Here is a 288,358-nt window from a genome sequence, read left to right on the forward strand (position 1 = left end):
ACTTTTCTGCAGTTTTCTTCAATGATTCATACTGGCACAAAGGGAACTCTGAGAAACAAACATGTGATGAGACAGATCTCTATTATTTGTGTGTATGAGCATCACAAACGTGTTGATTAGTACATCATGTTTTTGGAAACGTGAAAACAATAGATTTTTTTCAAATTTACACAGCATTGTCAATTACTAAAAACTGAAAGCCACAGAGCCTCTTAACCGTGCACCTGGAGAGAAAGCAAATGTTGGGTTGTGCAGTCTTCCAAATTGCACTCAAATTCTTTCAGTATTTTCATCTACAGCCATATTAGTTCCTTTGAAAATTCCCACATGAAACTGTATCTGTTGCTCTGTCAGTTGTAGGGCTTGTTTATAGTCGGTGTTTATTCAGTGTTGTTTTGTTTATGTTTCAGTATTTAGTTTTATAACAACAGTGTCCACTGACACAGACGGGAAGCTCGGCCAATTATTTTATTTGCTCCAAATAATTTAATTGGCCATACTTTTATCATAATAATATGATAATTAAATAATGATGAGTTTCAAAACCTGGTGGGTTTATCTTACATTTTAGAGTGCCATACGCTTATTAGGAGCAATTTGGAGAAATGTGTAAAAATGCAAGAAAGCTAAGTATAGCTTTAATGCATACTGCAAACATGCAAAATGATCCCATGACTGAGCTTTGGAGAGATGGATTTTGGGAGATAGGAATGCTGATATTGTTGAGTAGTGGTCAGCACTCATGACTTTGTAGCAAGGAGACCCAGGTTTGAGATCCGGTCGGAACAAGGTTCTTTCTGCATGGAGTTTGCATGTTCTGCCCGTGTGTGCGTGGGTTTTCTCCGGGTTCTCCACTTTCCTTCCCACAGTCCAAAAACATGTAATATGGGGATTAGGTAAATTGGACACTCTAAATTGATCATAGGTCGCCTATCATCCTATGTCAACTGAGATTGGCACAGCACAAGACACTCCGCAACCCTCATGTGGAAGATAAAGCGGTATAAAATGGATGGATTGACATATTGTTGAAATGAACATAAAATGCTGCCTCAAAAAACAAATGTCGATACTGATAATGTATTTAGCTTTACTGAAGTGTATGGCAAGATGTGCATTTTAGATTGTTTACAGTTTTTTTTTTGCGGGGTTTTTATATCCCTCGCCTTCCAATTCCCAGACGTCTTGGATGAATGACTAAATAAATATGTGAGTTCACAGGCATGTGACTTAGAGGCCTAATTCATGGGAACATACCAAAGTCAGACTCTGCCAGCCCTGTTGTGCGGCACAGGGGAGAGATAATGACTTCTGTCTGGGCACACAGCATATGCTTGGGCACAAGTGTGCCTGTCAGTGCCTCAAAGTGTTCTGGTCTAGGCTGACAAACATTGATGAGAAGTGTTTATAAAATCTGTTTGGTAGGGAAACAGTTTGAAGTTATTTTGATTTTTTTAATTGAATCAAAACCAAAGCAGCTGTGAGGTGTCATCAGAGAGCATCCAAGTGCAACTGCAGGTAAAATAAATTATTCCAAAGAGACTTTATACATTTTGACAGGTTAACTTACTCTCAACAAGTTAACAGAGAAGTGGCATAGCTCAAGCGTAGCCTGATCTTGGTACCTGCACTTGGCACTGGTATCAACAGCCTGCTGAGGATTGTTTAGAGTCTTACAGAGAAAACCCTGCAAACCTTGAAGTGATATTGGAAAAATAAAGACATTTCACACCAACTGTGCAAAATTTGAAATGGTCTCTGCCCCTTGAGGACAAGCCCTGTTGTGCAAACCCGTTTCCTGATCAAGATATGTCTTTGTTTTCTCATTCCACTACAATTGCCCTCGAATTGTTAATGCCCAATTTGGGTGTGCAGCTTTCTGTGTTTATTCAAGACTAACTGCTAGTCTTGGATTATATGGCAAACCAAAGAGACAGGCTGACACTGGGCCATCAGGGTGATGCCAAGCCATCTGTTCATTTGGAGCCTTAAAGTGAGAGCAAGCTGGAAAGGACTAGAGAAGAAAAAGAAAACTAGCACTAACCCTGCAAACCGTCTTTTGCATCTCTGTAAGTCCCAACCTGAAATCAAAATACAAATTACACAATTATTTCACAGTACAAGACGGGAGGTGCAGAATGTTCAGCAGGACATGTTTGCACTTGCAAATAACCAAAAATGCTAGCGATTTTCGTGTTACTCATGGAACCCTGAGGAGAATCCCAGATGGCACCTCAGCAGTTCTGAGTCATCGAGTGTGGAGTACATAAAGGTCACTTTCGCAAGAAGAAGAATATGAGGAACAAAGTCGAAGACAGAAATACATAAGAAATGTTAATGACACTCAATAACCTCTCCCCATACCACTGAGAAGATGTTTCGAATTCTATATCTTAAATGCAAACAGACATTTTCAGAGGGTCATGAATCACTCGCTTAATAACTGCCACAATATAACCACTCAAGATAAGAACATAATATTAAAATAGTGCAGAGTTTCCCAACATAATTGCATAGTTGCAGGTACACAGATGAGAGAAGTACTTGGCGACCTATTGCACACTGCAAAACTATAGTGTTAAGCACTTTGGGTTATGCTTTTGTCTTTACCAATATTTATATATATTTTTAATTGATATTTGATTTAAATGAAACCCTTCTTACTAGAAAAGCACTTTATGCAAAACAGACCAATTATCTAATGTACATGTATGTTTTTTAGGACAACATGACAAAAGACAGGGCTACTACCTTTTCACTAATTTCAAGCTGCTCGCTTATAATGATACGAAAAATAATAATAATAATGATAAAATATTGCTTAAGGATGCTAACTAGACTGTGGTGAATTGGCTTTGGGAAAATGTTTGACAGTGTTTTTGAAAATATAACCTTAATTAGAGTGAACATGACAACTATACTTAATAATAAATCCTTTACCCTCTGACACACTTTATGATTGCAAAAAAAAAAAACCCCATGCATCCTCACGTCTTCCTCAAACACAAACAAGTCTTGTTTAACATCAGCATTTCTATTTTGGTTTCCAAATTGTTGATGTGCACAGGCTTCCTTTTTCCCCCCACCTTAATGTCCTGAAAGTCACAGTCGGTGCGATGCAGAGCCACATATCAATTACCTCCATTGCACTCCTGCATCTCTCATTCCTCTCAGTCCCTTGCATCTCAGAGGGAACAAACAGTGACTCACACGCATCTGAAGTCCTGCTTCTGTGATGGAGTGGATGACAGACAATACCAAGTTTAAAACAATTGTGGCAGAGGAGAACAATAGCAGACGAGAAGCACAAAGCATGTGATGACTGTCTTACACAGAGGAACTTTTTCGTATTGTTAAATATAATCATCCTCTGTTCTGCATGCACACTCAAGGGAAATTCCCCTGGGAGTTCATTTACATGAAACTTGGCAAATTTAGCAACTCCTCAGATTCAGTGCTGTGTTTTTGAGGTGAAAACATTTCACTAAGTGCACTTGGGACATGAGTGGTTGCCATTTAAAGTTTTCAGTATGGAGTATTGAGGTTATACCACACATTTGTGGCATATGTTACATGATAGTCATCTGATTCCGAAATTATTATACACAATAATGCCAATTGTTGTAAATTTCTTGACACGTTGTGTCAGTATCCTTCTTCCTCCTCGCCAGGTTTATGTCTGCATGCGGTCCCAACACTCTGTTATCCTATTGGACAGGTAAACGTCATAGGAGATGTCAGACTTGGCAGGGAAATAGAAAAACAAGTCTAACATGCTAGACTTCTGGCTGGGGGCGTTGCAGAGCGTCAAATCTTTCTTCTTCAATTATGTTACACTACACGTCCGTTCATTGCTCCCGACATTATGCGGTAAGACCCTGGAAGTGTGTCGATCACGACCAAATCCTCCTGAATTTGTATAGTCTGATCCTGGCATTAGATGACTATGACTATTTCCCTTAAGCAATTTCAGATACTGTCAAATATGTCCCACTTCTAGCATACAACGTCAGTAAAAAAGACATTACTATGTTCACAGCGAACATGGTATGTTCAGTGTTCACAGTGAATCGTTCTGCCAGTTATTGTTCCTGACAGCAGAAAATGATATCATGTGTTCGGAGGAGTTAAAATACAAACTGCAAAAAAAAAATGCAGCAAAAAAGGGAGTCTTTAAAAACATGAAATACAATATAGGCCACTGTGCAGTTTAATAATGGTAGTTATGCTGCAACAGATAATCTATAAAATATTCAACAATAATCTATAGGGACATGGTCTAAAAGCAAAGTCAGCTTTGGGTTGGATTATGTTGCTTCCTGGTTGTTTTATATCATTTTATTGTATGATTTGTGATGTTCATCTGCAGATGGGACACGTCTTTGTAGCTACGTTGTTGGATTTGATTTGAAAGTAGTGATGGCTCATGAAGTCACTTACCTCTTGTAAAAAATTGTTGCAATCAATAAGAGATTTGTGCTGATTCAATTGTTTATACCTGTAAAATATGATGCTCCAACTGCATGGAAGACAACATCTTTTGGCTCATCCCAACTGACAGATGTGTGCAATGTATTAGTATTGATTATTTGCTATCAAATTATTTAATAGTGATTAAATATACCGTATATGTTGACATAAGCATCCAGTCGAGAACCCAGCTGAACAGTCTTGCAAGGCGACTTGCATGACTTTGGACTTTGGTTTTGAATTGATAAATCAAAATAACTAACTGAAGCTGCAAAAATCTCAACATACACAATGTATCAATCACTCTGTATTTTAGTAAACACATAGTAAGTGATGATAATACGCCTTTCATTTTGGTGAATACACTCATAAATTGATTTGTGATATATTGTTTTGCTGTCATCTGAGTTTAATTAAGGCTCACTTTGTCATTTACTGTAAAACATGAGTGTGTGTGTGGATTCCAACTGTACGTACACGAGTGGTGGATTTTTAAACCTTCAGATCCTCTTTATCTAGCATCAGTCCCTGAAGATGTTGAAACAAAGGACACAGCAAATTAAAAAGTACAATCAAAAAAAGGGCATGAGTTTGCCGTTTGGGGTTTAATGATTTCAGTTGCTTCCACTCCCACAATTTCATGGAGGTTAATGATACATTTCACAACTCTTTTGAAAGAAATGTTTAAAAGCCTGTTCATGTGGAGGCAACGAGGAGCAATTCTTGATTTTTCCAACAAACTGTCAACAAACTTGGCTGCCCTGACATTTTTTTTTTTACTCAAGAAACATTATCTGTGTGGCATCTCATAGAACAACATGGATCTTTGTGTATTGTGTACGCATTTCCCTCTCTCATATACACAGAGACACACACACAACTGAAATGCATCTGGAGACAACTTTGCTTTTAAGTCATGTGGCTTGACACAAAGGGGATTCTTCCTTCCCTGCACATCATCTGTACAGAGAGAAAATCAAAAAGACACAAAGAGCCGTCTCGCTATTCAATGGGGAGAAAACTCATTCTGTCACTGCTGCCTTTCTGTGTGAGATTACAGTGGGGACCCATGGCCTATGCTGCCTTTACATCCCTCTTGCATTCCATCACTGATGGGTTGAGTGTCTGCATATTAAATGGTTTACTCCAGCAGGTTTTATCATGCACTTTGTTTATATTACTTGTGTTAAGTATGTGTTACTTAGTAGGCAATGAACTCATTGCATTATCAGCATCTGATGTCCAGGATGAACTGTTGTATTATATGTTTTCTTATACAAGGATGTAAAAATATTCTTATACAGCATATATAGATGGCGATCCAGGCATTGTTAGCAGATACTGACCTCATATTTGCATCAACCCTAATGATTTTAGTACAAATTTTTGTATGGAATATGTAATGAAGCAAATAAAAACTGCATGCCAAGAAATAGTAATGCACATTAATAAGAAAAAAACAATCAAATAATAATAGAGAAACAGATAAAGCTTGGGTATTTTTGGTTTGTTGGTAATGTTTTGTACCACCATATTTGCCAATAAATAACAGACAATCTAGTTGTTTTGGATGTATTGAATTAATGTGGCCTAGTTTCACTTGGAACAGAGCAGAGTGAATGCATTTGTCCGTAGCCCCTAGTCATACTTTCTGTGTCCACTTGTGGGTGGAGGTCTGCCAGGGTCTGAGTGATGCAAAATTTGTCATCCCCTCATTTCTGGACTAATGCATGCATGCCTCCAGTTTTGGTCCAGGTGGACTGCATGTGCAAATGAGCCTACGCCCTGTAACACAACACTTTCCATTCCAGTTGGTGGCATGCACTTTTGTCGGTCAAAACACTCGACAAAGACGACAGCAACCATGGAAACTTGCTTGAGGTTATGTGTGGATGTAAAAAAAATTGAATAATGAAAATCTATATCTATAAAGCAAGTTGTGTCTGTCTGTCTAAGACTTTGGATATGCGTAGAGCATGGGCCAATGGTGTGCATCCTTGATTTCAAATTGTCTGGACTGTGGAGGTGGGAGTGAAGAGGCTGTCCTCACAGTGGGCGAGACATTTTTACACGGTTCACCGCAGAACATGGTGTTATACTGAAACGACAAGTCGGTGTCCATTCACCAATACGCCAAACACCAATATTTATTTTGCATTAGCATGCTACTGCTTTGCCGCTTACCTGTTTCCAAAGGTAAGCTGTTGCATTAGCGTAGCCGTTGTGGCTGGCAGTCACAACAGCTAGCTACGCTAATGCTAATTGAAAAATTAAAACGTTTGCGTTGACCCTAATGGGGTTGTACAGTGTTTGAATTATGTTAGCCTTTACGTTCCTTATCATGCATTACCATAACGGAAAAATCTTCTTCAGCTCCCACAATAGGAATACATACTTCCTAAGGCAGGGGTCTGCAACCTGCGGCTCTAGAGCCACATGTGGCTCTTCAGCCACTCTGCAGTGGCTCCTTGTAGCTTTCAAGGCGATCAAGGTGCCAAATAAAAGTGTTTTAATGTGTTGTGCATCACAGCCAACGTCGATGTAAAAGGCAATATTAGTACACATTTGGATGTCCTGTCCATCTTTGGATCCACAGACCTTTGCATGAACAACATGCGATTCACATATTTGCTTAATTTATTTCAAAGCGGGTTCATTTGCGGCAAATAAATTAATTTGCCATGTTTTTGCTCCACTTTATAAGAGGTTGTGTATAAACTGAACATTTTGTAGTTCTTAAATTTCATAAATGAAAAAAATTATTGCTCTTTTATATAGTATATCTGTATAAAAACCTTTATACGTGTTATTATCTTCATTTTGTGGGTTTTTTGCGGCTCCATGTGAATTTTATTTGGGTAGAGAGGCGACAAAAATGTCATGCTAAAGGTTGCAGACCCCTGTCCTAAGGGCACTGCCCTTGTTCTATAAAAAAAATATCTTGATCATATGACCAGGATATTTGTGAGTAAATGTAAACGTTGACACAAGTGACCTGAGTGAATTTCTTCTTCCATTTACTTCCAAGTAGTTTCTCTCCCTTACTCTAAATTAGACATTAGCTAGCACGTGTTAAGAGAACTATTAAGAGCTTCCGATTCAATAATATTATGCAACTAAAATATCTGTGTTCTAATTTTACATGACTATTTATTTTCATGTATAGCGTCATGCGACTGTGGAGGACAGTGTACTTCTAAGATACCCTTTTCTTGTTATAGCTTTATCATACCGGAGTTATGGTATGAAAAGATCAATTGTCCATATACAAATGCCTTCATGTGAATTAAGTATTAGATTAGCTTATTGTGACCTCCCACTTGTATTTTTTTTTGTTGTCGTTGTTGTTGGAGAAATTATTGAACAAGAAATGCTGCACAGAAATAATTGGTATATTGCGTTGCATATAGGGTCTATGTCTTTCTGAAAATAGATGAGGGAAAAAAAAAACAACACAGATCACTGTGACTTTCAGATCAACAGATGTAGCTGTGGCTATTGAACCGTGAAAACTTCATTGTTAGTCTTACATGTTGACACCTTCACACTATACGCCTTCTCATTATAGATATTAAGTACAGACAGAGGTATATGTATATATAACCTTGGCTTTTAAGGCACATGGCAATACTCTCCTATGTACGAGTGAATGTTTCTCACTATTTGAAAATAACAGAAAAAAAATCTCCAGTCAGGTGGAGAGGATCATTCATGACCACTGTTATGTACACAGCTCAGGGAAGGGAGGGGGTGAGCAGAGCAGACAAATTCATTGTACTGTATCTGTCTGCTTTTGATTAGATTCAGGCATTGTTTCCATGTTTACAAGGGGACCAAAGAAATCATGTTACAGTAGCGTGATTGTAAAAGTGGAACAGCATTAGCACAGGCAATGTGGCTATGCATGAGAGGAAACAACAAGAGACTTGTCAATTTTCCCGAAACATCACTGCGAAAGAGGGAGATGCTGTACAAGACAAGTGGCCTTGTACAAGACAATGCTCTGACTACAGAGAGAACATCAGTCTAAGTGAGGTGATGTGTGATTTAGTGGATGTGCTGGAAATGTTCCTCTTGCACAAACCATGTAATTGAATGTCTTGACTTAATAAAAACGTAAACTCACACATGATCAGACCTCGAATACAAAACCTGTTAAATTAAAACCTATTCTTTGAGTTCCACATGGAAGTAGATAACCACATATTATCACAGATGTAGAATCATTTATATCTAGAATTGAATTGCTTGAAATAATAGTACGATGGCTTAGTATACACCAAGCCATTTATAAGCCAAGTTTCATGTCCCTGTCATGTCCAGCACAAAATGAATAAAAAAGTAATTTCCTGAGACATCCATAGACAGAAACTGAGCAAAGGGATTCACTTTCTAATCCTCTTTCAAACTGTCCATAGATACTTTGGTGCTGCTGACAGTGGTCATGTATGACTAATCTATATGAAACTCTTGCTACATGTCTTACAGGGTTGTTCAGGTATCCTACCACTGTCCCCATGGCAACATTTCTTCACTGGTATAATCCCAACAAATCGCACAGCCTGACCACATGGTCAGAGCATAATTTAGGCCATGTTACACTTATCAACCCCAGCCACATTGCACTGGAAGTCTGCCACATTATTTGCAGTGCCAGACAAAACCAAACTCAACGCTCTGCAGATCAAACGCACAAAACTAAATTCAAGTTTTGTCCAACTGTTGTTGCCCCTTAATTGCTTATTTGTTTTTGTTGTCCACGTATCAACAGATCTGTCTATATATTTTTGTAGATGCTACTTTACTGTAAGTGTGAGTCAATTTGACTTGCAATTAAATTTCTTCTCGAGCGAATTAACCACATTGCACTTCTGCTTTTGAGAAGTTTGAAGGCTTAGTTTAAGCTGAAAAAGACCTGTAGAAAAGCCACCCTGTTCTCGCCTCCACACACATTTGGGTCACTGTGTCACCTCAGAGGAAACCATTCCACTCATTAGCTCTGTGATATGAAGTAATGCATCACTGTCCATATGCAGACCACAGGCAGAAAAGAATGGACCAGGCACAAGGAAGTGTGATTGGTATAATGCAATTATGGAACAGTTTCATCTTAATGTATGAGCCATAATTGTCATATTTCAATACACCAATGAATTGGGCACAGTAAGGTAGCCAAGGGAGGGGCTGCCACTGATTTTCATGGTGAACACATTCACTGTGGTCGTGATAAGGATGAGATAGTCGAGAGGAAAGCGCATGATGAGATGGTGACGATCATCAAGGCTGAGCCATTGATCACTAAAGCTCTTAATGATTATGGGTGATGGCATATTTAATTTTTACAGAGTGGATTCACTGGGCAAGAATATACGCACGGCTTGACACATTACTGAAATAAACACAATAATTAGATAAGATTGTCAAGAATGTGGGCAAGTTGTTGTATGAACCAATTATTTCCTTTGCCATGACTGTATGATAGCATCTGCCTCTTTCAAAAACACAAGGTATTTCTAAAGCAGACCACAGTCTTCTTATATCCAGTATATGAGCTAAAGAAAAAGAGCTACAAAGGAAACAGTGGAGAGTCTGTATTTCAATTGGAAATAATTCATTTGATACTGTAGCTGACTGTAGCAGAAGGATCAGTGTTACATTTTCACAGTGATGGCATGATTATTTCTCAGTGCGCCTGGAGTCGTCTATTGATATGACAGTCATAGGATGCAGATTATGACCTTTATTTTAATTCAGATTTATTTTGAAATATATATTTTTTTTTCTCTCTGTATGTTTTGCACAGCAGTGGCTGACAGGTGAAGTGTCATTCACTTTTGGATACAGCTCTTAAAATCAAAACTATAAAATGGGAAATCATGAGAAATGTTGTCATTGGAGAGAACGCGCAGCAAGCGTCAATGTCTCAGAAGTTAAAAACTGATCATTCAGTAGAGAACAAGTGTGGTCATATATTTGCTAGAGAGTTGTAGAAGAGTGTGTAGATGAATCTGTTGTGTGTAACCTGTATATGTTGAAGAACATTAAGATCAGTCAATGGTCCATGGTCGTATCACTGTAGCGTAGATGTTGATGGATTTACACAATGTTGAAAACACGGGACATTTTAATGCATAATTGTTTAATCTTCTATCCTTACATTTGTCAGGATTCATTACGAAGAAACATCCAACAGAGAAAAATGAACTTCATGGCCGTGCTCCTGCCATGTTCTTGTCAGTCAAACACATTCACTCATTATTAAACAATAGTGGCTGAGAACGTGTGAAATTAAATATTTATAGAGTAAAAACTGCAGTTTCTTTCCCATGTTATGGAAAAATGTAGCTTGATGACACAGTGGAGCCATATTTAACATAACTCCTTCTCAAACGCTGCAGTGATGTAAAAACCTCCGCATACTTTATCAGCAGTTTACCTGTTCATTCATGAGTAACTGCACCTGTTCCTAGTGCCTTTGGTTATGTCTTTGACCCAAATGTGAAAACCAGCGTATTATAAGCATGATGATCCAGGTGCAAATCTTCACCGTTTAGTGGGAGGTATTGAAATTATTGTGATTAACATCAGAGAACCTGCTGCTTCTCTCTGGTCAAACACCAGCTACTGTGCTTGAGTTTTGCCACTGGCTATTTTAGTTCATGCTCGTGTCACTGGTGCACTCTGTCATCACTATCTTGTCTAATGAGTGCAAGGCTTGTTGTCCCAGGTTGTTTTTTTTAAATGCCAGAGCTGTTGCTCAGTCCCCTTTTTTCTCTCTTCACCACATGAAACACAGTGTGAGCAGCACCTTCTTAGACAGCTGCGACTCAGTGTCAGATGTCATTACCCTCCACTGCTCTGCACTCTCCCTCCCACCTCCCCTCCCTCCCACAGCTCTCAGCATACTTCTTGGCATGTTTCAAACCCAGGCATTGGGCATTAAAAACAGTGTGGATGCGCACGCAGCTCGATTGTAGAAGGGCGCTACTCTGCGTTTAACTAGCAGTGTTGTCGGGAAGTCAGCCCTCCGAGCCCTCAACACTCCGAGTCTTTATTCCAAGGAGAACTTAAAGTCCTACACGACTCTGGATACTTACGAAAGTACGGCAGACAACTCAAGTGTCTTTAAGAGGTTTTATTCTAAACACAACTTAATATAATACTTAATAGGTTGTAAACCGACAAAGCATACATGTTCTGATGATCAGTTGCAGATGAAAAACAGGAAAATAAAAGCAAAATACATGCTCCATACCTGCTAGAAAGTTCTACACAACTCTAAACAACCAGTACATTAGCTTCTAATCTACGGTAGTTTGACTTACACCTGAGTTTAATTACGCTGTTGCTCTCAAAATTTTTTAACATTGTTATGTAAGTAATAATTACTTAATTAATGTTAGCTAGTTACCAGAGGCCAAAAATGAATGTAACGTTAACTGATATGAGCACTGCAATCGCTCCTTTTATCATTTTCTCGTTCCAGTTAGCCTTGAAAGGGGTGCAACTTGACGGTATCCGGTAAAACTTCAGGCTTTTGTCTTGTTTGTTAAAACGATTCGTGCAACTGACAGCACAACAAAACATGTTGTTGGTTTACCTGTTGCTCACAGTAGCGCTTTCTGCAACCCACATGCGCAGTAGAGAGAAGGTGACGCACACACGACATAGACTGCCAAGGGGTCTATAGGGGGTGCAGTTACACTTTAAATAAAAAATTAGGAAAAGTAAGATTTGAGGAGGAACAGGTATTCGAGCAGACTCTGCTGTGATGCTGTCCCAATGAAGAGAGACAGAGGGCAGGTCTGTAGCTAAACCAGCTCTGTGTTTGTGTGCAATCGATGCATTTAAATTCATATTCTGTGTAAACACTGATAAACAATGACGTTAAGCTGCTTTGGTTCCCACTAAAGTGTACAAGTGTACATGTGTGTTTGGTTCAGTGCATAGTGAGGAGAGGACAAACTCACATACACACAGATCCATGCAGGTAAACATCACTTGTTTATATCTATCTATCTATCTATCTATCTATCTATCTATCTATCTATCTATCTATCTATCTATCTATCTATCTATCTATCTATCTATCTACCTATCTATCTATCTGCAAGTATACATATACATATATATATATATATATATATATATATATATATATATACACACATATATATATATATATATATATATATATATATATATATATATATATATATACATACACACATGTGTTATCTGCTGTTTACCTTGCTTAATTAACCAAATTCCCCAGCTTTCCTCTCTTGAACAGCCACCTGTACAACACACCTAAGAACAGATGCAGATTAGGGCAGCAAGTCTCAAGAGCCATTCAAATCAACAGCCTGTAATGCCTTCTCAGCTGGAACGCACTGATATGTTTTTCTCTCAACCCCAGCATTAAAAAAAATAACAGCAAACATTCACCGACTGTCACATGGACACATGTCGCGCATTCAAATTGTAAATTCAAAAATGTAAACTCCCAGTCTGGTACAATGCAAAGGCTGTGCAATTTTGGAGTGTCGCACAAAATAGAAATCTACATTATATTACACATCATTATTCCGATTAGATTCAGCTGCAGTGTCAAACAACATAAATATTTTATTTCTAAATAAATAAATAGATAAGCATGAGGGGAAACTATAAAAAAACAACTAAAAAAAAACCCATAAATAATGTGGTACTTTGAACTTGGAAGACTCCCCTGCCATCTAATTTTAGTCCGATTACCATGTGTTTATTTGATTTCCCTTACTGGGTGCAGCATATAGTGCCTACGCAACCTAAGCCTCATGTCAAGAAGTACATTAATGCGTGGGAGGGAGTTCAGGGAAGAGTTACATGGTCAGATATGAAGGAATCCATAACTGAAGGACATGTTTACAGGCTTCTAATGGATCTCTGTTGTAAACTCATTCACAGGATAATCACTGCATTTCATGTCTGCATCTTGTTATGATTGCACTGTCAGAGAAGACGTGTGTTTGGTAATTACCTGAAATAGCATGCTGGGTGAATGGGGCTACGTCCAAACAATATTGTGTGTGTGTAGTTTGTATTTGAACGTGACTGCATTTACAACTGGATGCAACGTTCAATTTATCATATGCATCTTAAATTTTTAAAAAATGTATTCAAACAAATAAAGAAAAAAATCATCCTAAATTGTTTAACATAACTTGAGATATTATGTGGATGCACAACACACAGTCGCTCAAAACAAGGCAGAGTGAGGCACATTAATGACATCAAACAGATTAAAATCTGACATTATTCCAGGCCTATACTGAAGTACTGAAGAATAGATTCAGGACAGTTCCTGTGGTAATTCTTGTGTGTACTTCTCAGAACAAACTGAAACTTCACCAATCACTCTTATGTAGTCTGTAGTTTGCCACATGCAGGAATAATTATGTGCTCCCACAGTTTAATTATAATCTGTTAATTAATTGAAGCACTTAACTGCTTCCATTTGAACTGCAGAAGACAAATTATGACAGAAATCCAGTACACGCTGCATGCAGTTGAAATTCTGTTCTGTTCATCTAAAGAATTAATTTCAGGTTAACTAGTTCGTCGCTAAGGTCTTGCACTGCTGAAATAGTATTTCAAAACCAGTCAATCAATTAAATATTTCAAGGAAACAAGTTGGGTAAATGAGATGGTGATAGACAGACAGAGGGATAAGAGGGATAAGAGGTCAGAGTCAAATTAATACACCCGTCAATAACACATCTGAGTTACCTTATGTAGAAACTGGCTCACAACAGAAACTACCAAAATACGTATGGAATTAACAGAGAAAAAGGGCACACATTTATTTGTGTGTGCAGCTGATGCACGAAGCATACAATTTCCTTCTGAGTTGCCTGCACCTCATGCTGTGCACCATATGCACCTGCGCATATATAGTTACATATATATATATATATATATATACATATATATATATATAAGAAAAAAAAACACTTATTTATGTGGATGTAGTGGTTATTTCTGTCAGTTCTGTTTCTTTGTCTGGCCTGAGCAATTTAGTATGGGAATTGAAAAAAAATGTTTATAGAGTCAGAGCCAGCCTAGTAAAACAATTCAATCTCCTGTCTTTTAGAGGCACAGCAATCGCATTTTCTCAGAGCCCATTATAGCCTTGCATTTATCTTTATTCTGTCCTCACTGTGCTTGCCGTGTGCACGTTAATAATGTATTGACTTTGTCAGTTCCTTGAAGGAGATTTAAAATATCTGCTACAACCACTGCAGATGTTAGTGTGGAAATTTGGAAGGAACCCGGAACAAGAGGAGTTGAACTGTCAGGAGTTGTGTGTACTGTTAATGTTTTGTTGTGCTATATCGGCATGCTACTACACAAACCTTGTACAAAAATGATATAAACAAGCATTTTGCAAAATGTTTAAGGTATGCCCATGAACAAAGCCTTCTGCAAACTGCTTCACAGGCTCTCACCTTGTCTTTAAACCAGACTAAGATGCACAGGGGACACAGTGGAGTAGCACCCAACTGTACGTCCAAGGCAGAAGGTTTGTGTAATGTTTGCTGTAAGCTATTTGTCCATTTTGCCATGTAGTCAAAGCCCCCGAGTCACAGATGAGCCAATGGATTCCACTCAATGGGCAATGATAGCCATTACAAATATCGGTGCTTGCTCTGTTGCTATTAAAATGCAAATATCAAAATTCTTAATGTGTACTGTGAAACATAAAGACAGACACATACACACATGCAAGCCACGTATTTTGTGTGTATTCTTGCCTCCAAGGAACGCTATCAGTGCCAGCATCTATCTTGTTAAAGGTGAAATGGGCATAGCAGGCAGTATGCTTTTTCTAAAACCATAAATTCAAAGCATAAAACTCACTGGAGTGAAACTCTCAAAGGGAAAAGTACATTTTCTTTGCAGCCGGTGATATTATGCTCTGACAGACAGTAAGATTTAAAGTGTCAATAAATGTTCAAAACAAAGCCTCACTTTTACACCTTTTACTATCAGGAAGGGGAGATTAATCTACATTTAACATTCATCCTAACACTGCAAAGCAAACAGTAAATAAATATGACAGCAACAACATATTTCAGTGAAACTCACACACAATAAATATGCCATTGATCTTTAGCATGTTTTTCAACAAGTTTTGTTTTCTTGTGGGGTGTGGAAGGCACTTAGTATAATCTTTTGCAAGAAAATCAGCAGTTATCTTCTTTTTCTTCAAGGTCACAAAGCTATAGTATAGTATAGCCTAAATGTTATGTGTGTAATGGAATGCCTGTTCGATATTAGTGGCAGATGAGGGTGGAGAGCTAAAGCATACTTACCAATGCACACTGAATTTGGACTTGAAAACAGTTTTGTTTTCTCTCCGTTATCTCAAATAAACATTGCCATCCTTATTAGCGTAAAGGTCCTCTATATGTTTGAGTTGGGGCATGCTTTGCCTTGGCAACTGTTAGAGAAGAGTAAATGGTGATCATCAAACACTGCTCATGCAGAACAATTAGATTGAGAGGTAATAAAAGGTGTGGTCTGGGACAAGAAGATGGACCGCTAATAAAGGACCCACAGGACTTTACCACCCCCTCTTGCTCTGTCTCTGTTTCCGCTCTCATTTTGTCTAGCCTTCGTTTTCGGTCTCTCCAGTAGGGCACATTGTAATCTCCCCTCTCCCCTGTGGGTGCGGGGAGTAAATCAGCACAGCTGGATCATGGGCATCAATCTCAGCCAACCCTCAGGATGGGCCACTTGTGAGCCCATGGGGAGGCATTTCCTCTTCATTCCAAATGAGAGACAAATGTTGCAGGGAGAAAAGGGGGAGGTGGTGGTTGGTGCACACACAGTCAGGGGTGTGAGCAGGCAGGCAGCGAGGGTGGTGGTGAGGGAGGCTCGATTGGCAGGCAGTAAAAGTGATGGACTGTGGAGAGGAGACAAGTGGGTAAAATGGGGGGGGGGGGGGGGGGTAGAGAGAGAGAGAGAGAGAGAGAGAGGGACCAGTGCATGAAATTGTGCAGTCAGCAGTAAAATCAAACTTTGTCTTTGAAAAATAATGAAAAAGTGCCTGTGCAGTGAGGAGATTTTGCTTGTTTAAAAGCAGTGTATTTTCCCTAATAATTACAATGAAATTGCTCAGTCAATGATTCAAACTTATGACAGTGGGGAGTTTATAACATAATGAAGTGGGCTGCATTTCTTGTGTAGCTTAAGAAGGATAGAGCAAAGGCGAGGGAGAAGGAAACCATAATGGACACCAAATTCACAGCACAGAACACTGTCAGTATAATACAAAGGTCAAACAGTCCAACTGAATTTCTGTGCATTTATTCATGTCCAAGGTTGTAATTACCATTATTTTTCAGCTGAAGTGGCAGTACGTCCAGAGAGCAGTATGTTTATTTTTGATTGACAGACTGTACTGTACTCTGCAGTGCTGTACATTTATCTGTGTGGGAGGAGACTGAAATAGTTAATAGAATCTCTTGGGATTTCAAGCTGTCCATATGCATTACTGCACAATGCAGCTTAGTTGTTAGTCCTTTTAATTGGAATCGCAGGTTGATAACAATGATGTGGTCATATACTTGCTGTGGGTGATGGTTATTTGTTTATTTGCAGATTTGCTTACTTGTACTCATGTCTCTGCCTCATTTAATAAAAAAATGTTTAAAAATAGTGTTTACCGGATACAATTTGACCGGATACAGTTTGACATTGTAATAAAGGTCTTTGAACACGTAATTACATTTATATTCAAAGGTTTTTTTATATGTATGCCACCAATTTTAATAACATTCATTAATTAATTCATTCATTCATTCCTCGTCTACTACTTTATCATCCACATGAGAGTCGTGGGGCTGCTGGTGCCAATCACAGCTGACATAGGGCAAAAGGTGGGGTATACCCTGAACAGGTCAATTTTAATAACCTTTATGATCCATTACTTAATCACAAATAATAACATGGTCATGTGAAACTAAGCTCAGATTGTTCCTGCCTCGTCCCAATATTAAGTGTTATATAAAGAAGATAGAGGATGAAATGTGAGCAAACCAGAAAAGTTGGTGCATATTTCCATAAATGAGATATCTGCCACCTGGAGGACATTTCAATTCATACACTTCTGGGGACTTCTGGGGACTCTCCACTGTCTGCATTTTTGATATAAACTTTTACTGTAATTTGTTTCTTTATGAATGTGCGTGTGTAACACGATTGTCCAGACCTTTGGATCAAGTTCTGTATATAGTAGTATATCATACCATCCGTTATTAGGTTGTAGGAGTTTTGGTCTTATTTCCCAGCTGGCCATGCAAAATGAGCAAGTTTCCTGTTCAGTTTACAATATAAATCACATTACATAGTTATGGTTTGGTAGCATAGATTTCAGAAATGAAATAAATAACAACAACACCACTTGCTCAGACATTGCACTGTGCTTTGTATTTCTTCAGCAGATGTGTTTAAAGAATATATATATATATATATATATATATATATGAGTAGAACTGAGCAAAGAAATCAAAGATTTATTTCAGGGAATGGAAGGGAGAAGCAGTAGCCCTATACACTTTGATACTCTGCATAACTACTTCCGTATATTGAGTTGCACCACAAGACAAATGATGAGAGAGCAGCTCTGCTCAGGATGGACAGGTTTAAGAATATGCTAAATACACATCTGTTGCCCAAAAGTCCTGAATTGGCACTCCAGAGCTGTTCCATTTTGTTGATTAAGGGGCTCAATATTTTATGAATTGTCATCCCAAAGTGTAAATCTGCCTGGTGCCTGTCATGCCTTCATAGTATGTGTACACTTAGAAGATATAGTGGTCCACTTTGGACCACATATTTCATGGAAAATGCAACTGCTACAATGCTTCCAGTGGAATGTGAAGTTACAGTATTGACCACAGTGGTTTCAACTGCTATTGCAAAGAGCACATTTTGTAGAGAGCCATTTCACCCTGAGCCTATCAACAGTGGTTTTAGTCATTACAGAAGAAATGGATTACATTCTTTTCTTTTTTTTTAATTTTATTTCTCTCACTCAGTTTCCCAACAGATTGTTCCCATTTTATGTCAACAGAGATAGGCACAAATAATGCGGTAGTAAAGTGGCCACAGCTTCAGAGTGACAATATCATTCTAAATTCATTTATTTGCACTGAGTGGTGATAAAAGTCCCACATTCGATCCTCAAGTCCTTTTATTCATGACTATTATGACGCAGCTTGTGTTTACTATTTAAGCCTTAGGTGTAGTCAGTAACGGCATTGCCACACCATCAACAATAGGCATTAAACAAGAAAAAAAAGAAAAGAAAAATCATGATACTGACATTTACTTTTAACAAATTTAACAAAAAGAGAGATACTGCCACTCTAGATAGAGCTTTTTTTCTGATATCAGTAAATGACTTTGTCACATCAAAGGAGTACTCTGCCATTAAATTACCTAAATGACATTTGGGCAGTAATGTGTGACAGTTATGTAAGGCCTGTGCTCTGTAAAGTCTATAGTTTCTGTTCAGAAATTCATTCTCAATTTTCAGAAACCATCCCAACAGGTTTCGAGTGCCATCGCGGCCATATTATGATATGTTGACAAATTAGACAAAGAGGACGGCTGTATGTGGAAGATTAGACACCTCAAACCCGAGCAAACACACCAGATGTGACAGGAAGAGGTAAACCCATTATTCTATTTATGTAGCAGTACATAAAAATAAAAGTCTCTCCAGTTTTCATAAATATGGATGGCCATAACCTGCAATAAATCAATCTAAAATGGCACAGTGTCACTTTTTTTTATATTTCACTTTCTGTAATCTGCAGGTAGAGAAAGACGGAAAGGAAAACATGCCCGTCATCAGCAATGAATTTCAGTGATAACTGACATTTGTGTTAGCTCACTATATGAATAATTGGAAGTTGACTCCTTACAATAGAAAACAATTCCTCAGTAGCAAAACGGGCACCGTGGATGATGCCCTATACAATAAGATATTTGTCATACTTTGTAAAAAGTTGTGATTTATGTGTATTTGCTAAATGTTGCCACTGCATTGATATTAATCCATCAGTTTCCCTGAAGCTTTGCCTCAATAGAAATTCTTGTCAGGAGACGTGTGTATTATGCCTTGCAGGTTTTGAGGGGCCTCCGAGGAATCACAACAGCCAAGCTGCAGGTTTTACACTGAATTAATCAGCTGGTCCAATCTGTGAATGAGCAGTGTTGTTGGTTAGGAGGGGCCCCAAGCTGAAAAAAGGCCCATTAAGAAACATTATAGTTCTTTCTGTCAGTACATTCAACTCCTTGGCTGTATCTCAATAAAATAATATTCTCCAAAAAAATCATCCGTGAACAGGTTCCCTGAAGAGATCAAACTTTTCCTTTGTGGGTGATGTTTACGGTCGTCACCCAATTATATTTAGCATGCTGTCAATGCATGCTATACACACCCACGTACACACGGAGACAGGGTTGTAGATGGCGTTTGATTGTGGCCTTTATACGGGAACCTTTGTGTCAGACGCAACAGCTGTCAAAGGAGCAGCTCCCTTCATTAGCAGTCCTACCAGAGTGTTCCAAGCAGCTCTGTGCCAAAAGCCAAGAGTTGTGCTGAAAAAAAAAGCTGTAATCTTACAGCAAGGAATGATGGGGGGAAAAAGAAGTAGAAGATTTGAAAAAGGATTTAGGCAGGGAAAAGATTAGAAACCCATATCGGCCTTATCGCACAGCCTCCACACTGGGGAGCTGGATGAAGCAGCTGTCAAATTTGAAACATACAAAAGCAATAATCCTACAGTAAACAGAATGCTGGGTTTTTAAACACACCAAATCCAGAGAGAGAGAGAGGGAGCACGGGAGAGTGACACACACACACACACACACACACACACACACACACACACATACACACAGATGCAGAGAGAGAAAGTGAAAGCAAATAATCTATTAGTGTCTAAACTGCCTGGCTTTGGAGAGAGCACTCTGCTCTGGTCTTTCAGTGTGTGGACCTGACTCTCAGCACTGGCAGAGGAGCATCAGCCACATGGGGAGTGGATGAAAGAGGGAGCATGCCAAGATGCTGACAAAGTCTGCCACAAAACAGGGGGAACATTTGGAGAGGACTGGTGTGTCTTCTTCAAAAGGCCTGGAGGGTCTATGGTCAAGTGAAGCAGAGTTTTACATTGGTCAAGAGTGAAGATTAGACCAGAACTCACCTCCTGCTTTGACTCTTGTAGTCGACGTCAAAATAGCTGTTATCGGAGTGACAGGAGTGGAACGAGGGACCTCATCTTGAGCCAAGCAGCTTGCTTGTTAGCAGACAAGTTACTTTGTTGTTCCTTTCAAGGCTGCCGTTTGAAGTGGTCAACAGCAACCGCAGATGAAGAGGCATCCGTGAAGATTTGTGCATGAGCTAGAGACACAGTGGCCTTTTTTACCCTCATAGACACAATTATCAACACGAGTATTGCAAGTAGATTCTTCCATATGCCTTTTGCAAGAGACAGCAGCTAAATAAATGTATTTTTGCAAACTTAGATAAAATCATCAGTGATTTTGATGCATACATAACTAAAAGCATGGACATTTTAAAATATTATATTCTCTGTGCCTCATAATCTTTGGTCTCAACATCAGGAATCTTTATGAAAAAGTAAGCAGCATGCATTTTCAACTTGATAGGGAAACCTCAATGTGGCAAATAAGTAAAAACATATAAAAGAAAGAATTGAAGGGAGGAAGTAATGATGACACAAAAGGCAAGGAGCTTTCAAGCTGCTTTTTCTCACTCTTAAGCTAAGATCTACTCAAACTTTGTACACGCAGAGACCCCAGGGACAGCACACAGCTATTTTAGTGTCGGGCCACAGTCAGGATGACGGTGAGAATAATACCCTGTGGCCTTTTCTTTTCATAAATGTCAATCACTGAAGAAACAGGTTTGCACAACTACACAAGGGAAATTTGTGTAAATATTTTATTTTTCATTAACTGTTTTTGTGTGCCAGCAATGCTATATCAACTCATTCAGCCACTAACTGTCACCCTTATTATTATAACCATGAATCCTACATACTTTAGACTACCACAGAGTATTCGGGCCAAAATGAAGAAAGAAATGTTTTAATAACACAATTCATTAAATAATGATAACAATTTAGTTAACTATTTTAGTTATAGTTATTTAGTTTGGCCCTAATACAATCAATAACTGTTGTATAAATATACAAACTATACAGTCTGTATAAAAAATATATTAATATGTATATTCATATACATATATATGTATACGTGTGTGTGTGTATATCATACCATAATGCTACTTATATATAAAGCCTCATTGCTGACCCTACAACTAGGCAAGTAATCGAACCTAATGCTATAGGCATTGAAATAGTGCAGAGGCAGAATATTAAATTGTAATCAGAGTTGGTGACTCTTTGAAGAAACAAACTCTGCCTCAAGCTCAAGCAGGAATCAAAGCATTTTTCTCATGGAACACAATCTCGAGTTTACTCTGCATGTGTACAGAAAAGCCTCCAAACCACTGATTTGAAAGATATATTTGTGGGACTAATGGGGCTGTGGCCCAGCTGTGTGAAAACAGCCCCCAGAAAAAGCTGCTGTTTGGTTGTTCATGATTACTGAGCAGGTCATTTATATATGCATATTCAGCAGCATGTTTGATACCCCTCTTGACGTCTTTGGCCGCCCGCTTCTAAAGCTGTGCCTTATTCTACTTGGTATGCAACCCACACAGGCTCTCCTTCAGGGCATCATCAGAAAAGGCTGAAGTCTGATGAGGAAAAAGAGAGGGTGAAGAGCAAGAGGAAAAGAAGTGAAAGAGAATTCTTTACACAGCATACCAGAAAAAAGCACAGCATTTCCAAAGGGTGTCTGTGTTTTGGCCACATTATTTTGATTTGATGAACCATAGCTCAAAGGCTTCAGCTCCTTGGTCTCCAGTCGTACCCAGTCTGCCATCGATTGCAAAGTAACTTCTGCCACCAAACTTTCTGGCAACTATTTGACTGATACACAATATTTTTCTGCGTTTTATAATATCTCACCACTCCAAGCTTGCAGACGGTGCCTGAAAACGAGTACCTTGGTCGCCTTTATTCCTCTTTACTTCTCCTCATAACTCCTTTGGGAAATAAAGCAAGTTGATTTGCCATTCCTGAGCCAGGGCCTTAATTACATACTAAGTCATGCCTGGCACAGAATTCTCATCTCCTTCTGCTGTATTTGGCTGACACCGTGTGCTCTGAGTGCAGATTTAGGATTGGATGTAGTGTGGGTGCAGTTTGGATGTGATGGTTTGTCTCTACCATCAGCCCTGATGAGAGAACCCTGAGGTCAGTGGGATGCCCATTTGCAGTCCCTGCACAGCCAACACATTCATATACAGTATAAAAGCTCAGCACTGCTTCAAAGCCTATGCATGTATAATGACATACTGAACTAATAAACACAGTCAGTCTGCTTTGTAAATCCCTCTTGCGCAATTCAAAAATTAGAGAGAATTACAGTGTGGGAATGATGGAAGGAAAAAAAAAAAAACAAGAAGAAAGAAATTAGATTGTATAACATTGCCAGAAGCTTTACAAAAACCCTTTCTTTTTTCTCTCCTTTCTTTCTTAGCTTATTGGTATCTTATTAGATATATCGCTACCATACAAAGTTATTGTGCTGGGAGTCTTTTCAAGTCTCAAATCCCAGCAAAACCTCTAATAATCTGTCAGCTGAGGAAGATACCCCCACAGGCAAGGGCCTCCTAATCCACTGAGATCAATAGCAGACTGCCTGACCAGCTCGCCAGCCCTCTGTGCCACTGTCCACCCTGTGACAGCAGCTTCCTTTGTGCCGTGTGTCCCCCTCTCTGCCACAATCACATCCTCAAAGTCCCAGCAGGCCACCAAGAGGTTAATGAGTGGGATAATGAAGGCATATTAGAGTCAATAACTGACCTTTGGATGTGGGTCAGCGAGAGCAATGGGGAGATGCTGCACACCACAGCCAATCACCACCACTGGAACTAATAGGTCCTTTATGGAATACAGACTCCCCAATTACCCTGCATGCTTCAACACACATCTGTGTACAGCTGCACCACTTGTCAAAATGCAGAGGATGTTATATCAGATCCAGCGATTTGAGTTTTAATTTTCACACGTGAAGAAAAGCCTGTATGACAGCTTCAATATTTTCTCACATGGCTTAGAGTCTCTGGACTGAAAGATATGCATTGGAGTGAGCTTGGAATAAAGTAGGAGGAAGATTGTCTCCTTGGCTTACCATACTCCCCAAAAGAGAATGGATGCCTTCTCTTCCTATCTCCGTCTTTCTCCGTGACTTCTCGAACACTAAAATCTCCCTGCCTCCCCTTCTCCCTACATTTCCCTCAGCTTGAGGGCAGAGCAGACTGAGTGCCATAAGGGATAGACATGGGGACCAGTGAATGATGTGATTTGATTCATTAGACTGGTTGAGATCACTGCTAGATTATAAACTCAGACAACTGGCTGTCATCGCTGAGAGACGGGGCCATTGGTATTTTGGTCCCTAATGTAACTTTCTCCAGGGATGTCCGAGTCAATCATGGATCTAATGAGGGGGCAGATGTGAGGAGTAGTGCATGACTCGTTTCCATCCAGGCTGCTTTATAAATCAGGTCCTTGGTGAGTGGTGACGCATGTCAAGTGTTGATAATAATAATGGGTTAAAAAAATGCTTTGTCACACATCAGATACTTCTACTCTGTGGAGAGTGAATATACAGGATACATACAGATTGAAATGAGGCTCCAGCCAAGTGTAGTAGCATTTAGTTCGAACATTTCATGTCTGATGCATCACTGATTGTTTTAAGATTGCTCCATGTTTTTCTCCTCCTTGCATCCTGCACCTCCTCATAAACATTTTCCTTTCATAACTATTATATTTTTAATCCGTCTGTCTGTCTGTCAAATTACACTAATCATGCAAACACATTAAAAAGAGGTTTAGAAATTCAAAATCAATTTACATTATGTGGTGTGAAATACATCAGTGGCTCCAGCACTTAAAGTATAACATTTAATGTAATAACATACTTCAGATTTATAAAAAAATAAAATAAATTGATTCTGAAGAGCACATTTGGGCCACAAAAAAAAAGTTAAAGCATTTCTTAACTTTCAGCAAGTTAAAATGTTTTTATTCAGTGTTTGCATTAACATTACTTGTTTATCCATATCTGCCTCCAGCTTCCTTTTAAAGTATAAATATAAAGAGAGAAGATAATATGTGCCACATACAACAACTGAATGTGCCATTATCCCTCTCTAGGGAAGGAATTAACAATGCAAATTGTAGTAAGTGCAACCACATTTTGCTTTAAGTGCATCCAACCGAATCACCCTTCTTTAAGGACACACAGTTGTCTTACTGCTTGTTAAGGGACATTTGAATTATATCTGTGTGCCTGTGAACCTCCACATCCGCAGAACCAAAAGTGTACATTTCGATATGAAATGTTAGTATTTTGTTCATTTACATTTGTAACGAAATCCACTCTTCAATATCTTCTTTGAAAACAAATAATTATATAGAACAACAGAAACATATTTTTGTCTTATTTGTCTTATTTCACATGCAAGCCTTACTGCTGATTATTTTAGAGTTGTCACTCTTTTACACAAACATGTCTCCAAGGAATGGTGTGTGTTGAGCGATTTCACAAAAATAGAAAAAAAATACAGTTTCAAAGCAATAGTTGTTTCATCTTGGGCAAAAAAAAAAATTTAATTAAAAAAATCATCTTGGCACATAATGAAGGTAAAATTATCTAAATAATGGTGCACACTCATGCCATGCCCACCATTAAAACCCACAATTTAGCTGGTATTGTTAGATCACAGCTGGAGCACATTGTTTCACTAATAATTATTCCAGCTTCTGTAAACAATGGATGATTTTTATAGAATATTTCAATTTAACTTTTCAGTTTAACTCCTGAACATCTGTGAAACATCTGTTTCCGATAAGCATATCTGAAAACTAAACCTAAACTAGTGCACATTGGAGAAGACAGAAGTTCCAACGTTGAAATATACAGGGAAGCCACCCACACATACCAATATCTGCTGTTTGACTTGCACCGCCCACCGCAGCACAAACGTGGCATCATCAGAACTTTGTACCACTAACATACCACTCCATAGGAGGGAAAGGAGAAGGAACAGAAACACATCAGGGGAGCTGTTAAAACCTGTGGCTATCCAAACTGGACCGTCATCAAATCCTCCAAAAGGAGAACTTCTGACAAGGAAGAAAATAGCAATAGACAGAACAACATTGTTATTCTGACTATTTCTGGAGTCTCTGGGAAACTCCACAGGATCTTTAACTAATACCACATTCCTGTACACTTCAAACCCTGCAACATCTTTAGACAGAAACTGGTTCATCCTAAGGACACAAATTCCAAGACACAAACAGAGCAATGTGGTTTATTCGGTGCACTCTAATGAGAAGTGTCCTGACCTCTACATTGGGGAAACCAAACAACCACTGCATAAATGCATGGCACAGCACAGAAGTGCCAGCTCATTTGGGCAGGACTCAGCTGTCCACCTAAATCTGAAGGACATGATGGGAATGTTTGCATATCTGGCCAGGGCAGACAGATGGTTTGAAAGTGGAGTGAAGGAAGCCATCGATGTTAGTCTGAAGAAAACCATAACACAACAGAGGAGGTGGACAAAAACACCAACTGTCAGCCACCTACAATACTGTCCTGAGCTCTCTTCCCTAAAAGGATCGACACTGTCACACACAGAACTGTAGAAATGTGAACTCCAAGATCACTCACAATAGCATATTTTGTCTCTCAGGTGACCGTAGGGACCCTCTTTCACACCTTGTCTCAGGTGAAACCAACAACCAGAAATTGGGTTGGAGGAGTGAATGATTTGCATGGTTCAACTTGACAAATCTCTAGATCTCTATGATCTGCATGACTGTGAACCTTCACAGACAACTCATTCCAATATTGCTGAGATACTCACATATGATACATAAGTGTTATTAAAAAAAGTTATTTGTGTCACCGGGCTCAACAAAAAACTGCACAGGAATAGCATCACACACACACACGGGTGTCTCCCCTTCACTAAGCATGGCTGTACAGCAGGGACACAAGGAACAACAGATTCCAGCCACTTACTGTTAATAAAGGTTTGCCTGGTACAAATATATAACATAAGAATATCTCCCCAGCTTTACTTCACCATTAGCACCATTAACAACCTTTTCTGGCATCTTTTAAATCAAACCATAATATCTTCCTAAAGCTAACATAGTAGATATTGTGCCATAATTTAGACGAAGTGTGCAGATCTTACAGCGTAAAACACATTTATTGCTGTGTGGAAAATGTCTCAAATAATGTTTTGTCTACATGAGGCCAGAGACAAGACTATAATTAAAGATGGAGAACTCATCCACCCCTCCCCTCTTGCTTATTTTGTCGAAAACAACTTGCTTACTATGCAAGGTGTTTTATTTATTTCTACAAGGCTTAAACCTATGCATGCATAAATGATTGACGCTGTATTACAGTATAATATGTGATAAGTTAATAAGTCATTAAGCATAAGTGGTCTCAAATGTCTGGCAGGTGTAGGTTTAGTGGAGCTACTTCAGTATATAGCTAAATCAGATTTTTATGCATTAAAGCTGCACTTGCAGTGTGTGCTGTTTGGGGGATTTGAGTGGAGAGAGCAGCGCTGGCTTGTGTATAAAAGCCACAAACAAATCGCAATCACACAATTTCATCAGCACAACGGGCTGCGGAGGTGATAACCCAGACTCTGACATTAAAATCTACTGCAAATGTCACAGGTGCCAAACCAAAATCAACAAACCTCACACCGTGCCTCAGGAAGCAAAGCTGAAAGAACACTTTGAGAAGTTTGTGAGTTAAACAGGGCCTTGGGAGAGGATGCATACCCAATGCAATGGGTAACTCAATTCACAAAATATACACAGTGGTCGGACACACCATGAAAATGGGTACAGGTTATACAAAAAAATGACCCAAATTAAGTGCTGCTATCAATCCCTGTGGGAAAGACACAAACCACATGAGTAGTGGCCCAGCACTACTGCCTTATAGCTAAAAGACAGGGGTTTGTGACTTTAAAACACAACTCAGCTATTTCTCCATTCATGAATTAAAATGTCTCTCCCTCCCTGCCTCCCGTCAAAGGTTAGATGATGAATTGGCCAAGTGTGAGCTCGGGACTGGAGCTGCATTGTTCATGGACGATCAACCCTTGCAGGAAAGTCTTGGGCAATGATGTGTTAGCGCATCCTCCTGAGATTGAGTCACCCTGATGCCTTCTGACAGGTCTCATTCCACTAGTGAGAGAGGCTAACCAGGAGAGCAGCTTTGCCCAAACACATGCTTCAGGGCAGACTCCATCCGGCTCAAATGAGACCAAGAGACGGGAGGTTAAAAATAACCAACAGAGAAGGTATGGCACAAACACAAGGCAGGGATGACATGAAAGCACGCACACACTATGCTAGGCTGCCGTTGAGGCATAGCTGTACAGCAGCCTGCAATGAGCAAACACGCTTTATTGATTTGTTTTGTTTATTTCTGACAGAATGAGGTTCAACTGAAAATGTAATCCTGACAGTCAAGCCCATTCAAAAGATATACAAGAAATGTGCACCAAATCCTAATCCACATGCTAATCCCTTGAACTCGTAGTGCTATATATGTTTGACTTTTGACTTTTGGAGGGACATATGCTGAGCCCAGTGATAATATAACATCATTTTTCAGAGGGACAGTCTGATTCTTATACTGTTTATGATTAAAATATTGCTTTAAACATATTTTTGTGTCATTTGCAAAAGCAACATTCTCAGTAATCCAGGTCATACTATCTTCAAAGGTTTACCTACTGCATATATAGCAACTGGACTGTAGACACTTCATTGCTAATCCAAGTAAAAACAGTAGTTTAATTTTTAACCAAAACCCCTGACACATGGTGCTGATATATTATTCATGTGTGCGTCATAATCAGAGACACTGGCTGCATTTGATGAAGAGTAAAAATATCTAAACCCAAATTAGGTCATGTGTCTCGAAAGCTGTTTTTTTTTTTGCTTTGTGCTTAATTTTAACATGTTAATCATAATTAGCTTGGTGATTGTTGAAGCCACTTTTTTCTTAAACATTACTCTGACTCCCCCTCTCTCCCATGAGTCCTTATCGTCTCACTAGACTGAAATATATATATATATATATCAGTTAGAATCCTCATTCGAAGGCCTGCTCTGTGCCCGTCACGGTTCATTGTGGAAAAAAATCTGTCCATTTCTGGCGGAAAAAAAAGATTCATGGTTGAGTTAGGATGCTTGGCCCTGTGCCTCAAGCCTGGCATTAACCCCAAACACACAACTCTTTTGGGCCCGGCTGCTTTCCTTCTGCATTTTGGTATCTCTGTGGATGTGGGGTAGTAGGGTTGGGGTGGTGGGAGGGAGGGGTTGGCTCGGCATGAACTGACACGTTATTAGTGGCTTTGTGGGGGATTAGTCGATAAAAGCCTCTTCAGCCCTGTGGCCAGCGTGACCAGAACCCCAGTAATAAGATAAAATCATCTCTGGAAAAATGGATTGAGAGACAGGAACAGAGACTTACAGAAAGGAATGGAGAGTGCGAGAGATACCAAAATATCTGAGTACTGTCCTAATTTTTTTTTTTTTGTTTCCTAAAAAAAAAAAAAAAACGTGCCTGAGGATATGTCAGTTGGAATGAGATTAAACTCCCACAGTGTAGACGTGGAAAAACCAGAACGCATCTAAAATCTAAAATGCTTAGAGCTCATATCCACATAGATGAGGATATGACTCATGTGATAACGTGGGCTGTTACACAAGCAGGTACAATAATTATCAGGGGCCTGTTTTGGTAGGAAATGACCACTTTAGTAATATATATGATATTATGTGAAACTGATTTCTCATAACTGTAAATGAAGAAAAAGCTGGCAGAGTTTATAGTCTTGCAAAGTTTCTAAAGAACACATCGTAAGAGTTGGAATTTTTGAAGGTTGAATGAATCAATAGGTTAGACAGTTATGATTGATCGACTTAATTAATGAGCACTGACTCGTCCTCATCTGTCTATTTAATAATTGTTTCCAAGAAATCAACAACACCGGTAGTGATGTCTTTTTTAATTCAGTATTCATTAAGCAGCACAGACGTGTAACGTCCTGTCTATCTCACTAGATTTACCACTAGATACCACCAAGAAGAAACTTTTCTTACTACCGTAGAATGATTTTACAGACAACTCACATATTGCTTTCAGACATTGTCCGTTATTTTTTGATTGTTACACATAGTGTTCAATGTGTATCCAATATTATATTATATGTATATGATATAATCCGCAATTTTCAGTCTGTTCAGCCATCTATTTTTCTTCAGTTATTTTCATTACACAATTTTATGTTTTATAGGGAACTGAATTCTGAAAATGATTGGAGAACGAATACATGGTATATAACAATTTAAAGGGACACTGTGTAGTATTTATGGGTTTAAATGACCCAAATTTCACGTTTTTATACATATTATGTGCTCCTGCATTGTCTAGTCGCTGTATAATAGTTTTTGTTTCATTTTCGTGGTGTTTCAAAAAGTTCATGTAAAATAACACGGTCGCGGGCCGCGGTTGCATAGCCACTGTTAGCAGCGAGACGCCATGTTTCTACCGGAGCCTGTAAGGACAAACGCGAGAGAACAAATCAAGTGTCTCTTTACTTGTAGCGGGAGTCCCGCCTCCACTCTCCCGCTTCGTCTGCTACGGCCACGGTAGCTCGCCCTCTCCCTCACCTCATGAACCTCATCTGCTGACACGGAGAAAGACAACAAGGACGACATTTGACCAGCTGCGGATACCATAGCGCTCAGGGAAGGGAGGGGGTGAGCAGAGCAGCAGTTCTTTGTTGTAAGTTTCAGCCTCTCCTCTAGATGGCACTATAAACTACTTACTTCACCTTTAAGTAAAGTGTGTGAGCAATTAGGTGAACTTTGAATCAAGGAGTACAATGAGTGATAAGAGTGAGCTCTTCTATTGCAGGTGTTTGTTGAAACGTAGCCTCCTCTCATTATTTTCTATCTATAGTTCCAGTTTTCAGAGATTGAAGCACGGGGTATCATCACTGAAAGTGAGCGTTGCCACTGCCAAACTTGACATCCTGTGATAATTCCTCAAGATAAGACGGGTCATTGTGGTTTACTGCTTATTAAAATCTCTCACTACCGTCAGTCTCAAAAGAAATAGACACATTTATTACATGTAGGATATAGAGACATCCATCTCATAGTAGCTACCCGACCAACATTGTGGCATGAGGTCTGAGAAAGAAGGTTAGCGTAGAGGTCAACGAAAACACCAACACTAATGGCAACTGTAAATCCCTGGTGAAGGAGGTGTAGGTGGAGGCCAACAGTCCTTCACTGCTTTGTGTTGCCCCATATTCATCAAGCCATGCTGACTTTTGGGTGACCTGCTCACGTGAAGACTGAAGTTGTTGTTTTTTTGTTTGTTTTTTTTTCATCCAACCCACATACCCGGCCTCACATAAAAACACGTCACTGTACAGAGGTGATTTGATGGATGAATTATTTAAAACGGCTGTAGAAATTGTAGAAATCAAATAAAAAATAATGATGACAAAAGACATCCGCATATAATTACGCATGCTCTTACTTTTTCACTTTAAATATCATCCATTGTGATCATATATTATTATCATATATAATGATCAATTAAAAGTATTTACATAGTACTCAATCCACATAAATCATTCATTATGAACGTGTTATATGACAAAAAAAAAAAAAAAACTAATAATAATTTTTGGCAGTTGAATAAAGCTTGCACATGCTGTAGGTGTCTCTCTCTCTCACCCTGTAACTGAAAGTAAACACCCTCATCTGTTTTATATTTCCCACATGCTCAGTTCTTCTGTGGTTACCACTAGTAGAGGATCTGCAATCTACTGACCCATTTATGTAAATGATGTAGGTGTAATTATTTGGTAGTCATCATCTCCTCCCACGTCCACGTCTCATGTTGCAGTAACCAATGTTATCATAAATACATTTCCTGTCAACCTGCAGTAAACAATAGACAAGGATTATCATTTGTCAACGCTGCCAAAAAAACAACAACAGTGAATCCTTTTTGCACTGTTGGCGACAAATACTTTCCTAGTATTGCTGTAGAAAAACTCTTGTGCAATGCCTGGAACTATAGAAATGACTGTATGGTTTCATTGATATTTTAACTAAGAAACTATATTAAACACTGCAGGGAACAGTAGACATACTGTGTATAAGGCTGTCTCTCCTATAGAGCCAATTATTTCTGGAAGCCTTTGACTCTGATTTGCTTCTACAGGTGATGCATTTTTCAATGATTAATTTCCAGCCTTCAGTCAGGCAGCCTCTGTCACACGCCTTGACTCACTTTTCAGTTTCAGTTAAATTAGATTGGCAGTTCATCTCCATATATAAAGCCATACTTTATATAGCATTAATGGAAATCTGAACTGTTGCCTGTTGACTGCCTTTCATCTGCGCTCTGGTGACATTTGACAACTGTTATCAAACACATTTCAAGGTAACTTTTGTGATTAGATTTTTATATACCTCAAATATGTGTTTTTTTATGAAATGTATGGAAACGGTATATGGCGATAAGAGAGCATTGCAGTACATAAATCTCGTATCAAATTAACTGAATTCAATACACAATGGTCACTGGATTAAATAGGTGGTTTTGTGTCTGATATTATATCAGATGCATTTTGAAATTGTCATTTAATGAGGATTAATACAAATCCCATTAGTATTTTGAGGCAGACTGTTATTATTGTCTTAGATTATTCCGTTTATAAGACAGATGCATTTTTAAAAGGACAATCCCTGAAATCTGCGTCCCAATTACGAATCTCAACAGAGGGAGATGAGGCATGATTAAATATCCTTGAAGTGAATGTCACTATGTATCATTATTACAACTCATTAATCTTGATCTGTAAGTGATAAGACTGTTCATTAACGTGTGCAAGATTTATTCCAGTGACTAATTTCAGAGGGAATGACCATCAGGGTCCTTAAATCACCACACCACATCATAATGCAGCTTTCAAGATTGCTCCTTCTTCTTGTGGACTAAATTGCTAAAAATACACTGGATGTGATATCAAAACAAGCATGCTTTAACGCTCACTTTAAGTGTGTTATATCCACACTTACGTTGAGATATATAGCGCTATGATGACATTGTTGTCAAGGTGAACATGATCTCCAAAGCATATCAGAAATTATTGTTGTACTTGGGTAATAAAAACAAGATAACATAAATATTTTAGAAATATTTTACTGCAACTTGTTTAAAAATAAAAATTTAATTGTCATTTATTTGGCAAATAACAAACTGAATTTACCTTTTTCATACCCAAATGTGTGCCGGCTCACTGGGCTTCTATGAGAAGTCATAAATGAAGATAGTTATGTGATAAATACATTTCCCCATAAGAATTGACATTCAAGGTCAAGGAAAATTAATACACAGACTACTGTGGACAAACAGTCAGAAATTAATCAAGCATGACATTCAACCACTAAAACTATTTTATTTATGTATGGGAATACAAGTAAATAACTATTATTAATATTTCAGTTAAATAGCTTCTATATACTGGTGTATTAACCATTACAGAAGTGATTTTGATAATTACCAATACTGTTAATGTAGGTCAGCTGGGGTGGTGATACATTTGTGAAGCACTGTAGCTGTAGGTGACTGGACTTGTTTGAGTTATATTATTTAAAGTTGTATTTTATAATCATTTTGCAGGCAGATGCTGGACTCAGTAGCTGTTTTAACGTGCAAAAAGTTGTTCCCATTTGAATTTATGGACTCAAAATTAAATGGTTTAATTGTGCATCATCATGCATCAAGTGTGCAGTTAGAATGGACTATTCTTACATGTGCAGTGTTGTCCAATTCTACAAAAGTAGAAACACAAAAACAAACTTCACTCCTGGTTCCATAGCAAACAAATGCTGCCTCTGTCTCCTCCTCTTCCATGTCTGTGACTTTAATCTCTGTGCATTATCCCAAAAAAAAAAATCAAATAAAAAAATGGAAAAACAGCAGTAACAAAATGGAATTACGTCATGTTTCTGTGTATCGGATGCGTGATAGCACCAAACCAGGAAGTCATGATTGGATCTGCTGCTTTTATGAAAACAGATTCAAATGACGATCATCATATCCTCTAGTTTGGAAGTAAATGTGTTTCCGAATAGGTTGTATTCGATCAGAATTTTCAGATTGGTGTGTTTACATGCTATTTTTATTCCAATTAATTTTGTCTAAACATAGCTACTGTTTCCACCCAGCAATGTGTTTTGTCACAAATTAGTTTGATAATTCAAACTAATGAACACTTTCACTGAGAGGTGAAAAATAAATAGTGTTTAATTTAAAGATGTGTTATGTTGGCAGATGGATGGTTTATTTTATGATGCAGTACGAAATATTTTAATTGTTTATGACCCTATGGCAGCAATAAGTCAAAAAGTGTATCTCTGTCCTGCTAAAATAATGACTTTGCGTTGCATTTCTGTATTTTAGACCAGTGTAGTGTTTGACCGTTGCATTTGACCTGAGGAGGAAAAAGCTTATGGGCAGTCATCTCACCTTGTGTCGGCTGAATGACTGACAGAGTTATCAAAGAAACAGAAAATAGAGGAAAAAAAGTCTGCCTGGAGAAAAACAGCGTGATCGCTTATTGAAAGGTTGCTGAAGGTGAGACTTGATGTCCGTGACATGCCTGAAATAGTGTCTAGGCGTTGTCGAAACAGTTCTGAGACGCCGTGGATTGTATGACATTTCCAAATAATTTCCTGTCCCTGGACAAAGTTCATGCAACACAATACAAATTTTAGAGGAAGCCGTGGGATAATGTTCACCTCTCATGCTCATCATCAGAACGAAGTTGAGTACAATTTGAGACTGAAATACATTGGTCACTCAGTAAAAGAAAAGAATGAGAGAAAAAAAAAAAAAACTTGTGGAGAAGGTGAAATAAATTACATTGCTCTGGAACTGGGATTTCTGCAATTAGCAAGTCAAAAGAGTCAAAATTAACAAGTGCGTGTTCTTGTTGACAGTGATTGAAGAGCAAAATTAAGCCGGTCATGATGAATGGCAGCTCAGTCAAGCAGAGCAAGAATGTGGGAGGCAGGCAGCAGCATAACTTAATTTAATGTTTAGAGAACAAAGTCAGCACAAATTCTTCCACATTAGACATTGGGGACTTAACCTTGTAAGGCAGCTGCATTTCTCAGAAGTTAAAATATTACTTGCAAGGCTTCAAGCTGCTTACTTGTGGCAGTTTAACTCAATCGGCATTCTGTGCAGGAGGGAGATAGGTGTATATAGTAAGTGTGATGTCAAAGAGAAGAGACTGTTAATGTTAGTGCAGGATTTGTGGATTTGTTGTTGCTCTTCTCCTGCATGGCTGACTGTGATCAGCTGTGATACATGGTTTATCCTATAACCTGACAAGGTTTTTAAGAGACCGCCTAACCATTGGAAAACATTTTTTTTTTTTTCAGAGCCTCTCCAGGTGGTCCTTTTACATTTTGTGCAATACATCCATGTGGCATAAGGAAGAAAATGTGTTTGTTTTCAAAATAAAATCCCCATAAAAAGTCCATGAATTAGTTAATCAGAGCTGACTCATGCAGCATGCAGAGTATGAATCAGAACGTGCCCTGTTAATGTCTCCCGCCGCATCGAAGTAGTTATCTTGTGATTAAGGTGTGCACATAAATTCCATTGACATCTGTGAATGCTGACCGTTATCTTTCAATTAGAGCACCAGATTAGAACTGTCCCTTGATGGCTGCCTAGCATCGGGACGAGCCGGTGATTGATGAGAGACAGCAATTGCCACACAAACTACAGACACAAATTGACGTGACAGTGAATAGGTGGAAATGTGAGGGCTGTACACTGAATCATGTCTTATTAGCTTTCAATTACAGTGTGTTCAGCCCTGCTGCAATTATTACAAATGCGTGGCCAGATTCACTACATTACTTGCTCATAAATGTGTGAGCAAAATCTATTTTGGATTTTTTTTTTATTATTATTATTATTTTTTTTTAATCATGAACACACAGATCCCACTGGGACACCTTCATCACAATTCTTTCCAAGTAATATAATAAAAAAAAGAGCGAGAGAGAGAGAGAAACCCTAGGGCCCAGCTTTTCATACTAAATGATGATGTTCTCCCAAAACTCAAAATATGTGAAAATGAAAATGTCCTGCACACTTTTCTTTCATACATCCCAATGACGGTGCAATTGAGCACATGCATGACTGGCCCATCCTGCCCAGGTTCTTCCCAAAAATGTCTATGGAAATGACTATAAAAAACGGCTCTTCTGACGCTAAAATAAAAGATGAATTTCACAGAATGCGATACTAAAGCCTTAATCTCGTATGTGGAAGTCAAAGTTAATATTTAGTGTGGTGAGTTGTTCAAAAAAAGGAATAGATTACCAGATTCACAAAGGCTGTATACTCAGTTGATCCCAGGCTGTAGACTGACTGCCCAAAGGTTCATGCATTAATGTTGATGGTAAAAGAAAAAAGAAGACAAAACTCACTGACTTACACAGCGAAATCAGTCATTCATATTCACAGATTGTTTTGTAGGGTTGCCTTGCCTGTTTGTGCAGAGGTCATCAGTGTGATGTACAGTGCTGTGCAGAAGTTTCAGGCACCACCAGCTCTGTTGTTTTTACTGTCTGTCAAATTCTGTGATCATTGGAATTTGGAATGAAGTGATGCGACTTAAAGTTGGTCTTATATGTTAGCGAGCTGTCAATGAGTTTAACTCATGCAACATGTGTATGTTATGTGTAATAGACGTGTTTTTTACAGCTGATCTTTCTTTAAATGCAATAGTAGGACAAACACAGGATTTACCAGTAACATTAATTAAGGTTCCGCTCCAGTATTAACAGAGCTGCGTTATTGTTCAAGTGTAAGGGTAGATCACACTAAATACTTGACACCTGAAGAGTTTTTTTTTTGTTTTTTTTAAACAACAATAAAAAAAACTGCATACATGCCATCAGTCCACTCTGAACTTATGTGATTTAATCCTCACACACCTAGAGTTTGATTCTGCCCTGTGTTCAGTCCAGTGGGTGAAGCTTTCCTGTTTTGGCCAAAAAAGACAATGAAGCAGATGGAAACCAAGGAAAGTTGCTTGAGGTTATAACCTCAAGCAAGGAAACCCCTTGTTACCCGAATATGTACAAGTCACTGCTCAAAGAATACTAGGACACATAAATGAGGATGGTTTCCTGCAAGACTAGACTCAAGTGGAAATGTGATGTGGCTCTCCACGTACAGGGAATGTGGTGTGGCCTTGCATGAGCAGTCCAGGAGGCGAAAAGAGTCGGGAAGATTCTTTTTCTTTGGCACCATGTAAAAAAAAAAAAACAACCAACACCATCAACACACACACTCAGATTAACTTGGATGTCCTTCCTGATGCAACCCTCCCATTATTCTGTGCTTGGGATCCAGCACACGAAGTACACTAAATGTGACAATGAGCAATGGGGATTGGATACCTTGCCAAGGGTTGCCCTTGAATCGGCAAACCTTCGGTCACAAGCCAAGTTCTCTTTCTGCTTGGCTATGGGCTGCCCGACATGTATCAGTTATATTAATATTTACAAAATGTACAACGTATTTTCAAAAAACCCTTAAAAATAAAATCCGAAAACTCATTTACACACCCTTAAATCAATCCCTGCTAAATTTCAATAATTTTACATCAATAAAGTCATTAAACTAGCCAAACAGGAAGTCCCGTCTGTCTGCCTCTCTGAAACCCAACACGTGTTATTTATAAGTGTGAAGCCCCTGAGGAAATCTACCATAATCATCCTGCTTTTAACAATAAAGCCAATAATCAATATTACTTATCCTGTAGTTTTGGGTGAACTATATGGTGTCCACACAATAAAATGCAGACTCAGTCACTGTACACAATTATCAATCCTGTGTATTACTGCCCCCTTAATGCAATTTTCAAAATAATTTTCTAATAATGCATCACCCCTCATTACATGTGTGCAGCAGGACCCCCGCATCCTACTCTCAAACAAAGCTTGATGTCTCGTTGAGACGAACAGCCACAAACTGAGCAGAAAGAAAACAGCTGCTGTATGTCCTCTTGTGTTGTCGGTTGTGTCACGTTCAATGGCGTTGTTCGGTACCGGTACAACCGCACCTACCAAGTAAAGGAACTGTTCTCCAAGTGCAAGCCTGACTGAGGGGACAGACAAGCAATTGTATTGTGTTATATTGTCACAGTGCATCTCTGACTACCTCCAAAGATAGAGTTTTACAATCACTTTGAGTCCTAAATGATTATTGTGTGCATTTACACTTTCTTTTTTACTTATTGGAAGGTGTAAATGGAGTCCAACTGCACTCGGAGTGGATGTTGTTCTATTTTTTGTTTTGTATAAAATTATTCTCTTCTGGCAACTTTTACTCATTCTCAAAAATGGATCCGAGTTGCTCATCTCACCTTCCACACTTTTCTCCATCTGTCATCACTTCATCATGAGCGATATCATTATTTCCATTTTATTGTGTACTGCAGAAGGATTTTCAATTATAGTTTTCTAATTAAGCACAGGGACACAGTGAGACAGTTATCTGATTTTAGAGTGACGACAAATCAATAGTCATTTTGCGTCTTTATGTTGTTTTGGGTTGACTGTTTTATAATTTTGCTTTAAAAACAATGCCCGAATTATGCAACAGTCTTTTAGTCTCTATGTAGCAGGTGTCCTCCGGCACATGTGATTGTGGGTAACAGCTTGGGATTTGTGTTGGATACAACAGTTGGCAGTTTGGAAGTGCTAAGCTCTTGGGGTGAAGTGAAGAAGATCACTTGTGGTGGCAAAATAAGAATAGCTAATGATTTTTTGAAAGGTGGTTGACCAAATGAATAAGACTGCATCATTTTTGATTTGGGGCGAGGGTGAGTCAGTAAGCGAGTGAGTCGTCTTTCATATGGAAGTTGAAGGGTTTGATTTACCGGCAAACACAGAAGACCCCAGGGCCCTGTGGTCACTTCTGATTTAATGTAATGTAATTTGCTATTTACAATGATTGTGAGCCTGTGTCCTAACAACGATGCAACTATCGTTTCAGTACCATGGACAGTGCTGTTTGTTGCGTGTAGACCTCGCTGACGGACACACAGATGCCTACTTGCTTGTTGTGATTGTAAGACATTAGAGAAATGACAGGTGAGTGCCGTGATGTGTGTGAGAGAGGGACACAAGTTTTTTTTTTTCTCTTTCGTAGTAAATGACACTTCAATGTCACCATGGCACCTAAAAATAGGGCTCCCCCAAATGTCACAATGTAATTCAAACACTTACTGCACACAGACCTGCTGTTTGAAAGTGTCAGTAAATGGCAAAACTGTAGTGTAAAGCCGTGTTGAGTGGTCATCAACAATATAATTGCACAAAAATAAATACAGAACATTCACCATTTAATTTTCAAGCTCCAGAAAAAGAGCATTATATTCTCGCCAGCGTCTGCAGAGTTGTATGTAGCCTGTACCTACATGTAAGATACTTGAGTCTCAGCTGTTTTAATGCAGTTGCTCAGCAAAAGTATAGGATGAAATGACCCTACTTGATTAAAAGTGTCAGTCATCATTTTTCCTGAGGAGTTTATAGATGATAAATCGTATCATGTATAAGGATGTGCGTGTCATTAATTTGAGTCTCTAGTCAGCAGTTCACTGACCTTGGTTGACTCTCTCACTTTATCTCCTCACTTTTCCACATATGGAAAAACATGAAAACATGTTTTGAAGCATAATTTATTGAAACGTTTAGGTGCTTTTAAAAGTGTTCAGTGAGTGTTGGGGGTTGATAAGATATTCCCTGTTGACAAACACTTGAATTAGAATAAATCATTCAGGAGTCAAAGAGTGAATTCTTCCATCAAGGATTGGATGCTTGAAAAGCTAGTCAAGCATGGATGCGTGATTGTTAATCCCTTATTTCTGCTTTTGGGCATTCTAATTAAATAAAGGATGCACGGCAAACACCAAACAGCAATTACCAAAACAGTGCCTTTTAATTCCAGCTTCATGATTTATGACCAGTGCCTACTAGGATTACTGTCCTGGTCAGAACCTATCTTTGTCTTCTGTACTAATATGCCCCTCATACACGCAGAGAGAGGGAGAGAGAGGGCCAATTCTCAATTTTTCAGAGCTCACAGTCCCTCTCACATGTTCAACATCCCTCTCACTTCTGCTCCTACTTGTGCGCTACCTAGCTGTTCTCTTTAAGGTGTGATCTACTTTCAGCTGATGGGAGTTTAATGAGTACGTTTCTGTTTCACTGGATGCTTATCATGTCATTAGCAAAGAAAAAAGATGAATAATAGATCTGACGGCGAGGCATTGCTGGAAACAGCTCATATAACTCTGCTAGAGAGATGAGAGGGAAGACATGTGGTGCTTTTGTTTTACAGGAATCCATTTCCAACTAATTAATGGCTCATGGCTAATCTCAAATCAGTCTGAGGGACAACTGACAGACAGGAAGCAGAGAGAGTGCAGATGTCGTTCACTGCAGCTTGGTTGCTCACAACTGGATATGTTCTCGCTTTGCTTCACACCCCAGCAGGGCTTATGAGTGGGCTTAAGTGAACTCATCCCCCCTCCCACCCAATCTCCCCACTGGTTCTGTGTAGTTCCCAGTTCCCAAGACTAGCACACCCATACCAGTTTCTCTCCACACACAGCGCTCTTAGCTCTGTCAACTTAATTGGCTCACCTCCCATCAATAAGATGCCCAAACCCCATTGTAATTGGCTCCCCTTTAACCACACAGCCAATGGTATTGTTCAGGTTCATAGTGTGTCACTATGGATGTGGGGATCACTGACACATCAATTCTGGGACGAAAGGTCCATGTGTCAACCAGTTTCCTCAAGTGCAGGTATAGTCCTGCCAACAGCTATAGTGCCCATTTTTATTTTTTTTATTCATCTCTGTAGCTGTGACCGAGGGTATTATGTCTTTATCCATTTCTCCCATTTCATAAATTTAGTTACTGAATAATCAACATGATAGTTTCTTTGAAAGCTGGTGGCCGCTCTGTCATGACAAAACATATTTGTGGTCTGCTGAACATGATCCATTTGGGCTAAAAGGTAAATTGTTGGTGTCAAATATAAAGGGTCAAGATAATGCAAAAAAACAAAAAAAACCCACAAAGATTTAAGTGTCTATTTTGACAAAATGAGGCACTGGTGACATTTTATTTCATAATGTCTTCTACTGAAAAGTCAAATTCAAATGATGCCAGCACCGCCATGTGTCTAATTGTATTGTGTTGTATTTTATTAGGAGGTTTTTCACTCCCACCCACATAGAGCAGGGTGAGACATAATGACTGAGATGACGATAAAGCCTCTTTCACGCTAACATTAGCAGGGACACCCAAAATATTTGAGTGCAGATTAACACGCTCAAAACATCAATACCATGGAGCTCAGCTTTCAAATAATGTGAATGATGAAATAACACATACTAAGTAGTGTCCCAACAGCAAGGGGGGGGGGGGGTGTAAGTTATGGAATTAGATTTGTGTCAGTATTTTCAAACAACATTTTTCACGAAGCAAACAACACTTTATGAGTTGAGCAAATAACACTTTAAAATATCGATTGATGGACTGGAAGAAGTCACAGGCTCTGTCCGTCACTGTCCGTCTTAATTATAACTTTTGTCAGGTTATAAACGTTAGATACTTCGCCTGTTGAAGGGGAAAACTTGGGGAACAAGTTCCAGATGGACAGTGACTCCAAGCCTGTGACTACTTCTGGTCCATTGAGCTGTCACTCCAAAACTGAGTAGCCAATTAGCAGCTTCCTAAGGCCCGCCCGTGCACAGAATCGCAAACAAGAAACCACGGTGCAAAGAACAAATTAGGGAATTCTAGGGAATTCTGATCATTGTTATAATAAAACAAATAAAATACAATATTTTTGAATAATTAAATCAATATTTTATCTATTGTTTGCTTCTTAAAAAGTGTTGCCTGCCTCGTGAAAAGTGTTATTTGAAAATAGTGACACACATCTTATTCCATAGTTAGTGTGTGTGCGTCTGTCAGACAGATAAAGACATAGTTGAAACTTCTCACAGGCCACATAGATTGGAAGCAATTCAGGTTCTCTAGCGAAGGTAGTCAATGTTACCCTGATGAATGCCACTTTGGCCCCAGCTAGGTCAGTTTCCTGGCAGTTTGTAATGAGCCCCATTGAGCTTGAACTCCCTGTGTTCCCCTGTGCCCTGGTCTGTCTCAGCTAATGAGCTTCTGAATAAACCCCCCCCCCCTTCCCCGTTTGCCAGCTCCTGGTCAATCCACCTATCCCTTTTCAGTTCCCTTACCACACTACTCACCCAAATCCTTGATCCCCTTGTACTCATCACCTTGCCTTGTCACCCTACCTCATAATGGGCCATCCCATTCCCATCCTAGTCTAACAGTCTTGGTCTCTTAATTGTGAGAATGTGTTTGTGGTCTACTCTGACTTTCTATGTTATTGAAGACTGCGATATCCATAGGCACTTTGTTTGATTGTCACTGCTGCCGAGAACAGAGATTACATCTCTGTGCCTGCAGTGACAAGATCTGCTTTCTCATCGTTTTTACTTTTTAAGCATAATAATAATAAAATAAAAAATAAAAAAAAGAATGCATCTATTTCCCACATGCTCCATTAGCATGGTCTTAACTTGTTTATCACTGGAGGGCGGGGGACTGTATGTCTGTATTTGGCATCTGGAAGACAAACATATAGGCTGCTTCATTAGAGGCCACCATGGATATTATCATATATACTGTATAGAGAGATGCAGATTTTAAATAAACTCATTTGCTCACTCATCATCCTCCTCTTCCTCGCCTATACATCAGACACTGGTACCACAAAATTAGATTAAGATGGAACAAGAGATAAGGTGGTTCTGTATGTTTAGTATGATTTCATTTATTTGTTTCATTTTCTATGCACTCAAAATTCCTCAGCTCCAGTCCAATCACACACCCTGGTATATGCAGTGGAACAGTATTTCTGATTTAAGTATCTAAGTATCATCAGAGAATCACTGTTGGTACATGTACCACGGTTTGAGAACCATGGCCATAGCTCCTGAATTTAGTGAAGAAGTCATATGGCAAGCTGACTCATAAAAAAACATACAACAATACATCCCCCAACAGACATTGGGGGATATAATATACATATTTGATGGAAAATGAACAATCAAGTAATACATTGCCAGCAAAGATCAGGATCCATGCCATGGCGATGGCATTCCAAACAGGTGTTAGAACACAAGCAAACAATGATCAGTCAGTGGCAACTTATTGTGAAAATGTAAAGGGGGGGAAAAAGCCCTGAGGTGAGAGCAGTTGCTTTACAGTATAGTCAGCACTGTTGTTTTCCAGATTGCCTTTTCAAGGTGACTGACCCCTCAGAAAATGTCCCCAGTCACAGTATTGGCTGCCATGCATCGGGTTCAAACATTGTTTTTCTTTCATCCCAGCTGATTTGTCTCCCCACAGATTGTGCTCCCCAGAAAACGTATTAGTCAGCTCAGAGGAATCAATCAGAGGCTGACACTCTTCCAGACCAGAGTCTTGTTTATATCTTGAATCTGTCGTCTGCGATGCCTGCAAAAACCCTGACTGTTTTTGCCGAGCTTCTAGATGTGTTCGTTTTGGATTAATTTTTTTCAATGTAGGCCTTTCTTTCTCCTCAGCTTTGGTTCTCCTCCTCTCTATCTCTCTTTCTCTCTCGGTCACCTATCTCTTGCAACATGAACCTTGGAGAGTATTGATGTGAGAACTAGCAATGCTGTTTTAGGAGATTCTAACAAATAATCTTGCTCCACAAAGGTAGCTGCCAAGCAGGAATTAATGTAACCCACCCCCACCCGTCTTCTATTTCCTATCGTCTCCATTTGGCAGGATTATTCAATCCATTCCAGCTATGCTGTGTCCCTTAAGGATCTGCATTATACAGAGCACAAAACAAAGAAGAATTAGGTTTTCCCCAGTATGTAAATTCAATGAAACACTTCCACTAAATGCCTCTAAATTGCAATGCAAAATACATAAATAACAACTTTAGAGAGGTAGGATTTATCGTAAGGCTTTCGACCATTGATTTAGTGTTTTTACCTTGTGTTTAAATAACGGCAAAATAATGGCAAAAGAAACTCGAGGCAAAATTCCAACAGGAGCTCATACCTCTCTGAAGTAAAGACCTGTCACACCCTGTTTGTTGGAGTATCTCTTTTGCCATTTGCACAAGATGGTGTGCTGTGAAACATCAACATCTCGTTCTTTTAATTATTGCCATGTACAGAAAATCACGCTGTAATAATACATTTCCCTTTTTGGCTTAACCTTCTGTGCCATCGTCTTATACAATAACAATAGAGAGGGTAGTGACAGGTCAAATAATGGCTATAGTTTTCAGTAGCAGCAGTGGCTAATTAATTTCTTCCTCTGCATACATCCCTGCTTATGTAAAGACACCAGTAGAGTGTGGGTGAGTTTAGGATAAGAATAGTTTTTATGGCGATGTACATCATGGGAATCATTTCCAGATTAGTTACCGTCTACGCTTTGCTCCAACTCTCACATACGGAAATAACAAATTATTACCTCTACAGCCTCTAGCGCTTTATTACCGTTCCTACACCAGACACACAGACATGGTTTAGGTTCAGCAGCTCCATTCCAGTATTTCCATGCATTCATTTTGTATTCAGAGTAAGCAGTTCTACCCGAAAAAACTCAGGATCACAGCACTCTGCGTGAACTGAAAATGTAAGGGTGGGCGCTGGGCAGCCAAAGCGAGTTTTTGGTCCAGTGCTTTGCCTCTGCCTTGGGCTACGTATGTACTGTGACCAAATATGAAATGATATATACAGTATATTTTTTACAGGTCTGTAGTGCACCACATTTTTACACACACATAGTGAACATTTTCATCTATAGACAAGTCAAAGCATGATGATACAGCTAATCATCGTTATTATTTTTGCGAAACAATTGGACTCACAGATGGGTCACGAGAGATACATTTTGGGTCATCACATCATTTTGCATTTATCTTTTTCATATCTAATGAATAACACATGCATGAATTTATATATTGATTCATTTATCAAACACGAATCTCTGATCTACCTGTTCAAATCGTTAATGTTATATTATTCACACATCTGTATGGTTTTAAATGGGTCATATAGTTGCAGCAGTGCACCTATATTTAAACCAGGTAACCTATACATAGTAGAGTACATTATGTGCATTAGAAATGAAATATCACACTCAAAAGTATGGAAACTACAAGGTCCACCCACATCATTCACCTTCTTCAGGAGTTAAGTTCTTAACATAATCAATGAAAGGTCCCCCATACATTCTCAAACACATGTTTTTTTTAGATTTCAATATACTGTATATGTTATTCTTCTAAGTAAAAAGGCTCATTAGCATCTGTCTTATCCACTGAGTCACATCTAGTTCACATCAATGCAATATATTTATATATTTTTATAGCCGAGGTCCATGAAGACCCATTCACTTCTGTTGAAGATGAAGAACTTTTGTCTGTATCTATTTAGTTCTAACAAACATCTGCATTAACCATTTATAATGTATCAATTTAAGGCATGTATATTTCCATTCCATCCGCTTGCCATTCCCCAGTGTTCCAGTGTTGCAGTTCAGACATTTACTGATATTTAAGATGATTACATCTACAACTATTTTTTTTTTCCACACAAAAGAAAACTCAACTGTATCCACAGTAGAACAAAGAACTTAGAATACATAGAGAAACCAACTTAGCCTCCGTTTATGTTAATATGTAATATTTTGCATTGGTATGTGAATAACCTAGTTTGCAATTGTTATTTAAGTGTTATTTCCATTCAAAACAATGTTGTTGTTTTATTTATTAAATATATAATATATATTAAAATAACCATTATAATGATGGGTTTAAATACTGCACCAACACTGTTACACTGTAAAGTGCATATTGAGTGTACTGTATGCACACTGGAGGATTTTCCAGTCACTGTTCCTTATCTTGCATAATAGACCAGAGATTGCTTCACAACTCGAAAATATCATACATTTTATCATAGGAGTTTTTCAGATTTTGCAAGCTGCAGGGTAACGAAAAACAAAATGCAAAACACATAAGTACTGCAATCATGTTACTACAACTGGGATTTCTACCACATTCACTCTGTAATGCTATTTCTTTATCGTATGCTAAGTGCTAAAACTAAATCCCATTATATTTATATAATAAAAGGATTTTACTTTAGAAACACACATCAGAATTATATAGCCAGAAGAAACGTCTTATTAACAGGATATTTTGAATAAAGTTTCAATAGGGATTTTGAATTCATTCAATTTCGAACTTCCCTGGCACTTGTAATATGTTGCAATCATAATTATGTCAGTTGCATGCTAATTGCATGGTACCATAATCTGTATAAATGAGTACTGTGACACAATATTGAATATTATGACTGATATGAATAGATAGACTGATCTAAAATTCCAATAATACACAACATGTAAATCAGTCAGTAATTATGTACAAGGTTGTTGTATCTAAAACAATGTGTCAAAACATGAAAGCACCATCATTACAGGCAATTTGTTTCACCGGCCAACTTGAAAATGTGCTTTGCTCTGACAGTTACAGCCAGAGTGTTTAAATATTTATTTCATTTTAATTTTCTTCTCTTCTGCCTTTATTTCAAGCCAATTAATTTTATGCTTATCCAGTTTGATGCTTATCCACTACACTTAAAATAACTACGCTATAGATTATAGCGAGTCTTTGTTTCCTCCATGGCAGATGGATTTTTTATAGACTGGAGAAACACCATGAAATGAAATGAATAATCCCAGATGTTCCAGATTTCTTTAAGAGATCAGGTTGACATTGGCTCCATCAACATCACCTGAGTCGGGGGTATCTGATCAGATCTCTGGGGGTTTTGGGACAACAGTTTTGTCTCAAGAGTTCCTCCAGCTTCCTGCCACATACACCTCCAAAGGGACTCACACATATAGAGTTCACATATATTGTAGGCAGGGAAATACAAAGAACTCACGCTTATGTCATTAAAAAAAAAAAGGAACTCACCATTACGTAATTCAATAAAAGAGTCTGCTTCTACTAATGCTACATTCACTAACTGCAATTCATTGGCCAGGAGTGGTATGAGAAATATTCAGACTCAAATTGGTCTCTGAAAATATGAAAAAGATTTCAGATCATATTATAAAATAATATAATGGAAAACATTATACATTCAATAAGGGAAAATTAAACTAACCAAAAGCCTCTTTCCAGCACCGTGGCCCATTTCCTTTGCAAGGATAGGAGGCTTGGAGAAATCATCTATTTCTGTTGCTATATTTTACACACAATAACCCCTTGGACTGGACTGTGATACTTTGTGAGTTAGTTGTAGTTTTAAGTTTTACGACATAAAATATCACATTTGTATGACTATCAAATAAAGCATGATATACTGAATGTAGAATCCATACTCATATTAGCACCCCATTAACTGTACTAATGCAGACAGTAATAACGCGTTATTGATTGACTGGTTTTGGTAATTAAAATTTTCACTAAATTACATAATTGTTTTCACTTAAGATATTGTCAAATATGCTCCATGGATGGTGAATCTTTATACAGTATGTGTCTCTTCTATATTACCATCTGTCTCATTCTCCAGAGTCAGGAATATATTGAGGGAAACTTCCTTCAAATATGGTACACGTTTGCTTGGATTTAATATCAAGCAGTTATAGATACATAGATTTTGGTGGTCATATTTCACTCCCCAATAAGGACAGATTATATTCCCGAGGATTCACTTTTTACACTTAAGATTGAGGACAAACATTGACACAAACTGCTACAGACTGGCTTTAACAAGCACGGCCATTAGTCTCTATTTCGAGTTTCCTCTTGAAAGAAAAGGAGGACCATTCTGGCAACAAAGCATTTTGTTTGTGTCTCAGCAGGGACACAAAAATCATTACAGTCTAAGTATCCATTACATAAAGTCCCTACTCCCTTTTTTTGTAAAATTAATAGAAAAAACTGTTTGCTGAACTGCACAGTGTATGATGGCATATACATTTACACTAAGGACGAGATGAAATGTAATGGTCTACAACTCAGCTGACTGACCAGCCCTTGCTGAGGGTGACTCACCCTCTTACTGCCATTGCGAGCATCTCTCTTCCTTTTGCTTTCCTCTTCACTCCACCTGCAACCACTACTTCTACCTTTTGGATTGCTATATTTGCGACTGGGTCCATTGATGTGGAAAAAGCCATCTTCTGGGCCAGTAGATCTGGAAATAGAGTGCTCGTCGAGGTCGGCCAGGAACAGGACTTGTTCCGTGAGAACTCACCCATCCAAGGGCACAGAGGCCAATGAGTTCCAGCTTGGGAGAGCTAGAGGTCTCTCCTGGCTATTTTCTCAACATTCACTTACCGGGCCTGTGGTGTTCCGAAGCTAACACAACACTTCCCACTGACTGAGTACTGTGCAGGTGGTTTGGTTCCCCCATATCACTGAAACACTTCATGAAAAATTCAGCCTTGTGCTTGAAAACTTGCATTTCTAAATGATTATGTGTAAGCAGGATGCATGGGTCTTTGTTTGAGGCAGAGGAGCCAAGCAAATTACATCAACTGGGGCCTTTTGCCAAGTAATATGAAAGCTTAAAATGAATCACAGGGGTGTTGTAGTGCTTTATCAGTTGTGCAGTTTTTGGTGACATATAATAAAAATATACTCGATAGAGATAGAACAGCTCATGTTGTTTTTCTAATTCCTTTCAATAATAAAAGAAAGGCCATGGACTCATTATTTAAACACTAACAGAATAATAAACTCAGTATACAAAGATACCAGTGCTGGAACAAGTGTTAAAATCCGAATGATGCCTTGATTCAAAAGCTGAACACAGTGTGCTTACTGCTCTCTCCATAGTTAATTTTATATGCCAGTATTTTCTAAACATATTTTTCATACTTATATTTACAGGTATGTTTTAACTCAAGAGATTTATGGGATCACAGCACTTAGCTCATCGGGGAGTGAGCTAACCTCTCTCCTTCATCCCACTCTGAAATGGCCCTTCGGCCTTTACTGTGGCATAGTTAATGGAGTGCGCCTACATGAATTATTAACAGTGCTTACATTCCCTTTATACTTGTAATCCTATCGATATTCAACCCTTCACATGCCCATGGGTATGTGGGCACAGTTTTACACATCAGGATGAATTGTCCTTTTTTACATACACGGTGGTCTCTCTCAGATAAATATTGCTTATACAGTCCAGAGTATGCTGAATAAAACATCTGACTTGCAAAACAAAAAAGGGAAAAATATGTCCTCCACATTTACAGTCAACAGATCAGAATTTAAGTGCCGGAGACAACAATGAATTGTAACAATACACTGCTCTCAGTCCTCTAGTTCTTTGGGTTTATGCTGCAGGGGCACCTTGAGGTGTACATTATTAAAGCATACTTGGATTTATAACATCATCTTCCATGGGGAGTAATCTAAGAGGTAAAATCAATGGCCAAAAAAACAGTATCCACAAACTATAAAACATCCCCTCTCTTGCAAAGTGCTTGTAAACCTTTTTGGCTATATCATTGCTGGACTCGGCAGCATAGCTCAGGGGGGATTCACATAAAAAAGAGGGAAAGAGCAACCTTCTTGAATTCTTATTAGGTAGATAAGGGAGCTGTTACATTGACTTTCTATCCTGGTATTGTGGGACCTATGACAAGATTGTTCCCAGTGCAATATAATGCACTTAAGCCCAGAGCCAAATTCTATGAGCATCCTCCCTAGGGTTCATCATTTTGGTATCTCAGCTATTGATTGTATGTGTGTGTGTGTGTGTGTGTGTGTATGTGTGTATTAGTGTAGGAGACTATTTGTGTCTTTGTGAGATATAGACACTCTGGTGGAGGCGGCTACTCATTTACCACAGTCAAATGAGAGAGAGAGAGCTTTAAAGCCAAATCACTTTCAGTCAGCAATTGTTTACACTGAGTTATATATGAACGTGATCAACAGCTGATGAGCAAGTGAGGAAAGAATTAGCAGAAATTTACTAATCAATCATTGATTGGAGGTTGCAGGTTAGGCTAGAGTAACAGCGGTGAAGCCCCATGGGATAAGTTACTAGAGAACAGGAATTAGTTAATTAATAATTCATGATTATGAAATCTAATATAATTTAATTATATGATCTTTGGTTTATGTGATACATTTATGTTTTAATAATGTTATGTTGGTTTTACTAACATATTGAATCACCAAATATCCATTTTGAATGACCAAATATCCATTATTTCAAGAAATGTTTAGTTAAAATGATAGCGTTATTATTTACATTTACAAGTAGTGTTGTTGTCTATGCTTCGAAAATAATAGGGATGTGAATGTTATGAATTCGTGCAGATGTAAGTATCTTTGATTGAAATACCCTTCTTGTTCTTTTAAGAAAACTATTGTGACGTGACACTAAAGTGGAACTTTACAACTGATGAAAATCAGTGCAGTATTTATATACCAATATGTATTCCTATGTTAAGTCTGAACATGTTTTTTTCTGTTGTTTTTTTTATCAGTTGTGCAGCAACAGCAAGTTGACAAAGACGGTGTTTGGAAAGATCCTAATAAATGAATCTCAACAAAGCTAAGAAAAATGTATTCGCCCGAGTGTTAAAGGAACCAAGAGAAAAATAAGTACACACATATATTACACTATGGATTAATGGACATTTGATGGTAATTGTGTTGTATTTTTTCTCCTTGTTCAATTTTGAGATTGTTTGCGTAGCATACTGTTGATGAGGATAAAGTATCATGGCCGTAATAGCATCTCTGAAAGGAATAATACGTGAAAATGAAATATATTAAAATTAGTTCAACTTTTTTTTCTTTCTCCTCTCTCATTCACTGCCATTTACCTTTTTCCATTTTACCCATTTATTTCACCCCAAAGAGTCTCTTCTTTGTACTACCAGCCAATACTTTCTCTCTTCAGACTCAGACTTTTCTCCCTGAGGGCTCTGGGTTTGCAGGTCTACTGTCTGCTTAGCCTCTGTGGCTCCCTGTCTGACTGTATAAAAATGAATTTCTATGGCTTGTTAATAGACTGCCCACTCTTATACATCTCATCACTCGCTGACACCATGAGGCCGATTGCGCGTGGTGAAAGCATTGGACTGTGCTGTAACCCCTTCAGCTTGTCTCCCTCATTACTTCTGAAGATCACAGGTTATTGGGGAAAGGCAAATGGTGCAGTGTCTGAAATTGGCATGAAAGTACGTACCAGTATAATTAGAGGTGCAATATATACTGTATGAAGGAATACAGTATGGGTGGCCATGCCATGGTTGTTATATGACCACATACTGTGCAGTTGGATGACGGTATTAAAAAGTGATTGTAGGTCATGACATATAGCACCCATTGCTTAATCACAGTGATCTAAAGTTACAACCTCATTACAGTATTCTATGCATGCCTTGTAGTAATTTACTGTTTAAAAATGGCACCAAATCAATGCTAATGAGATGCATGGTAAAGATAATGTCATTCTATGCACCGCTATTAGCATATTTCTTCTTGATTAGCCATCAGAAAATGAATTCTATTCTGGTAACTGAAGAATCAAGGAGGGCCAGTTTGAACTTTCTCAAATACATTATAAGATTCCAATGATTTTTATTTTTAATTGGAAGGAAATGAGTGTAAACTGAGGTTTGGGAACAAACTATTCTTAACTCTGTGCCCAGCGGGGTACACTTGCACTATTTCTGTTCTTATGCTAATTTGCCAGTAATTGTTGAAGCCACACACCAACATAGTAATTCAAGTGTCCATATTAATGTGCCCTTACAGTAACAATTCCTATTTTCAGCATGTCAGCACCTCTTGGCAGAGATGGTATCTTTTTTTGAAGAACCTCTCATATTCATTACAACACAGGGACAAATATATAGTAAATGCATCTTCTTCTTTTTTTCAAAGCAAAACAAATAAATGTTTATACTGACAAAGGTGTTTCAAATGGTGAAATAATAGTCACTTTATGTTTAGAGGTGTATTAATTAATCATTCCACATCGATTACAAACACATTGATTAGCAGAGCCCTGTGTTGATCTACATCAGTGTTGGGTAAGGTGGTTACTCTTTACTTGTGAGTAAAAGTAATACATTATGTAATTTTTCATCAAAAAAAATCTCTTGCTGTAGCGTAGGTGGCGGCTAGTGAGGCTGACGTTTGGTCAGGGGTGACATACGGATCAAGTTCAACATGCAGCCATTCCCTATTTTCAGTGATCTGGTTTAACGAAACCTGCTGGAAGAAAACGCTTCTGGCGTAAATCCATAAGTTATGTTATTTATTGCATTGTATCGCTCAATGATGTGATGACTGTAGACCTTTTTAAGAAAATGTTATAATTGGCAATAAAGTATACCAGGAATTTCACAGGTTTTGGGGGCAAATAAGGGTGACAAGAATTCTGTAATACAGAGAATAATCTGACTTATTATCAGTATTTTATTACTGGTACAAGCCAGCCATAAGAAAAGAACAGTTGCAGAAAAACTAGACTATATAACATCATATTTATTCACTTCATTCATCATTCTTTCTGTGTTGGATAATATTATTCGGCATGGATATCAATGTCTGTTCAACAATACAGTAATATCACCTGATACGAACAGATGAAATAGGATTTTGTGAATAAAGCTGTCGACTTTGTTCAGTGTCATTTTTAATTAAATGATATACACAACTGTGTTTCAGTATCTAAATCTCTCATAGAGGATATGACCTATAAAATTAGTAAAATTACAGCCCTGTTTTGGGCCAATTTAATCCCAAACTCTGAACATAACATCATCACCACCAGGTTATGTTCAGAGTCTAAGTAACCATAGTGATGTGGGTTAAAAGAGAGTCTATTTCGTTATACACTGAAGGGGCACTTTGGTTGAAAAAAAAACCTACTTGGATAGATGAGAGAAAATATCTCTGACAGTGGCTCACATGGATGTGAATAACAGCCACACAGCAGCATATTCTACCTCCTTCTGTGATTAAAGCTGTAAGCACCTCATATCTGCAGCGGCACAACAACCAAGACACGGACTGCACATCCACTAAACAACATGGAAAAACGAAGTCAACGTGTTCACCATGTTAAAATCAAAGATTTTTAATTTTATACATACAGGATGCAAGGTAGTTAGTCGGCTGTTGTTGATTTAAATCAACCAGATTTTCACCAGCTGTGATCACATACAGTGACTGGTGTATGACTCATTACTTCCAGGGCAGGTCTTAGACCCAGTAAGGTACTACTACTGATAGGGTTTATAGACACTCGTACATCTAGTTATGACAAATTTTAAAGTGGTTTCAGAGTTGGTATGCAGTTATTTAATCATCCTATGGGAACAAGATGAACATAGTCTGCAAGGTTGTTATTTTTACATGGATGAGCACACGGACAAACAAGTCCCTCTTTTCCAACTCTCCCCCATAGTCTACCTCTTGTTCAACATCACCCTCCCTTCGACTTGTTTGCCACCTCACTTTCTTTCCCCTCATTGATTCAAGATGGAAAACAAAGCACTTGAATACTTGACTTATGTGAATAAACTAAATTTGTGTACGTAGCACGGAAGTTTCTTTTCTTGAGTTGAGAATCCGACTGAGAATAAATGTCAGGGACGGTGCACTTGTTTCTGAATCTTGAATCAGCAGGACTCGATAGGTAGTTAGGATAGAATTTTCTTCTATCATTTATCAGTGTTACTTTTACTGTTACTATAGGGTTTTGTTCACTGCATGGCTCTAAAGAAAGACAAACGATTTACAACATTGCTTTTGCATTTCAATTTGAGTATTTTTTTACTCTCGACTCTGGAAAGGTGTTCTGAGAGATAATGTCCGACTTCATAATTGCACAGTTTGATGCTGTATGAACAAATTTGGTGATATAAATATATATATTATTTTTAACTGTAAGCCATTTTTCCACATTAGTTACAGATACTGTAGTGCTTGTGACAAAGCAGAAGCAGCTTCAATAAGTGTGCCATTCTACAGTATGTAAGTAATTTGCAAATCACTGTGTGAACGAACATGCACAGGAAAGAAGATTCACGCCAGTGATTTCATTTAAATACTTGATAAACATGCAGATATTTCAGTGCGGGGGCGTATCAAAATGTAATTACTTCATTGCAGTGTTTAAATTATGTGGCGTTTTGAGTTTGGATGGAAGGATTCAAGGGACAAATCATTTCCACTGTGACAGAAAAATGTGAACAAGGTACACATTAACACACCACCAAACACACAATTTAAAATGTAAACTTAAATCTTATTTAACACTGCTTCATGTCACATATACAAGGTAATAAAGTATAGCAAGAATATTAAGTCTTAGAAATTATCAGTGTTAGAGATGTTAAAGGGGTCATTTTATACCCTATTTCTCCAAGTTATCCTAGTTCCCTGGTGTCCTAATGAACATGTTTGTCAGATGCTTTGGTCAAAATACCATAAGGATGAAGCACCACAGCAGTTCAATCACCCTGCCAAAACAGCCCTGTGCAGAACGCTCTGTTTAGTAGTATCTCTTTAGGTCCACCTTAAAAAAAGTCAAAAAAAAAAAACTTAAGGGACAGGAAATGACATCAGCCACAGAGGCTACTGGGAGCTAACATCAATTAGCATTTGGAAAAGTGATCATTTGCAGGCTCTAGCAGGCACATTGCTGTCATATATAACATGTATCCACTGGACAGATAAATCCTCTGAGGCTGGAAGTCTGTGTAGGACTCTGTGCTGCACTGTGGAGCCAAGAATAGAACTGTTCGCAAGCTTGCGGTTTTCGGATACTGTTGCCGTTGCCAGCACTTGTGCGTGTTTTACAGAGCTCCGCGAGACCACAATTCCAGGAATTTAGCGCATTGTGACGTCCCAGAGTGTGAAAGTCAACATCGCGTCTTTTGTCTCCTGTGCTTAGACTGAGGAGGACCACAAAAACATTTCCACACTTTGCCAATTGATAGGGCCTCCAGAGTTCCAAATATAAGGATTTTAATGATTTAAAAGTTGATTTTGCATAATATGGCCCCTTTAAAATCAAAATGTAAAAAAGAGAAGTGAGAAAAGTATATGTGATCCAGTAAAAAAGTGTAGGAGTATTGTGATATCTAAAATAATTCTGCAGTGGGATTATGATCGAGTCCAACTTTAGCTATAGGCGACACATCTCACATATCTCACAAGTATCTGTCCAGCAGAAGAACGCATAATATTAGTGTTCAGTAAAACATAAGTTAACATTCTAGCCAGACTTATGAATAGTAAGATTTTATAAATAATATTAGGTGCTGGTGCCAGCTGACATAGGGTGAAATGCAGGCTAAACACTGGATAGGTCAGTTATTGTTATTAATATCCATTTTTTTCCCATCTTGATGTGTAAACTGCTTCGTTATGTTATCTTTTCTCTTGCCATTTTAGTTAATGGCCCCCGTGATGATCAGCGTTGATAATACTCCTCCAGCAATGATCTCGATCTGAAAAGGGCACTCTGTGCAACTGGGCAGACCTTTATCCCAGTTTCTCCAAATTACAATAATAATTCATGATGAATATACTCATAAAAATGAATGGGTTATTAATCAGTGTCTCCCCACTGGACTAGTACCGGCAGAAATTTTATTAACTTTATTTTGAGCACATTACTCTTCTATTACCCTGTTGGAATACACCACATTGAGAGGTGCAGCTTAATTGTCTCCATATTTCTACGTTGCCAGCGAAAGACAATGATTAGGGGGTTTTTAGTGGGTCTCTGAATAGAACTTCCTATGCTAGCTGTCATTTCCACAGATTAACAGATGTGTTTGATACATTTATTACCGTTCTGGCTCAGAGAAACAGAGTTGGAGTGGTGTTTTGCATGATGGACCAGACAAGCATTTCTGTACGATTTAAAACATTTAAGATGAGGGATATTGATAGCCTCCACTTCCAGATGGCAATAGTGGGATGAAAAATGTGTAGAAAAAGACCTTAGGTCATGATTAAATGGACTGGATAAAGCACATTACTGTAAATGCATGTTGCATTGTGATCAACAATTGCATGGGCTGCAAAGGAATCCTCCGTTTCTCCCTAACATGTTTCAGGTCAGTGGAGATAAATACAGAGGATTCTTGAGACTTAATTTGTGTGTGTGATGACTTCTGTAATCTAACAGGAACAGACTTAAGAGAAATCTGTAACCAATCTATACCTTTGACCACTGTGCTTCATCTTGTTTGATCAGCACAACCACACCTGACCAAGGACAAACAGGTGTGCAAAAACACATTTACTGAGACCATAGAACATATTTTTTCTCAGGTTGATTAATGACCAAGTGCAAATAAAAGATATAAAATAAATGAAACAAAGACAGTTTTCTCCTGAAAACATAACACACAGGTCAGTGATTCAGTCACTAAATTGTTGCCAAGGCAGGGAAGAAAAAGCTTCATACCACTGACATCAACCCTTTAGGAATATGGTGAAGAATTTTAATTAATACATAAATCATAACGTGTCACCATTCATTGGGTAACTTGAGCGCAGACTCTTCAGATTCAGTGTGCATGTGTGTGTCTGTGCATGTGCATGGATTTTTTGGATGACACTGACTTTGGAATAGAAAGAGGGGAAAAAATAAAAATAAAACTCTTAGTCTTGGTCCTCGCCCTCCCTGCCCACACCAGCCCCTGAGGAGGTGATCGGACGCATCTGTTTCCTGGAGATAAAGGGCTGCTCACCACATCCCCAGAGCTGGGAGGAGTTGGCGCTGAGCACACTGGCATTCTGCTCATGTAACAGACACTGTCACTGACACTGGGAGAAACACAGAGAGAGTGAGGGTGCAATGGCCTGAATAAAGGAAAAAAGAGAAGGTGAGATGTTAAAGAGGTACCGGTCAGGGCGCACGAGTGAAAAAAAAAGAAAAAAAAAAAGTAATAATTCATGGAAATAACTCGTCACAACTAAACAGGGTCTGTACAGTGGAAGTTCAATGTAAAAACAACATGAACGTTGGTTACTTATCCACATCGAAACAAGCACCTTCAAGGATCAAGAAATAGATTAGAACTTAGTCAGTTAACACCACAGAATGTAGGAGTTCAACCTTCAAATAATGTCTCCAAGATTATTTTGCTGCTACATCAACTCATAGCAGGTTGAATGTCACCTCTGCCAAAGCCTGAGCAGGTCTGCATTGCCAGCGTTTGGTGCTATGTTACGTCTGGTTTCAGGTCCATGTCACACAAACCACTCATCTGAAACAGCTCCCATCTAACCACAGTCAGACCGAATGCAGAAAACATATTGAAATAGACATTTGTTTATCTGTCATGTGCGTGTGCACACACATGACAGTATTTATCAGATCAGAAAAACTGAAAGTATCTAAGTATTTTCTTGTATAGTATGGTATTTAACAGTAATTCTACCGTGTGTACAGTTTTTTACAGTTTATTTCATTGTGTTTATTACCTCTCTTCTTTATACCGCTGACTTGAAAAGCTCACACAGAAGTTCTTAGGTGCTTGCACTGCAACTGTATTTACTAACGGCAAATAGAATCTTGAAATCCCTTCTATTTTTTGTGGAGTTTCCAACACATGTGAAGCTCAACAGCTTTTTACCCAAACAACAAAATAGGTTTCTGGCCCCCAAATGATTCACACTTAAAAAAAACGACAGCCTTTGATAAGTTGCTAGGAAAAAATTAAATACAGTGATTTAATTTTGCTTTCTTGTTGTGCATTGCCACAGCTGTTTTGTAAAGATGAAGGCAGTGGCATCTGAATCGGGGCAAATTGGTTGAACATTGACAAGAAAAAAAAACTGACAGCATCTGCAAAATGTTGCAAAAATGTTTAATTTGTATAAAAAACTAGTTCTGATTCCGTTCTATTTTTTTTTTCTTTTCTAGGGTGTTTCTCTGCTTACACTTGTTAATGTGCCAAAATATTGGCACCAATCAGCAGCACAGTGAATAAGTATACTCCACAATATTTTTGAAGCAACTTAAGGCACCATAAGCTTTGTCTTTATGTCAGTCAGACTCTTTCATCATTGGCATTTGGACTGAAAGTGTGTCTTAATTTATGATTTCTATTAGCAAACTGTCAATGAGTTAAACTCACGCAAAATGTGTACAGTAATTGATGATCAAACAAACATATCTTGAATAAAACGTATCAATATTATATATAATAATAATAATATATCACAAATTGTATCAATAACATTAACTAGGGTTCCACTCCAGGTTTAAGAGAGCCAGGGTCAGGTTTTTGTTCAAGTGTATGGTTAGGTCACATTAAATACTTGACACTTTTACCCGTAGAAGGTGTTTTGTTCTATTTTTGTGTCGTATAAAACTGTGTTGGTTTACAATAAAGTAACTGAGAGATAATTACAGTGTATGCAAATAATAGCATTGGTAAAACAACAAATCTGATGATGAAGATTTTTGCAAAGTACTGGAGTAACGAAAGGGCAACGATTCAACAGTGTAGATGCCACATATTTTAAGCATATGAAGACATATATATAAGACATGTTATTGTTTTCTATTGAAAGTCTTAAATCACTACACGCAATACAGGACATAGAAAAAATCTGTACTCTACACTTGATGACTTCTAAAATTATGTCTGAAAGGCACAGTAGCTCTCCCTTTAGCTTAATTTCAACTCATTAAAAATAATTGTTCACTTTTCTTCCCATGTCAAGGCATTTTTTCATTACCTTGAATTTATCCCTCATATGTGCCTTCTAATTAATTTCTTTAGGTGAGCATACGTTCCCATCTATTCACACATGAGCGTATGAACGATGAATAAATGAAAATACAGATGTACACTGACATGATCTCGCTCCCTTTCTCTTTCTCTCGCAAACACGCAAAAAAAGACACGCACACACACACAAACAAACCCACTGAGACTCAGCCCCAGCTCAATATCAGGCTGGTACAAGGGTTCCACTACAACATCTCTGCTTTCATATTCCCAGATGTTGGCTGTCCCATATGCTCCTCTACAAGGAATATCAATAGACCAACTACGGTATACAAAGAGATCAATACAGTAGAATATTCTTTCTCTCGCGCTCTCCCTTCCTCCCTTTTCTCTTTGTGTCTTTCTCAGATCACTGGAGCATTTTTATATGGGGTCACTGTGACACAAATCCTGCATACTGTTATTCCCCCAAAAAGTAATTTAGAAGTTTGGGGACCAATGGTCTGTGTGACCCAAATCAGACAAATACCCTTGTATTCATGTTGTGTATATAGGTCATGGCTAGAGTTTTTGTGGACACTTGTGGACATTATTATCTTAAACGTTTTGAGCAAAATTTTTAACCCTTTGATTCTCGATAATGGACTTCTTATTCGGGTCTTTGGAGAAAAACAGAGACAGAGGATTTACAAATGGACCAAAGGAGATAATTTGATAAAATAACAATGAAATGTGACATGTGGATTTATTTTTAAACACACCACATTATATGCAATAATCTGTGTGTATTCTCCTTGTTGATAGAAATATGCAAATATGTGTTATAGGTAAAAGGTATGTGAGGGTCTTAATAACAACCATTAATTATTTAGTGTCGATGTTTAATGAGGAATAAATGACAACAGTCACTCATTGCATCAACAGGGGATGGCTGTGGGTCAGGTTACCTTCCATCTGAAAGTTCGGTGGCTTATCTCAGCTCCTCTAGTCGAAATCGCCAATATGTCAAAAGACAAGCAACTGACAAGTATATCCATCCAATGGGAGTGCATTATGTCCACTGCTGGTCCCGAGTCCGGATAAATGAATGGAGAGGGTTGTGCCTGTCAGGGCATCCGATGTAAAAATCTGCATCAAATTAACAGTGAAGATAGGAAAAATGTACAGCGGTTATCCTTAATCAGAGCAGCCAGTGAAAAAATAAGAACCTGTAACCAACTGCAATGCAGTCATGATTAAGTTAAAATATGTCCCAATTTCTGAAAAAAACATAATTTCTGAGGTTTCACACCCCTTTTAATGACAAAATGTGAGCGCTAATCCCATAATCTGATTTGATTTTCGCATAATCCAGTGTGTGTTAAAATCCACATGTTCGCATACTTAATGTCCACCATATGCAGTGTTTTTTTTCCTTTCAAATCTAGTTATACTCCTAGCAATAATCTACATGGTGACAGTCTTGAAAGCAGTGTCAGCAGAAATGGTTAAAATTACTCAAGACAAAAAAAAAAAGAAAACTGTCCATCAAAATAGAAACAATACTAAATTACTAATTTTCATGTAAATGAGTTTTCTCTCTCTGTCCATTTGAGTCTATGGCTGTCATCTATGTACAATTAATTTTGAGCGTAATCACTTGATACACAGCAAATCAAAGGATCTCAGTGGGGCCTCTGGTACAAGGGACTCACATCTCCGAGCTAATTATTGATTGGTTACAACACTAATGATTGTTAGTTCAACACAGTGATGTCTGTTGTCACTCCGTGTTAATAATCGTACATGTCGGCAATTCATGAGTGTGTTTCTTTCTTTTTGTTTCCCTTGTTATTTATTCTTTCAAATGAAGAGGAGAGTGTGCCAATTGGCATTTCATCTTTTGTGTCAGCATTTCTAATTTAACTTGCTGTGTTGCTTTAAATCAATACCCCATTATTTGAAGTTCATTAGGAGCCTATTATTGTTTGACAGTACTCTTGTTAAAATTGTGACCCGGGTGGATAATTGAATTGCACACTTCTTACAGCAGGGAATTCTATTTACTTAATCAATTACTCGCCTGCTTTTTATAATGTTCTGTAGATTTTGAGGAGTTTGACATGGTTGGTGTAGTGGTTAGCACTCTCTCTCTCTCTCTCTCTCTCTCTCTCTCTCTCGCCTTTGCAGCAAGAAGACCCGAGTTCCTGTGTTCAAACCCTGGTTGGAACAACTTCGAGAACAACTCTAAAGCGTAATAATAATATAATAATATAATAATAACGTGTATATTAATATAAAATGTCATACATATCATGTATATGATATGATATGTATGACTGTATGTATTCCTGAATTGGATCAGTGAATGAGGTGTGAGTGTATCAGTTTAACTTTGGCATAATTAATCATCTGTAATCAGTCCTGTTTCGGATTTCAGGATGAGCTGACCGGTCAGTATGTCTGGAACACCTTGAAGGTGAAGTGAAGGTGCCCAGGAGTGCACGCGTCTCTCTCAATGAGGAGGAGCAACTTCTCCTCACCCTCGAGCTTGTGCGAGATGAATCTACAATCCAGTTTAGACTGACAGTTACCACACCTCAGGTTATAGTCAGAATGCACATCAGGTTTTTTTTTTTTTTTTTTTTTTACTACACCTTGTCTGGTGTTGTTACAGAATTGGAGTATGTGAGATATCACGAGTCCTCAGACAGCTCGCAAATGGAAAGCTGGATGAGTATGCATGTCACTCATCTGCAGTCTCAGTGACAGTACAACACCTGCACTGAGAATATTACACAAAATAATTCTTAGAACTTGAGTGTTCCATATAAACACAAAGTATATAATTTCTGCGTCTCAATCAAAACAATAACAAAAGAGCTACGCTAATGGCACTGGTAAGCAGTGTGGTATCGTGAAAATTGTTGTCATTTTGTCTCATTTGGTTTACCTGTGGGCTTAATGGAGAGAACAAAGCCACACAATACAACGAAAGAAGGGCATCACACTGGCTAATTTGTACTGTAGTATAGTATATTTTCCTTCCTCACATTCACAAAGAATTTTTTCCCAGAAATTATAGCAGGTCATGTCAAGTGGATAACGTTATAACAAGGCAACCAAATTGAGATAGTCAGTCAGTTACTTTGAATAGAAATATGAATTGCTATGAATTTTAAAGGTCACATAGAGTTGCACATATATTTTAGTTATGGAGATCTTCTTACATACATTAACTTGTTTTTATGGCGAAAAACCTCCTAGTTGCTGTAAACGAGCCGGTAGAAATCCTCTTTTCTGACGCTGTTCCCCAGCTGCGATATTTCAGACATAAATCTCATCCCCAGAAGACAGACTGTGTTGTAATTGGCCAGCGAGCGTAGAGCCTTCCCAAGATTGGCCAATACCCGGAAGTGACATATTCAGCACACTCGCTCTCAGAAGCGCGCTGGAAAGGATGGATGCACTGCTACTCATTATCAAAACATTGTTTTAACAATGTTTAAAAATAGCTTTGTCACGACTCCCTGCCGCAGTCCCTGTTATGACTTCAATGTACGCAACCGGATGTACCGGAACTAGTGCCCGGAGCTGGAAGATCTGCTGTTCAGGAGAACCGCTGTTTATGTAACCGGATCGGGTTTTTTCAGAGATCTCGCTGAGCCCAAGGTTACAATAAAACACAGCGTTCTCAGCAGTGGCTGAATTGTTTGTTTCTTCAGGGCTTCGTAAACAAGGTAATGACGCAGATGCACACTAAAAAAACAGCGTTAATTGGAACTGCCGGTCTAGGTCCGCTTTAATAGTATTGGCAAGATTTTGGCCATCATAAGTACACAAGTCATAAGAATCTAATTATCAGAGTTTGATAGATATTGTGTTTTCTTTCAAACATTTGCATTTGACATAGAGACCAATTTGATTCTGTGTAATCAACAAGGGAGCGTCAGCCTGCAACAAAAAGATATAAAATGAAAATAAAACTATATATAGAGAAAAAAAATCAGTTAGCACAGCTGCCCTCAAAAGACCTTTTTAATGGCAGCTAAATTCTACTGTGAAAACTGCATTGGCACAATATGAGTGTAGTTTCATTACACCATAAACTCTCCCTCATGAACAATGAGATTATGATAATGTTTAATTTGTATCAACGTATGATCCAAAAAAAAGTTTATGACCAATATTTTAAAGCAGTGATTAAACTGTCTGACCTTGACATCCCTTGGTAAAATAAGAATAACATTAGCCCTGCCAACTTCAGAGCGCAGCCATTCACAAGAGGAACACCAGAGCTATTTTCTTCACTCATCCAAATCGAATATGTAGGAGCCATTCAGAGAATCAGTGGGTAGTTTCGCAAGGAAAATCCGGAAACATGAGAGATGCCATACATGGAAAATCCTCTGTTTGATTTGGCTGGGTAAATTATGTGTGCTCCACATCTTAGTTCACACACAAAGTACGTTTGAAGCCAACTGATGTTGTCGTCAGAAATCGTTTCTAGAACTAATCAGTTTCGGATCACAGTGATTGTTCTCTGAAGAAAATTAATCAAATTTTGATGTCAAAGCAGCTGCCAGTTAATCTGATCTTTTTCATCTGTTCCCACATAGAATTTGCAGTCAATAATTGAGGACAATGTATAGTGAAAGTTGATGAGGGCATGGTTAACCATTCTTTATAGCTAGTGGTTGAAATTTCAACATGTAAAATTGACTTGATACCTGTTCAAACACTAAGTAGATGCTTTACCTTTATGCGAAGCATGTGAAGTACATGTTTGTTCTTCAATAACCTTTTTTTTTTTTTTGTCCCCATGTGTCCCAAGATATGCAGTACATCTCTCATCAGAATTTATAGCCACTGCTAAAATATTAACACTGATCAGCACATTACATTTAATTTTTCTAATGGTTCAAATCCTGTTTCATCATACAGCAGGTTAGGTAGTATTCACTCAACCCCTCATGATTCTTTCCCCTCTCTCTCTCTCCCAGTCACTTGCACACACAAACACTTTAAAGGTAGGGTTGGAGATCCTGGAAAAACTGTTCGACTAGGCTACATTTTGAATACTCTCAAAAGATTAGAAAGACATAAAGTTAACCCTTAGCACACAGCGCATTTAGGCAGTATATACATAGGGTACCAGAATGTGCAATATTGTCTTACTGAATGAAAAAATAAATACATTTCACCAACTACATACACACACCTGAACAAAAAGTACTCAAAATGTTTAAAATCAGATTGAGTTTGTGAAATTTGGAAATATGTCACCGTTCAAAGTTCACTTGGCTAGTTTTTATGAACAAAAAAGTAAATGTCTATTTTTTGACTTCTGCACAATTATTGCTACTTTGCTACTAAAAATGCAAAATAAAATTAGTCATAACTTTGCCTCAACAACACATAAGTAGACAACATGTTTTTAAAGCCTGCATATGTGACTTATAAACTCACACCCACATGATGTCCATGTCCATATAAGGAGTTATATGTATAAAAGGAGTTATAACCATCCCGCATGTGCACAAAGGGTTAACCCACCTATCGAGTAGAAACAGGGCCACCATGTCATCACTTTGCACCCCTTTTTGGGCTTTCAGTTGTCGTCCACCATTCAGGTGCAGAACCAATGTTCACTCGTTGTCTTAGTGCACATAGAGGGGTACGCACATCGTGGAGGGGGGTCAGATGGCAGTTTGTTATGCATCACAATCTAATGAATTCCTTCGGGCCGTTCAATGTGATCAGCTGGTATTTTTACAGGCCTGTCTGTTCCACAGATGCCTGATATTGTTCATTTTTGTGAGAATGCATTAATTAATTGGTAACAATCAGGGTGTGAACAGGATTTTAAGCAATGCTCCAGAAAACAATTGCTTACCCTACCTTTAACAACAGACAATAGTACAGTCAGACAGATAATATTTGTCATATTATGACAACTATATCTGTGTATTTCAATATGCTGTAATGACTTAAGATCGTATCACAAGGGGCCACAGGAGACACATTTGGCATGTTAACGCAAGGTGTGAACAATGTTGTCCACTTGGACTGCTAATTCTATGTGTCTCGGTCTCAATGGGGCTTTCATTTTACGGCTACTTTGATTAACCACGTCATTTGTATGGACCAGCTCATGACCAGGATTTGCTCTGTGTGCTATAGTTTAGAAAACAAAAGAAGGAAACCTTTGCCGAGCCATCATGTGATCACACAAACAAAAAAGAATATGCAACTTGAAATATTTCTAAAACCAAGAACCAGTCAGGGACAATAAATGGATTGCAGAGAAAGCCAACATCCTAAGTAAGGAAGGTAAATATTGACTTTTGCTAACTAAAACTCTGAGTTACAATGTAGAGTGCCATGTTTGAAAGCATTCCTTTGAGTAATGTCTGCCTCTAAGTGTCCCAGACAGAGAATGGATAATAATATTAATGACAGTGGCTGTAATGGATGGAGCCATATACAGGTAAATTAATGAGAGTAAAACCTGTATCAGAGCACCAAGGACATTTGGACACTTAAGAATTATTTAAAGGGGAAATAAGTAGTTTATAGTGCCATCTAGAGGAGAGGCTGAAATTTACAACAAAGACCTGCTGCTCTGCTCACCCCCTCCCTTCCCTGAGCGCTACGGTATCCGCAGCTGGTCAAATGTCGTCCTCGTCGTCTTTCTCCGTGTCAGCAGATGAGGTTCGTGAGGTGAGGGAGAGGGCGAGCTACCGCGGCCGTAGCAGACGAAGCGGAGAGAGAGGAGGCGGGACTTCCGCTACAAGTAAAGAGACGCTTTTGTTCTCTCGCGTCTGTCCTTACAGGCTCCGGTAGAAACATGGCGTCTCGCTGCTAACAGTGGCTATGCAACCGCGGTCCGCGACCATGTTATTATACATGACTTTTTGAAACACTACGAAAATGAAACAAAAACTATTATACAGCGACTAGACAATGCAGGAGCACATAATATGTATAAAAAAGTGGATTTTGGGTTATATAAACCCATAAATACTACATATTGTACCTTTAAGTCACAATTCAACTTGCTAAGTGTTAACCAAGAAAAAATTATCAGGAATTCTAAGCTCATTTCCACAAAGAAAGGTTAATGTTTTTTTTTATTTTTTTTTTTTTTTATAAGGTTTAGTGTACTATAGCACAATCAAGCCACAATCGCGAACCCTGGTTATATGGGTGTGAGCATATGCATACTTCTGTTACCTGCTATGGCATTTATCTTTCCTGGGCATTCATTTTATCTTTTTTCTTGAATTTGTTTTCACAGCACTGGTGTATATTTCATATTGCATCTCACAAATATAACATTTCAAGGAGAAACATTGTTATTTTACCTTACAACATGCATTAACTTTTGTTCACATACAGTGTCTTTGGAAATGTTTTAAATTTCATGCTTCTTCTTGTAGACACAGCCTATAATCCCGGTGCCCGCAGCAGAAAATCCAATATGCACCAGTTTCATACATTGCTGCGCTAACTTACACCAATCTACAGCGTCTACCTTCATCATTTGAATCAATTTAACACTTCCTGCATGTCATCTTACATTAAATGCGGCTGACAATTGCTGTCTTTATTCCTGACTTGGACACTTATTGCTGTTGTTACACCTGTATTTCTGATTACAGAGAAATAAAGCAAACCTGAGCTGAGTGTTAATATTTCATTTGTCAACCTCTGAAACAATATTTGGTCAGCTCATACGACTGTCACAAAATGACATTGCACTGCTGTTTTACAATTATCAGGGCAACACATGCAATTCCGATTGAATGTGACAGCATGCAAAGAGAGATATTGACACAGAAATATAATTAAATGCCAGTCACGGAGGGAGAAAAGGGAAGTAAAATTGCCAAATAATTGTTACATAAACACAGTCAGACTGTAGACTGACAACAGATGATGAGTATTATGGATGTTGGCATTTCTCGTGATCCTTCTGCTGTGCTTTACAATTTTGAGGTCTCTCTTTCTCTCTCTCTTCCTATCCTCAAGAAAACAGTAGCTCACATGGAAGTCTTTTACCTGCTCCCTTGATGTCCTGCCTCCTGTTTTTTAAACAAATATTTGTGATGTCACAGGACCACATATCCTTTCAATTAGCAACAGTTACCTGTCTGGTTAAATCTAGTCTCGAGTCTGTTTGAAACATTTCAGTTTGGCTTCTGTGTCTGGCGCAGCATTTGAAACAATTCTTATTAAAGTCATCAATTATCTGTTTATAGCTGCTGTTTCAGCTGTTAAATCTTAATTCTTCTATATCCAAGCTCTATCTTTGACACATTAGGCCATACATTGCTAATAGATTGCCAATAAAACTGGGTTGGAGTAAAAGATTGGCCCAAGTGTTCTTACCTTTCCAACAGAACTTTCTCAGTGAAAACTGGTAGTGCATCCCTCATCCTCAGCCCCTTCTCTTGTGGTGTCCCTCAAGGGTCACTCCTTGGGCCACTATTTTCATTGTTTCCTGTTGGCTTTATTTTTTGTAAACACAACTTCCGTTTCCATGGTTATGCAGATGATATGATCAACATCTGGTCATGTCTCTTTGAAATTAAATCCTGGATGGCACATCATTTCCTACAACTTAATAGATTCAAAATGGAGATAATTTTTCATTTGACCTATTTGTTTGACTCCAGCAACCATATGAATGCATGGAACACCAGAAATCAGTGAATACAGTGAACTGTTGTGTTCAGCTTAGGCTTATTGCAAAAGCAATTTTTTTTTACCTTGAAAAAGGTGATTAGTCTTTTGATTTCTACTCGATAGTGCAGTGCACTTTATTCAGGACTCTGCTTTTGTTAACAAATACTACAAGATGGCACCATCGCACTCCAATTCTTTTTATCTCTTCACTGGTTACCTTTGAATGGTTACCTGGTGAGTTTTAGAATTTAATTTTAAAGCCCCAAAAATTTTAGACTCTACATGGCAAATAGTGAATTTTGTATTGTTATTATTGCAGCAGGACGACTTTTGCACACTTGCATTATTGATGCTGCTGAATTTATTGTGTAGAATATTTCTATGAAACATTTCATTGTTTGACAACCTTAAAGTATCAGAATATTCTTTATGCTTTTGTTCAGATAATCAGAGCAGCCAAAGAGCCTTTATTGCATTCGCTATGAAATGCAACAGCAACATGGAAGTCATGTCAGAAAGAGACGCAGATGTGTGCTTCTCAAATAGAGAGGAAATAAATCTAAAAACATGTTTAACATTCATTCAGTCATTTGTGCAGTGAAATGAGTTTCAATGAGATGACGCACTCTTTCAGCTTTCATTGATTCACTGAAGAAACTGCTTGTGGATGCAGTCGGGGTCCATTAACTGTGATACTTCTCCAGGATGCCTATTGTGTGGACCATTATTAAACTCAAGTTAACAGCTGCAGAAGACCATATTAGCTAAACAGAGATTCTTTGTTCATGATACACTCCCATATCCCAGCACAGCAAGAGCACAAAGAGGCTTTATGCCATTGTAAGACATCTGCTTTCAAACATAATGAGTCCCTTACCCCTTTGGGGTAAATATGTCAATTTCTGAGAAGTGTTACATGAAAACCTCTATATTTATTTATTAATTTTAGAGAATTTTAACATGGATACTCTGTGTGTGTGGAAACTGTTGATATTTCCTTTTAAACTTGATAGCAGACAATTTAAAAATAGTGAAAAAATACTATACTACACAATAATGATGATTTGTATTACATCTGTGAAACTCAATAGATAGTGACATATTACTCTTGAGAACACAATTCCCCCATGAGGCCCACTGTCTGGGACAGTCCTGGTGGGGTCCACCCTTTCTGAGTGGTCTACAGACTTGGTTTTACCTGCCAATTGTTTAAAACATTTCTGTGAGGATGACAATGACTGATTCAAACATCAAACACTCTCACAATAATTTTATTCTATGCTGCTTTAAGGCGTGCGTTGACCATAAACTACATTTCCCACACTTCATGGCAATTGCGTTACCCGCAAAGTGACGGCACCACCGCAAGATCGCAGTGTATCATTGTATATGCAATTAATAAATACAGAAAGTTATTTAGCAATATGTTGCGGAGCAGTTATTTTACACTATATCTGGTGACATTTAGTTATATTTATTCTGTATGACAGTTACATCTTACATGTTTGAGGGTAACCATTATGCTGATGTGGCCCTCAGTGAAAATAATCCCTTAATGTCAGGATGTCCTAATAAGTCCCTGAGAAGCCTTCAACTGGTCCAGAATGCAGCAGCGCCACATACTAACCAGAACCATCTGTTTTCCCTGTTATCAGGTTTTTGTTTTTCGTGGGCTATACAAATGAAATGTGATTGATCGATATAACTATAGTTTGACATCTTAATCAAGAAACAATAATATTTTGTTTTTTTTAAATAAAACAATACATTTGAAAATTCATGAATAAGAATAATAAAGATATTTTAGCATTAAAAATATCATTTTGGTTAAAGCGCTTCTACGTAGCGGTGTATTATAACCATTAAAGACACATAAAGACAGATTTGCTTAGTTCACTTATGCCTTGGGCCAGCCCTGTTTTGATGGCCCTAATATTAAGCAAAGTGGGCACTTGCAAGTGTGTGAGTGTTAAAGCCCATACTCAGCATTGATTGATAGCTACAAATTCAAATAAGATTGACCCTATCTGCAAATTGTGTTGATTTGCAAAAGAAGGTGCAACAAATAGAGTAGAACAGACACGGTAATTTCGACTATGTGCATTAATGTTGCCTTATTCACTGTGCAAATGAATGTATGAGTATGTTATGTTCCTAATTTAATACAGTAACATTCCATGAGGCCTAATGTGGAGATTGTATTGAACTTTGTTCTTCTTCTTCTTCTCAGAAACAGATTTTGCAATGTACCTTTTTTCTATTTTTCAATCTAACATTAGATAGTGTGCAAAAATCTGGCATCGATTAGCAAATCAATACCGACATGTCTCCGTATCGCTCTTTTTTCTTTTTTTGCTTGAGCTATTTTTTTTCCCTTTTCTTAATAATGGCAGGCAAAACTGTTAGCACTTTGTTCTGTGACAGAATGATACATCAATCAAATTCAGGGGATACATTTGGAGACTAACCTTTAAAGTCACTCTGTTCTGCTCAGTTAATTACAGAGCTGGCAACCTCCAGCGGGCCCAGTAATTCTCAAGATCAGGCCACAGGTCATTGACTTCAGAGAGTTGAGCCAGTATACTTGATCACCACTTTATGGCTGGCCTCTTCAGCTGCAGATGAATATGTTACTCAGATCATACCGTTTACTGTGTCGGCCTGGTGGGGAGATGGCAACTGTTTCATCTCCAGTCACATGAACATGAACATTGTCTAAACACTGTATTTGAATGCCTCATATAATTGTACAGCTTAGCTGTATTTGTGTAGATGGGTAGTTGGATGAAATGCCAATGACTTGCTTGTTTACCAAGCAAAGGCACCAGACTTCTCTCTGATGCTTGGATCTTTCACATCAGTCCGGCTGTAACTTATAAATATTCCTCACATAGTTGTCAAGGTCATTTCTCGCAGCACAATGACCTGGTATGACATAATTGACAGATTGAAGTCAAGAAGTGAGACGAAAGATTTTCAAACCAGAGTTTCAAACCAACTCGGTCTCCCATTTGGTATTTTGCCAATGATACTTAAATGTTTGTGTTTAAACTGTATACATCTCTTTATGATTTGTAGGTTTCACTTATTTTTCTTCTTTTATTCTCCCTCTCTGTGATTCAGGACCACTTATGCTGAATGATAAGACAATACAGCATGAAACCCTGAGCTTGCAATAGTGGTTTATTTAAGAGTGATGTACTATAGTCTCTTATTCTAACAATGCTTTATCTTTTGATTGTATGCAATATAAAATATTTTCAAAATAGCGGTCGTAAAAATATATACTGTAAGCATTCAAAGGTTGAAACCCTCTCAGTCCTCGGCAAGATGACATACAACATTAAAGACGACACAAATACAACTTAGTGAATCACTAAGCTCACTTTATAATCTTCTCCTGAAAGCACCTTTGAGTGCAGCTGGTGTCATAAACAATGACCATTTCTTTTGAGAAATAAGAAAGGATGGCGTGTCTTTCAGTGGCTGTGCACACTTTGTTTATTTATTAATTTATTTTCGGATAGTAAAGGCCCCCAGGGAGCAGCATCTTTTAAAAAATCCATGATTAATGAAACATTAATCATTAATTTTGTAGAGGAACAGGAAGAGTTGTCACTTTCTATTTGGGACCATGGAGTTGGATGGAAGGAGCAGACAGGAAAGGGGAATGAGGGTGGCAGATCATGTGGTGGAAGGGTATTTGGGGGTGGATTTCAAGCAAGGAGAGGAGGAAGGAGGGGGCCAGTGAATGAAAATGACAAGGACTCCTTGGAATTCATGAGATGTAGACGAGAGGTAAAGCCTTTGACTAAACTACGGACACGCACACACATACATCAGAGTGATGTGATTTATTTTTACGCAATTTATATTTAATGTACACACCACATTATATAATTTCCCATACTATAAACTTCACTTCGTGAATTTGTTTCGGCATCTATATCTTCTCTGTTGTACTTGCAATACATCCTCTCTTGTTGATGAAAACCATCAGTCTGTTAGAACTACACTAGCACTTGCCAATATTTGAGCCAGATACAACAACCTTCTGCTGAATGCTAAGTGCCCAAATTGAAGCAAATTACAACCGAAACAGGAGACTTTTCATCAATAATCCCTTGGAGAAAAACATTTTGCCGTGCAATGGATGGGTGTAATGAAAGGTTACAGTGAAATAAACATGTCCGCTGCTTCTTTTGTGAACTTCCAGTGATTTGACAGTGGTGACACTACTGAGGGACCACCGATAAGACTGATGAGGGAACAGCAAAATTCAGCAGTGCTAACTCTCTGCTTACCAATTCAGCCTGCAGTCAGTCATTAGATCTAACTTCTGTTTAAACCACACATTAACATTCACCTTGGGTGTTCCTATCACAAGTGGGAACCTCTAAATCCACATCTGCACCGAAGGCCCATTAAGGACACCCTTAGATCTGATCAGTCAGACCCAGTGACAGTTGCTAGTCTTTAAAGCAGGGGAAAATCATTTCATTATTTATACTTAACTTCTGCCTGCCACTCTGAGCTTCCCTGGAAGTGATGATTTTACCGCATTTATCCAATCACCATCTTGCTCACCGCAGTAAAAAAAAAAAAGCTATTCGGAGCTGTCTCATAGAGATCAATTGAAGCTGAGCTTCCACTGGTTTTAAAGCACCATGGTGCTACGGGGATCTATGAGAAGAACATTGTGTCAGACAATCTGTGATAAACAGCAGATTTTGTCATATAGTTGATCACATTCTAGTGCACTTTTAGTCATGAAATGTAAATACCACAGACCATTATTTGACCTTTTATCTTATGACGTTTAGTGGAAGCTGAGCTCCCCTTGTTGTCTTGGGAAATCCCCTCAGACCTCATTTGTACATTCATTGATATTGCTTGATTTTTCTTGCAATGTATGCACCTTTGCTACACAGCTATCTTTTATAAGAAAAATATCAACAAGAAGACAGGTTCAAACTCTCTAAAGTGTTAATACATGAACAACGTCATGCTGAAGATAATGTTATTAAAGACCTCTGCCTCACATCTGGTATGAAATTCAAATATGTGAACATTGTCTTGATTTTGCAAATGGAAAAGGAATAAGGTTGTGATTCATTACTTTCCCTGGCTGAGCACAGCAGTGGTTATAGGAGAGGATTGAACCAAAGGTGATATAGAGAGCCTGGTGGTGGAGTGGTGCAGGGGTGGTTGGTGGCATGTGCCATAAAGTGTGCCAAAAGTTTTCTGTATCCCTGCCATTCATTGCCCTCTGGGCCAGAGTACAAAGACAAACTGAGGCCAGCAGGATCAACTCATTTCCCCTCTCAAATCCAGCCCTTTGGCAAAGCTTGCATCTGACACTGATCCCAAATCTGTCAGGGGTTAAAACCTGCCTGCCTTTTGATGTACTCTTTGACCTACACCTGACTGAAGCTTGTGGCAAAGCAGCATCCCGATGGACAGAGTAGTCTGTCAAGCACACAGGGATGGAGATTATGAGCTGCTCTGATTGGGAGTACACACTTCAACACCGTTGTAGTTTTGGAATTAGTTTATCAGAAAACAATGAGACATTTTTTTTCTGGAATGCTTCATATATTTTAGAGCATCTCATCTGTTGGTGTATCAGGTCTTCTTCATGTTTTATTAGAGGTAGTCACAATCCCAGCATGTTGGTCGATTTATCAAAAGCTGAAATAATGTGGCAGTGTTTTATTATGTTATTCAGGAGCCAGGCTTCATTTACACAACACATACCGCAGTCCTCGATCTGGCATTGATTTCTTTTGATTTATGTGGAACAAGCATTACGAGTGCAAGTCCACTGCGCCTGGTGTCCCTCTGTTCTCCCATGTTTACAGTGACTAGAATGTGGACTAGATCAGCACAACTAGCTTTTCTGTGGATGGGCATTCAGGAGTTATGTGGCTCAGATTTTTTTAGTTGGCATGGTTGTTCTGTTTTTGTCGTCGATGTTACGCTGCGTAGAGATATATATTTTTCATTTATAGGGGATTATCGGCAGATGAATCAGCGATTAGCTTTGTTGTGTTTCAAATTGTTAAATGAATATTCTCTATTGGTGACTTCTAAATAACAGAATACTTGACTATAGTCTTGTCTATATAGCTGTAGATATAGATACAAGTCAGGTGAGATGTGTGAGCAGAGAGAAGAAAAATGTAGCAACACAAAGGTAAACTGGTAAAAAACGGACACAACAAACATCTAATGAAGACAAACGAGGTAATTTTGAAACCTAGAGTACCCATAACATACCCGAGCTGTCCAGTGGACGTTACGATGACAGTTCAGCAGAGGCACGTGGCTCTAAACTTGGTTGATTGCGATAACAGCATTATTTTTATCACAGTGGTAAGCAACTATAACACCACATATCAGAGCAGGCAATTCTGCTGCCATTCAGGCTTAATTTGAAGGTGTTTACTCTCATGTGCACCGAACTGTGTTAAATCTGCTGCCATATTCAAAGGCATTTTCAAGGTTAAAGGTGTTCTCACATGATGCTTATACAATCACTGTGAACAGCTGCTGGCACTGTAACCTCTCAATTATTGTTTGGTGGAAAGTTAAAAAAAGAAGAAGAAGAAAGAAACACATGCTGTCTTTAAATGGCTTTTGTACTCTGTCGAGGTGCATATATATGATGTCTTCTCTTTTGTGTGAGTGCAGTTATTAAATAAATGCAGACAAAGACGAGGCTTCGAATAATAAGGACTGCTCTATAACTTGAAGTGCTTTGCTCAGTGGAGTCTCTTTCCATCTCTATCTGCTAATCCTCCTGGTGCATGTGTGGGTGAGGAGAAGTTGTTACACCTTATACTGAAGTTTGGACTTATTTGCTTCTCTCCTGCTTCTCTCCTGTCAGGTCAAGAAGGTTGTTTTTCTCTTCCCCGTCCTCTTACGGCAACAGCTGTGCGCATACTTGCAAACTTGTGGTGGCATCTCTTATTTGAATCGCTGATCACTGATCATGGTTAACTTCAACTTATCAATGTTGTTTCTTTTGCAGTCCTCATGCATATTTACCGGTTATGCTCAGGGCTTGAATGCAAAATCCATGCTGTAAAATATTAAATTGTATACAGTTGGAAGCAACAGCACAAGGATCTTCAATCATGACTATTGAACTTTGTATTGATTTGAACCGATGCTGTTGGAGGAAAGCTGCTGAGGCCAATGCATGGTTTTTGAGTTTGACTGAAATGCTAATTTGTGTGGGTGATGTTACTGTATATTAGTAGCTTGTGGGTTACAGAGGTCAGCTCAACTTGGTCTCTCCTGTAGAGTTTGACTATTATATTCCATGATGGAAGGAGATTATGATTGACGATCTGTTGCTGTAGATGCAGTCGATGGAGTGGATCATTTATTCTGAGATAGAACATAATAAGAATGAAATAAAGAAAGAAAATAAAACTATGGAGGGTACAGTAAATCCCTGGTTAATGAACTTGTCAAACCCCTGGGTATTGTATGCTCATTTCCCATAAAAAAAAAGAAAAGTGGCAGATGGTAGTGAGAAATCTTCTGACAAGCTCTCTCTATAGTCAATAACGTCATTGTTTCATTGTAATTAAACCTGTGATATTGTTTTATGTTCAAGTTTCATACGTAGTCTGTATGTGGTGGAAGTTTGATTCTTCTTTTTTTTGTCCAAAAAACTCCCCGGTAAAATTTCACACAAATTATAATAATGCAGTTAAAGAATGGAAAACATTTAATTCACTGAAGAATATATATTTATCAATTTTGCTTGTGTTTTGTTGTCATATTTAAGCCTGTACTTTACATAAGGTCTAAGCTCTCATTGTAACTGTTTTGGCAGACATCAGCCACAGTGGCTGCTAAAGGTAACTAAAGGATCACGGTACATATGGTTTACCTACATTTACCGTGATACTCCTGAGCCAGTTGCCTGAATTGTATAATCCTATAAACTGCCTGGGATGGAACCAACAAGTGGAACATGGCCAAACGGACAAAACAGGTCCTCCATTGTTTCTGTTAGTACTGAAAATCAATTTCAATAAACGTGAGAGTAGTGCACAGATGAAGAGAAGTCAACTTACACTATATCAGAATGTGATGTGATATAACCAATGTAATGTTCAAAACTACTGCTTATCTGGAGATTATGCAAAATCACATGTAGTAATGATTAAGCTGCTTTAAAGTTCCCATATTATACCATATTTCTCCAAGTTAACCTAGTTCCCTGGTGTCCTAATGAACATGTCTGTGACATGCTTTGGTCAAAAATACCATAAGGATGAAACACAACAGCAGTTCAATCACCCTGCCTAAACATCCTTTGTTTCATCAGTTTGTGTCGAACTGTAGTTTTCGGATACCGTTGCCCTTGCCAGCACTCTCGCGTGTTTTGCGGACAAAGCGGAGCGCCATGACACAACAATTCCAGGAATTTAGCGCATTGTGACCTCCCAGTGAGCGCGGAAGTCAACATTGCATGTTTTATCTCCTGTACTTAGACTGAGGAGGACCACAAAAACATGAGTGAGTCATATTTTTAGTCCCAAATATAAGTATTAACATGATTAAAAAGTTGATTCTGCATTACATGGGATCTTTCAACAAAGCCTAGCCGAATAAAGTCTAATCTATACGGCTTATCAGCCAAAACATTATCCAAACTTATGAAATGACAGGGATGTTTTTTTGTCTTCACCATAAGCACACACATCCATCCACAGGGAATTCAATTACACACATGCCTCCTCTCTTTCACTGCTGCATACACAACAGATAAAAAGAAGTTATTAAATCTGCTGTGTTTTGCCACTGTGTCGGTGAACCTAAACGAGAGTGTGTGAACTCTCTGCCACACCTCCCAATTCTGTTCCTTCTCATTCACTGTCTTCAAAGAAAGAAAGCAACGACCAAGAACAGGGTTTAGATCCCGGAAGATACTCAAAAAAATTGGATCTTTCGATTTGTGCATGCATTATTTAAAAATTTAACCTCCATGGGTGATGGCTGGAGCTGGATTAGAGAACATCATTATTAAATTGATAGAGGATTTCGATTTAAATGTAAATCAGTCTCTTTTTTTTTCCAATTATTATTATTATACTGCATATCTTTATGTTTTTTTGGAGCAGGAATCGATGGGTGTCAGGTTTTAGACATTACTCCTGAATGTGTCTGGGAAACATGTTTGGTCTTCACTGACAATTTGTTCTGGTGAATGAATCAGGATTTGCTGCACCAGAATCTTCGTATATGACTCCTTGACATAGGAATGCACAATATAATCGACACGATATCCGTATCAGCAGATTTTGGCTTCAAAATGAATTATTGGATATCAGGCAAACACGCCAAGATCCGCCGAGATGACTAATAACTATAATAGTATGTTGAAAAAGCCGCTACATCCTTGACTTTACTTGCGCCCCCTACACCTAAAATTAGTTAATGCATATTTATTTTGCTGTGACATATATTATGTTAATTTCACTACAGAATAGACTAAATGGCCTCTGCATTGGGGCAAAAGATAAGACATATATATCGGTGGCATCCGTAATTGGCCCAAGCTCTCCCAATATATTGGCATATATCGGATAATGTGCATTAGCATATTCAAAAGAAGACTTAAAGAAACCATTTTACTATTTTTTTTTTTCAATATAGCAAGAGGATCTCATGAAATGAGAAGGTGAAAGTGGTTCATCACAAATAATATGATAAGACTTCCGAAGAGGAGAATCAAGTCAAACTCACAGTTAAATTCCCGGACATGCTTCAAATGTCTTGGTGGATAACGTGTGCTTTCTTGGCAAGCTTCCACCAATCGGGTCTGTTACCACAAAGATACATTTTTGCTTTTTAAAGAAAAACTTCAATTGTGGTTGCAATGCCCTCGTTCTCTGATGAACAATTCTGATAGAAGATGCTATCATTGAATTGGTCACAGTGAAGTAGAGTCTTCTTAAAATGTGGTGACCGCCATAAATATAACTATCTGTCAAGAGACACCAGAATGAAGTGATGGAAGACATCCAAAAAGATGCAAAACAAATTGCAATAGGAACCAACTGTACATTCAGCCATGCTCATATTAACACCATGCACCACATTTTTTGACTTCCTAGTGAGTAGATGAAACATGTCTACCCCAATTTACTGAAGCATGTTTGTGCTAACAGACTCCCTGCTGCTCCTTGATGGTCCACCAACATCACAAATCAAGCTTGATAGGGACAGACTAATTGCACGCACACATACTAATTACCAGTGTTTACACACATGCATTACCCGGCCCGAGTACAGCCAACAAGTCTCCAGCTGATACTCTGCTTTCCAGCAATACAACCTAAAAGTTAAAGATGATAAGATAAGAGATTTTCCAAGTTACAGATGTGTGGAAATCTGTTTTGGATGTAAACACACACACAAACATTAAAATGTATATCTGGATATGCCGTGTTAGAGGTCTAACCAGCCCTGAATGAATGTTGTGGTTTAGCCAACATACATGTAATGTTTTTTTTAGTAAGCAAATTTGCATGCCACCATTCACAACACAGCCGCCGCATTTTCCTGTGGGCAGAAGCGGAAACACTGGTTTGCTCATAAATGGTGGATAAAATGGCTCGGGGGCTGGCTCAGACTAAACGGTCAATGTGCTTGTTGTCTGTCCGCGAGCCGTCAACGCGACAAAGACATGCATCACAAATGAAGATGAGGAATTAGACACAACCCAGTTATGTCACTCAAAAATTACCCTCCCTTTGTTCAGCACGGTTCACTGTGCAAAAGCTCACAATGCAGAGCCTTCACGGTCAGAACATTCACAATAAACACGAAAGAAAGTCGCATTACCGGGATACCTTTCGCTTTATTTCTGAAGTGTAAACTCCTATTGACTTGTTTCTGGTGCAGGCTATGCTGTTAGAGAGGGGACTTACTGTATGTTTCATTAATTTTCTTTTTTACTGGAATTAAAGCTCTCACTGACTGTTCCCCCGTCTAAAATGGACAGAATTAGACATGTTTGTATTGGTTATGCCTGACCAAACTGCTAATCATGTAATAGAATGTTGTATAATACTATGAACCAAACGTTAAAAACTGAGTGTTAGCTTCAAATCAACAATCATAATTATACTGGAACAGGATATCTGACTAAAATAGTTTCAGCTCGTATCATCTCATCTTGAAATTGCAGTTAATTTCATCCAACATATGTATAATTCCTGAATTATTAATCCAATACAATAAAAGCCAATAGCACATCATGTAGACACCAAGCTAATCATAGAGTTTTCTTTTCCCTCTGAAGACATAAATTGTTGGATAATTTGGTCAAATTTCTTGTCGTCGGAATACAATTTCACAACGCCGTGCCTACATAATTCGGTTATCTGTATCCACAGCGACATTATACTGAAGAGAGCTGAACGAAATGGATGAGGGCCCCTGTGTGAGGCCTTGCAATTGAAGAAAGAGCTGAATGAAATTAGGGGGCACATAAAGTGTTCCTGACACTGGTGAATGCATCTTTCCTCTGCAATTACAGCAAGATAGCTTTTATTTCATCTCAGGGCTGGTGGGGGTGTGGGGGTGGAGGGGCTTTAGTCGTCCTGTGACTCTCAGCAAATACAAGTGAAATCTACAGCCCACAGTAAATCTTGTGGGTTTTTGAGGATATTTTAATGGCCTGCCTTGTCCTTTACGTGCCTCATAATCTACTAATCAATTATTAGTAGTGGAGGACAAAAGGCTAATTGAAGTGTCACTCAGTGCTCAAGTGTTTTTTTCCCCCCCTTTTTTGTGGCAAGAGAGGAGAGTCATCTCTTTGAATAAGTCATCAGCACTTGAAACACAGAGGTAGCAACTGATTATTGTAAGGCTAATTTGCAGAAGGCGATTATACTGTCACGTAAGACAGAAGGAATCAAACATCCTGTGTATATATAAATATATATATATATATATATGTTTCTGCAATCATCCAACATACTGTAACGTCTTGGTTCCTGTCAAATGTGTCAAACTGAGCTTTTACCCAGTGAGGGTTTTACTTTATTTTTTCTCAGACAAACGACATAGCAGTAGCAGAAATCCATGTGCTGCATGGACTCGAGTGTTTTTGCTCCATCCCTCACACATGATGAACACCTTTTTATCTCAGGTCAGTGTGACACTCTCTGGGCCATTCATCAAAAATGGCAGTCTGGGGTTGTCACATGAAAACACAGTCTGACCCACATAAAGCCTTCAATGGACATAGTTCCATTAGTGCCCATTGGAGTTGCATGAAGAAAAAGTAACTCATAAAAACTTAATGCTTATCCTACTTAAGCAACACAGACAATATTATCAGTAGTATTATTAATTCAAAGCGTACAGTATATTGATTTGATCATTATATTTTCATGAGTAATCACCTGCTATGTAGGATTAAGTAGCCTTGCAAAAGGCTGAAAAACCTTAAAACTTTTGTTTTTCCTCACAAGTGTAATCCACAGACCATGCACAGTATCCACAGGACACAAACAAAAACGAAATACATTTCCACTAATGCATAAGTATAAGTTAATATACTGCTAATGATGAAGGTCATTGCTTCCGGCTCCTCTGTGTTTACTCCCTCATATTAGTATCTTAACATACCTGGCTAGAGACCAACACATTTAATTGTTGTCTTTTGAAACTGTTGCATATTAAATACATGCATTCAAGCATTACATTGGTTTTACAGCTTTAATGCAAGGGGGACGTTGAGGACGTGAGCTACTGTACGCTACTTGCAGTTGTTGAGCTTTTGTCCACTGCTGTGCTGTGTTGTTCTCTGTTCATCCACTTCCATGAGCATTATCACTGCACCACTCACACACTGGACAACTGTATGTTTTTGTTTTGTTTGGTGTACACACCAAATACATTTCCCCACAGTAATTACAATTCAAGGTCAAGGGAAAGGACACTAGAAATTAATGCAAAGACTACTATTGCAGTCAGAAATTAATCAAGCGTAACATCCAACCGCTTATAGTATTTTTTTTTCTGTTATGCAAGTAAATAACTATAATTTGACATCTTAATCCATCCATCCATCCATTTTCTACCGCTTTATCCTCCACAGGAGGGTTGCGGGGGGAGCTGTGCCAATCTCAGCTGGCGTCGGGCAAATAAATATTAATGTGCTTTATTATTCTTTTCTGTTTCTTTTGCAAAAAAAAGTGAATTTGAAAATGTTTTACAAAATGTATATTTTGACACTAAAAATATATAGAGCATCTATATACTGGTATATTAACCATTACAGAAACATAAACAATGATTTTGATGATTACCAGTGCTGTTAATTTATGGCTTCTGTGGCATAAACCTTACATTGGGTGGTGGGCTAATAGATTTGTTAAGCACTGTATATTGAATTAAATATTTTTGGTTTTTTTTGTGTGTTTTTCATTACTTGGCACGTGATTTTATATGGATTTAAATGTCCTTATGCATGCATGTCTCGTTGGCTGACGTGTCCAGAGTCACTGTATACCAGACAGCTGCAATGGAGCCAGCTCCGTTTGTAATGATGACTGAATCCTCCTGAGGTGTAAGACTAAGTGCTATAGAAATGGCTTTCTTCCTTTTAAATAAAGTCTTAATAACTGGTTCATTTCATCCTATTCATTGACTACTGACCCTTTTTTTAAATTATGTTTTAACCCTTTTGCATACTCGTCTATGCCCATGTTTGTGTGCTTTTTTTTTTTAGCTTTCTCATTGTCTCATAGTAATATGGATGCCTGCCTTTTTTACGGCAAAACAAATCTACCTACGGGTCCAAATAAAGTCACCTTACCTTACCTTTGTTTCCACAGAGGCCTCATACAGGAAACTCTGCAAGAAAAAAAGATAGATTTGTTGGAGAAGGAGGTTAAAGTGTAACAAAGACACAATTTCACAGGATTCTCCACAGCTGCCAAAGAGATTTTTGGCATCCTTCGTACTGGAGAGAATGCTTACTTTGAAAATACTATTAACCTTTTCAAGTGCAGTGTAAACAGTGACTTTGGAGGTCACAGATAGTGCACATTGTGTCAATTCATTTCCATGTACTGACTAGGTTATTAGTGCATGTTTCAGCCCTTTAATTACATTCTGTGGCCACTGGTAAGAGCACTAGCCACTATCCACCGCTATCCATCTGTTGACTTTCTAGTTTGTTTGTGTACGCACTGTACATGTGGTGTCACTCTCAAATGACCTGGAGGCCAATGAGCATCTAGTCTGGTCAAGAGGGGGCCTGTCTAGGGCAAAAAAGTGGGGAAAGAACAACTGTTCAGTCGCAGGTTTGCTGTATGAGCTTAAAACTATAACATAACGTTCCATCGTAATATTGCAATAAAGATATTCATGATATTCCATACAGAATGTTGTATTTTTCTCAGTCATAACATTTATTATATGAAAAAGAGAAATAAATTAAATAATAATGTTGACAACTGTTATAAACATATTTCGTATTTTATTCTGTCACCTCGCTGGCAGCTGTGCCTCAGCCAAACGCACAGTGTTTAACGGAAGAGGTCACAGTCCACATTTTCATTAAAACATTATGTGGTGGTGGGCCGTATGCAATTGATTATATTACATACGGACAGGATAGGCTAACTATAACCATTATAGGCTGATGCAGCCAAAATGTTGGATACACCCTGGACAAGTGACCAATCCATCTCAGGGCCAACAGAAACAAAGAACCATTAGCTCTTATATTCACACCTATGGTCAGTTTAGAGAGTCGTAATTAACCTAAATCTGCATGTCTTTGTAGAGAGAACTCACACACATGGGAGAAAGCTAGCACCTAACCATGTTTACTTGGTGTGTGTTTGTGGACATTGCATAGAATACAAATGTAAATATGCCAGAGTTGGCATGCTAAATTAAGAAGAAAGTGCAGTCACAATACATACACAATATTATTGTACATATATATGTATGCTGCAGAAAATATGCCTAGCTGTGATTACAGTTTTGGTTGTTTATAAGCCAGTTTCATTAATTAATTAATTCATTCATTCATTTATTTATTTAAAATAGGGACCGAGCATATTATGAGACATTTTCATGTAACTATACATGATTATAGCCAGTGACGAATTTCCATCTTCAGTCCCTTAGCAGCTTGATGGTCAACAGACAACAACAAACATGTTACTTAATGACAAGCCAGAAGAGTTGAAGATTGCCTATAGCAAAAATATTTAGCACATTTAATGCTAACGTGTGAGTGTGACTGAGTGCTATTGCGGATCTGGCCGTTCCAAGGTGCTTGTACTGTCACCATTGCTCTCGTTGCACATGGTTTTAAGTGCATGGCTAGATTGTACAAAGTCCTATGGCACATGACCCATTTCAATGGTAGAGTACATGGCAGTTGTGGTATCGTGGACCTGTGATGACCTTTGATATTATCTTTAAATACCACGTTGACCTTTGTACTTTTCATGATTGTCATAGCTATGATAGTGTGGACAGACTTATGCTAGAATAGTGATCAATGATCATGTACCTGCTGGCGTAAGCGTCAGAAACAGTGTCAGATATTTTAGAGGTCTCTTACTTTGTGCATCCAAGTTACTACAGTAGTGTATCAAGTTAGTGTACATGGATGTCGATTTTAAGCACATTATACAACAGCAGTTGTGACCTTCTGTGACCGTCTGGCTTGTTTGAAGTCATAGTCATGGTTTGAAAAACAGATGTGTTTTGAAAGTGCTCTCAAATTGCTAGTGGTATATTGTTCCAGATGTTACTCCCCCTCACCGACAGCACAGATTGTCCAAAGGTGGTGCGTCTGTGGGGAACCTCACAGTCTCCTCAAGTGGTGGCCCTGGTGGTTTGTACCAGTGACAGTTTTTACTTTCACATATCCCCTTAGTGGAGGCAGTGCAAGTCCATTCAATAATTTATATACAGAACACTTAAACATTTAAATGTTTTATAGTTCTAAAAAGACAAAAGATTACGTTTCTTAAGGATATGGCAGCAGCGATATGAGAAACTTTTTTCTGTCGAAGATGTTTAGAGCCTTTTTTTCTATTTGTTTTAGTGCAGTGAGTGACCTGTTGGTAAAACAATCATCATGGCATGCAGAAACGATCTGGTTGTGTGGGAGAATTGTTGTTGAATTATGCTTATCTCAACATCATAAGATTTTATGTTTGGACTTAAGCTATTGACTTGCGATGGTGTAAATAACGCCATTGATTAAAACAAGTCACAGCATGTCTGTCTATGCACGGTGTGGCTTTGTCTGTTCACCTGTGAGTAATCTTTTTGTGGAGTTGGTATTGAATCAGATGTGCTCCTGTAAAGTGTGCACATATCTGCAATGATCTCCTGTGAATGGTGTTAATTGGTCACAGCAAGAGACGCTTACATCCCCACACTATTGAGCGAAGTATTGAGCACAGAGAACCCCCCCCCCCCCACCACCACCCCGAGCACCAACGGTTGTGTAGTCTGAGCAAGATTGTTGTACTGCATTGATTTAATGTCAGAGATAGGGACTTCAGTCGCATTTAAGTCGTACAAACAGTGACTTCACACTGGACGTGTTTCAACCTCATAAGACTTGACTCGGACTTGAGAGTCAAGACATTTTTGGTGGACAGACATTGGGGGCAACATTGCAAGCCGAATGCAATCTCCCTTAATATTATGCCCAACATAACTCATGCACCATGCGCGTGCAGTCACAGGCACCTGTACAGAGTGCGAATAAGTGAGCAGCCACATGCAAGGTGTGTGACACCAGGATAAATGTTGACACGGGGCATCTCAAAATGCCCCCAGATATTTCAGTCGCCTGCTAATTTGAAACAGACGTTAAATGCAGCTCAATTTTTTTTTAGGTTTTTCTTTGATTGTGTGTTGTATTGCAGTAGACATTCGAAAGTAAACCGACAACAGAACTCATTTTCATATTGTACGGTTGTACCGTAAGGATGATGGTGCAGTCCATGCACTGAATTCATTACATTTAACAATGCAATGTTAGGGACCGACCAGATGGAATGAGAAAATGCTCATTTCAATCAGAGACTTGTTGATACGGTCTTGTCATATGAACTATTCATATGAAAATCATGTGTTCTCATCGTCCTGAAGAAGTGCCTTCGTTGAATTGCAGCCGAGAAAGCATTTAAATGTAAACCTCTCGGCATATCATATTCTTATGGGCTTCACGTTTTCTCCAGAGCAATCTGTTTATGATGGTAAAAGCTTGGCTATGGGCATATTGGATGCTCAGACTCTGAATTTTCAATTAAGACCACTGGCATAGACTTACAGCTGAATATTATTAGTGTATACTAATAATGGGCTGAATCAGCATACTTTGCCATTTTCTCTTCTGCACAACATCAGCATTTTTTTGTATTTTTGATGTTTATGCTCTCCTAGTTCATACCGACATACTGCATCCTCTGCTGGAATGCTCCCTCAGAGATGAACCCTGAAGCACCATGCATGAATGTTTGTGCGTGAAAAGTAAATCCATATGTAATTACATATTAATCACAAACATGAACTTTGACTTACTGCAACATATTGCCTTTATTTACCACAGAACTTGGCAAAGCAACAGAAGCAGTAGAGGTGATGCAACCAATGAAGATGTCAATGGTCAATCCGTCAAATGTAAAACAACCTGCTCTCCATTCCATATTACAACGTGAGTCCAGCTTGACCTGTGATCCCAAGCTTCCTTAAGGTGCACTCTGCTGACCTTTGCTTTTTACCTATCTCCATACCAGCAAGGCAAACAGATCTTTACTACTGCTTTGCATACAGGCATAAACCTCATTTCCATGGTGCACTGAAGACGAAATTCAAATCAGGGACAGCCAAATGACCCAGCTGCCCTGAAGCTGTGTGAACTTGACTGAGTCAGAGAAAAGCGCTGAGCTTAAGTAGCTTCTTGTCCTCCTTTGGAACCAACGCTTTCTCGGTTTTGGGTTACGACAGGACAAGTTTACAGAAATGCACTGTGTTGACTCTGATGTGAACAACTGTGTATTTGTTTTCCTTAAATTCAGCAAACATTTGTTGGTATTTAATATTGAGCAGCTATGGCTTCTGCAGTCTTCCTTTTACCCTCCCTCTTATACCACTTTCAGTTCTTGTTTTGCAGCTGTAGGGGAGACATTACTGAAGATGAAGCTTTTGAATACAATATACAGCCAAAATGAAAACGTTTGCAGTAATATAAAGCTGCTATTATTTGCTTCTTTTTTTAATGCATTTGCAATAAAAGACCATTGGTGCTACGAAGTAATTACCTGATTAAATTATAAACTTATATCAAATGTATACGACTGTCGATAGACAGCATTCTCTGTCTTCCGGTGGATGTCCTTGTCTTTTGAAAGCATTCTGAATGAAAGAGAAATGTTGTCATTCTTCCAGCTTCCATGCAACACCTTGCTGTGCTGTTTAATTCTATTCATTTAGGCTCTCTGCTGTGCCACTTTGCAGACTTGATTAGAATGAGAATCTGAGGCATCAGGGCTTGAGATGGAGCGTCTCTTGGGAATCTTTTGACTGACAAATATTGAGTGGATGTCCTTCCCTGAAAGACAACTGGCTGATTTGCTAATTTCAAAATACAAATTGGTAGTAACACACACTTTACATACTCTTGCACAATGGGACACACACGTCTACAGATAGCTGTGTTCCAGACCTTTCGGTGTCTCAACAGCGGATATGCAGGCCCAAGAGAAATAGAGAGATATGTCACTTTCTATTTACCTCAAGAACTGACTGTCTGTCCATCATCTTAATGTGTCATTTTCTGAGTATGAGATTGAGATTGTACACTTCATCTAGTGTAGTGACAGGGAGGAGGATGAAGATTTCACGGGTTGCAAGCAAGCTGTGTTGTGGTAAAGCTAAAATTTGCCAGCGACAGCCATATTTTTTACAAAACGTACAATTCCTGTGTTACTTTGTTTACCAATTGTTATTTTAATCCATACATTGCATTTTCCTTCAACAATTAAAACGAATCAGTGCCATGACGATATAGTCATGTCTTCGAAATTGGATTTTCTTCTCTGCTCTTAGGTTTGGATTGTCTCCCAATATTGCCGCGTAATTTTTAAGCCTTCAGGTTTCAAAGGTCACTTTGTAAGCCAACCAAATTAATTAAATTAGTTAGCAGCTGCTGCTCTGCTGTGCAGCGCAAGATGTGCTCATTGAATTCTGAATTCTCAGGCTTGAGAAGGTACTGGATAAATAAGATGTATTGCCATTTCTAACTTGAAAAGAAGCTGCTGGCAGCACTGAATAATCCTGTGTCTTATAAGTCTGACTAATGTAAAAAAAAAAAAATCAGCCCATTATCCTTGTGGTACAACCTACACCAGTGTAATGCTTTACATTGCATTAAATGATAAGACCTAGTTCGAAGGCTTCGGGCGCATGTTAATATAGTTGGGGCTTTGTGCTACATTAAACCCAGTTTAACCAAAACTGAATTTAGGGGATGCATATTTGGATGTAAGTGGATGGATGTTTGCAGTTCTATTCACAGCAAGAAGCATTTTTCCTTTTCTTTATTTTTGGTATCCCCTTGATTTTAAGTTGTAGTTATCACAGCACTGTGTCCTCGAAATTATGTTTTTGTATAACTAAATTGCAGCAGCAAATGTGTTTTGTAGGGAACATTATCATGACCACATTAAATGTAATGCGTGTCGTTGTGGCTGTACACCGAAGTATACCAAAACACATGATCTTTCTGTATAATGTCCAGCGGTGCAGTCTCCACATTATTAAATTACCTTTTTAATGAATCTTTAGGCACAGTGCTTGGTTAATTTGAGGGAACGATAATGGTCTGGTTTAACACAGCAAAGTGTGTTTATTAACTAAAAACGTGTTAATAACCAATAGTAACTATTCCTGCGTTGCACTCGGGCATTGCACTGTAACATATATTCATGCTATACGATGCAAGTAGGTTGGAGCATGACTTAAAAATCAAAATCAAGGATTCAGTGTAAGAAGTGAAATCTACTGCTTGTCCAGCAGTTTGACAGATAAAAGCTTATTGCCACTGTATGCCCCTCCACTGACAATTTGAACAAAAAACACAACCATTCAGGTCAGGATATTGATTGACAGTGCCTGTTTTCAGATGAATGACACGGCATACAACACATGTTACGCTTCTGTTCAGGAAGACCAAACAGGCAAATTAATAACATCAACAAGAAATAAAATTGCCTTATATTGCTTCTTTACTATTAGACAAATTGATAAGCATGCATTCAAGCTAGGCTGTAGACAAAGAAATCAGCTGTAGACAAATAAAACATGTCTAAAAGGCTGCACAAGCTTCTGTCAACCTGTTTCTGGCAGTTGATTATGTTTTGGCACAGAACATTTCCAAGTGTTGTTGACCTTACCATCACCATTTAGCAGTTACAAAGTGATCTCTTCATGCTCACTGAGAGGGCTTTTTTTTTTTTTAGCATGTTCATGCCAGCGGTGTAGCCTATAATGGGCCTGGGCAGACATTACTCACTGATTACTCATATATACATATATCATTGTATATGTTTATATATGTATATGTATATGTATATGTATATGTATATGTATATGTATATGTACATGTACATGTACATGTACATGTATATGTATATACATATGTGTATATGTTGAATATGTTGCTGTTATTGCCATTGCAGTGCATGGAATGGCATATTAAATTTATGGCTGTTTTTCAGTCTGTTTATGTTTCCCTTTTTTCTATATTTCTACGCCGCTGGTTCATGCTCAACACAGAGTGTGAAGTACTACGGCTTAGGTTAAAGAAAAATAAATAAATAAATAAAAAAAACAGGATGAAGACACTGAAGGAAATCTGATAAATTGCTTTAAGTCAGCATTGGTTGGTTCAGAAGACAAGTTTGACAAGGAAGAAAAATGCATGCAATAAAAAAGGGCGATGTCTCTGGCTCTGCTGCATCAATTTTGATTATTTTTTTAACTGTCCATCTTGTCACACAGTGTTGCCCAACTGCAGTTCTCTTTTTAAAGGAAATGTTTTTACTTTGAGTCTGATGTCTGATTATTACCAGACTATTTGAATTGAACCTAAACAATTCCAATCATTTGTTCATGAAAAATATCTAGCCTTAATACGTTGTTTAATAAGTTGTCATTTCAAACAAGATGAATATTTATGATACGATGATAACTTGGTTATAAGCCACTGAGAAGCAATACAATTACTTGCATGGATATTGATAACATAGATAATTAATATAATGGGATGGCACCCTTGTAATAGCAGGGTTTCTCATGAATACATATGAAGTACATATAAAGTATCTTAAATCAAGTATTAGCTCAGTACAGAATGACCTTCTAACTTTTATAATATGTCACAGTTTAAGAAATGACCTGCAGTTAATAGTTTAGGTGATTTACAGGCAGCACTCACCGATAAATGTTATATCTTCATTTTGGTTTAGCCTGCTTTCACTGTCTTCCGAGCATGTCCTTTTGACTGTAGATTATGGTTGTAGCTGGCATAAAGAGGCTCTTAAAATTGGAGAAGAGTTCCCTTTCTCCTCAAGTCATTTAAGATTATGCCCCCTGTGGGTGCACTGTGGGTTTAACAGTGTTTGAGTCCTTTGCTAGACCTCACATCTACTAATGTTTCCCCTCTGCCTGTGTAATGGTATTAAAATGCAACAAAGTGTTTTTTTTTGTTGTTGTTTTTTTTCTCTTTACATTTCTTTATTTGACTGCAGTCGCTGGGATTTGCATATGGAAGTTCTTATTTTACAGTTATTGTTAGGGTGTCCAATGAAACAGGTTGCAGCCACTAGAAAGCAAATGCATTTTGAATTAGCCTCAGGTAACTTCTTGGGGAGGCATTACGACGGAAAATTAGGGCCAAACTGAATAATGTTTCATTTGAGAATAAAGTCGTAACATCATGAGAATAAAATCGGAAATTTTAGGAGAATAAAGTCTTATTAAAAAGTCAATATTATGAGATGCCTCATGAAATGCTTGTTTCTCAGCTTGACGCAGGTTTGCAGCTGATCATCCGAGATTTTGCATGAATAATAATTGTGACTATTCTTATAATATTGTGACTTTTTTTCTCTAAATATATATATTTTTTTTTTATCTTCAGTTTGGCCCTAATACTCCGTTGTAAACATGGCAACAAACCAAATTACTTGAGCTCACTTTATCGTCCTCAACTCTGACAGAACATTTCAGATATTTTAAAAATATAAACTCCAGACTAAGGTTTCATCGTACAAAGTAAAGGATTGTGGGCATTTGACATGTTCGACGTGTTTACCTCTTTTACTGTCACTTCTCAATCTACAAGTACAAAGGGGGGCACAAATCAGTGTTTCCCTGGTTCAGCCACAGTGGAGTTGTTTTTGTGTGTAGTTGTTAGTTTCACTGATGAAAAGACCACCTGCAATCCTCTGGCTCTTTGATTAGATTAGGAGGTCAAAGGGAAGGATTAAACTGATATGAAGGAGACAAGGACCACATGCAGTTCTTACTGTGTCATTAACTGAGCTCTGGAGTTACTGAGCTTTACTGTACATTGTATATTCATAGACAGTCTGTCCCTGTAGTCCTGACTTGAAGATTTGGGGATAAGGTGAATCGGAGTCTCTAAATTGAACCGTAGGTGTGAATTGAGATATTGGATGGTTGTTTGTCTCCATGTGGTGATGTAGCGGCAACCTAAGTCAAATCAGGTATCATATGATTGCGTATAATGTTACCTCAGATTTGTAAAATGTTTTTTTTTTTTTGGTCTTCCAGGCATAAAGACATTTAAAATCATAATAAACTAAACTAAACTTGCCCAGCATGTGTCAAATGTGTGAGACTTAAAGGAATACTTCACCGATTTGCATTTAGCTTTGTATTACTAGAATAGGGGTATAATTTTTTGACCTCAGTTTACTATGGAGCCCTCGAAGTGACATGAGGAAAAAATAAAATAAAATGACGAAAAAAATATTTGGGGGGGAAATCTCGAGTTGATGAAAACAAAAAAAAAATTCAGTTATTATTATTATTTTTTTTCATATTTTTGAAACTCAAGATTTAAAAAAAAAAAGAAATTCAAATTTTTTTTTCTCATGTCATTTCGGGGGCTCCGTTGCTTCCCCTGAGTTCAGAAATATCTTTTGTTTTTGTTATTTTGTTATTTTACTTTGTTTTTTTTACGGGATTGAGATCCCGTCCCCCTATGGGTGGGTCTAAAAAGTGCAGAATTAGCGTTGCGGTTTCAAGCCTTGGACCAAGGCTCGGACCAAGTGACCAAGTGTCACTGAAAAAAAAGAATGAAGGTAATTCAGTCGGGAAACTGAGGTTGGGAAGCACAATAATTATTTTTCAAAAAATACTATCCATATACTAGTAATAAAAAAGCTAAATGCAAATAGGTTAACTATTCCTTTAAAGGTCCAATATTATGCAAAATCAACTTTTTAATCATTTTAATACTTATATCGGACTCTGGAGACCCTACCAGTCGCAAGTGTGAAAAAAGATGACTCGCTCATGTTTTTGTGGTCCTACAAAAGAACAAAAGAAGTACAAAAGATAAAACACGCACTGTTGACCACTTGGGATGTCACAAGACGCTAAATTCCTGGAATTGTTGTCTCGTGGAGCTCCGCTTCATCCGTAAAACATTTGAGAGTGCTGGCGAGGGCAACGTATCCGAAAACCGGAAGTCCGCAAAAAGTTCTATTCTTGGCTCCACAGTGCAGCACAGAGTTCTATACAAACTTCCAGCCTCAGAGGATTTATCTGTCCAGTGGATGTTATATATGACGGCAATGTGCCTGCTAGAGCCTGTAAATGATCACTTTTCTATATGCTAACTGCTGTTAGCTCCCAGTAGCCTCTGTGGCTGATGTCATTTCCTGCCCCTTGGTGCTTCATTATTATGATATTTTGACCAAAGCACGTCACAGACATGCTCATTATGACACCAGGGAACTAGTTTGGAGAAATAGGATATAATATGGGACCTTTAAGTCTTTTAAGTCTTTACACATCATCTCTTCTGATCTGATCCTCCTTTCGGAGCAGCACTAATGTTGACTGACTATCCTTCATTAAGAGATGAAGCATCACTAAATATTTATGATATCTAATTCCAACTTATTGATTGTAGAAATTATGAATGTCTGGCCAGCTGTTTCAGTCTCGGATCTAATGATCAGACTATTAACACACTAGATTTTATAAACAGCTGTCTGGCTAAAACCATTCGTTTTTTTGGTGAAAGTGGCAACTTTAACTTTGCTTTGCTGCTTAATATTTTGGTGTCTGGGTAACATGAGGGTAGATTTCCTGCCTTGTGTGCTATTAAGTGAAAGCATTAAGCTAATGGTATATTCTATGCATTCATACAACATTTCTTTATTCTTGGTCATCACTCAAAGGGCTTTAATCGAATTGTTACCATTCACACATTCGCACAAGGTATATATGCAGAGCTTTTTCTATCACACACACCATTCATACCCATTCAGACCATTCCAGCTCTGACCCAAGAGATGTGATTATTGTTATGCTTGTGCAAATACAGATATTCAGGTATTTTAACATTCACCTGTATTTGTTCCAGTTGCTGTGAAAAGACTGCAGGTCGAAAAATAAAAATGAAAATGAGGGATCGAAAAACTATAATTACTTGTGAATGAAACCCTCTATATTCTCAAGTGGTGTTGCTATGCTGTAAAAATGCACATCAAACAGACACATTTCATTTGTTGTTGTTCGTGTTTTATGCCTGCCATGACAACATTAAACTTAACGTAAACTACTTTTGCTACAACAAAAAACAAATTAATAATATAGGACAGAATGTTGATTCATAATTCTTAGAAGGAATATAATCCAATAGATGAAGTGGAAGTAAGGGCTTACTTTACTGTGAACGTGAAACATAAGAGAAAAAAAGTGCCCCGGTTTAAATATTTAACATGCAAATGCTTGAAAAATTGTGAGTAAACATGTGGTGCATTGGGGCATTTTATAGTGTCTTGCATTATGCCTCCTTGAGTGCGTAACTGTGAATCTGATTTACCTCATAATAAAAATTGAAAACTAATGAATTCTACATCTTTGGTCTTGAATACCAATGTGCTCTTCATCCTTTCCCAGGAAAAGGCAGCTGATGGATTGCACAATTCAGTGCCAGCCATAGAATCTAAAAAGAGGCGAGGGTCTGAAAAGGGAGGAGGTAAATCTGCACTTTTTGTTTTGAGAATGTCTGTGTTATTTGTAGCTATAGAGGCCAAGTCGCTCCTATTCTCATTCTAATTGGGACTGTGCTCTCTCTGTTTCCTCTCATGGAAGCTTTCATTCCCAGAGCGAGGACCCGAGCTTCCCAGCCTCACACTCAGCCACAGCCAACCAGACAGCTAGACTGAGAGGCAGAGAGAGAGAGAAAGGGATGGAGGGAGGAGTCTAGTTAAGGAGCTCTATCCCCTCACTGTGTCTGCTATGTGAGTGGTTGAGCAAGAAAGAGAGGGAGAGGATGAGAGGGAGAGAGAGAGAGCGAGAGGAGGGGGGGCAAGTGAGGGCTAAAGAGACTGAGAATGGATGGGCGACGAGAAACCGTGCGAGCGAGAGAGACAGAGTGAGCTTGTGCACGCTCAGTGTCAGCAGCGAAGACGCACAAAGTCTATGAGCGCACATCAACAAGAGTGTGTGTGGCAGAGCTGACCACTGGCAGAAGAAGAGTGACACAAAAAGTCAAGAGACACACAGAAGAAAAAGAAGAAGAAGAGGCATCAGAGGAAGAGAAGGACCGGAGACAGACTACGATCTTACCACTGGTAAAAGGAGACACCACTGAGGGACTGTAGCATCAGTAACCCCCCCCACCCCCCTTTCCTTACAGCACAGAGGAGCACTGTTTCATCCCGTGCATGTGTTTGTGCCTGCCAACTTCAATTTCACACTCGCCCACTGTTTTTTGTAGGTTTTGCCCTCTGCGCTCCCTAGTCATGATCCCTTGGGTTCTTCTGCTTCTGTGGATCTCCAGACATGGTGAGTTTTCCATATTAAGTTGCTAGTCCATCACATCTCACGTGCTTGTGATTTCCATGTGTGTTTTGCTGCCCGGGGAGCGCGTCTCTGAATTCATGTCTTGCTGTTGTGTCTGCACTTGTGCCACCATCTGTGTTTTTAACTGTGCTTACTATGACGTCCTCACATGTGTGTGTTACATCTGATGCAAAAGAGGAGAAAGTCAGTGTGGCTGTCCTGGGGTTCAGCAGCCGCAGATTCTTGTAGCCTGCACTTTTTTCTCTCTGAGTATTTTGTACGAGCTCCCAGACAAGACAAGTTAAATTCTTCCTTTGTGGGTTTGATATTCCTGTCACATGCACGGGCACACAAAAACAAAGCCCTCCATCCCCAGTCCAGTTCAATCAAGCGTTCACTCTTAAGTCACATTGTTTTGAACTGACAGCCCTTCCCCATTGAGTCTAACTATGGGGGGTCAGACGAGAATAGAGTGAAAAAGTTGACGGGGAGTTGCTTCTGAGGGCAGACTCATGAATATAGTTTGGCAACTCAAGCCCCATGGACAGTGTGGTCCGTTGTTATTTTTATTTCTAGACAGCCTATTTGTGGACAGAATGAGGATGGATTAGTTGTTTCCCCAGGTTGCCACCAGGTGGTTGTCTTTGGAAAACAATAGAAGTGAGTGGAGTACAGCCAAGAACTCTAGCTCTGAGGTGCCTGTGTGATATATGGACACACACAAGGCTGAATCAGACAGCGGATGTATGTCATGCCTGTCCCCCAACTAGCCCACCGGTTAACGCTGCACAGGGTCAGGGTCAATGACACGGCCAGGCACCTCTTCTCAAAGTTTGACCCTGTCACACTGAGCCACATTCTGAAGAGGGGCACTGACTGAATGAAAATGTGTCTGTGTCTCTATGTGTTTGCAAGTGTGTGTGTGTGTGTGTGTGTGTGTTGTTGAGAAACAGCACAGCGAAAAGGCAAAGCCCATCCCGTGCCAGTCAGCGATCGGTTTGTTGGCATGTTGTGAAATTGACAGCTCAAAGTTGTTGTCGTGCTGCAAATACAGTGGTCAACAAAGGCACTTGGTAAATATATTCTGAGGGACTGAAAATCTGCTCCACATGTTGATTTACAGCCTTATGACAAACAGATAAAAGAATGGTGGGGGGGGGGGGATAAACAAAAATACTTTCATTAAATGTTTCAGCTGGCTAATTTTTCTTGTCAAGAGGGTGAAAATAATTATGAAAGGCCAGAGCAATTTGCAGCTGACTGGGGTGATGAGGCTTCGAATTCCCTCTCGGCACTGGCTGCACTTTCAGCCGTGTAGATCTCTATCAAAAAATCTCTGGCTTTACTGAGTGCTTTCTTTGCCAGTCTGTGACCTGCAACAGGGACACAAGCTGTTTTAAGTTGACACCAAGAGTGGCCAGAGTTCGGGCAGTGGCAGCTTTCTGTATAGGTCATGGCTTTTGTTATGGGGCAGTAACGGGATGTCAGACATGGTGCTTTAATGCTGTAACTAGTCCCGGCTTTGCTGTATTATGTTCCCACTGATTTCACTGTCATGTAATGATGCAACATATGTGGTAATTGCAATGCTGAAGTACTTTACCAGCCCTAATAAATTCAACAACTCACTCGATCCTGTGTAGAGTCGAAATAAAACACTAGTTTGTATGTATGCAGCACACTTTGTTTTTGACTTTTATTCTGTAACCAGGATATTTTCATTCTCTCACAATCACCGATTTAGCCCCAGCTCTGGGAACAACAGAATATTTCAGATAGTACTGGAACTCGACTGAGGCAATTGCAACAACCGGAATGAGATGGAATTGCTGGGCATTTCAGCACAGTAGGTTTTTTTACCATAAAGTAAAATACTGCTTCCTTTGCCAGGTAAACATGGGATAACAACTTACCTTCTCTACGTGTGCCTCGAGGGAGAAAAAAAGTGCTTCCCTGTAGCTTACTGTTGTTGTACAAATTACGGCTCTGTTTATGTGCAGAGCCGGTGTCAGCAGAAAGCTGCGGAAAACAATCTAATTTTTATGAACAAGGGGACAGAGGGGAGTTGTTGTGACCATAGCAGTCATATACTTAGACACAGCTATCCTGTGAGAGAGCAAGGAAGAAAGAGCATGAAAATGAGAGAATGAGCAAGAGAGATAGAGTAATTCTATCCCAACAGCGCTGTTATGGCATCTAGGGCACCTTTTCTGTTTCTGTCACCTCTCCTGACAGTGACAGACAATACAGCACCAGTCAGGAGGGTTTTGGATACATTCTCTAGGAACATATTCACCTCAGGCCAAACTTGTCCAGAACTCAGTCCATCTCCTTCACAGCGCCACCTCACCATTCCTACACGTATCCAGTCAATACGTCGTCGAAAAAAGCGTTCACTTTGCCTCTCGGTCTGCTGATTCCACTCCTCACCTTGAAGCGACACATTTCTCCCTATGGGTTACCATCCCTCTTTTGCTCCATATCTCCTTCTGTTTCCCCCCCTCCCCTCCTTTGCTGGGCTGTGAGATGCTGTGTGATTGAGAACCCTTGCCTCTGTCGGGGGAAAGGGTGAAATACGTGAGATCATTATGTTCCGATGGAGGTGGGGCAGTTTACGAATGGTTTTGTGCCAGACTGGGTAGAAAATGTGCTTGAGAAAAAAAACATTGGCAATGTTAAGTATATTTTTTCAGTCCCTCTCTCCGTACCTCTTTTCTTTTGTGTCTCATTTTCTCTGATTTTCTTTTTTTGAGTGACACCTTTTGAATTTAATATGCAAAGCATTAGGCTAAAGGGGTTTCTTGGTTACATTTTTTTTAGATTGGCTGTCCTTGGCTCAGTTTTGGTCCGCTAGTGGAAGTGGTGCCTCCCTCCTTGGTTACCTCCCATCCTCTTATATAACTCCTGATTTTACCAACCCACCAGACTAATAAGCTTTTCTTTAGTCCTGGAAAGCTCGTCTTCATACCCCCCAACAGCCCCTGTTTCATTTACCGCTGTCTATTAACTGTGGTCTGACGGCTAAATCTGCTTTTGATGGGCAGCAGGCTTTGATACATATTTCTCAACCAACGTGTAATTTAATGTCTTTCCATGTCATGTTTGGACGTGTGGATTTTTTATGGATTGAGAAATCATTCTCGCCTCTCAAAAGGAGGGAAAAATACAGCCCATTACATCGCACAACACAAACAAGAATACCAATTTTCAGGCTCATTATTATGAATAGCTATTTGAAAGCAAGACTCGTATGTCTAATGCATGGATTGTGACCACATTAATTAAGGGATAATTAATTAATTTATCCACAAAATAATACATTATTTTCTTGCATGTCGTTGCTCGTTCCACTGTTCCATATATTTTCAACAGTGGCTTTAGTCACAAATAAGCAGCTGTAACCCCTTTATGCATATATAGTAAGAATCGTAAAATTGTCTTTGTCTTTCTTTATAGTCACCCTATGTGATAACTGGCTTGAGTAATTGCTAACCTTGTCTGGATCATTCCACGCAAACACAGTGAGTGACAAATGATGTCATCAGTACATGATGGGGCCCAGGGGCATGCAGTTTGTTTTCCTGTTTGTGCTACATGTCCCATTAAGGCTAGCCAGCTTAAGTCACCTCTGCCTCTGTGACCCCTGCTCATTTCTGTGCCACGAGAGATTAAGCCCACTGTAATCCCTCTGAGCCGAGTGCCCTGTTGGATATTTATGGTAATAAGTTAACATATGAATAAATAATCTAAGAGGCTGCTACAGGACAGATGGAACGTGTAAGTCCCAATGTTTTTCAATGCTTTTGGTATTAAAGAGAGATGCTACTTCCAAGAAAAATCTGTTTGGGCTAAGACTATGTGGATGGTGCCATGTAAGAAAACAGGGTGTTGTTCGATGACTATTCAAACATCTCATGCGTAAATATGTAAAACCAGTAATGAAATATAGCACAAGGATTTAATTTGGATACCTTAACCCTTTTTTTATTTATAGGCACTACAGCATAAAAAATGTATAATGCTAGTAAGTGCAGTGCACCCAGTGATTGCAGTTTGGATGAAAGCCTCATTTCGAGTCTTTGAGGATTCAGGTCAGCCAGGGAAAGGAGTGTGATTAGTTTTGAGTCTTCTTGGAAAACCAGCAAATGATCTGCTTCCTCTCATGAAGTCAGTCAACAGTCAACAAATTCAAGCTGTTTACTCTTGGGCATCATTATACAAGAAGACCCTCTTCCCAGCCCCAGCAGTTTTCTTTAGCACCAACCAATCAACCTTCAAGCTCCTCATCTCCGCTCTCTCTCTCTCTCTGAAACGCTGCTGTTGGATCTCATTCCTTAGGGATAAATTTATCCAGATTGGAACACTCAGCAAAAAAGCATTATCCCGGATTACATGTCTGTTGGGCGGCAGTGTTAAGTTATTCAACCAGATGCTGTTGTGGTCACTGGGTCACCTGTGAAGGCAAGGTTAGCAGCTGTACCTCTTTATCTGTCCCTTTTTGTTGCAATTCTTTCCCTGTGAAACTTCATTCTCCAATGGCATGAGATTCAGTATGTGTAAGGGGTCAATTTACTGCAATCAATAATGCTGTCAAATGTATGGTGTGTGTGGAAGCCCCCTCTAACCCCAGTCAGGATTTTATTTGGTCACAGATTAAAGGATGGATTAATGGCTTCTAAATTGCAGTTTAATGCATAAGAAACAACAGGCTATGTTTCCTGCCAAAACAACTAAGGGTGGTCCCACAGGACCAATTGTGTTTAGTTGTAGTTGTGGGTCATACTCATATTTTTCATAAGACAAAGCATTGCCACAGACGGGATAAAAGAAAAATGATGGTGTTTTTTTTTCTCTCACTAATCTTGTCTCTGCCTCGCCGCGATTTTGATTGATAGAATTGTTTTAACTTGCTACCGGGTTCTGTCATTGCTTGTAAAACACAGATGCTCTACAAGGTGGGTTCAAACATTGTTGTGAACAAGAGGAAGTTTGTTCCTTTCTTGTCAAAACCTTGCTTTGCAAGTCTGCTGCATTAAGAGCCTTTTTGTTCACGACAGTCATACTGAGGAAATGTTTAACTTAAATGTTCAATGCCACCCGTCAGTTTTAATTGAACGTGAGCTCTGAAGACAGGGATATATGAGTGAATCACATTTTCTGGTAGAATTTAGCTTCAACTGTTTTTTGTGACATGCAATTGGTAAAGTTTCAAATACAACTAAAGTTCTATACTAAGTGTTATAGTAGTGTACTTATTATATCACGTGTGACACAGTGGGGTGAAAGGTTTGTTGTTAAGACAGAAAATAAGGCAAAAATTTAATCCTATTCAGATTTGTCAGATTGTTGGTTACCCCAGCAACCCAGGAGCAGACTAAGGTTGGTTACATACATTGTAAGCAATAATTAGACCTGATGAACATGCTTTATCATATCTTCTGTAGTCTGGATATGAGAAAATTGCAGCTTCAGTATAAAAAGAAGGTGGAAACATGATAAGTTGATGTTTTAACTGTATTATATAAAATGTCTTGGTCACACAAGACTTGGTCACACAAAATAATGTTTAAAAAAAACAAAAAAAAAACTTAAGGTCTAAAGTTGACATCCTGGTCAGTGCATGTTCAAAAAATGGTCAGCCGCTTTTGGTAAATAGCATATCAAGTACATGCATCCTCATGTTACATCTTTTTTGAACGTGATGCGTGAGAGACCAAAGTAGACTTTAAAAAAAAACTTCCATGTATAAATTGAATGTCCTGGCTTAAATCTGTACCATTTAGGATTGTGCAATCTGTATAGTTCCTTATCTATAAGCTTGAGTTAATCATGTGCAATCCTTGCCACAATGCAATCGTGTAACCGCTGTCCCACTATTACTTGAAACATTTGTGAGTAAACCAGCCAGCCAATGCCTCGACATGATTGTGAAAGGCTGTGTTAGCAAAGAGCCGAGAAGATGTATGTGGTGCTTCAGCAGAGGCGGCACATGAGGAATTGGGTCGCTGATCTGATAACGACTTCCTAGTGTTTGGCGGAAAGTTTCTGACACAGCTCAATATTACACCTGGATTAACTCACCCCTTTCTCTTCTGTTTTCCTTTCACGTCTCTCTTTGCTTCTTTGTATTGAATACACCCAAAATTGTCATGCCACCATTCAAGACCAAGTTTTTGTCCTGCGAACATGTCATAGGCATTTAAGCTGTCTGCTGTCTAGTCATTTGCTACTGTCAGCAAATACAGCTTTAATGGTAGTATACGTGCAAATCAACAATCTTGGGAGGAAGAAGCTTGACACCTGTGGATGAATATAAATGTTCTTATGTCTATGAATGTGGTGAAAATGACAGTGACAATAGATGCCATGAACTCTGGTTCCATTTGCAAACAAACCCCCAGGCTGTTGTGTATTTGGACTCCAGTATGATAAAGTCCACTCTTGGGAACACTCAAATACCACAGTGTGGTCCCATATTTATGAGCTTCTGGCATTGCCCCCTTATTTGTTGGTGTGTTTCAGTTGGAGCAAATGGATCGAATGTGTGCTCAGCAGCTCTCAGCAGACGACACCCTGCATTCACAAATATGAATGGGTCTGGAAACCCCTCAGTTCATTTTTAAGTGTGCAGCTTTACAAACCTTACACTCGCGCCCTTAACACCCGCATCCGTATTCCTTTGGTGGCAGAGGGGAGTCCAAACCACATAGCCTTAACCTTAGCAATAACCCAACAATATTTGAAGGTTAAATTTCCAAGACATTCACCCTCTGTGTTTGTGCTGTGGCTGAAGTTGAGCAGGGTTTTCAGAGAACAGCTGCAGTGGTGTAGCATATGCCTTAGCAAATTTACAGCCCTCGCCTCATCTTGCACCATTATAAAAGAAAAAAAATGCATAATTTGCGATAGCCCTGACCTGCAACAGTATTAATGCAAATCTGTGTGTAAAGGAAAGACTGGATATGCCAGAGCGTGCTGATTGGTCCGATTTTCAGGTTATTAAGTTGAAGGGCTTGATAGTTTCTGTTTTAATTACCATGTATGAAAACAGTCATATGGTTCCAGTCCACACTAGTAGTGGAACTCCTGGCTTTCTGAAAGGTTATTTGTTTTGGCGTAATACCAGCAGATATTTTATTCTGCAAAGGACATCAAATGCGGTAGCAGCAGCACAAACTTGTTCTTGATGAAAGCCAAAACTTTTGAAATCCACCAAGGGAGAGATGTGAAGCTCCATGAATGAAAAATGTCTAATGTTTCTGCCCTCCCCAGCTCTCCCATGCACTGCAACTTTTTTGTTTTTTGTTTTACCAGATGCCAAATGAGGCTTTGAGCCACCTGCCTGTCTCACTAAGACAATTAAGCAATTGGGGAAAAAGGGTCCATTCACTAGTGGGAATCGCCGTGTTAGCATAAGAGCCAGAAACTGTCTTGCATACCACCCTCCCCCACAAATAACTCATTCAGTACTACTACTGTTGGCACTGTGCCAACTTCTTTCATTCCTTTTTGTTCATTTGTTGAGGGAAATGCAGGAGCCTTTGACAACAGTCTAAGGAAACCGGTGACACAGGGTGCTTAGTTTACATGTATAAAGAAAACCCCCGTGTTGGTCCCCGCACTGCTTCAGTGGGAAGCCCGTGGCTCTGTGTTGTTTACGAGGCAGAGGTTTATTTGGCAGAACAGTCACCATACATTGAAAGACACACGCACATGCACACACACACACACACACACACACACACACACACACACACACATACACATACATATCCCATGCCCTCACTTATATTATCAAAGCACTATTTACCAGAGCACAATAAGAGATGAGAAACCCTCAAGGGTTACTCATCGCACTGAGGTCTGAACAGTATTGCTGGGTTCTATAAGTAAAGGTTTGTATTGATCCCCATACACTAAGTTACCCTAATATAAGAAAATTGTTTTATTGATTTTAAGCCTGTGCTTCTGATCTTTTTTTTTTTTTTTTTTTTTAATATGGTACTGTTGGGGTTCACTCCACCTGATTTAATACATGGCCTTTTTTAAGCACATTAATACTGAGGACTCACAAGCAGGATCAGTTAAACACAGTCCCCAGGTATATTTCACTAGTCTGGGTCTCTGCCACATGGCACATTTCACTGCCATAGCACCTTTTCAATCATAGGTCCTGTCTATCTCAGCTGGGCCCCTCAAGTGGGTATCAGTAACCTCATGGAGTAAACAAAGTGAAATAAAGTATAATTAATATTTTAGTGGCCACTCCAATATTCACTTTGCTGATTTGGAGGTTGAGGAGCTCTTGTCACACTCTCTGATTTTTATTTTTGTTCCATCAAGTGCAATTTAATATGGTGGAGGCTAGCCTGAGCATAAAGAAATGCTAATGAACATTGGGGATATTTAATAATTGCTTTCCTTTCAAATATGTTGGCAGAGGTTTCAATTTGGCTGGCATCCTGTGGGAATTCACATTGGTCATTGCTCAACCCCTGGGGGACATTAGATCAAATCACAAAGGAGCTCAAAAGTCATTTAAATTTCCCACTTTCCTTTGGCCACTGCCCAATGCTAAATGGCAGAGAACTGGCCCACGTTATTGGGCTGGGCAAACTCCTTTGCCTCCCTCAGTTTCTAACCTTTTAAACCTGATTTAATCAAATCAAAATACCACAGCATAGACCTATTTGAGACAACCTGAAGACAAACAATTGAAGGGGAAGCTAAAGGCTTGGGTGAACCAAGGGCAAGGCCATCCATTACTTCCTGTGCAACGAAGAGCACTGGGGACACAGAAAATGCCTGCGGTGCACAATGATGAACAGACTCTACATCAGAGATTGGATTAGAGTGGCATGAGAGTGAGCCCTAAAAGCCATGCGCAGTTTATTGAAACCTTATCTAAAGCGATAATGTTACTAGAGAAAGGCCCCGTGTAATGATGGATGAGTGGACAGCACCTTATGAAGAACTAACATCACACGAGATGGGCACCGTGGATAAAGGTCTGACAGGAGGTAGGACCACTTGATAATGGCAATAAAATGGACCAAAAAACTCTGGCTTCCTTGTTACCCTGCACTGTCATTATCACAGGTATATGAAGTTAAGAGAGCCTCAGTGCTCACATTTACTACAAATCACATTCGGTCCCATTTCATCACCATTAACCATAAGGCATTTTGGGGGGAAACGGTAATAGTGCTGTTACTCAGCTACTTATTTCTGCAGCCGCTTGGTATAATATACATGAAATCCTTTGTTTGATCGTGCTTTTCCTTTTATGGAAAATCATTTTTCTCAGTGGGTTGTGTACTGGAATGCACTACTGAAGTGCTCTAAGAATAGGAAAAAAACATGCAGCACATGTCAAGGATTTTTTTCTTGGAGTCATTTTTGAATATCACACTAGCATTTAGTTGAAAATCCAGCTCTATGCTTCCAGGATGACTAGAGGATTTTATTCCCAGCCAAAATGCAATAATAGTCTAATAACCGAGAGCTGATTGTAATGACAACACACCTTCTAAGGTAAATATATATTTATATATTCAATGCTTTGGAAAGGGAGTGAGGGGGAAAATAAAGAACAACAAAGAAATAAAAAAGACGCATCAAAAGGGATAATATTCTTATCACAAATTGAAAGATATCTGTATCTTGCAGCCCTAATCCTTGGTGCTAGTGTATTTGTTGTCTGGGTAGAGTATTTGAGTGTTTGTATGAACAAGCACAAATGTGATTATCCCTCGCTTTCGTTGTATGGTTATTTTATTACTTCGCATTATTTGCCCGTCTTACTCCAAACAGCTTTGGTTCAACCTACCACTCACTGGTTTTCAAAGGACTGTTTGCTTTTGGCAGAATGCTAGAAAATCACAGGAGATTTGTATTATTATTGAAAAAAAACAAAAAAACAAATGCACCTGTGCAAATTTTAGCTTATGTTTCACTGTGACCTGGACGGTAAAAGTTAATGCCACTGTCCCAAAACTGTGTGACACTGACACAGCAGGACATCAAAAATGCAGAAGGGTATCTAAAGATGATCATGGCAGCACACAGTGGGATGTTCAGAGATGTCACCAATCCCCTTATCACCATCAGTTCATGGCCCCTAAACTTTCCCCAGGTTATGAGTCTGAATTATTAACAAGGCTTTCATTTAAAAAAAAAGCAGTTTGCTCAGACCCAGCTGTACAAACTCAAACACAGCCTCATTTGAAACACCTATCTCATAAATTTATGTTGGCTTCCCTGCAGCCTTAAGAGTCTTCTCCACATGGGTGTGCTACACATTGAGTGGAGTGTTAATGGCTTGGAGTCGACTGTCAGTCTTCATCTGCAACCACTCTGTAACTGCTTAGTGCTTGATATTTCTCCTCTTTTGTTTTGCCTGGAGATTCAGTGTAATGGATCACTTAAACATTTGATTTACTGGATGACTAAAGCAAAAAAAAAACAAAAAAAACAGCTGTGTTGAAACCATAAAGATTAGTCTATACCCAGTGTACTAATAAAATACAGATATACTGATATCATATCAGTATATACAATAATGTTGCCTGGCATGAGATGAAGGGCAATTCTTTAAAAGAAATCCCAGTGTGGCTCTGACTATTGGCACTGTTGTTGTTTACTCCAAAGCAGACATCTTTTAGCTTCTCCCTCAGCTGTGAATCTTTTGATCATCACCTTCTTATTGGATATAAAATGGCAAATGGACAGCTCTGAAATACAAGTGACTTTCATGGTATAATGTGACTCTTTGAAGGCCGCCAAGCATGTGTCTTTCATCTGAAAAAAAACAACAACAGCAGCCACCTTGTACAAAAGGCAAACAGGAGAAAGAGTGAGAGGAAGTATCTAGGGCTTGGAAATTAAACATTGTCGATGGTGGGGTCCCTTTGTGATTGCATTTCCTCTACGGCCCCCTGTGATGGAAATGACTTGTACCTCGTACAGTGCTTTTAGCTGGGCATCTGTCAACCATCAATACAAAAAAAAGGGGAAACGACAAAAACAGTGTGACCCTTTTAGCTGCCTAAGAAGACTCTTTGCTTTCTGAAAAGTAATTTTCACTCTGTCCACCGTTAACATTACAGACATGTATCAACAGTTGATGCCCGATGGGTAAAGCCTGGTTTGAACAGTTGTGTCTGTGTCCCTCTGCATTTACACTGTCTGCACAGTCAGGCTTTGAATGTTTAATGCCATTATGTGTATTTTGAAACACATGATCTCATCTCAATAGCCATAGGTATAACACCAGCCCTCGCTCCATGTGTGTTCATTCCACCCTAAAACACACTGAAAGAGTCATGTCTTGAATTATTTCTTCTTTGTGTTAAGTAGTGGTCCAATGATTAGTTGATATTGTTGACAAAAATGGATGGGAACATCAGTTGTATGCATGTCCGTATGTTTTTGGAGCTAAACAAGATTGTTTTTACAGAGTGAGTCATCTCACCCTCCACCATCTCTTCTGAGAGTTGCTTTGGTAATTTTTCCACTCAGGAGACCATTGGTTGTGTCCTCGGACACTGCCAGAGAAAACGAAATATAACATCACTGTTGTCTTCTTCTGATGTGCACAGGGGACGTAGATATGGGCCATGCTCACAGCTCCCTCTGCTGGACAACTTGTGTTTCGAATGCTGAAAGTTAGGTATATTATAGTTATAGAGGGGAGGGGGGAGATTAATGTTCGAGTCTGAACCTGATGACTAAGCAACTATCAAAATTAGCTAGGGCTGCTGTTGTTAGTTGCAGCCCTAGTGTCAGGAGGCAATTATACTGTGTCATACATGAATTCGAGATTATGGGATCATCTGTATTATGATGCGTGACATGCATCCGTTGAGTGGAAAATCCAACAAGTGAGTGAATGAGAAAGTTATATTTTGCGTCAGACTACAATGAGGGAAGAGAAAAGAAAAAAAAAAAGAGCTGAATACTTCAAGAATCTGTTATCCCTGAATTAATGATGGTACAGGAGCGTGAGCATTCCCCCACTGAGACATGAACCAGATTTCAACCCAGAGCTCCCTGGAGGTGAGGGCCAGCATCTCTCTGACAGGACATCTGGTCCCCGCACATGGCCACCAGGGGGCCAATGTCGCCACCTTAATTGCAATGTCTTCTTCTTACTCCTTGTAAAAGAGAAAAGAAAAAGTAGGGCAGCTTTCCATACAAGGAGAAGGGAAAAGGGTGAGAGACGATTCACTGGGTTGTGTCAGCACGCCGCATCATTTAAGCTGACAGCTCTAATAAATTACAGCAACAGATTGCTGTGAACAAACATAGCTTAATTGAAATAAAGTGAGTATTATCAGCCAAGAAATTAAAGGAAAATGAATTAAATTAGTGCAAAGAGATTGGATGATAGGATGTCAAGCCCACATAACATAGGTATTAAGTGAAGAAATTGTCACTTTAAGAGGTAGGAAATGTTTCGTTCTAATCGGCCTCTGTTGAAATTGGAGAATAATGAGAGAATCCCTCACATCCACATGATGTTCCCTATCTCACTCTGAGAATCTTTCTCCTCTGTTGCCTTTCTTTTCCTTTTCTTGTTGTTTTCCCTTCCAGAAAAAAACGTCTATAGATTGTTCTGCTCTGTAGGACCCCTTGCTTCATCAATTCAGTCAGACCAGAGAACGCCTCGAAGCCAGTGCTGGTCAAGTGCTTAGGCATGTGGAAAAGAATGGCAAGAGATGGGGGAGGTGAAATGGTATGTCAGGCAAACATTTGTCAGGTGCTTTCTGTATGAAAGCTCATCTAGAAACCTTTGAAGGACAGGCAGGTCAGAGAGGATTCGAATGGACCACTCCAAATTTGTGACTTTGTTTTCACCGCCAGGTGCACAATAAATGTTGTTAAGCTTAATTTGAAAGAATTTGTGAGCTTCAAGGTGACCACACTGACTTTAAAAAACTGACTGGACTCAGAGTCTGAGTCATGGCAGAGTCATTTCTTTTTGATAAAATACAGGTAAATCTAAATTGGAGTAGTGCAAGGTGAAGTAAAGGTCAATTACGAAATTTCTATTGGAGCTAACTGTCTCTGTCTGCCACTTTCATCTGTGAAAATCTTCAGGTATTACAGGACTTCCTTTGTGTGTGTTCCTATGTCAGATTGGTCTGCTGGATAAGATACATGTGTCCTAAATCCAGACTTGTCTTTTTTTAAATACAATACATTTAGTTGAACAAACATTTCAATAACATTTTATTTTTAAAGCCAATATATGCCCTTTACTAAAGACTGAACACTACAGGTTTTAAGCAGCAACCAGAAGATGACAGGCAATGTAGGGATAGTGCCGTTTGGCATTTCCAAGAAATGCCATTCAGCCTCAGATGAAATAGAGTGGTTGAGGAGGCTTTGGGGATGATGATGTAATGACGAAATAAATAATCAAGCCCTGCAGGGAGGTCCTTAACCATGCTGAAGTTTTCCTTTAGCCCACTTTCTTAACCAGAATGCATTGGACATAGGCCAAGCTTGGCTGGCACCCTAGATACATACTCCCAGTGCTGTTATAATAAGCTCTGAAGATCTCAAGAGGTTGAAAACCTCAAGACTCAAATGAAAGCTAAGTGAGTATGTCACTCAATAAAAACAAACCAATAAGTAGAACTGCTAACAATGTACTAATGGGGACTGTTTGAGAAAGCACTGCATCGGAAATTATGTGGACGGGTTGTGAGTGGTGTGAGACAAAATATATGTGTCTTTGGGATGGAGTCCTCACTGCTCTCAGCTATCTCTTTGTTTATTTATTTTATTATTTTTTTGCATATCTGTGTGTGCTTCAGTGTACCTGCATACATCCGTGCTTGCTTTATGTGTGGCATGCACTCTACAGCTTGTATGGTGTGCTTAGTTGTGGCGTGTATGCATGTGTGTCAAGAGACCATAGAGGGCTGTCCAGCAGGGAGCACTGCATTTTGAAAGGTGCCAGAATGAGTTTGTCACAGAGAGCATAAACTTGAGGGGAAAGGGGACTGTGGAGAGAGAGAGAGAGACTTTCCCCAGGCACCCAGAGTCTGTCAGACTGATTAAGTCACATGGCTGGAGTGAGAGTCGGAAAACTGAACCGGAGCATGCTAGGCGAGCGGGGTATGACAATGGAGAATTATAAATATGTAAAGATAAATAGCAACGTGTGAGTATTAACATGACTGCTGGTCACATGTGCATTTACTTATACGTGATCCACCAGACGAACCACTGAGACACGGCACACCATCCTTCGGCCCATCATGCCACCGCACAGCTTCCTTGCCCTTGGGCGACATAAAGCAGGTCAGGGCCATCCTAAAGTTCATGAAATGCAACATGACAAGACGAGTCTAACATATGCCTGTGTGACAGTGAAGCAAATAGATGACTGAGGGCAGAGTGTAGGGACTTAAGGGGAAGCAGAAAAACACAGAAAGGGAATGGTATATTTTTAATACTTATATCTAAAACATATATACTGGCTGGTATGTGGCTGCTGTTGAATGCAGCAACAATATACAAAAAAAGGAACCTTTGAACCCTCTCAAAACAACGGCAGACGGCTATGCCACGTGGCCCTGTAGTCCACCAGACTGACAGATGAACTCTTGTTCTTTGTTCAAAGGCCACTGCAATATATTCCCTACTTGGTTCCTGTCAGTTTATCCGTGCATCTGTCTGCTACATTGAAGAGAATTGCAGAATTGTTGTGTAGCAGAGGGCCATCATTATTTACAATACTGAAGGCGACATAGACAACAATTCGGCATAATGTGCAAATTAGAATCTCCAGCAGTAATGCCCTCAGTATTGCTAGGTACATGGTTGATAGTGCTCACTAGTTGGAAATGTAAAAAAAAAAAAGCAAATATCTCAACTTTGTCCTCCCACGACTGGCCACCCCCACACTGAAATTAACATCACTTGTCTGCTCTCCCACAGGCTCTACAGTCTTCGCTTTGCTAAAACACAATCTATGGCACCTCTAGCGTCAAATGCTAATTGCTCCGTATTCAAAGAGAGAAAAGGGCTGCCTGAATTGAGAGTCATTTAGCGAGACTGAGTTCGGCATAGCATTGCGATGCCTTCAAGCTAATTTCTCTGCTATCTCGCATAGAATTCTAAAAGTGTAGTGCTGTGTGAAAACATGCTCTCTACATTTTGATGCAAATTCAAACCTGTGCTTTGCTTCACAAGTAATTACTGTGGCAGAACAACACAGCAGAGTTAATAAGTTCAAACTATTCCCTCAAACTAGAAACAAGAAAACAACCTTTGTGGAAAAAAATATACCTATTGACTGTGTTTAGAGCCCAAAATCAATGACGGCACGTTGGTCTTTGCACAGATTTAATTTGCAAAGTACTGAGAAGCACTGCAGGAAGTTTACACCGTGCATCTGACATCAGTGCAAACAATATAAGCAGTGTACGCATTTGAACAAAAGCATATCTATGTTGATGACAGTGGGAAATCTGCTTCCTGTCCCAAGAGTGTTGTCATCTCTTTTGCAGTGTTCCTCAAAATGCTCGATGAATCATTTATCTGTCATGATTGGTCTGTAACACCAAGAAAACACCACCGAACTGAAACTGCTGTGTAGTTGACGGCAAAGTTGCAGCAAAAAAAAAAAAAAAAACACAATCAAATAAAGGAATTAAATTGGTAGAGTTATGAAGAAATATTTAGCTTAATTGCTTTGATGTGGTCTCCAAATACATATTGAATACTTATGTATACACAGTAAACGTGGCTGTGTTCTTGGAGCAAATATGAGAAGTTGTGGTCTCTGGATTTCTTAGGGCCACTCGCTGGCACTTTTTCTGTCCTGTGTCTGAGCTGCATCAGAAAGACAGGCATTAAGAGCAATCCTCTATGACTAGGACTGACCCCAGTGCTGTGTGTGGGTCAAGGGATGCTGCAGTGGCACCAGCTGGGTCCCTTTGCCACTTGCAATACACAATTATTCATCATATAAGTGCAGGCGCCACAGTAGGGTCAATCAAATGGATTTGGGAGGAAGGGATTCTTGACAAAACTGTCCAGGGTGTACCCCACCTATCACCCTATGTCAGCTTAGATAGACACAGCTCACCCTGCAACCCTCCAGTGGTGGATGAAGTGGTAGAGTAGTATATATAAGTAGTGTATAAATACATCTAAAATTATATCTCACAGAAATAAAAGCTAATTTGGTTCAATCCAATCAGAGGAGACAATACGTACAGTGCATTATATTAAAAATGGGATGAATGAAAATGTAATGTTGATACTGATGTTGAGAGTGGTCTTAGACACGGCTATATATTTTTTTTCAGATGAGTACCAGCAGCATATAGGCTCTGACACCTGCCAGTAGCTGAAAATATCTTCCAGTTAGAGTTAACATTCAGATCAGCAGCATTTAAGGACAAGACTATACCGACTCACGCTTGTTATCTCCAGATCACGGATTATTTTATCTCATTATCACACGAGAAAACAGTCCTTTTTTTATCTTGTAGTGACCAGGTCCAATCTCGGCCTCTGTATGTATGTATGTATGCCATCAACCACACAAAAAATCCAACTAATAAAATTCAGTAAAGTCTGGACTCCACTGCAACAGTAAAGTAAAGCAACAGGAAAGGCACGTAATGTAAGTGACATTAACTCCATAGCAGCTGCATCACCGTTAGCAACAGTGAGTCATTTTTTTTTTTTTTTTTTGCACACACCTGTGTGAACGTCTGTGAGTGTTCACCGCAAAGTCCTCCGCAATCTGCTTGCCATCTAAAACCTTTTAAAACGTTCAATCTCGATGCTTCCTTTTTGATGCTGCATATTTGGCTTTTTTCCATGTGTTGCCTTCTCACTGGGTTATTTATAATTTAGTGGTTTTGTTTTTAGTTACCATGAAATGATATGGTTACTATGGTAACTCTTTGACTAAAAATGTAGCCAAAAAAAAATAGGCATGTATAAAAATGGACCCAAAAAATTACAGGTACCTCAAAAACAACTTATTTACAAAGAACACATCACTGTAAGTTTGTTTGTCATCAGAAATGACCTTGATCTAAATGACAATACCCTGATTACTCTAATTAGGCAGATAATGAGTGTCACTATACGTGTCCCAGCCTTGTGTTTTAAATGTATAGCATTTTAACTAGGAAGCTTCCTAATGTGTCAGTCTTAACAAGGTTTTAATTGAGTATTATGAGCCTGCAAGTAAGTAATTACTTAAATGCATAGGTATTTGATGGACACAGTTTACAAAAATCCCAAACAACAAAACTTACAGATTGTGCTGTATTGTGGATTTTGTCTTGGTTTGTGCTGAACTTCAGTTAAATATTACAATTAAAGTTGTTATCCCCAACACTACATAAAATGATTTCATAATTTTGGGGCATAAATGTGCTTAATGGATATGGTTAGAAAATTATATATCTGAGTGCACTGTCCCCATTGCCATTATGATATTTGGCAGTGTTGAACATTTAGGGAGATATAAAACATAGAATAATACAGTTACATTTGTCGAGGTACAGTTGGAGCTAATGGAAAAAAAAGAGGAAAAAAAGTAACAGCAGAAATGCTCACTATTGTTTGACTAGGGCAAAAGCAGTAAAGCTAATGATTTCCCTTGTGTACCACGTATGGTGTTTTGTCTGCTATATGTGACTACTGATATGGATCTGACCCTAACCAAAAAGTCTAAATTCACTTACATGGCTCCATCACAGTTTTACATTTATCATGTAAAGCTGTTAGGTACATATTTACAATCGTGCATTGCCATAATTTCATACAGAATACTCACATATAGCCTTAAAATCAGGCACTGCACGGCATATTTACACATCCAGTCTCACTGTCAGCTGGTCAATAAAACAATATAACACAACAGTGTAATGAAAAGAATATGCCCACTGAGCCAGACACAGAGCCATAGAGCCAGCTCAAACTCTTTAATTCAGGCACTCCCTTTTTTTTTTCGCTTCTCCTCGCAGAGTGCTCTGAACCTGCTGCGAAATTGAATTTTCCACCTCTGTGTGTATGTGAACCAGCCAAGCACTGCATTGTCAGAGCACTCAATTAGCTCCCAAGGCAGAAGCCAAAATGTTTTTTCAACAGCAAATGTATTCTTTACAGGGCAAGCTCTCATTAGCATGACGCTTCTGTTCCTATAGTGCCGAACACTTTCTCGTCGTTGAAAACAGAAATTTGCCTGAAGCTTTAATATCGGTGTCCCACCATGCCGTATCATATTATACCTTAAGGAAAGAGCAGCCCTCAGTGAAGAGAAACGTTGACCTCTGCTTAGAAAGGTCTCATTAGCATCAGTAAATGCTCTTCCTGGTGTGCATTCTTCCTCCGTCTCTAATGTTCAGATTTTATACTCGCATGATACAGGAAGGACTCCTCGGAGTCTCGTATGACTCATAAAAACAGATGTTGAAATATTATTGTCTGGTTTTCACATCAGAAGAGCTGAGCATACAATATATAATATGCAAGCCCTGTAATAAATCTGGGGAACAGTGGCAATTCACACCATAAAGACCATCAAATGTTGACTGAAGGTTGTTGAGCGTTTGCAGAGGGGAAAAGGATTGTTGTTGTTTAATTAATGCGCAGACACCGAAAACAATTGGCTGCAGCCTTCGAAATAATCTGCGTTGTATTCAATAGTGATAGAATGACATTGAAGACATACAAACTTTCCAACTGAATAGCTGAAATGAGTAAATAAAAAAAAAAAAAACTGTAACAAAATGTATAAAGACAATAGCATATCTCAAACTACTGGAGACACTTGGTAACTTGGCAACTACTCCTACTTAAATCCCAAATGCTCACTTTTGTTTGACTGAAGTGGCATCGTGGCAGTTATACAGATGATGTAGCACAGGCAGCCATACAGTCAGGAGGAGGTTGTATTCTTGCCCCTTGTGTTGTATCGTGTCTGCATTCTCTCATTATGAAGGTGCCACTGACTCCAAATTTAGAGTTGCTGTGTTTGTCACTTGCCCTGGGCCTTATAAATCAACCCCCAGCACATGGAAACACACCCAGTGACAACAGCTCCACTCTTATTTTGTCATGCACGTGGCCGATTATATCAGCTGAAATTACTGTCATGGGAAATCTGAAATTGGCTAAAAACTGATAAGACGGTAATTTGAACCTGGTCGAATGACAGGAGTTTAAATAATAAGGATTAACTTTGAGTAGAAGAAATCTTCAATTACAAAAAAGTAACCTGTGTCCTTCTTTTAATCCCCAAAGGTTAGCGTGTTAACTATGTAGACACAAGTGCATGTTCGATTGTGTGTCTCATCTGTCTGTTGTAAAGCTGTTAAGTTAACCTTCCTGAGGCTTTTAGTGGAGCACTCAGATTAGTGTGCCCCCCTATAAGGCAGAAACAGCACCAGGATTAACCTTGTTTTAAATGTGCCATGTGAGAAAGATTGGTTGACCTTACTGTGACTTAGGCTGTGGACAAACCATCACACTTGATATAGAACTGGCTGTTAATGGACTTCGCAGTGCCAAGAAACATCCTAGTGACATATGCTCATGTTTGAGATTAATATTGTTTGCCTTCCAATACTCACTACTTGTTATGGTGTCAAATTAATTTCCCTCTTTGGCAAGTCTTTTTTTGGCCCGTGTCCCTTGGCAGACCTTCTCTGAAGTGCCTTTTTCTACAGAATGAGTGTGATATAACTTTGTGATTTGCTTTGATCTCACCTGCCTCAATCACAGTATCAACCGTTTCTGTGCCGCATAGGTTAAGGTTTATATATTGTGACTTTTTTTGTAATGAGTGAAGGTATAAACAATGAATACATTCTCTCGTGGTTATCTATTTGAGATGTCTGCACATTTGGTGTTTCATTAATGTCGGCATAAATAATGACATTCTGACCAAAGAAGGCGCCTATTAGGTCAGGAAAGAAACAGAGGCACTGTAGAAACAGGGAAAGATGTACCTTAAATCCCTCCCCATTAACAGAGTTCACTGCCGGATTGGGACAGTTGGATTCGCTGCAGATGAGCTGCACTTCCTGAGAAAATGAAACAGGATGATGGAGATCAGTGACAATACCGTCTGGATAATCATGCCCAAATCATAGCCATCTGCTCTCAATATCCACCCTGATCTACACGCACTACCATCAATCCTTCCTTACCAAATCCCTAAATCCCGACAATCCGTAGCACTCAGCTTAGGACCTCTGTTAATCCACCTAGCAAGCCCACATTACTGGACGGTAAGGTATGAGATCGCTGGACCCTTCTAGAAACCAAAGTGTGTGCGTTATGTCCCATTTGTACAATCCGTATCACTGATCTGTTGCTGTTTGATTGCCTTCTCTTAAAGTAAGCAGGTGTACGGTTGATTTGATGTGGTCATAACTACACAGATTGAGGGACTGCAGGAAGCCAGTACATACTTCTTCAGAGTTAGTTTCAGTCCTCAGCACCTATTTAGTCTTCAACAACCAGGATTATCATGCAGGAGATGTCTCAAGGGCAACATGGATATGGGTTGTAGATGAAAGGTTTAGGGAAAGATTGAGTGATTCAAACATACAGTGCCCCCTAGAAACAGAAATACACTGTGTTACCAAGATATAATTCTTTTTTTTAAGTATTCACCAAAGAATATGTAATGCTTGTGGACTGTTAGACACAAAGTATCCCAGCCTCAAGGCTAAAGGACAATTTCAAGGACCTGACATCCCAATTGGCTCACTGTTAAGTTTGATAGGATGAGGTATCTTGATAAATGAAATGTACCTTGACTTCTTCCTGATGAATCAATTTGGCTGCATGTGGTCCTGAGGTACTAGCTATTGTTGCCTGGAATCCCATGTAATTGGTGTTAAAATCCAGATATACTGTATAACCATTGCACTCCGTTTGTTTTGTGTTGGTTAAGGTTCTTACAACCAATCTGTCATATTACATTTGTTTATGCCAATCTCACTCATGACTGGTTGTTTCTTTTCTCCTTTATGTTTCTACTGGTGTCTTTTTAAACTGTTAATCTGTGCATGAAACAACAGGCCGATTGCCTGCAATACATTGACAGCAACAATGTGAGGCTTTATATTTCTTCCTGGGGCCATGTGAAGATCTTTCTGAGCTTATATATGCCACAGAAAGGCGATGTTTCCTACTACTATTTTCATATCCCTTCAAGGGAACATAAAAGAACAGGCAAAATTAGCTCCTCCTGCAGTGCTTATACTGTCAGTTTTGACATAGGAGAACTAATCTTTGTTTACCATTCTATGAAGCAACTAAATATCTATCGACTGTAGATAGGATGACCAAGATCCAAACAAAGTACATGGGCGACAGAGATCATTTTTATGGAAGACAATGTAGGACCATCGTTACCAATGCTGAGAGGAAGTGTAAAATGCTGATAGATTGTCTAGTTAACTTGAAAAATAAAAACAGGGTAGATGGCATCTATCATGCATACTACTGGTGCTCTATAAACAACTATGGCTTATAAAATATAGAACCGGTCGAGGGTTATTTTTCAAAAAAGAAGGAAAAAACACAGTTTTAATCATTTTCATAGTGTAACTATGGCTGCAGCTTTTGACCATGTGTTTTTATGAGACTCTCCTGTACTGTAACTTTACATCGTAGTCTCATCCATGTGCAATTGAAAAAAAAAAAAAAAAAAGTCTGAGATTCTTTTTTGTGGCTGCATCTTCTTTTACTTGCTGTAGTTTCCATTCTTTTTTTCCTCAAAAGTCTTTTCAAAAGTCTTTTCAAAGATCTGCGTAATTTGGACTGAATTGAACTTTTAAAATGACAACAAGAGGGAGGCAGTGTTCTGCGTTTGCCAGGTTGATTGACACAATCTTGCTGGTGAGCATTTTGTTTCCCTTTTATACCCTAGCTGTAGATTATATATTTATCTCCCTGTAATTGTTGTATTATTTCATTGGTATATGATTTGAAAAGATGCAGGCCTGCACATGACATGCAGCCTGTGATTTCAAATACACCAACCAGTTTGACTCCAAATTAGGTGTTATTATCTTTTCTCAGCTTCAAAAATCAAAAATCAGGCAGTCTGAATAAATTGTTTTCCAGCGTTCCGAACCCCACAATCACTCACCTTAGTTTGTAATTTCATCACACTACATTTTTTATTATATAATATATAAAAAAGACACATTATAGATGCTTTATTTTCCACCAATTATCCACATATAAGGGATGCAAGCTTATTTTCAGTTTCGAGTGCTGATTTAGTGACAGATGACTCCGTGTCCTTGCTGAGTAAACAGTCGTACTGAGGGGAGCTTATATATTCCCATCTTCATTTTAAAATGTGGAATCTCAAAGATGTCAGCAAATACCTCTGCTTTCTCTTCTAACAAAAGTAACCCAAGAGCATTGAATGTAAGTAGGATCGCACTGGAGAATAGAGTTTAATTTGTTTATGTGAGTCTGTTCCCTTGGTTCTTAATGGATCTATGCATACAGTAAGTTTCAAGAAAAGTCCTTCAAGGTCCTTTTGTTGTTAAAGAGATTTATTACCACCTGGCAGTCCCTTTCATCAGTCGCAGCCCTCGTATATTAAAAAACATATAGGCCTTCCTATCCTTGTGTGTGTGTTTTTCAGTACCCCAAAACATTCATTGTCTTGTCAAATTGCCGATCGTTAATTACATATTTTTAATTACACAACATTATGCAACCGCTTCCCAACTCTGCAGCCTCGGCAGTGCTAACCCAAAATGACAACCCCAAAGTCACTTTGTATATTTTGTCACTTTGTACCATCATGTTAGTTCTGCCTTTGATCATCCACTGCACATTTTGCAGTCAGAAATCTGCAACATCTGCTCCATATGCAGAAGTTATCATCAGTTAACTGTGGCAGATTAGCCCTTCAAAAGCAGGAAGGATGGCATCGAGTTTTTTTTTCTGAACATGGCAGAGTAGAGGAGATATTTCCCCTTATTGTTGAAAATTAGTAGTTTTTTAAGTGTATTTCCCCAAAATGATAGTGGACATACATTCTGGAAAAACAACAATAAGAGTTTGATGTCTACAGTTTTAGAAATGATCAGGATAGATCTGGATAGTATGTAGGATTTGGAACCATAAAGCCTAGATTTAGGAGTCTTTACTGTTTAGACACCACATTTTCTCTGTGAGTTGCAAGTCCTTAGTGTATGTTGCTATGGCAATAAGGAAAGCAGGCTTAATGTTGGAGGAATTCAATGTGAGACTCGATATGTTTGACTAATGTGCTGTGCTCAACTGGCTTTGTAGATGCAGAGATCATATCTTTATGCAAGATTGAGGCTTTCTCAATTTAGCACCAGCTGGATTAGATGGGTGCACATACTGTATATAGCCCTCACCATTTTGACGGTACTCAAGGGATAAAGTCTGTGGAACATACTTCTGAAAAACAAAAGAAAGGTTCACAGCAGCAATCTAATTCTGTGGATTCAAGCATTTAAAGGAGTTTGTTTACAAACATCTGGCATTACATTTGAAATAAAAAGCATGTAGGCTTGTACATAAAATGTGTGCCATTATGGTCAATAATTTAAGTCTTTGTTGTCCTCTCAAGGCAAAATACTGTTTCACTAATTTACATTTCTGTGGAAGGTTTTATTTTCACGACTTAAAGCAGACCTAGACCGGAAGTTCCAATAAACGCTGTTTTTTTAGTGTGTATCTGCGTTCTTACCTTGTTTAAGAAGCCCTGAAGGTTCTAAACAAACAGTTCAGCCACTGCTGAACGCTGTGTTTTATTGTAATCTCGGGCTCAACAAGATCTCTAAAAAAACCCGGTCCGGTTACGTAAACACCGGTTCTCCTGAACAGCAGATCGTCCTGCTCCGGGCACTAGTCCGGGCACATCCGGTTGCGTACATTGAACCGCAGAAGAAGAATAACGTCCGTTGTGGAGGTGTTTCACGAGTGACAGTATCTTCTGACTCTGGGTCTGACTCCAGGTCAAAGTCATAAAAGGGACTGCGGCGGGGAGTCGTGACGAAGCTATTTTTAAACATTGTAAAAACAATGTTTTGATAATGAGGAGCAGTGCATCCACCGTTCCAGTGGGGGGAGCTGCGCTTCTGAGAGCGGGTGTACTTCCGGGTACTGGCCAATCACAAGACTCTGTCTTCTGGGTGAGAGAGTTGAGTCTGAAATATCGCGGCTGGGAAACACCGCCAGAAAAGATGATTTCTATCGGCTCGTTTACAGCAACTAGGAGGTTTTGGACCATAAAAACAAGTTAATGTATGTAAGTAGACCTCCATAACTAACATATATGTGCAACAGGACCACTCTATGTGAGCTTTAAAGTGTGTGGTTATGTTACATAAATAATACATCCTCCAGTCTCTCTCAGCAGAGTATCAATTTTCGGTGCACTAAATTGGAATATCCAACTTGCATTCATTGACTCTTTGCTTTCAAAACTCAACATCACACGCATTCATTTATCTCTTAAAACTTAAAAACAGATCAAAAACTACGATGTTGTATGTCCACTTGATTTTCATGAAGAAACAAGGCCAAACTACTTATTTCCCATACCCTGATGGGTAAAGAAAGCACTTGTTAAATACATTTTATTCAAATTATGAATTGAATAAAATGAGTCAAGATGAGTATTTAATATAGTTGAGCAGCCATGACTGTTCGTCAGTGAAGACTATCTGCAAATGGCCTAAAAGCTATCCATTTCAGTGACTTTATCATTACTAGGCACAGAGTATGGATCCACAGAGCAAAATGAAATGGCTCTGAAACTAATGGCACTTGACAGATACTGGTGTGAGATAGCATGCTTATCTTTATTTTGTGGAACAAAGGCATAATCTTAGTTCAGAGTGTGAGGTGGTGCATGTGGGTGGTGGGTAATGGTGGATTGTTTAATGGTGATAGTGGAAAAAAAGGGAGGTTGGTTAAGAGTAGAATATAGCCATTCTGTTCTTTTAAAAACCGCTAATTTCGAATGCTCTGGTAAAAACGCTCCTCGCCGCCTCGAGCTTTGCTTCAAATCAGCATAAAAATGACCAAAATTGCAAGAGTTGCCGCATAAAAGTGCAATAACTCACCTTCTGTTGAAGTAGCGATGTATCTTTGAAATGATGCAGTGGGAACAAAACAATCTTGCTTAAAAAAAGTCGGTATTGATAAGAGAGTAGTTGCCATGGTGTCTCAGAATATCAATACCCGTGTTGTGTTATGGATGGCTTTTCTATACTGACACTTTACAGTTCATCTTTAGGTTTGGCTTGTCTTTGTTCCTAAAGCATATAATCAGTGTATGCCTTATCAATTCCAGCATATGCATGATTAACTTTCCATCCGAGGATCTCAAATGACAAGCAATAAATGTGACAGCAGGGTTGTGAGCCTCCCCGACAGTCGGTAGACATACTGTTCTCTACAAGGTGGGTGGTCCCTGGCCTTGATTGCTAATTAAAATTAGTTATGATTCAATTACACAAGGTCAGTGACTAAATCAATCTCTGATAGGGACGTGTCCATTTCAGACTGTTGACCGAGCAGTACCGCTCAACAAGCAGAGAGAGTGATAATTTGGACATTTTCAGGAGCTGGATCATCATGTAGGGAAAAAAAATGACATAAACAGAAGTAGATAGAGGGCTGTTATATATAGGCTTCATTCTCCGTGTCACCTCACATGGTAGCCACTTTGTCATGAATGATGGACTGAGGGAACAGGGATGTGTGTCTCTCTCACTCTCTCCCCCCCCCCCCCAGCCCCCCCCCCCCCATCTCGAGCTGAGACTTGAGTGAGCAGTAGCAAAGATTGCATTACCTCCCCACTGGCTGTTTAGAAAGCCAAGTGATAAGAGAAATGACTTAGTAAATAACTAAGACGTCCCTGTAAGCGCTCTTCCCTTCATGTGGGGCTATGTGTTTGTGTGTGTGTGTGCGTTTGATACACTCATCTACTAAACTGCTCTCAATTAACTGGGTGATTGTTTTTCCCAGATTGGCCCCAGTGATTACAAAGTGTGTCCCGAGCATGATTGCGTGTGTGTGTGTGTGTGTGTGTGTTTGTCTGCGTTTTTCAACAGTTTGAAGGTTGCTGCGATCAAGGTCGCACTGGAGGAGAGCCTGATTAGACTTGTATAAGACGATATATAACATATCAGTATCTCTCCTGCTGATGCTCTCAGTGTTGCCAACTGAGCACTGTTATTAAGGGGAAATCTGCTTGTTTTGATTCAATAAACTGTTTACTGAGGCATACTGATTTGACTTGGATATTGCCGATTATGCTCTGAAAAAGCTCATGAATCTTACATAGGTCTTTGAGATGAGGTCATTTAAATGCATGGCAGGACATACTGCTAAACATTGCTGAAGAAAAATGTTTTTTAGGGCTATGAGCATTGCATGGTGCAATTTTCACTATGATTACACATTTTGGTGGGTATTTAACACTAACACAGACCATTGCTAGACATTTATCAGTGCAATTTAGTTTTTTTTTAGTTTTTTTACAGCATAACTCCTCGAGTCAGTTTGACTTTTGCAGCATAATAAAGCCCCATCCATCATTGTACAGTTCCTCCACCTATGTTTCTATTGCGATTAACAAGCCAAGCTGTAACCACGGACCAAAATCAAAGCTCACCCACTTTTCCTTGGTGCACAGATTAATCTGAACCACTCGGCATGAAATTAACAATTGATTATTGTAAGACGATTCTGCTTGGTTAACTCAGTTCGGTGGCATTCACTCATGTAGATGGGACACACCATTCTTTCCAAAAGGCACTGACATTAATTATTTTAGATAAAGACTCACAGTTTAAATATTTACATAGTGAAACTCTTTTTCCAGTGTACTAGCACCTCAGAGCTCTAAACACTGACAACCACAGCTCTTTGTTGCTATTAAGGAAGAGAGGAATCATCAACTGTACAATTACTGCTGCAGTTCCCCAGCAGCAAAACTTTAGTGTCCATTGTAATTTTGAGAAAAGTTTGCTCCAGGCATGCATGATATGAGAGAAGAATAAACAATGTATATGCTCAGATGCATTGCATTTTGGTGGCAAGCAGCCAGTTAGTGACAGATACAGCGGCAATGTTCTCACTGTAAAAATATTAGGACAAAGTTATTGTCAGTTTGATGAGTTGTGGTTCCTCCCTCACTGTTGTTGCTCCAGCTCAAAAATTCTTAATAAAGCAGATGTCTCTGCTGTGATGAATGAATGTAATCAATGCAACGTTTTTCCCCCAAAGGTCCAGCAAAACTGATGTAACTGCTGAGCTAAGTTACATTCTGTGAGTGTGTGTGTGTGTGTGTTTGTGTGTGTGTGTGTGTGAAGGTGTGCTTGCGTGCGTAACTGACTGAAAGAGTGACTGGGGGTATGTCGTTGATGGCCTGTTAAATTTCTTCTTATTTTCTCTTTCCTCTTCTTTCTCTATTGTTTCTAACATTAACCGTTGCTTGTCGGGTCGATGAAGGATTCAACCCACAATTTTCTTTAGGTCTTTTTTTTAACGTTGAATAGTGGGTGGGGGTTAGCTGGTCTCCCAGCGGATTCACAGCAATTGCTATTGGTTACACATAGGTACTTTATTGATGCTTGTTCTGCTGCCTTCTAGACCAGATGTTAAAAAATCTCTGGGGTATTTTATGTCTCTCTGTCTTATTTTTTACGCTGTCTATCCTTGTGTTTGTACTATCTGTGTATCCTCAGTTCAGGTGCTGTCTTTGTCTGAGCTCAAATGACCACCTGCTCACTCGGCTCCCTGATACAATAATTCCGACCCATGCACTGGCCTGATATTTGTCAGCTTAAGGGCTATGAGGGGGCTCTGTCTGTCATTTAGCAAGACAGTCTTGCATACTTATTTGCCATTCTATTTTGAGGCTTGATTGATAGTTCGACAGCCCTGACATTCTTGCAGGCATTGTGGAGCCTGTTATTATGCATACATTAACATTCTGGTAAACACACGGTCAGCCATTGAAGAAATAATTACATGCCATCACTCTACTGTCTAGAACGAGAGTGCTTTATTTTTGTGTGTATGCAAGCGCACGCACACATGAATCTGCATGTTTCATCCCATAAATATGATCTCTGTTCCTCTTGTTCCTCCTTGTCCATTAATGATTTCAACAGCACCTCCTCTCATTTGGAACACCGTCTGCTAGAGCTCATCATGTTCGGCATCTTTCATAGTTTAATAGATTTTGATGCATGATAAACACATTTCCAAGCAAAAATATACAAGATTTAACTCCCTTGTGTCTGATGCACTTTTTTGCCTTAAACAGAGCTTTGGAGAAACAGCATCCAGGCTTGTCACATATCAAAATGTTCGGAATTTAAAGGCGCTGCCACTAGTCATGTATATTATGTAATAGTTGTTTTAATGTTGAACAAAAAAAAATACAAAACAAAAATCCTTTGACAGTTTTGTCAAACCATCATTTCTCAAATCTGAAATTCATATTAAATGTGGCAGTCGACTCTCAATGTTACCTTGTCCCAGCACAAATGACCCACAGGGCTAATTACAGTTTGGCAAGTAACATATTGACTAACTTCCCAGGGGCTCTCAGTCACCATCTGAATCGAATTCTGTTCACAGAGCAAGGACACGAAGTATCAATCAAGCTGCCTGTATCTCATGACATCCCCAATCTGATTGATGGGTCACGGCAGTGAATGATCATCAGAGTGTCAGAGGGTCATCCTGCCCAATCTGCAGAACTCTGGCATTAACTTTTGAAAATGCACACATAAACAACTTATTTCCCATGAACAAGAGAGACACCGCAGTGTATTTTTCCAGTGCATTAGTCTTAGGACTAATATTATGTGTCATGGTTATTACACCCATGTCCCCCACCCCCCCCGATCTGCAGCCCTGACACTTTGTAAAATATACAGGTGTCAGCAAATGCAGTGTATGCAGCTCCCGCAGCGCTCCTAAAATATCTTTTTAAAACCATGAAGCAAACAATAAAAAAAGGCTAAGAGTTGCAAGTCTGGCAGAAGGTGTCAGATTATGCTATAGTCAGCTAAGCTAATTTAGCTTCTTTTTTTTTTTCTGAGCACTTGCTACCACTCGTAGATGTGTGCATAGCCGCATTCATGTGTGTTGTGAATGTGCTCCATTGGTTACAGCTTGAGGTGAGATGACACTTTGGCCTAGAATTTGTATTCCCATGAAACCTGCAACACCCATGAATTCACACCGGGCATGTCTAAGAGGAGAGCCTCTGGAGGCCCCTGTAGAGAGAAGAAAACCCTTGGTAAAGTGCAAATGGCAACAAGGAGTATGTCAAGCTGACAAGTCAGACCCATAGGTCCTAAGGGAGCCGTACTGGTTAACTGCTGCCTAGTAAACCCAGTACTTGGTGCAGTTTGACTCTCAAGCTCCTTTTATCTTATGAGTACCTGATCTGAGAATCAAGACTGGAGACACCATCTCCCCTTTGTACCTTGAATAAAGCTCAGGCACTCATGGGAGTAATAGAGGCTAAGTGAAAGAATACCTAATGCCTGTGTGCCAACAAGGGCTGCCTGGCACTAGAGTAGAAGCGGCCTGTAAAAGTGAAAACAATGTGATGCTTTTGTCAGCTCTTTCAACACACAGTCCTTAGAGTGGAGCTTTCAATTCAATATTCAAATGTTTTTTTGTGCCCTTGAAGTGTACATTAGTCTTTTTGCATTCTCTCTGTGTTAACAAGCAGTATCTGTCCAGGTCTGACAAGGACGTGGCTGTCAACCGCCATTTCACGTCATTGTGTTTTCAGGAGGGTTTAGGGGTTCGTCATCAGACATCGGCTAAAAAGCCGCACTGTGACAAAATCAACAACAACAAAATAACATTGAGTTCCAAATCATAGAAAGAGATGCGATTATGCAGAGTCCTGAGGAATGTGACAAGTGCCATGTGTCGTGATGGCAGGTTTAGTCAGAATGTGTTTGCGCAGATGTGAATCTCTCATGCACACAGAAGTGACAACGGAGGTTTTGAATTTGTTATCAACATTAATGCTCTATTTCTCAAAATCCTGTACAACATTTTGTCAGAGATGTTTTTTTATTGTTAACAAAATAGATACTGGTGCCATATGTCTGCTGTTTTAGCCGTATTACATCCCGTCTTCTTGATTTCCAATCCAAAGCCTTTACTGACTGCCTTAATGCCTTTTTTTTATTTAACTAAGTGGAAATCAACATCCCATTTGTCTGTATTTATGAAGTGCTTTAATTGCTCAAAGCTCTTTTGCCATTCACTCTACAGATATACACGTATGCATCACTTTTCCATTAACACATAATTTACATGCTTGCAGCCACCAGAAACAACTTTTTTTTACCCTGGCCTCTGGATGAGAGGAGCTGGTTGAACCCCTAATCCTGTGGTTTAAAGACCTCTCTCTAGTAGTAATGACATGGATTTAGTCTTATTTTATGTTGTAAAGGCCATACAATTAGGGGTTCAATGATTAATCAATGAATCAACAATTTCGATTACTAAATCAATGATTGATCGGGTTTAGTTGACATTTTTATTTTCATGTCAAATAATTCACAGCAATTACATTCAGTGTTAATGGCTGTAAAGAACAGCTACAAGCTTATAGCAAAGTTGACCTGACCTGACCTGAATTTCAACATTGTCTCAAGACAGAATCTTCACCGTGTGCCAGTGAGCACAGCTTGAGTGCTTATATTTAGACAAGACAGCTGTCTGCCCCAAAATTACTCATACTCCCCTGGGTTTCTTGTTAGTTCAACCACTGCTCCTTTCTTCATAAAGGCAAAGGGGATGTGACCTTTCCTTGCTTCCTGTGATGTCTGTCCTTTGCATTGTGCTATACCTTGACCTTTTTCAGTCCTTTTAGATTCCAGCAGGAAATCAATTAGCTGCTACTTAGATTATCACAGTCAAAGGTGAATGAGACTGCAGGGTATCTATTTTATGAAATGGTGTTTATAATGATCTCTCAGCTTCTTTAATCTCTGGGTAGCTGAGGTAAACTGGTGTATAAAGCAAACATTTCTCAGCGCGTTTGTGTTGAGATTTGTCCTTGAACAAAATGAAGACACAAAAACTTTGCTTGAGTTTCCAGGGGAATGATGACAAAAACAACTTTGCTTTCAGTCTGGGTGTTACAAGTGTTCTCTAATATGTTTTATTCCATATAGATGGGATATTCTAGGCCTGTATACTGTTGTTGGTACTGGTGAACTGGGACTCCCTGGTGACAGCAAAAACGGTTTGCCTCTTTTTAACCTGTGAAGGAGACCAGTATTCTATTGGGACTGTGGAGCAGAAGCTCAGGGCTGGTTTCCCCTGAGTGGGTGAGCTAGGTTAAAAATTTGTCAGTGTTCATAGTCGGGTATGGATGAGAATAATGTGAATAATGGTGTGTGAACTCTCGATGTGAAGCACATAGGATGAGGAAGCTTGGGGTGAGTCATAAATATTCAGGGTTGGCAGGAGGTAAAACAGGAGCACTGCTGCAGCTGATCGCAGATGACAGGTGGGTGGATACTGCAAGTAGGAACCAGCCAGTTTCTGTCTCTAATAACGGATAAAATGGTGAACCTGTCCCGTTAAAGTTTGTTGAGAGGTAAGACAAGAGAAGGGGTGATGGATAATGAGTTGAGCCAGTCACCTAGGTCTTCCTCCATGCTGACCTTGCAGCCATGTGACAGATACATTGCTTTAGGTGTAGCTTGGAACATTTCTTTTTTTAGAATCAATTCAAAAATCCATTTGTTTCCCCCTGAGTTTTACTCTAGCAGGTTGCTCAACAATCATGGACTGGCAAAAATTTCTCCCAGCATCACAATAAGGCTGAAATTATGTTTGTTTTTTTTGTCTCGACTGGACTAGATTACACATACATTTTCTGGGGCAGGTACTGGTTTAATTAACTGGTTTAAAGGCGGAAACTTGGCGTTATATACTACTACATGTAGGTTTCCATTTAAAAAAAAAAAAAAAAAAAGTTTTTCTGTGTCCACACTCATTACAAGACATTACGTGACCATTCAGGCAGAATGTTGATTGTCTCCTCTGCGGTTGTTTAATTAGTTTTAGAGAGTATTATTAACGATAATTAAAAAAAGTAAAAACAAGGATTTATTTTATTAGATTGACCACAGGGGTGAAAATAAATGTTGAAAGAACTTCTCCTTCACAGGTGATAGTCTGATGAGAAACCAGCAAATGCAGGACAAGTGTATAATGCAGTTAAAATTACCCACTTGGTACAATTTTAAATGGCCCCAATTTTAAGGCTTTAAAATGCTGAGGCAGTGTGCATACCAATTGTATCTGTAACAGAGTAATAGAGTAATGTCTGAGTTTATATTCAAATTGCCCTGAACACTACCACTCGCATGCATAACAATGAGAAAGCTCCCCCCGTTATTTAATTTTTCTCTCTTTATGTCCTTCCCCCTCTGTCTTCCAAGGCTTCCTTTAAGAGACACACAGCATTTTATCACACTGATGAATCTGGTGGGCTTCTCAAGGAGAGGCCGTCCGCCTGTAATGCAAAGACAAATGCCCCCCGTCCCCCATCAGCTGCTTCTTATGTTTAAGGTGATGCAGAGAGACAGGTTGATTAAAAGAAGGTTAAGAGATGCGCTGGGGCCGTCGCTCAGCCATCACAATGGATTGGTGACAAGCAGGTCAAGGATGGTGCGGCACAGAGATGGTGTCAGAGAATGGAAATTGTCCCCCAAGAACACCTCATCACCTTCATACACATGCACACAGACCTCCTCCTTTCAGGTGGGTCTCACCGTGCCACCATAGCTGAGCTGGATTTATGATTGTGCAGGTGTTTACAGAGAGATACCAGCCGTGTTTTAATTAAGTCAGACATTTACCCAGGAAACATGACAAAGTCATACGGACGGGAATAGGGACCCGTAATGATGAGGTCATTGACCTTTCCGCAGTTTGTTTTACTGAATGATTAAAATTCACCGCATTACATAATTAATAAATCATGTCTTATTTGCTGGAGTCTATTTCTTCAGGCCATGGGTTAGCGCAGTGTTTTTCAACCTTTTTTGAGCCAAGGTACATTTTTTTCATTGAAAAAATAACGAGGCACACCACCAAACAAAAATGTTTTAAAAATGATACTCTGTAGCCTATATTAACAATTTAGTCATTCTTATCAAAGTGTCTTGAATATTTATATCCATATTATTTGCAGATAATTAATTATTTGTTTTCAAAAAATGTTTTTAGACTAATTAGATGAAATTGGATAATTTCCCCACGATCTCTGACGGCACACTGGTTGAAAAACACTGGATTAGCGTATACGTGGAAGAGAAACATTTATTCTAGTGCAGAATTTAGGCAAAAGAAATGTTTTGTTGTTGTTTCTTTGTACAAGGCCAAGTTTGCTGAAAACAAGAACATAGTTTGTGGCATAATTGGATTTTTTTTTGTGTGTGAACTGGCAACCGTAAGCATTCACTCACACACTCATATACAAAATCTATCATCTGTAAAGACGATTAAGAGCAGGAGGAATTTTCCACATCTCAAATATAATTACTCGGTTTGTAATTTTCAGGCAAGCAATTAAACATTATGTGTTGAGGAAATGCAGAACATTGTATGGTATTTATGGGCAAGGGGCCAATATACCATGTTGGTTTTACCTTACTATACAGTCAGACAGTGTGCGTGGCATAGTGCTGTCTTATACACATGGATTGGAAAAAAAAACAGCACATGAAAAGCTCTGGCGAGAGTCAAACACTACACCAAGGCCACTGTCACTGTTGTTTTTTTCATACTGAAGCTGATGTTATTATTGTCACTGATGTTCTGCAGCTGTTCCCTTCCTGTCTTCATAATGCATGAGTTAGACTGTGTGCCCATAATTATTCTGGAAGTGTTGGCCATGCAACATCAAACACAGCAACTTAAGGGAGGAGGCAAACGGCAGTATTGTCTTGGCAGCCATCTGTCTGTCACGCAGCCTTGTGGGGGCAGACAGATATTTCTTTTTTTTTTTATTATTCCATTTCAGCGTGTACATTTACAGCTTTGTTTAGCACCTGCAGAACTACAGAGCAGATCCGGTCTGTTGACTGAGGAGAGACTGTCTATCAGTTTTCAAATCCCCATCAGTTTTGTCCTTTCTAGTTTTATTTGCTGAATAGAAAGCTGAATAATCGCAGATGACCACAACACCATGGGTTCCATGCACCCTCTCTGCATTTAAGAGTGGGAGAAGTCTGCTCTGAAATATTGAGAAGATCTATTTTTTCCCACCTCTCCCAGTGGCATCTGAGGTATGCTTATCTGAAGCAGCAGATGCACCAGACTCATGGGACCTCATCAGAAAGGCTATGTGAAAGCATACCTGCTGCTGGTGAACTGTTGCCTCCATTCCATCTACATCCTTTTGAGCCCCCTAACCCCCTAGCCTTCTGGGCTGAAGGATGTAGGCACTCCAATTACATAAACCTGAGAAGAAGTAAATGTCATGTAGTGGAGTGACAACTTGTCTCGCATTGGGGAGGAAAGTCTCGTCTACCCTCAATAAGATTTTCCTCAAGAGTAAATGCATAGTAAGTGGTGCCTCAAGAGAACAGCAGTAGATGCTGGGTAGGGATGCGATGCAATGGCGATACTGAACAGTGTTGTGGAGCACTTCTTCAGGGAGTGAAAGCTTATATACAACTCAAAACAAAACATTTTTCTGCACATTTCTTTGGTTTGGCAAGGGAAAAGCTTGCAAGTATGTCAAAGAGAAACTCCTGTTTTTGGTTAGAGTACTCAGTCTACAGTGTATCATCACAAGTGTATCTTAATAGGAAATTTAAGACCGACACTATTTCTAGAGAAGCAAATACATATTTTTGATGGGGGAAACTTTCACACACTCACCAGACATCAATTTGTCATGGCAGGGAAAAATCTTCATTACATGGGCTGATGGGCAGGATTATTTTTTGCTGACTTTGTTTGAGTGTGCTGTGCTTATGATAAACAGAGAGGAGACAGAGCTGTGTTGTATGAGTTCTTACCATGAAGAGGAGCAGGGAACACATTAGGTTAAATTATGGTCTGCGTGGGTTCAGGAATCACACAGCAGCTCAAGCTGGGTGCTACAAACCGAATTGAGTGTGATAGCTCGTTTTTGTGTGTGTGACTGTGTCTTTGACCATGTCTGGATTTTTTTTTTTCCAAAATGAACCCACAAAATGTCGTTTAAAAACCAGCAAGACATGAATCCTTTTTTTTTTTTTTTTTTTTTTTTTTTTCTAGATTTTGCTCCAGATCACCTGCCTCTGACTTTGAACACCCCCGTTATCTGTTCTCCCTCTCTGGGTTTGCATTTTTAATTATCAAATCAAACAAAATCTCCAGATTATGGTTCTATTATCACCAGGTTGTGTGGTGAAACAATGGCTTTTCCTCCGCTGCCGTTATCACTCTGGGAGCCTCTGTGTCCAGTAAATCTCTGAAATCTCTCTTCCCTTTATCAGGGAACTGCAGGTATACAGTTTAGACTGTATATCGAGCAAGAGAGTGTCTAAAAGCTCACGGGTGAAAACAATGTGTTTGTCGCACATAGGCTCACAGCTAATGTGCCAGAGCCACGTCGTGGTGATTGTTTAAAACCAACTAACCTTCCCATTGGCCTGAAAAGGGATGTACTCTAACAGATAATCTGTTACAATTTTATCACTGGACGTTTGAAATACTGGAACAAAAATCATTGCAAATTGCAAACTTGTTTAATTTACATTATTATTTCATCTGCTGAGTGTATTGCACAGGAGAGCAATAAGACAAACTGTTAGTGAGAAAAAAAAGATGTCAAAGCTGATTTTCATTTGATTAGAATTGATGCCAGTGAATTCTCCTATCAGTACTAGTAACTGTTTTTCTTTTGTTTGGGTATGTGTGTGTAGCTATTCTGATTGATTTGCACTGGCAGATGCTAATCAATCACTGTTTTAATATTTTTTTTTTTACTTAATGTGTACCTGTTGGAAGCACAACACTTCTTTTAATTAAAATGTAACATTTCTGGTGCTTTCCCCTTCATTCAGAACAAATTATGCTGAATAACAGCGTGGCACCGCTCCTTTGATTGAGCGAAAGCATGAGTGGATTTGTCTGTGATTTGAAACGCATTCATTGAACCCTTGGGATACAAAGTCAGGTGGGAGTATAGAAGTGAGTTTGTATGCACGGCATCATTTCTTAGAACAATATGCAATTATAAGCTCAGGACTCTAGTCAATAAACAGCTATAACAATCCATCTAGCGATTGGGGGGTTGGGTTTGTTTTTTGCTTCTTTTTTTTTTAGATTTATGCTCTGAGATTTGTCCGGTCCTACAGGCCACAACATCCATAAACATATCCCAAAGTTGTAACTGTCTGACTGTCACTTCCCACGTTTAATCCAGCGTACTGAGGAGTACATATTTTTTTGAAAACAGCCAAGGGAATAACAAATCCAGCCCCGGTAAAGCCCCAGGAAGGTGGGCAGCAAAGGAGCTGGTGTTCGAAGAAGTTGAAGCTTAATGGAAGCTGGGGAAGGGGAAGTTGGAAAGCTGTACTTTAGATAGGGCCAAGGAGGAGTTGTCAGCTTTGATTTATTAAGTGCAGCTCCTGCTCTGACTGCTAGTAACTTGTCAGTCCCCACATAATGGATGGGGCTCACAGCTCACTGCTCCGTGATTGGCTTTTTTTTCCCTGGACCCTGTCCGTCGGGCCCCTCATCCATCGCTATCTTGCACCCATTTCTAATTAATTTGTTATTCACAACCTGCTGTACTTTTCCTCTTTGCTCAGGTGCATGGGGACTCAGCAGGCCACTCTTTCCCCCCCCCTCCCTTTCTCTCTCCTTTCACATTCTTCATTCAATATCCTCATTTGTGTTTGACAATGCCTCCCTATGGTGTCAGAGTTGGCAAATGACTACTTCCCTCCATATCCCATTCTTCTAACATGGTGACAGTCCAAAGAAATACAACTGTGTTCATGATTCACTCACCGGAGATGCTTGGAAGCTTTTGTCTCTATCCTTCACTGGGGAGCCAGTGATATCATAGGATCCAAGCTTCGCTTTTACTGGCCTCATCCTGTGATGTTGTGTCAGGTTTGAAAAAAAAAAAAAAAAAGTGACAAGCTTCTTTAGCTTTTTCTTTCTAGGATAAATGTACCTGGAGTTAATGAAATCCTCAGCCATTAAACTGAAAGCTTGTCATAATTCCAATGATGGACCAGAGGAACGAAATCCATGCACATTTTTATGCTATGAGAGAAGCACAGCGGTCGAAAAAAGGATGAGAACAAGTCATGATCGCAGCAAAACAGATCTTTTTTTTCTTTTTTTTTTAACATGAACTTCATGTTCAGAAAAGGATCATTAAAGTTAATACAATGTTCATTCCACTTTCTTCATAGAAAACAATTAAACCAAAAGGATAATAGGTGCAGAGTTGTTTGACACACTTTTCATCGAAAGTCGCATGCGCATATTTCCACACACAAACATCACACCCAGCATGAGCTGAGCTGCCCTACAGTGGTTCCCATCCACTGGATTCCTTCACACTGCTGTCCTCTGCAATTAGCTTTGACTTTGGCCAGATGCAGAGCAACGGGCCTGGAGGATCTAACACACAGCATGAAACTATTACTTTATTTCTTCTTTCTTTGTCTTTCAGCTGCCTCATAACATCTGACCACGGCAGGATAGCTTCCTTGGAATTAACGTGCCCCCCCCCCCACCCCAACAAATAGACAAATTTGTTATTGTAAATGTCAATGCTTACGCCCATTTATCAACCCATCCTGACAGTGTGACACAATTCGTTTAAAATGATGAGTCTCCTGCAGTGGTAAACATCAGTGGTGCATTCAGCCATTTCTGACTCAGACATAACCAGATTCATTTTGTCAAGACTGTTTTTAGCACGTTAAGGTAACAATTCAACAGTGTAATCTATATCTTGCATTTGAAATCACACATTACAAATCCTTACTTACAACTTACAAAAATCAGTTAATCAGGGAATTCTTATTTTTTATTTGATTTGAAAAAGTCTTTGAAGGCCATAAAACCAAATGTTAAGTTCCTATTAGTATAAAACTGGAATTGGCACATGAAAAACAAAAACAACACAGTGGCCTTTTCCATTTTATTTTTTATTTTTTGATTAACTCAGTGTCAGTCATGGTTTCCAGGTTCTGACACCAATTTCAAAGGCATAACAGCAGGCTACAACAGGGTTTGGTGGGGCATGCACTCAGTCAGTCACAACACATGATTCAATGTCAGGCCATGGTTCATATAGCAGATATATGGAAGAGGGGGGAAAAGTGTGATTATAGAGTGACAAGGTAAACAAATAGAGGTGTCATTATCTGACAAGTCTGGACCTCAAGGGAAGGAGGTGGACTCTTTTTACAAGACGGAGTTATCGATTTGAATAACTCTACTCTACACCTAATGGGGTGCTTCGTTTGGTGCTAGCCCTGCGGCATCCACAATCCATCACTTTCCCTGTCAAATGTGACGTAAGGATGCGCGCCATTGTTTGTGATTTGTGAAGAATTTCTTTTAAGGGACAGTTTGTCATTCACAAGCAGCCACGATTTGGTACGTGAACAGGTCCATGTGAGCGGAAGCGGGAAAAGATAGAACAAAGGAGCACGAAGGATGTTAGCAGAGAAACGAATCGATGCTTTTTAATGTGCTTGGTGATGAGTGTCATGTTAAAATGGAATGACTTTAAGTTAGTTCAGCTTAGAAATAATCACATTTGGTTGACTGTTTTATCATCATAGCTCACAGATATGTGCTTACATTTTTTTAGTTTGTGGTTAATACTCAATGGCAGCTTCAGGCTAAGAAAAAAACAAGAACAATAAAACACCTCAAACTCACTATTTCTCTCATTTACACGCACACACAGTACAAGCAGTGGAATCATTTTGTCTCTGATGTAGGCCTGTTTGAAACGGGAAGGTCAACACGCGAATTGCAAATCTGGTTAGTGGCTTTTGTGGGCTGTCAGTAACTTGTTTGTTCCCTTTTTCCTCTCCTTTTTCCTGTGCACACACACAAAATACACTTTGTGACACAAAAAGATTGTCAGTGTTTGTAGGCGTCGCACAGAAGCTGGTTGAACCAATTATCTCTACTCTCTATTTGTACCGTTTATGTTGACTGAATTAAAGTCACATGGGGCTATGTCTGTTGTTGACACCCTGTAACCCTGCTGGCATGTGTTCAATTAGCTTGAAAACCTGTCGGTGAACCAGTGGAAGACATTTTTTGACTTTTATGCACCTGCTTCTTGCCTCATTAAAAGCTATAATGGATGGATCATTCACTGTTCTTGTTTTCTATTTCAAAAGCTAAGGCATAACGGCAGTTTGCCTTTCGAAATTTCACCACACCCTTATCGTGAGATCATGTACACTATGTTTATTTCATATGATAGATGTGACAATAATTATATCTCAAAAAATAGGACTAGTCAGTTTGCATTCTACGTTGCTGCCATCGCTGCTTTTAGTCTATTTCCACTGTCAACCTGTTAGACAGACAGGCAGCAGCAGCAATGCATTCTGAACATCCACAATGTTCATTTATCAAGTAAAAATAGTGACAGTCAAGTGAGATTATTTTTTCGAGATCTGAGGTATAACAGCTCCTTAACTCAAGCGACGTGTGTCAGTGTGTGACATGTACGATGGCAGGGTGTCGTTCCAAAAACCTTGAGATTGATCAGTCACTGTTGTGTTGGATTTTCTTTTTCCTAAAAAGCAAAAGTCTCAGTCTGGCAGGGATGTGGAATTAAGGGATATATCTCAAAAAATAAATGCTGCATATGCACAGGAGCTGCATTTAGGTTACATTAAACACTGACATAATGTTAAATAAAGAAAAATCAAATTAGCTCATCTGCAATAAATCATTACATTTCCCACAGGATGACTTCATTAGGCTGTGGATAGCAATAATACCTATCAGAGGTTTATGTCACAGCTAATCTATCACCAACCAGATGACCAGGTTATTGAGTGGCTCAATGTTTGCATTCTGTGACTCATTGTAATGTGTGTTGGATTACTGCCAAAGCTCCTCTTACTGTATGCTAACCGGATTAAATACTTTTTGAGTGAGTTCCAAAAACCTAACTTACAATTCATTCCAAAAAAAATAAATAATAATTATTAAAAAAAAAACGAATGAAAAAAAATCAGTGCTTGGCAATCTATCTCACTGTGTTATTACTGATGACTCTCCTGGGTATGAGATCTAATAAAAAAAAAGTTCAGGCTAACTTTCAGTAAAGTGTGATAAAAGTATAAATTATCATCTGACACGAGTAGTAGTTCATCATTGTGCTAAAACGGAACATTTCAGATACATGCATAACTGTTGTGGCAGATAGTGCCAAGCACAGCAATGTGTGATTCCATTTAAATCTAACTACATACCTCCACCCCCTTGGTGTTATTAATTTCCTCTGCTTTCAGTGCCTTTTTTTTTTTTTTTTTGCTTAAGGTCCCTACAGTTTGATTAACACAAATATTTCCTAGCAAATCACTATTGTTTAGTGGCTGTGAAGCACATCTTCTGAATGGCCATTATTCCGCAAAACTAGGATTTATTTTACTGCCTGAAGTGAATAGTCCACAGACCACCAGTGTGAAACCGCTTCATTCAGTGAACAGCTGAATATGTTCAGGCTGCTCTGTGGTCTGTTTTTTACACTCGGTTTGTATGTTAAGAGGAGACCAATTCAGTCTGATCCTAACACAGTAAAAGCACAACATCTCACAGATGTACACATGGCCCCATTTGTATTGATTTTGCCATTACAGGGATTCAATTTTTACCTCATGTCAGCTGATTCTGTCATGATTCCTTCTCTCGGGGTCATAGATATTCAAGGTGCAGCAGATGCAATATCTGCAGCAGATTGAAGGATAAAAACAAGTGAACAACTGCCTTTGATAGCCAGGAGGTTAATCTCTGCACACTCCGATGGCTCTCTGCGGGCCACATTCCTGCAACCCTGGTAAAACTTCCATTAACATAGAGGTTGCTGATGACACTGTATCCAGCATATAGCACGGAGAAACTCAAATTAATCAGAGGGGGATAAAAGATTGTCCCGTGTGTTATCACTCGCTGCTTGTCCTTGACTACGCTTTCTGTTCTCTGTGATTGCCTTGTGTTTTCATCACTGCACTCATTTTCCCCCCTCATATCACAGTAATTCAGTTGCATTTTCCCTTGTATGGTCAGCAACTATCCGCACCTATAGTGGAGCACAGCAAATTATCTTGAAGTCCTTTTGAATCTGGGCTTTGATTTGTTTTGCTGCTATCACCAGTATTGTGAACATTTCAGTCTTGGGTATTTGTGGGGTATGTAATGTGAATTAAAACATTAGTTGTTGTCTCCTAGCACTTAAGGAGTTGTTGGGAATCTTCAGTGCTACTGATGTAAAGTGCTGCAAAGCAAAAATATATTAGTGACTGAAATAGTCCACTTGATGTTGTTTTGTTGTGACCTAAATCATAGCTGCAAGTAAACTGGAAAAAAAATAGGAGAAAGTATCCTCTTCACACTTCCTTCTTGTACCCCTTCTCATCTCTACTTGTCTCTTGTTCACCTATCTGCCAGCCCTTGTTTATCTTAATATTTCAATTATTTATACTTTATTTAGAGTGATTGGGTGTAGGGGAGCGATGGAGGGTGAGCCAAATCAGCTCGTGATCATGGCTAATTGGGTACAGCTGTAGATTGGATTGCTCCGTACTTGCTGACAGAGTAGCTTTGACAATTTTTTTTTTTAAATATCAAATGACGTCAACAAAGAGTGACCATTTTTCACCGTATTAAGATCCTGGGAATACAGAGGGATGGCATCACAGAGTGAGAGCAAAAATTGTGTTCAGGTATGTAGGAGGGAGTGTGTGTGTGTGTGTGTGTGTGTGTGTGTGTGTGTGTGTGTGTGTGTGTGTGTGTGTGTGTGTGTGTGTGTGTGTGTGTGTGTGTGTGTGTGTGTGTGTGTGTGTGTGTGTGTGTGTGTGTGTGTGTATGGCAGCAGGTTCATGAGATCCAGTACATAAAGACAGCAAGACTTGTGGGACCTCCAAATATGTCACTAGTTTCACTGAACGAGTGAAGACTTTTTCACTAAATGAGGCTGTGGTGTGTAGTGGGGGACAAGAACCCTGGAGAAAACTTTGTCATGGCGTACTCGCACTGTGACTGCTTCTACAATCAACACCTTGCGTCTTGCTTGTCTGTGTGAATACACGAGTGTTTGTGGTGGTGTGCTGTTTCATTCTGTGAGTAACATATGCTACCTGATCTCACCCCTAGTGCGTCATATACTGCCTCGTCGTCACTTCCCTTGGTGACACACAAGGTATCCTTACACATCTGAAAGAAACGCACCAATTGGCTCAAATGTAAACCCACTGGGAGAGCAGAGCTTTGGTGAATTCTAAGTCAAGAGTTTGAGGTTAGGGTTAGGCTTAGTGGATAACAAACCTTTATTTTGCATTTCAGTGACCACCAATAAATCATAAATAATTATAAATAATGCATTATTTTCCCTGTCAATGACTGTGTAGTAATGGTTTGATGTTCACAGTGAGTCAGAGCAGCTGCTCTGAGTGCCTTAATGCCATGTCTGGTGTGTCTCTTTCAGACACTGAAGAGTAACCCGTGTGTCTGTAAGGCAATCATTCTTGAGAGTGCAGAAGTGTGTGTGTTTCATGAAAGTAACTCAACGCATGTCAAATTGAGCATCTGAATGGGAGAAGAAAGGTGGTTTAAGCGACTTTGAATGTGGCTGTTGGTTGTTACTGCCAGACAGGCTGATCTACTACAATGCACAACCAACTAGTTTTGACAGATAATGGTCCAAATTGTCCATAAAATGTCCAGTGAGTGGCAGTACTGAGTAAAAATGCCTTGTTTAAATTAATTGAAAGGCAACGAGAACCTTCTGAACATTGGTTTAGACCTCATCTTTGGACGCACAACATGTCGTTCCTTGAAGCAGATGGACTAGAGGAGCAGAAGACCACACTGCATGCCACTCCTGCTACATTATTAGATGTCATGTGTAGCTAATAAAAGCGGCTGGTGAGTGTGTATAACAGGGAGAAACATAAGGGTACATTTGTCCTGGGAGATGGCTGTAATGAGGCCTTCTAGAAGAAGTCTGCCGCAATGACAGTGAGGCTTCTTCCCTCTCAGACCTGGCTATAAATAAAGTCTTGCGTACAGAGACACAGGCGGCAAAGAAGCACATTCAGTGCAGGATCACAGAGAGTGGCACAAGCAGCATGTTCCTACAGGATGTTGTGTTCTGAGGTATGACTGCATGTGAGAAAATACAGTGCGCCTGGTAATTTATGTTACGACTAACAATAGAGTCTATCACTTATTTGTGGGCTCTGCGGTTTTATCACATGATAAACTCCCGTCATGTCTCACTCCTGCCTGCAGATGCATCTGTTATTCGGAAAGCAAGCGCTTTAAGCACAACAAACATCCAACTTTTCAGGAAAATGTACATGTTTGTATGTGGGTGACTCTGGAGTGCATGCCTGAAAGTGTGTCTGCCTGTGGTGTCTTTCCCAGGTGTTTGCCCTGGCATGAGGTCTTGGTCTAGGAAAGCTTGCCTAGGCCAGTCTGCTGACAGCAGCTGGAGTGTCAGCAGATGTGAATCGTCAAGCGTTCAGTTTGGTTCATTAGCTGCTCTTCCACTTGCACCAACCACAGCTGTTGCCTGGCCCACAGAGCAAAGGGGAATGTGTGGGTATGTGTGAATGTATGCGTGCGAGAAAGTGCATGATTGTGAAAACGCTCGAGAATGGTTGCGTTCATATTCATGTGTGTTGTTGGGCACACGTGTGTCTCAGTCACCTCAGTATGGTGTTGGATCAGTTATTTTTCTTATATCGCTTCAATATCTCCCAGCCAACTGTTTGGTGGCTCTGCCAGCTAAGCAGCCAAAGTATAGATTCTCAAGTTGTTTTCTTCCATCTGTCAAAGAATATTTCTGCATCTGAACAGTGTTTGCATGGCAATTCCTTATCTCCATCATGTCTAAGTGAAACGCACAAAGAACAAAGGCGATGTTATACATGCATATTTTTTGTCAGTATGTTATTTGCAAATGTACGTCCACATGAGCGTACACCAACCACTGCAACTACAGTAAATACTGTGAAAGTTGCTGAAAGATGTGCAGTATAATGTAATGCCTTTGCAAATGTTGCAAGAGTTTTTTTTTTTTTCCCATTATGAACATAGTTCAACAAACTGCAATTATCACCTTTAGAATTGGGTCTACTTTTTACACTTTTTTTCAGAGCTGCTGTTATGTTGTTTTTCACCCAAATACATGGACGATTTACAAAGGTCTGACCCTGTCAACAGCATTTATTAACCTTTCAGTTGAGTAACTTGCAAAATATACTGACAACAACAAAAGCTTCATTTTTTTCTCCTTCTTTTGTCATGAATCTTATCTTGTCAAAGCCACAGCATCACATTTTATTTATATACAGTGCAGTGCCTATAAGTGTCAGAGCAACCTTGTTCAATATGTGTGCCTTGGTGGTAAATTGAAAGCACTGTTTTACCCACACATCTTGTATATACAACAATTATTACTTGTCATTTCTCTCTGATTTTTCTGTTGTTTACTTGTACCATACGGACCATTATTCTGGCTGGCCACAGCTTGGCTGTGTACAATATGCATGCAGATTGCTGTGCCCTCTGAATAAATATTTATTCAGAGCCAAGGTCTGTTGTAATTAACAGGAAGGAGGCTGGAGAAATTCTATTATCCTTCTCCCTGGAGTCAGCTCTGTGAGTCTCAGGTCAGCTGGTCCATTTATGGAGATGTCTCGTTCACACATGTCTACACGGGATGTGCATTGCATGCTCATTAATATATGTGTGCATAAGCGCATACGTGTTTGTATGGACGTGTTGGCAGAAACCAGATGCTGAACAAGTCATACGGCAAACTTCAACTGTGCATTTCCTCTGCCAGAATCTAAGTGCACAGTAAAGTGTGGTGGCATTTAGTAGAAATACTCTCTATATAAAATGTTTATCAACACAGAGTCTGACACTACAATGGTTTGTCTCAGTGAATGGCACTTTTCTGTTTCACTACAATATGTGATTCCCAAGTTTGCAAGAATTGTTTTGACAGATACAAGTTTTTCGCACCATGCCCCCAAAGGCACTCCAAACACGAAGCACGCTTAGCAGTTTTTTTTTTTTTTTTTTTTTTTTTTTTTTTAGATATTTAAAACTGAGTGAAATAAAAAGCAATAACACGGCAAGTATGAGAACAGAGAAAGAAGTAAAAAGGAGAGGCGAAGAGAGACCACTGAGTTAGTTTCTGCGTGACAGTCTAGCAGGTTCTCCGTTACAGCCAGTAGCCCCTGCCTCTGGCGTGCGTTTTGATGAAATCCCTCCAGCCTAATTAGTTGAAAAAGCACAAGATGTTTATGAAGCATTTTAGGCAGCCAGTGACAGCCACTAAAGAGTCATCGACTGCATAAGAGGTGACAGGGTGGATCGACATGCCCGCAGAAGTATGTGCCATGGGGGTATTTACCCTGAACCTGAAGAGCCTGCACAGATGACATCTTAATAAGCTGAGCACTATGATACATTTTTAACAAAGCCAGTCGGTCTGTCTGAGGACAGTTCTGAGACAGTTTCCCTTCTCCAGTGTCATTGTAACACTATTATTATACGTTATTGTTGTATCAGTTATGTCTTTATTCTTAAATACTAGGAATTATCCAGCCATTTAACATTTTGTCCACTATACATTTCAGATATGTACATATGTTTTGTAATCTATACTGCAATTGGTTCCTTCAATATTCAATATGCGGTCTGGATCATTATTGTACTTACACACATATCATTTAGTAATCTGTAAAATCTTATGAATGTCAGTCCTCCGTTCAGACAGGAGTGAGATTTCCAAGCAAACAAATAAAAATATTGTAAGTGGTCAAAGACTGTGATTTGGAAAATGTGTGCGCTGAGAATAGACTTCGTTCTCCTCCTCCGCCATTGTGAATACTGCAAAACAAAAAAATGCATATTTCTCAATCATTTGGATGTCTGAGACCACCTTTCGATTTCTTTAACACCCACACCTACTCCGGAGCGGGAGGTGGACTGAGCTTTTTTAGAGAGTCGCGCTTTAATGCTGCCTATTTATGCACTAGGCAGCATTCAAGTGTGTCGGACATGTGCCAAAGCTGGCACTGCTGCCAGTCTCTCTCACCCCGTGAGCCACAATGAGGAGGAACATTGCTTTGATGTTTGTATTCACACAGCTTTTGTTTATATGTTTACTGGCCATGCACACCACCTCAAAAGATACCACTATGACAGACAGACAGCTAGGCAAGTAAAAAAGAATGAAAAAAAGAAAGGAACATTATTTCATTATGTCTCCACTAAAGCTATGAAACCACACACTGGCCACCGTGTGAGGCAGTGGTGTGGGAGTTGGATCTCTGGAGGCTTGGTGTTTTTCGGCAGAAAGGGGGGAAACACGTTCAGTGTGCATGAGCTGCCAGCGAATCTGTTAATTAAGCATACTAATGGTTGTAATTGTAACTGGTGGTGAACCCAGCTGCTGTGGTAAATGCTAGGTTTAGCCCACTGGTTGTCAGGGTTCAACCTCAGTGTGTATGTGCGTGTGTGTATATGTGTGCATCAAGTGCAGACACACTTATTTTCATGCATGAGTGAAGAAGGAAGCAGGCAGAGCGAGAGCCAGAGAACCTCTGCAGGTTTGGAGGTTGAGAGGAAACGATGGGGTTGTTTTTAACTTCCCTACCAGCATCAGGAATCATTTCTGCAGCTGCGCCCAGCAAAAATATCCAATCGGTGTTTGCCCTCTGCTCATGGATTAGGGGGCTGAGTCTGGGCTAATGTCAGGCTAAATGCTCATCTCACCCAAGTTCACCCAAGCTGGCAGCAGGTGTACAGTGGCAGCATCAAAGACAGGTGTAGAGGTAACCTTTCTACTCCCTCAACTCATCTAATGTTTATTGGTTTTTTTTTTCACTTATTACAAAATTTTCAATTTATTAACTACTACTTTATTCAAAGAAACACACCAGCTACATTAACAGCGTGATGTAATATCCAAAAGAGTCTGTATTTTATCTGCATTTCCTTCTACCTCTGGCATTTTGGTTGAATGTCAGGATATATTTTGGTCTGTGTTCATACATAAAACAAGATACAGTACCACTAATGTTTAAAGTATCATTCAGGAGTTGCATTTTAGAAGACTGAATTGGATGTTAGCTTTGAGTGTGCCAACAACTGCTACATAAGGGTATTACTCCTGAAGTTTGAACCCATTTAAGCAAGAAGCATTACTTCATGTTATGTGTTCATGTTTTGTTCGATTGTGATATAATGTTATCTGTCCCGTTTCATTGCTCAAGGTACCTAAAGCAATAAGTTCAAGCTACAAGTGTCTCACAGAGCACAAAACTTGTTTCCTTTCCATTTTAATACATTGAAATCAATCGGCCACTGTGGCTACATTAACGACATGTTAAACCGGAGTGGATGGTGCTTCATTACTTCACCATTACTCTTCTTTCTTGACACATTTCAGGTTGAAATCCTGAAAGTGGAAGTATAAAACTTCCTCTGTCCCCTAGGTAAATCAATTACTACTGTCGTGCTGCAATCAATACAATCGCAAGATAGCAGGCTACCAGTTTTTGTATTTTTTTACTTTGGTTACCCCCAGATGGCTTACAGAAAAACACTTTTATTTGTACCCAAAGATGAGAGAGGGAATCAGTGTGAGTCGTGCTGTTCTTGACTTTGTTTTGTTCAGCACTTTGATGAATGACTTAATAGATAGGATTATTGGCAATGCGTATATCAAATGCATGCCAAGCAGTGGGGGTCACCAGGACACGGGGCTACGCAATGTTTTGTAAACCTCCTGTGATCGCCGCAAAGAGAAAGGTCTTGTAATGTCTGTCAGAGACCCATCGTTTCCCTCTGGTGAGCTGCACGGCATTCGTAAGAGGAGCTTTCTAATTGCATAGTGATGAATGGTAGACACTGGGTTGTTTTTTCCACATTCACAGACTTATAATTTTGGCACCATGGGGACCATATAATCTTTTTTTTTTTTTTTTTTTTTTTTTTTTTAACAAATTCTTAACTGATTGTTGTCATACTGGAGACAGTGTTTATCTGAGCATTTAAATGTACCCTGTTGCGTTCTTTGTCAAAATTATGCATGTCACTTTTATTATTGGTGTTGTACCTTCTACATATGCTAAATAGGAAGTCATGAATTGCTTTTAATAAAAAAAAAAAACGTATATGCAAATGCAAAGATGTTGCATAGATGTTGCATGTGTTGGCCTAAGGGGAATTAGATACCAATGTTACAAATAGCCGCCTTTTCAAGCCTATAACAAATTTCATGTTACTTGACTCTTAATCACAGAGAAATAAATGAGGGAGGGGGGAGCAGGGAATTCTGGGATTGTGTGTTGTGCAGCTTTGTTGTTGCAGGGTAAGAGTACATTATGTAGTGTGCACATATAGACAGAAACAGAGAGAGTGAGAGAAAAAGAGAGAGCTGTACTCCAGGAACACATGCACACACACCAGTATGTCCTTCCTCTGTCCTTTTGTCTACTGGCCTGTTAGACCCTAATCCTTTTCATCTGTGTGCTCTGTGTTTGGGGTTCTTTGTGTTTGTTCACAAACGTGCCGTGTGTGTGTCTATGTGCGTCTGTATGCGTGCGACAGAATGGCCATGTGCGTTAGTGTGTGGCTGTTTGCGATGAAGATGTCAGATGGAGCTGATTAGCTGCCTGTTACCTTCTCTCCCAGGAGATGGGGTCTTGCCACGGGCAGAGAGTGACAGATGCAGAGCCATATTATTACCGCAGGAAAGAAGGCTGGGTGGGATTGCTCTTTTCAAAGCATTTCTTAGAGATACCTGTTTAAATCACACCTGATCTTCTGTGCCTTTTTGTTTTTATTTAGTATTAATTGATGCATGTTTTGTGACCTCCGACAGGTTGTTGCGAGATTCACAAATAATTCACTCTAAAAATAGAAACAGACGTGCAAAATATCCTTGTGAACTTGTGACCTTGACTGTTCTATGGCGTAAACTGAAGGTGGTTTATGCACTGGAGAGTCTCAGAGGTGCTTAGACCACAGCAGAGAGCCGGAGGACACAGCAACAGAATGAGATCAGAATCTGTTTTCTTAGCTTTGGGATAGCTTCTGATATTGAGCTTGGAATTACTTTCATGTAATCCATTCCTTTTCTGAGCTGATTCCTGGAGGAACCACATTGTGATGCTTACTCTGGTAATCTCTTACAAAGGCTTCAGCCTATATATCAAGCAGCAATGAACAGTGCGTAGCTTGGACATTTCTCAGTGGTGTCACAGACACAGCATCTGTAAATGCTCAGTGGTGCACCATTTGCCGACAAGTCAACTGGCCGAGGGAAGATAAAGTAATAATGATATTTGAATGTGGTAATTTTATGTTATCATTTCAAATCATTTATGTTTTGGTTTTTTTGGTCAAAACTACTGCATCCTTTCACTTTCGATCTATGCTATTACTCCTTGTGACACCTGGTTGCACTGCCCAGAGGCTGGATAACAAATAGGGGCAGCAGATACAAATGACCCTCCTCAGGCCATTCCATTTCTCCTCAACTGTGGGAGGAGGGTTTCAGCAAACAGAAAGAATTTCAGTGAGGTTCCATTTTTTGTACTTATATACCACATGGAGGCACTTTGGCACAGGTGGCCGAAAAAAAAGGCATCAAATTGTGTTCAGCTCTTTACCTGGTAATGATGGACCACGAGTGGAGAGAGAATGGTGCTTACAGTAAGGGCTCTACCTACACAGGAATTCAGCAATTATAGGGATGCATCCTGCAGATTTCTTTGTTGGACATGTCTGGCTACTCGTTCCAGAAACTCACTAATATCCTTAGAACATTCCCTGCTTGCAGCACAGAGAACACGAAACAACTGCTCAAAATGTTCAGCATTCTTTTTACACAGCCTGCGCGAAGGGAGACAGAGTGGCAACAGGTTGCGTGAGGCCCCATTAGTGAAAAAAAATATTGCCTTAGAAAATATTTTTATGTGCGTTTCCTTTTGTCTTTTTGCAAACAGTGGTATGCTATAGTAGGTGAGTGGGATTATTGCTATGGTAAAGAAACCTCAGGGCTCTCAGCAATAGTTTTCTCCTAAAGTGAGCATCATTAGCAAGCTGCAAAATGAAAGTAACCAGCACTGAAAGCCTGAGTGCACACAGACCAGTGCAACAAACACAGGTGTCAGCAATAAGAGTGGTGGGCTTCCAAGTGAAAGCAATGAGCTATCATCATGTCACCTCTGTCCATAAAAAATGGACTGAATGGCCAGTCTGCTTCTTCTCTCCACTTACGAAAGGTTATTTGCAGAGAGGCAGTGGTTTTAAAAACATTGTGGCATACTTTTCTTTCTAGTGGCTTTTTATGGGGTGCATGGGCCTCTGCATTCATGAAATATTTATCCCGAGCAATCTAAATTCTCCCGTTACTTTTTGATTCGATCAAATAATGACTTGTATGTTTTGTTCTTCCTCTTTTATAAGTCATTTGGAGTCCGTGCGTATCTTAAAAGCCTTGTGCTGAAAACACATCGGGGAGGAAGAAAATGACGAGAATGTGCAAGTGGGAGTAGGAAGAATTTTTTTTTTAATGTTTTTTTTCTCTTTGCAATTGGGAACATAATGATTGAGCCAGGGTACCCTTCAAATGATAAGAAAAACAAAACAAAAGTCGAACACTGTTAACCCTCAGTGCAATGATTTGTATTCAGAAGTGGGGGGAGGCTTTATGATGACCATGACTTGATATATCAATTAGTCATTCAACTAGTAATAGTTCATTCGAGTGTGAAAGGTATTCCAATTCTGATCAATGATGTTCCATCTTTTAGAGAAGCAAAAACAAGAGCAAAGTTCTGATACAGATTAAATAAAATAAAATAAATTAATGCAATTAATAAAAAATTAAAAAGTGTTGCAGCTGACCTTCATGTAAGCAACATATAATGTACCAGGTTAATTACAAATATCCTGAAATAGTGGTAAACTGGAGTAAACTCCTTTTAAATGGGTCCAGCTGCCTTAAAATACCAGAAAAGGATTTTTGTGGATAGCTGGGATGAGTGATTCAGAGAAAAACGGGGGCGTATTTAATCCGATATGTCGCCACTTAAATCCCAGCCACTTAATTTAACCTCCTTTTGTTTAATTAACCTCAGATTTCAGAGCTAATTAGGTTCAGGTATTAAAGACAGATTATTTTTTTCCCCAACACTAGCTGTTGGCAAAAGTGTTGCTGTGGTCTCGCCTCGTAACTGATGAGATTTGATCTGGCATCAGATTGAGCCTGTGGCATGGTGAGATCCAGTGATGAAAATTGAGCGTGTTGGTGTGTTTGTGTATACAGTGTGTGTGTGTGTGTGTGTGTACGTGTGTGTGTACGTGTGCGGGAGAGGGAGACTGGACTTAATGTAGGACTCAAGTATTGTGACAATTCCATCACAATGTAATGGTTTTTTGTTTTCAATGATGTGTTTACCTTGAGTTCCAGTACACAATGAACACGATCATAATACCTGAAAGTTGTTGAGCCAAACAGAACAAATGTGTATTTTCCATGTGCAGAAAAACTAATTAAGAACTGTATAAAGGATCAAGGCTCTCTATTCTGCCTCCTTACAGCCTCCTCTCTGACTGTACTTTTGTGCCTGCCTGAAAAGGCAGTTTCTACTACAATTTGACAAAGTATATTTTCCTTTTGCATGACTTTAAACATAGTTAGAAAATACAGTGTTTTTTTTTTGTTTTTTTTTATCCTGAGCCTGGTGGCATTAAATTGATGTCCACAAACATTTCCTGCTATTAATGGGGGACCTCTGCTTTTTGCTGTAACATAAATATCTAAATGTGCAACCCAAGTATTGGAAATGTTGACATCTGTTTTTAATAGGGCCCAACAGCACTGTATTAAGGGATGGGATAAGCACCAGCATGTGCTGCTCGGTGACGGAGCATGCCACAAGTAGTGTCCCCCGTTCAACCCAATCACCAAAGCTGTCACGTCGTGTTTCAATAACTTGATGGGAGATCCATGGCAAGCGGCCCCCGCACTAACCTCCTATGACCCACAAATCAATGTGCACACAGCAGGGTGTGGGTAGAGGGGGCAACAAGAGCATCTCTACAGTCTGTTATTCCACTGTACTTGAGGGTTAATTATTGAGGCAGTGATTGCAAATAGCCAAGCCACTTGTGCGAATGAAGCGTAAACAAACCCAACTGGAAACAGGTGTTATAAAGTATCCATATAAAGACTCTCGGACGGCTTCATCTGATTAGCTTAGCACCCTGCCAACACAGTATGTCTCTGAGCAAGATAAGTGGGGCACATGAAGTGGTTTTAAAGCATAGGCCTTCACTTTTATTCCTCCTCCTCCCATCCATCCATCGCTCCTGTTTGATCCCCCACTGCCACTTAGCCATATTTGAAATTACAAAAGCTCCTCTTATGGGTGGCTTATTACCCATGTAATGACAAAGTTCATATGTGAATCCATCCGCACAGCTCAGAAAGCCATTGAAATGTTCTCTAAAAGGCACTGGTGGCCACAGCAACTGCTGTTCATGTATAAAATATCTGGTGTCTAAAAAAGCACGTTTGAATTTTGTGGCTGTAGATTGAAAACTATTTCAACACTCGTGTGGACATGAGAGCTAAATCAATTTTATGATGTGTCTTTTTGAGCAGATGGTCTTTCTTTTTTTCTTAGTTACTGAGCAGACTGAGTGGTCTATTCAGTTAGGATTAAATATGCACCTTTGTCCCTGTAACTGTGCCATTTATAAAATGTGATTTCCACTTTTTGTGCAAACAGATAACAGCAGGCATTAAAGCGTTGCACTGTATAAACCATCACGATCAAGTAATAACTGAACTTTAAAATACCAACACCAGTAATTATGAGGACCAGTGAAGGGAAAAAGTCTGATGCAATGAAATAACGACACATCTAAGCCACGTTAATCTATGCTCCGCTGTGTAGATATTCAAACAAACACACTGGATGGCCCTCTATCAACTTACACTACTTTGGTTTCCATCGGAAAAAGCTTATATCTTATATCCATAATGAAAGCTGAGAAAAGATGCCAAAGCCTGGAAATCACATATTTTGTAGTTGCAGTGTTTTTCCTGGAAAGTAAATCTTTTGATTTTGTTTTTCAGACTTTCATCACAACAGTAACCAACCTTTTCCCACAGGCACTTAAGGGCATGAGGAGGTAAAAAGAAAATGCCCCAAAACCTACATGAATAAAAGAGAATGATGCATATATATAGAGAGACCCATATCTTTTTTTTATTTTGAACAAAGGTTTTTATATTTTCATGTAGTTTACTTTCACACCCCACACTGCAAATTGAAAAATTCATTCACACATACTCAAACACACACACACACGCACACACCATCATTTCCCTTACAGCCTGAGCCCTTGAATAAATAAATCATTAGGATTGTCAAGGCTTTGCAGCTATCGCACCAACTGAAGAATATTTAGTATCAGGTGATTCTTACTGTAGGATATACCGCTGTAGTATTGATGCGTCTGCCGTTCAAACAGCCCAACAACAACAACAACAGGAATACAATGAAGGGGCCTCTCATTCAGGGCCTCAGCATAATTAACTGGATAGGCTGAGTTTAGGGATTACTACAGGAGGGGCAGTGAATTAAAGCTCAGCTGATGAGTTGAAGTTTCTTAATTTGTTCTCCCCCGTAATTCCAAAATGGATTAGCAGTAGCTTTAGTCGCCTCTTTCCACCGATTAGCACGGCTCACTCAGTTTAGCATTTAATGACAGGGAGGAGAGAGGAGAGGGGAGCACGGGGATGGTTACACAGCTTATGAGCCAACTTGTTCAGCGGTAAATGCACAGCAGTGTTGAGCAGATAAAGGCATTTACTTACTTAGGAGTCAGAGACAATGAAATAAGGTCCATTGTTCCAATTAAATCAGTGTGATAAGTGCTAAAAGAAAATTTAACTATTTAACCTCATCTAACTAAGGTACTGCATTCCCCTCATTAGCTGTGCATTTAATGAGAGAGGAGGATGTGCCACTGTTTGTTGTAATTTATTGCAAATATATTGGAACACATTAACTATGAGAAAGTCTCAAGTTCCCGGGGTTTCTCTACTGTATCTATATGTTTATTTCTTCCCTCTCGCTCCCTCCCTCCCTCGCTGACCGTCTGCCTCCTCGGCAGTACCAGGATAGAAGACTGAAGACTGTCAATTAGGGTTAAAAGGCTCTGAGGGTGGTGGAGAGCAGCAGAGTATGACGGCTGGACCTGGCACAACACCTGATGCCTAATAACGGAAATTGACAGGGCTTGTTTTTTTTAATTCTCCTGCTACTTGGGGCCATATTGCTCAGGAGCACAATACAGCCGCAGGGTGGAAAGCCACACCTTCAGGCAGGTTGCTCCATTATCCCAGTGCTGCCTCACATGCGTGCTGGAGTGAAAGCGTGTCAATAATAAACAATGCCAGTTGAAATGGAAAGTATTCCGCTCTCTCTTGGATGTAAGAGTACACCAGCATATAATTCTGTTATTCTGGTTTTTATGTTTAAAAAAAAAAGAAGATAAATACAAGTTATTTTACATGACAGCCACCTTTGCCCTCCTTTGAATGACAATAAAAGTGAAGACAATAAAACAATAAAATGCCTCCATCGAAACATGTAATTAAAAGTTAGTCTAAAGAATGAATAATGTTATTCTTGAGAGCAAAGACATAATATAGACTAAACTTGGATCTACACTCTGCAGATTGACACTTCTTCACAGACATGTTTTGCAATGACTCGCCTCCTTAAATCTGCATGTCTGCTTCTCATCAGCTATTCTTGCCACAATCAATAAGACTCCAATTATAATTCCATTTCAGCATTATGTCATGTTTTCACAAAATAAATTAGATGATTGTGAAAAGAATTCCAGAAACTCGCTCTAAGAATCATAATTTGCTTGTTGAATTGTAATGAAAATAATGTGATAACATCACCACGAGAAACTTTTACTTGGTAATGAAAAAAAAAGTCATAAACTAAGATATTACTCAATTGGCCTAACTGGATTATTGTGTCTTGTAAGCTTTTTGTTATTCCCGGAGAAAATGTTGCATTGAAAAACTGTGTGAGGCTTCTGGCAGTATTTGGACTCTCACACTGTCAAAACAACCAATAAAGTAGGTGAGAAGGTCCTGTAGCCAATTAGGAAGCAGTAAACGACTGAGGCTCAGGAGAGGTTTTATTGTGAAACAGCTTCGTTGCAACATCCTGGGATTATTTTTAGCCTCTGCCCAAGAGCGGAGGCTTGTGAAAGGTGTATAGATTCTGTATGCCCTTGCTTGCGAAATGTCACACCTGCATCAAAACAGCAAGACTCGAATTCAGTCTTAGCTTAAGGTATGAAGTCAAAACCACTTTCAGTCTGGAGCTGTACATGTGCACTCTCATTAGGATCTCTTGTATGCCTCGTGGGGAGGAAAAAAAAGAAAAAAAGGAATGCTATAATGTGTGGATGCTGAAGCCTACAGCTGACAAATTAGTGGGTAGATGCTCCTCATGCTTAGTTGCTTTAAGCATGAGGAGCCTGTCTGTCTGATTAGAGTGATGCAGGCATGTCATTGCTGGACAGCTTTCATCAGGAACTCAATTGCCATGGCGACAGCCGTGTGATTCAGGGTTGGAGAAGTGGGTGGACTTGTGACATACTGTGTCATATTTGCAGGCACTTATATTGCTTATCCGGGTACTTACACTGATGTTGCCTTTGTTTACCATAGGTTGTTGTTGTTTCATCGTTGATGGATACTTTATCTGAATTAGCGAGAGTGAAGTGGAGAGTGGTCATTCAGCATAATGTAAGAGGCCTTTTGGTGTCAGTGCTCCACTAATAAGCCATTTATTTTCCACTGTGTGCATCACTGATAGGAGGGAGTCGGAGTCTCTGTAAACGGTTATTTACGCCTCGGCTTGCATGGTTGGTTATAGAGAAGTGGCAGTGGGAAATGGACACTTGTAAATGTAAGTTAGAGTGAAACAGAGACACTTCTTTGTGTTGTGTTTAATGCACTGACCCATTCTTGTGCCAGAGGGTCCAAGCAATGCTGACCTCTGCTGTGATCACAGTTGGTCTGACAGCAGCTGCACTTCACACATGCACCTTCAGGCCTGTGTGTCAACTGTCCTCTAGAGACTATACTAACATGAGTTGTACTTCTTATACCACTAGTAATACTGCTGCTTATACACACAGACACTATCCATCCATGATTGACACCGCCTATCCTCTGAGGATTGTGCTGTGCTTTCATATTTGTATGCGCCCAATTACCCATTTTAGTAAGTGATATATGCTCAGTTAAATGAATGCCCAGCAAACAGATTGTTCAGCAGGACATATGAGGACAAATTGCTGAAAAAATTAACATGAAATGGGTTAAAATTTATCTACAGTGGATTTTTTTCTCACATCTGTTGACTTGACTTGCATTATTTCCCCAGGATTAATTACTGCTCTATTAAGCCTTTGGTAATCGTTTCGTATAAGTATTCCTCGTGGTCCAGAGCAAAGGTTTTCCCTCTAGTCATTTTATGTAGCCTACATGCACTTATTATAAAATGAATCTGGCAGTTAATTTTATGGTAATCAAAGCCCCATTTTCCCAAGGTTACTCAAAAAGTTGTGTCGTTGTATTTTATTTTTTTGGCATTGAACTGAGATGAAGTTGCTATCAGGGGTATCTGCGGTAATTGCCATTGTTCAGTACAGTAAAACTGAGTACAGGTGAGAGGATAGCGGAGACAAAAGGCTATGTTCATTGTGCATCCATGTCAGCTCTTTTATGGAGTGGGTGGGACATTGCATGACTCATTTGACCATTAGCCTCTAAGAGAAGAATGGTTCTCCACAATTTACATTATACCATTCCATAATTGATCAAACAGGGACATTTTCAAAGGGGATCAGTCATCAGGTTGGAGCGTTCTATAGATAATAGGATGCCATGTAGTTCACTGATTGGTTTCCAGGCAAGCGGAGCAGCAGATGAGAAACGCGAACATGAAAAGCTGCATTAGGATACCTGTCAAATCTGTCAGTTCCTCAAACCTTCTGTGCATGACCCTCCTTATGATTAATTAATGATTTATCAGCATTTGATAAAAAAAAAAGAAAGAAGAAATCTGAGTGAACGATGGAGGAATAATGAGATAGTCTTTGATCATGTTACGTTAGCTCATGCCAGTGATTTGTGGTGTGTCATGAATACAGCGATTGAGATTCACTGTCAGCTGCAAGGCCATTAAACTTAAGTGTTCCCTCAAAATCCTCCACATCAACAAATTCACCAGTGAATTCTTTTTACAGGACGGTTTCAGTCGCAGCTCTTGTGCGCGCCCATCTCCCCTGTTTGTTCCAACATCCAATCCTCAGAGTGGACAAACTATTCATGAATAGACTCCATCTGTGGGAATACCCAGTGCTCTCCCTTCTGACTGTTTGAGCCTGATGCTGTATGGCAGCTCTGGCACTCCACTGCCTAAACACATCTGTCATGTTTTGTCATAGTGACACAGCAACCAGCCAACTCCCACCTCTGTGGCGGGGTATACAGCATTACACTGCAGATACATCTGTGTGCATGAATAGCTAGGATAATAGTTGCAGTGGTGAGGTACTTAATACTGAGTAAAGTGTGATTAGACTGCATGTTGGGATAAGTAAAAGATTGAGCATCTGGCTGCTGAGGGGGAAAAAAAGTTAATGCACTCAAGCAAATATAAATGTACTTCCATATTAAATAATTTACATATCACCACCGATAGAATCGGGGGCTAAGCAGGGAACTTTTCTTTCTTCTGCGCAAGCCGTTGAAGGCAAAATTCTATCTATTTCTTCTTCATGATACAAATTCATCTGAAATATTAATATTAGAAAATAGACTTACAGGCACATCACACGGCCTCTCATCCATTCTAACTTGCTCTTATTTAACACCCATGGCAAATTATTCTCTTTGATTCCCACTTTTTCTCAGATTTCTTTGTGAGAATTGATTTGATTGAGGCTTGAAAAGTAAAAGGCAGGACAATATGCGCTCCTTTGGCCAAGTCCAAAAGTTTACATATATGTCATTAAACAGTAAACAAGTGTCCAAGGAAATTGCATGTAATTTGTATGTGTCAGTACTTTTTCTAAGGTGATAAATCCTATTTAGTGTTGTTTTCTGTTGCCATAATGCATATTACATTAGATAATATTTGAACAATGTCTGGGATGGAAATGCGCAATCGATAACTTATGTGAAGAAAATAATGTGGAAAATAACTCCTTAGCTTGGCTGGCCTTCAGAACTTAAAAAATCCAAAGCCAAATCTATATTTCTTTGGTATTAATACTTTACACACACAAAATCCATGAGTGCAAGGTGAAAAGAAAAGCAATGTATGCGATTAAAAAACATGTTGCTTGACAAAACTTGTTTACAGGGAGCCAAGTCTGATTCTATGAAGTCGATGTTTCGTACATGGGCAGTGAACCTCACAGATTATTTTTAGTAAGGCATTTAAAACTGTCTCTTTGTGAGGGGGATATACAAAGATTTTTTGTATATTTGTGGCTCTTGATCTGAGCAACACATGCACATGTCTTAGAGTATACAGTATGTGCCCACATGCCTCATGAGCTGTGCTAATTAAGGTACCACAACTCAGAGAACATGACTATTATAAAGTGAAGATGACAGGATAGCACCCATGTACGCACAATGTGTGTGGATCACACAGGAAATCTCAGGGCTGACATGTGAACAAGGTGTAAAATTATATAAGTGTATGTTCCAGAGAAGCATCAGAGAAGGTGAATGTAATTTGTAATGAAGTTTTTTGTTTTTTTATTTCTCTTGAACCTCTTGTTTGGAGCAACATACAAACAATATAAGCTAAATGGAGATCAAACAATACTGGTACACAAATGCACGACTAAAGCAAACATGACTTCCTTCATCTGTCCTACCGTCATAAGCGATAAATGTACATTTTTGGAGAAAACCCAGCTGTCGGCCCTCATGTTTTGATTGAAGACTTAAAATAATCCTAGAAAAAAAGATCAGTGACACTGTTCAAACTACAGAAAACAAAATGTCTGAAGCGCAAATAAACTGCTCGAAAAGTCTCTTTGATCACTGTAATATGCGAGAGGTAATTTAGTCATTGCAAGGTAGCTTGTGGAACGCTGTCCCTTTTAATTCTAGCCTCAACCGCAGGGTTCCTGCACAAACCGTCACACGGGAAGAAATGATTCTATTGTCTCTGCAGTGTCGCTGCTAAGCATTTTACCATGCACAGACAACAAGCTAAGTTGAAACACTTGTTCCCAGTGGCCAGGCAGCGTGAGTGACAGGGATGAAGGGATGAAAGCCACTGTCACTCAAGATTTCCTTGACTGTCATCAGAAATGTGGTGCCTGTCACCACATTGAGCTGACGACAGGCACAGGTGGAGCTAAAAGTGGGAAAAACTGCGGCGAGAGTTAACTGTGACTGACAGGAAGAACAGAGCAATTACAGCACCTGCCAAGGGTTTTGAGTTCAGCCGAGGTGAGACTAATTGAGGAAGCAATGTGTATCTGTTCCTTTAAATTTTTCCATTTCAATCTCTGCGTAGTTCTGTCAGATATTCACCACATACTGATATATTTTCCCCAACGTTTCATACTCGGTACACGGGTTCAATTATGAACAAACTCTCTGAGCTTTGCTCTGGTGCATTTTTATGAGCAGCATTGCCCATATTTTTTACCCTGAAATGCCTGACTTATGACTGACCCCAAAATCATAATCACATTTGGAGTTGTGGGGTTTTTTTTTTTGGTTTTATATGAAAGTTGATGAATGTCAATTGCTTATCTTTGTCCGGATAAAAGAATCCGGGGGTCACATTCAGAGCACTGGCATCTGCAAGTGTACACAGTCTCTAAACAGCAAGAGACAAACATGGCTTTTCTCCAGGAACACAAGATGGTAGAGGCAGATGGCCAATTACATCCCATAATGCCTAATTGTAAATGATGAGGCAGGTGTCAAATTAGGCCTACCTACACATGAAGGGGAATTCATTGGAGTGAGCCTGAGGCAAGTACATTGTGTAATCTGTAAGAGAAACGCAGGGAATAACGATTACAATGACTATATGAGGAAAAGGCATGTATACATGGTTTCATGAAATAACCTCTTAGTGAGAGACATGTGGGTTTTTTTTTTTGTTTTTTTTTTTAAAAGCTCCTGCAATTACAGACCATGTGAAAGATGATAGGAAGCGCACGCCGTGCTGCAGAGTTTACCAAGGTTCATTTCACTCAGAGAGAAGAGGATGTTGCTAGGTGGCCGAGGTTTAAATATCACACCCAGTGCTTTTCAGAGCAATCATTAGAAAGCACTGACCTCTGTACAGATGCAACCCAGGAGATGCTTTCAGTGGATTATTAATTTCTCCCATCAAATTGGCAACAAGTGTTGTGTCAAACGTAGTTTATTACTTATGCAACCTGAAAATGTTCTTTTAGTGTCCGATGAGTTATGTATCATCTAAATTTAACAGATTCTAAAGCTAAAGTGCAACGTTAACCGTCATAGAGATCACAGTTCACCCTAATGATATTATCTGGTTATGAGGAAGGACAGGATATGGCCCTGTAGTTTACTTTATGGTATACATTATTGCATACATACATTGTTATGTAGGCATGAGAATTGCAAAGTAAAGGTTTCATTTCTGGACATGTAGGATCGGCATTTCCAAAGCTCTAATGCACGATTTAATATTGCTGTTGTCTACCAAAGACAGCCATTGTACATCCCTTCAAACAATAGTCCGTTGAATCGAAGACATGAAACAACACAACATTATGGTTTTGCAGTGAAGGTGTTTGGACATCAGTGAGTCGCACAAGGTCATTGTGCATTACTCAAGCTTAAGAAGGGCACTTTGATTGTCTCAGCCAGTTAAATAGGTTGGCATTGCTTTCTCCTCAGTGCTCTGTTTGCTTATCGCTTTCCCCTCACAGGTCACTGTGTCCCCATTCTCCTGTTTGTCCTCCCAAACCTGATTATTTCCTCTCCATCCAGACACAGTCTCCTCTGTTAATTAGAACAAACCTTTTAGTCATCGAACATACATCTCTTCTCTGACCGGCCAAGACCAGAGTAGACATGCCACAGACGATCGTTAATTCGAAGTGTCTCCCCTTTCTGTCTTTTCCCCAACCCCTGCCACCTCTCCGCGGTGGCAGCACAGCTCCTGTCCAGAAGCATTGAGCTGCTAAATGGCCACGACCAACTGTCCAGAACGACCCGGGCAGTGAATATTAAAAATCCATCAGGCTGCAAATCAACAAGCCAGTACATGGCAAACAGTATTATTTTCATATGGTGTTACTGTCACCCTTGGCCCACCATTAACACAGCGATGTTATAAAGAAAGTGAATCAGTGCCATTATTGCGTCTGGAAACCAACAACCTGATAGGGACTTTTGACCCGGACTGTGACGACAACCATGTTGACCGTGTCTGTCTGTGTCTCTCTGTGTGCACGTGTGTATTTTTTTAAGAGGGTAAAATAACAAATAAACAAACTTTAGGACACAGCTGAAGGAGAAAAAAAAAGGAAACAGAGGAATGCTGAGAGCCCCAGACAAAGACATGTTGATTGCTTGCACTCGTTGTCCCTATAAAAGCTTGCCCTTTCCTGAGCAGCCTGGCCCCTCTCGCTTATGAGCATGCTCGTATGCTTTTAGCGACGCTCGCTACATCTTTGTATGGAGCCTTCGCCCCAGGAAGACAGTATTCCATTAACCCCCCCCGCCACCCACTCAAAGGAACACACAGACACATTTTGATGAAGCTGTACGGCATGTTGAGGCCCGGGGTGCTGGGTGGGATCATACAGGTGGGGCTCAGGGAATTTAGATTGTATACTGCAAATACGCAGAGGGTGGAAATAGATTTAAAAAAAAAAAAAAAACTGTAATAAAATCAATACTCTGGCTGTTTGATAACCTCAGTGTCAGAACGCACTGCTGGAGACTTTGGAAAGACACATACAGAGCAAGAATAGATCAAGGACATTGTTACACACACACACACACATACACACATTATGTTGCAATTGCAGGTTTTGCGCTGCAGAAGAAGTACAAGCTTCACTCAAGAATGCTGTTTTCTGCTTCCTTTAATGAGCCATTTCAATCAATATGTGTTTTACTACTCCCTATTAATCAGCAAAGGGTTGTTTGTTCGTCTTTTTGTACAGGTTGTTTGAACCTGGTTTGCATAACAACAATATCAGCAACTGGAAAAGCTTGAATCAATATCAAGATTAATGTAAAAAAAAAAAAAAAAATGAAAACCACATTATCTGCAGGTTTTTGTTGTTGATTGTTTGTTTTTTAATTTAAAACATAAAGAATGGAGATTCACTGCCTGTCAAAACAATGTTGACCACTGCTGCCACCTGTTCCTTGTTGACGTCTCAGTTTTGTGCCTGTTTGGCTTTTCTGTCCACAGTTTGGACACAATGGGCTTTTAGTCGCCAGCATAATCTCAGTGCAATGGGCACCAAAAAGCAATAGCAAATCCCTAGACAGCTATATTTGGGCAAAGGACTCTTTCCCCCTGACCCACTCCACACGGCCAGCTGAGTGCCCCACATTGCCTGCCCACTCCACAGCATATGGAAGCGAAGAGCTGCCAACAGTGCAAATGGTGGTTTAGATCCATCTGAGCCCAGCTGTCACAGGGTGACACCTGGGGCATGAGTCTCCTCAAACTAAACTCTGCTACAATCATGCCATGGGTGCACTGAAGACAAACTGCTGCAATATAAGCTTTCGCCTCCCTTCATCCAACTTGATAAGCATGTCATCTCTGCCACTTTCCAAAACCCTCTTCACAGACATATATATAAAAAGTGAAATGATAATCCTGACGTGTGTGAAAAATGCTGGTTTTGTTGTTGTTATACACTTCTTAGTCCCACTGTGGGGCTGGATTTATTTATTTTTTTTATTTTTTTTAAATTACTGTATGTTCCACAGCATTATATATCATTTTCCTTTGCAAATAAATGAACAGCGGCCGCTGTCTCTAATGCTCCTTCTCTCCGAGCCACAGGGCAGACATTAGTGTCATGCTCTGTTCAGTGGAGACTTGTCATAAAAGACACATCAATAACCAGAGACATCTCAATGTTCCCCATTATTATTATTCTTTAATGCTAGCGGAGGCGAGATTTAATGTCTTGCCTGCCATTGCTTATCTGTGGGGTTTCATTAGCATACAAAGCCCTGTTTCAGTGGTGGGGGGGGGGGGGGTTGTTGGAGATAGCAGCCAACCAGTTAGCTCATTTTACTAACCCTCTTTGTGTGCGTTTCTTGCTGCCATAGCTAAAGATGATGGTTTTGTGGTATGTTTGGAAGACTCTCTGTCATATTAATCCCTCCCCACATGCCGCTCTAAACCCAGCGGTGCACAATCCTGCAGCAGAGTTGCTCAGGTTGCCCCGCGTTCTATGAGCAAAGGGGTCGAAGACAAACTGCATCGAGCCAGGGAATAAAAGAAGTTGGACAAAGGTAAAAAGTCATTCAGTCATCTGTGCTTACTCAGCTGACTTTTTGTGCTGTATGTATTTGAGAGAGAGAAGGAAAATAGATGCAGCAAGAATATAGACTGCTTAGATGGGCGATTTTATTTTTGGAAAATTCATTCCACACCTCCCTTATAAGGCATCTCCTCTTATTCCATCTGGGAGATGGTACTGGCTTTTTTTCCCTTTGTATATCAAGCCTGTCATGCATTTTTGGGTCTGCAGTGTAAACTCGCTGCCAGGTTTGGCCTGAAAAACACATCTCTATGCAGGGACCTACTGCCTTCAGCAGCATGGCTGTCGCCTGCCCACGTCCTTCCAAGTGCATCCAGCATATCCAAGCCCATTCAACTTTCTTTTACCTAAATGGGAAGCATCTGAAATGTCAAGTGGGGAGACTGGAGGTGTAGACACATTCAACAACCTATTCATTGTCCTTCAGCCTAACCTTCTTGACAATGACGAGTTCTTGCACACTTACAAAAATAAGACAGGATGCACACACAGTTATTAGGGGCCAAATTCATCAACTACAGACTGGAAGCTCTCCAGCATGCAGAGCAAAATATAATTTATCATAAACAACTCTGACCTAATTTATTATTCTCACACCTCCTGCTCACTGCATCTGCCCTCATGCCAGTCAGTTAACTCAAGTCACTTTAAAAGGCTGTTTCACATAGTATGCATTTTTCCATTTGAGATGATTGTATCTATGATACCATTAGAGTGAACTGATGTTCAGCTAATTTGTCCTCCATATGGTACCTGGTATGAAACTAATGTAAAGTTGAAAAGTCAGCTTGCATCAGGTGCTGTGATGGCAACGTGTGTATTATGTGTGTGTTAAGGTGTGTATTGTGGATGCTCGAGGTAGAATTGGGAATAAAAAAGCAGTCATTATAAAGTGTTACCTAGCCCAGAGGAAGAAGCTACATGAGGTGTATAATGACAGTTAGCACTAGCACAGAACTCTGGGGATGTGTCTAATTACGAGGCAAATCAACAAGGAGGCTGTGTGCAGCTTTAAAAGGCATCGGCATGTGCAGTGAATGGCAGAGTACACGGGAATATTAAGACTATCCATTTACATGCGATGTCTGCCTACATCCACAGTGACTGCTCCTGTCACTGCTGTACATTTCTCCACTGCTCACACCCCAACGTGTGGAGCTCACACACTAATACAAAAGGTTCCCCATGGCTAATGCAGCTGTTGGCTTTAATAACATGCATTAGAGTAAGCACATCCCTAGAGGGTGGTGCTCCAAAATGAATTCTAAGGCTCCCATCTCCCTCGGTTACAACACCCTATTCTTTGCACTGATGAGCCAACACTTGGACATGGAGTAAATCTAGGGCACGGTGTGCTCATGTTCGATCTTATCACACTTGTGAATTTCCTTCAAACCTATTAAGTCAAACCATAGCCAGCTCAGGGCATGAGGTAAGTGTGCAGAAATTTGTGTGCGTGTATGTGATCTTTGGAGGAAATCTGACAGGCCAGTGTGCCTGCAGATCAGAGAGGCCTCTGTTTGGGTGGCTGCATAATTAGGACAACTGTGTTGACAGTGCTGCAAAGTGGCCTGCTTTCTTCAACACTGCAACTTTTTTTTTTAGCCTTCTGTGTTCTGTCCTTTCCACTTTAAAATACTCCCCACATTAAATACAGCCTTGAAAACAAATCTACCTTTTGTATCCGAACTCAGGGTAATGCGGTGGTTGTTAGTTGTGGTAAAAAAAAGATTTTTTACAAAGAGTCTGGAATTTTTTGTGACCTAAATGAGCCCTCTGTCAAGTGGCTAAGGGGCTGTGAGGTTGCAGAGTCCTAGTGTTACAGTGACTTTATCTTGTTTCCTGTGCAGGTGTTTGTCCAGACTTATGAGGACAGGTCAACTGGAAACTTTAAATTATACCAGCTCTGTGCAGATGGTAACTGAAGTTTGAGACTTAAGACTTGACACACGATCCAATGTTCACTTCCAACAATGCATGCTTGGATGAGCATTTGCTCCCTGTGACCACTGGGCATATTCAGGGTGAAAATATGTGTTTGATAGATCCCTGGATGTATATTGTATATGGACACAATTGTAAACTCATTACTTCTGTAGATAGACTCAGGAACATAGAGAGTTTAATAGAGACAATAGAGTTTAAAAATAAAAATACTCCCTGGTAGCCCATTTTCATTTCCTGTAACTCAGTCAATCATTTTTCTTTCATCGAAGTTGCCAAAAATGTCCCTTCAGTCTTATTTTGTGCCTTTATTTTACATTAGTATTTTTTTTTGTTGTTGTTCTTTATCCTTCTGAGCTCAGCCCTTTATTCTCACTTTTTATTTTATCTCTTTGAGCTTTCTGAGACCCTCGGAAGAGAGAAGAGACTGTGACAGTTCCACAGGGAACACTTGTCATACTCACTGTAAACTACAACAACATGTCTAATTGAGCCACGTAGCTCAGTGCCATCCTCTTGCCACAACCAGTCAGGAACTGCTCAATTGAACCGTGAGTGGGGATCCATGTGGGTGTGTGTTGAAAACCCTGTGTTCGTGTGTGTGTGTGTGTGTGTGTGTGTGTGTGTGTGTGTGTGTGTGTGTGTGTGTGTGTGTGTGTGTGTGTGTGTGTGTGTGTGTGTGTGTGTGTGTGTGTGTTCGTGTATGTGTGTGTGTGGGCGGCCGGCTGCCTGGCAGGCTGGCTGGGTAAGATGAGGGATTCTGGCGGTGCTGAAATTCTCCATGGCAAGGTTTGTCGGCCTGTTGTGTAATAGCTGACATATCTTCATTTGTGAACCTAATCGCTGATTTGCACTCCCTGTAATGGCATGTGAAGTGAGATCCAGACTCTGTAATGGGCAAGGGAATCCAGCCAGAGGTGTCCAAACGGTTCACTCCCCCTCTCCGTCTCCCTTCTGCCCCTGTATCTTTCACTCCGCTTCTCTATGGCCTTTATTTATATACTCTTTCATCAGAGTGGTGTTCTCCTGGCAAAAAGCCAAGTCAAATTGTCACATAAGATCAAAAATGAGTGTATCTCTCCTTCACTAATTTCTCTCTTCCCCTTTCTTGTTTCATGACTTGCTCTCATCTTCTTCAGTGCCTTAATGGGCTGATTTTGTCCAGTCGCTACAGAACCTAACAAACAGTTTGGAGATCAGTTTACTCGGGGGAATGGAAAGCGCACTGGCAGAAAATGAGTAAATGGCTCGCAGTGCACCAACACTAAGCAGAATCCCATTGTATGCCATTTTTTCCTTGCATTTAGTGGTGATTATATGTTTATTTGCTTATGAGGTGGAGACTAAGAGATGTAGGAAGAGATCAGACTTTTATTACAGTGTGAGACCCGTCATTTCCAGGAAATGAACACACACTGGGGTATGATATATTAGATCCCCTCTTCCATGTAATGGCAAGTGTCCTTTATGATTTTGTTCAAAATTCCTTGTCCTTGTGTGGTTCAACTAAACACATTAAAGGCAAAATGACGGATGGCCCCTGTGGGTGTAAGAAAGTGGGATAGAGGATACAATATGTATTCTCCACCCGCAGGGATTGGGGATGGGAGACTTCCTATTAATTATAGTGAAAGGAATTTGCCCCACTGCATATTGTTCAGGTCCACTGGATGCCATGGTTGCATGTGTGTGCGTATGTGTGTGTGAAGACTCAAATTTCCCACTGTGGCATGTCAGTGTTCCACTAAACAAAGCTGACTTAAATGGTTGCCTTAATAAAATGCCTGGGCCCTAATTAAGCCCTCTCCACAATGGTGGGGATGAGCAAGATGCAGACGTTCTCTCACTCACTGTGTGTTCCCAAAGGTCTGTTCTGAGTTGTTTTCTTCTTCTAGGACGTGTTGTCTTGACACCTTACCTCTTTTAATGGCTAAATTGTGTCTGGCATGTATGTTCGTCTGTGCCAACACATGCTCACACCAACATAGCTTTAATGGCACAAAATCCATTCTCAGCAGGTTTATTCTGGCAGTAGATGATACTGAACTAGTATGTTTCACATTTCTGCTTAGGGACCTGTCTGAATGGAGAGCATCAGGTGGTTTATTAGGTCCTGCATTTTCTGTAATGTCTGTGCTGTCGTCTACAGTTGCCGACAAATAAATCGCGGAGGCATCTTGAGAGTTTGTGATTCTCAACATGTTTATCACCGACTCTTGTGTTTAACCTCCTCCAACCACTTCATGAATATGAGAACCATGTCCAGTGAGCTGACCTTCTGGATGTTCTTCAGCTGTAGTGACACACAGTGACATCCAGACAAAGTCAGTCTTTGAGATATTAAAGGTTTTGGTCATGTACACACCAAGCAGTGATTGATGGTCCTGCAGATTAAGCTAAGGTTTTTTTTCCCCATCTTCCTCACAGACATACAAGAAAACAATCATTCTCCACCTGTCACTTACACCTACAGCAGGATGGTATAATTAATTGCAAAAATACCTTGATTAATGTTTTGCTCTTGTCTGAGTAGATCTTCAGTAGATAAAAAATAGTGTGATAAAACACCCTCTGTTTCTGTTTTTTTCAGTGTAATTAGCAGCTATGACCTTCAGCTTCTGTGAAGAAACCATTCGATAAAATCAGTTCACATTCCTCCGCAGCGCTGCTCCAACTCTTCTCCTCTCTATTTCATCTGGCTTGCTTTAATCTTGTTTCTCTGCAAGCTGTCACAAGTAAATAATGAGTAGACTCTAGATGTCTTTGATTTGCAAGGGCTTAGCCAGGTGATGGCTCAATTGGCACAGACCAATAAGACATGTTTAAAAAAAAAAAAAAAAAAAATGTATTCCTGAACCTCATTAGGAGCCTTGCAACATGAAGCCAGGGTCACTAGATGATATGGGGCCCTATTTATTGAAAACCTCTTCAGCCCTGAGATCATGGAAATATGTTTCACCATGATGGCAAGAGAGAGTGGAAGCGTTTCTACGGATGACAAATGATTTGCTTTGGGCTTGGAGAACAAGGTGGAGAGAGCGGGAGATGGAGGGCCAATAGAGGCAGACAGAGGAGACAGAATGAGTGAGAGAACATAACACTGTTTATATCTGTTTTGACTCCAAAGCCTGCAGATGAAAAGTCATATCATGTCAGACCAGTTTTGATGCATGCTGCCCACAGAAGAGGCGGCAGGCAGATATACTGTGGGTAAAAAAGCTATTCAATCAACATTTCCGGAGGGGTATCAACATCAATGTTTGATAGTGTCCTATATAGATGAAACATGTAAATAAATCATTTCTATCTCTCACAGGCGACAGTGAATACAAGCAGCCTTGAGCAAAACAGAAGCACAAAATTTGCCCTTGCTATGTCAGATAACTTCCTGCGCATTCTATGCGAATCTGATTCAGATGTGTATTCCTATACTACATTTACAAAATAATATTTATATCCGCAAGGTTTGGTTGAGTCTACCCCGGTACACAGACTCATTTCTGACAACATGGTAACAGTTGGTGCATCATTCGGCGCTCCAACAGAAGTTGCCTAAAAAATTTTGCTGTTCCCTTTTTGTGAGCAACTTATATAATGCCGCCTGAGCATGTGCCTGGATAGTCAAGTCTATATAGACCAGGAGTTATTTTCAGTTGAAGTGGAACTTAGTTTAGGCTGGCTACTATAAATAATGCTTGTTTTTTTAGAATCTTTGAAAGTTTCTTTTCTCAAGTTTTCCATCGGCCTCCACCCCCCATTATTCTGGCACATCTCTTTACCTCTCATCCCTCTTCCTGTCCTTTTCCCTGCATGATGACTTCATTACCTCAGAGATGCAGGGATACCAGCAATAATTATTCATAAAAAAATATGCACCTTCAAATTAATGGAGAGGCATTATGCATACTGCTCTATCCCGGTAATATATTTGAAGGTATTTTTATCACAGGGTATCACTGGTGCACAGGTTAGGACCTGCTGCCTATTATTCATATTTAGCACTATTTCAGCCAAGGTTAAATGTGGGTATAAAAGAATAAAGTGGTAATAATTGTGTCATTACAAGGAATATGTGCTAATGCCTGCTGCTCGTTTTAGTTAGAATCACCACTTACATGCAGCACTCAGGAATTTTCCCGTCAGGCAAATTCTCAGCCTTTGGTTTATAAATTCTCTTTTTATTTAACAGGACTTTGGCAGAAGTGTTGTGAGCTGTCCTGTGCAGATTGAACATAAATGGCTTTGGGACGACAACACGATCACCAACCAAATGTATGTGAAGGTTTGCAGTCACCCAGGTCATAGTCAGAAGTTAGCTGTGGGTAACTGGACTTGGTTGAGTTAGGTTGAAGATGTTTCACCTCTCATTCAAAAGGTTTATTCAGTTCTGGCTGGTGAAAAATGCAGTTTTTTAGTCTATCTAGGATCGATACCTGTCTAGAATGATGGATTAATGACCTGCATTGTTTCCCATAACAACTCTCTCAACTACTCAACTGTATGTTTAACATTAATGATAAACTTAGTGGACATTATTGGCAAGTAATTCAATAGTTTCTGTGAATCACACTGGTTATTCCCTCTTGTGATGGCAGCTGAATCCACACTTGAGCATAAGTGAGTGGTCCAATAGCCTTTATTTCATATTTCTGCTTGTACTCTTGTGGCCATGGGTAATAATCACCCAAATGTAACACAATTACTAATTTAGAGGGAAATAATATATACTTAGTTTGACCAAGTGTGTCAGCCAGCCTAATATTAAAAATTGTATCATTTGCCCTGCTAAATGTAGAATACCACGCTACATGGTGTACCTTGTGGTTTCACACGCTGTGGTTGACCACAGCTCTTTTCTTTTAATTGGTAACAGATATAACTCCCACCATCAGCCTGCAGAGTGTTACACAGGTGCATAGTGGTGATGGAAGAGGTGAGGCAACAGACACAGAGGCTGAATGTAATAAAGTGAGACACAAGAAGTCAGAAATAATGAGAAGAAAGCTTAGGACAGGCGGTTCACATTGTGACATGTTAATTGCTCCTCTGCAGCCAGGTTTATGAGAGAGTTGTCTACCCGTAGGGTCTAAAACTACCTGGTAGTCATAGCTCTATACTTCATTCACACTTGAAGTGTAGCATTGACATGGACAAATACAGGCACTGTCTGCAGTAGCATAACAGAATCTGATGTTTATCATCCCAGAGGCCAACACATCACATCGCCTGTCCGGCTCACTACAAATGATTGCAAAAATCAGTGCTAACCAAGAAGTTGCCTCACTCTCACATGCCATCATCCATTCATATCCCGTTTTGAGCAGAGGGTAAGGAAACGTGTACCTTTTCACGTGTCAGTGCTGGTTTTGAACTTGTATATAGAGTGAACGACTAGGGCCTGTCCCAGACGAAATGAGAAGCTTTTGACTATTTGATCATGGCTCCTAAATGGTGGCCCTATGTAGTACTGTGAGATAAGTTTAAAGACAGCCTTTGTCATACAACCAAATATAAGTGTGTTAAGCACTGGCACATGTAGCTGATGACTTGTGTCATAACCTATGATTCAGTATAGGTGTCACCATTCTACAGTCATATTTGATGCCTGAATCAAGTTGATTAGATTCATGTCATGCAGGGTGATTTACAATTAGAGGCTATAATCCCTGCCCTCTTAAAACTTCTCTTTGCTTAAAACTTCTTACAGCCTTGAGTTTGGACTTTATGTCATATTTCAAATAGTTACTTACAAAGAATACGAACCTCTGGGTAGTAATAACTGTAAGGACTGTAAAACATTACCATAGAGATTCAGAAGGGCAACGAGACAGAAGTCACACTGTGAGGACTACCTTACCAAAGGTCAGACTGTCATTGCGGGGCAGCCAATCTAATCTCCACTGACCTTCAGTAATGCAACATTTCTTTCATTAGCATCTACAAAAGTGTCACACCATTTTCTTATGCATGTATATGTGTGTATATTTGTGCAAAAACAGTGGTGTTGATTTGCTTGTCCTTGTGAGAGCCCCTGCAGAATTTTGCAGCTTGCAACTGGCATCCTGCCCTGCAGTGGCACAAAAACTCTGACAGCCAAGTCAATGGCAGCCAAGGGTAATAGATGAAGGTAAACATAAGGGCTGGAGTTGTGGAAGCAGTTCACACAGGCTGCAGAAGAGCCTGTAAATGCCCAGTAAAACTGTACAGGACCATGATTACTTCACGTTAAGAGGTGCTATAATTGGTGTCAAACCCATGTCATTACCGCTTAAACAAGTTTAAGATAAAGCTCCACAATTTAATAGTGAAGAGGTGGTGAGGACCGATCCTGGCTAATGAACAGGTCTACATTAAAATCATATCATATTATAGCGCTTTCATTCAGGCCACGGTTGCCCAGGATACTTCCTGTATGTTCCCTGTAAAGCTAAACAATATTCCAATAACCCTATTTCCTCTAATGTTACTGAGACATAAAGTGTGGAAGGAGGATTTTTTGTATTTTTAAACCCAATGTGTTGTAGCATTGCAATGGAAATGGCATATTGATGGCGAAACGTGAGTAGATGAAGACGAAACTAGCATGTTCCCAATTATCGGAGCCCAAGCTGATAAAAGCTGTTGGTTTTGTTTGTGTGAAGGAGGCAAAGATTATGGGCCCCTTGTTTTATTACAGTTATCAGGGTGCAACTGCTTTTAAAAAATGTATTCTCTGAGCAGAAAAAGAAAACTGTCAAGAGCAAAGCTGATGTCAGATTAGGAAAATGGGAACACAAATCAAGAGCATTGTTGGGTGGGGATTAACAGGTGGAGATAGGAGGAGTGTGGAAATTCAAAGCCCTTCTACTACTGGGAGCTGAATTATGGCCCCAGGCTATGCTGTTGGCAAAAGAAAGTTCAAGAGGTGTAGAAAAAAAAGGAGGGGAGTAAATTTAAAAAAAAAAGACTTTACAGTCTAGTAACCGGGATGCTGAGCTGGATGTGGCAAAATGCCCCAGGGGAGGCCAGAAGCGCTGAGAGACAGCAACCTGAGATGAGAGGTACCTAAGCCTCAGCATCAAACCACTCGTGTGATCCACTGAAGACTATTCTTTTTGTGTTCACTCACTGAATCTCCAACAATGGTTTAACAGGAGTGTTCCGTACAGTCTGCTCAGGCTGGTCTTGCTAAAGAGACCAGACACCAATGAGACGGAGTGAATTTAGATGAACAGGAAACGTTTCTTTTGTTGAACTTTTTCATTAGAAGTGCTTTTGAAATGCTGCTTTTTGCTGCTTAAAAAAAGAATAATTTTCCGTGCAAGAATTGTAAATGTTTGCACAGAAGGAGATTTATTGCTTCTGTTGAAAGCAGATTCTTTCCTGAAAATATTAACTGGCTAAGGCGAATGGTCCTCCACATAGGGAAAGAAAAAAATTGTCTCCTCTTTAGCAAGGTGTATTCATTTCATTTAAGCAAAGTAGTTTCATAAACAGCTCTTTAAATATATGGATCTTTTAAGAATATGATGTGATTCCAAAAAGAAAATGTTAAAAGTTAAAGGGGCATTTTCAATTAGATTTTAGGCTTTTTGCCCACACCGTTTCTGGCAAACCTTTTCTATCATTACCCCCCATTTATATTACTGCCTTAAGCCCCCTAAATCCTGTGACTACTGCACCTCACACAGCTGTGCACTTTAATGGCATTTGCTAATGTACTGTAAATGACATAAAATATGACAGGCTTAGTTTTCTGCCAGCTCTTGCTTTTATATCATTTTACACCATTTTGAATTTCCATTTATTTATTTGAAGGCAGATGTGATTTTATGTCCTTGTCATGGCTGCAAAGTGCTACTTTGAAATGCAAATGAAGCTTTGATTGAGAGATATTCGTGAAAAGGGTGTTGTGTGCGAGGTAGCGCATGTGAAAGCCAAGTCCAGGGCGAGATGCTGTGTGGTCCCATTTGGTACTAGGTGATGTATTGCTGGAGAACAGCACAGGCTGGTAGAGGACGATCTAGGACACACTCATAACTCCAATCCCATTGACGACACCTAGACTGCTAAAACAGTCATCTCATCTGCTGCTCTCACTGTTAGTGAGACCTTATAAAAACTGAACTCTTACCACAACACACATAATATGGATTTAGCCCCTTCTCACCACTTCAAAAGCATTTCTTACAGCTTTTCTGGAAGTAATGTTTTTTTGTCCATTTAAGGGCAGATATCAAGGAAGAGGTTTTTGGCAATTCAAAATGAAATTACAGGCTAGAGTGTATGCTTATTGTCTTATATGCACTTAAAAGTAGAGAGTATACTTGAAAGGTAATGGCTTTCCGCAGTCAAGTATTACGGTGGCTCCTACACTGAAATGGATCTCTTTACTCCTGCCTTGAAAGTGTCCTCTTAGTGAAGGTGTGGCTTAATGTTCTGGCTCAGGCCTCTTATCTCGTGTCAGTGGCGTCCTGTATACCTTGATGAAGACTCCTTTCCTCTCTTGTCTTGTAATAACATCCTACCGACAGGCACTGACAGGAATCTCATCACACACACACCAACAGACACACACACACACACTAAAAGGCTTTTTCCTCAGTAGCTCTCATGGCAATTCATTTGGTTGAATCCAAACTATTCCAATCCTCCTCATCACCAGACCAGCTGTCACCTTACAACCTGCTAACCTGACAGGGGTTACGTTAAATTCCATTAAAGAGGTGGTGACAGTGATGTGACAAACCTGTGATGGATTTCTGTTCATGGTGTCTTTTTTTTTTTATAAATTGAGTAAGGTCAGTTTGCCACAAGTGTAAGGGGATAATGACAGTAATTTTGGATGCAGCATCTGGTATATATGTGAGATGCATCTTGCTTATACCAGTCATGCGTAATGATGTCATCAAATTTTGTTTTATTTCAATTAAACAGCACCACTGACAAATTACTTCATAAGGAACATTTGCAGGCTTCATCAGACAATACATGACCTTTACTGTATATATGTAGATATAGCAAACAGTCATAAATGATGTAAAAGATCAAATTTCTAATACAAGTCAAACATGTAATTAGAGTTCACTTGACACCAGGCAAGGCATGGCTCATTATTGCAATATTTATGAGCATTTCTAGCAAAAGCAGAATGCCTGTATTGCCTGTAATGGCAATGGCTGAGCCACTGATGTTGTGATTTAACCTGGCATTTTGGCTGTGGTGCGTTGCTCCTCCAAATCAAGGCTAAGTGGCGGATTCATCAGTGCCCTGTCGAGATGAAACACTCACCCGTTGGTGACACGGAGATGAGGCCCTGATTGGGACAAATACATCTCCCTCTGGTGTCAGCTCTCATTCACCGGTCTGAGCGCCAGCTGAAAGAAAGACAAATGTTTTGATTAGGGGTGTCTTTCAATGTCACAGCAGCCAGCCGAGAAGAATGAGATGGGGCTGTCTCTAAGAGAAGCAAAATACTAGACGACGATGAGAGGAAAATGGATGTCTCCACTGTCTGCAGGATGTTGAATGGGAATTTTATGAGTCAGTGAGAGCATTTCTTTTAATGAGACCACATTTGTTTTTCCAGAAGCCCATTTCAATGTCTGCTTGGTGATTTTTACTGTCCAGTTAACAATTATTGCTGTTTGACTTTCACAAACACACTGTCGGTCTGTCCGTCTGTCTGTCAATCTAGCTGTCTGTCTGTGTCTGTCCGTCCGTGCTCTATGCACAGCTAAAGAATATAGTGATTAAGTTCGAGCAGTTCCGCTGAGCCTTCCTCAAACCTCACGTACCTTTGTTTATCCCAGAAATGACACAAAACTTAACACGCCGTCTTCTTGTAGCATGGATATTTCCTCATGAGGAACAAATGTTGATGCCTGTGTTCCTCAGCTTATGGTGAACAGAGTGAGAGGAAAATATACAACATAGCTTTGCAACAGGAACCTTGACAGGCATGACATGCATTTCAGTGCGATCCTGAAAAGCAGTAAACAACTCAAAGTGCTGTCACTGTTGCGCTGTGAGAACCTCATCTTGGAGCAAATAGTTTTGAGAGCGTGTCTTATTTATGAAAGATCTTATCTCCCTCCACCAAGTTCACCTTTCTGTGACTTGACTACTGTAATAATAATGATGATTATAAAAACGTTTTTTTATCACCTCTGTAGAAATATAGCAAAATAACTTATAAGGAATTCCTTTTAATTATATATTTTTTTATATGATAGTATTCCTTTCCCAAACCGTTTCGATGCAGAGGCATCCTTTTTAGTTTTATTGCTCAAGGGCTTAGATATATATCTTTATTTAATCTCACTCAAAGAGACACAAAAAAATGCTCCAAGTTTCAAAAGTCAAGGTACACTTTTATCTTGTCAGCCCTACAAAATATGAGTTATGGCTGGAGAAAAGGCAGCTTAATGTGGCTTTCTGTGCCTCTGACACGTCACGCAATAGAAAAATGGGGCTCTCCCTCAAAATATATGATATCCCCTATTGGACTAAAGCCCACTCTGCACCACATCAATCAAATCAGCCATGTGAGTCTGTTTCAAATGCTCATCATTTCTTAATGAACCCAATCAATCCCAGTGCAGGCTCACTTTGAACACCCTTCAAGGCCCCTCACCTGCACAAACATATTCCCTTTGCAAATCGTCTTGACTTGATGTCCTCACTTCCATACACTCAGTAAACACTACAGTACAATGTTCTCCAAACTTTCTATATGGGCACCCACTTTTTAGAGATATTAAACTATCATGACCCAAATCACAATATAAATCATGACACAAGCAAATGTGTGCATAATGTGGCTACTCATTGACAGCCATTATCAGTAACACGTTTTAAATGGAATGAATGTTTTCCAAGAGATGTTTGGTACATGAATTACAACTTGAGCGTGTTATTTAAAACATATATACTAAGTAAAAGGTTTGGTAAATACTGCAAATGTGTTCCCGCGACCCATCTGTGTGTTCCTATCCAGTCATTTGGAATCACTGCACTACAGTGTTTGCATGTCGACAACAAAACGGCGAGGCTTGGTTTGCTCTCTCTGAAAACACAAACATTCACAAACACATCTGTGACAGAGAATAATGAAATAATAAAAGAGGAGGCAATGAAATAATAAAAAGGTGACAACAGAAGGTATAATGATGGAGTGGAGAAACAGAAGGGACCCTTCCTCTTCAATCAGTCCTCATCTGAACTCTCAAACTCTTCATTTCCATCCTCACTCGTTTGCATCCGTTTTATATCCCTGCTTCTTAATATGCAAAAGTGTACACTAAAAAGTAGTGCAGTTGGCAAAATGAGTTGCTCCATTTCCCTGCACTTTATAATCAATACCAGCAAAGTGAAGAGGGTTATATGAGGTTCAGTTGCATTTATGCTAACTCGAATATCTGAACTCTACTCTTTGAACTGTAGTTACCTTGGAAACCACCCACAGGAGTTGCTGCTTTATACCAGTAATTACAATCAGTGGTCAGACTAGGTCTTGTGTTTACAGAACAAAGCACACACATCCACTAAGTAGAGGACTTTGTGTGTATTGTTCTATTTCATGATACTTGGACCGCTGAAAGGCTGACAACCTGGAAGACCTTCACGCCTCATTAAAGCACTTCATCCTGTTATCCCTTGTAGGAGATGTTAAAGCAGATTTGTTTACTGTCTGCTCAGGATTTTGAAGCAGGGTAAAAATCCATTCCATGGCTCATAATGCTTCGATAATCTTTAGGTCCTATTTTATACACACTGCCAGAAAGAAATGCAGCCTAGAGAACTTTAATAAACTGTTTGCGGCCCCTGATACTCCAATCTCTGATGTCCATGAAATCTCGCTTATTCTGACCATGTAGTTGATGATAAAGTAAGTGCCTGCAAGGCCTTCCCGCTGTTGCCATTTGTAATTTTTAGAAGTCATCATCTGCAGTGATCTGTCTTGATTGTGCCTTGGCAACTGTCATGCTCCACTAATGCAGTGTGAGAGAGGGCATGAATAAGATGTCTTCCGGCACCACTGATGTTTATCTTCCCTGCTCCATGAATGTGCGTTCACACAGAGAAATTGTCGACTCGTAATGTCAGATATCATAGAACACAGAGATAGGTTTGGTGTGTGTTCAGAGTCTGCACTTACAGTAGTATTTCATGAGTGGACATGCAGGAATAGAGATTTTGAACTAGGCGGATATCAAATTTGAAAATCAGAAAAGCATGCCTTCTCTCATGAGCTTGATGGAGCGTTGCAATGCTGATTAATCAAAACTATAATTATCAATAGTGAGTATAGCTGTATAACAGCTCATGCTATGTCTAAGGGATGCATTTATTTTGCTTCTGTTTGTAATTGTTTTGAATAGGAGGTACAAATTACCCTTCTGCACACTGAAAGGCTTTCAATTGACTTAAATGTAAACCTCCTGACGACACGTGTTGACCCTCGGAGCAGAGCGGCGGTGAAAAATAAAAGTCAGCGTATGAGATTAGATTAAGGGAACAGGATAGGACTGAGGTTAAGGTTAGGGCCAAGAAAAGAATAAACATCCAGGTTAGACTTGGTGGATATTCACCTTTTTTATGAATATCATGGGCACTTCCATGACCAATAATAAATCATAAATAATTATATTTGTTCCTTGTCAGTGACTGCTTAGTATAGACCTGATGCTCACAGCAACATTAAAGTGTGGATGGACACTCTTCCAACTTCTTTGAGTGTTTAAATTCACGGCCCAGTCCATCTCCTTTCAGACACGAAAGGGTAAACTGTGTGTGTGTGTGTGTGTGTGTATGGCGACGCTGAGGGACGTGACAGAGCGGCAGTACACGATGCTCTTGGAATGGGAATGGGCTGCCACTTCACATTAAACAGTGCACCTTCAGCAACGCACGCACTTGTTTTAAAGTCAGTCTGATGAGCAGTTTCGAGACAATCATGACAGAAAAACAGTATAGAACAGAAAGAAGTGCCGACATGTGGATTTATTAGCGAGTTGAAGTGGCCGTAAGCCAAGCTACTTTGAAAATGAAAGTACCATTGTGGGCTCGAATGTTTTTGTTAAAACCTTGGTTGAAGCAAAATAAGAAAAGTCTGAATTCTATCATATGAATTCCCAGAATCGCAGCCACAGCTGATCCACAATAAACACAAAGGCAAACGTTTGAGGCCTTGTCATTGATTGTCCTTTCCCTTCAGAAAGTACACTTTATCCATGACCTTGTGTAAATGTTTACTTTTTATCACACTCAAGGCAGTTTCTGTGAGAATGACTTGAGTTAATAAAAAAGATGTTGTACATTAAACGCTGATTTAACTCTCATTCCTTCCACTGCCCGTACAGTTTTTGATTTATTTCATTAAGGTGAGCTTAGCTATTCATTTTTAGTCACTTTTATCTGCAGATAAATGTCTGCATGCTGTCAGTTGTAATACAGAGATTAGTGTGCTTGTCTGTCTTGTACCTTGTTTATGTATGTGCACTTGCTCTATTTGCCATTTGTCTCCTTTTATTGTCTACATATGTCAAGTTGTGGTTTTATAAGTTCAAAGTAGCGAATATAAAGGAACGGCACCATTGTGATTGTCATAGTAAACAGATGCAAGCAGTCAATCAGTCACAGCTCATCAGAATGATTGGGTAGCCTCTTGAGTTCTGAATTTATAACATGCATACACATTATAGAACACTACTTTTAAGACTTGTGACTGTACTGTGTTAATTGTGGACACATATTTGCAGTAATGTAATTTTTACACATTCCCAAACATGGACAACTGTCCAAAAAGCCACAGCACAGTTGGAAGTCTCCTCTTTGCAATTCCTTAAATGGCAGTGCTGTACTTACCTGACATAATCAAAAATGATTACATTCCAGTTCATTAAAGTGCACAAATCGTCCTTGTGGTGAGACGTATTGAAAATGACGATGTCTGTTGATGAAGGATACATAAAGAAGTAGATGTGGACAATGGATGGTGTGACTGGCATTAGGCAAGCTCCTGTTGGGAGAGATTAAGGTTTGGATAGAGTCATTTGTAATGCTGGATATTTTTCTGTTTATTTTTGAATGACATGCCAGAATTAAAGGCACCACTGGAGTCCTTTCACAAAGATGAAGTACAAAGTCGCAGAGCCAAGGAAAGCATAGAGAAAAACAACACTCACAATGTGCTGAGAAAATGTACTTCATCCGCTCTATGTGGGCTTAAACAAATGGAGCCGTCGGGGGCCCCTGCAGTGTGAGGGGATGGTATTTTTCATTTGACTTATGTCCTGGTAGTCATTGCAGTGGGATCTGTATGAATAATTTGATTTACTATCTAAATTCACTCTTTTATCAAAAGTGTCTAACGCCTGTCACCAATGGCAGCACTACCAGTGGATTACACGCAGATAAAAATAAACCTTGCCCACTCATTCCCCTCCACCTGCAGTTCTCTCTCTCCAGTACTTCAGCTTTCATATCACAGAAAACTACCCGCAGCTATGCCCTAAAAAATGAGAATGTGGTTCTTTGGCCGCGAGACAACAGCACACCAACAGCACAACTCCTCCATATTCCAACACGCATTCATCCCACCCCATGCTGGTATAAAATGGTCAGGGCAGGATGGAGGGGGTGATATTTTTTGATAATAATCCTGCGCTCAGCTTTGGTGTTGTGTGGCCACATGCCACACAGACAGAATGCTGATTAGTCCTCAGAAGTGGGCTGTCGGTAACGGTAATTTTCCAGGCCTGATTGGCAAAGAGCGATGAAATTGGGGGCAGTTAGAACTGAGGGGAAAATAGTGCTGGAGTGTGTGGAAATGCCTCATCCGTCCAATGGTAAACAAATTATCTGAAGTGAAATGACAACATTAGGAAATGCAAAGTGCCGGTCCACCGTTTGAATATATCTCCATGCACAGGCTCAGGGCAGTCCTTATCAAGGATCCCTGTCCTCACCTCAATAAAGACCGGGCATTCAATCAAATCCAGCATCAGTCTACATCAGAGTAAAACATATCCAGTAAGTGGAAAAGCCTATTTCCAGTCTGCATACAGTGTTTGTTTTACTCACGGATGGGCAGAAAAAAATGGATTTTAACATTCTGATGAGTAGCGCATGCCGCTTCTAAAGGACTTGATGAAACTTTGAATGAAAAATTAATTATTGGTAACTATTGTAACATTGCTAGGCTGCCAATGTGGGATTGGATTTTTGTGCTCATGAAGTTACTCGTGCAACAAAGGCCAAGTTTCTTTGAGCGGTAGACCATCATTCCACATCACATTTAATGTTAAAAGCTTGACGAAAGCAGGTTAGAGAAGTTTGAAGCATGTGAATTCCCACCATTGTGGTGAATACCTGCTTCCTTTTCTGAAAACACCGGAGGCAAATTCTGTTGGAATGATTTGACTCTCTGAAGATGTTGTACGTACACCATAGGCTAAATATTTTGAATGGGCAATTATTTATTTATTAAATGGGAATTGTTAGATATCAGCATATACGGTATACATATGGGTATGTTTAGACAACTGTAAACACAAGCTTGTTGTTTTTACTTATTACACTGCTCCAGACCAAACTCAGACTCTGTGTAATAAGGTGTGCGGGCATCGCGGGACAGAATTGATCAATTTTTGTTACCAATCTGCTGAGAAAGTCTCTGCTTCCACTTCTACTTTTGGCTCCTCCCTTTTAGGCCTGGTCACAGCGGAGCATTTGTCCGTATATTGTATTTGGCACAGTTTTTACGCCGGATGCCAATGTGCTGAGACAGTCTATTAAAAAAAAAAAAATGGAAGAAAAGAAAAAGAAGGAGATAACTTTGTTCAAGTTCTATTCATTGTTCAGATTTGGCTGTTGCAGACTGAGAAATCCCAGGGGACTGACGGTTGTTTCTAGCGATGGACAAAAGGTGTTTGCAGCTCTGTGGCCTCACGTTAACAAAAACAATCTCTGAAGTCAAAGAGCATGTATGTTGCCGCAATTTGCAACGTCTATTTTGTTGATTATTTTGTCATTTGTTTATGCGTTTATTTTTAAGCAGGCATCAATCTCATTAGGATGTTTAATAGAGCATTGTTAACATGGATTTACAGCTCTGCAGGCACCTCCGCCCTGGTCGTTGTTCCTGTCGGTGATGCAGTCTGCAAAATAATGTACTTGATTCTTAATTGGGCTTTTCCGTTATTTCATGATAAGTCAAGGGACAAGGGTTGTCCTCATTTGCATGTCAGGCCTTTCAGATAATAAAGAAGCAGAAGAATAGGTTAGGGAGCTTTTTTTTTCGTGGTGCTCAGGAAAGGATAAATCTGGCAGATGTGAGAGATTTATTCCATGTCGAGCCGCCTTGATTTAACCCGCAGCCTTCTCACACACTTCACCTCCATCCCTACACTGCTGTGTTATTAAGACTTAGCCAAGCTTTAAATTGTATGACAGAGGTCACGTTTTTTTAACTGCTGAAGTGACAAGTACAAGCTGGTGTCACTTTAAGGTTATACTCACTGCCAGGAACCGTAGCACGAGCACCAGCTTCTCAGACCAAAACTTGGTTAGTTGGCCACACCTTCTGATCTCATCTTCTGTTTCCTTTCCTTTATAGCTTATGAGTGTTGTGCAGCTCATGAGTAAAAAAAAAAAAAAAAGAAGGAAAAAAAAAAAATCTAGCTCGCTGCCATGTAGATTGCTTAAATAGATTTGTTGTGTCTCATCTCCAGGCTGATAATCCTGTCAGTGTCTGAGCTCTGTGTGAGTCACTTTGATAAATGTGTGTTTTTAAAACTTTTTCGAGCAGTACACTCTCAGCGGGCCTGCTGGCAGCAAAGGACTATAGTTATTGGCCAGCCATGGTAGTGATTTTTGTTTTAACAGCACCATGGTGGTCCAGACTGTGATGTACAGAAACGTACTGTTTGTGTGTGAGCTCCATCTCAAAATGGAAAAGAGACAAAATTTAGCATGTAGACCCAAGTGTCGTGCTAAAGTCCAATCACAGCTGGAGGTATCACACATTTGAACAATTTAACACATTTTCCATCCAAATCCAAATGTGTCTGTATTTCTATCAGCTACTGTAAAGCTAATATTGGGAGGCATTTCACTGAGATTTGACCGCAAAGGAGTAACAAATAAAGAGCACCGATAGCTGCTGATATGTGATAACATTTTGTTGCTGCTTCGGTTTATTATCGTAGTAATAGTTGTGTCCGGCACCAAGTGGTGGAATGTTGTGGTTTCTTCATCAGAACCACACGTTAGTCCTTTCACCTGCTGTTTATGCGATTCCCGTTGTTTTTACAGAGCCGTCATCTACCTCAACTCAGATTACCTCCCTCAAGTGTAAAAACTCTGATGCAGTATTTTCAAGACTTTTTTTTCTCCTGTGTTTCCAAAAGCCTGTGTTAATGCACAAATTGAAAAACATGCTCATGGAAAGCCGCCTATAGGCAGATTGTAGGGAGCATCCATCCACGTGTGCTGCCAACACGGAGAAAGATCCCTCAGCCAATTACAGCACAGACCAAACTGTTTGATATCAGTCATGATTGTGCAGATACAAGATCCCCTGGCGTTTGCAGTGTTTCCCCCAGAGCATGTCAGGAGATCTGTTGAGCTGCTGTCTATATGTTAGCGTGCTTCATCTGCTTCCTGACTGGAGAGCAGAGTACAGCTCAGATAAGCTCCTCACATGGGAACACAGTCAGGGCTGAACAAAGCTGTCTCGATGTGAAGGGGAATAAATGCAGGGAGATAGAGTCTCACCTCAGCAGCACCAGGCACAGTATACATCACGCACCTTTACAACAGGCCTGTTCAGCCAGGAGACCTGTTGAGTCTCAGCATGAGTAAAAAGCCCACAGTGGTGTGTGCTCTGAAGTACACAGATGTTGCTTTAGTAGTAGATGTGGCTGTGCTGCTTGGCTTTAACCTTCTATGCGTCACAAGGATTTCAGTTCAGTTCCCCCGCCGAAAAAATGACTTGTGGAGATTCTGCTGGCTTTTTCCAACTTAATTAAAACCAATTTCCTGTATGACAACCGTGTTTGCTCTGGTGTGCTTTGAAATCATACAACAAAGCCAATCAGATTCCCTGTCTTCAGTAGAAAAAGTAATTTCATATGAATATGAAACTACAGAGAACTACCATAGACACAGTGACAGCGATTTGATCCAAAGATGTGAAATAAAAATGTGTTTTCGTGTCGCTGTCTGCTTATTGTAATTCACTGTGTTATTATTCCATCAGCTTTTGATTAGGCCACGAAATGTGTGTGAGGCCAACATAAAAGGAGTATGAATCTGTGTGTGTGTGTGTGTGTGTGTGTTTGCGCTACTACACATATCAGACAGAGGGAGAAATATTACATTGTGTAATTACTTCACAAATAAATGCATGAACAAGCATTTGTGACCAAAAATGTCTCAATAAAAGAAGGACACTTTTAAACCTTTGCTGCAATCCCTGCTCTCAAAACAGGCCGTTTGAATGCTTGTGCACGCTTGACTACATGCATGTGTATGTGTGTTGCATTTGTTTTGCATCCTTCATTGACAGGCATCTTGCCAGTTTCTAGCTGCACATCAATACCACTTTGTACCCTCCATTGTGATCCACCGAAGTGACCCCTCACCCCCCCCCCCCCTCCCCACTCTACCCCTCCCCATTAACACACCCTCTGTCTCTAATGGAGTGCACTGCACACCACTTTCTGCCTGAACACACAGGAGAGCAGTGCGGCTAATAACAGTTGCGCAGTTGGAATACATGGGTGTGAACTTGACTTAATGTATGCCACTGGAGCCGTGTTGGCAGACGAGGCTGTGTTATCTGCTGTGGCATGTACGGGCCCAGCCCATCTGCACAGTGACATCCTTCATAAATGAACCAAGCTGAGTCGTGACTGCTGTCTCTGAGCCTGCTATTCAGTCCTGGTGCTTTGACACCTCTAATGCATGTATGGTTACCTTGTATCTGTATCATGAGCAGAATAAAAAGAATGGCACATTTGCCGTCTCCCTTCAGGGTTTCATCAGCGCGGGTTTGACAAGATGTTTGAGTAAAATTGAGGGAAATGGGCACAGGTGAGGGCTTTATTTCAAACATGTGGACATAATACAATAGCAAGAGGGTAGAATACAATCAAATTTGTAAACAAAAAAGAAACAACATGTCCGAAATGGGGCAATGATGTAAACTTTCCCAACTTCGCACATTGTTTCCCGTCTCTTCTGTGGCTTTTCACACAGTCCAATAATACCCCTGATCCTATACAGTTTATTGATTTATATGTCATGATCAATTGTGTCGAAGGCTTTTTAAGATCTATGAATATTCCTACTACATACTTTATATGATGGATCGCGTTTGTAATTTACTCTATGGAATTAGTTAATGGCAGTGTTGTTGAACTGTTTGATCTGAATCAGTATTGACTGCCAGACAGTAATTGTACTTGTATGTACTTTCTGTGTGTGTTTTCCACTCATTCTCCTTCCTGATCTTGGATTTGGAACTTTGTTCTAACTTTTATCTTCCTGATTTATTCCTAAGGGGCGGAGGCCGTGTTTGCCCAGCAGCCACAGGACCTGGTGGTGGTGGCAGGCCACCCTGTGACGTTACCATGCACTATCCCCGGTTACCATGGCGTTGTTCTGTGGATCAAAGACGGCCTAGCACTTGGAGTTGGCAGAGATCTCTCTGGTAAGAGGCAGCATTTATCCCCTTGTCATCCTGCATTTCTCCATCTTTCTTTGTTTTCTTTAATTACACTCTGTAATTTACAGTAACTGTCATATTCAGATGGCCGCTTTTTGTCATCCAAAGCCTTCTCATGTCAGCATCTGACCCTCTGCCAAATATATCACTTCATTGACAGATCAAAGGACCCTCATAACAGTGTGCTACAAAGAGCACTATTAGATCACAAGTGTTGTAATTATAGCATTCAATTCAAAGAACATTCATTTCTGTTTTTCTGTGAAATGCAGCACAAAATTCTGTATACCTTGTGTTTGGCAGAGAATGAGAACGGAATGTTAAATCTTAAGTGCCTTTGGTCTTTCTCTGGTGCTTCAGGCCACCAAATGGCTTTTTGAAGATCCTCTAATTACATTGCACGTCATGTGTAATTGCTTTAATTGTTTAATTTGGAGCAAAAGTACTGCACTGTCAACAGATTGTGTGTTCATGACCTTGAGACATTTCAAGGAAACACACCAGTCTGCTAAAATATACATTTCACACATTTTGAATCACTGAGGAAATCTATAAAAAGCATAGTATTTCCTCACCATATTAAAATTATCTTTAAATTAAAACAGAGATCACATTCAGTCTTTGCACAATACACTATAGGATGCGTGGTGTGGAGTTTACTAATTTGATTCACACACATTACCTCTCTATAAACCTGCCATGAAGGGCACAATGTCCCAGTATCCAACTGCAGCCATTTTTTTAAACCACAAAAGTCTCTGATGAGAAGGAATGATTAAATATGTATTCCACAAGACTGAGGGTCTTCAAACAACTGACCTTTACCAAACACTCATATGGGGCCTATGTCACTTCCCTATTCCTGATGTGGTCTGTAATTAAACCTGGGTGGCTGACAGAGCCCCGGTAAAGCCATCCTATTCCCTTTTCAAGTCCTTATCTCGCCCAGGGGAGGCTGAGAGGTTGCCGTAAACAATGGTCCAGCAGTCTTCCAGTCTCCTTTGGAGACAGACAGAAAGGGGAGTACTTGTTTGTGACAGAGAGAATGGAAGATAGAGCACAATTTTATTCAGGGTCAGACTGACCCTAGAGTTTATTTTATCCTCTTGTGTTTTATTAATTTAACAAGACAATATGAAATCTCAATTCAACAAATAGAGAAGTGTTTGGATTACTGAACGGAACTGAAGTAGATCAAGCTTTAATAGCACATACACAGTGTGTTAGTTTAATTTGTGTTAGACAGAATACAATAATCCTGCTACTGCCCATCTCAACAAGCAGGTGCAGGATGTTGAGTCAAAGGGATCTTCATCTTTCTCTCTTAAATGTTAAGCAAATCCTCAGGGTGTTTACTTTTTCTTATATGAGGAGGAATATCTGCCTGCCAGGTAGCTAAAATCAACAACATGATACGGACAGGGGCTGAGTGCCTTCTACTGAGATGGATGGCACTTTTTTTCAAAATAAAGTGCCCCACAGCTGTCCTTTTATCACTCCTGCCTACATAAACAAGCAATGCATGTGGCAGTCAAAGAGTGACGGTACATCCACTGCAAGATGTACACATTGAAAGGAAAGTGGCAGCTGTATACATGAAAAGTGCAACGAATCGAATGTTGCATGGAGTATTTCAATGAAATAGGTCTGCTCGACTATTCATAGAAAGAAGCTTGTGTCGGCAACCGCTTGCTCCGTCTGGGACCTGTTTTCATTCACGGGGAGCAGTGATTAAGCCGAGAGAACACTTTTCACCATTCAGCACAAGAAATCACAGCACAAAAGCCAATGATTCCTATCTGTCCCTGAATTTCTTATTCAATCTCTTTTGTGTCACACTTCCCCCGCTCTAATTAAAGAAAAGTAAAATAGCCCCACAACAGCTCAGAATGCCCAAATCATTTTCATGAATATGCATCGCGAGAGGATGTATCTACCATGCATATGAGAGGGTGGTGACGACAAACAAAACAGCAATAGGTAAATTGTCCTGGTGCACAGACCCAGATGAGGGGAAAATAGTTTGTTTACATTATGTCACGCACTTAGCATATGGCAAATGAGCTCTTGAGAAGGGAAGCTGACAATTACACACGTCAGTCTCGTCAGTCTCATGAGAGTAAATTGAACCCTGATCACCTGTTCACAGATGCAGCTAACCTGTTCCTATCCCCTGGTGGGTACACGGTGTGAAACATGTTCTACTTGAATGCTGTAAATCACTAGGCCACACCTCAAGTCTGTGTATGCTCGCTTGCACACACACACACACACACACACACATGCGCAAACACAATTGATCCAGCCTCAAGACAAATCCATTCCCTACCGATGGATTCATTAGTCCTTAATGGGCCTATTTTACATTGTTTGCTTTGGGTAACACATTGTGCCTCTGAATTTCACTGGGATCTAAGATCAATGGCCCTCTCCAGGTGTGCATCACATGTGCACAAGTGATCAGTCTTCATGTGTTCCATTATAACTTCTGTCGTTTTGACATAATGCAGGATCAAGGTGTGCATTAAGGTGACAAACCTATTACAGTGTGTTTACTTTCTTTGCAAATGAGGTTATAACATTCGTATCATTTACTATCTGCCACAAATGCAAATGACTTCTTTGTGGATTGAGCTGAAGCTGGAACCGAGCCATATCCTTGTATGGTGAAATTATCCTTTGATTGCCAGAGGGTCAGGTGAGGTAATTGGCCATATCCTCTGTTTGTGGAACGCTTTATACCGTCTTCTATTTTACAATTAGACAATGAAAATAAAAGTGTATTTGAAATAAATTCTGAGGCTCACATTCTAACGGCGAGCTAGGTGGAGTCAAATCAAGGTCATATCAGTCAGAATGTGCAATGATCATTACCCCTGTGGACCTCAAGAGCATTATTGCTTTAAATCTCCTCAATGAACATAAAATTGAAGCAAAATGGTTTTCTGAGTGACCTTGTGCACATAATGATGTATCCTCTATTTTAGGCAGCATTCTGAGCATGAGCACACAGAAAGCTCTTTTTCAGTTAGTGGCTGTTAATATTAATAATGGAAGCTTTTAGTTGTGACCAGCTCTCTATTAACCCTGATACATTTACAACCTGTCTTACCGAAGCGTGTATGACACAATGCAGTGAGTGAATTCAAAGGCAGGAGACATTGTGCAACCTTGGTGACCGGTTTTCACACAAAACATCTGGTAGAGTTTATATCCTTACTCATTTAGTGTTCCCCAGTTTGTCCTTTTGTAAGGTGTGATATTTATGTTTGGTTTGATAATCTGTCCTTTGTCCTCCCTCTGCAAAGACACACCTGTAAGAGTGTTTTAATCTGCTGTAACTCATTATAAAATGGCCGCACTTTCTTAATTTGTAAAGCAAGTGGATTCAATAGTCTATATTTGTACTTTTAGTATAATGTGTTTGTGTTTTTTTAGCCATTAGTGCAGTGCCCATAGGAAGTATGTATTCCTATAGTGGGAGCTAAAGAAGATTTTTCAGTTATGGTAAGGAACGTAAAGGCTAACATAATACAAACACTGTGCAACCTCATTAGGCGTGACTGTCAGCCACGCTTAGCATTAGCGTAGCTGCTATGCTAATGCTAATTGAAAATGAAAACATTTGCGTTGTGCCTAATGAGGTTGCACAGTGTTTGTATTATGTTAGCCCTACGCTAATGCTAATCGTAGCCTCGCTAGCTTACCTTTGGAAACAGGTTTGCCAAGTTCGCAGCAAAGTAATAGCATGCTAATGCAAAATTAAATTTGTGCTCGCATATTGGTGAATGGACACCTCGTCGTTTCAGTATAACCATGTTCTATGGTGAACTGTGTGAAAATGTCTCACCCACTGTGAGGGCAGCCTCTTCACTCGCACCTCCTCGCTCCAGACAGCGCAGCTGCTGCTGATGAGCTGCTGCCTGCCTGGTGTAGCGTGATAAATCAGTGAAAATTAAAATTCCTCCACAAAATTTGAAAATCAAGAATGCACACCATCGGGCCATACTCCTAAGTCTTAGGGCAATCTGACTTACGGTCAGCGAGATATGCCTGTCACAGTCAGACAGACATACAGACAGACAGACAGATGCAACTTGCTTTATAGTAGATAAATGGACATATTCATGGTATAGGCTGCCCAGTTTGTGTGTTCCTTTTGAGCACTGAAATACATAACCAGCCTGTAAAACCTTTACAGTGAAATACTGAAATGTTCAGGGATCTCTGAAGTGAACATGAGTCATTGGCTAGCTGTTACTGAGAAATCAATATTTTACTCTCCAACATTTGTTGGCATGGACGAACGGTTGGATGGGTACTGATGGACTTTTTTTAGGAAAGGAAATGACAAGTGTGTGAGTCTAAAGAAAGAAGTTTCATTTCAGAGAGCACAAAATTGGAGTGGAGGCTTGGTCTTGTTCTGCTGTAAAATTCCATAGCTTCATCACCGATCAATTACTTTAAAGACCACTGAAGGGGAAAGCAATTATTGTCTTAAAATATGTAAAAACTTTTGGAGTGCAATTTTTACAGCAGACGTCTCGTTTTTTTTTTTTCCTACATACAATATCTCCAATAATTACAAAGATGGAGTGAGAGAAAAAGAAAACGGATCTTCTGAGACGAGCAATTCCACAAGCATGAAAAACACTCCATAAAGTGTTCCAGTCAAACACGTTCCTTTTTTTTTTCCCTGCTTATTTGCCCCATAGGAGAGATGCTCTCCTTGACACACTTGCAGTGCATATTTTAATGATAGTTAAGGGGATATTTTTAAAAACATCTCACTTGACTTGTGTGAAATATCCACGTCTCCAGGATATTGCTATGCTTTCGTGCATTATTAAACTATAAATCATTTCACAGAGCAATGCTGAAACAACCTCAGACTCAGGCTTTTCCTGTTTACGGTTGCACGAAAACATCAGTCACCAGGATGTGGCAATCTTCATGGCATCTCATTTACATCACCAGGAGTCCTATAAAAACATGTATGAAAATGTATTTAGAGTAAAGTAACACACTGTGAATTTTAGCAATATATTCATCTATTGAATAATCTGCAAATCATCCTTGTGTCACAAGAAAATGTCAAACTGTCTTATATAAAATATAATTTTGCCTTTTTTCTTCGTTAATGTGAAGCTTTGAAATGACGACTTTACCTTCTTTTCTTTTTTTTCAAATGCATAGGATTTAGATTTTGAAGGGGATTAAACTCAACAAACGTGTCTGTGTTGCAGGCTATCCTCGTTACACAGTGATTGGTGACCACGGTTCAGGGGAGCATCATCTGCAAATCCAGCGTGTCGAGCTGATGGATGACGCTGTGTTTGAGTGCCAGGCTGTCCAGGCTGCCATGAGGTCCCGTCCCGCTCGTCTCACTGTGCTCGGTGAGAACAAAATAAAAAAGACACACAAAGCACCACTGCACTGGCACCGTGCACCTCCAGACCCTTGGGTTCAATGCAACTCATCGTGAAGGCTTCACTGGCTTCTCACTCACTCCATTTTCTTTCATATTTCATTTCACTTCTGAAGTGCTTCAGTGGGTTTGAAGGGCAAAACAACAAAATAAGATCACAGAGTCCGTCTCATTACTTTCCTCCATATATTTGTTGTATAAAATCATTGTTATTCAATGCACTCTTAATCCAAAACACCAGACAAGAAGTACTCAAGAGTACTCAAGCTCAAGGGGCTCGAACAAACAAAATAATGCATGACAATTTTCTTTTTCTTCCTTGTACACTTGTATGGTAACAGATGAATACCACATGCCTTCTACCCTAAAAGAGTTTCCACAGTGAATCTTGAGACCATAGGATCTAGTTTGTATGAAAAATGTTTTTAATTTGGCAGACGGTGTAGATACGACAGTGGCAGCCTCCGTTTTCATGAATACTGTAAGCTTGACATTACATTATAGGCTTGTAATTCATTTTTATTGGGTTATCATTCAGCTTTGATATTTATGCTCCTCTCGCATACGAGAGTGCAATCACATCTCACTTTTGGTTCCTTCAAGGTTATTGTTGCCTTTCTCCGGGTTGCCTCTCACAGCTGGAACGACAACTGAAATCAGTGACAAAGTAAAGGAGACAAAAGGAGAAGGAATAAGGCGAAAAGGGGGCTTGCAAAGATGGAGGCGGGAGGGCGGGGGAGGGGGGGGGGGGTCTGCCATGTGGTATCTTCGCCACAAGCGACTGGTCCGCCTTATTGATCCAGCCTAATGAAAAGTGAAACTAACGATTTGTAGGGGAGAAGGCAGCAGGAGAAAAGGGTAGAAGACAAATTGCAGCATAACATTTCTCTGGCTACCAAGCCTTCCTGAAAATGGATATGAGTGAGTAATTATGGACACTTCCACAGAGAGCTAAACATGTGTGTTACAGCAACTGTGGATATTTCCATACATCTTCACATCTCTTGTAACTCCTTGGTCAAAAACCTTGCCAGTCCACTCTTTATGGCAGGAATAGAAGTTAAAGATAAGAGACCCATTTGGCCCATTGTCCTTGGATTTGAATCTCAAAAAAAATAAAAAAAATAAAATAAAATCACATATCCTGACGATAACGCCCTTAACCTTTTCAGTACAAACAGGAGTTTTCATCGGTGTGCGACTGCCATTTCATTTGAAAACATTCCAGTGTGAGCTGCTTCCATACACAGGGGATGCAAGTAACTCATGGGTTTTATTTCAATCCCCTAGTGAATGTGCTTTCTTAATTTGGCAAACCCTGCACTGACTACTCAAAATAATTAAAGCAAAGGAACAAACTTGACTTTGCACTGCAAGTGACAGCAGCAAAGCAGTCGTTGGCACTACTGTATTTAAATAAGTAATCAGCTATTTTTTTTTTTATTTTTTTTTTAAAGGAAAGGAAAGGCTTTTATTAGGCAAAATGAGTGTGAGAGAGTTTATCATTCCCCCCAATGAGCCTGAATAGGAGGTGTTTGTTTAATCCTGTGCCGAGCCAGCGGACTCCTGACTGCACCTCCAGGTAGAAATCCAGGCTGACAAACACACAAGGTAATGGAGGAAATATATGCAAGGCCTGTGTCACTGCAAACTTCAAGCTGTCAATTACTTGCCAGCGGTGACAGAGTGTGTCTTTTGACTTGGAAGACAGCTACAGACCCACACACCTCTGCGTGCACACACACACACACACACATATAGGCATTATACACAATAAGCTTAGACACACACACCCACACCCTCCGTGTCCACACACACACACACACACACACACACACACAGCCTCCCTTCTCCAAGCTGACAGCAGAATAAATCTAAAACTCTCTCCTCCATCTTTCATAAGTCAATATCAGCCCAAACTCCTCCATGTGCCATATCAGAGAGGGGCTTCTCTCCTCTTGACTTGGATAAGCTCGAGAATAACATAACACAAATATTTCTTAACACAGAGGGAAAAACCTTTATCGCTGCCAAAGGGGAAAAAAAAAGCCATTTTTTTCCATTTACTTGCTTTTCTTGCGATTGACCTATTCAGCTTGTCCTTGTAAAGTAAATTTACAAGTATTTAATGAGTAGCAAGAGCCATTTTTACTTGTTTTACTGTCACAAATGCTACATTATCAAGGGAAAACACTTAGATACAAAACTAACAGTGATTTTAACCCACGTGAGCGTTTGCATAGCTTACCCTCACATGCCAAAGGAGAATCAAGGTATTGTGAATTAGTTATGAAGCAAGCGAATCGAGGGTTTCAGGTCCAAAAAATACCCCTGAGGCTAATTATATCCCTAGCAGCAAGTTGGCACTGCTCCAGACCTTTGCTCTAATCTTTTTTTTTTTTTATATACCTTAGGTTGAGGACCAGTAGAACAAAGAGAAAGGAGGTTATCATTCTTTTATGAAGAGTCAGTCCTGTATTGAAATGTTGTGTCACTTACTGCCTTGGCAGTGTCACTTCAACACATCAGTCAACACAGATCAGAAATGCCTCATTTGCTCAGCTTAGTGTGTTTAAAGCACACACCATCAATTCAAAGTTTACAGAGAAGCTCTGTACGTGTGTAATCTCTGTTTAATTGTCTTGTTTTAGAAAAAAAAAAATTACTCTCCCTGTTTAAGGAACCCTGTGTTTTCATAGGTTGACTTTTTTTCAGTTTCAAACGTTGTAACTTCAATGCTGCAAAGGATAGGACAGAAAGTGTAGCACGAGCAAGGAAAGAGTGTGTCAAGCTTGATTTACTTTTTGACTTGTATTTTTTTTTCATAATTATTTCCTTCTCTGCTCAGTGTAAGGTCACAAGGGTCACACTGCAGGCCATGTTTTTGACATAAAGCAGAAGTTGGAGCAAATGAGGCAAAAATGTGAGTCTTCATTGGGGAAAATATTTCTATTTTCTGCAGATAAAAAGCCGTTTCTCTCTTTTGTCACTCTCTCGCTTTTGTCAAAGATGTAATTGCTGCCGGGAGATCACACACGATTTTCTTTATCCTTTCGTTTTGCTAAATATTTGACCCCACTTTATGTGATCTAACATTTCAGCCAGTCAGTTGTTAAAAAATAGATATACATGAAGAATGATAGGCATCAATGACAATGGGTAGAACATGATTGTGGTCCTCTGTGGTCGGATGCCGCACGTGTTGTTGTGAGGTATTTGTTTTTCCTTCCCGCGTTGTTAATGTTTTGGACCAGTGCTTCAACAACAATAATCATGTACACAAAAGCCCAAGGGTATCTTTTGTTAATGCTGCGTTCAATTGCCGTAGCTAAAGCAGCCATTTTTGTGGATAAGTCTAAATTTCTTATTTCTCAAGGATCATCCTGCCATTCTCTTAGTAATGGAAGTGAACATTGAGGGCATGGTTTCAAAAGGAAATTAAAACTGCAGCTAAGCAGCGGTGTGAACTACTGACTAATGATAGGTGTGTAGCAAGACATGCAGTTTGCAACTGTTGGTCATACTATTTATACAATGGTTATTATTGTTAGTTTTGTTGGGGGAAAGCTCATATTTTCTTTTGCATGCCTGTTCACTTGAACTATTATTATTATTGTTAATGACATTATTATTTGGGCATGCGGTAATTAATGTAAGTGGAGTGTCAGAGCTCTTTGTGTAACAGCTCAGCAGGGCTCCAGGTAACTTAAATTAATCTACTGTTGCAGGAGTGGTGGCTCATTAGCTTGCTGCTAATTAGAGCAGATTAAAAGTGTGTCTGTGTCAATAAGTACTTTGCGCGTGAGCCTGTTTTTTGTTCCCCTTTTTTTTATTGACTGTAATATAAATTAGCAATATCCACACCCGTCTTGCTGAGTGCTGTGGTGTATATACAGTACATACAAAGGTTTCAGGAAACTATATCTAAATTACAGTGCAGGCCTATAACAGGTTCACAGAGGGTGTCCAATGTATAGATAACCAATTTGTTTCATGCAAAATTAAATTTCTGTCTACTCTAGCATCTCAGGTGAAACGAAGGGAGAGACAGGATGTCCCAAACAGCAGCCATTTACAGAGAAAATTTGACTGAGGCGTGTATAATACAATGCCCTTTTCTGCCATTTTGTCTGAAACATGAGATATAATGATAACTACATCTAATGTATCAGAGAGTGTGTGTGTGTGTATGAACAGCTGCGTGATTATTTTGGACAGACTGTGTGTTCCCTGCTTTTTTTTTTTTTTGCCTCAGCACTTCAACAGAAGGAGGACAAATAATACAAATGCATCTGTGCGCTACAATATAACAGCACCAACTGTGTGCAGGTGTTGAGCTGATTTAAATTCATTCTGCATAGTGAAGTGAGGTTTGCCTCAGCTGACTGTTGCTGCTGTCAGAATCTGATGATTAGCGTTAAGAAATATCCCAAACCATCTGCATTTACCCATTACATTTATGCAGACACCTTTCCAAAGTGACTCAAAAGAGGGACAACACTTAACTGTGATATTAGATCTTGAAGAAATGACTAAGTACTAAAAGTGTCCAATAAGGCAAGGTATAGGAGATTAGGTAAGATGCACTAGAAAATACACACTAAGTGGTGGATTGGCATGTGTATGCATTAAATTTGTTAGGTAAGTGCTTTTGGCGGTGATTATTCTTCAAGAGGCTCTTGTAGAGAAGATATATAAAGATGCTCTGATATATTTTGGTGGTTCATTCAAGTTGAGGGAAAAAGTAAAAATAACTGTGACTGGACTGTGACGGGATTGCAATGGCAGACAATAGCTATGTTTACATGGACACAAGTAATAATGGGAACGAAAGCCTGATCGGAATAAAAAAATGTTATCTAAACATGCCAGTTTTGCCAATCGTGACTTCCTTGTTTGGTGCTATCACGTGTCTATTCCACATAGAAGTGATGTACTGAACTGAGGAACATGTTTCAAAAATAGAATAGCGAAAAGACTTCTCCTTCCAAATAATAAGACATTGTACATGTCAAAATAGTCCGTTCCGACGATAATGTGTACGCTCAATCCATGTGTACGCACACCACAATCAGGTGACTTAATTTTGCGTCCATGTAAACAATGGAATTGTAAATTCCGATTGGAAGGAATCCTTTCAGGATGACATATATATAGCTAATGTTCCATGGAAAATTGTAGTGGTTTAGATAGCTGTATGAATAGAGTTTAAATCACACCAAGTCCCTCCATAAGCATTTTAAAAATGAATTTGATTCTGACAGCCCTTGGTAGCCACTGGAGGTCAGGGGAGTGACAATGTGCCCTTTCAGACTGATTGAAGATGAGACACGTCTTCACATTCTGCAGCATCTGTACCTGCATGAAAGGACACCCAGCAGAAGGGCATTACATGACTTGTGCTAGAGTTACCAATGGCCTGATTCGTATAATGTATATTATAAGATGTATGTTTGTATGTTGCAAAGTGGTGCAACACCACACTGTTGTTCTGAGTTCACCAATAGACAGAATTCTTTATTTTTAACTGCACCCAACTGCGGCCCAACGCTGAAGTTGCTTCACTCACACACACATGGTACATTCACTCGCTCTTCACCCTCACCTTAACAACTAGATGTCTAACCGTAATAACCCTTAATAAAGCCTTAACGTAAACCTAAAACCAAGTGTAAACAAACAATTTAATGTGTGACAGAACGTGAGCATCAACCAAATTGTTGTCACTACCTGTGCTGTGTTTTTGGCTCACACAAAAAAACACACATACACACACACACACACAGCACAATTCAACTGGATGGCAAGCACTGATGTCAGCACCATCCCAGTCTATTAAGAGCAGCTTCTGTGGCTGCACATGACTGCGCTCTGAGCCATCACTGACAGCTCCAGGATCTCCCAAATCCTCATCTCATCTTCATCCTTCATTCTCTCTATTTTATTTTGCACCGTTCATTTGCTAGATCCTGACACAGATACTGTTTACGTTATACAGCACGGCCTTCAAATTTCTTGTTTTTTTCCCCACCATTTGATTAATTTACATCCTCTTTATTCCTGTATCTCACATCACGTCAAGCCCACATTCACAATCGTAGTTTATTTGTTACTTTCCTGCAAATCAATTCCCTGCTGTTTTTTTTTTCCTTCTTCTTTTTTTTTTTTAATGAGTAGAGGCCTACATTTTTACTGTCTGCCATTCTATTTGTGTTTGCCATCTGCTACTCTGTTTGTGAGAGTCAAATGATTTTGTGTGTTCATCTCACTTCCATTTTCATTCAGTAATTTTACGCCTCCACTTTCTCATGTCTTGTGCATGGCTTGCAAACAGATGTACAATGACAGCACTCGAAGACGTCCTGTGATATGGGCCAGCGAGCCACACGTCTCTTGTATTCACCTATGCCGCTTTTTCTATTCTTTTTCCCTGATCTATCTATCTATCACCAACTCTGCAAGCTGTCACAGTGGGGTGACAGATGGCCAATGCAAGTATTTTTGAAGAAGACAGGCAAGTCAGGAAGCTCATTGTTGTTCAGGCCACGTCCGCTGAAGCACAGCAATACAGAAGACACACATTGCCAGCATTCTCCAGCGTACTTGTCAGGAGCCCTTTCGCATTCATTTGCCTCCAAATGACTTTTTCTTCCTTTGCTCGTGTTCCTGGAAAGCTGGGGTGCTCACAGGATTTAATTTGTTGCCTTGGAGAGGTTTCCCCAAATAGTGGTTTGACCTGGAAAATCCAGCAGGTCCACCATCAGCAACACCATTTATGAGACTGAAGATCACTAATATCTCAGCCATTTTCAACAAATGTCAGCATCCCACATATGCTGAGTTTGTCGTGCAACAAGTTTACGTGCAAAGTCAATGCACAGACACGAGTATAGACAGCCAGGCCGCGACAATTGCGTCCATCACGGCATCGCTCGAGCTTAAAGTTTTCAACTTTGGCACAATGGCCAATAAGCAGTGAGATTCTCCAGATGACGTCACGTACTTGCCAGCAGCCAAACTTGGCTGAAAATGTCAGCATGTGTTGGTCCAGAACGCCATGCGGAGACGGACACAGTGTGGCGAGCTTTACCGCTTACTTCAGGAGTTCCGTATGGATGAGAACCGCTTCCAGCGATACTTCCACATGCAGCAGTTTCTTCTCTTTAGAAGTTTCATCAACAGAGTGCAACAATGTTTAGTCATGGTTGATTGTGAAAGGCAATTCCCGTTACTTCTGTCTTCTGTGCAACCTCTGGAATCTGTTAATTGGTGATGCAATGCATTAAGTAGATTGGGGAATGTAATGTTTAGTGTGTTTAGAATTACTCTGTAAAGTAAAAGGCTCCTTGATGATCTACAGGGTTCAGGGCGGTGACTTATTGGTGATCATGATCTTTGACTTGGATAAATTCACTGAAATGCATCTAAATGTCAGTGTCTCTGCTTATGCATGCTAATGTCATACGTCGATGCTTGCATGAGAGAATGCAAATTTGTCAAAGTGTTAAAAGGGATTACATTATTATCCCCAAGAAAAAAAACGTAGTGAGTGGAGCAGGGTGTGCAGTGAGTCAGCCCTGTAATTAAAGAAGAGCGATCAATCTGTACCACTGACCACACTACCTATGCCAAATCCATCGAATGGCTGCAGTAAAGAGCTAATTTAGAACCATTAGGGATTGCCGAGTTAGCAAACAGCCCAGTAATGATGATGGCTGATTCAAGTTCAAGGTTTGGCCTCTGTAAAACTGTCAGGCCTGCAGTCATATGGAGAGATCAGTAAAAGAATTCAGATGAAAAGGAAAAAACCTAAAAATCTATCAAAACTAATTTTTGCTCTTCATTGATTTGAATTACTTTGTATATTATGCTTCATTAAATCATTGAATCCTTGATGTGGGGGCTTCAATAATCTGCTTATATCAAGACCTGTCTTGCCACATGACTCTACTCATCTTGGGTCCATCTTATTTTCCTTTTGCCACCAAACTGCTGTGTTCTATCGTTTTAATCCCAGTGCACCCTTTGGGATTCCATCTTGAGTCATTCAGAAGTCATGGCCCATGTATCAAACTGGCACTGTTTGATTCAGCACCGCTCTGTCATCTTGTATAGCTAGATAGTTCAGTCCAGAGCTCCTCAGGTCAGAGTATGCAGCAGATTTTTCCAAGTCATCCATTATGGAAGACATCGATCTTGTTCATGTTGTCAATCACCCGTATTCTGAGGCATTCAGGAATAGTGGCAACAAGAATGTTTATATTTACCTTGGTTTTTTTGGCCTCTCTACTCCCTTGACCTCTTGACTTGGCTGGAGTAAAATCACAACAAGCCTTCCCATGTGTAGCTCCAAATTCTTTTCATGTTGCAGTGTCTTTTGAAAGTAAAAACTTAGGTAAGTTAACAAATTCACAGTCGTGGGTCAAAGTGCATCATTTGGTTTGTGGAGACGATGTTCAAGCCTGTCAAGTGTCTTTCACAAAGTTCAATGTTGAAACTGTGACAACACAATAAAAGACATAAAGGTCCAGTGGTATGGAGGCAAGGCGGTGGCAGCCAAGCATGTCGTTCTTCTCTTAGTCTGTTCACCATTCACTGTCAGTGTTCTGCTCGCAGGAAGCCCTCCAGAGGGATATGACCTGAAAGTGTAGTGGTGCAACATTTGGTCTGCCAGTGACCTCCTCTCTCCTGTGTAGCCTCAATATGCACAAAATGATAACCTCCCCTTTCAGTGTGCAGCTACATCCGTCATTGAAAAACATGTGGCTGAATAAAAGTAGACATCTGAGACTGTTAAAGGTCATACAGTGAATTACGGAAATAGCCTGCAAGGTTAAATTCGCATTTACTCGCGTAGCTGCGTGAACCCTCTAGCATGTAATTACACTTAAATATGTAAATGTGTGTAAAGAGCAACATTTCCTTAAAGGCAGAGTAAAAGGCCTATAATTTGTACTTTTGAAATAATTCTTAACACTTGTAAGGAATCATGGGGAAGTGAGTGAGTCCTATTAGCCACATATTGTCACACTTCCCTTCTAATTCTTGCCACAAAACATCTTCTTATGGGGGCCCAATTCCTTACATTTAGTAAATGCTTATGTCATGTGTGTGAGAGAGCACTGACAGCCGGTAACACTGGATCTTATAGCAAGCTTCACATATCCTTTAATGACAAATAGGATGTATTTTAGTGAACCCTGGCCAATACTGCTTTTCCCATGCTCCCTGTCTCATTTAGACACCATGCAGTAACTGGAGCTCTTCGTGACCTTGTTTCCAGTTGCCTTCTGAGTGTTCAGTTGTTTCTGAGATAAGCAAACTCTGTTGTCTGATCTGCAGTAGCGTTGACCTGAGATCCCTCTACCTCTCCTGGTCTTCTGCATGTTAATAAGGACCAGATGAAAGGGAGCATGCTGGAGTTAACACTGTATCCTAAACTCAAATCCAAAGTTATTTGGATGGTTGCAAACTTGACTTCACCAGTCCCACACTGGTGTGATTCATTTCTTATGCGCATGTGTAAATGTGTCATAATGATGCTTATGATGTTTGACAAATTGCACAAACAAACATTTTGTACTTTTCTTTAGTCAACATTTTTATGTAATAAAGGCATTAGTCATGACAGGAAATGACCAAAAATGCCACCCCCATGTGCTAATTACCCACAGCTCTTGAAGACTATAGACAAGCTCGACTGTGACAGATAACTGGAGTGCAATGTTTCTAAATGTCTGCCAACATTTACAACTGCAATCTGATTTTATAAGGCACAAAAATGAGATGTTTCCACACTAAAATAGACAGGGGTTACAGTATCACGCGAAATACCTCTTCATCTTAACAGCTTCACGGTGAATGCTCGTTGTCATTCCATTCCAGTCTCCCTGTTTTTACAACTCAACTCCCAAAGATTGTTTTGTTTTGTTTTGTTTGACACTTTTTTTCATGATTGATCGCAGTTAGCATGAACAACAAATACTGTGCACTTGCTGTGACAACAAGTTTGCTTATGCGTCACAAGAAATGTCACCCTCCGGCCTTGCTAGTTTTAATTTGCAGCTGCATCGGTGTGAAGTCTTTGATTTGCATAAGCACTAACTAGCATTAGTAGAGTGAAAAGTAAACACAGACAGACTGAAATTAAATTTAACAGTAATGCTGTATTATTTGCAGCATTATTTCTTCTGAATCCCTTGCGCACCAGGCAGGTCATTTTACTGAAGCATGTGAACAATGGGCACCGCCAATAACAATGACAAAATAAATATTCCAGAAAGAGGTAATAACAGAACATTTGATAATGTGATAAATAAATGTATGGCTAATAACACTGAAGCGGAGTTAAATAAATAGATAACATTCTCCGGAGAGGGCGCAACTGAGAGCGCTATATATGCACAGCTCTCTCATTTATGTCTCCCATAAAACAGCCCCCTTACACCTATTGTCATTAAACATACAAAACAGTGCCCTAAATTAAATCTTCTTTCTTTTCATTCGTCACAGAGCTTTCTGACAGCATAAATCTTACCCATAACAACCTTCCTTCCAATTATGATCCTTTTGCAGGGAAATATGGCAGCTGCCTGCAGCCTTTGATTTCATCTTGCCCCAGATCTGCATTGTAATGAGCACTCAGGTCAATCAATTATTTACTGCAGTTTCTTTAATAAAAAAAAAAAAAACAGATCCGCTCATGCAAGGACTTTGATCAATGCCATTTAGGCACGTATGGCATTGTTTTGATGATTTCTGTCATTCTGGAAGGAGAGTTGGAGGGGTTTTATACATTTATATGAGTACTGAGTGTGTAATGTGGAAGTCACAACAGCTCTGACGGATGGCAGAATTGATTTAGATATTCGTGCTATTTCTTGGACAATGTGTTTTGTAAGTCAAAACACACATCTGTTGCTGTGGAAATGTATATTTCACTGTGAACTTATACCCCTCACTTGACAAGTTACCATAATTGGCTCTGTTATTTTGCACAGAATTATCATTTGCACAGTAAACTTTTTGTTTGGCATCATACATTCACATATGAGCATTAACTGTATGTTGTGCTTTGGCAGCACAGCAGTCAGTCAAACTCTGAAATGCTGGCAGTTTCCTTTGTCTTTTGTATTTCTATATTTTCAGTTTCAGGAAAAACAACATAAGTCAAAAGTGATGCATGCAAAGACAACAATAGTGAAGGCATTCCTCACCGGAGTGCCCTCATTTTGCATTCAACAACGAAACAGCATGTTTCATATTGATTAAAAACTCAATTACATACACACTAATGGTCTAGGTTTAGAGTGAATTACACAGTCCATATTGATTTGCTGATACAAAATCTTCCATTCATTATCATATGTTTGTCATATGGCTAACACACTCCCTTTTATGTGTTTGTACCAATAGTTCCTCCCGAGGACCCAGTCATCAGTGGAGGGCCAGTGGTGAGTCTGAGGGCTGGTGATCCACTTAATCTGACATGCCATGCTAACAATGCCAAGCCTGCAGCCTCAATTATTTGGATCCGCAATGGAGAGGTCCTTAATGGGGCCATGTATTCTAAGGTAAGCATAGAGGTGTGTGTCATACCATGTTTGTAGACCAGCCGGGGACAGAATGTGTTTGATATAATGGGGGGGGGGGGCAGTTCTTTGTGGTAAGATGGTGAAATGATAAGTGACTCTTTAGATTTCCTTTCGGTGTTTCGATCTCTCAAAAAATCATAAGTGACGGTTTTATTTTCTGTGCGCACACACACACCTGTCTCACATCTTGGGTAAGGACAGCACACACCAGTGATTAGAATTCATCTCCTTACACTGTGTGTCTCAAGTGACCACTTGATCAATTCTCATTCACCGTCTATGCAAATAAAATACATCACTGCGGTTTGCAAAGACCAAAATACCTCATGTTTGGCAGAGGGACTGTGCAGGTCAGCGAATTGGGCATAGCGCCACAATTAAAAATAACTCCCTTTCTCTCTCTGCAATCATAGCAGGGACAGGACATTTGTACTCAACGAGGAGATTCTTCTTTTCAAATCCTTATTCAGTCAGGGGCTCTCTGTGTTGGGATTGCATGTTCTTTGTATGTGTCTGGGTTTTTTTATTTTGGTTTCCACACCCATAGTCCAAAGACGTGCAGCTTGGATTTAGGTTAAATGGAGAATCTAGTCATTTTCTCTGGCTCATCCAGCAACTCAGTAGGCTATAGATGAAATTGAAGGAAAAATGGAAAATCAGTTGCAGTGGCAGTCAATACTGATATTGACAAAACAAAAAAATGACAGGTGCAAAATATGTCTGATTCATTATGAAACTGTAGTAGGAGTATGGTATCTCTATGGTCATGTGTGGATTAGACACACTGTGAATTTGGTCCGAGTGATCTCATGCTGTATAGCCCCTTTTCTACTAGCGCGGCACGACACGTCTCGCCTCGGCACAACGCCGTTATTTTGTGTTTCCATTTGCGATAGTAGCTGGTACCTGGTACTTTTTTCAGCACCTTCAAAGTGAGCTGAGGCGAGGCATGATGTCTTCAGACTGCCGGCCACTGATTGGAGAGAGTGCCGTCATAGGAAGAGGCATGAGCAAAACGTCCGACACAAGAATCAAGCCAAACAATGCGGAACTGTAGATCAGCAAAAAAGACTTAACAATCCTTAAAACGTGGGAATCTGGTGTATTTAACGACAGCACTGCTGAAAGCCGGCAATCGCGAGTACAGTACAAATATTTTTTAATGAACTGATTCTAACGATTCAGTACACTGAAAAAAGCTGCTTTACACCTCACTAGTTTGTTTGTGTAAAACACGGCAGTTTCATGCCGCCATGCTGTGATGGCTCCGCCCACGTTGAGGAGGTGCTATAGTGTAATATATTTACAGTATATTACTATGAACTACACTGAAGCAACCAAACCATGTAGAGGCAACGCGACCCAAGGAGAGCTAGCACCACGTAGGGGAAACGCAACTTATGTCTCCTTTAGGTGCCCTCACACCTGTACTGTCCACTTTGAGATTTGATCACACTAGATGGATATGTATGACAGATCTGAACATGTCCGACGACAAATCATGATCCCTCTTTCCTCACTTTGTTTTCACAAAACACAATAATCACTGTTCATACCATCTTGGCATTGTGTGATACTCACGATTGACATTAGCCCTCGAGGCTAATCATGCAATCAACACTGTCATGTTCTATTTCCATTTATACAAAGGATGTAAATAACTGAGGCACTTTAGACGAGTAACACCTCCCCTGCTTTCCCTCACTCCCTGTGCTGCCTCATCCCATTATCGGCTTTTTTTCAAAGCGCAGATAAATGCCATTGATTAGACTGGGGTACAGCACCAGGCCGATTTGAATAAAGTGATTGCTAGAGGTGCCGCTTACTAATGGTGGGCGGAGAGCGCACTTCCTGCCTCCACTTCCTCTCAGAGCGGCAGCAGATGTGAGGACATTCTGTGCCGGTAGATGATGGATGCTTGCACTGAGCCCAAGTATGTCCCTCTTCCCTCTTATGTCTATTGCCAACCATTAAAGTGCTACGGGTTTGATTAAAAGGAGATGACTCTTTTTTTGGGTCCGAAGAGCAGTAGGGGGACATTTTGTAAGCATAATCATCTGCTCTGATGGTCTCCTTATATCTCGCACATGAAGAGGACTAATGTGAGCAGATGTGGTGCTGGATTCACAGAAATGACTTTCCTGATGGTGTTATATTTAATGATGACCCAAAGATAATTTCCTCAAAAACTTCATCTCCCTGACCTCTTAGAAAACTATTAACTGGACCAGTGATTAAAGAGAAAGAGTATGATTAAATCTATCGCTTATTAATAATGTGTGTTTGGTTTACCATATCAGACGGTCACTGATTTGATTCATTGCTGATCATTAGTGAAGGCAGCTTCAGAACTCCAGTATATTATGGGGGGCGTGGTGGGTGTAGACATAATTAAGGCTGTCTGAATATCATTCTCTTTCCTCCTCAAACTCTCAAATCCCATCTGCTCATTGGCTAGTTGTGGTTTGGGGGTTTGCTGATTTGTATTATATGAAAGATTTGCTCTGGAGTGGCGTTCTTATGACGAGTTTACTCAGGAGGGAAACTGAAAACAGAATGGAGCCCTGTCAAACCTCACCAAACTGCATTGTGGGTCCAGTACTTGGCTTTGGTACCTGGAACCACAGACATAAAGGACATCAGATCACGATCACTTTGGCAAAATTAGTAACTCTTGATACACAGTTACCCAGGACACTGGTTTGTTAACATCCAGTACTAAACGTTAAACCTGCACACCATCCATCACGAATGAGTTACGTTATTGTTATTACAGGTCACTACAAAACGTAGTTCGTTTTGTAGCCACAATAATTGTGGCAGATATCAAGTAGGAAGTCAGGTTACAAAAACAATTTCATTCGGAGGATTGGACATTGTGTTTCCATTACGGGGTGCACAGTTGGTGTTTGCGAGTGGGACCAGAGAAGTAAAAGAGAAGACAGGTGCATGTGAGAGCCGTGCTACTCACAGAAGTGAGGCAGAACAGTTTGTCAACAGCAGCACCTTCACCCAAAAGGTGAAAACATATGGAATCACACCATAGCAAGTGTATATGACTCTATTTTGGGCTGCACTGCTAGTCTACAGCTGTATACTGCACAGTTCTATCTCTTCACTATACTCCAGTCCCCAGCTTCACCATCACACACGTACACCTCTCTCTCTATCTGAGTGTGTGTGTGTGTGTGTGTTTCTCTTCCTCTCCCACTTCCAATGTTACAGTTACACAGTGGCTGTGGAAAAACACACACATTCTCAAACTCACTACAAATTTTGCACAGAGATGATAAATCTGAAGTAATTTATGTATGTAGTAATTTATTCATACTACTTCCACCTTAGAAAGCTCAGCAGGATAAGATTATATCTAATGCATGATTGACCATATAGTTTCCACTATTGCACATGTGAATTATAATAATTAATGCAAGATGGATGGGAAGCTGAGTCCAGGGCAGCGTGACAAGCACATCTGTCTGTAGGGATCTGTCTGTCTCATCCTTAAGCCCAGGACCTTGTCAGTGCAGAATACATCCACATGCATAGTAACATTGACTGGTAAGTTAATAAGTAAGTAAGTAGGTTTCCAATGGCTTTAAATATTTCTGCTCCAAACTGAAATTATCAGCAATGTCAAGGTTTTAAGGTCCTAATTTGGATCTGAGTTTTCTGTTATTGAGTATTTGCTGATACTATCTGGTACTTATCCTAAATATTTATTCAAACAGCCTGTGTTTGTGGCTCATTGGAACGACTCAGATGTCAATACACATTTTGCGCATTTAGCTTTTCATGTACACCCCAACAACAACTGAAAGTCACGGTTCAGAAAATAAATTACTGTGATGAATGAAAGTTCAGTCGGATCAAGTTTACCATGGAGAAATGTGAATTACTAAAAAAGAACATGTCAGCGCTGTTTGATTTGTTGATTCGAATGGAGCAGTGTCGAGCCTCGCAAGATTTGCTGCACAATATGATTGTACAATTGTGATTCACAGTGGCAGTGTTTCTCTCACAAATTATCTTTGACAAGTAGCTATGTGCACAGAGCACACAAACCACACATCAGCCAGGTTTAATTATTGAGAGCTGATATGACAAACCACTAACATTTAGTTTCAGCAGAAACAGAAACCGTCTGAGCTTTCAGCCAAAAGCTAAGTTAGCTGTTGCTGTATTTACTTGACAGACACCAAACCTGGAGACAACTGAAGGAGGACTGGACGCGTTACAGCCGCGGCGCGTCAGCTGCGCGGTCGCCGTTGCCAATCATCTCCATTCTAATCAATATGAGCACCAGACGCGCTGCAGCGCGTTCAGCATCGTCCCAGAAGTGACTCGCCGCGTCGCAGCACTATCGATAGGTAGCAGTTCTATTTTTGCCGTTGTCGTTGCTGAGTCGCGCCAAGCTCAACAGAGCAGATTGCACCAGACAGGAAGTCCGACACAGACTTAAAGTAAAACACTTCCGCCCCCCTTTCAAAATAAAACACAATACGCAGGTCATATAGCCTATCGCAACTTCACATCAACATTACGTCGTGACCGGTGCTGCCAGGTCAACAGCCAATTAATCAGAGCGTCTCTGAGAGTCATAATGTACCACGACAGACTGATTGTTGAAGTGGAGAAACATAAAATCATTTATGACACCAGATCAACAGTTCTTCCACGTCGGAGAATGAAAAGAAGCTGTGTTGTTGTTGTTTCCTTTACACACACAGTCTATTGCGGGAACTTGCGTCCGTTCAGGATTATCGCGCGTTCTTCCAGTGAATACCGCTGGTTCCAAAGGCACCGCTGCGCTGCCGTAACGTGCCCAGTGGGGATTGACGCCGGGCAGACGACGAAGCAAAACCGCGCCGCTGACGTGCCGCGGCTGCAACGCGTCCAGTGGAAATCGGCCTTAACGGTTCCTGCTAATCCTTGAAAACATGTGATCAGTTTGCTGAGTGCAAAAGTGCTGCTTCATTTCCCCTCTTGAGATCAGAAATCATATGATGCAGCTTTAAACATACATGAAAAAAGCTTCTTCTAAAAGTCGGTATTGTTACTTTTGCCATTCATGTCTTCACATGGCCTCCAGGCAGTGATATGGAAATTTATCAGTTTGTAATTTGGCATGGTGTTGAATTTAATGCAGCAGCCAGCTAACCGCCTTATCTAAGATTAATGACTTCAGACAGGTCCAGAGCGATGAGGGAAACAATCCTGACTGTGTCAGAAAAAGGATATTACATTGACATATCCTGTGCCTGACAGCTAATGTGTTCTGCTTTAGAAGTGGCTCAGGCACAGCTACGAATTTCATAACAAGGTTCTTCATTTACAATTGGACTTCATCTACAATTTCCTCGTACTGAAATATCCTCGTTAATACCCCAGTCAGTGACGTAAAAATCATGCTTTTGAGAATATAAATGTGCTTAAGCAAGAAGGAAGGCACACAGGTGATATTTTTATTTAATAAAAAACCCTTGCATTAAAATACAGAAAGGAGGAAATGATCACCGCTGGGTTATCATTCCGCTCTGATTTTAGCTGATGATTAATGGATAGTGATTAACATTGGTTACATTCAAGATGTACTTGATAAACCTTTGCTCTGTCTTTCTTTTCATGAAATAGTTTCATATTTAAATATTTTACACAGTGAGTAGAATAGAAGTTGAGAAAAGCTGTCTTAAAGACCAAAGTGTGTAGACCTTGAAGTGGAAGTTTCTGTAAAGTGTTCAAGTTTTAAGTTGAAAACCTTGAAGCAATACATTTATATGGCAACTCCACAGTTTGGTTTTTATGTGAAAAAAACTATTTGTACTTTACTAAAACAAGGTTTCCTGGTCTTCACAAACTCTGATCAACAGTGAGCCTACTTTAAAGAGATGGCAGAGAAATGCATCTTGACTTTGTAGTTGACCACACTGTGCCCCATTGCCCACACAATTTGTTCTGGTCAGTGACTTCGTTCTATCCCGCACTGGTTAACATAGACTCCAAGAGCCCTCCCCTGAGCATTTTGAGGAGAGCGAGAGCTACTGAGCGCTACCAACCGATTCCAGATGGCTTCCACAATATAGGGCTCAGAGGATGAGCACTGAAAAGAAGATTGATTTCCTTTGTGCAGTATGACAAGCCATGCACTGGAGCACAGCTCTCCAGGCACACAAAAAAAGGCTCAAAAAACATATTTCTATTTTCTCTTTATTTTTCATATCATTCAATTTTGCAATCAGATTGGACTTCTCTGAGGGTTTGTCTCTGGTCTCCCAAGGGACAACATGTGTGCATTATCAAATTTGCAGCTTTTATTTTTTCTTCCACTTTTGTTTTATCAGTTTTACACCTTTGCCATCAAAGCTTATCTTGCGTATTACTTGTTCCAGGCTCTGTTCTGCTGAGAATCCCAACTTGGATTTAAACTATTGATCTTACAGTGTCCATAATTCTTGGTAATACAATATTGTTTATTACCCAGAATATTTGAAAATCTATGCTTTCAGCACAGAAGAATCTGCAGTCCAGACTTCAAACGTTGCATCTACATAACTTCGCATCCTTCCTCTCTCTTTGTAGACTTTGTTGCGGGATGGTAGAAGGGAAAGCACAGTGAGCACGCTCTACCTATCACCTTCCAACATCGAGACAGGGCAGCACATCACCTGTAAGGCCTCCAATAAGGCAGTTCCCAATGGCAAGGAGACCAGCGTCACAATTGACATCCAACGTGAGTAAACCACATTCTCCTCTCTGTCTGTATTTATTGCTGGTTCTGTTTTCTTTTTCTGTGTTTCTTTGAAGATCTGTTGCTTTTTTTGAATTTTCTTTGTTAATGATCAGTGCAGATGGGACAGGGTGGGGTCTCTGCATGACATGCCTTACTCAATATATGGTATTTCTCAAGTGCACAAGCGTAAAAGTGTCAGACAGGCACAGATGACAAACACTAAACACAGGATTCATTTTAGGCTCTGATGGATATTTAAAATTGGTTTCCATTCGCCTTTCACACCATGTTGGTGGGTGGATGGAGTGGTGATGCATTGCCTTTTTGTTCGCCTTAATGAAATATCAAAGATGTCCATCCAAAATGAATGGGACTGTCTTTTTTTTTTTTTTTTTTTAGTCCAGCTACCTGCTTTATGTGGCACTCTGCTCACTGTCTCCACCTCTTTTATTTCTGTGCTCATCCCATCAATCTTTTTGATGAGCGCATGCACAATTCCTCTCTAATATAGACAAAGTAAGCCCAGCGTGTAAAACACATTCTGCCTCAATTGTCAGGGAATCTTTTTTCGATCAAGACGCATTCACAGTAAGGGAAGGGCTTTGAACAAAGGGATTTTGCATCACTCACAGCCCCTTCAACACCATTAAGTATGACTAATAAAGCAGAAAATGCTATTTAGAGAGCCATTATGACTGACGGCCCCATTCTTTTCATTATGTACACCACAAGAGGCAAGCATGGCAAGAATGGGCACAGCACGAACAGGCCAACTCAAGCGCGGGAGTAAAAATGATTAACAGTTGTTAGTGTTTGCAACCCTAGCAGTTTGTCCCTGTTGTCTTTTTGTCCTAGAGTCAGAGAGGGATATGTGCCTACATGCTAACTGATTTGTCACAGTGTATAATGATGTGGCTGTGATACATTCTCACCATCATAGTGTCATCCTTTCTCGATTTAACCGAGAAAAGAAATGAACGCAAAAGATTCCTAATTAGCATTCCAAAATGTTGTCTATTCATAATTAAAGCTCCTGGAAAAAAAACATTTGCACTGAGAGATCAAAACTGTCGAGACTCCCACAAGGCTGAGCTTCTGATTTTTCTACCCACTTTCTTACCTCCATATCGCCTACCTAGAGTTGACAGGTGAATTGTTCAGCACAGTTAACAGAGTTTCTGCAAAGATCCACCTTTAAATTAAGCTGTTTCAAAATTGTGTAATTGAACTTTGATTCATTTGTGTCGGTATCAGTTAGGCTAATTCCACTGCTGTCTAATTTGACTTCATTATATCCGCTGTAAAGACAGGGACTTGCGTATTATTTTTGTCAATATGTATTTTAATTGCAATGATGTTGTATGAATTTTGCTTTGTAAACACGTGCACAAAGCTCACTTCCCAAGTCTATTTTTGTTGCAACACCTTGATGAAGTGATAACATTTAATTTACAACAATTTAGTGAATAGAGCATGGAATGATGGTGAAGGCAAACACCTGTAAACTGTTGACTAGTGAATAACACCCAGTCTGAAAGCAGGTGTTGAATAAATAGAACACTTGGGAGTCGCTGCAGATGACGCTTGATCCTCCCATGTCTTGAAGGATCAGACACTAAATACATTAGGTCTACATAAATGTGGCCTGTGATATTGCTCCACAGAGGTCAGTGCAGGAGTCCAGCTTTGGTAAATATTGATAGGAAGCAGCTGTTTTACTGGTGCAGCGGAAAACACAAAGACAAAATTCAGGGGCCAAATAGATGCATATGAAAGCCATACTGAACCAAATCAGACTAGACAATTTAGTTGGTCCCAAATGGAAATTATACTCAAACCACAAGAGCAGTTGAAAATTCTTGTTACTGATGATGGAAAGACAAATGAACCATCAATGTATGTTAATCTAGTATATTCTCACATGAAAACAATGCTTGAGTTATTAGTACAATACTAGTTTATACTCTTGCCAGAGGTGTACTGGCAGTAGTACTGAAATATTCTAGTCAAGAATATGTACCACTATTTTTATAACATTTTTACTTAAAGGTGAAGTAAGTAGTTTATAGTGCCATCTAGAGGAGAGGCTGAAATTTACAACAAAGAACTGCTCCTCTGCTCACCCCCTCCCTTCCCTGAGCGCTACGGTATCCTCAGCCGGTCAAATGTCGTCCTCGTCGTCTTTCTCCGTGTCAGCTGATGAGGTTCGTGAGGCGAGGGAGAGGGCGAGCTACCGCGGCCGTAGCAGACAAGCGGAGAGAGTGGAGACGGGACTTCCGCTACAAGTAAAGCGATGATTGATTTGTTCTCTCACGTTTGTCTATACAGGCTCCCGTAAACATGGCGTCGTGGCAATGCAGTAGCGGCCCGCGACCATGTTATTTTACATGACTTTTTGAAACACTACGAAAATGAAACAAAGAATATTATACAGCGACTAGACAATGCAGGAGCACATAATATGTATACAAAAGTTGATTTTGGGTCATATAAACCCATAAATACTACACAGTGTCCCTTTAAGTACAAGTAAAAGTAGTGATCTAAAAATGTACTCAAGTTAAAGTAACTCAAAGATAATTATTTACTTTTTTAACAAGGTTGAAGTTCTTTCTTGTGTCTTTCTTGTGTTGTGTGTCGTAGACAGATAAGAGAAAAAACTAGGCATATTCAAATATCCAACCCACACCACAATACAGTATGTTCAATCTGTAATGTTTGAAAAGTAATCTAATGATGCTTTTGTGTTGGCAAACCTTTCAGGGATTTCACAGAAGCTCACAAATCAAAGAGGTAGTTGTTAATTGTTTTTTTTTTCCTTCATCCTCATTTATTACTGAGGATAAATCAATGATAATTCAATAACGAACACAGGTGGAAGCTAACACAGTCAGAGACAACTGTCGAGCAGTTGAAAATGGTGAGACAGGCGAGCATAAATCACCTCTTTGGAGCACAAGAAACAGGGCCCTGTCTTTATATGCCCACTCGACAAGTTTCTAAGTGAGCCTTTCTCTGAGAAGGTGAGAGACATCACACTACCTATCAATGTAATGGTTCCTTCAGGCGCTTCCTGTCAGCTTGTGAAGTAAACTTGACCTTCTATTCTTTACAACAGCACGTGGATGTTTCTCGCTGTTCTATAGCAAGAAGCAGTCGCATGTCAGGATCTAACAACGCTGGTTCATAATTGTTGGCAGTTTTAAAGGCTCCAAAGAAAAAAAAAAGTACACAGCCAGAAGCAAATATTAGACATACACTACATTCTATTGACTTGAATATCATCAAACATCACCATACTGTATGTTGCAGTAATTCCCTCTGATAGTATGTGTGGTAAACATGAACTCAACGCCAGCCATGTTTGTTTAAAATGTACAGGCTATAGGTCAAGCCCTCAAATGTTAATAATGCTTTACTTTATCATCATAATTCATGATAATAAGTAAATAGCATGCATTATTATACAATGCTGTATAATAATGATGCTGACACGCTCTGTGCTTCCTTCTTAATTCTTTACATCTGCATCTACTCTCTCGATAAATGCCAGTGAATTCTTCTTTGTTCAACCTCTTCATCCTAAAGACAACACCTGTGCGATTCCATCAGAAGAGTAAATCTAGTTTGTAAAGTGATAAAAGTCTCCGCAGACGTGTTTTTTTATTGTTTACATGATCAGGCAAATGATTCTTTAGCGATCGATGTTTACACTGCTGCAGTGTTTTCGACTACTGCTGGTTTGATTGATTGGAGTTTGAATTGTGTTTGGTGGTCATAAGAATTTTTTTTATTAGCTTTTAGTCATGTTTCTGACCTTTCTGTGGGTCTGAAGCGTGTCTGTGTTTATAAAAGTTAGACATGGCTTTATGACGTGTTTGTTGCCACGAGCTACTGTGGCCAAGGTCCCGGCGTACCAATAATAATTTTAATCCATTGAAAGTCACTATTGCCATTACCTTTCTAGAGCTAAAAGTACATTGTAAAATGCAGTCTAAATTCTGGAAATTTGTTTATTTGTTTTGTAATAGTGCAAACTGCTTGCCATGTACTGTATAGTTGCAGTTCTCATAAGTTTTAGGCATTACTAAAAGTTGGAGGAAATTACAGGAGTCTGATTAATGGTTCTATTGTTGAAAGGTGAAGCTAGACTGCACTTTAAAACCATTACCTCTCCTCTGAGATCCAATTGACTGATGGATTGATTATAATGTACTGGATTGTTGGAAGTCCATTGGATCCTTTTGATTTAAAAAAAAAAAAAATGGACACATTTTTAGGTCATTGTTATCAAAAGTATAAAGCAAGACTTGTGCAATTATGTCCATTTTAAATAATATTCATTTATTTCTTAGCACACGATTGTGCTCAGTCATGCCTTCAACGTCAAACATTATTTGATTTCTGTTCTCCCTAATCAGAAGTAGAAAATTGCACGTTGACAGATATTGAATTCAGGGTTAATACCTTGCAAATATTTCCCTGGCTCTATGTGATAACTATGTATTGAATGCATGAAATGAAATTGATATTGATGCTCTCATCAAACAGATGACAAATAAGCAAATTTCCCCAGATGGCTGTGTATCCCCTGAAAACACGATTATTGTCCAGTGAGCACTTATGCTCTCTGAATAGAATCAATAGCTGGTATTGGCCATTACATTTCGCTTTGTGTGAAACCCGATATTAAGAATTTACAATAAAGTCTCATTTATTTCCTTGCCCTGAATTATCCAATTGACCGTATTAGTGAGATAATATTAATAGCAACAAAAGTAATTAAAATCTTCTCAGCCTGCATGACCTACTCAACATTTTGTATTCCACACACTTCTAAGCTGATGTGCTCTTTTTCTCTCTCTCTGCTCAGTTCTCAGAGCAATCCAAATGAGAGCAATCTCAAAACAACTCACAGCACATTGCTCTAAAACCTTAAACCAGCCTAAAATCCTATGCATTTCACAATCATATACTTTTTTTTTATCATTGCTTTAAGGCTCATGATTTATGTCCACCTCAGCTTTTCCATTTCTACAGAAGTTCATATAATGTTATCTAACCAAGGGTTAGGCAAATTAGCATCCAAATACATTATGTACTCGTGATGTTGCCAGAATGAAGAGTATACAGCCATCAGAGGTGATTCAGAACCCGGGATAGACTGCTGACTTCAGTTGTCCATACCAGTCCATTAGCTGGCTGTAATTATTTGATAGCAGTGGGGTGGTGACTCCCTAATGCTGTTTTCTCCAGCAGTATGACTTAACTTGCATTACATCCTTTGGACTTTAATCACTAAAACCCCCTCCCGTGGCATAAAAACCTCTGCAGTGAAATAAAATTCTGATGCTACAGTTCCACGTTCGGCTGAATTCCACTTATCACACGACTTAAAGCGTTACTCAAATATTCTCTGCGTAATTGCAGAGCATTGCCTCACATGCATTTGAAACATGCTTTCAAATGCACAGTGGGATATTAATGCGCTAAGGATGACCAAAGCCGTGGCTTTCTGTGTGTTTGCGTTGCAAACAAGCTGAGCCATGCAGGGGGGGAAAATGAATGCCATTTGTTGAGACTAATTAATAAAGAACATGCAGATGTGCAATTGGGGAGGATTTGTTTTTGGTAGTTGGCTCAGCAACATGCTCTCCCTGCTTAATCAAGCAGATAATGGCAAATTCAACAGAGACAGAATCTGTGAAAGTGAAAGGGAAACGGTGCAAGGATAAGGTGCAATAAAAGGCCTAAATTCCATCTGCAATGGATTCAGCTTTAATAATGATGCAATGAATCTTGTGATCATATATATGTATATATACATATATATACTGTATATATGGTTAGTTTGACATTCTTCTTTGACTGCCATCTCCTGATAGCATCTGTTACTCAGTGTTGATGCTCGTGAACACATCGAGGCCCTTACAGATGTACCAGGATTCATTTTTATACTGTGCTATAAGAATAGCAGAGCATCTGTCTTCATTAGACAGAGTACATTCTTTGCTGTTCCTGTGATAAATATCGCATGATCAATATGCTCAAACCACAGGTTGTCAGTCAGTCTGTTGTTCCCCGAAGTATTCCACTCCAGCAGCCATATGACAGTTTGTCCATATTGCTAAGGCTATAAGCCACAAGCGGATGGTCCACAAACAGCTTCCCATTCTTCAGAGGTAGTCAGCACTCCTGAAGTTTAAGGCTGGTCTAACTGGTGAACAGCTGTCTACAATGACCCGGAGAGATTGGAAATTGAGCTTTAAGAAAAGGAAAAAACTATTTATGTTGGCACCGTCCCCCGTAAATGGAGAGGAGTTGGAAGATTGTTCCAAAAGCACCATCTGGTTCCTACTTTGAACTGACTGATCAAAAACTCTTGGTCCATATGTAAGACAACCCATCCCCCAACCCATTCATCCTGTAGTTTTTAGTGGAGCTATGATCAGACTTACTATCAGTCTTTCCCTCTACCGTCCATCCCTCCTCCTCTCTCTCCTTTGCACTCGAATCTGAGGAATTAACAGTCTTGCATATTGATGTGCCATTTCATGACGCTTCAAATGCTCTTGCAGAGCAACTCATGCATTTATACATCATAGTGGCAGATAGACTTCTTTATTAAGTAGATGTCTGTCATATCGATAAGGCCAAAGGTTAAAGAAGTGACAACCCCAGCTTCACACTCGAGGCCCTCGCTGGCAGTTGTTTGACAGTTGCTCCCATGGCTGTCTCTGCCTGCAGGTCTTCAGCGAGATGTAACTAACCATGGTATTGTTGCTCTTCTGATATAGAAATACAGATAAATGTCCCTATTTAGACATGACAGAAGTCCGTGAGGGTGTGTCCAACTATTTTTTAGTTGCACTTGAGAATGATCTGGAGACAAAGTGAGGCACAAGGTTCAAAGGGGTTGTATTTAAAGCTATACTGCTATATAAGCATCAATTAAACCAGGGGTGTCAAACTCATTTTCACTGAGGGCCACATCAGCATTATGGTTACCCTCATAGGGCCAGATGTAACTGTCATCCAGAATAAATGTAACCAAATATAATGTAAAATAAAGGTAACTACGCCGTAAAATATTGCTAAATAACTTTCTGTATTTATTACTTATTCATTTTCCCTCGTCGCATGATGCATATACAATGATACATTGCGATCTTGCGGTAACATAATCACCATGCGTTGTGGGAAATGTAGTTTATGGTCAACGCACGCCTTAAAGCACCATTTTAAGACCTATTTTAACAAAGATTTTTAAGACCAATTAATCACTCGCGGGCCACGTAAAATAACGTGGCGGGCCACATCTGGCCCCCGGGCCTTGAGTTTGACACATGTGAATTAAACCAATCACACCTTTGATTTGTATTTCCCTTTAAAGCTAGGTGTGCCTGTATTAGGTGCATTCCTATTTAAATGATTAGAGCTGGAAAAGCAGTGTCAAAAAAGACAGGTTCAAGGAAATTAAAAGTCAGGTTTTGAGCACCATAAGTTGATGGTAATGAGACAGGAGTGCACAGGCTCACATGATCACATGCTGCTACAATACAAATAATTGTTGCATTACATTTAAGATGACACATAGCATTGGCATCAGTGTTTGAGAAACTTGGCTCATTATTTTGATTTTCAGCTGAACCAGCAGTATAACATTTTACTTCTGGAAGGGAGGAAGAGACAAAATCACAGCAGTAGATACAAGTCCTGTAACCTCGCTGTTGAGATCTGAAGGATGCGCCCGTGTGTCTGTACGCTTTTACGCACAGTAGGGGGCTGCAGTTCTGGCAGCGAGCACCTCCCTTTCTGCACAAATAGGTATGTGGTCCTTGGCAGGTGGATCCTCTGCCTCCACTGTCAAATAATCCTCTGTCCAATTAACAACTCCATTAGACTGCACAGGGTAAGGAATTACATTGACATTCAATCTGCATATCGAAGAGCATCACTGTGTGTGTAACAAGCAAAGTGTATGTGCACTGTGAACTTGTCTTTTCAGGTGCATCAAATGCACCATTGACTTTAGACCAGGTTTTTGTCAATGGTGCAGTGGCTTTCTGTTGCCTCAAGATAGCAATGTGGCAACAATGCGTCAAGTCTGAATTTTTAGATCAACACACCACCAAGTGGGCTCTGAGCATGAAAATTATGTCTGCGATGGTCGGAAAATAGCACTGACACTTTAGGTGCACCGGGCGTAAGAAAGCACCCATAGTCGTCATGATGCCACCTCTTCCTGAGAGGAGCTCGGGTCTTAAAAGGGAGGGTCAGTTTTTACACACCAATCATTTGAAAAGAGCTTTAATTAGATGCCAGGTTGACAGTTATTAGCATTTGTGTCATTGAAAGTCTCTTGGCAGCAAGTCCAGAATAAAGGTTGGCATGATCGTAAAGTAATGCCTTCAGTGAAAAAGGCTGGTGCATTACATTACTGTGTCTATTAGTGCAGACACCAGCTCCCTCATTCTTTTTTATGTCTGCCTTTCTCTTTACTCTTTAGCTTCTTGCTAGATTTTACTACCACCTCCACCACTGCCACATCTGTCTTTTTGCCCCCGGGGTTCTCTCTGCCCACGATTTTGTCCACACAATTAACCACTTGATACTAAAAGAAACACCTACTGGGCAGCTAACACTCCTGCTCGAGGCAAAAGAAAGGTTTCCTGTTGTATTATGACACAAACATCCACATGCCCTTTCTTATGCACACATAACCCAGTTTACACATGCAAACACACGGACACACACAGTTGGCTGCTCAGTATCTGGGGAGGACAAGCTGGCTCACTGCAGTCTTTGGTCTTCCAGGATCCAAAATGTTGTTGTTTTTCTTTCCTGGCCTGGGGAAAACTGGCACAGGTGGAGCTCGCAGATTTGAAGGTGGCAGAGTGGTTGGCGGGGTGGGGTGGTTCTTGGGGGGGGGCAACTTTCCTGGAGGGAAATGACACACCATATTCGTGATGGGAATATGGGGTGTGTGTGTATGTAAGACGGCAGGAACACGGCACCTGGAACCCCCCCCCCCCCCCCCAACCACCACCACCACTACCCTCCTCCCTCGTCTCTGGGGTTTTGTGGCAGCTGAGCCAGCCCAGAGCATCTGCACAGCTACAGGGTGAAAGGCAGTTCCAGTTTCCCCGCACACACGCACAAACGCACACACCGAATAGCTGTCCATAACTATACACAGTGCTGTTTGGCTTCATTATAGCACTGTTTGTGTGTCTCTTGAATTCTGTTTGGATCTCCATGCCTAATGCTGCTCTTCATCCACATCCAAACACACTCCTTGGTTGGTAGATTAGTATTATCGAGCACACAAAGCAGGTAGACTTTGTACACCTTTGATACAGATGGCTGCACCCGCATCAAACCAACAACCAACACCGTCCCCTGTGACAAGTTTACAATCCATGGTGCCCTCCATGTATGTCACTACGTGGAGGGCTAAGAAATCTCTGCCACAGAGGGATCTCAGAAACCTAGAAAATAATTGCTTTATCAGTGTTAGTTCAAGCTGTTTAGATAGATAGCATGGACATAGCCTCAGCCTAACAGATTAGATAGTAAAGTTTGTTTCAGTTGCTAGCAAGCATCGGTCAAAACTAATTTCATGAACTCTTTTCTCAGTCCACACCTGCACTTCTGCTGTTGCCACATTTAAATCAATAGAAAGATGTCAAACTATTGACAGTAAAATTAAATAGTCGTGATAATTCCAAATACAGCTGAGTGACGTTTGCTATATCCAGCTGTTTGCTATACTCAGCAACCCAGTTGAACTGTGTTTGCAAGCAGCTAGACTTGGCATGCAAATAAAAGGGGATGGCTTCTGAATGTTTTTTTTTTTTGATCAAAGAGGACAAGTTGGTAGAGAGTGGTGAGTGGCAGGGAGAAGAGGGGAGGAGAGGAAGACAGAGCTGTTATCTCTGGTGAGATAAGGACCACAATTATTGGCTGGTGAATTGTGGTTTCTTTTTGAGAGAGCCTGGTTTAAGGGTGCAGCCAAACTTCAGCTTCGATCAACTTGTACCAGCAGGGGAGAGAGGTCAAAGGGCAAGAAACATGTCTGCCGTTGTCTAGGATAACATGGCATTTCGCCACTCTGCTATTTCAATTTTATTTGTGCGTGTGTTTTTCATTCTCCTCAAGACTTTTTGTGATTCTGCCTGTTTGTTTACTTAAAACTAACCCTATTTTCTAAGTGATGTTAATCACCATAAAAAGATTTAGAAAGCATACGTGTGAATTGCATGCCATGCCGATTCATTCTTGTTACAAAAAAAACAATAATTTATTTCACAAAACAAAGTGAAAAGATCTTATTCTATAACAGAACACTGAATTATCTAAAAGAAAAATAATTTAACCTTAGTATAATATGTATTTTCTCTCTGTGTTGTTAGTATTTTGTAGTTCAATGTGAGTGTTTGCAGTCTTTGCTTCCTAACTTGCTCTAGATTAGTGTTTCCCAAACTGTTTATAAGGTCAGGTTTAAAGATTACACACTACTGCAATCTAATTCATCATATAAATTGTGACATGGGTGAAAATGTGCATAATATAATGTTTCTGGCTATTTAAACTTAAACTTATAAATGAATCACAATATGATTTTATGTATATGTTATTTCATAAATCTTCAGTAAAAGACTGAAAATAATTCTGGAAATTTACTGTAATTGGCTCAGACCTAGTCTCTATGTCAGTGATAGCTGTTAGAATATAGGAAACATTTATCACTGACAGCATCTTACACTTAACTCATAATGCAGATATTTATGGATTTCACTCCATCCCCATAATTCAACATTAACATACAGGTCCAGTTCATGATTATTAATGCAGCATTTGAATCTCTTAACAAAAATGTAGAAACCCTGATAATTGGTTTACCTACTTGAAATTCATCCTCTGAGTCTGTGGGGTAAAAACTGTTTATTTTCACATGGGGCGTGATTTATATTGAAATTAACATGCATCTTCAAAAAGAATCCCACCTTTGTCAATTAGGATTGATTAAGCTGTTTATCAAATCTGCATAACCCCGAATGCTTGTTATTCCAAGAACTGTTGTAATTGTACTGTATGACAGAGGTTGTTCACTTTATTTTAATTGCGGGGAATTGCATTGTGGACTATTCACTGTTTGCAAATTATCATTTAGTGAAACTCATTATCAAGTCAAGTTTTCCTTTGATTCTCTTCTTATAGCATTTCTCATGAATATATGAGAATAAAAATAGCATGTTCTCTCCCACACCATTGAAAATACACCACAGTATTATTCAACAACAGGGCCTAGACCTCTAGGTGGGTGGCAGCAAGATTAAAACAGGCATCAAATTATTCAGTCTTAACAGCCTATTATTCTAGAGGAAATGCTACCACAAATTGTGACAACTCTTCTAAGCACTGCTGCAGTGTTTTTTGGAGACTTGGTGACTAAGAGCCAGTGGTTTTTTTTCAATTTTTTTCAAATTGTTTTTTATCTACACAACCAGACCACAAATCTGTTTTGGGTCATGGGAAGAAAATAACACATTTTGCAAATGTAGGTCTTCTGAACTAAAGTGGGAATGTATTTTGCATGTCCGTGTGTTTTGTCTTTTGAGGTTGCATTTTTTTTCTCAGCTATTTATAATGTAGTTTGTCTCGACTACAACATTTCTGATGCAGTCTTTCGTTTCTTTCCAGGCCTTATTCAGCCAAGGAAGATGCCATGAACACATTGACTGTCTCAGGCTTATAGTTCACTGAAGAATGTTTATAGGAGGCTGCCAGCTCTGTAATTGGTTGTCTTTGTCTCTATGTTTTATTTAGATCTCCCACTTGTCAATCTCTCAGTGGACCCTCAGCCTGTTCTGGAGGGCAACCTTGTGAAATTCCACTGCTCCGCAAAGGCCAACCCTCCTGTCACACTCTACAGGTAAGACCACAGAAACAGTTGTTTTTCGAGCCCACACACAACTCGTGAGTAAACACAACATGAAAGGTCCTGCGATGAGACAAGAGAGAAAAATCCCTTGCTGGTTGATAATGTAGTTGTGCATTTTGTGTCGAATTCAACACTTCATTACTTATAGCATTAATAATTGCCCGACGCCTTGTTATGATGTGACCATACACATAGATCTGCGCACACTTTGAAATGAGGAAAAAGGAAAAACAATGCAACACTGTTGTACTGACAAATTTAATGAAACTACACCTCAGAAAAGTCATTTGGGAAAAACTTCATGTTCATGTTCCAGTGGGTTGCAGCAAAGCAATGTGATGCTTTGTTGCATATCTTCTCCCCTGAACATTAAATGTCCATCAGTGTGTTGGATGAAAGCTGGAAAATATAATGTGTGTGACTTCTGATGAAGTTGTCAAAATTACAGCTTTTTCTGAGATTGGGTTGTGTTCCACAGTGTATAGCAGAGAAACAGGTTCACCCCCAGGAGCCTGATAGTGTTTTTATGTGTGCGTGTGTCTGTTTGTGTGTGTACTTGTACTCATATCTTAGTGAGGCCCCAAAACATACACATATCTTTGTGAGGACATTTTGACCTTGTGGGGACATTTGTTGGGGCACCTCAAATTAAGTAGTAGTTTTTAGGGTTATGGTTAGAATTGTTTTTAGGTTAGGGTTCAGGTAAGGGTTAGGTTTAGGTTTAGGTTAAGGTTTAGGCACTTAGTTGTGATGGATAAGGTTTGAGTAAGGGGCTAGGGGATGCATTATGTCCATGATGTGTCCTCACTAATATATAGAAACAAGTTTGTGTGAGTGTGTATACATGTCTTAACCCTTCAACACTGAGCGTATCACAGACAACAAGTTTGCACGAGCGCATTTTGCATTACCGTAATTACGCGGCAGTTTGTGCCATCGAAAAAAATTCCAGTGGTTTATGAAAGCTGAGAAGTCACAGCCAACAACCGTGGGTTATTACTGCAATTCAATTTGCGCTGTTGCAGAAAGCCAGCGAATCAGCGTCTTTGTCACCAGAGAGGAGAGAGTTGGAAAAACATCAACAACATTTTAACATGCAGTAAATTGTAAAAAAAAAACTGCAAGATATTGAAAGTTATTCTGGAAAAAATAGGCAAAAGTTCCCACTCACTGGTCATTTTCTGGCCCTTTTTCTGGTTTAAATAAGCAAAGAAAAAGTCCAGACGGACATTTTGAGGCTAGGGTTAAATAGGCTGTGTGGTCCACAAAACATTTAACTGGCTGTTGAGAATTAAGACCTGATTTTAGGGTTAGGATTAGGATTAGAATTTAGTTTAGGTTAGGGTTAAGCATTTAGTTGTGATAGTTAAGGTTAGGGCAAGGGCTTGGGAATGCATTCTGTCGAGTGTCCAGACAAAGAATGCACAACCAGCGTGTGTGTGTGTGTGTGTGTGTGTGTCTGTTTGTGTGTGTAGGTGTTCTCATGGAATTTTTAGTGTTCTCTGAAGGCAATTCACACATTGTAGCACCTTTGCTCTCTATAGTGGAAAGATTGCTTTATATGAGCTCTCTGTGTTTGCCAGCACCGTTGTCAGATATAGACAATTAATCGTGCAGACCCTCTACGTGCAGCCTCCATGTTCAATTCAAGAAAAACCCTGGAAAAGACCTCGAAGTAAAGAGGACTGGATGGATGGCGGCAGGCAATGAATTGTGGTTTCCTGAATAAAAGTTATGTGCTGTATGTGACCACCAGCCAAGCATCAAAACACTTTTGTTCCACTTTGCAAACCAAGGTGCATTCCTCCTCCTCCACTGGCACTGAACACCAGCGTCACACGTGCAAGTCGTGTGCTGCAGAATCAGCCAGTGGAGCAAAAAAAAAAAACACATTTCCAACAGACTGTGGGCTGGCCTTCAAATAAACAAAAGACAAATGATTTATCGTTGTTAATGGATCCACACAAAAAACCGTTGCATTTTTATTTTTCATTTTAATCGAAAGCATATGCTGCCAAACATCCTCGGAAACATATACCCTGGAAATACGGCTGTACATAAAATACAGCGCTGTACATATCAAGTTAGAGCCAAAATAATGGCAGCGAACTGAATAAATGCATCGCTGGAATAAAAGAGTGTAAAACTGTTAATCAAACACACATAAAGATGCTGTCCTCTCACCCGTTTGCTGTGTAAACTATATTAATGGAGACATTCTCCATTGCATATGTTAGTATTTCCCCTTATCTGTAATTGCAAAGGAACAACCAAATGGACATTAATTATTCCCATAAAATCGTGCATGGCCCTCCAGAAGTGATACTGAAGTGATTTGTCAAGAGATGGTTTTCTGTGTGTGGGAGGTTTTAAACACTCAGCAAAAAAAATAAGTTGAATGAAATCGATAGCAAAGGGAATTGGCCGTCTCTGAATCTTGTAATGGGACTGGGAAATAAAATGGATGTACAACACACTCACAGGTGGCAAAAGTAGAGATGTTGCCTTTTTGATGGATTCTGCCCTTTTGGAACACAAAAGAAAAGCAGGGAGGGCAGAGATATTGTGAAAAACAAGGAATGTATTTGATTGTGTAGGTTCGCAGCAGAGACAGGGACGTATAGTTTGCCTGCGAAGGGAGTTCATCTCTATTGTTATTAGACTGGATCAATGCTCGAATCAGATTTTTCCCCAGGGTTTAAAGAGCGCTAAGATGCAATGGCAGTGGAGATTACTTTTTTCTTTTTGTATGAAAAGTACTGACTGAAAAAAGGGTTGCGGGTTGAAGCTATAGTAGAATAAAACTTTTCTCTCACCGTCTCACTGCTACTGTCTGGCTCTGTCATTCACACGCTCCACTATAGGACTGAGTAACATCACGAAAGATGTATGAATTTAAGGTTAAATTCTCTAAATTCTCTAATTTCATCTTCTCCTATTTAGATTTATCTTGCAGTTTATACAAGCGTGTCAGCACTCCCATGCACCACTGAAGTTCACTGGGGATTTTTGGGCCCATAATGCTTGTCTGAGAGTCTTCGACTAGGGAGAACCCCCACAAATTTCCTCTCTAGAGAGCAATATCACAGAGGAGAGCAGGAAGCTGGTCAAGCAGTGTGGGACCATTATTCAGTACTAATACACTCTGTCTACCCAAGATCAGATTCAGCAAAGGGACAGAGTAGTTCTTAGACAGATGGCCTCTTTTCTTCTCCCAAGAGAGCCATCCATTCCCAGTGTGCACTGCACCATTTTGCCATCCTCAAATGCTGTGGGCACCTGAGACACTGGTCCAAGATAGTAGGGATGCGAGATAGAGGAGTGGTATTTTCTGCTGTCTACAACCCTGTGATTGCTGTATCATCTTAATAAATCTGGCTTTAAACATAAAAGAGGAAGAAGATGTATTTTCAGATGTACATGGGTACATGGACCTTCGCTGGAGAGGAATTTATGTCGATGTGGGGGCTGCAGGAGAGGATGAAAGTGGTGCTGAGAATGTGAATGAAGTAAGAGCAGCTAATGGGAATGACATGTGTTTCAGTCATCTCTCTTGGAACCAATACACTCTGAGGGATGGAGACAAGTGGGTCGGCACATCTTCATTACCGTTTACTGTATAATAGTGGCTAACTGGCATTCATCACAATCACTCAACCGGCTTCTGATGAAGACACAGAGGATTTTCTCAGATTCAAACAAGAGCCCACCAGAGAGGAAGGAAAGCAAATCCGGTCCCTCGTCTGCAGTATCCAACCAGAGCAACAACAAAACCACCTCCTTTGTGTAAAGGCAGTGCAGTAAACATTACAGTCCTTCCCAGTGTGTGAAGGGAAAAGACAATGATATTCTGTTTTTCCACAGTAAAACAACAAAAATAGTGTAGATGCTTAAACATAAGGGAGCACTATACTGTATATGATTAGAGTAAAAATGTTTCCTCAACATTTTGGGATTGACCCATGAGTAATAATAGATGTTATATAATTACATGTTCATAACGTCTTAAGGAATAATTTTAATTAATTTTTGAAATTCAGGAAATGATCCATTCGCCCTGATGCACTTTGACAGTGAGCTGACTTTCTTCTCAAAAACAAAAAGTATCTTGGAGTGACTTGAAATGTACCATCATAATAGTCGGCATCGCCCTGAACAAGGATCCCTTGAAAATATTGGCAAACCTCTCATTATTTGTTTTGTTGGGGTTTTTTTTAGGTCAAGGTAATATTGGGAGTATTGCAAAAAAATGGGACTTTTGTGGTTGAATCCAATAGACAAAATTAATTTATCAATGGTTATGTAGCTCATCATCTTCTTAAAATGACACTCTCCGCCCAACAATCCCTCACATCTCTCCATCTTCAGCTACTATCGCTGTCTCCCCTACAGTATCTGACTGACTGCAGGTATGACCTCTCATGTCAAAGGTCAGCACACACCATAAGTAAACTTGCGTTTAATAAATTTACCATGTTAAGCTCGTCTGAATTAATCCGAACGATTGATGTGTTTACGTTGACAGCCCTAGCATACTGTATGTGTGTAACACCTCGGCGGATTGCTCTTTAATGTATGTTCATGTTAAAGTTACAGCATGATAATGCTGCATAAACCCTGCATATGTGTTTTATTTTTCCCTGAAAATTCAGTAGTCATCACTTTCATTATGCGTGTTTGGGAGAATGGAAGCACACTGTGCTGTGCTTAACCATGCTGATAATAACTGTGGGGTCTGATTTACTGTGGCTCTTGTTGCTGATGGCACAGATACTTGTCTAATTTAATTGTCACTGTTTTATTGCCTTAATCACATTCTGCAAATACAAAACAAAGCCGACTTGTTTAACTATAACAGTGTTAGTTCACACACACTCATGAACCCACAAAAGCACCATGCACACAGTGAGTGCGGGAGTATCAAGCATACCGGAGTGTCGCCCTTTGTCTGATTCAAATCACTGAACAGGATACAACAGTGTGAATTGACTCAGCGACTGAGTGAGCTTGCACCAGCCCTTGACCTCCCTTAAGGCAGTGCAGGTGTTTGTGTTACCTTGAGCAAGCTATGTTTAGACATGAGTTTTGGACAAGACCCAGCACACCAACCGAGCATTCATGCTCCCTGCAGACGATGGCATTCTGTCTCTGCTCCCTCTTAACACTGTCAGTGGCTCCCAAACCTGGCAGCGAAATCCTCCACTCAGGAGCAACCGGCTGCCCAAACATCTGTGCCCTATCCTGTTACAACTACGACAGTATGAACGAGACAAGTGTTGGTAGAAATGTTTTTTTAATCCATATTTTAAGAACATATTAAAACATATTTTAAAGAAAATCCTCTATAGCAGTGGTCTCAACGACCCACCAGAAGGTCCGATCCGGCCCGCAAGGTGAATTTGTGTAAACTGCTGTTGTAAGAATGCTGCAGCCTCTTTAACCCGTAGTGCTCATGAATCTGTGCCGCAGGTGCACCCATGGTAAATTGCCGTGGGAATAATACACAACTCCTTATAAGGACAGAAGCAGAGTAGGAAAGTTAACACTACATTCAAGATAATCAACTACAATTATGTTGTTATACATACAGTAATTCCTAATTTGGCCCCTGGGGTTGCATTTTTTATTAACTCCCACTTTAGTTTCAGGAATTATAGAATAATGTTCTAATCATGTGAAATACTAGAATTTCTAGCTCCAGATACCTGTGATTTTCGGGTTTTTCATAATATGTTTTGTGAAAAGATGTATTAAATATAAAACGAAGAGAAAGAGTTATTTATAGGTTATTATGCTATTATTTTACACGCTACAATTTTACCACTGCTCTGTATGTGGCTCCTGACTTACAATGAGTTTCACACCCCTGCTCTTTAGTCTTGGCAATTAGTTTGTCTGTGAGATGTTCCAAAGTTAGTTAGTTAGTTAGTTCGGAGCCCTTATTACTTTTATAATGTGAATGAAGGTTCACAGCATCATCATCATTATCATAATCATTACTGTTGTCATCCTTTTCATCATAATCATCGTTATTATGATCACTACAACCGTCACCAGTGTAATTAATACCATCATCATCATTGTTGCCTTCATACAAACAGAGGCGGAGATATTCATAATGATATTATTACTATTGACTTGCTTGTGTTTTGATGCAAGTCTGCATCTTAAATATTTCAACATATGTACAGCGTTGTTGCTATATTACTTCACCAAGTCATCTATTTGTTCTTTTTTTTTGCAAACAAAAGTAGCCAAAATTTATTTTTTTCTCGGTCAGCCAAGAGTAAAGAGAACTTGGCTTGTGACCAAAGGGTTGCCGGTTCAAGTCCCCGCCAGGTCAAGAGCTGGGATACCCCTGAGCAAGGTACCCAATCCCCATTACTCATTGTTAATTGGGCACTGCAAATTGACCCCAGCCACGAGCGGGTTGTGTCGGGAAATCGCTGCCAAATCAAAAGTGCGGCTCATCCACTGTGGCGACCCCTGGGGAGGGTGCAGCTGAAAGACAAAAAAAAAAAGTGTTGTGTCCTTGTGTGGCAAGGTTCTTGTTGTTTTTCACCAACAAAACAAAAACTCACGAAAAATCTCAATTAGAATTCCGCTACACTTAATGACTGAACAAGGCAATCTGTTCTCATTTAAAAGATAGCATTTAAGTCAAGCATGGGGCCAGCTTAGTCATTGGAAACAAATGAGCTTCCCCTTTCCTGTGAAAACTGCTCCCAGTACTGGCAGGAACATAACATGGAGACGTTGTCATTGTTTTCACTAGCCTCATCAGCATGCAGCGACAACTCTGCTGCAGAGGATGGCAATGTTGAGATGCATGATGCACCGGATATCCCACAGCGCTGTCCACATTTCCCAAAGAGACCCAAGGCGTCCGTGGTTGCCTTTACTTCACTTTTATAAATGGGCCTTGTCTTTTGAAACAGCAGAGCCATCCACATCACACAGAGCCAGTCACGGCTGCCCATGACATCATAAACACATACTGCCTAAGCGCTCGGAGAGAGTGTCTGTATCCCCGTCACAGAAGCTGTCACTCACAAACACACAAACAGATGTTCCTTATGTGATCCCGTGTCAATTTATTAACATCAGCTGTTGTGCGCAATACAGTACATCTCAACCAACATCTTCAAAGGTGGAGGAGCAAACCATTTGTCATTCTGTGATTTGTTTTTCTTAGCTGGCACCCTGTGCCGCACTCTTTGCCTGTCATAATGAGGAACGTGCTGTCTGCTGTGAGTCGCCGGGGAGCTTGTCACAGCATGGAAGGCTGCCACAAAAATGTGCTGAAGCCAGCACAGAAAAACCTGCCCCAGAATGATGATTTATTCACACAGAGGGATGCTATTGACATAAGGAGGTGTGAAAACCTGTCTTAATGCTTTTTCCCCTTCTTCTTCATTTTTTCCCCACATTTCTTCCTGTCTCTCTATTCTCTGCGTTCTAATCCTCACACCAGGTGGGCCAAAGGAGGGAGTATAATCAAGGAGGTCTCTGGAGACACATATGAGGTGATCGTGGACCACTCCTTCTTTACGGAACCTGTTTCTTGCGAGGTTACCAACCCTCTTGGCAGCACCAACATCAGCCGCAATGTTGACGTATACTGTGAGTGGCTGATTTAGAGATATTGTTCGTATTTTTGACACTGATGCTTCATTATAATGTGAACTGTAGGCCGTTAACACCGTTTAATTTTTACAGTTGGTCCTCGGATGGCTGCGGAGCCTCAGTCTTTGCAAGTGGACCTGGGATCTGATGCTGTTTTCAACTGCGCTTGGACAGGCAACCCCTCTCTTACCATAGTGTGGATGAAGAGGGGATCTGGTGTGGTGAGTACAATGATTAGCAATCAATTGCAACAGCGTTCAAAAGATTGAGAGATCTCGTAAAAGATCACGAAAAAAAACAAAAAAAAAACTCTTATTTGTTGAGACTTACAATTACGATTCCAGCCCCAACATTGTTTATGTCTGCAACATTTAAGGTACACTGGGTAGTTTCTAGTCGTTATTTTCTGCCATGGCCGTATGTTATGAAATGTCCATTAAAGTTTTTGCAGTCCCAGTCTCTTGGTGACCCACTCTCAAGAGATCCCTTAATTTGATCCGCAAATTCAGGCGCATTTCACCTCTCGTTTTGTCAACATGAAAGAATCCAACCTCTTCACTCCACTGAGCTCAGACCCTAAATTGGATTTTAATAATTGAGGAGAGGTGCCCTTTAAGGTATTAAATAGTCCATGTGCTGCCTTCATTTTTTCCCCCATAGCCCTGCCTTGTTGCTCTTTTAAATGCAAAAGTGTCATTGCTGTCAATTCATTTGATGATCTTTGCCTTTTTTCCCCCCCCACAGGTACTTAGCAATGAGAACCTCCTGACATTGAAATCTGTGAGACAGGAGGATGCTGGGAAATATGTTTGCCGTGCTGTGGTTCCCCGTGTAGGAGCAGGAGAGAAGGAGGTTTCTCTCACCGTCAATGGTAAGCTGTATTATTGATATGACTTTCAAACAGACACACACACACACACACACACACAAAGATGATGTCTGATGCATGTGCATACTGAATCTTAAGGTCTGGGGTCAATGGGGGGTAAGAACAAAGCAGTTTTCTTCAGGAGTCAGTATTCTGCTTCCTCTGTGGTTTACAACATTTTCCCTTCTATAAAATTTCCAACTGTATTTGATGATTTAGTTCTGTCATCTTTTTTTTTTTTTTTTAGTAGAACAGTTTCTTAGTGATATTGTTAACTTTACCAGACAAGCAAATGACAAGCCTTCACATGCACACACACACACACACACACCACAAGGATGTGGCACATGATGCGTGCATGTAAATTCATTATGCTGATAAATATGAGAGCTGTTTAATCAACAGTCACCTTATTCTTTTCAGGGTATGGTCACACATTTAATAAACAGGTGATGTGTACTCCTATGCTAATTATATTCTGCGTGAGTAACACAGACGCTGCCTACTCTGAGGCACTGACTGAGTAATGAATACCAGCCTTGGTGGGAGACCTGGCAAGTCTCAAACAAATTACTTCATTATCAGTGCTTGATATTCAGGGGGCATGCTTTGATGTGGCAGAGGTTTATAGCTGTGGGATTTACATGACTATTAGTTTCCCTCATGTCCATGTGAAAGAAACATGGGCCAAAGTAAAAAAAAACAAAAAAAAAAAAACACAAAATAATCAATAAAAATGCAGTGAGAATTTTTAAGATGCTGGCAAGAGAATACAGACTCAAAATGCTGACAAGGTGTCGTTACACATTTTGACAGAAGAGTTTGCCTGTAAGCAACACTGATGCTGATTTTGGAGATGAAGATAGACCATATAGCACAGTGTGTCTCAATCCATGTCCTCGTGGACCCCTGCCTGGATTCAAATGAATGGGTAATTTTCCGGATTTTGCAGTGCTTGGTGATAAGCTGGTGTCTAAACGTCTAAAACATACAGGGCATGCATGGGTCCCTGAAGACCAGGGACAGCATGTGTAAAGATTGTTTTATTTATTTTTTTAATAAATGCAGACATTAAATAACAGAGGTGCATGGGAAACCAGGTTCCCCCTCCATCTCAGTGAGGAACTCAGTTACGGCATAATCATGACTAATGCTGTTGTCTCCAATTCTGCGGAGATCAACCTGCACTGGCATCCTTCCCACAGCCTTTATGTGCAAGCAGAATGCATAATATCCAGTGTGCCAGTTTATTTTCACGCATCTTGTTTCAGCTCATGTAACTATGGAGATGGTGCTGTTTTCAAAAAAAGATGCCACGAGAGAATGAAGATGGATTGTTTTAATAAGGTTATAACACCGCACAACTCCAGCATCTTTACTTTCTCTCTGCGGAAGTAATTCATGCGAGTCCTGGATGACTTCTAGTCATTTGCAATGTTTTTATTTTTTCATCTGTGCCTGAATTGATTTTTGACATTCAAATATCGTCTTTATTTTACCCTTATAATAAATTGTATTTTATTTATTTTTTCCTTAAACCACACAAGTGGTTATGAGACATTTCTAACTTGGTCTTTTAGGGAAAATCAGATCAGGGAAAATTGTCGGACTTGTGAAAGTGCAAATACTGCGGGTAAAGTGGTGTCATGAGTGGGCAAGGACTCAAAGATCATAGACTGTCCTATAAACCAGTGCCACAGATCAGTGTGAGTGCTCTTTTCCAGCCTCAAGGCGAAACTTCACGAACAGTCAGCAGAACTCAAATGATTATGTCAGTGAATATGTAGCATAACAGAAGAGCGAGCTTTAATAGGGCGTGACTATGATACTGTAACATTTCCGGCAATGCTGTGCATATTTAGATTAATCATGATTTTACACTGTCTGCTGCACATTTGAGTGTCTCTTTGCTGTTTATTTTCCCTGCAGTTATCTCACAATTCCTTAATGCACATCATTTAAATTACATGTGCTCTTAATTTGTCATTCTTCTGTCTGTCTCTCTCCTCGCTGCCGTTGTGTGTCACTGACTCCCACTGTGGTATACCACACAGACATGAGGCTTCCTACCTTCCCTGGGGAAGAATGTAATTTAATTATAATCAAACAGCTAGCAGGGGAGACAGTTTGTGTTTAAATCACTAATGGATACATAGTGGCTTCCCCTAGTCAAACATTTTCCGAATGCAAAGCTCCTCAGCATCTTATTTGCATCATATCTGTCAAGTGGCTTCATGTAAAGGGGGAGGTGATGGGGGGGGGGAGGGACTGTGCAAATCCATGCGTGTGATTATTTATATACCATACAAATATATATGCATGGCTTTTTTTTTTACACAGTCCTGCAGAAGTTGGAATTGAGAGGATTTATCCGACATGCTTGAAAGGATTTAGCTTGTATATGCACATGGACCGTAAATAGATGTAATACATATTAATTAATATATCCACATGTGTGAGTCCGTCTGTCCAGTCTCGATTTGTGAACGTGTATAATGTCTTTGGGCAAAGCAATGTGTGTATATATATATAATGACACACACAGTCCTTAGGCAGCCTGAGGAGAGAAAACCCATTTCCACAATAAGAAAAAGGGAGGGATGGAGGAAAACGCCAATATCCCACAGAGCACTGCTTGTTATAGATCTTCCTTCTCTGCCGTTTCTCTTTCGAGGCAGCTTTTATGTACGTAGCTAATTAGCATTCCAGTCTTCTTTATACTAGTAATGACATTGTATAAGAAAGGAAAGTGCAAATTAATGAGGGGGAAACTACATTTAAGATGCAGCAAAATTCATCTGACCAATTAAATGTAAGTATAGCAAGATATGATCTGTTAGACTTTCTGGAAGACTTTGAACTCACTTTTCCTGTCATGAGTACCTGTCACATTAACTGACTCTGCTCTGCTCAGACATAATTCATCAAGTGTTTTATTTTTCTTTTAAATGTGCTTAATGTATTCCCTCACTATTTTTTTTAAATAGCTCGTTGTGCAGCAACATTTTCTACCAGAATAATTCATTTAGAGCGCGTATGTGCTTTGAGATCAACAGCTCCAAGTTATCTTTTACAGTTCTTGACCACGGGGCGGGATGTTGGTGGAAAATGTTTCTTAAGCACATTCAGTGAGATGGAAAGGGAGTCTAGAAAAACATAACAAGCACATCACATATCGTTTTACATCAATAATAATCATTTGGATAAATGCCAACTTGGATCCTCATGAAGTTAACTAACCATAGAAACTCGCAGCTCAGACATTAAGATGAGAAGGTGTCTGCTCAGCGAACAGTGGACTTTAGCATTATATTAATAACTTTCACACAAAGGTATATTTTCATTGGCAGTCTGTGATTTAATAGTGTATTGTTTCAGCGTCCCGAATAAGGCTGCTGAACTTTGAGAACATCAAGTCGTGTCTCATTGTCATTCTGAACACGTTGAACTTGGAAAAAAAAAAAAAACATGTTTTCTGTCAGAAGTTGCAACTTAGGATGAAGCTGTGTGTGTGTGTAAAAAAAAACAGTGTTTCTGTCCTGTGCTGTTACTGTCAATGCATTCTACAGTAGAACATAAGCAAAAACACGTCTGACACACAAAAAAAGATGAGAAAATACAGTCTGGTCCCTGTTGTAAAGATTGGACTGAGCCAAAGCAGGCAGATGAGGTAAAGTTTTCAGGGTAGTAAAGTGCGTGTGTGTTTGTATGAATGTTAAATGTAATGGCTTCCTCCATTGGCCAGTTAGGGATGAGGATAAAAATTATTCATGATAACACCTCCTCATCCACTCAGACACCATCACTGCTAATGTGATATAGTGTCTGAAATAAAATAGCCGGTACATTACCCTAACATAAGATGCAATCATTCTCGTCCAGTCTTGCACTAACGCATGCTGTATGTACGTAGAGCAGCAGTGTACTGACAAGAAAGAGCACCATTAACCATATTGTTTCAGATGGCTCTTTTCTCTTTTGATCACATCATGACTCTGAAAACTAAACTTTCATGCAAATCATGTACCTTCTCTCTGTCTGTATTACTATTACATAGCATTGCATTATTTAGTTTAGATGTTTAAATGGCTTTGTGGTGATATAGTATATCGAAACACAAATGGTCCTCTTTACCTTTAATTGTATTTCTTTTTTTTGTTTAACTTGTCAACACATTCACAACTTAAGACAGGTGTCTCTGCTCCATGGATTTCTCTCAGAGAAAGAATTTGGCCAAAAATGACAATACAAGACATTTTTCTTCCGTGCCCTGCAGCTGTTTTCAGCTCCTTTTTATGGCACAGTCAAAACTTATAAATCAAGAGAGCAGGTTCGAGATGGCCAGGAAACGTCAAACTTTCGTTCAAAGCATATGCTTCAGTTTAGAATGGAATTGTAAGTCCTGGCCTTTTGACACCCACACTTATATTGTGTAATCAGACTGCAATGTCCACTGCAGAGTTGACACCTACTCAAATAAATGAGCTAAACATTGCACCCAAGATTCTGATTACCTCCCCTGCTGCTAACATTGATGTTGTAATGCCACCCACCTCCTCTACCCACATGTACTTATATACACAAATACACGCACTTTCAACCCAGGCCGTGCCACTGAGATAAAGCGATTTAATTATATTCCTCATTTGCAGCTCTGATTCATAACATAGGTCCTCCCCAGCCAGTGTCACTGGCCTTTTACAGCCTGCAAGTGAGCGGTCGTGTTGTTATGTTGAGCTCATATCATAAACGTCATTTCATCTCGTAATTACAAGGTAATACATGCACATCATGCATGCAAAAGTCCTGTTACGAACCAAAGCAGTGACCCCTCTGTACATGCTGTATTCACAATGTTATTCCATGTTGGCAAATCAGCAAAACTGGAGGAAAGAATTTCATTAAATTCTCTCTTAAATTGGCTGCTCCATTCATTCTGCAGCAGCGGCTTTCCAGCATCCTCTTGTAGCATACCAAGACGCCATCTGGCAATCTCTCATTAAAATGCTAATTCATTTTAATAAGAGACAGGTAATAAACTGCAATTATGTATCGTCAGAGAAATGGCAGAGAGCAGGCGTGTGAGGGAAGTTGGCAGGAAAGGGTGTTGTTTTACTAATCAAGAAACTGCCTCACTTGCCACAACCTCAAACCTACATTCTTAACCTTAATGTTTGATTTAAACTGCTTTTCAAAATGCTTGAATATTAAGATCTGCTTGTGTTCTGCATGAATCCTAGCTTTTAGCTTAGCTTGTATAGGAATGCAGGTGGGTGACAGTGGATCGACGAGAGATTATGTCACTATGTACAAAGGGTGTATAAAGCCAATCAAAGAAAACTCTTAGTTGAGTGACCATGTATCGATTCTTCAGCTGTTAGATTGGTGACAGGAAAAACAAATCCATATGTTACCTCTACATTGACTGAATCAACCACAGTCCCCGACCGTAGTAGACTTATTACCCGAAATGAATTTTAAATGAGCCCATTAAGCCAGTATTTGCAGCAAATTAAATCCTTGATAGGCCAAACATGTGCTTCGTAACTGCCTGTGTTTTCAGATGTTCTGCTGGCATTCTGGGACGTATGTAGATATCACCTCAGTCGAGCTGAGGAAGACACTTCACAGCAAATACGACCGCAGGAGCAGTAAAAAGATTACAAGGGCTGCAAACGTTTTCCTTCATACCTCACATTTCTGTCTGTCAAATGATTTTAAAGTTGACAAGCGTCGACTCTGGTTCAAAATTGTTACAATACGGGTTGCCATATTGTTTGGTTTTTAAAGCTGACATCTGTTGTGGCTTTTGTTTTTCGGTTGACTTTTCAGGGCCACCATAGAAATGCAAGAGATATCGGTAGAAATGCGAAATGTATCTGTTAAAAAAACCATGCTTCCATATGGCATCAGATTTGTGTCAAAAGTTGTGAGAGCAGTCAAACGTTATCACGAGCAAATAATATTACTGCATGCGCATATATAACAAGCTCCTACTCATTAGTTCTCGTCTGTGTAGTTGTTTATTTGGAGTCCGAGCCATTATGAACAAATTCTCTGCTTCGGGCTAACGTTCCTCTCTGCTCCGGACGTCTTATAGTGATAGCTGTCAATCTAATAATACGTTTTTTGTGGGTGTGACCACACTGAAAGTGACCAATCATAAGAGGGCCGGTGCCCTGCTTGGTCTCCACCCCCAAACTGTCAAAAGTCTGGTTGACTGGTGCAAGTAGATTTTAACTTCTCGAGATTTAGCACTTCACTTGCGAGCGTGCATGTGATCGCGCAGCTTAGTTGTTTCTCACCCGCACCTGTCCGAACTGCCGCGCGCAAAAGGACCTATATTGCGCAAGCGATGTTAATATCTGGGCACGTGCAATAGTATTATTTGCACATTTTACTGCTCTCAAGCCATACTTCCACCTCCTCTCACACAGTATACCACTCAAACAAACCAAGAATACACACAAAGAACACTCTGAAACAAACTGGCGCGTATTGAACAGGTTCTGCACAGTTTCCATAATTTTACAGAAATGCATATCGGGCCATGCTTTACAGCAGTGAGCTCTTTAGAATCAAAAGGAAAATTCACTCCAAAGACAGAACTGGGTCATGTGTCTTTATATTAGTGCCGTCACCTGGTGTGAACAGCCCCCAGACCAGATGGCGGGCAGACCAGTCGTTTAAGCTGAGCTGCCCTTGTCAGATGAGATCTTGTAGCCTGACCAAGGTTTAACACGTGCTGGCTCAAAGGCCATTTCAGACAGTATTCACTGTAAAATATTTGGTTGTATTTAACAGATCAATAAGAAAAGCATAAATCATACAGGATAACATACTGCTGTGTCTTGGTTTGTGCATTTTTCTTTGGTCACCGAAACTGAGGCCGTTTCAGTTATTTTCTGACATTCTGGTTGAGGGGTCAAACCTGCTGCAAGCAAATTGATTGAGGTGAAAAACTACGACAAAGGTATTATCTTCCCACAATGGCATTTTTCTCTTTCCGTCTGTGTAGTCCTGATTACACTCCAAAGAACTGCTGCAGCTCTTCCCAGCCACATTTATCTCAGTGGGAGAAATCAAACCAGCCATAAATCAACAATTTCTTTACCCAGAATGAGGTTCAAGCCCCCACTCGTGCCCTTCGTTCAGTCCTGGTGTGTCCTTGACGAGATTGTACCAAGGGATGAGGCATGGTCACACTGCACCGCAATACAATTTTCCCCTAGAGACCTGAATTACCGAACACTTCAGGTGTTACTGCGTGGAACAGGGGAGCGATTACAACATAATGTACCACAAGAGCTCAATTGAACAGAATTGTCATATGACCTGAAACTAAAACGTGAATTTAATCATCATGTTTCAATCTCTATGACTCATCTTCAAACTTTTTTTTGGATTACTTTTGTCTTTCAGGACCACCGACCATCTCCAGCACACAGACTCAGCAAGCTTTGCATGGAGAGAAAGGACAAATCAAATGTTTCATTCGCAGTACACCACCACCAGATCGTATTGTGAGTACACTACTATTTTTTATCTGATCTCATCTTTATCTTGTGTAATACAAGATCATTCCTTTGCCCGTCTGAAATATTATATACTGTATATACTACGAATAAACCCTCCTGATGTGTTTGTTTCACACGGACAGCAAATAAAAGGCGGAGAAATTCTGTAGCATTAGGGTCCATTGTTTGTTTTCATATAAATAGGTCACTATAAAATGACAGTATATGAACTCTTAGGTTCTCATTTAACAACACTTAGCGCTGATCCCATTACAATTTATGGACCTTTTATAAACAACCCAGTCTCTGAACTCACTTTGAGCTTATTACTTATTTGTGTGTGTCCATATATGTGTGTGTGTGTGTGTGTGTGTGTGTGTGCAGGTGCACACCTGCATGTGGTTAATTGCCATACTTTGTCATCTAATGTGCTTTTATTATGTTGATGTCCAGAATTAATTAGCAACATCATTAATATCAGCTTTATTTGAGAGGTGTGCCCATGGAGGCCAGACTGTTTATCCTGGTCTCATAGTATTTAATGGAGAATTGTGAAACCATTCTCCATAACAGGTGATTGTGTCAAATTAATTTACATAGCCGTAAAAATCAACTTCTAGTCTCAGAATCAAGTTCCACAACACATTAAGTGTATATATTAAAAAAAGACTCGGATCAAGGCAAAATGTCTTAAACTCTAAGTACCCTTTAATCTTCAGTTGAACGACTTTGCTCAACTATGCTTTAAAATTGGAAGAACTCGATCCTTCTTATCGTCATAAAATACCTGTTTAATAAGAAGCCTTAAACAAATGCAGACACTGAGTGGCATTTATTTGCTAATCATACTGTAGCACATGCTATATATAAATCTGGCACATGCAAATGTATAGCAGGTGTCAACATCACTTCACTTGACGACATCATGCTAGATCACACTTGTTTAATGTATTATTTTCTCAGTTCATATTTATAAAAGAGAAATATAAAAGTGTGTATTCACTTGATATAAATTTAAACGCATGCATTGTAGAAGAATTTAGAAGCAAATGAACAATCGATACAGTATAACCAATTATTTCTGACTAATTTTCACCGTGCAAACGGTCTTTTTGCAATGAGAGTGTGTCTGATGAGGTGATGAGAAACAGATTTTAGCCACAAAGCTGTAGCCTATGAAAAGAGCTGTTATTGCACCTTTTTATGTTTACAAAAAGCACCTTTTATAACTTCATATGCATATTTAATGCTTATTGAATCTATTTTACCCCATAAGGCTGAGAATCTACTGCCCTGCGAGCAGCTTCACTGAGACACCGCAGTGCTTTACTGTAAGCTGAATAAGAACATGAATAAGAAAATTAATGATGCTTATCATGAGATTAATTTGCACTAAAGGGAAAATTTGAGGCTCCATCAAAGTCAGTAGGCTTTGTTTTTGTTTTGTTTTTCCTTTGGGGGGAGGGGTTGCTTTTGCTCAAATTTAATCAAATTCAACCCAGTCATTTTTCATGTATTTCATTCTGAGAAATGTTTGTCACACAAATTGACATGTAAACGGACAAAGCCTGTCTTAAAACTGCCCTTCACAGCTACTCAACCACATCTTCCCCAGCATTTTGCCTTCGTGTCACTGGTGGCCAAAAGCATTACTCAGTACATCTACTACTTTGTCTGTTGTGCCTCATCAGGCGTGGTCATGGAAGGAAACCGTGCTGGAGTCTGGAACGTCCGGCCGCTACACCGTAGAAACAGTCACCACAGAAGAAGGCGTAATCTCAACGCTGACCATGAGTAACATCGTGCCGGCTGACTTCCAGACCATCTACAACTGCACCGCGTGGAACAGCTTTGGCTCTGACACCGAGATCATACGCCTTAAGGAACAAGGTGGGAGCCAAGGTTCGACAGGTTCTCTTCTTCAAATCACATGACGGTGGTTTTGTAGATTGCGATAGACGGTAGATGTGTGTGAAAGAGCTGTGGTGCTTGCACTTACGTGTACACTCTGTACACTTGAATCTGTGTATTGGTAAGTGAATGTGCTTCTGTGTACAGTATGTAAGTAAGTGCAGTATGATTTGAGTCTATGAATCATATCACGATACAGTAACATAAGCAACACCTTTGCAAAAAGCGTATTTAACCTTTGATGAGTCAAAGATTACATTCTTACTTTGATAAAACAGCTCCTTTGAATATCGGAAAAAATACATTTGGGATGATCACTGACCAGTTTTTGTTCACTGCTTTATTGTGCTCACAGTCTATTTTATGTAAAAGTGAAGTATTAAGGTTCAAAAATGACATCCTTGACTTTATCCTTCCATTTTCAGGGAAGGCTGTTTTCTATTTACTTATTGAAAATGATAAATTATAACCTGCTTTTGTGAACGTGACATTGATCAATGAAGACATTAAATAGGCTTTAATGGTGTAGGCAGAGCACTCAGTTGTTTTGCATTTGTCTAAAATGCGAGAAGGTCATAAATGTGGGCTGGTAACTCAGGTCCTCATTAAAGCATACTTTAATGAGCACTTTCAGTGTTGGAGCCGCATATAGATGTGTGCCTGCAGGTTTAATCTCCTTTTGGTTGTGAATGCACTGCAATATTTATTGCCGAAACACACAAACATGATGATTATGTTTAAACAAATGCACACTCTCTTTCACTCAACTCAATGAAAATAAAAGCCCTTAGTGAAATGCTTTCTATTTGTCAAAATGAGTGTATATTAAAAATTATTAGACAGTAGGGTAATGAGATGATATTAGTCGGAAAATGTTTATCTGGCACTGACAGCAAAAGCTTTGTTAATTAGTTTTCATTAAATTGAATTTCGAGTTGTTACATGGACATATAGTTCAGGGTATTTTCTTTTCCTCTGGCAATTATGCATGTTTATATTTACTGTACCGACTTGAAGCTGAGGGTTAATGTCAAATTAACCTAATGAGATTAAATGGATTATATCTTCCATGACTGGAAAAGACAGAAAAGATGGACAGACAATAAGACTTGTGGGTGTTTGTGGTGTGAAAGAAAAAAAAAGTGACCACGCCATTGTGCATAATGTACTGCAACAAATAGACTTTAGAAAGAAACTGGACTAAGTTTGCTTTTACTGCACAAGCCATCAGAGTGGTGGACAGTAACAGTTCAAGAAAAGGTCAGTTCACTGAAACAGATGATGCAGCTTTTATAAAAGAAACACACACATACCGCACTGATCATCCTGACCTAATCCATAACCAGTTAATGTCGAACCCTGACCACAATCCGCCACTTAACCGGTTCTTCAGAAATGAAGTTCTGCCTCATTAGGATTAGGTTTTTTGGTCTCCTTGAGAAATACTGTTCCTGACCAGGTCAGCTTTTATGCAAAAAAAGAAAAATTGAACTACACGCACAGCGAGAGAGAGGCTTTCTGCATGAGTCAGGACAAGAGGTATTAGGAGGAAACTATTTGTGGGTGCTTCTTGGCATTTTTAGCCAAGTGGGCAATGACATCAGATCCCCCCCCCCGAACATCACACACACACACACACACTTCAAATGAGACTGCAGAGCTTTCTGGGTCCATATTCCCATTCGTCAACCATTCGCTTCCATCCTACTTTACTAGTGTAGCTTTTATGCGTCTGCCTTCCTTCAGTCAGTGTTGACGTAATGTGCAACACTCTGTATGCAGCACGGGAATGTCGCCTGAGACACGAAAAAATAAAAAACACTGCTGTGATAAGAAACACAGGTAGAGTCATGCGGAGGTGATAGACTTAATCATCAGTGTGTGAACTCATTTGTCACACTTACATAACAGAGATTTGTTTACATTTAAAGGTTGCTCACTACGGCTTAAATGAATCCATTTGCACTTAGCCTTCCCCTGTCCTTGAGTACACTTATTTTAATGTGACGTCTCTTGTTAGATTTGTTTATCCTTGTTGCGTTGGTGGTTTTCTGTGTTTCACAAATTTTAGATGTAAATGTGGATTACTCGTTTATTCATTGTTTGTTTGTTTGCTTCTTGGTCGACCCACTTCTCTTAATTTCCGAATGAAACTGAATTGAATTACTGATGGTTATGGTATGTCACTGTATAGAAACTGTCTCCTCGTTGTTCCCTCCTGCAGAGTCTCTCCCGGTGGCAGTGATCATTGGCATTGCTGTGGGAGCCTTTGTGGCCCTTATTGTTCTCATGGGCACCGTCGGCGCTTTCTGTTGCACCCGCTCCCAGAGAAGTAAGTTCCCTCCTCCCTTTCATGTCTCGTGAAGCATGTATACCAAAGTGCTGTTGTATGGTCCTCAAACACACAAAAACATGTCCATCAAAGTCAACTGTGGATATTCCAATTTATATATGGAACGTCTCTAAATAATCACAAAACAATAACAGCTGCTCCTATCTGTCACAAGAAGAATTGATGGAGCATAATGTCAAACTTAATTCAATATTAAATCCCTCTCGTTGAACTGGGCATCTTTTTGTGGTAGAGATTGTGATAAGGGTTCATTTCATGCAATCCCAGTCTGGCTGCATACAATTTTGAGGATATTTACTACCTGCATCATGTTCACCCATTCGCCTATGTACCAAGTGACTGGTGAGAGACAGTCCATTGTCTCTTTCCAAGAACCAATCTGTGCTACTGGTCCCCTCAGCATGTCTATTGTCTGTATACTACAGAAGAAGCGCACCTGGTTATGCCCTCACTGCCCGTCTCCATCTGTGCTCACCAGAGAGAACTTGCAAGCAAAATTAAGACAGAAAGTAAGACTTTGTTATATGACAGTATCATCCGCATTGTCCCAAACAGAACTGGCCCTCACGGAAGTCTGCATATGTATGCAGAAAGAGATCTTGACAGTGGGGAAAATGATTAATAATGCTTTGTATAGTTTTTTGGGGAAAGCGGGCGTCTGCAGACTGCAATGGGGGAAATGATAATGTCAAAAAATTCAGAATGGTGTTTATCCAACTTATTGAGATATATATGTCATCCGTTTTCTGCCAGATCTGAAAGGAGTCGTGTCGGCGAAAAATGACATCCGCGTCGAGATTGTGCACAAAGATCACAACGCAGCACGAGAAAATGAAGAACACACCTCCATGAAACAACTGATGGTGAGTGTGAGTGTCACAGTATACTTCTTTCTATTTTTTTGATTTCCTGACAAATACAAATGTTTTTATTTTCGCTGTGCTGACAACGGCTGTGGCAGGAGGGCCATGTTTTCACGTTGTTTGTCTGTAAAATGTATTGTGTATTTATGTACGACCGTTCATGACACCTTTGTCAAGTGTGATTAAATATCTTGAAAAGATGTTCTTAAAACCTTGGCGCGGTCTTTCACCTGTTTACAAATTGAATAGAGTTTAGTATTCGAAGGTTATGGTTACTACAATCCCACAAATCGTATTTTGGCCAAAACAAGCATGTGCTAATTATGTCAAAATATAAATAGCTTTTGTTGTGTTCCTTCAAAGACCACATCTTATAGTTTACAAATCTTGGCAGCCGTTGTAATTCATGCTGCACCTTCACTGGTTGGTGGAGGCAAACTGTGAGGTGGTGGTAATCCTAGTTTGATATATATTTTTGCTTTTCCCCTCTTAAGCTGACAGTATGATAATGAATGCACTGTATTATTTGCTTTGGGTTTTCTTTCCTGTGGAATACATTACTTCATGAGTAATGAGAGGACAGAGAAACATGTAGATTGTATACATGTCTGCAGTCAAAGCACAGGGGCTATATTTATCATTGTGCTGCCAGAACAGTCCACAGCATATTGTAACTATGGAGATCCGGATGTATACTGGGTAATCCTACAGTGGGTGTGCTTCTGTAACTCAATGCCTTGTAGACACATGAAAAACCATTTCCTCTTTGGAAGTGTACCAGTGTTTTCGATGTCATGCAGTTCGCTGCAGGGCTGGGCTTATTGGGAGTTTGAGGCATTGGAATACATTTTCTTTCAGAAACACTTAATGCAGATGATACTAGATGGCAAGGAAATGGGTGTTTTGCTATCGTGCAAATATAACTCTTGAGAAAAATACACAAGATACAGTTGTGGATATTGCAAGTGTCCGCTGCCTGCTCTAATTTTAACAAACATTGGCCTAATATAAGACAAGACCCTAATTACACTTTGCTTGATTTCTATACAGGTCGAACGCGAGGAGTTCCAGCAGGAATCTGTTCTGAAGCAGCTGGAGGTATTACAAGAGGAAGAGAAGGAGTATCAACACATTAAGGTATGAATCATGAAATGACTGCATGAAGGCGTGAATGTGGGAGAAGTGTAAGTGTAAATGGTTATTTGGGAGACAGAGAGAGAGAGAGAGAGAGAGAGAGAGAGAGAGAGAGAAGCGGAGCTTTTTGGAAGAGGGAGATCTTTATGTCTGAAATAGAACTGAAATAGCAGAAGAAGAAAAAAACATTAATCCCTCTCCTGCTACACATGGTTATCTAAGGAAAAGTCCACAGGCAAAATTACTCCTGATAGAGGTCTGATTTTATTAATTAGTCTCTCATCAACAGTGGTTCAAAAAAAAAAACCACAGGCTGGTCGGCCCTTAAGCTGTTATGTAAGTTACTTCAGTTAGTTACTTATACCATGTACTGTAGATATGTGGATTACATAGATTATTATGAAATATAGGACTGAACATGTGCTGGGACCTTAACTGTATGAGCTCTCAGCAGCAGCACTACACTTTAACAATGCAGATTAAGTCTATCAACTCCACATTACTCCATTGATGTGCACGGGGTGGGAACTCTAACAGTAAATTCTTCCAACACATCTGGTGGCAGATAAGATTGAAATATTTAGACACATGAAGTGTGACCTCAGGTACGCCACCATTGTATGATTAATGACATCTGCTCTATAGTTTGTTCACTTTGTTCGGTACATACTATGACGGCGATATTTCTCTTATGGAGCTTGTGCAGTTTGGTTCTGTGCCTATAAAAAAAAGACTAAAAAGTCATTGTGGTTACATTCAACAAAATGTGTCTTATTCAGCCAAGCAAGTGTTCAATGAATGTAATAAAAGTGCCGTTTATGGCCATCCATCCATTTACATCGCAATGAATGGATCAGCCTGTGCAGACGAGGCACATTGCTTTCACTTCTCACATGAAAGCATTTTACCGCTTGTAACTCCTGCAATAAATGATCCATGTGTGATTTGCCAGGTTGTAGACGTTCCTGTAGGAAGGCCTCTTTAACAACCTCGTGGTGTAATGTGTTGTAAAGTTGGGCCAGCTCCGCTTCTTCGTGTTCATTATGAACGTTGTCGTAACACCACTGAAGGAACCAGGAAAACAGAAATAAATAAATTATTTAAAATAAAAACGTAAAATTATCTTTACACGCATTTTCAAAATGTTTGCGTTATACTATTGTGTATACGAAAGAAATTCTAACATGGCAACATAATACATTAACACAGCCTCCCGGCAACAATTGCCCCACATATTTTTATGGAAGTATTTGCTCAAGTTATTTAAATACACAGCAAGAGCCTTTACTATCGCTTTGTGCTTTTCATGTAAATGCACCATTAAATCAAGCACAGAGGATTATCTCAGTAGGTGTTTATTCTACCTCTGACCTGCATTCTTGTCGGCAATACCGTGGATGAATTTCCACATGCTGTACTGTATTTTTCATTTATAATTCAAAGATTATACCGTGTGCAAGGTTGCTTCGGTAATGTGAGTTCAGACTCGGACCGCTGCATGGTGGAGCTTCAACAGTAAGAGCCGCAGAAGCAAACTGTGTCCCATTTGTCCTCTTGTCCAAACGGATGTTGGCATTCACTCCCAGGAGTGCGCTTCGGTTCTGTTTGCCTGCTGACCGGCACCTCTGCTTCCCTCAGGCAGAATGTTTTGATCCTAGTTAATGACAGCACGCTTGAGGCAAGAGCAGAGAGGGAGAGGAAACACATGAAGGCCAGATTGCAAACAATCTTCCTGCCCGTTGTATGATAATGACAAGCATAACGAGGATCCACTCAGGTTCCTGCTCTCATTTCCTCATTATAAGATTTCTTCTTTTTGGATTTGCCACCATGCTTGCTGTGCTTGACATTCATACTCATTCTCAAGAGGAAATGGGGGGGAAAAAACACAGACACGCAAACACATACGCATGCCCTAACTGGACCCTTAGCAACAAGACAGTGCCTGCACCCGAGCAAAGTTGTGGCCTCAGCAGCCATTTCAGTGCATACATGAAATTAGAACAAGTATTACAATCGGTTGAGGTCCAATTAAAGCTGGAATGTGAGTAAACTTTGCAGTGACATGTAGGATGCCAGACTATGAATCATCGAGGCCCACTTAATTATCAAGAAACATGACTTTAAGGTCAGTGTGGGGGCTGACTAAATCCTAGAACTTTTTTTTTCCTCTTTCTCTCTATCAACAGTCTGATTCCTTATTTATTCAGCTATTTGAATCATAATTACTGCTAGTTTGACCTTGGCTCTGGTGAGCTCTGAGTAGAAACATTAAAAAGAGATTCTCTTGTACCTTGCTATTCCTCATAGCTACAAGAATACAAACCCCGGTATTAAAAAATATTCATAACAGAATTTTTTCTTTCTTGTGTTTTGAACAGGATCCTACAAATGGCTACTACAGTGTTAATACTTTCAAGGAGCACCACACGCCGACCATGGTGGGGAACCAGTCCACCGAGGTGAGGAATCCCACCAACACAGCGACTCTGGGCAAGCAGAGAGTACCGACAGGCATGTCCTTCACCAACATCTATTCCACTCTGGGAGCAGGTCCCAACCGCCTATATGACTACAGCCAGCGCTTTGTGCTGGGCATGGGCAGCAGCTCCATCGAGCTCTGTGAGCGGGAGTTCCAGCGCGGCTCCCTCAGTGATTCCAGCTCCTTCATCGACACACAGTGTGACAGCAGCGTCAGCAGCTATAGCAAGCCCGATGGCTACGTGCAGTTTGACAAAGACAGCAAGGCGTCAGCTTCCTCTTCCTCCCATTATTCCCAGTCCTCATCGCAAAACTCTGACCTCACACGGCCACTGCAGAAGCGTATGCAGACCCACGTCTGACCAAGAGGGAGGAAGGGTGTTCGAATGGGGGGGTGGGGGGCGGGGGTGCAACAAGAAGGAGGATTGTAAAACTGTGAAACAATGAGCTCCCAGGGACTCCTAAAGTAACTGTGTTACTGTGTTTTCTTCAGATACCTGCAGAGGCCAGGACTGGCTTTAACACGTCATGTAACTCATTGAGACTTCTCAATGTCCCCCCCCCCCCCCCAAAAAAAGTAAATCAGAAGCCTTATATTTTTCATGCTTAACTCATCAGCCACCTCTTTTTTAAACCCATGGTCAGATTTGTGCCACCGAGAAGTTATTTGCCAACAACACAGAGGGGGAACATGAGCCTGGAATCTGTACATTCAGGATGTGGTTTTGACAGTGGGATGGGGTATCACATTGGAGGGCAGGAATACAAGGCTTTGTGTGACAATCAATTCTCTGGCAAAAGAAGCGTTTGCCTTGTGAAGAACTGAGATCGTGGTACCGAGTGCTGGAGCGCTCCGAACAAAATGCGTCCTGCATGCCCTACCTCTCTCTCTCCTGTGGTCCAAAGCACAAACGCGAATGTGCAAATGGTTCTAATTAAAACAATAACTTCTCTCACACCACCTTTCTTTCAAAAGCTGTGTGTTGAACTTGGCTTGTTGAAATTCCCCTCCCGTGCAGGTGGACGAAAACTTTCCCCATGTGCTCACAGAAGTCTCAAACGTCGAAAAGATTGGCTGTTTTTTTTCTCTCTGCAGCTGTATCTAGGCCACAACAAGTATAGATAAAGAGGCCAAGATCTCATTTGAAATCACTGAGTCATTATTTTACTTTGGTACCGTGCGATAAAAGAACATCAGTGTACATATTTGACTGTAAAGTCTTTTCTAGCAGCTAATTTCAGACTGTGACGTCTTAGAGGACTCTAACTAAGGTACGAGCGCCCTTTTCTTTTCACGTATTTTCTTTGCCTTCAGGGTCTGTTTGATCTGTGTCAATATAAACTTTGACTTAGTGTGACAGAAGTTTTCTCTCAGCTCTTCTGTTGACGGGGAGCCCATATTCTCCATAATGTTATTGTCCCAAATCGAGTTTCTCCTACTAACACCACAACCAGACACTTTGGGGTACATCTTCAATGAAATGTGAACATTATATACTGGCTGAGCATCTTTTTTTTTTGTATTTTTCGCTCATTGCTGTTGTAAGTATCACTGGAGCTACTCATTACGTAGACGTACCGGCAATCGAGCTGACCATCGAGGGACAAATTTAGAAAATGTGTTTCATGTTGCTGTCTGCTGCTCATTTTTGGGTACTGTGGAGCTGAAAGTGCGTTCATTTATTTTGTTTACTTCAGCACTGTTTGTGATTTATGTGAGATTGGATTTATTATTTAATCACTGACGCTGTTTACTTACTCGAGCGTGGATTAGAGACTGAATAGTGATTTGACACTCAAACTTTGTGTAAAAATTCAACTCAAGGCACTGTGCACATTTTGTATGATTATATCATGGGAACCACTCCCTTTTTTTTTTGGGTTAAGTCAAATCAGACCCCATAATCAGATGTAAAGCTAAATAATATTAGTGACCAAAAGACACTGGTATCCTCTTACTCTGCCTTAAACAATGCAGAACTTGATCAATAAGGTCAACATTTTACAGCATACAAATCATTTATTTTAGAGCCACATTAGCACTTAGAATATTACTTTACAATTGGTTTTATCCCTCGAAACACCTCGTACTCTATTTCTGTTTTTACGTCTGCTCCACCTGTACATTTATAGAATTTGATCTGGTATTTGAAGGGTAAATGAAATTTCCTGGGAAATTATTTGCAACGCTCTGTAAAACTGTAACAGAAACAGTGGCTCATAAAGGCGGTGTCAATTTTGTTTTGGCAAACCAAGCTCGAACGCGACACAAAGTGTAATAGAATATGCATTATTTAATGAGGCAGTGTTTTCAGTGTATTCTACAGTTCCACAGCCAGTTGGGATGAAGTGAGCCGGAAACTATAGAATCTGACACTCAACTGATGCAAAACCAAGCAAGACATTTCCGACGAAAGCAACTTGTTGTTGTAAGCACTTTACATATGATTATATTCAAGGCATTTGAATTGGGATTTCCACTTGAGTGGCAGTGGTTTGGACTCTAATTTTACAAATGGATTGGCACCCATTGTACAGCTTTAGACAAAAAGCTCTGTCTCAATGCTGATAATCCAGCTTGGCACTTAGCGGACTGTATATAAATCTCTAATGCTGTCATTCTCTGTATATAATTTTCCTGGCTTTTTCTCTCAGATTTTACTATATGAGAGCAAAACAAAAAATCCTTGTGGCATCAAACCTGTACAGGCAGACAATCATTTTCTGTTTGTTTCTCTCACTTCTTTCTCACAAATTACATGAAAGGCTTGTGTAAGGAGTTTCTCAACTTACGCAGATGTCACAGGGGACGCCAACACTCTGTACACAGAGCACACGGGAGGCTATAGGATGAGAGGCTGAAGCTTAGCAGGGACAGCTTTGAAGTGAGATGCAGTAAGATGTTATTACACCTTCAACCCTTCGGAGAGATGCCCGGCAATGTATTCCATTTGGCACCATGATGACTGTCAAGTATGCCTGTGCCATTTATTTTTATTTATTTATTTATTTCCACTTGCATATTTTGAGTTCTGGGGGAGGGAAAGGAGTCAGTCACAGCAATATGCTTGAGACAAGATACAATTTTCATCTTAATCTTAATATTATTTGCATATATTATGCATCATTTTCAGAAACTACACAAAAAATAAATAAAAAACACCCCCTGTCAACATGTACATTCAATATGTCTCTCACTAAAAACACGACAGTCCAGAGGGTCCAGTTATCTGTTGCTGCTCCTGCACTGATCCAAACATAATGCATTTTACCAGTCCAGAGAATCTGCACGCCACACAGCAAACAGATAAATATTTGATAGGCCGGGCCTTCTGTCCCGTCTTTCCAATGACAGCAGTGGGCGTGAGAGCACCAAGGATGACAGTGTCATGCCAGATCGGTGGGAATCAAAGCCCATGTGGGGAGAGAATCTGCCCTGCTCACCTTTGGAAGCCTCCCTGGCCATAGATGCCAGTCACGGTGCACAACAGAAGAATAAAGACCAAGATCCACAGCAATTGCAGGGGTTGCTGCCCCTTTTCCCTGATAACACAGCAGTGCTTTCAGAGCAGGGTAGTGGTGGTGTTACTCAGAGAACCTAAGACTTGCCGTTTCAAGGACAACTCTAAAGTGAAAGACAAAAGACACCGAGCTGTGTAAAGTGAGAACTGGTTGAAAGGTGTTTATGATGGCTTTGCTTCTCAGTTGCCATATAATATATTTGTGCACTGCACAGAACCTTTTACTTTGTCTAAATAAACCAGAAAAATTGTTTTTAAAAAAAACAATTAAAAAAAAGAAACACTGTCAATATTTCACCTGTTTTCCAAAAGGTGTAGGCGCTTTGAAATGTCCCTGGTTGTGTTATTGGTGTTGCTATCCATATACAAAGAGAAGAGAGACAATGTGCCACATGAAACCTTGAACTGACCTGCTTTCTTTATTGTATAAATGCCTTCTATAACTATGTTTCTTTTCTTTTTTTTTCTTTTCTACCAGTCTACCTTGTTAGTACTTTAATGACATACTAATGTCAGGGCTGGATGATGTAGTATTTGCAAATCATCCCCAGAGTTTGTTTCAGCTCGCAGGGTGCATCAAGGAGCTGGGTGGTTTGGTTTACAGTGTACAATAATTCACGGACAACTGAGGGTCTGGCTGAAAAAAAAAAACATTTGAAAGTCAAATGAGTTTGTCTCTGTGTTTGCTTGAATTGTCCCGCACTCCAAATAATGCAAAAACAAGTTAGCAAATACTACATGACCCAGGTCTTTAAAAAAGTACTCAAATTCTGTGGTCCGTCGAAGATTTTGTATAAATAATGACCCATAAACATACAATAATATTAATGAAAAGACGACATGTACATTTTGCCGGGGAAACCATTATTTTTCAGGTGGTGGCCTCTCTGTATCTAACAAAAAAGAAATGGAAAAAAAGGTTGTATTTTAACTGTTCTGGTCTGTGACTCTATGATGCTTTTGCTCTGTATATTTGGAGAATAAAAACGATGTTTGAGTTTGTCTTTATTTTCGCATTATTTATTTATTGACAGTGACAATGAATGAGTAGGAGTGAGGTTAATATGAGATTAATTTAATTTGCTGTTATTGAGGACAACGCATGCTTTTGTTGAAATGCATTCTTGCATTAATCTTTTCAATCCTCTCATGCATGTGCATAGCCACTTTTTCCTTGACTCTTAGGTTGAGTGTTTTGCAGTTGCTCACCATCTGATCCTATATAAAAGCACGGAAACGCACCGTTGTCAGGCTGTTATCATCTTGCTCGTCTTATTATTCTCTCTCTCTCTCTCTCTCTGTAGCTCATTCAAGCTGATGTAATGTGCCCTCCTCTCCATCACTTCGCAGTCTTCACAGATTCATCAGATCCATCATTCTTCACTCTTCATCAGTCTCTGCAAGGCATCAACCACCATCACCGCAGTGCCTGGACTCCATGGGGGTTTGACCTGCTGCTGCTCAGGGCAGATGCCTTTAATTACAATATCTACCCACTGAGTTCAAGTGCCGAAGACTCTGAAGAAACAGTCATTTTTATTTATGTGTCTCAGCCAATTAAACTATGACTTCTGAGAAAAGTGCATATTGGTCTCCGCACTATTTAATTTCAAATGTTCAAATGAAGTCATTATTATCACTAGAAAATAATATGCAGTGTTTGGAGTGAAGTGAAAATCAGGGCCCAAGTAAACTTTGGGGGGAAAGAAGGGAAGGAAAAACAAAATCCATCAACTGCATTAGCGTGACTTCAGCCCTGAAAAATAAAAGAAATATGTATAATATGACATAAACATTTACAGCAACATACAAAATGTACCTGAAAATCTGAGAAAAATTTGTCTCTGTCTGTGGCCCTGTGATGGACTGGTGATCTCCCCAGGGTGTACCCTGCCTATCGCCCTATGTCAGCTGAGATTGGCACAGCAACCCCCCCCCGTGACCCTCTCGTGGAGGATAAAGCGGTACAAAATGGATGGATGGATGGATATATAATCAGATGGGGGGGCAGGGGAATAAAAGTGGCAAAACATATTGGCAAAAAAAAAAAAGAATATATCTGTCGAAATATATTCAGGATGTTCTCCACCCATACTTAACCAATCAATCACTACTTGCCTGCGTGCTTCTTAAAATAGAAGGACAGTATCGGCCCACTCACTGTCAATGATGTGTTCCTGCCGTCCTGGTAGCGCATTCATGTGGTCTACATTTTTGGTGAGAAAAATATAATGTATAGTATAATATACTATATGATAAAATAACAGATAACTGTTGTTATGATAAATGTGCACTAATTAAAATCACAGTTACATCCCTAATCTCACTCATACGCAGTACCTCAGTGTTACGCAGTCAGCCAATGATCAGCAACAAGACTTTTTTGTGCCGACACTTTCAGAGTATTTGTCTGTTGTTTATTCACTCGCCCCCACTGATATATTTTTTTTCTAGGCAGTCAGCAGATTCACATCATTACATTTACATGCAGCCCCCTTTAATCCGTTAATAAGACCAACGCAGTTTTACTCCAAATTAAATGAACTCGCATAACCACCTTCGCTTGTCTCAAGCACTGGCTCCACTCCTACAGGACTTGAAACAGATTTGAATTCCCTCATGCATACAGTCAATACAATCCAAGGGCAATTACTCTTGAGCTGGATTAATCCACTTTCAGCCTGTACAGAAACATAGCATTTCTGAAGCCCCACAGTATGAACAATGCTCTGATTTGTGAGAGCCGTGCAGCTTAGAAGGAAGAAAGTAAGCGTTCTACCGCTCAGACAGACAAAGGACTTTACCTCGAAGAAGAAAAGTGCTAGAACCCATCTGGTCTTGATATTGAGAATCCATCTGCCAACAACAGCTCCCCATGCTGAATTTTAAAAAGAAAAGACAAGAAAATGAGTTTAGGCAAACATTATACAAATGGCACCATTTGTATAGTTGTGATGGATTTGACTAATCATGGCGATCCAACTCATTACTAAACAGATCTAGGCAAGTAATTTGTTGCATTGTCAGTTCAAACCCCTTCCTCTGAACTAGTTGTTAGGAAGCACTAATCATTCATGCCTGCCTCTCCTAACAAAGTAGAAAGCTTGCCTTGCTCCCCATGGGCTTCACCTCTTCTAAGAGATATGGTATCACCCTGCGAAAGACTCCTAAATGACTCTGCATCGTTTACTCTGTCATGAATTACCTTGGCAGATAATTGCATCTGGAATCCAATTTAACAGAGGCAAAAACATTTTTAGAGCGAATGGCAGACAAAGCATTTGGTGTGACGATTCAGTCCATTACGAAATTATCTACAGGCAGGTATTAATTTACTGGCAGCAAGAGAAACAGTGAATCCCTTTAACGTAAGTGGCATATTTTGTTTGATCTCACTGACTTGCTCATAGTCTCCAAATGAGTTGACTGCCTTGTTGAAACCACACTCCTGTTCCCTTAATGCAATACCCTACAAAATACCTACTTTATTGCATTTTGCTCAATGAGGACAGCTGAACTGCGGAAACCTCATGCAAGCAATATCTCTTTTAAAGCGGAAGTTCCAATTAACGCTGTTTTAGTGTGTATCTGCATCCTTACCTTGTTTACAGTTCAGCCATTGCTGAGAACGCTGTGTTTTATTGTAATCTCGGGCTCAGCGAGATCTCTGAGCCCGAGACTGACGTCTTACGTAAACACCGGTTCTCCAGAACAGCAGATCCTCCTGCTCTGGGCACTAGTCCGGGCACATCCGGTTGCGTACATTGAACCGCAGAAGAAGAAGAACGTCCGTTGTGGAGGTGTTTCACGAGCGACAGTATCTTCTGACTCTGACTCCGGGTCAAAGTCATAAAAGGGACTGCCGCAGGGAGTCGTGACGAAGCTATTTTTAAACACTGTTAAAACAATGTTTTGATAATGAGGAGCAGTGCATCCACCGTTACAGAGGGGGAAGCTGTGCTTCTGAGAGCGGGTGTGCTGAATATGTCACTTCCGAGTACTGGCCAATCATAAGACTCTGTCTTCTGGGTGAGAGAGTTGAGTCTCAAATCTCGTGGCTGGGAAACACCGTCAGAAAAGAGGATTTCTATCGGCTTGTTTACAGCAACTAGGAGGATTTTGACCATAAAAACAAGTGTAAATATAAAATCTCATTCACTAAAGTGCACATCAGGGAGCAGGTGTAGAAAGAAAAAAAAGAAAATATTCACAAATACTCTCTGTCATGCATCAGAATATCAAAGCAATGTATTTTCAATGTAACCCCCGTTTCCTCACAATTTGTACATAACTTGTAAGTCTCTCATATCAGGCAGGTTTGTATGGTTTGAGTTGACGTGGCCTGCGGATGTCTCCACAAAATGGGGCTGCATTATTTAACTCAGAAGAGGTGGGTTTATTTGTGTATTAGCCACACAATCCAATGTCCTGCTTTCTCAAGGATCGACTTTTTTAAACCATCATAGAATTTCTTCCTTTCTGGCAAAAAGTCAAGTCAATTTATTTCTAAAGTGCAATAAAAAAAAAAGCAGACAAGAAGGCACAAAAAACAATAAAACATTAAACATTAAACTATAAAATAATAAAATGACAAAAATCTAGTTGGATATTTTAGATACGTGAAGGGCATGGAGTAGAGGTGGGTCTCTAACCCTTAGTGTTCATGTGGCAGGTGCACCCATGCCATGGGAATAATACACAACTGCTTATATGTATGATGTGTATAATGTATGATGGGGGTGTGTGTTTATAGGTCAAATATTCAGGCTTTATAAAATGGGGGGGGGGGGGGTCGGAAGTTATGATGATCCATTATATATCGCACTTTTAGTAGTGATATAAAATAACAATAATTGTGTAGAAGTCGCAAAATAGTCACAATTTTGTTTGATCAAGTTGAACTTTGAACTGTGACACATTTCCAAATTACACAAATCAAGTCTGATTTTAAACATTTTGAGTACTTTTTGCTCAGGTGTGTTTAAATAGTTGGTGAAAATGATTGTGCTGAAAAAGAATCCTTTTTCCTCACAACCTAGGTAATAGGTACCATATTATTATGGTACATTCTCATTCTCATTCTCTGTATATACTGTATGTTTTAACATAGTAATGGAAAAAAACAGCATGTGGTCTAAGGGTTAAAGGTGATTTAAAATGTTTAATAGTCAGGCCAGATTTCATTTCAATGGGTAAATAATTTCACAGTTTGGGGGCAGCTACAGAAATGGCTTGATTCTTCAACGTTCAGCTCAGGATGGTGTGTGAAGATGGAGGGTCTCGGACATGGTAGATGGTGCCAGTCCATCAAGAGCTTTAAAAACCAACAATAAACTTTCAAAATAAATCCTTAAACTAGCAGGAAACCAGTGGAGGGAGAGCGCAAAACGTGGTCTCTCTTCGTTTTCCAGTCAGAAGTTGAGCAGCAGGGTTCGAGACACACTTTTTTTCAAGCAGGACAGAGGGAAAGTGTGGTCAGTGCAGCAATTGGGTCCAGGGGGACCAAGATGGCAGAGTCACCTGAATCACTAATTAAAATAAAATAATGAAAATGGCCTACATTTTTGAGCGTACATTCAAAACAAGAGGGTAATGTATTGATGTAATTGCTGCTTCAACCATCCTTTACAAGAACAGGAGAACGCATAATGTAAAAAGATCCTATACATAGACCACTCTACAAAATGAAAGTATAGGTCTGGTTATCACAAAGGAAACTTGCAGGTGTAAAATGTGGACATAAACAGCAAATGTGATTCTTCACTTATACAGCAATCCATCCTTGGATTTTGTCCTTTACCTTGGATTTTTTTCTCATTCCTTTAAAGTTTCCTAAATGGATGCTTAGTCCACAGTTGAATTACTATTAAAGAGCTGCTCCTTGCCAGATCCTGGGGGCTAAATAAAACAAAAAAAATCTCATGGCCTTGTGAGGGCAGTGAAAATCGACCGAGGTGGCACAATGTTTTTCCTTGTGTAGGAATGTGGATTTAAAGTTGGTTAAGATAAATAAATCTCCCCTCCTGATTACAAGGCGACTGCAGAGTCAATCCCAGGGAGCATCTTAAATGAATTATTGATTCCATGACCTTTCTCTGTGTTAAGGTTCACTCTTGCTTGTTCCCGCTATGTTGACTGGACTCACACTATGGGCAGGTTGGATTGATCAAACATAAGCTTTCCATATTAGGCTGTTAATTGTTCTGGCTGTATTTGCATGGTAATATATCAGATGACACATTGGGCTATGAGACGGTATCACAGAGCATGCCTCAGTAAAGAGTATTTGTTGTATTTCTTCAGGATCTTTTGTGGTATAAACACTGACCTTGTCAGGATCAGTAGTGATCATGGAGATCAAAACCTGGCAGAGGAACTGATTAAGTTTAGGGCAAATATTTAAATTGTGGATGGGTTAAGGTTATAGTTAGGATAACATTTTGGTTAGGCTGTCCAAACGAATGGGAGTCAATGCAGAGTCCTAACAAACATCATGTCTGTGTGTGTATATTCTCCATCGTTGTGCCGATCCAGTAGAGAGAAATGTCAACCAGTTAATCTGCTGCCAGTAATGAAGTGAAAGAAGTGACTTCTTCATACAGACCTGCTTTAACTTAAGTTCTGGCATGTTGACATTTTGTTGAAGCAGTAAGCCCGGAGTCGATGGAAAATTGTCAGATGGTGGTAAGGGTGTGGGTGGGGGGGAGTGGGGGAGATGTGGCCAGTTCAAAATAAAATGAGCATGTGCACTGAACAATCATCATTTTCTTAATTAAGATTGGGTTTGCACTTCAGTCATGAGGCTTTTTTTTTTTCATTTCTAATAGTCAGAGCTCTTAAATTGCTTTTCATTTGGAGTTCGTTCAAAACAAATGGAACAGCCTGCAGACATGACATTTGGAGTGCAAACCTCTCTTCTACTGCAGGTCCATTTGTTAGACTGATCCCTCTGCATAAGAAACACTGAAAATTTTTTTAGCATGTATGAATACCAATAAGACATGAAGAGAGAGAAAGAGAGAGAGGGAGAGTCGTATAGGCAGTTGTTTTAGCCGCCTGTGACAAGGCTATTTTAAACCCCAGATTGTGATAACCTTTATTTCAGTTAATCCGCTGAAATTAAAGATTTATATGATATAGAAAAACAAGACATTGGTCTGTGATGTTATCAAGAGAGAATGACTGGAGTCAGTTCAGAGATTAAGAGTCAAGGGGTGAGCTTTAGCACTGTTGTTGTTTGCGCAAATATTGACTCAACTCCCATTGTTTATCGCACAAAGGTATAGCGAGTTCTTTCTTGAGCTGACACATTTTTAAGTCTCAGTTTAACTCTTTAGTTTATAACAAGCACTCTTGAATCAGCAGTGGATGATGTGCATCAACTCAAACACAGCTTAAGTTTATATAAAGCCTCCTTTTCTTTCGGGGGTGACAAAATCATTATCTCAGATATCTATTTGTGTTTGAAAAAAAAAAGAAAAAATACTGACATCAAACCAACCAACACAACACAATGACCCAGCAGCGTGTCCAAGATGAAGATAATACGGACAATGGCTGCACACATATAAATATTGGGTGAATTATAAGTCAGAGGTGACAGAAATGAGACAAAGTGAGAGATGATCAGTTGGTGGATCTCAGCGTGGTTTCATCCTGTGTGCAAGAGAAGAGGTGGGTGGAAGACAGACAGGCTCAACGTGTCACAGACACTCTTGCAGCATTAGATGACTGGCAGTAGGCAGATGGCTCCCTTCGTGCAGAGCCACATGAAGAGAAGGGTAAAAGAAAGAGACAGAGAAGAGGTGCCCACACACAACCCTTGACGTTAACCCCACCCCCACCCACTGCTTGGTCGAACGAGCACTCCACATGGCGCTCAGTGCACAGCTGCCGGCACTGATGTGACTCACAATGCCATGTTTCTGCTTGCCGGATGGAGACAAAAAAAAAAAAGGGGGTGTAAGTGTGTGTTTGTGTGCTATGAGTGTGTCAGAGAGGCCGTTTGTGTGTCTGTGTAAACGCGAGGCACATAGGGAGAGTAAACTGGGTCAGGAAAAAGTGTAGCCCAAGCTTCATAGTGGGCCTGGACAGAAATGCGGGTCGTGCCAGGCCCCCCTTTGCCCCCACAATTCAACCCAGAGCATGAGGTCCAGCGGAGGATGTAATAATGCCTTAATTGTGCCATGGATGGGAGTTATTGGGTTATTCACACAAGCGTGGAAGAAGGGGGTTAGGCCGGGGGTTGTGACCAAGCCTGTAGTCACTGGAGGAATGGAGAAAGGAAAAGAAAAATGATTCATTTCTCTAATGAGCTGAACATTCCCTCCAAGTGTCTTTACGTCAGTCAGATGTAAACTATTCACATTGCAAAAACAACCTCTTTGATAACAATGTGTGAGATGAAAGTTACAAAGAATGTACAGAGAGCAAAACCCAGAGATTTCTGCACTGCATGTCAAAACTGTTTATTGTAATGCTTTTAATTCATTCAAATGTATTTGTTTGTATTTTTTTTTTCCTGTCCTCTATTTATCCTCATCTTTAGAGAGGTTCTCAGTGTTTGTACCAAAAGCAGTACAGTCTAAATAATTCATAAAGATTTCAGGGATCATGTGAGAGATATGGCAGATTTGAGATGATGGCAAGATCAAATGTTTAGGATCAGATATTAAATGCATCTAAGAGGTAACATATTCTGTTCAGACACCCTAGACTATAAAGTATGTCACTCAGGGATTATGTATCCACACTGCCCCCCTGTGTTCACAAGCTGACAATGTTTTTCTGCCTACAGACAGGCAGTGCCTGACATTAAGTAAAAGCAGTGAGTAATTCTGGTACTGGGAAAAAAAACCCCACCAAGAACACAATTGCTGTCGCTCTGACTCACATGACAAACATTTTATTATTTTAACTATGTTGTTCGCACTTGTGTCAGTGTTCCCATTAGTAATCAGAAATCATAATTCATGTCTTATTACACAGACTGAGCTCTGACTATTTGTCCTGGAGCTACTGAAATATTGTCATTTGCATAATGAAGAATTTTTCAACTCATTTACACATATGGAGATATTTTTTTTTTTGCTACTCAGGAGTAAAATGTCACACGTAATTAGGGCACAGAATTAGGTGATTGAAGAACACCCCCATCTGGGATAGTAATTTGAGAGCTATGGATAGATGGTAAGTGACGTCAAAGTCAGTCAGATACAGTTCAGTTGCCTGACACAACTTCATCCAAAAGGAGCAATTTTCAGACACTTATTTAATTATATCTGATTTAATTAACATTTGGCGCAGTACGTGTACCATCTATCCAACACAGCAGTTTAATTCATCCAGTCAATTGAAACACTGAGTGAGGATCTTGCATCACTGTGTCTCACACATTACTTATTTTTGTGGTTCACTATAAAGGCTCTCAGGGATTAATTTGCACTTAATGTTAATAATTCTAATTATCTCAGAAATCCTGTTTGGAGAACAGTTGGGGCACAATGAAGTGATAAATCCTTTTGATAGTTGAGTTGAAGGGAGAGCAGGAAAGAGGCTGAGAAGAGGTGGAAAAACACAGTGAATATTCAAATGAGGATTCATTTAAATGTCATCGATGGATGATCAGGAGACCAGAGATAAACAACACACAGAGAAGGTCTTTAGTTATTTAAATGTGGTTTCAAATCATCTATGCTCCGACTCACAAGAAAAACTAAAACACAGACAATTTAAGTTATTAATATAAGTCCCTGATATACTCGTGTAAATTCCACAATAACATAAAACGGTGATAGAAAAAATAGGACTTTAAATCCGCCCTCTGTGTGTGCAGCACTCAAAATAGATCTTAATATCATGCATACTTCCAACATGATGAAAGAAAAGATAACACTGAATCAGAGCAAATGTTAGCAAAGGCTAAGCGCCAGCCTTTTCCGCAGTTATCCTGTTTTGAAAAATAAGCACAAACCTGTATTATTATGGTCGTGTGTATTTCCCAAAACAAAAGAAATGGATTTCATTATATATCAAAGCAGAAAGTGACTTTATTTTCCTCTGTTGTCGGTTACAAGAGAGTATTTACCGACAGTGAAAAAATCCTTACAAAGAATCAGGCCATTACTCAGTCTCTGTAATCACAGCCTTACATCACTGAGTTTGACGACACATGACGCGCAAACTGCAGTTGGTTGAGCAGCCAAAATACTCACTGATCTTACGTATTTGTGTTATTAAAAGTAAGATCTAAACATTTTGAACCAAACAAAGTCTATCGTTGTACCTTAGTACGCCATTGCATCAGCAAAACAGTTGGGAGGAGTGTATGACAAGGGAACAATTCAAACATGAATTTAAAAAAACAATATATAAGAACATATCAGGCAGAACCTAGAGCCATGTGAGGAGCCTTTGAGCCTCTCTTCTCTGGACCTTCAGCAATGATATGTTTTGTGGCCTCGTTGAACAAGAACAACTGGAAGAGTTATATCACTAGAAGCACTGCTGCGTTTTTCTTTTTAAACCCACACAAAACAAGTGAAGCAAGAGCCAGTAACTGAACGCTGTTGTATTTACAGTTAGGTAAATACAGCAGGCAAATTGGATGGTGATCAAATACAGTATTATTGATCAGATTTCTGTGTGGGCCAAGAGCCCGAATTTATTTGTGCAGTGGCGTAGTGAGCAATATCAGAGCGAGCATTCCATTACACAAACAGAGGCATGCATGCACACACACACACACTCTCTCTCTCTCTCTCTCTCTCTCTCTCACACACACACACACACACACAGTCACACACACACTCTGCCTCAAGGCAAATCACTGTTATTATATTTCAGATGTAAGATGTGGAATTTGAGGGGGAAAAAAATCCAATATCTACAGTAAAAAGGGAAAGTATCAGAATCGAAGAGCATGCACTAATTCAAACCAGAGTGCAATAAGTGCAATGCGAAGGCAAGCTGTCCGAGAGTGATACCTGTCGAGCCAAAGGGCCTAATACTCACAACTGCCAGAGGAGTTATTGCGGTCATGAAAAAAAAAAAAAAAGGAATTAGAGCTTTTTGAGGGCTAGAAAATAAGGCAAAAATGGATTCTGGCTATTTCTGACCAAAATGTCTGCAGTAAAGCACTTCAAGTTAAATTGAAATTCACTGCAGAAAGACTACAGTAGGGGCAGACAAAGACTGAGGGGAGATTCAAAAGGTTAGTTTCTCAGTTAGCGGCATCTCAACATTATTTTTCCACATAAATTCCTGCTTTGTTTAGTTTTTTTCAAAGAAAATATGATTTTTTTTTACACTGGACAAATGCAGATGTATCATATAGTATATGGCATGTCAGACATATTTTTTAACTATTTTAATAGTGTTTTGGGGTGACTTTAGCAGTTAGTTTTGCATTTAGCAGTTACTAATAAAGTAATCTTGAACAATTTAACTTCTCAAACTAACCAAAAATAATACTATTAATGTGACCAAGTGGAACTGAATGCTGCAGGGAGCGGGGGCACCCGGTTTAGTGTCGGGGCACCACTATGGCACCTGTTGGCAGGTGCGACGGTGACGGTGTTTTTTGTTTTTGTTTTTTGTTTAGCTCTTCACTCCAGGTCGCCAGAAACGCGGCGTGCAGTAGCGTTGGTTCAAGGAAAATTATTTAAGTGTCGCGGACTCCCGTGGAACGTTCATTAAAACAATGTTTTCCTCGTGAAACGCGAGTGGGCGAAATATTTTGTTGCACCGCCGTTAGGAAGCCCAGTGGTGAGGAGACATCATTCCACAACGCTGTGCTCTGAGGTAATTATTTTGCAGTTGGAATGACAGTTTGGGGTATGAATGAATGAATGAATGAATGAATGAATGAATGAATGAATGGATGAATGGGTAGTTTGTTGTGTGTGCACGATTGGTCTTGTTTTTGTCATATTTGCTTGCTGCAAACACATGCGCTTTGTAATTTTGGGAACATACTGAGAATGTTCTGTAAAACTGTGTGTGTGTCATGCCAACAACCTTTAAAACAGAGGCATGGACTGTGCTCTCATAACCAAATCATTGTTAATATTTAAATTGTCAATATTTACTGGTCATTTGGTTGCTTGCTCCTATTTGCTGCATGTTCAACTTGCACAAAGCTTTGTGAAGTGGAGTAAGGGTTTTCTGCTGTGGTCACAGAATACTTATTTCTCATCAGTGTAGTGAATCCAACTATTTTATCATTCATGAATAAATCTGTTAATTACGCCCATGAAGGTCAATCGATTTGTTCATGCACTCACAAAATATGATACGTGGGATTGAGGTAGTGGGAAAATCATTGTAGCTCTGGGGTTTTATAAATACTGGAAATGGTGAGAGTGAACAATGAATATGAAATGAATAGAATAGGTTTGTTTTTTTTTCCGTTTTTTTGTTAAAAGCTGATTCAGTAATAAAGCTAAATGGGGCTGTAACAATTAATCATTCAGTGACATTTTAGTGAGCTATTTTGATAACTGTTCAATTGATTTATGAACCAAACCACTATGTGATAGTTCAATCAATTAAAGGATTTATCAATATATTTTATTTAACCAGGTAGAACCCATTGAGATTGAAATCTCTTTTCCAAAGGTGGCTGTCACAGTAAAATATAAAAAAAAATTAGTAGGCAAGTTACAAACGATACATTTTGACAAAAACAATAATGTAACAGTGTTTAAAGTCTGCTTGACAAGTGCAGGAGTTGAGGTCACATTAATAAATTAAAAACACAGGCACTGGTTCCTTGTATGTCTGGAGAGTGTTCCATGCTGAATGTTTCCCTATTTCTGACTGTTGATGAGTTAATTCTAAGTAATATTTCCTGTAAATAAATGTATCACTCTGTTATATTAATCAAAGATTATTAGACACCAGATAATTGTTCCATTATCGGTTCCTGTCACTGACAAAAAGTTATGTCCTGTAACAGATGCACAACAACGCTTAAAATACGGCTGACAATTCATTGAACTTAAAATATACGACAGTAGTTTCTATGAGGTGTTGTTATTCGAATGGTCGTGAGCATAAAAAGGAACATTTTCAATGAAAGTAGACATTTTGATAATGTACTATAATGTTTTTTTAATTTGTCTGTTCTTGGCTACATTTGGAGCGGCATTCGCATAACAAGAAAACTGGCAGGGAAGAAATCTTCATACAAATCCTGGAGATCAAGTCTGTATATTTGTGCTGAAAAAAGATTAGAATCATGATCCATGCTTCCATGTGAAATCTAAAAACATATACCAACAGTATGAATTTCTGATATCAAGTCTTTTGCTTGTGAAGCTGTGGTTAAGCCATATTTAATTTTGGTCTCGGTTAACCTGTGCAAAAGATCTATGACTACAGTTTTAAGAGCACTTCAGGTACTTTTAAAAGACTTGGTAGGTTTTGTTGTTATAATGATTCATGTTGCTATCATACATTGGATTACCTTTACAATATGGGAGATTTTATACAGTACAACAGTAAATATGAGACACTGGAAACATGCAAGATTCAACACCTGTAGTATAAAAGATCATTAATAATACAATTGGGTGAAAATATCAATCAAGTCTGTGTGAAGAGTAAACCACAAAATATAAAACTCAAATTGAGCACAATGCATGGAGGCTTTGCATGGAAACTGTCACATGGTGAAACATGCGTCACTGTCTCGCTTTTGGCAGAATTCTGGTATAAGGAGAACAGCAAACTGATGCATTTGCAGCCACTTCTGACCCAAAGGACAGCTATCGAAATTGAAAGTCCCAATGCTGGCTCATTTTAGGACTGCCAGACATCAATGTGAAGATAACAGAAAATGTTGTCTGAGGACTGGACTGACCTCATTTCAAGTAAAAATGACATAAGAGGAGCAATCTGCCACTCTGAACCATGGCCTGATGGTGGTGATATTAGTTAAGTGGACTGAAACATGTGAGACTGATGTTATCATGAGTCTGAGGCAAAAGGCGTGAAGAGAAGTGAGCTCACTCTTGGTGCTTGTAATTAAAAGCCAGGGAGTCATGTAGACTGGCAGATAATGTCCACCTATATTTGCAGGTGCCTAGCGTGACACTGTCACTGTTTCAACAGCAGAGCTCCAAGGTTAATTAAAAGTGCTGCTTTCTCAGACTCTGACAGGCTCAAATGAGAGACCACACAATATAGGCGTCATCTGTTTATCCCCTATTTGTGGACTCCACAGTGTGCCTTGGAACACAACACAAGGAATTCAGAAAAAGTATAGAACATACAGCTGTAGAGCATCAGTGGGATCAGTTTTAATGTTCACTGGCAACTTCAGGACTCAGCCACGTGGAACGAGGTCAGAGGTGCTGCAGGCAGACAATATGCTCAGTTGTTGTTTGGACAGCATGACTATCCTGAGCGCACAGACACAGTAAAATATCTTTTTTGCCAGTTACAGGAACCAGACCAATTACTCGATGCACCACATTTATTCTGCCTCCCAATTCAGCTTGTTGTTTTTTAAAATTGTCTCTCAGGGGTGAGGAAAAATGTATTTCATGAACATACAGAAATACAAACAAACTGAAATAGGTCATCTGGACTTCATCTGATCTCTCCATCTGTTTTTTTTTTCTTCATCAAATGTAAATATATCAAATACTGACAATACTGGCAACTTATACTACCCTGCTTGAATGCCTTAAGGCTGAGCTCCCCCACCACCAGGGGTACAAATTGTGCACATTGCAATATTGCATATGAACACAAGAGGCTTCATTAAAAGAGTCAAAGAACCCCTGACTATATTTCTGTCCGTGTTTGATTTCAACTCTGGTTCAAGATTTTACATTTTTCCAGCCCAGAGGTCCAAACCCTGTCTTTGGACACACATTTGCCACCTTGTGCTTGACTAATTGTGTTGTTGGCAGGATATTGGCTCCAACAGTTGAAATGAGGCACTAGTCTTTCAAATTGACCAATGGACTGACCAGATATCCTACATTAGGCTCTCAGCAGCCTTCATGGAGGGAATTTAGAGTGCTTATCAGATAGCTGTTATGGTGGGGGGGGGGTCATTGAAATAAGTGAATTTAATAGCTTTGAGAAAAATCACATTGGACATTATGGCACTATATGCTTGAAGATTTATCTATGACTCTCTATGTTTGCCCTGTTACACTCTATAAGCACAAAGATTATAAGTGTTATCTACTCTAATCGTGTGAACTTTTGTTTGGCAAAAAATAATCTGTATTTTTTGTGTTCCATCATCATCATACTCGGACCCAATAGCATCCATACTGATGTTTACGCCTCTGCAGATGCCGAGACAGATATTTTATGTACACATTTTGTAATTTCTGACAGCTGCTGCTGAAGACCTTCCAGATTGAATAATTCTCATGTCATTTCCTTCATGATGTGTCCAGGGATTCTGTGGTCCTGATAAAGGAGAGCTGAGTTATGGTGCTGCGCTGTCATGTCTCACCTGTCCCCAATGTGTGATACTCTACTGTACTGTGTACACAGTCTGTGACCCAGACTGACAGAGAGAGGTCCAGTGGGAGCCAGTGCTCTAGTCACTGCACAACAGGTAATTATCACCAGCATCACCCAATAAGTGGTTTATTTAAATGAGGGAAATTGATATGTAGATTGGGAGCTGTGCCTGTCACTACCCCATGCATGCACACATTTGCCACATGCATAAACAGGAATAGGCACACACACAGACAATCCAGCAGTGAAACAATTGTCAAGCAGATGCTGCAGGTCTGACATGTAATCAGACACACATACATACACACTGGCATTCAAAATCCATTTTCACACCAGCAGATTAGGATGCAGAGGATGTCCTGCAGTGCTTTTTATTAACATATGCCATCACAGCGGGGGGTTCAAAGTTGTTAAGCAGAGCATCACCAGCACTACAAAAATAATTTATCATACCAACACAGCCATTCTCAGCTGCCATTACTTCCTGCACTTCAATTCTGCCTTTTCCTAGTAAACACAACAGGGATACCACTTTAAGAGGGGCTTCGTACTAAAAAGAATCGTCAACAGTTTTGTCAGACTTCACAGGCCACTATAACTTAAAAGCTGCAGCACCATAGCTGATTCACTGCACTTCAAATAGCTCTTGCTCTCTGCTTAGGCTGCAAAGCCTAAAATTTGACATTTTATAATTACAGATGGTCTTCACAATGAAGAGAAATCAAAGACCTTGACTTTGCAAGAGATTTGGGGAGTTTAATTTATTTTCTAGTCCATTCAAAGACAGAATACACTTAACAGATGATGCTGGCTGACAGATTAGTCCAACACTTGAGGTTTCTTTACTTTTAGGTTAAGGATGTGTTGCTGCCATAACATAATAATGCATTAGATGTTAGGATCTCCGTTTACAGACAGACAATTTAGTTATGACTTTCATATCTCAGCTGTTTTATATTCATTTTTTCTGTTTGGACTTGTTTTCAAGTTTTTATCCTTTTCTATCCTTTTATCTTGCTTTGATAGGATACAATTTGCAGGGAAGGGGGAGTATGATTATGGGGGAAACAAATGCCTTTTGGTGCAGAATGTGTGGAAACATTTTTCCTTGCATCTTCCTAAGTTGTATTTTGTGTCTTTTTGTTCCCCCTTTTTGTTTGTCATTTGATTTGTCGATGTGTGTTTGGTATACTATTGTTAAAGCCTAACTTTGCAAGTCTGGTTGCTTTTTCACCTTTTTCTCGACGGAGCTTCCCCTACAGTTTCAAAGTGCATGTTTTTACGTCATTACCCTAAAAATCCTTTATTCAATAAATAAATCCTGCTTTATTCTCACTGTCAAAACTCACTGATGACGCCCCTCTCCCTTCCCCTCGCCTGGCCCATGTGCATTTGTTTTCAATGCAGCTGGTGATCGCAATCCATGGAGCAATTCTCACCAAAAAGCCAGTCCACTGTTTACTCGCTTGATTGGTCCCTCGCTGGGTCAGACAGACAGTCCTGGTCCTCGCTTCCTCCGACAATGTTTTTCTCTGATTCTTTTTCACCATGATGAACATCTGGAATAAAACTATCACTGCCGTGATCTTATAGTCGTACCTGGCTCGGGTGTGTATAGTGCCGTGAAGCAATTTGTGTTTCTTGCAAGACCTGAGACTTGGCAAGACGACCTGATTCTCAGGCTACTTTTCTGCTAACAGATGGTAGGGGGAGTGGGGAAGGCCCTCAATCTCCCCACAATAAGCCATCTAACCATAAAAATTAAAATTTTGGTAAAAATCCTGTTTAATTTTGCTTTGAGGTTCAGTGAAACTCTGAGGAGCTGCCTTGTTGATAACGTGAATGTGGAAAAGAAATATAACAATGGTTTTATTGCAAACACCTGGCTGTTGGGTTGCCTGCCCTGAGGTATCTACCATTTGACTAAAATTGTCTTCAATAACAACTTTCAGCTGTGTTAGAAAATGTTGCCATCACACAGTTTGTAACTGGTGACATATTTTTTAATGGCAACATTTACCTTATTTTTGTCTGACGTCTCCATTATCTATCCATATACATCTAAAACAAATCAGCATTCAGCATAATCATCACATCAAGTTTAACTGTCTCATGACCATCATGACCATCATGATCATCAGACCAATACAGTACCGAGGATTAGGGCTGGGCAATGATTCGATTTTAAATCGGATTTTTTTATTTGGATGATGTTAAAAAAAAAAATTAAATTGATTTTTCCTTTGTGCTGCGCTCTCTCGGCTCCCGTCCCCTCCGCTCCATTCCCCTCCCCACACTAATTATCTTGCAATATCATCATATCAGCGTGTGCGCAAACAGCGAGAGTGCTGTCACATGAAGAGACGTCCGACACAAAACTAGTTGAAACTATTTAACAATCCTAAAAATGTGGGTTAATCTCCAACAACTTTTTTAGTTGAGATTTTATTTTTAGGCCATATCGCCCAGCCCTACTGAGCTAACGTCCCAAACGTGTGGCGTGCTGGTGAATCATGTCTGTGATTGGACAGTTGTTCCGCAGAAGTTCTGAGGGCTACCGTAATGACAAGTAGTATGGGCAGTATCTTCTACTGTTTCATTCATGAGAGTCGCCCGGGGTGCTGTGACAATCTCAACTGACATAGGGCGAAGAGGGAGATATCACAAACAGTCTAGGAGTAACTGTAATGAGAAGTACGCATGCCAAATCCTGTCGGCATCGACAGGATGATAACAGAAGGGTTAACTACTATGTTGATATTACAAAAGTACTTGAATTTGTATTTGAAAATGTTGTTTTGTTTTCAAGGCTAACCAGGTGTCATGTGAGGACATTTGTATGTTGCTAAAAGTCTTAGAACTTCTTCGTTAGTGGGCAAAACCGCTATACACAAGAGTGTAGACATGCTCTACAGCGCAGTGTAATTATCTTCAAATCTATCTTCTCTGAATCTTGTATAAGTATACATCAGAGGATCCAAGGGGCTTTGGTGCACTTTTAGAAAATACAGACCTCCAAAAAACAGCTTTCTTGAACCCTAAAACAATAAATATTGATTACTGTGCATGCTCCAGAGGTTAGCTCTGCAGCATTTTTGTTGAGTTTTGTGGGATGCCTAGTTGAATTTTGTTATTTTAGTTAGAAGCAGAATGTGGATATTGAATACAATAATAGCAAACCAATAAAGCCGGCTTGAACTAATACCTTTGGCTGTGTCCATGGGTGCAGTTGCTTCACCCGTCTTCCTACGATTGTCTACACTGCTCAGCTTTTACATTAGTGTTGTTCTCTACCCAAGTGCACTTGTATAACCACACACTCCTACACACCAGGTGGTGGTAGGGACCAATAAACTTGTTAAACAAAAAAAACTCATCAATTATGCAAAGATTGTTTATGTTGTCACAAAAAGTTATTGTTCTAGTGGTTTATGTACTTTTGCAGATGTTTTTATACACTTATTCTCTGTTTGCTCATTTGCTTTCAGCTTTGAAGGAGGAACTTAAACCTCTGCTTTTCTGTTTGATAGTTTTCAAACCTTGGAAATGATCCATGGCCAAGTCAACCATTTTACTGTAAGTGGACCTGGAAAGGAACTTGTTCGGATTTTTGTGAAAAACTAAACTCAATTCAGTTCAAGGGAAGTCACGGCTGTTGGTGGATTGCCAGAGTTAAATAATTCACTTTAGTTTGTTTAAATTGTGCAGATGAATCGTAACTTATAAGTCGGGATTTGTGAATCTAGAGTTGGCGACGAGCTACATGACTATCTGAGCAAACTGAGCAGATCGTCACTTTCCTCAACTCATCACAATGACAATCCAGGCTGACTTGGGGCCTCATGTATAAACATTGCATATGCTGAAAAAGTAGCTTTGAATCAAGTTTTTTTTAATTTATTTTTTTTGCAGCCCTAGCGAGAGAGAAAGAATGTCGTCTTCCATGAGAACCAGAACAAATGCACAATCCCTCAATATATAAAATAATACCATGCAGAGATCTGTGAGATTTTGTCATACAAAATTGAGGTTAAATGGACTGGTGGTTCACTAGTTGCCTAGGAACAAAACAGAATGTGATGATTTAGGTGCATCTGAAATTAGTAGCATTTGCAACATTAAGGCAAACCTAAACTATGGGTTAGTAGACTTGAGCAATAGTGCTAAGAATTTAAATTTTAAGTCTACTGTCAGATGCATATTATGGAGCAGTAGGTGGTGATTGTGCACCAAAAGCTGGATGCCAGCTCCTGCAGAAGATGCACAAGATTAACAAGGAGGAAATAGCAAGATGAGTCACATGGTCAAAATGATTTTTTTTTAGGCATTTAGCTGAGTTTATTTCATATTTTCATATTTGACAAAACTGAAACATGTGTTTCTGATCTGTCATAATGGTCAACAAGTGACCCATTTGCTGTTATTATCATTATTATTATTATATAATATAATAATGATAATGTATTACACAAATTTAAACTGGATGCAAGATATATATACAGTAAACCGAGAGTGCTATGCAATATACTTTTGAATTTTTGTGTATTGTAACATTGCAGACACTGAGGATAGAAGGCAGTGGGAAGCACAATGTGTCCAGTTAATACAGGCCTAATAAGGGCTGCAGAGACTTTTTAATCAGACAAAACACACTAATGGTCAGAAATATTGCCAATGCTCTCCATTTAGGCACAGTGCAATCTGTTACAAGAATTAAATTAGTTGTCATACCTAATGCCACTCTAGTATGGCTGTAACATTATCACATTGTCAAACTTCCAGTTATATTAAATAAGTATTTTCTCTCATAGAATGTCAGTAAAACACAATGAACGTATGTTATGTGAACAGATCAACTAAATTCAGTGTATTCACCTCTAACTGGATTGACGTCTCCTCGTAGACCAAATTGACCATGCTCCCTCTCCTCACTTTGTTCCTGGGAGGCACAACGTTAATTAAAGCAGGACCTCTCTCGAGCATATACTCTAATAAGTAGATCCTTACACCTCCTGACATTTGAGCGTTTTCTTTTGTGTGTGTGTCTCTGGTTGTGTTAGGCGCCTTTTCTATCACAGGGTGAGTTTTGCATTACTTTGTGCAGTTGCTAAGAACAAACAGGCCTAAACAGGATTCATTTCAAAATGTTAGTGCAACTCCGTTAAGCATGCAGCTATTCATCATGAAACAAGACTGTCTTTGATGTTTAGCCATGAAATGAATAACATTGCAAAGTTTATTAAGCATGTTAAAGGTGAAAAAAATTAATAATAATTCAAGTGCACTGGTATATTCCAGCAGTAAAAGAATATGTGTATGGATCTGTTAACCTTCGATCTAAAAGTGAGCTTACAGGAAGAATATCTTAACCTTTTTTAATTTATTGTAAAAAGAGACATGTGGCAAGGCTTTGGTTCCTAAATAGTTGTCACACTGGCAGGCTACATGGCTGATCGGTTTCTAACAGTGAAGTGCAGTCTGTAGTGTTAACTTGGCTTCATCAGAAAGCAAGGAAACCATCCAGCCACTGTCCACAGGGCCCAGTTCTCAGATCACTAAGTTACTGCCCTAAGATAAAAAAAAAAGATGCTGTCAAAAAACGCTGACTATTTATTTGGTTTGTCACCACCTTTCTCTTCCTACACAGCAGCTCAAAGGTGTATGTAAACTGAGTATCTGCGAACAGCCAACATTATACATTGAATACAAAATTAAAATGAAAAAAGGACAAATACATAATTGGAGTCTCTCACAAAATTATGTGCAAATGAATGTCAAATGAAAAATCTGCCTCATTTATACTGTTTTGACCTTATTTTTTCTAACTTTCTCAATATTAATAGTTATTTACCTACAATATGATTTGCAATACATGACAGATCTGAAAATACAATATAATGAAAATACTCTCAAACGTGTCTTAATTACATAAAGATGCAGCCAATCAGCTGAAGCTGTCAGAATGTCGGATAGAGCCACTTGTGTTCTTGCTCTGCTCTTGCCCTGTGTTCTCACTCATGCCTCTTGAGTGCTGGACCCACAGGAGTTCCCATAGACTTTACAGTTCAGTGGTCCGAGCTTGTTCACTGACTTGTCATGGTGACACAAACTAGAGACAAGCAATCTTAAGATCTCACATGGTGCTGTGTTTCAGACAATGGGAGTTGAGAGAGCAGATATAGTAGGTACTGCAATAGTACATGTACAGGAGTACATGTAGTAGTACGGGGGGGGGATTAAACTATAAAGATGTACATGTAATGTACTAAATGAGGTTGCACAAAGGAAATTTCTTGACCAAGAGCAAAACAGTAAAAAAAAAACAGAATAACCAAAGTTCAACATTTCTGTAACTGTTGGCAACTGCTGTGATTGAGGCGGACAGACTGAAGGAAGGTTGCAAGTAAACCAAGAAAGTCAGCTTGTTGCCAGGAGATTCACAAGTCAAGTAATCAAACTAATATTACCCAGATGAATGTTGCATGAGGATTCACTTTAATGTCTCTCTCTCAGGGAACATACTGACCCATGCTAGATTATTACCTGTGTCATCTACCAAATCCTTTTAAGAGTTGATGCAGCCTCAGAGTTTATGGTAGATTAGGATAGTGTGAAGGTAATGTTACAACAGAGCTAAAGGAAATGTTCATTTCTATAATGTGATCATAATATTGCATTGCCATCATCCTTAAGTATACATCAAATGAATATTAAAACATTGGTAAACGATGGAAGAAAAATACTGCTGGATAACTGCTCCTTCATTATTGTATCTGAGGAAGAAAAAGCTTCAGCAGAGTGGTTTGTTGACAAAATGTTGGACTACTCTCTTCATAATAAAATGTCATACATTTTCAATAGGAGACGGATCTTGAGTGTAGACAGACCATTCAAGCATATACACTATGTATGTGGATGTACACTGTTGATACTCATGCAGGAGCTTGGCACTGCTGAAATAGACGGCGTCATTTTGATAGGAGCTTTAGTCTCTTCCAAATTCCAGTATAAATGTACCCTCATACCATTACACAAGCTGAAATGTGGACTTGTCTGACAGAACAAGTTTCCACTGTGCTTTAGTGCATCTCAGATTAGTTTGGGCCCAGGAATTTCAGCAACATTTCAGCAACATGACTTCCTTGTTGTCTAATATAGTTTCAGGTTGTACAGTATATACTGATGTAGCAGGCAGACTGTGATAATGCTGGGACAATGATTTTCCAAGATATTCTCAAGCCCAGGCTGAGGTGTTTATGCAGACTGCAGCTTGCATCCTTGGCCTTCATGCACAGAGATTCCCCTGAATCTTTTCACACATTAAGTTTTTTAGATGGTGAAAATCTCTTTTATAAGGGTGACCTGGCCAAGAGGTCAGCATCACCAGTCATAGTAAATATTAGGAAATTTAGGAGATAGGTTACAAACAATAATAATTATTGTATATATAACAATAATTATTATAATAATTATTATGACCAAAAACCTCACAAACCTCTAGATTTTTTCAGAACAGCACTACTTAACTTTTTAAGATCCAACTTTGGTAATAGGTTTTGTATATAGACTAGAAATGATGCCAGATATTGCAAGATATGTATGTCATCCAACTTCAAAATTTAATTTTGTTTTGACATGGTACTGGCATTTATAGAAGGCTCTTTGTATCTCTTCTGTTAAAATTATGTATAATTAGAGAAAAATGTGAACAATTCAGAGAAGACTGTTAAATACAATCTTGGAACACACGCACTCGTCACGTTAATTTGAATGTGGTTGAATGTTGCACGTTTGTTTTTCTTTCAAATTAAAAACCTGTCTGACGGATAAATTATTATATATTTGTTAATGTCATAAATTTCACTTGGGAAGTTAGTGAGTGGAAGATTCACAAAAAAGGAAAGCAACATAACACCACACTCTCCTCAAGAAAAGAGGAGAGTGATGGAAATGGAAGATGACCCGAGAGAAATCCCACATGGCCCAAAAAAACGAATTAGGAAATGGAGTCAATAGCGGTATTGTTAAACGGAAGCAAGAATGAGCACTGCTAGGTCAGTCTCCACCCGCTTCCTTTAGATCTCTACTCTTTTGACACAGCCCCTTTTATCACTTTCACACCTCACAGTCCATCCCCTGCCTCCCTCAAAAATAGATGTGTTTTTGTCAGCAGACCAAGGTTGGCTTCATTCTGGAGGTGTGCATTTGTGTGTTACTGTTTTAGTTTTTTTTGTACGTTAATTTGTAAAATCCCGCTTAATGATGCAGTTTGAAATGGAAAATGGATTCTAACAATTGGCATGATTTTCAAATACTAGCAAGCGTCACTATAACTGGTCCAACAGGAGCTGCAATATTCATTAGCAGTGGTACTGCCAGGTGCCACCAACACACTGACCTGTCCACTGTGGAGCAAAAATAAAGATTTCTTCATAAACAAGTTTATCATCTACTATGATCACTAAAATGCAGGAAAAGGCAAGAAGAAACATTGAGCCCTGGTGCAGATGACTGTCAATAATTTTTTTTTAACATGAAAGAAAAACAGAACATTTTAATAAATAAAACACAATTCAAAATTTCCAACAAACCTTTTCCTTTTAAATCCTTGTCTGAAAAGGAGCAGACAGAAGTAAGAACTTTGAGGCCTACCCCCCTTTACATTTCTATGTAATAAACTAGTTGTGTGCCCTCAGCCTCAAGATAATGCTTCAAATGTATACATGGCATTCTTATCCAAGTTTTGTACTGTACCCTAGTCACCTACAGAGGGTTTATAGCCCACCATATTTACCAGTTACCTCAACTTCCCATTACCTTCACATCAGTTTGAGCAGTAAGCGTCATGAAGTCATTTTTGTCAACCACTGTACAACAGGGCAGGACTAATGTGCTTCGTGTCTCAAGGTGAATATCTTGTATTTATTCTTTTGTGTATAGTACAATAAATGTGTGGTTTTTAAACCCTGAGAAAGTCACAGAATCGCAATTTTGCAAAATAATGAACAACGGGCTTGTTTTGCAGTCAATAACGATCTCTGTTTGTCAACATCAATCAGACGAAAGACGGCTTTCAAAGTTTCACCTGCTAGGGGGTCAGATTGCTTCAAGTTGCATCATGTCTTTGCGGTGTTCACCTTGACTGAATCTCTTATGGGAACTGCAAAGAAATTGCTGTTTTGTGGTTAATCATCTGTAGTAAGTGCACAACCTGTCCATCATTCATGACCCTGTTTTATGGGATGACTTTCTACCTGTTTGTGTGTCTCTTTCTTTGCCACTTAAGTTTTGTTTTCTATTCCACTGCTTGCGTTTTAAGACACCATTCCCTTAATAGGCTGTTATCTGTTTGGCATGAAGGAGAGTGAGTAACAAAGGGGAGATGTGATAAAATAATTTATTAAATGCAGAAAGGGAGAGCGGAAAGTGGTTTAAGGAAGCGACAATGTGTCGGAAAAAGATTTGAGGCATCTGCTTATGCTAATTCCCCTGCATGCCTCATTTAATACAAGCTTCTCACACAATATACTGGAGAATGGCGTTGTTGGGAGAGGAGTGGAAACCAGTCCAGCTCTTGCTCTCAATTGAGTCATGAGTGAGACGTAGCAGCAGCCTTAGCACTCCGTGATTCCTAAGGTTATGGCCAATCAGCCAGGCCCAGCCTTGCTCCGCCGTCTGTGCACTTTGCTTAAGGAGGATCTCCAGTCCATTAAGCTCATCCCGCCTGTCAGTCCCACAGCTAAAAGCTTGCCTTAGTGACCCTTGCTGACCATTAAGCTGTAGACTATACTAAATCTCATGGATTTTTACTGCCGGGGCTTATATGGTGTCATACACAAATGCTATATTATCACCCTGTGCCTCAATAATGACACATAAAGGCAGCATTCCTGTTTGTTGCTGAGTGCTACCAGCCACTCGGCCACATGTTCATACAACTACACACACGGCAACTCAACAAAGCAAATAAACACAGAGACATCAAAAAGTTTGTATCCTAGCCCATACAGGAAATAAGTAGATGATTGACTTGGTGATTGTGTCATGGTCTGCCCGCATGACTGCTGTTTTTCTATTTTTCACCTTTTGTTGTTCTTTCTTTTTTGTTCGTCTTTGGATTTTTGCCTCTTCTTTATGTCTTTTAACTGCGGTTGGCAACTAGTGTAATAGGTGCTGGACTTTTAGTTCTGTTGTATTCAGGGTGGTTTCTTTTAGTTTCAGTTTTACAATGTCGTACATTTTGTGTGTAGTTTTACATTGTAGTGTTTCTTTTACTTCTTGACCTTATTTGTTCCATATTATACACCCTTGTTTCTAATTCTTTTCACCTGTGTTTTATCCTTCCTTTTTGTTATGCCTTCCTGACAGTTTCTTTTCGGTACTTGGTCAGCATTCCATTCCTCTACTTCATATTTATTCCTTGTGAAAAACTTTGCTTGTGTTTGACCCAAGTGGTTCTTGTTCTGTGCTTTCTGGATACCTTTTGGGTTATGTGTGTGCTCACCCATGGAGCCAACCTGTCTTTGTCTCTAGTAAATATTGCTTCCACTGAACCTTACGGAAAGAGCCTCAAATCATATTTCCATAACCCTGAAATTGCTGACAGTCAATACATGACTTGTATTTTATTTTTATTTTTTTTTGGCTTAACTTACTCACTGCTGCATGTTACCTTCATGTTCACAGTACATAGACCCTGTGGTTGCCTCCAGCCCCAGGGTGAGATGGTGTGATTTCTGTCAGAAATGAATTTTAAAATGACATCTGCACTTCAGGAAAAGCTAGCAGACAGTAGTGCGGTCGGTAATTTGAAAAGCCTCCGCCGGTAACTCCTTCCCCGTCCCTTTGGTGCTCTTTGCGAAAGACACAGCCCCAAAAAACTTAACATTCAAATGACTCCACAGTACTTAGACAGACTCCAGTGATGCTTACACTCACAGGAAGCTACATAAGTAAAACACTATGTAACTGGTCTGGGCAAACACACACACACACACATATTTACCCGTCTCACTGAAAAAAAGAGAAACTTCCTGGACTTTGCTAAAAAGAGGCACAGAAGATGACCCATGTTTTGCCCCGTTTGCTGTGGTTTGCAGGGACTATGAATTCTGACTTTGGATTCTGACACTGAACTTACTATATACCTGTTGCTTCCACTTGTCTATATAGCTATAGTTCTGTATCCTAAGGCAGGCAATATCTGTATATATCTGTATCTAATAGCACCAGGCAGGCCTGGTTAAGATTGACAGGTGCACTTTTGTTTTGGGACAGCACCGTTTATGATTCTGCACATGAAGGGCCGATCACAAGGTATACCCATTTGACGCTGGAGCACACAAATGTAGACAACGTACGAGTTTCTGTCAGAGGTAATTTAATTTATTTACAAATGTGGACAGTACATATTAATGGACATGCAGCAGTAGATGTAAATATGTCAGATTATAGCCCAAGGCTGGTTTCCATCTGCAGTCCCCTGGCAGATTGGTGGAACAAAAAAAATACACTTAAAACAGAGATAACAAACAAAGACAAAGAAACTGTAGAAAGATAGATAAAAAAGCAAGCCAACAGCAGAGAGATAATGTGCTTGATTGATTGCACATTTTTTCCAGGGTGGTAATAAAGTGCTTGGATTGTACATTGTAAAAATAAACAATATTGCACATGGGGAGCTGCATGTTTCCCTGTAGCACGTTACTCATTAGTGTTGAACATGTTCACAGGTTTTAGTCTACTTAACTTTACCATTAAAGGTGGCAAAGCTGGAGCTTTACCCTTAAATGTGACTGCAGCATCTATTTGTGTTGATTATGTGCATCGCCATGTAGGACAATAACACTTTGAACTCGTATCGCTGTATTGGCACTGTAGTAAAAACTGATCAGTTCTTAGTTTAATAGTAGTTTGTTCCACTGTGTTTAGCCCCATTTAAAATATCTTCTATCAGCTGCCAACTATGGACCATAAAATGTTAAAGAATCAAGTCCTCTGGATTTAAAAGATGTACAATTATGTTTTCTACAAAGAAGTAGCTAACAGAAAACTTTGTTCTGTGTGGTCATTGGCAGATGTGGATTATTACATTTGATTAGATTTATGACACATCAAAGAGGATGTTTAATATCCTTTAATTGATAATCTACACGCTGTGCTGTTCTCTCTTCTGCTGAAATCTCACACTTTTATACACTCAGTGGCCACTTCTCTATGGTACACCTGATCATCTATAGATTGTCAATATCTAATCATCACATATCATAGCATCAACTCAATGCATTTAGGCATGTAGACACAGTGAAGATGACTTCCTGATTCTTCAAATGAGCATCAGAATGCTAGACAGACTTCGCCTTGAGTATTTCAAAAACTGCTGATGCTGGGATTTTCACTGGGAAAGTTGTGTGTTGGGTAGGAGAGGAGATAAGAAAAAGGGATTTATCATCACCTAGAATAGTAAGAGGGATGGAGTTCAGGGCACTTTCCTCAGACAAGGGTCATGTGAGGTTATATGGACTCTCTCCAATAATCCCCCACTCCAGCATTATGAGGGAGAGGATCAAAAATGCCATGACATAAATCCATTTGAAACTCTGGGTCAGTGCCCCCTTTACCTGAAGCTCAGCCGAGCCTTAGGTGAGTCCATGAAGATACAAAAAAAAAAGGAGTGGCAGCTTTTGGAGACTCTCCTTTTAAGTTGTTTAAAGTCTATGGAACACTAAATCAACTCTGTCACATCATCACCTAAATATAATTTCCCAGCTTCTGATACAGCTCGCCAAATTCTGCCACACTAATTTCTGTTTATAAAGCTTTCATAATCTGTCCAAGAAGTCACAACAAAGTAAGTATTCACTTTGAAAATCTATCCCTCTTTGACTTGTCAGAAATGTTCTTTCTTTTCGCAGGTGAAGCACAGATGGAGCTTTATTCGAAGAAACATAAAACACGTAAATTGAACTGAAAAGCTCCTCTGTTACTCTCTATTGTTTCAGCTGTTCAGACACTGACCTTCAAAAACTTTGTTCACTAGTGGGGGTTGTCTGGGTAGAAATGTTGAGCTGATTGGTTTATGGTCTAGAATAGATTGATAATTCACACGAGGTGATAATGGGAGATCTGCCACACTTACTTATGACACAGGCTTAGATTTATAGTTCAGAGGGGGATTTTCTAATTGCTTGTACAATCATAGCACACCAGACCATTGCTGACAAATAGTTTTTTCCCTCAATATTGACTAGAATTTATTTTCAGAATTCGTCTTATTAGTCACATTATTTTACATTTTACATTTAGATTCAGCATTATTTGTTGTCGAAAAAGCATGTAATTGAACCCCAACTAATGGATTTGATTTATTCGCACAGTTGGAACATCATTATGATTAGGTTTCCAGGAATCGTGGAAAAAGAAAAAACCCACATGAGGAAAGATTATATAGTGTGAAAGGCAGTGGAGTTGATTTTTTGTGCTTTTTCAGTCGATACAACCCCGTCAACATTATTTCACTCACACATTGAACACATTGTTTGATAAAAGTTGCAGCAGTGATAGCTCCCACATCAAGCTATCTGAGGTCAATGCAGAGGCCCATTTTGTCTGGTAGCACAAGTCTAATTATTTAGATTATTTTCTCAGAATCATTTTTGTGTTATGTAATAGGTATAGAGTTTGTGCAAATGTGCTTTGGCAGCCATTGTTGTATGCAGTTACATCAATAAAAGTTAAACTAATAAAAATAGTGTTGTACTCTCTGTGACGGGTTGTTTGAGGTTTCAGGTCTTTATAGATGACTCAGAGCTTCCTTCAAGGTATAATCCACTCAATTGAAGTAGAAGGATGACAGAAATTTGACAAACTCAATGAAGAGTTGTTGCTGTTACTACCCCAGCTTGTCACACTTAGGTAAGCTGACAGGTTTTATTATTGCAGACCACATTCTTTTAGAAATGGTTGCAAGTTTGAACTCATTGACCCCCAAAATCACCTCACTGTCGCCCTTTTAGATATACTGCTTCAAGCATCCCCAGTGTCTCTGAAAGATGGCATATGCTTTGATAGATTGTTATATTGAATGCAATCTCACTATGTTGTGATTATTCAGTTTTCACTGCATTTATTCAATTTGTAGTATAAAGTGGTGGTGGGCCGTACACAGAGATTAAGAGCAGTAGAGTGCTCGTTGTGGCTGAATGATGTGCCTGATGTTTTCTTTTCAGAGCTTACACCTTTCTAGTAATACAAATCTGCACAAAAGACTACTTTGGTGCTCAGGGGTATGCCAGATTTGTTCATGAACACACATTCACAAGTTACCACAATGTGAATTGGCTATTTATTCAAGAATTTGTGACAGGGCTAAAACTAGTACCAGACAGTAGATATAATGCATGTAGTACTTTGGACTTTAAGTGTTAAACTCAATCGATGCTCTCAGTAGATGAAGGCAGATCATCAAACTATGTGTAGCCTTTTGTTCTGCTGCTATTTGGTGTGCATTACTAACAAATTTGGTTTGGTATTTTTAAACTGCAACAACAATAAATACTGTGCAGTTGCACCTGAATTGCATGTAAAACAAAGGTGTGACTGTTTTTTTTTCATGCTAGACATTTCCTACACATTTTAGTTCACAACAAAAGCTGAGGGAAAGCCTGAGGCAGGGATGCACATGCACTGTTTGCCTCCCAAGACATCTTGCTTTTTACCATCACGCACGGTACATGCATCAAGTGTGGCTCATGGTACCGTTCATTACCAAATCCTAATCACTTAGGAAGCTGTAATGAATGTCTGAACTACAACATGCGGGCCAGGAGCTTCTAGATCTATGCCATAAATTTTATAAAGAAGAAAGTTCGATGACGACTCCTGTTTTTTGCAGACATTTGAGAGGTCAAAATACATCAGTCTAGTAGAATAACTAGTGAATTTGGAATCAACAGCTGTGTCCCAGTAGTCAAGGCCACTTCCTCCAAGTGTGGATTCCCTGTCCCAGGATGTTGTCAAAAGTACGTCACAGCACAGCAATATGGGATGTCCCAATTGTCACCTGAATTGCCTGCTCCTTGAAATGTGGCCGCAGTTTGCCCATCTGTGAAAGATAAATTCGGTGTGTCCTTCGTGGCTGACCATATCCAAGAATTCTTTGTACGCCTTTGGCAGAGCTGTAAAGTTGGCAGTAATGCACCTTTCAGCTGTAGTTTGTAGACGATACAAACGCATGTTTTGTTTGTAACTACCGTTAAGTACTGTATATACCATCTAGCTTTTCACCTGAGCTAAACTGAGAAGTATTAAATAATGTCTTTAAAGTCTTGAATGTAGGAGACTTGAATCAGGTGGCAGATGATGCTTGTTAGCCTCTTAACCTGTGGATGTTTGTGCATCTCCAGGTTGCATATTAATCTAATTCATTACCAATTCACCACATCAACATGATCTTGTCAGTGGGTTTCTTTTTAATTTTTTTCTTTTTTTTTTTAAATTGGCTATGTGTGCGATATATAAGCCGTGTCTCAGTTCAGGGTCTAGATCCTGTGAAGTGTGGAATTGTCGTCCAGATTGTTGTCAAAATGCGTCATGGCACCGTGGGCTGTCCCAATTGCCATATGAATCGTCGACTCCTCATGCGGCTGACAAATGTGGCTTCATGAGATATATTTTTGAAGGATACATTTGTGTATCCTGCACAGAAATCTTTGCGTGCCAGCGGCTGAGGCTTTTTTTTTTGGTAAATCTTTATTTACACGGTGGAGCTATAATCATGATTTAATTAGATCTCATTTCAAAGCTTTTTATCCAAGTAATTTGAATTATTATTTTGTGGATTATAGAGAAGCGTTAAGAAGCTTAACCAGGTTTATTTTACCTGGTATAACCTATGTTTGTTCATACATATTGTTGGGAAAGTATTGTTGTTGTAATAATGTTTTATTGCTGAACAACATCTGATCAAATGATAAATAGCAAAACATATTCCAGGTTAGTTACATTTAAGGAAAAATGTTGGTCTCCAAGTATGAGATACATCACATTTTACATTATATTACGTGTCATTTAACAGACACTTTTATCCAAAGGGGCTTACATTGATCAATTCCCACATCTGAGAAAGGCAAGTAGCATTAAAGCTATACTTACAGTAACTTACCAAAGGTAAGTATACACTTCCCTAATCATACACAACCAGGTAATAGACAGGAAGCTTGGCCAATTATTTTATTCCGTCCGAATAATTTAATTGGTCATACTTTTATCATAATAATATGATAATTAAATAATGATGATTTTCAAAACCTGGAGGGTTTATCTTACGTTTTAGAGTGCCATATGCTTATTGGGAGCAATTAAAGATTACGAAAGAGTGTTAAAAATGCAAGAAAGCCTTGACCGGGCTGCTCCACATTTACTCCAGTGTTACATGAAATATTTACTAAAATAATATTAACTTAATCACAAAACTAATAAACTGGTTCGACACAAAACATTGCTAAATAGTAGTACTATTATACATATGTGTTTAAACACGGGTTTGGGTTATACATATATTTTAATTGTGGTTATTTTACATCAGTTATGTGTAAATATACCAGATATAGTCAGACTTTCGAAGTGCAGGAGAACTGTGATTCAGGACTTTGAACTGTAGAGGTCAGCCTTTAGCCTCTTGGTGTACAGCCTGACGAATTTAATAGGAGAAGAAGGGAAACGCTGTGTGGGCTGAACAGTACTATGATAGTATTAAAAAAAAAAAAAATTACAAAAAAAAAAGAATGACCATTTTTTTTACATTGACTTACAGACCCACCCCACCGAATATAAAGTCTCAAAAAGATTTTTGCTTGTTTTAAAATATTTACATGGAAATTCTAAAAAGCCAAATAACAATGTGAAGCATCCATCTATCCAACCCAAATCCTAACCTTAACATCTATATCCCCTCTGGTGAGAAAAACCCTTAGAAATTAAAAAACTTTTGGCTTATAAATATTTCATCTGAATGCCTGTCAGTGCAAGTGTGAGCCTATGATTGTCTCTTACAACACTCTTGAACACCAAGAGGAGCGATGACGCAAAAGCTGTCCTAAAGGTGGGCATTAGTGATGGAGGAGAAGAGAGCACATGAGAGAAGTGAGAGGAAGAGAAGGAACACGACAATGAGGTTATCATGGGGGAAACTATCACACGCAGGGCAGCGTGGCGCAGGTGGTGGCAAGAAAAGAGCAGAGGCTGACAAGCATTTCAGAGCATGATTGGTAACCGATTCCCTTGAATTCTCTCTCCTGCAAATTGCCAAAGTTTACTAAATCTAAAATTGCACAGCCATTTTTTTTTTTATTGATGCGTTTCTTTTTTGAATTTTTGAATGTTTTTTTCAGTATGTCCCCAAGCGGCTGCAATTTCAGGTGTGGTACCACTGATCTTCCTTGAAAAGAAACTTAAAAATCCAAGAGGTATTTATTTCCTCATATCCCTCGTCTCTACCAAGCGGTACAGTCTGGTTCAGTTTAATTGTAAGAAATTGTGAAGGGGACTAAAATAACTGTTCTACACTGTCTGGCACTCTTTTGTTGATATACCAATGGTCCAGCACCTAAAGGGTTAGAAATGGATGCACTGCAATCTGTTGATTGTTTGACAGAACCATCACCTCTGAGCAACAACAGAAATGGAATGGGGAAAAAACACAAAGTGCCATATTTAAATATAATACACATTATGACTGAGACCAGATTCAAGGCCATTTGAGTTTAATGAATACTGTCAGCAATCTGCAGTGTTTACTGTGTTGCGTTCTTATTCCTTGCTGAATTTATTGGCAGGCAACATTTCCCCATGCCAGTATGTTTTTCTATTTACAAAGCTGACACAGCTTTCGCCATCCAGCCCACACGTCTTGTGGTGAAAACACAAGCCAGATCAGGGTTTTACCACTCCACACCGTATCGTGGTGAGCTGAGCGGCATTGTCCTGCTTGGCGGGGTAAAAAAAGCAGGTAAGAATCATACAATGAGAGGTGAAATTTCTTGCAGTAATTCAAGTTCAGTTGCCAGCTTCAGTAGCTCTCCTCAAGACTATGACCTGGATGCTTTCACAAACGCATCTAAATATTTGACTCGCCCAACAGCAAAACATAACATTTCTTTACCAAAGGAAAGTTCATCCAGACAAATCTGTAGCACTGGTTTGTATTATACATTTAAACTCTGATGGAGTTGAACTCTTTAAACTTTGATAATCTTTTCTCTGCAGCTTTTTTCTAGTTGTGTTTCTCTAAAGTTTTGTCATCTTGTTGATACCAGCTGGGGTTAATTGTTACTATTGTCTCACTTGTCATTTGACAATACTATGATTGATGTTGAAGGGTTGATTTACTGTTAACTGTTTGAAATAGCTGTAGCTATTCTTTTGCTGTTGTATATCTATTAAATAGCTATATTTACCAATTTCTTAATCCCATAAGTTTTTTTTATGGCTATTCATCTTACATTTTTTTATTTTTGGAGAGGTTTGTTATTTAAGGTTGGTCAGCGGACTTGAACCTGATCATTTTCAAAACAAATACAGAATAGTGATGTTCTACTTTTGATGGGTTGTGCATGTCACAGATTTTGCGAATACACTCAAAATATGAAAATGATGACTGAGCATGAAATAGGAAGCAGTAGGAGATTGTGTTTCAAACAAAACAAAGCTCTGCATGATTTCCACCCTGACATTTCAAGACAATTGACCAAAGGGCAGCTTAGTATGACAAACATGACATGAGCATCAGGGTGTGAATGCAGCAGCTTTTTTTCTCTATGGCTGTTTCGCCGACCGTAAACTATCTCCACTGTTGCATCTTTAAAGCCATTTATAGAGGATATAATTTGAATCAGCTGTCTGATTAGTGTGACCTTGGTCTTCATCCCACAGGGTAAATGACTGCAGCTGCAGATTGGTGTTAAGTTTTGTCAACACTCCTTGGAGCAACTCGAGAATATGATAATTAACTTGGTGATTGAGGTGGATGGTTCATTTTAAAAGCAGAAGTTGAGGTCTCTGTGTGGGAAGACAAAAAGAAGGAAAAAAAAAACACTCCTGTGCATATCAATGTCTTACATCACTAGCTCCTGCAAACCATAGTCCTCCACTGCAAGGACGTATTTATATCTTTTCCTCATTGAGGCCATGCAAGCGAAGTAAACCACTAGAAGTGTTTTTGCCTCTGATCCGTTTGCATTAATTGCTGAATATACAGTACGTGCAAATGGGGGAAGTACAACAGGGAGTTTTGCTTTAGAACTAATTTAAGAAACGGGGGTTATTTATGTGTATATATACTGTATATATACTCTTGTCATCTCTTTTCTGTCTGACTGTTGCATGATTGTTGACGTAAAAGTCCTGAACCTGTAGCTGCATGATTGGATACACGCAAAGAACCAGGTGTACAGGCATATCAGGCAAGTGCTTGGTGAGCTGTTTGAACTGTGACCTTATTTCTATCCTCTTCTCTCAATCTCAACTGTTGAACCTTTCCCCTCCGTCATTGGATTAACACAATCTGTGGGAGATGGATTTGAGCGTCAAGGTAGTCGAGAACTGCAAAACACTTTTCTTTTCTATCAAATTCTGAGGCTTTGTCCTTTTAAAAATGTGCCTGTTGCAAAACAAAGCACATCACGCTTTGTCTCAGTACTAGCGTCTATGGGTCTGTGTGGAATTGTTCATCAGCTTGTTTGTTTGTCTGCCAATATAATAAATAATATAATTTATATATTTTATGCCTATGGAAGATTGAACCTTCATAGCTTTTCTTTACAGTTATCACCCACATCACACTGTCAACAACGTGCTGATAAAAGTGCAATACATTTAAATTATAATTTTCTTTATTTACGTATTCACAATGTTTAAAAAAAAAATAATAATTATAATAATTAGCTTTGAGTTTGTATTATTGTACAACCTTGCTTTGACACACATGGTGAATGCCAATTTTAGGGGCAAGGTGTTTGGAAACACAAACAGGTTTGTGTGCGGTTAGTTATTAAAAATGACAAAAGAAGCAAGGCCGCGTAGAGCAACAAAGCAGTGCCACGCGGCTGATGGAATCGTTGTGTAGTGCATTAGCGCCATCAAGCAATACGTGTGACACAAAAAGGTAACACCACACTCTCACTACAGTGGGAGAGAAAGCCGACCATCTGGAACAAGCTCAGCAGTGCAGCACTAGCTCCATCTACTGGAGCAGCAGAGGGGAAACTACACCTCACATCAGTGAAAAAGAAATGAGTTTAATTATAGAGGCTTCAAGAAAAAGAATCACAGCTGGGCATTACAGTTACATTATTGTCCTGCCATTCTATTCCTTTAAGGAATGTTATCAGGCACAGTAGCTGCTAGTTTACCATCAGTAATTGATTCAACAAAGCTTGGTTTTCTGATAATTAATAAACTGATGTGTAGAGAGCAAAATTTGGTGGCTAATTCATGTATCCCTTTCAATGTCTTGTTTCAAGAAATGTAAAAGTTAGATGATTCATTATCATCATTATTATTGTCATTATTTATTCTTATAGATATCACTTCACGTACATATTTTTTCCCCAACATACTCCCTATGATGCAACGCCACACCTAACTTGTAGGTGGTGTGCACAAAATACGGTTCTTAGTGTCTGTAATATGTTGGCCTGTGACTGTCCATTGTACCCTGCCTCTTGACCAATGTCTGCTGTGGTTGTTTCCCATTCCTACTGCTTGCGCACTATCAAATGTAAAGTTTTTATGCACGTTAACCCCCTCAAAAATTACCCTAAAGCCATGGAATAATAATATTAATACTAATAATCTGAAGGAAAACGATAGTTAGGTGAGGTTCCTCACACAAATTCGTGCCAGCAGCCATTTTGGCTCCTAGCATTCATGCTCGGGCCCTAATTACTGTATCTGTATTTGTTCTAGGATGGATATATTGTTCAGATAACAGCCCACAAACGGACATTTACAATATGATATACTGTCAGTGCATACTGCCAATGTGGTTGTGTTTTGTTTAAGCTTCATAATCATCTCATAATTCATGACTTATTTTATCATACAAAGATTAGCTTTAAGATTAGACTTCACATCTGCCAAACACCACTGTGCATTGCTCTGGTAACTAAGGTGATTGATGGGATTCCGAACAATTCCGTCTCCAGTAACGGCTCTAAAAACAGAAATTACGAAGCAGCCTTGCTGAAAGGTTGCTAACAAGCAGCGATGCCTGTCTCGATGCTACTATACGCGGTACATCTTCGTCCCCCAGGTGTTGTCTTTGTTTAACGGAAAAGTTGATTGCAGATGTTCAACATCTGTTGTCAGAGTAATTCTCTGCATCTTTTGTGGAGGGATGCTTTTGGAGCACAGGGAGCTTATGCACTATAGCTCAAACACTGATGTGTTGCCTGCTTTGGTACAACATTACCCATAATTGGACAAAATAGAACATTGGTGTCGCTGTCTTTAAATGAAGATGAGTGAAATGTCTTAAGATAATTAAGTAACCTTTGAGAAATGTTAATGTCTATGGTTATAAATGAGATTCCAGATGGAACCAAATGAGACGAGTTGCCTTATGGAATGAAATACTGCAATACAGTGGTCCATAGTTTCTGAGGAATACAGCAGGCTTTGGGTGATAACAACCACTGTGTAATTTATTTTACATGCACAGTAATGTGCAAATGAACATCTCACCTCCAAAATAGATAAATAACAGAATTTGCCTTTAGGGAGGTGTGCATTTCTAATTAAACGGTGCAGGTGTAAAATCCACGCTACGCATCTGTTTACTCAAATTACAAATGTTCACCCAGCACTGTCTTGTTCACCAATGAGTGAACATCTGAGATCAGTCGTTTTTTTTGCACACAGTACTGCGTCATAATTCACTGTGGTGATTTGCATGTGTTAAGAGTGTGGCTGAATACATTAACAGGGTATTCCGTTACATATAAAAATGGATATCCCACTTGTGTTCCACACTTTTTTATCGAATCTTACACAATAGAGATCGCTGGTTACATCATCTTCAGACTTGATGCATACAGATCTATGTTGCTATTTTGCAAGGCTTGTGGTTTCAGAGGATTGTGCGCTGAAAACCCGCAAGACAGCTGGTGTTTCAATATTTTTTTTTTCTAATACCTCTGAACAGCTGAGTGTGGCGAGGGACTGTTTGTTCTCTTCAGTGGCCACTGAATGACAGAGCCACTTTGTGGGCCATATGCAGTCCTAATTAGTCCTTGTTATCCTCTCCAGAATGGACTGAGGTCCATTAAAGTAAAGATAAGTGACAGCAAGGGACACTGATCATCTCGAATGTGCAAGATGATGCATGTTTCTCTTGATCTGTGAATCTTATAGGGAGAGAGACGAAACAAAGGCTGATTTCAGTTCATGGATTTTCTATACCTCTGTCAGCAGTGAGACGTTATGCAGCCAGTAGATGGCATTACTGAATCACTCCTAACAGACTCGGACATGTGTACAAAATGTGTGTTTTATTTAATTTCAAACTGAAGCTACCTTTTGTCGTATAGAAACAAAAAGTAAATACAATTTCACAAACGCAAAGGTGGAGGGGAAAATAAAAAAATATATATATTTCTGACAAAGCAACAGAAAAAAAAATCCTGCCTGAGCTGGTGTGTAAAACGAGGTTGTGCAAAATAAAAGCAGCCTGTTTCGCAACCAACTTCCTGATACATGTTATTAACACGATACTGTGTTTAGAGGGCTCTGGTGAATGTGCGTGCTTCATCCTCGCTGATTACTGGTTGTCAGTTTAGACAGGCAACATTGTTTCAGAAAGCCCAAACAACAAGAGGGCGTCGTTTCACCCTCATATTCGGTAATGAAAGAATTAATCAAGTGCTTTTGATCTTTAAAGCTGTCTCATAAAACAATTACTTAAATTTATTACCACTTCCTCTTTAAGCAATTTAAAAAGTGTCAGGTGACCACAAGATCAAAAGGCAGTGTTTTAAGCAAAGGTGTAAAATGAGGTGTGCAGGTGATGACAGTGAAATTGAAAGGATTTAATTCAGTATGGCACAACACCATATTGCATATCCATAGTGTTTAAAACTAATACAAAATCGTACTCAATCCATCCATCAATTATCTACCGCTTTATCCTCCACCAGAGGGTCACGGGGGGTGCTGTGGCTATCTCAGCTGACAAAGGGCGATAGGCGTGGTACACCCTGGACAGTTCGCCGTCCATACTCGCCTATCTATATTAAACTAGACACATTCTCTTGTTGACTACAATAATATTGTTTTGGCTGTTCAAAGAAAATGCCAAACTGAATTCTTTTGTTGTGATTCCAAACTAGAAAACAAGAGTTGGCACACAGCAGAGCCCTGTGCCACAGTCCCTTCAACATTTGGCAGTGCTTTCACTCCCAACCCTCCCATTGCTGATCAGAGACAAATTTGCCGACGCCACTGTGTCGCATTCTGGGGATGGCTGCACATAGGGATTCTGTGATGTGCCACCTGGCCCTTGGCCCTGTTGGTTAGGAACTCTCCCTGACCTCGCCATTAAAACTCGTTTGCCAGTGAGAGCCACGTCAGTGAGAGTCTCCGAGGACCACTTGTGTGCATTCTGCCTGTGATGAGGACAGACCGTGACTGCTGACACCTACTGCAGCAGCTTTGCTTGCCTCTTCTGCTCAGTCGGATCATGAAGCCACCAGTTGCAGATCAAAGATTGTCCATTTCCTCCACAGGCACCAGATGACCTGTGTGTGCTCTTTCTTTTACAAATGACCATCTAAGGTCTTTAACATCACAACATCTAATAGATGCATAGGTTAAACTTCATAATCCTTAGGTTTTAAATTACTGCCTCTTAATTTAATCTGCAAACTTGGCTAACGTCATGAGAACGTCATGGATAAAACTATAAAATAAGTGATATAAGTAAATCATTTTTGATGACATATTTATTCATCCATTTCATTTTAGTCTTGTCATGCACACACTCTGTTTTACCTCATTCACAGACTAGCTGTTTTATTAGGTAAACCTGTTTGACTGCTTGTTAACACAAACATCTTATCACACCACAGCTACTTATTGCATGTGAGTGTGTAGACATGGTCAAAATGACAAAAAAGATTCAAACCGACCATCAAAATATGCAAGTAATGTGATTTATGTGGCTGGTCCAGAAAGAGCATATCCATTTAGTGGCAGTCGTCTTGGTCTAAATACGTTGTTGAAAATGCATTGTTGCAACCAAGGTATACAGAAGACCGTCTCACACATGTCAAACCTTAAATGCAGATGGACAACAGCAGCAAAGGACTGCACTGGGAGCAGTTCTAGCCACTTTATTAAGTGTCCTGTGGACCTAATAAAGTGGCAGGTGAGTGTATTTATGTACTTTAGAAAACAAACTCTCTTCCTAAGTGACTGTACCTGAGAGGTTACAATATTTTCCCTTTACCAGTGAGTCCTCCCCTCTCACTGGATCCCCCAGTATTTTAGTTAGGTCTAGGTGTAAAACAGGTGTTTGGTTTGTTTTCAACATTCAATCACCTCTCCCACTCGTCCCAGACACAGCATTTACACCCACAATAACATGTGCTATTAGACCTCACATGTAGACTACACCGAGTTTGTCTGAGTAGCCCTCAGCAAAATGATAATATTTGTCCAAAGAGCTGAGAGTAGATGCTAGAAAGCCCCTGACACTTGGTCTGACTGCTTGGAAAGACACCATGTCCACCTGTTGCAGGTCAGGGGTTAATGCTGTAAGGTCAAAGGTTGTTTTCACAAGGCTGATTTGGAACGCTTGCTTTCGCTGGCTATAACAGTTCCCACCCTGGCTGCTGCATTCTGGACTCGGCGGTTTAAGCATGTTGCTCTGAAATGAGGAGAAAATGGCACCTGAAGAATTATCATACATGCAGGACATATTATTGGCAAATGAGTCATACTCTTTAGCGATATACTTCTATGTATAAGACATAACAATTATTCACCAGGATGTTGCTTTAAAAAATAGTTATATGTCATCACAGCTGACCCCCACCAAGTTTGCCATATAATCTCATGAGCTTAGCTGGAGTGACAATTATGGGCAGGACATTGTGAGTTGGCAGCATAAAAGATAAATGGACCACATTAGAGCAAAAACAACTGCTGTGGTCACCGGGCTCTCAGAGTACTGGGCTATGTTCAACACAGCATTGTAATGAGCAGATAACTAGGCCATCGTATAACACATCCCTGAATACCATGGACTTGTAAGGCTCTTTTAATGGTACAAGGGACGTATGCCACTTTTAGCCACGTTTAACTCTGGGATTGTACACCTCAGAGGATTTGAGGGAATGGCCGGGGACTAATTAGCTTGAAAAACAATAGCTCCTTGATCACCATTCCATTGTGCTCCCCTGCATTGTGCCACGGATCTGATTACAAACTTGTGATAAACAAGGAGCTAAATTGGATGTGCAGTTGTTGCCATTGTCCCCGATTTCTGATACCCAAACCCCCTGTGTCCTTTGTGCGTGGTATGTACGAGCCAAAGCGGACAGGCTTGAAAGAGTCCCTGGTCCCTGATGGAGTATAAATGTATGGTAACTGACAGAAAGGGTGAGCTGATACAGTTGCTCTGCTCTCTGCGGTCACCTTCTTCTGGCAGAGCATAAGGTAATTAAGTCCATGACTGCAGTCCAAGTTGTGGGCCGCCTAAGACAGAATATTAATGTAGCTTTGATTGATTGCGTCAAAAGTGATTTCTTGCAGCAGAGTGTGGGTTGGGGGCCAGCTGGTCTTGGGTCACAGCACTGGATAGTGGGCAGATGCTTACAGGCCCTCTTAGCCTCTGCTGATGGAGCAGAATTGATTAATGCCCCACAATTATGGAAACATTAAAAGCCACGTTTTCCAAAGCGCTCAGTTCAGTGTCACATAATGCATGCGGGGCATTTTGTGTATTCCCAGGCTAATAGAGGGACGGGGCAGCTCGGTTTGCATGGAATCCACACTTGGCAAATTTCCACCACATTAACTGCCTGGTATGTCTATTGTTGATTCTTAATGGTTCGGCTTTTAGGAACAGCAGTGTTGTGGGCTTTTACACATAAGGACATACATGTCAACAATAAAGATTAATGGTGTTCTTTTTCATCATGGATGTTTATTTTAACATTCATGTACTCCGAGTCCTTGTTCTGAAGTGAACCTCATCAGACAACTGTCAGTTCGTCATTGTGTGTTGCTTCACATTGTGTGTTGCTTCACAGAAACAATTCCTTGTTTCACCTACGATGTCTTTCTCTGTGCTTGAAAATAACAAGACCTTAAGATGATTTTGGCAACTCATACAGCAGAAATATTCATAATATTGGCTTCTTATAGCCCAAGACATTTTAAAATGAAAACTTTCATATTGCCCTTTTGCATTATCAGTGTTACACAATGCATCGCTTGGTTTGTGGATTGTGCTAAATGTGACACTTTACTATACAGTCCTTTTTTATTATCTTTGAGAGAAGGACTTAATAAGCACCTAGTTTCTTGCCTCAGATTTTTCCAGGCCTGCAGCCGACATTACAGATTCACATACGTGATCCATGGCCTCCCAGTGGACTCGCAAGGAGCCAGGGAATGTGTCCTTGTTACCCACCAAGCAAAGTCTGGTAAGGTCTTGTAACAGGAAGCCTTGAGCCGAGACATTGACTGGCCTGTCTGTCAGAAACTTTCTCAATGATGAAGAAGCAAAAGAAACAGGGCTTATATAGTTAATTAATGTACACTAATAATACATGTTATACAACTGTTTTAATTAAACATAATCCACTTTTCAAGGAAAAGTGATGCAAGAAATCTGCTGATTTAGTCTTCATTAATATATAAGTAACAACTTTCATTGCGGCAAAAACTTTTACATGCTATGTAATGGAAAAAAAACTGTCATCAAATATTCTTATTGGAGAGATTCTTGTAATGCGACGGTGTGGAATCGATCATGTCCCTAAAGCTTTCGCCCGTCTCGGCTCCACATGTGTCTCTTAAGATGAGACAGGGTCAAGGCCAGGGACAACTGCAAGGCGCTTGTTAAGTGTCGGAGGCTCGTGCCGCTGGGACCTCTGAGCCATTCCTGGCATCCTGCTCGAGCAGTCCCCCTGCAACACGCCTGGGGGGTCCTGCCCCATGCTGTCCGCCTTATCCATTCCCGGCGTCATATTATGTCTAGGCCTCTGTGCACAACACAAGCTCGAGAGACTCTTGATTGTATAGAAACCAAAAACAAACAAATCAACAAAACAAAAGAGGCAAGATGGACAAAGAGACTGGGCTGCATGGGACAGGCAGGCCTTCTCCATCTGTTTGGAGCCGTCAGCCTTTGAGCTGTAGAATGAAGCCACTCACCAACACTTAACCACACAGCCTCTGAATAGCCATGACACTGTCTGATAAACTCTGTTTGAGTGCGTAGTGTCTTTACATTGATGGCACCTAATAACTAAAATACCAAAGGATACATTCAATTGCAGCACAGCTTTTTATTGTTTACAGTTGTAATAATTGCAATATGGTTCTTTTAAGCGTACCAGCAACAAACATTAAATATCTACAGGGTAACAAAAGAGAAGTATTTTCAAAGAAAAAAAAGTTTTTTTTTTAGATGCTTTAAATCATGATTTATGAGTGTTTTAAAGTTCTGTGACTGGGATTCAATAGGCATTTGTTAGTTGTGTTTGTGCAGATGTGGTGAGACAGGACACCGGAGTTATCAGTCGTGGAAATCACGCAAAACCCAGGTTTCATATTCACACACAAAGGAATAAACACTGAATCTCCCAGCAGATATTATCTCATCATAAATATGATTACTAACATGGCAAGATTCACTATAAACACAGCTGCATATGTCACCTCTCTTCTTCAACTGTTATGAAAATAATTCTATCCCTTTGAGATTAGATTTTGATGCCATTGTTACTGAAATACTATGGTTTTGTTGTTGAATCAGTGCAGCAAAACCTGATGGCAATCCCTTTGTAGGAGCAGTGTGTCATTTCTTTACAATATTTTATCATAACCACATTTTAATCTCAAAGTTTCCGAGAGTCAATGTGTTGTTTTTAAATATTCAGGCAGGTTAAAGGTGGCCAGGATTAAGAGTTCAGGTATAAAAGCTACCCTTTATGAAGTCTAAGCACAAGCGTTCACAGCACACAATCATGCCTCTTTAATCTCCCGATGATGGATGAACTAGGCATTCAGGATTTCAAAAAAAAAAGCTTTGTTGAGCCCAACTCAGATCTGTGGGCCCATGGAGGATAAAGTATGTGTGACAACTGTTTGTATTAGTAACGGTAGGAGAGTTTGTGAATGAAGTGAGGTTAAGAGATGTTTTATGCTCTTTCATCAAACCTTAGTACACAAGTATGTCATTAACGCTCTGTTTTCTACTGCGTTTTTTTTTTTTATTTGACAACTAGCTGTCAAAGAAGATTTACTGTCTGTATAACAGAGCCATAAACTCAACGTTAGTGTTTATGAATGTCAGTTCTGAAAAGCACCCAGCCACCTGTAGGACGATATAAAGCCCCAATAAAATCAATGAGTTATTGTTGAGGATTGATTATAATGTTGAGGCAGGTAGTTTGAGGTCAGACTCCTTCTTCAGCTGGATGCCATACAGCATGCGGAATGTTTAATAAGGGGTTTATATCATGCTCTGTGTTTGTTACCAATACAGCACACCTGGTACAGGCCATTTTTGCGGGCCTGCCATTATTGGACATCTGCTCTTCTTGTTTTGGAATGACTCAAGAGCATGACATCAATAAGGGGCAGAAGGAATTAATGAGAAAAGGAAAAGGAGGGCATCCTGACTGTTTGCACATTAACATCTGGCCCGAGATTTTAGTAGTTAAAAGGCATGAGAGCATTGTGCTTCTGATGATTGTTGTCAGTGCAGATAACTTCTGTAATAGAGGGTTCGGACAAGTGCTTTTTTTTGACGGTGTTGTTAAAAGAGGATCTGCACACGACAGATCCAGCTGTTGGGCAATGAGGATGTGGGTCCCATAACGTTGCCCTTTAGTTGGTGTGACTTTCTTCGTTGTTGAGGCCCTTTTTGTTGGTGTTGACGAATAATCAAGAAGTTTGTGAAATGAGAAAAATGCCAGTGAAGTTGTTTGTTAGTGACTACGTGCCATCCACCAGGGCAGGGGATCAAGCCAGGAGTACAGGGTCAGAAGGAATCCAAAGCCCTTGTAAGACTTCAGCAAGCACAATGTTTCAATTAATCAACCTGTACTTACTGTCAATGCAATCAGGTCAATTACTAGCTTTCATGTCAATAAATTATGTATAATTAGGTGTCATTTTTCTTTGCAGCCCTGCTATAGATTTGTGTACTGTTAATGCCCATTAACATTCAGTTCCAAAAGTTTGATGCCTGGATCAAGTTAAAGTGGAGGGACCAGTGAACCAATTCAACTCCACTGACAAAATATGTTTCTATATGTCATGTTCCCCCAAGGAATTGATACAGGTTATGATGGCTGAGGGGCATACAGGTATGCACATGCAGGTTACTTTCATGTGCACAATCTCTGGTCTATGTACCTGTCACAGGTACATAGACCAGAGCTGGAAAGACTGGCTTGAGCTGCATCTGTTGGGCTGTCTCTGTGGAAGTTTTGCACAAGCAAATACAAGAGAGTG

The 288,358-nt window shown here is 39.7% G+C and overlaps 1 protein-coding gene across 1 annotated transcript; it reads left to right on the plus strand.

Annotated features, from left to right (window-relative positions):
* Positions 1-93,481: 93,481 nt before the first annotated feature.
* On the plus strand, positions 93,482-239,959 carry kirrel3b (kirre like nephrin family adhesion molecule 3b; the record flags this gene model as incomplete). The annotated part of the gene is made up of 16 exons (XM_083886793.1): positions 93,482-93,524; positions 178,981-179,130; positions 184,392-184,541; positions 195,989-196,146; positions 202,747-202,897; positions 214,730-214,835; positions 222,319-222,467; positions 222,564-222,691; positions 223,215-223,341; positions 230,761-230,861; positions 232,547-232,757; positions 234,991-235,098; positions 235,545-235,628; positions 235,873-235,988; positions 237,033-237,119; positions 239,498-239,959. 16 exons carry the CDS (start codon positions 93,482-93,484, stop codon positions 239,957-239,959), a joined length of 2,331 nt encoding a protein of 776 aa, XP_083742919.1.
* Between the last annotated feature and the right edge of the window lie 48,399 nt (positions 239,960-288,358).

Source organism: Microchirus variegatus (assembly GCF_963457635.1).
Source record: "Microchirus variegatus genome assembly, chromosome: 3".
Taxonomy (NCBI): domain Eukaryota; kingdom Metazoa; phylum Chordata; class Actinopteri; order Pleuronectiformes; family Soleidae; genus Microchirus; species Microchirus variegatus.